General features: G+C 39.7%; 5 protein-coding genes across 6 annotated transcripts; 3 read left to right on the plus strand and 2 right to left on the minus strand.

Moving 5' to 3' along the window:
• Window positions 1–231: 231 nt before the first annotated feature.
• On the minus strand, window positions 232–153871 carry scube1 (signal peptide, CUB domain, EGF-like 1). Of its 2 annotated transcripts, XM_042511140.2 has the most exons (23): window positions 153624–153871; window positions 150252–150374; window positions 122171–122296; window positions 103093–103227; window positions 71837–71965; window positions 67007–67123; window positions 58675–58764; window positions 46448–46564; window positions 22025–22147; window positions 17667–17783; window positions 17311–17433; window positions 17094–17213; window positions 15059–15157; window positions 14083–14199; window positions 13772–13930; window positions 12811–13014; window positions 12543–12704; window positions 9901–10068; window positions 6741–6902; window positions 6390–6587; window positions 5697–5849; window positions 5427–5506; window positions 232–5298 (listed from the first exon to the last, which is right to left on the minus strand). In XM_042511140.2, exons 1-23 carry the CDS (start codon window positions 153709–153711, stop codon window positions 5146–5148), a joined length of 3063 nt encoding a protein of 1020 aa, XP_042367074.1. In that variant the 5' UTR covers window positions 153712–153871; the 3' UTR covers window positions 232–5145. The 2 variants fall into 2 exon arrangements, with proteins under 2 accessions (XP_042367074.1, XP_042367075.1); XM_042511141.2 differs by lacking the exon at window positions 58675–58764 and having other exon boundaries at window positions 153624–153870.
• Window positions 153872–160171: 6300 nt separating this feature from the next.
• On the plus strand, window positions 160172–174428 carry samm50l (sorting and assembly machinery component 50 homolog, like). The gene is made up of 15 exons (XM_042511686.2): window positions 160172–160347; window positions 162062–162175; window positions 163602–163703; window positions 164649–164736; window positions 165010–165116; window positions 165537–165667; window positions 166009–166096; window positions 166660–166788; window positions 166996–167067; window positions 167685–167771; window positions 168912–168982; window positions 169320–169387; window positions 170411–170557; window positions 170844–170985; window positions 173500–174428. Exons 1-15 carry the CDS (start codon window positions 160327–160329, stop codon window positions 173543–173545), a joined length of 1413 nt encoding a protein of 470 aa, XP_042367620.2. The 5' UTR covers window positions 160172–160326; the 3' UTR covers window positions 173546–174428.
• Window positions 174429–180786: 6358 nt separating this feature from the next.
• Window positions 180787–213877, plus strand: aldh1l2 (aldehyde dehydrogenase 1 family, member L2). Its single transcript, XM_042511508.2, has 23 exons — window positions 180787–181030; window positions 184278–184422; window positions 187431–187665; window positions 191537–191702; window positions 191781–191882; window positions 193611–193700; window positions 194903–195037; window positions 197756–197881; window positions 198008–198099; window positions 198523–198670; window positions 199653–199772; window positions 199940–200067; window positions 201723–201873; window positions 202114–202184; window positions 202364–202469; window positions 202615–202702; window positions 203358–203451; window positions 204679–204778; window positions 206899–206997; window positions 208018–208183; window positions 209771–209876; window positions 209962–210161; window positions 211121–213877. Exons 1-23 carry the CDS (start codon window positions 180983–180985, stop codon window positions 211174–211176), a joined length of 2772 nt encoding a protein of 923 aa, XP_042367442.2. The 5' UTR covers window positions 180787–180982; the 3' UTR covers window positions 211177–213877.
• A 6175-nt stretch (window positions 213878–220052) lies between these two features.
• On the minus strand, window positions 220053–244357 carry LOC121961569 (carnitine O-acetyltransferase-like). The gene is made up of 14 exons (XM_042511621.2): window positions 244331–244357; window positions 243792–244064; window positions 241495–241613; window positions 239638–239691; window positions 237047–237197; window positions 234581–234755; window positions 231086–231264; window positions 228157–228257; window positions 226611–226730; window positions 226220–226342; window positions 225496–225631; window positions 225247–225309; window positions 222588–222725; window positions 220053–220271 (listed from the first exon to the last, which is right to left on the minus strand). The coding sequence occupies exons 1-14, from the start codon at window positions 244355–244357 to the stop codon at window positions 220053–220055; spliced, it is 1878 nt and encodes a 625-aa protein (XP_042367555.2).
• Window positions 244358–260731: 16374 nt separating this feature from the next.
• LOC121961541 (carnitine O-acetyltransferase-like) lies at window positions 260732–277944 on the plus strand. Its single transcript, XM_042511568.2, has 14 exons — window positions 260732–260758; window positions 261878–262150; window positions 263069–263187; window positions 263990–264043; window positions 264509–264659; window positions 265457–265631; window positions 267223–267401; window positions 267649–267749; window positions 269245–269364; window positions 269618–269740; window positions 270161–270296; window positions 270502–270564; window positions 276144–276281; window positions 277732–277944. Exons 1-14 carry the CDS (start codon window positions 260732–260734, stop codon window positions 277942–277944), a joined length of 1872 nt encoding a protein of 623 aa, XP_042367502.2.
• The last annotated feature ends 10414 nt before the right edge of the window (window positions 277945–288358 follow it).

A 288358-nucleotide genomic window follows, 5' to 3' on the forward strand; every position in this document is an offset into this window, starting at 1 on the left:
TTTCTGATGTAGCATCCAGATCTGCTGTACAGATTGTACTGCTTGAAGATAAGAACAATATTAGCAGCGTCAGCTTAATTTTCTGGAAGCGTACTTCAGGCCGGTGGCGTGTAACGGCACACAGAGCCACATCTGAGGAGAGATAAGAGATATAATGAGCAGATAGGAGCCGCTCCAAGGGCTCCTCTCTCTCTGTTTTTGCATGGACACACAAAAGAGACGAGCAGAAAGTGTTTTCTGCTACTGTTTTATTTAATTTGTTCAGTACTGGAGTTTCATGGACCAAACAATGGCACAACACTGCGTTACAGTTTCTCTCTTTGGGTACAACCGACTAACACAAAAGTTAAAATTTTTCCTCTACAAATTGGACTAAAGTACACACACACACACACACACACACACACACACACACACACAATCTTTTTCTTTCACAGGCGCCAAGCACAGAAACTCACTATTCACACACACACACACACACACACACACACACACACACACACACACACAATCACACAAGCACTCATCATTCACAATAGAATACATTCTTTGAAAGAAAAAAAAAGTCAATTATAAATTTTAGAGCATTTCATATCTTTTTTTTTCATCACACTCATATTGAACAGTGCCCACCTCAAACAGGAAGTAGGGCCACACCATAACTTGTCTGTGTGGCAACTTTTTGGAAAGGCCTGGAACAACACCTAATGACAGTATGCTTTCCTTTTGGGAAACTATCAGATCATCCAGTGGCCTCACCAACATGTTGGGTCACAGTTGAAGAGTTTATCGACTTTCATAGGGTGATTATCAGCCAAAAATGCGTTTGATTGATTTTCCATTTTTTCAATGGCTTCTGAATTGATCTCATTTTGAAATAAAACCCCCAACTATGAGCAGCTCAGTGCTCTGCAGGACCATACTCGTGGTTTTTTCCGCTTCAGCGCATTAATTACAAAAACTTCAAATGACCTCTTATGAAATTACAAAACTGATATTCTACCATTCTGTCTTACTAGTTTCATTTTAGTACACTATGGAGAGGGACGAGGGACAAAGACCACAACAAATCCTCTTTTTTTCCCTTTTTATTTGTGTGGGTCCTTTTGTATCATTCTGTGTCCCCTCTCTAAATTTGAAGTTTTTATTGGGTCTGTGAACACAGCACCGGCGTAACTCTCCATCAGTAATTTTTTTTTTCTGTCAGAGTTTATCTCATCAGATCGATGGATGAGAGGAGCAGCCGCTGCTAGTGAATGCAGACTTTTAGACTCAGCTGAATGAACGGTTAAGTTTCACTTTCACTGCACCTGATGTTCTGCTGCTCTGCCTGTGCCCAGAGTACACTCTGCACACAAAGAGTGAGATGCAACAGATAACCAGAGGGTATATATAGAATGGTATATATAATCCAACAGTGCTCCTAATGAATGGTTCATTTCCAAAAATAGAAAATCTATTTGTGGTAGCAGATGTTTTCAGTATTACCCAAAACACACCGATGGGGACAGCTTTAAATATCAGCCTTGCTAATAAATGAGTCATTGTACAAAGACAGGCCACAAATTATGCACCATGAGGTATTATTTATCTTAAAGGAATAATTTGACATTTTTTTTGACATTTTAGCACTTGCAAAAGTCAACATTGATGTAACTTTACAGACTTTACCAAACTACACTAGCAAACTACACAAAACCTCCACAAAAATATCTCTTTCTGGCAGAAAGCCATAAAGTCACAGTATACCAAAGTGAAGCGAGACCAATGACCGCCTGAAATCCTATGCTCTCAAGAAAAACAAGCAGTATACATGATTTAATGGGCTAGAACATGGAAAACCTCCAGTATGGTCCTTACATCTCTAAACACTGAGCTTTGTTAGGGTCTGAATGAGTCTTACTTGTGCTCAACAAAAATAATCAAAGCTTCCCTGTTCTGCCTCTTTGTCAGTGATCTCAGCGTCGGACACCAACGACAAAAGCCATCTTTCGTGGCAGTATGATGTACCACTTGACAGTCAGTTGGTGACGTGCTTGGTTGAAAGTTTCATAGTATTATGAGCTGTTGGTCAGCTGAATGGCAACTGGCGCAGCAGCATATTTTGCGGAGAGATTGCGTCAGTTCATGTCGGAACCATTCACTTTTGCTGCTTAATCCTACCCACATGCTTTTGTTGACATCCTGGTGTTGTTGGCAGCATCCCTAAATGTCAACAGACGCAGGAGGATACCTAGCACATGTAGACACTAAAATCCACTGACAAAGCGGCGATATGTTACGACTTAGGATGAGAATGTGTTGGAATGACACAGTTAAGAGAAGATCAGTTTCTAGAGGAGTTTTAACCAAAAAGGAATTACATTTACATTTTATCACCAGTCAGGGGGGGCTTGCCTCTTCATGGAACAACACAGCACAGATCAAATTCACTGGCTTACAGTTGATGCTGCAAGTGCTATGAACACACTGACACTCAGACAGGAGATGCCTCTTCTTCCCACTGTGATCCTGCCACTACATTCACCTCCAGACCAACATTTCACTCACACTTTACATGTTTTTAACTCCAGTCGCATTGTGCAGATATAGAGCCCATTTTCAATACACGGTATAGGATTTCATAGACATATTAGTACCATTGGGAATGACAGAGAAACATTTAGTTGGGTTATAAAAGAAAAGCATAGTATACACACTATACTTCCTATTTAATGGAAAGAGATTGCATCTGGATGAATGCAGATGGTGTAAGTAGTTTTTTAGAAGGAAGCGTATATTGTGTGTAGAATGGAAGTTTTGCCATCATACAAGAAGCTGTTGTGATGGTGCTTCTTCTCTCTGGCAGCTGTAGGACATGTCTGAGGGATGAAGCAGGACTGGGTAGTGAAGACACAAACTGTAGCGATGGTGGCAAGTTTGAGTGACCTAATGCTTACTATGTCTTCTCTCTGTGCGCATTAGTTTTGAGATGCTGAAGCTTAATGTTTTTTTGATTTGAGAGATTTTGGGGTCACTGCGAGCTACAGAGTGAGGGTGATAACAGGAGACATCACTGTCTCTCTCTCACCGCCGCCACATGTGGCACATTTCAAAACAACACAAAAAAGATAACAAATACGTAACTTAGATCTTTTTTTCCTACAGTTTAAAATATAAAATTCAAGTGCAATTAAAGTTCCAAATATTAGTTACATCACATACATTTCTCTCTAAAGTAACAATCTGTTACTTGCAGGTAGTTTATCTCATCTTGTTATATAGCCTTTTTTTTATTAAAAAAAAATTATAGTATAGATTTTTTGATTCACTCCATTTCATCTTTCCCTGTGCTCGAATGGATGATGCACCCACTAAAGGTGGAATGGTTTCGATTTTAGATTTCAAATAATTTCCGTGTTAAAATGTGTTTTAAGTGCACCAACTGTTTTTTGTGTCTGTCTCGTGCACATCAGGGGCCAATAACGAAATCCAATTCAAGATACATCCATGTTCACTGTGTGGGCCAGTACGTCTTAACACATCATGCATGTACCCCTGTGTATGTGCACACTGACACACATGTCTTACACATCTGGATATGTGTGGAACATCTGTGATGTGGGCCTCTGCAAGTTCTGGCAGTATAAATATTACAAAATCAAAAACAACAACACAGAAAACAAAGCCAAGCAAAATAAAATGAGAGGTGGAGGAGGGGAAGGGAAGAAAAAAGTTTTCATGAAGGTGCAGAAATCTGGGGACAGTTGGGAGAGAAGAATCAGTGTATGGTGTGCAAATATAGGGTTTGACCGATATATATTGGTTTGCTAAAACTGGCCATATACTAAATACTGGGAGAACCACATTAAGACAAATATGTTCTGAAGAACTGTGGCTCAGGAGATACTGCGGGTCGATCACTAATTGGAAAGTTGGCGAACCCCAAATGCTCCTGACGGCTGTTTCATCGGTGTGTGATTGTGTATGAATGTTTAAAAACTGAGTAGCAGACGGCACTTTGGCCACCAGTGTGTGACCGGGTAAAGTGTGAAAGCTCTTTGAGTGGTCAAACAGCTAAAAAAGTGCTATACAAATCCAAGTCCATTTACCATTTACCATTTACCATTTACCTGGTATTAACATTCTTTAACTAATCACAAGTGGACAGCACTGAATACAGGTGTAAAAAACATCCAAGTCACATTGTGATCTGATCACTCAAACCACTTGCTGAGGTCATGATGTCCTGATGTGAGCACGACAACGTTCTATAACCCTCCCATGTTACCACAAAGTTTGGACAAATTGTTGTGTGACTTTGACACAAATGTGTGATCAGATTAGGGTCTGGGGAATTACGAGGCCAGGTCGATGCCTTTAAGTTTTTATCATTATCCTTATGCCATTTCTTTCTGTTTTTTTTTTTTCAGTGTGGCATGGTGCCTTGTCCTGCAGAGAGGGCCCTGCCAATGAGGATTCCCATTGCCATGGGGTTAAGGGGATACTTGGTCTGCAACGGTGTTTGGGTAGGTAGAGCATGTCAATTTGCCATATGAATTTTTTCCATATGAATGCCAAGACCAAAAGTTTACCAGCAGAAAAATGTATGGTAACAAGATGATCAATCAATGTTATTAGTTTTGGCAGATTGGTGTATTCAGTTTGGTGTTTAATATTCAGTGTACCACCAATATTGCAGATATTGGACCTTCACTTACATGGCCTTAAGGAGCCGATAGATGTTACCATGCCAAACAGAGAAAGATATTCAATACTTGTGTATGTTTGATATGAAATGATCAAGCTGAAATAAACAATATATACACATATATATCAGGCATCTTCTACTAGTTATGAAAATAATATTAATATTGGCCTATGAAAAACCCATATCGGTCAAACCTTATCAAAAAGCTGCATCAACGTGGGGAAGGGAGGTCAGTTAATGATGTGTTACTAATGAAAGGGTTCAAAGAGGAGGAAAGGCATCATGTGACAAACAGGATTGAGAACAAGTAGAAGAAATGAAGATGTTTAGTTGTAGAATAGGTACCTCAATGTATTGACCAAGGCAGGGGGGGAAGTAGACGGAGTAGGGGTATGGGAGGCTAACAGGAACTTAGACGCAGGATAATGGGGGTCTTTACAGTGGAGAGGTCCCATCTATTTATACGGCCTTAGGAACCTGGTGACTTTGGAGCGCAGCAGCTTGATGAAGGAGCGAGGGAACATCTCTTTGGACTCCTGAGCTGTGTACCTGAAGTAGTTCTGGGGATGGGCCAACACGTCAAAGAGGGCCTTTATCAGCTTCTTGTCCTGTAGGAGGACATAAGAACAAGGACTGTCATCCTGCTGGACCAGTCATATAAGGACTTTTCAGCCTTGTCACAGTCATGTCAGTCCCAAAGAATCACAGACTGGTAACAGACTGTATCCATAGATACCTTCAGTATCTCCTGGTGGTTCTCAGAGGCGTAGAGCCTGCCATCTCGCACTATGTCCTCTATCAGCTGCTGGTAGTCCTCTGGAACAAGTTCATAGAGTGTTATTGATTGTAAGTAGATTACAATACAAAAATCATTAACAACAAAAAATTAACCACATTATTGATGAGGGACTTTGTCTTTTTCAAATGATCTAAAACTGACTCAAGGCAGCATGTATGTGAGGTTAGATCTAACTCAGCTGTCTGAACTGTGTTGGCAGTGACTCACCATCATAAGTGACGTATGGAACTTGAAAACCTTTGCCACTATTGCCTTCGTTGGATTTAAACTGAATCCAGAGCTTGCGAGAGCGCGAGGTGAAGGCGATGGGCCGCTCATAGGTCTGACACGTCTCATAGGTGGTGATGGAGGTAGGGAGGGCTGAAGGAAGGGTACAAACATGTTAGAATAGTACTCTTCCACATGTTGTCAAGCTCAGCTTTTAAGCCAACACAAATGAAAAGTCCTAGAGGTGAATAGAATCTACAGTCCAATGGCAACCAAGCAAACTCTTTCTGCTGATGAAGACCATGTGATATGGCCCAAAGCTCTAGGAAAGCTAAAATGACCTCCTCTGGAGTTTTTTTGTGTGCCAGTTTTATTAAATTCCCTCACAGTGTTCTCAAGATATTGTGTTTACAAGAATGGGACAGATGCATGGTCACCTTGACCTTGACCTTTGACCAGCAATTAATTATATGGAATAGAAATTCCCTCAAGGTGTTCTTGAGATATCACATTCATAAAATGAAGGCAGTGGAGGTCACTGTGACTTTGAAGCCTGTTGCCTGGCAAAGGACATGAGCGTTCACATTCTGAGTTTGAAATAAACATATAAATCAGCAAGATTATCAACACACACACTGTAAATCTGTTCTGTTTTGGCAAAAATGAATGAATGGTTTAAAAAAAATTCTTTACCACTCTTCCTCATGACTAGCACGTCTCCACACTCATCCTCAATGGGGAGGAAGATCTCTGGTACCACGATGAGAATCCGCCTCTTGTGTGGTGGGTTGATGGTCCAGACACAGTCTACGTTGGATGGGTAATCTCCGGGGTAGTTAGGAGACTCGATGTAACCTGTGTATTCTCCCAGCTCTCCTCCACACAGCTGGTCTGAGAGCAAAGTACAAACACACTTAGCAAGGTGATAATTACAATGGCACCAATGTCAGGGTGTACCAGTGTGCTTAAAGCCTTTCTCCATTAGATAAGGCCATCAGTTCAAAACCCTGAGGCAGGCTAAATGTAGAAGTTGAGCTGCATTACTTTTGCAGTGGGAGACGTTGGTGGCACCATCGAAGTCAGTGGTGGTGTTCCCTGGACAGGTGATGCAGTAGTTCTGTCCAAACTCAGACTGATATGTTCCTGCTGGGCAGCGGATGCAGCGATGGGTGCTGGAGTTGTAATAATGTCCAGGAGCACAGTGCACTGAGGAACAGAAGCAGGGTCATCATACAGTTGTTAACCAAAAGACTAAAACTAACAGTGAAAACAAATTTGATTGTGTTGGTTGAAGAAGCTTTGTTTTCTTGCTCCATGTACAATATAATTTCTATTCCACTGTTTCAAGAAGATGCTTGATAGGCAAAATTAGATTTTCTAGAAATGGCTGAAGTTACCAGTGGAAAGCAACTATCAAGACTTCACTCATTTAAAAAAAATGACCACTAAAACAAAATAAAAGCTATAATAACTAGCCTGTTACTCAAAATATCTAGAATTTGATCCTATTGAACACCAGTGTGAAATTCTGTCATGATTATCAAATTAATTCTTGAGTTATGGCCAAAAACAAGTTTCATGAGGTCACAGTAATCTTGACCTTTGCCCCCCAAATTCTAATCAGTTCATTTTTTAAGGCCATGTGGAAATTTATGCCAAACTTGAGGAAACCCCCGAGGCACTTCTTGAGATATCCAGTTCATGAGAATAAGATGAGTGCAAGTCACAACGAAACTGAACTTTGACCACCAAAATCTAATCAGTTTATTGTTCAGTGCATGTGGATGTTTGTGCCTAACTGGAAAAAAAATCCCTCATGGTGTTCTTGAGATATTGTTTCATCAATGTGAGACAGACAAGGTCATAGTGACTTTGAATTTTGGCTGATGACCACCAAAATCTAATCAGTTCATTATTGAGTTAAGCAGACATTTGTGCAACATGAGAAGATTTTTCCTCAAGGTGTTGATGAGATATTGTGTTCATAAAAACGGCCAGAGAGATGTACGTACAGACAACCTGAAAACATAATGCCTCCAGCCTAAGGTAATGCTGACACATTGACATAAAAATAAACCTGTGTTTGCATTCCTTTAACAAACTAAAACTACAATGAAATTTAAAAAAAAAAAAAACCCTACAAAATTTAAGAAATTTAAAAAACTAGAACATTACAAACCTATGACAACTGAACAGGAGGCAGCCAGTGTGCACAGTATAAAATCAACAGCAGGCCATCCAGAAGACACATCACACAGCTGTGATATTATTCCTGCCTGGATTACAAAGCAGGCATATAAATAAAGCACTAAACCGTGTATAGATGTCTCTATCATCTACATGTGAATACGACACTACTTTATGATAGCATAAACAATAAAACTGCTGACAAATGGCTTGTGGCGTTGCAAACGCCAGTATAGACATACGCAGTTTGAAAGAGGCAGACAAAAAGCTACATTTACACAGTAGAAAGTCAAGAGGAATATTAAACAACACTTAGAATCTACCAAGGTCTGCACTAACATGATGCAACACTTTCATTACCTCAGTTCAGTGTGTTAGACAAAAGATAAATAGCAATAGACACAATATATGTATGTAATATATGTAATATATTTGGGAACTCTGGGGGAGACTGTTAAGTAATGCACCCAAATTCATCCATATTCCACCTATTTTTAAAAGCTACAATTGCATGACCAATGCACTGATAGGAGTAAACGAGGAACCAATAGTCTTGTAAGGATGTTGGGACAGTGGATGGATCACAAAAATACTTAAGGTAGCCTACGTCCTCACCATTTCTTTTCCTGAACCTAACCACAGTAACTTTACATTAATTATGTAACTATATGTTAAACACGTAGCATCATTTGTGGGGCGCTGATTTGTAGGATATCATTGGAACTATTGTGTGTGCATTTACACAGGATATCATACAAACTGTTCTATGAGGATATGTTGAATTAGTTCCTCTGGTAATAAACCAAGTGTTGGACAAATTAAAATTTTGACTTGATGATGGATTCAGGGGATCACCATTGACATTAGGGATGAATGTCTCTATCAAATTTTATCAGAAAGAACAAAGAGCATTTATTTGAGCCCCTGTCAACTAAATGTGTGTGTGGAGAAAAATAAATACAGCGCAATATAGCAATATAGCAATATAGCAATGTTTTGCATTAAATATTGTACTGAAACATGAATGCAGAATGGAGTATCACTTGGTTTGTAATTTAAACTATATATATTATATATATATATATATATATATATATATATATTGTATTTACAATATGTATATATTGATATATTGTAATTACAAATTCAAGTTGTTCTAGCCTATTAGAATTATGAAATCGATTGCTTTTTCAGTTCACTAGATACAGTTTGCTGCAAAAATGTCTGCAAGATTAAAGTGAGACGGCAACATGGAATTAGATAAAAACAAAGTTTTGCTTTGGGGACATTATTTGCAGCAAAAAAAAAAAGGCCATAAATTGCTAAACACTGTTTTATCACAATACTCGTAATGTCATATCGTAACACATTTAAACTTGCATAATATTATATCATTACTTAAGTACTGTATTGTGTCGTGTTGCTTTGCATCATGTTGTATTGTATCGAATTGTATTGTGTCCTATTGTGTCACATTGTATAGTATTGTATCACATTGTATTGTGTCATATTGTTTCACATTGTATCATATTGTATTGTATCGTAATGTATTGTGATGTATTATTTTACATTGTATCATATTGTATCACATTGTATTGTATCGTATCATATTGTAACATATTGCATTATATTATATCTTATCGTATCACATTGTATTGTGTCATATTGTTTCACATCATTTCACATCGTATCATATTGTATTGTATTGTATTGCATTGTATTGCATCTTATTGTATTGTGTCATATTGTTTTACATTGTATCGCATTGTATCGTATCATATCACATCGTATTGCATTGTGTCATATCATGTCGTATCATATCGTATCTTATCGCATAGTATTGTATAGTATTGTATAGTATCATATCTTGGGGCCTCTGGGGCCTAACATTGGTCCTCTGGTGATTCCACCCCTAATACTTTGGCTGTTGCAATAATGGTATGTGCAGTAACTAAAGAAACTGCATCAATAGACATACAATAGACATATAGAAATGCACATAGACACAAAGCCTCACCTTTGGCCTCACAGTCCCTGAAAGACATTGATCCTTCATACTTGGTCATGAGACCTCCTCCACAGGGGAAGCAGAGAACCCGACCTGGTTCTGGCTGGTAGGAGCCCAGGGGACAGGGCTGGCATGGACGGAAGCCATCAACCGAGAAGTGACCCGCTGCACACTGGCCTGAGGGAAGGACACAAGAACATCATTTGCGTTTGATTGGATTTTCTCTCTTATTCTCTTCATGTATCTGGATCTGTTGCTTTTTGTCTCTTTGACAGAGAGTTTGAAGTTCTATAAGAATCACACAGTGTATGAGAGTTTCTCAGTAAAGGATCAGTTGGTGAATCTCTTTCCTATCTCATGGAGTAAATACATGTTCTAGACAATGTAGACAATGCTAGTAATTCCAGTAGGTGTGCCTCCAAGCATCTCAGCAGTGGCCCAGACACAGCTCGCCACTCTGCCCAGCGAAGAATATGCGCTGAGTCTATATTTGACGGAAGCAAGCAAGAACCACTGTATTTTTAACAAAAATACAGTTAAAATCTCCTACATATCTTTTTCAAAACTTAATTATTAATTATTTATCTGTATAATTATTAAGATGGATATGTTTTTTACTAAAACATAGCGTACAATTATCAAAATGAGCATGTGTTTTGACTGAAACACGGCCAAAATTCTGAAATGTAGGCTGCAGCAAAACAAAGTGGGTACAAACATTAACAATCAGAATTGGACAGACAGAAAACGAAAGAATTTATATACGTAGCCTACTAAGCCATGGTAAAATCACAAAAGTCAAGGGGAAATGACGAAATAAGCATAATCTGAGCAGGTCTACAGCATCAGCTGGCAGGACGCTCCGCTTTTGAAATGCTTCCAGTGGGATATAGAGCCGCGTGGAGGATGGAGCAAAGCAGTGCTGCAGACATAACTTCATCTACACGCTGCTAGTGGACTCAAGGTGTTAGTCATCCAGGTCATGGCCAGGTCATTGCCATGACCTGGATGACTGAGAATCTTCACTGACTTATTGGTCAAGGTTAGTGGAGCATGTCAGAGGGCATCCACATGAATGCTGAAACCCAAAGTTCCCAGCAGATCTTTGCATTGTGATGAGATGATCAGTGTTGTGGTTTGAATGTTCTGTCTGACTAACTCTGTTTGTGATGGTTTTTCGTGGCTGCAGCTCAGATCCAGTTTGCATGAATGGCCACAAGGTGGTGCCAATCCAACATGTTTATACATGCACATTGTGTGTATGTGCTGCCAGTGTGAAAAAGACCTGTTTCACTTTTTACTGTAACTTCCTTGCACCAAGGAAAATTGAAATGTCCCAATTTTCTGCATCAATGCAGTGTGGAACAAGAGTGTACAGGTGACTGGCAGGAAGGAGAGAGATCTACAGGAAAATACTGGAATGGGCAGGACAGCAGATGTTTCTGGATCATGGTTCATGGTTGCTCTGATGCTGTGGTCCTGCCTGACAATATATTTGGTGGGAAACTGTGTTGTACATGAACCAACAGACATTACAAAATGCATTTTTTTTTTTGTTCAGTAATGGGATTTTTTAACCCTGAACCCCCCTCCCTCTTTCCCACAGGCTTCCTCCTCAGGGAATCAAACAAACAGACAGGACAAAACAGAACAAAAATAAATAAGCAAATAATATAATAATAATATAAATAATGATGCTTAAAAATATATTTTAAAAACAAGTAAACATTTAAATAAAAAATAAACACGCCTACTGCTACTGCCATTATTTTTAGTCATTCTTCCACTGTTATAATACCCATGACTGTTATTACCACATAAATAAACCACACTATTCGCATGTAATAAACTACATTTAGTAATATTCATATGTCTACTACTATTGTTTTATAATATGTTATTGTTGTTACTATCATGTTTTGCTGTGCATCTCTCTCTCTCCCTCCCTCCCTCTTTTTTCTCTTTCTCCTTTGTATCATTTTTTATGTATTGTATTTTTATTGTTCTTTAAGACATCAATTGCACATCTGTCCGTCCTGGAGGAGGGATCCCACCTGAGGCAAATTGGTTTGATTTCTTTCAAAAAAATGGAAAGAGGGCAATGAACAACTTATCAAAAAAAGAAATTAGCAAGACATTAGTAAAAATTTTATGAGAAAATTACCTGATAAAATAAAATTTAAAAAAAAAAACAAACGTGCTGGAAATTCCAAAGAAATATCCATGTATACATTTTTTACCAGTAATATTTTAAATATAAATTATAAAAACTGAAAGTATGGTTTTCTGGGAATTTCTCTCTTTTATTTTAATATTTTTTAATAACCTCCGCCTTGTGTAACTAATTTTCATTCAGTCATTTTCTTTTCACCTTTTACTAATCTCTTGCATTTTATGGACATTTCTTGCTAAATTGGTTATTGCCTTTTCCCCACGAAAACTGATGTTGATTCAGGTCAGCCTCATTAAAGGGTTTTTTGGGGAAGCCTGATTGGCTGTGAGGGTCCGAGGACACAGGGATGCTGTGAAGCTCTTGAGGCAGATTCAGATTTGTGATCATAGATTTTATAAATAAAATTGAATTAACTTGTGTGATGTTGACACCAAATGAAGATCTGGGGCCTTTGAAATGTGATGATAGGATGACTCACCTCCACACTGAGACACATTCTTGGCACCAGCGATGCCCTGTCCTTCAGTACTGGGACACGGCTCACAGGACAGCTGACCAACAGTGTCCTGGTATGTCCCAGGAGGACACTGGACACACTGCTCCTGCTCCCCGCTGTAGAACGTCCCCACACTACAGCTCACTGAGGAGGAAGACACAGCTTTGAAGGAATTCTTTCCTATGAATCTTCCTCATTCTAACAGAAACATCATTACGCCAACGCACAGCTAGCATAACTCAAAACTGACCACACTTTCCGTCCCGGAGGACTTGTCCTGTGCTGCAGGCCTCAGTTCCATCTGGTGTCCTGGACGGTTTCTGGGCCACCTCGTACTCCGTCCCGGAGAAGTGGATGTAGAACTGTTGCTTGTTGATGGACTTCCTGAGTGTCCGCATGGTGCTCTGCAGCTTCTGCTTCATCCTCTCCCGCACACAGTCCACGTTACACGAGTCTGAGGCAAAAAGTGGTGTTACGCAAAAAACAAACTCCAATAAAAGACATATTTTTTGGTTTTTCTAAATGTGTTTATGCTTATGTGTCTTTAGTAAGGACTGTTTGGTGCATTTTACACCCTTTTCATTCTTCATTTTTAATAATTTTGGCTGTGTTCATGCATGTGGCATACATTTTTGGCAAGATTGTGTATTTTTGTTTAATCTTGGAGTTTCCATCTTAGCTCCTACAATAAGTCTAAAATAAACTGTGGAAACTAAATTGTTACATTCAGAATGAAGCCCATTCACAGTGACATTTTTAATCCCACAGCCATCAAAGCATAAAAACATGCATTGTATTATATCTGGGTGTCATTCTGGGCTTTTGACATGGAATTTGTCATTTTGACTATGTTCCACCTGATGATGTCATTTTAACCACATTTAGCATATGGAGAAAATAAATGATATTTCCACTAGGTGTACTATCACAATCAATGTTGCTGCTAATCATTGACATATCCCAGGCTGTGATTATCAAAAATAAACACAGCCAAATCTACTCAACATGTATTATATTGAAAATAATTAATTATTTGTGGGTTTTTGTTTTTTTCATTTAAAACATGGTGGTAACAAAGTCCTTATTCTCCTTAATTCTTACAGATGCATGTCAGATACACACAGTATACAGGGAACCTCTTGCAGTTCTCTTTGCACTGTCTGAATGTTAACTGTTTCATTCAAAGCGCAGTTGGACAAAACAGGTCCCACCTGAGGCCTCCTCCTCCTTCATCTCCATCTCAAACTCGGCTGTGATGTGGGAAACCTCTTTGGAAGGAGATTTGCGTCCCCGCCGGCGCTTCTTCGACGAGTCGCACTTGAGGTTGACAAAAGTCACCTGACAGTCATCGGTGCAGGGGAACTGGCCTCCTTCATAGGGAGGAGAGTCATGAGGTAAAAGATGAAGAAGTGTGTTATAATTCAGAACTCATGAAAAGTGGAGTGTTTGAGCTGTCAGTTAAAACAGATAAAAAATGGCAGTGTGTGTGTGTGTGTGTGTGTGTGTGCGCGCGCGTGTTTACCTTGCAGGTTCTGCCTGGTTGAGTCTCGGTTCTTCTCCTTGTTGCGGGGCCTCAGGTGACACTTGGCGTCTTTAATCTTAAACCTAGCCTTCTGTTTGATGGGCGGGGCCATAGTGTCTGCATCATACAGCAGAAAGAAACACGAGACTGTCGATCATCAGAGTGTATAAAGCACATGATGTAATGTCTACAAATGTATTCATTTTGGTCCTTTCTCTTAAAGACTGCTGTTAATCACTCCGTCATTGATTTGACCTTTTATATCTTTTCTCTTTGCTCTTTTATTTTAAGTCTCTCTTTTGAAATGTTTGATATTTTATTACTCTGTAAAGTACTTTGAATGCCTTCCCTTAAAGTTTCATGAGTAATATCTGGAATGATGTAGCATTGTGGTACTTGAGATCAGCCTTGGTCTTCATACCAATTAAAGAGTCTAGGTCTCATCTCAGAATTGAATGCATTTGACTTGGTCTTGTCTCTGTCTTAGACATAGCGGACTCCAGATTTTTAATCAAGATTGATTGAGACCACAACGGATTCATTTATTAACATAATTACTGTGACTGGATGTCAAACTTCCTTCTTGAAATCCAGCCAATCACATAAGTCATTTGTAGTTTTTTTTCCACTGAAAACAGGTGGCACCCTTAAATATATATATATATATATATATATATATATATATATATCAGCAGTCTCGCCCTGCTTTGGTCTCGATCAACCCCTTAACACTTGGTCTTGACTCAGTCTCTTAAAGTCTTGGTCTTGGACTCAGTCTTGGCCTCTTAAAGTCTTGGTCTTGGACTCGGTCTTAGCCCCTTGAAGTCTTGGTCCTGTCTCGGTCTCTGCCCCTTAAAGGCTTGGTCTTGTCTTGATCTCGGCATACTGCAGTCTCGATCAAGTCTCGGTCTTGGTCAGTATGGTCTTGACTAAAACACCAGAATGATGCTAACAGTGTTTGCGTGTCCTCCCGTACCTGCACAGGTGGGTAAGGCAGCAGTGGCATTCCTTTTCTGAGGAGCTTTCCCAGGCTGGACGGGCACTCCGCAGCTCAGTGTGTAGCTGTTCTCAGAGTCTGTTAAACACACACACACACAGTGAGAAAAGAGAAAAGAGGGGAGCTGATGAGAGGTCAGAGAGGCTGAGAGTTTGGATTTGGTCTGACGGTCTGTGTGAGCTGCTCCCTCGGACTTGTGGGTACGGTATGGAAGCATGTGTGTTTCACTTGGCGCTGGAGCAGGACACGCACACTTCTGAGGATTAAAAGAATTTTATAAATGTATGACCTTTCTCTCCTCCTGCCGTCAGCAGCGGGACAGACGGCCCAGAGGAACCGCTGCTGCCATGTGACCTTAAACCCCGACTGAGAACTGAAAGCCCAGATGACAGATCTATGCGTCCTGTCTCTCTGTCTCAATCCACAGCAACACACACAGATGCATTTCAAGTAGGAAATGAGGGATGAAGTCTTCAGAGGTAATAAAAGCGAGATGATTAAATAAGACTGCATTAAGCCACAGGAATTTACATGGCTCCCTCCTTTCGAAAATTAAGACACACTCCTAAAAGACAGAAAAACAAATATTTCACTTCATGCCTGAGAGCTATCCATCATTCTCACACCGCGGCCGCCAAGTCAAATGGAGAGAAGGCCTGGCGGTGGAAAAAAAGGCGTGATCAAAGAATGTAATCGATTTACAGATGTGTGTTAAGTGGTATCGCAGGAGGAGAGGCCGGGGTGGCAGCCAAAGTGCTGTGGTGGGAGATGCCAAGAAAACCTTGCAGAGAGAAAAACACATCAGTCTGAGTGTAGAGCAGCCCGAGGAGTCAATACGGCAATAACGAGCGTGAGCGCCTCTGTGCAGCATCATAGGAATTGAGAGGAGAGAGCGGCACAGAGAGCTGTGACTGCAGGCCACCACCAGCAGAGGGCAGCAGTGTCTGCAGCATGACAGCAGCACATCTGGTCGTTGAGGTGAGAGAAGTTCATTTGCTGGATCCTTAACCCTGTGAACCTTTGAATATTGAGCAAATTTGTTTCATTTCTTACAAAAACATGAGGTAAGAGGCAAAAAACAACTTGGCAAGAAATGTCCTGCAAATTTCCAAATTAACTGAATTAGAAAATTATTTTTTATTTTTATTTTTTTACTTGATTTGATAAAACAGACAAAAAAGGGAAAATTTACAGACCATGAAAAATAAATTAATAAATTAATTAATAATATAAAGCAAAAGAAATGATCAAACACATGACTTGATGGTTAACATATTAGAAAAGGAGTGAGAAAAGGTACTAACTTATTTAATCCCACCCTTTCGTCATAAGTCATTGACTTTCATGAACCAGCTTCTATATTATTTTTGGAGAAGCTAGGGAAAATGTTCAGAGAGCCTGATGTGTATAATTATCACAATTACCTATTTTTTAATTTTATTATTATTATTATTTTTTACAAAATCTTTTTAAAAAACTTTTGTTCAGGTCATTTCCTTTTTTCACCTTCCCCCCTTTTTTTGGTGCTAATTTTTCAAGTATTTATACTTTTTACTAATTTCCTGGTACTTTCTAGGTTTTTTCCTATGTAAATTCCTCATTGCCTTCTTCCCATGCTTTTGACAGAAGTCAATTCAATTTACCCAGCTTTCAAAGGGTTAACTTAAATGCACAATCCGTGAAAATTTTCACAATAAAAATGATGGTACATCCATTTCCAACCCATCTTCATAGGATCCCTATCCTGATCTTAACATTAAGTTCCCAAATTTGAAATAATAAGCATAAAAAAGAGAAGAGAAGATAAGAGGAGGACAAAAATGCCCAAAGCAAAGAATAACAGCAGTGACCCCTCAGAGTTGTTACAGAGTTGTCACTGTTATCTCATTTCTTCAGCTGGCTACAGGCACTTTGTCTGTGTCTCTGCATTCAGTTGCATACTGTGTGTGTGTGTGTGTGTGTGTGTGTGTGTGTGTGTGTGTGTGTGTGTGTGTGTGTATGCGTGTGTGTGTACCCGCGAGGAAGAGGGCGTTGGAGGGGCAGGAGAGCGAGCAGACCTCTGCTCCTCCGCTCTTTGTGCACGTCAGCTGGGCTCGGGGCGCTGGCTTCCCATTGGGCAGACACTTCACCGCCTCTGAGGAACACACAGAGTCACATCACCATGACAACCACCTGCAGTAACACATACCTGCACCTGCCGACATATGCACACACACCGAGTTGGTGCTTACCGATGCAGTCTTTCTTGTTCCAGTGGAGTTTCTGTCCAGGTGGACACACACACTCGTAGCCTCCCTGGGTGTTGATGCAGCCATGCTCACAGCTGCCGTTGCTGATGCTGCACTCGTCAATGTCTGAGAGAAGCACACAGTCAGTGTGGGGATCATTTATACAATATTATATTCACAATGAAGTGGCCACTGAGTGTGTGTGTTGATAAAGCTGCTGGATCACGCTCACTGCACCTGTCCGTCAGTGACGTCACAAACAGGAGTCGCAACTGAACATGCTGAGTGAGCTACAGGTGTGACAGCTCACTCGCGCACACACACACACACACTGGTGTATTTGTACAGATGTGTCTCACCTCCGCAGTGAGTGAGGCCGTACAGGATGTATCCTTTGTTGCAGAGGCACTCGAAGCTGCCGGGGTAGTTGATGCAGGTGTGGTCACAGGTTCTCTCAAAGGAGCATTCATCGATGTCTGAGGGAGAGCAACGAGACACATGACTGGTGAGAAACACTGTGGCTCTGTGCAAAGGAGACAACAGGAAATACAGGAGACACTAGTGACTGCAGGAAACAAGGCGGGTTTCCATTATAGATTTGCTCAAAACTTTAGGGATATTTTCGAAATGTTTCTAATTACACAATTGTAATATGACTCTTTTTTCACTGATTGATGTTCTGCAGATAGCGTAGCTCCTGGTTAAAACCTCCTGAATGCCTGGATCTTAAGTTATCAAAGAAAAAGGTCAAAAACAGCCTTCTCCAACATGCCAAACAATGTTGGAAAACTCAAATTTGGTAACATGAAACTTCTATGTTTATAGTTTTTGCCAGTTTGGGTCTATTTGTTTTGAAGAGGAACAGACTTGATTCAGCTCCCAGTCAAAACCTCCTTAATGTCTGGACCTTAAGTTACCTGAGCAAAAAGGTCAAAAACAACCATTTCCGAACAGCTGAACAGCGTCAGTACACACAGATATTGTAACATGAAATGGCTTTGTTCAGTGTTTTTGCTGGTTTAAATCACAGAATCTATTTGTTATGGAGAAGAAGAGACTTCTACATTTAATTTGGCTCCTGGTTAAAACTTCCTGAACTTTTTTCCCAGCCAGCACCTATGGTGGGTGAGTAGCAATTGTACTTGGCTATCTATGTGCTCAGGGGCATAAAGGCCTTAAAATGAGGTGAGACCATAAGGGGCATTATTGGTGTGTTGCTTTTTTGAGGCACGTCGGTGTCTGACACCAAAATCACTGACAAAGTGGTGGTAAAGGGAATGGGAGATGACACTCTGACTGTTTAAATTCATGTGACACCAAAAGCACACCTCTGATTAATTAAGGGACTAAATACACCTGGAAATGTAAGATCCAGCTTGATCCCTAGTAGGGATTAAGAGTCAGGATATTTCAGTGTCTTATAAGTTTTAACCCTATTGTTTCTGTCTCTTCTAACCCTCATGTCTTTTCTTACCTACTCTTCTTACTCCCAAAAAAGTATTAGTGACCTTAAGATGTGGAAAAATACAAATCTAGGTTGAGGTAATTACGTAAGATCAACAACAGCAGCATAAAAACTGACATGTTTTGCATATTGATCAAAAACATTTGACGACCCAGCCTCTTTTGCTTCACTAGCTCAGAGATTCTTGAGTATAGCTGCTGAAGCTGTGTTGATGCTTCCGCACACGTTAATGGAATGTTGAAATGATCCAGTCCTGGTTTAAATGAGTCTAATGAGAGCACACAGGTTTAGTCCCAAAGATCAGCAGGATGAGTGCTTTACAGATACTGTAATCTTAATGAGTCATTTATGGATAAACACAGGCTGCTCGGCACGGACCAAAGAGGCCATCCAATTCATCACGGTGGACAGTTTGGTAAACAAACACAAAATCCACACTAAACTAGGACAAGAGCTCCTTCTAACAAGCCAATCCGGAAAAACTTCACATTAACCGTTACATCAACGTGTGTGTGTTTGTGTGTGTGCACGCATGCTTTCCCACTCATGTGTTTATGTATACTTGTCCAATACCAAATATTATTAACCTATCAGGAATGGAGTTTCAAGCATTTCAAGCTCACCTGCTTTATTTCAGGCTGTTCCACGGGGCTTTACAGGGGCTAAAAATACCTCATGTTATAATGGAGTTTGTCATGTGGAGGAAGTTGTTGAGGCCTGGACGTTGGCTCGGTAAATATTCCAGGCAACTGTTCATCTGAGGACTTAGCTGTGAGCTGTTTGGAGTGAGCAGAATTTACACAAAATAACGTGGGCACAAAGGAGCTGCAGCTGTCTGATGGAACAGGAACGTATAGAAAAGACATGCCGGCTTCTCATTCAGCTGTTTCCCTGAGAGACGCCCTCAGTCATGATGAGGTGTCTTTACTGTGATTGCTGACATTTATCTACAGAAGGGACACTCAACCTGCTTTTCTTAAGGAGCACTTTTGCAAAACTGCAGGAGGCCAGGGGCCAGGGGCCAGTCACAGCAGACCCATACATGTTTCTAGGATTTTGGGACATTTCTAGGATTTTAGGAAGTTTCTAGGATTGTAGGACATTTCTTGGATTTAAGGATATTTCTATGATGTTGGAAGGTTTGTAGGATTTCAGGAGATTTCTAGGATTTAGTCTAAGATTTTCTGACATTTCCATGATTTTAGGAGGTTTGTACGATTTTCTGACATTTCTAGGACTTTTGGAGGTTTCAAGGATTTTCAGACATTTGTAGGACTTATGTATGTTTTTAGGATTTTAGGAAATTTCTAGGATTTTAGGGGTTTTCCGAACATCACCAGGACTTCAAGATGGTTTAATGGTTTCAGGACATTCCTAGGATTTGTAGGATTTTAGGATGTTTCTTGGATTCTTGGACATTAGATTATAAAGTCTTTATTGTCCCCGATGGGCAATTTGTTTGCAACAGTTGTCAACACAACCAGTTCACACTATAATAAAAAAATACAACAAACAAAGGCAGAAATACATCTAACATATAACATACAGTAGATGTCATCAAAGTTTGTTGTAATGAATATAAAACCTTAAAGGTTCATCAATAATTGTACAGCACAAGGACAAAAAGCTTGTTTAAAAACCCAACAGCTGAGGGCACGAATGATCTGAGATATCTGTTTGATTTTGCCCTCTAAGAGAACGTATACCTCCTTTCTGATCATGAATTTTAAGGATGTTTTTCAAGGATTTTACAACATTTCTGGGATTTTAGAGGATTTCTTGGAGTTGAGGACGTTTGTAGGATTTCTGGACAATTAAAGGATTTTCAGACATGTCTAGGATTTTAAGATGCTTCTAGAAGTTTAGGACATTAGGGGTCTTGTCTAGGGTTGCGGGGGATCCTCCATTGGTAATTTATAAACAACCTTTTTCATGCTGTGTCATGCAGTCTGGCACCTTATGTAAACTAAAAGTACAAAAACATTTCGTATTGTGAATCACCCTCTCAGGGGCAAGATTTGGTCCGCTGGCCATAAGTTGATCTCCCTATTGACAACATTCTACCTTTGTAAACTTTAAAAAGAAAGAATCATTTGTGGAAATTGCTTAAGCAATATGGCAAATGATTAATCTTTCTGCTTTGGTTTCTTCTGCCAAATGCTCCAACACTGGCATGTATAACCAGGAGCTATTTTCTCTGGAAAAGCTCAGCGGCACAGAAAGTGCTGACAAATTAAACATTATATTTCATTTGAAGGTCATGTTGAAGCTCAACAGTCCAGATGTCAGTGGATGGGATGAAGCTGGCAGCTATTGGCTGCCATGGTACAGTGGCAAAGGTGTGTTCGAAAAGGGGCTCCGACGCTGTGATGTGGCTAACAACACTCAACACCACATTATTACAGACTCTAAATGCGCCTCCAAAGATGCAAACTTAATCCCACACATAGACACACATATGTACACACTGTGTTGGTGGTTTTGGGCCCGGGACAGAAGCGCCCAGGGGTTTTGTTGTTAATAAAAATCATTTTGGGTTTTGTCTGCTCTGTCGACTCGCCTGCTGCAACTTGTAACCAGGAATCTGCCTTTGGTTGTACAAACATAACCGCTGAACACAAGGAGGCTTCTGCATGTACTCTACACACCCAACTGAGAACAGTAGCTACAGAGGTGCATTCTATGACTCTGCAGATTTTCTCATATGCATTTATGCTCAGCAACGGATTTACACACAGTCAAATTTTCACAGTACAGCAGCTGGAATTATGTGTTTCTGCACGCCACAAATACACTATATTTATGTTTCATGCATGTCATATCAAGGTTTCTGAAGTGATGTGATACATAACTTTATCAGGGGAGGTGGAGGGGATGATGGATGTGGTGTTACTGGGGCTAGATACCGCCAAGCTGCAGACCACAGTTCAACACCAAACAACAAAACTGGCTGTGATTTAAAGAGTCAGAACTGTGTTTTCAGCGGAAATGTAGTTAATTGTTGGTGGATTACAGAGTTTTAGCCACTCCACTTTACTCTTTCAAAAAAATGAGCTTGGACTTTGTTTAAAATTTTCCTGTTTTCATCAAGCTACAGTTTAGCCCACTCTACACCGCATGATTAAGGTGTGAATTTCATGCTGCTATTCCGCATCGTTGATTCTACATGATAGTCTCTGGGTGCATTTAGAGCTGAATAGGTTCCACCCTGTTCATGACAGCAGGACTGATTGACAGCTGTAACTCACTCACCTTGGCATGTCCGTTCATCAGTGAGCAGTTTGTGGCCTTTCTGGCAGCTGCATTCGAAGGAGCCCACAGTGTTCCGGCAGAAATGATCACAGCCTCCATTGTTCTCCTGGCATTCGTCGATGTCTGAGTGGAGCAGAAAAAACAATGAAACATAAAGCTCATCAGTCAAAGCAAGAGTTTGTGTGAGACCTCAACTTAAGATCAGTCTATCTGATTTTATAGACAGTCCACGTTCAAACGACAACCATAAATAGTGATTATGCAACAACTGCAGCTTTGTTTTATGTACTTCAGAACTGTCAGTACATTAAGCACCTGCTAAATGTTGTGACGACACAACAATAGGAAGCAGAAAACATACATCTAGAACATAATAAGAGGAAGGCAGGTTTCCATTGGTCCTCAAATTGTACAAATTGAAATAGTAAATATAAAATATGCCTAATGGAAACACGTCAATTTCGAAAAAACTCCCATTTGTCACAAAAAAGTTGTTACGCTTGTATGAGATGGTATTTCAGGTGACTCCAAAAAAGCCATATTTTGGAAAACTGCAATGGAAACAGTTCTTTGGTTTTTCTAGGTTACATGATAGACACATAAGATCAGACACATACAGGTCTGATGCTATGGCTATGTGCTTGTCAGTAGGAGCTGGCTCCGTCATGATGCAGGAGGTTCTACAGGAGGTGTTATTGCATCACACAACTCTTCAAAAGTTGAGCAAATCATCTAGAACTTTTGAATTCACAATTCCTCTGTAAAATCGTGGACTGTCACTTCCCAGAAATCCCTTATACGTGGCCGCTCCCATGTTTAAGGGGCTCGCCTTTCCATTGTGGCTCCATAACACACCTATGCGGCCTTTCATTGGAAATAATGATGGCTAGTGCAGTGACTGCAATAGAAATAGAGCTGCTAATGTTTTTAACATTCATCAACATGCTTCTTGGAATGTTATTGCTAGAGAAGTCGCAGAACATTGCTCAGTAGAAAATCAGTCCTCTCGCAATTGTGTTTTATCAAGATTTCTAAAATACTGCTTAAGTTTTGGACAAATCTGTAATAGAAACCTGATTAGTAACACCACACCTGCCAAACATCTTTCGAAATGATATATGGACACACAAAGAGAAATAAAGACTCAGTTATCCATCCATCCATCCATCAGAGGCAGCCTGCTGAGCAAAGTACTCCAGATGTCCCTTTCCCCAATTGCACTTTCTAGCTCCTCCTGGGAGACCCTGAGGCATTCCCAGGCCAGAGGAGATGTATAATCCCTCCAGCGTGTTCTGGGTCTGCCCTGGGGCCTCCTACCAGCCAGATGTGCCTGGAATACCTCTAACAGGAGGCACCCAGTAGGCATCCTGATCAGATGTTAAACTACCTTAACTAGCCCTGTTCGACACCAAGGAGCATCGGCTCTACTCTCAGTTCCCTTCGGACATCTGAGCTCCTCACCCATCTGTGAGGCTGAGCCCAGACACTAGCCGGTGGAAACTCATTTTGGCAGCTTGTATCTACAATCTCATTTCTTTAGTCACTACCTAAAGCTCATGATCATGGGCAAGTGTTGGGACCTAGATGGACCATTTAGTTGAATGCTCTGCCTTTTGGCTCAGCTCCGCCTTCACCATGATGGTCCGGTGCAACGCCAACATCACTACACACACTGTGTAAAACCGCCAGTCCATCTCATGCTCCATTTTACTCTCACTCATGAACAAGACCCGAAGATGCTTGAGAGGGCAATGAACCAATTCTGTCAGACCCACCCTCAAACTTGTAGGTGCTGACTATTGTCCAAACCACCTCACATTTGGCTACAAACTGACCAAGTGCATGCTGAAGGTCATGGTGTGATGAAGTCAAAAGAACCACATCATCTGCTAAATGCAGAAATTCTGAGGTCCCCAAACTGGACCCCTGGCTGCACCTTGAGTCCCGCCATTATAACTGTAACTCTGCATCAGACCTCTGAACTGAGAAAGAACACAGGGCTTGAAATCTCTTGAAAGTTCTTGGTGAGGAGGTCTGTTCTGGCCTCAGATATGTTGGATAGAGAGATTTCTTGTATTTTGCTCTTTATACATGTGTTTCAGTCAACAAACTGAGCTGTCTGCACTGAAATATTGTCAAGTTTCTGTCTTATTATAAACCATGATAGCAGCAGCTATAGAGAAAGGTTGGCCAGTCTAATAGATCCAAAACACACCGTCCCCATACAGTATCACTTTGCAGATGCTATTGGTAATATTCACTGTGATTTATGTGTTATTTTCATTTTCTGTCCTTGTATCTTTTTATTGACTTTTCCAAATTAGGTGCAGTGTTTCATCATGCTGTGTGGACTGGAATGGTACATTTAATACTATGCTTGTTTAATAGGGCTCCAGCAGGCAGCATGGATCAATCTTTGGATCCCACCATCTCATCCTATGATATGCTGCTTACCTGGAACTAATGGAGTCTGGCTGCTGGGAGAGACAGAGACTCTCAATGAGAAATCTATTCATGCCTCTTCCTTTTGGACGGTGAATAATGGCCAGTAAAAGGAGTAACTGTCATCTCTTTGTATCTGTTGTCAGCAATGCTGGTGCTGAAGGAAACAGCAAAACATTGAGACCTCAAGAGATAACTTTTTTGGTTAAACATTAAATTCTGAATGTCATGATGATTTACCTTGTAATGGCTATAGAACAATGAAAAAACTGCATTCAAATTGATCTGCTATCCTAGCCTAGCTTTCACTATGGAGCTCTGCCTGCCTCAGGGTATGATCTACTGGGAAAAATGAAGGATTCATTCACAGCACTAAATGAAGTGAGTCAACCATTGCACAACAAAAGCAGGGAGAGAGCTGTGCTGTTTAATTTTTCCAAGTCCAGCATCACCTATCCATAGCAAAGGAGTCATTTTGCAGTGAATGAGTGATTTGAAGGTGTCAGTACTGTCCACAGTAGTCGTGGAAATGGCACTCTTAAAGCAACTGCATGATCTGCAACTAACCACAGCAATGGTCAAAATCAAATAACACTATCTGTTTCTTTAATTTTAAAACAAATAAAATATAACTATCTAAAATATCTAAATGTACTATTTTACCTCTTCAGTTACCATGTTTTTCTTCTCATTTTGGTGTTGTGTGTGTTGATGATGATGTGTTGATTGCTTGTCTGTGGATAGTTGCTAAGCTCTGAGGAAAACAGTAAGCGAATCTGCTCATCTTCACAATTGTGGTGCCATTAATGATACAACTGCTAGGTTGTGCTAGGTCAGGGTAGAATTGAAAAGTTGAAAGTTGAAACCTGAGCATATTGTAAGGTAGATTTTTAAGGTAAGGTAGATTCATCCGTCATTTTTTAAACAAATTTTAAAAAACGAAATTTCATTGGTCCTTAATTCTGCTACATCATCAGCTGAAAGTTGAGGACTAAGTTGATTAGAATCAGCAACTACTATGAAGATTCCATCCAGTTACTTGGTGATGTTGCTGCTGATGGCATTGTTCATTTCCTGCAGTGCAGGAACTTGTATCAGAGTCCTTATGGCTCCCAAGTGAGCCAAAATCACATCTCATCCACTTCACTTTCCTGTATCAGACACTAGACAGAAGAAGGTTTAGTAGAGGAACAGGTCCCGGTCCAAGGCAGGCCAGCCTCATCGTGATCTTCTCCATCTTTTCAGTTTGGTTTCTCCCCTCCGGTCTGACTGGCTTGTTGGCGTATGGCATCGGCGGGGACCCTCTTGTGGTCTGCTGCATTCAGTCCAAGCCCCACACAACTTTTCCTGATGCTGATAAATCATCGAAAAAATCGTAAATCTCTTCCCCCTCTTCATCTGGTGCTTTCAGTTTTGTTTCTCCCCTGACTCGCCATTCGGCACAGGCCACCGGTGGACATCCTCTCGCAGACGCTGCACTCAGTCCAAGCCCCAAACAACTTCTTTCAATGCTGACAAGTGACACTCTATCGCAGAAAAGTCTCAGCAGAGCTGGCCATGGTTTTGAGAAAATAGAAAAATGTAGTGAAAAAGTAGCAAGGATTCGCAGAGCTACTGGCTGCTGCATTTACACGTGCTGCCGTTGCATGCAGATGGCTTTGATTTGGCTTGATTTCTTTAGAAAACTTCTTTAGAAGAAATTACCCAAAAATGTGCAAGACATTTGAAAAAAGTTAAAAACCAAAAAATACCTAAAAATACAAAAGCTGAAAAGTTAAGTATAAGTAAATATATACACAAAAGTGCTTAAAATTATAATAATTTTGTAACATAATTCATATCTGTAATTAGGATAATTATAGTTTTTCCCTGGCTTCCCTACACATTTTTTCCCAAGCTTTTTTCGTCACTTTTTTAATTCTTTCTAAATTTACTCATTTCTTGTGAGAGATGTGCAAGAAAATACATGTTGCTTAAGGTTTCAAAGGCTTAACTGACCACCTATTTTGTTTGTTGTCCTGCAGTATTTGTTCAAAACAACTAAAACATAACTGAACACAAAACTCAATTGGATTGGGGGGTTAGGGTTAGCCAAAATGTATTTGGCAAACAGGTCAAACAGGTTCTTAATTTCTGATTAGCAGTCACAGACTCCATTTTTTTTTGTTTCCCCTCCGTTTGAAAGTTTAATACGTTTTAAAGAGGAGAAAGACCAAATGATTGATGTCGCGACTCAATGAAAGAAAGCAAAGTGAGATAAAGATGGAAAGTAAGGGAGGAAGCAAAAAGTAAAGTTTCAGTCATTAAGTATCTTAAAAGTATCTTCTACATTTGAGCCTTGTAGTACAGACTCATTGCTTGATCCTGCCAGGAATCAAGAGGAGATAAAAGTCTGTTGTCCTCCTTTCAGTCTGATTTATGCATCATTTGCAACTATCATTACAGCATGTTTTGGACAGTGTGCAACAAACTACTTCATGGCTTTTCGGGGGAGATCACATGCATCATAATACATGCATCACCCTCATGCATGAATCATAAAGAAATTAAAGTCTGATTTTGTGCATGATAAAAGATGGTGAAGACGCAGAAACATTAAAATCCATGGCCAAAAACCAAATTAAGAAAGAGAGTTATTATATGCATATCACTTAGGTGCAAGGCTATAAAAAAACACGTGAAAAAAAGTAACGCCTACACACTTACTCCATGCCACACAAGTTTACTGCAGACAGCGTGTAGAGACGTGGTAGATATCTGGGAGGTTGTTAAAACTGAATGGATGAACACCATACAAATATCTTCAAACCTCAGCTTTAGTTTTACTGTGGAGTCAGGTTTCAGCATCCAAAACACAAATATAACACAAAACAAACATCTCCCCTACAGAGAAGTAAAGCCCTGACTCAGAAGCAGAAGTGTGACATCACAAAATTGACAACCTAGTGGCGATCGTTACAAAAATTTCAATCCCACCTGGATCTCTATCAGGTCAAACTGTATTTAAAGATGAAACCATACCAATATTTATACACAAGTCAGTCAGTCAGTCAGTCAGTCAGTCAGTCAATCAATCATTTATTTATTTTTCACATGGATTTATACAAGGTACAACTCCAGTGAAATGTGATGCCATGAGTTCCTTTAACTTGTGCTCTGTAATTAGACAGTTTACACAGCAACTATTCTTGCATGAAATGTTAAACGTATGTTGCAGTTTGGCCTTTTGTTCACACGACAACAGCATTGCATGACATGGATTGTAAACTGGCATTGCAAAGACCCTGTGAGAACGTTGACATCATTACTGCATTTCATGCATACGTGTTGTTCTTCTATGATGTATCATTACAAAGTTACACCGCCAACTACTGGCCGGTCATGCATACTACAGTGTTTTCGGTTGTTTTTGTGGATCCATGTACACAAGGATCATATGAACGCAGATTTTTTCTACATTGTAAAAGGCAAAGGAAAGACTTTTCTGTTTTTGGTAGGGCCGTTCTCATCTAAACTTGGCCTTAGTCCTTTTCTATGTCTACTTGGATTATTGGCTGCTGCTTCACAATTGTCCATGTTTGTGGATGGCTCTGGTAATCATGGTAATCCACACATCTCAACAAGCCACCCCTGATATCAACAGCAGGAACAGGGCAGCACCTCACATTCCCACCGTCACACCAGTCCTTATTTACCTCAAAGCACACATTTCCTCTCGTAGCCCTGCACTTGTGGAGTGCCACTCAACCACTCAAACTGCTTTCACACCAAATGTCACATTCACGACCCGGTGATTGAACCACCCACCCTCTGGGTAGAAAACAACCCATTGAACCACCTGAGCCACAGCTGCCCATTTTCTGCTCTGTCAGATCAGCAAATAGCAAAAAGAGCCTCCTGGTTAAATGGAGCTGTGCAGGACTGAACCAAGTTTTGGTGAATCAAAAGCTATTGCATTTCCTGATCTCCCGAAAACTGATGCAACACCGATTTGTCCAGTTTTATTTTCCAACGTGTGTACAATGGTCAGCAGGATGCCATTGATCATTCTTCATCTTTTCCTGTTTTCTCATATTTACATTTGAAAACCTCAAACTGGCTAGCCAGTAGCTAGCTAACAAGAAGTCAACAGGAGGAGAGTATACAGACTGTTGAGTTGATGTCCTCATCCTGATGAATGACTAGCAGCCACATGCCACCCATGTCCAACACCAACTATTAAAATCACCAAGACTTTCAAAATAGACAGAGCCTGAATTTAGCAAAACTATTCGCAAAAAAGCTTTGCAAGTGGCGTCTGGTGGCTGAGTGGATGAAGCAGATGCCCCATAAATGAAGGCAGTGCTCTTGATGCAGTGGCCCCAGGTTCAGTTCCAACTCACAGCCCTTTTCTGCATGTCATCCCCTCTCTCTCTCTCTCTCCCCCTTTCATGCTGTTGATCTGTGCTATCTAATAAAGGCAAAAATGCCCAAAAAATAACCTTTAAAGAAAGAAAAACAGTTTTGCAAATTTTTTTGCAGTGCTGTCAAAGAGGCGACTGGAAATGTACTATGGCTACAGTGAAAACTATTTTAAAACTGTCAGCAGTTTGGTTTTAAAAATTTGACAAATATTAGCCCATTCTAATTTTGAAGTCGTCAGATGCCGCCGTTATGTCAATCAATTGATGTAAGATCCTGGCGCCTAAAGCCACCTTTCGTGTTTGCATGATACACCCCTGGACATCATCAGGTGGGACGCGGCCAGACAGAAATGGTCGCAGCGTTATTATACACCAGCGGATGGTACCTGCTGCAGTAGCATGATGCCCGGATGGCGGTGTCACTTGAGAACACAGCTGGACAGAATCTGTTGTGTCTTCATGATATGCGACAGGACGGTGTAATATTGGAACACTGCTGGTAACAAGGTAATATAAAGAGCATAAGGGTGCCTAAGTGGCATGAGGACTTTCCTGCAGGAGTTCAATGTTTGCTTCCCATCTGAATGTAATGTTTTTTTCTTCCTACACCTTGCCATGTGTTTGTTGATGTCTCAGTGTTGGCTGCCATGTGCTTTTGTTGCCTACACATAATCACAAGCAGTGTCTTTCCACCATGTGCTTTTGTTGATATCAAAGTAGCAGCATCCTGGAACACCAACTGCAGACGCAGGATACCAAGAGCATAATATGTAGATGCTGAAGTCCACTGCAAAGTGGCAATTTGTTATGACCTAGGATGAGAACGTGTTGGTATGATTGATTAATGTATGAGACGGTGTTACGAAGCTGGTAGCAACATTCATGTTGGTCAAAGCAACAGGTCTGTGGTCCTGGTGGGAGAGTGTTGGCAAAATCTCTCAGGAGTCAAGCTGGATACCTGAGCTGTAGCCCAGGTGTGCTGCAGTCATCCACAGGCACAGAATCTAAACTAATAACAAAGTAAATGTTATCGCCCCGAGGCAGCATGTTCAGTGCCAACCACAGACCTGCTGGCAGATCTGGCTTCACAGAGCCCAACCATCCATCCTCGCTCCCTTGCCTCATCCTGCCCACACTGCCCTCACATGAACCCACATTGCAAAATCATGTCTTCCACTTTTTGGTAATAATCTTTTTTTTCCTTCATATAAATCAATTTTGCTACTCCTTATCTGTTATAGCGTTCCCTATCCAGATCATGAAAGTACTTCCATTCACTGCTGGGACACTTTGTGTCTAGTGGAGGAGAAGGGCAAGCTGAAGAGATGAGGAGGAGAGGAGCAGGGGCCGAGGACGAGAGCGAGGGGACAATAGTCTGGCAGATTACACAGGCTAAGCTCTTTTTGATTGGTGCTCTAAGTGATGAAAACTGTGAGGGATTAACACCTAAACCCTTGAGCCAGGGAATAAATCCAGCAAGACACCACAGAGAAAGACAGGAGGAGGAGGAGAGAGTGGGAGAAAGACAAAGAGGGAGGTAGAGGAAGAAAAGACAAGTCAGAGGAGAGAGAGAGGGCAACTTTTTCTGTGTTTCTTTGTATCACAAACACACATTTAACCCTTTGAAACCAAAGCAAATTGGTTTCATTTTTTCCAGAAACGTGGGGAGAAGGCAACTAAACAAGAAATGACCCAAAAGTAACAAAAAAATTCAAAAAAGTCAAAGGAAAATTACCTGACATATGCCAAAAACAGTACATTTCTGACAAGTTCAGAGTGAGAACGACCTGGTCCTTTTGCCATTCTGTAGCAGACGATCAGTCCTTGATCCCGCCTGCTCACTGCACAGCAAATGATGCCTGACGAAGCCGAAATTCATCCCTACTGTAGAATGAGTTGTGCGGCTAAAAAAATCTGGTCAAAAAACGGGCTGCGATCATACAGTGTAGGCTTGGCTTTACAGAGACCATGTCAGACTCTGTGGTGTGATTCTGATGGTGTGATAATGTCACAATAAAGGAGAGCACTTCTCATGATCTTCTCATGATCTCTGCAGCCTTACCTGAGCAGGTGTTCATCAAGTGTTGGTTAGTCACAGGTCTCAATGGATGCGGAGAACAATAAGGCTACATTATCACTATCTACCTATTAGCATGCAGTCGAAGACCACTCAATCAATTCAGACCTGGCTATTAACAGGGTCAGGACAAGGTGGCGAGAGCACACATAGGTCCAGTCAACACACACTCTCAAATAGCCCTCAGTGTAGCGTGATAGGAGCCCTTATAAAACAGCCAGTAACTAAGCTACTGTATTTTTCCATCAGGGCAGACTCAGGCCTCCCTGGCCCGTTCCTCTCTCTCTGTATCCTCAGGGAGCTTCTGCTGAATGAACTCTTCATCTAAATATGGAGCCGAGACAGGAATCCACAACGAGCTGGCCGTACGCCGCCGTAAAAATGTAGTAAACTGTGTGTCCCGCTGTGCCCTGTCAGCGGCCGTTTAAAGGGATTGTCCCTCCATCTGGCTCAGCTGAAACGGATTTCCCCATGGCTGGAGGGAAGAAAATGAGGGCTCTGGGTTTTTTTAAGGAGAGCGGGACAGGTAAGGCCGTTCAAGTGCACTTAAGGGTCCCAAAATGTCATACTATATACTTATTGCCTTTTCCCGGCTTTCAACAGCTTTGCTCTTTCAATTGTCTCTTCCTGTCAGATCCTCAGCTGTATTCTCAGTGTTCCTCTGCTCTGTTGTCTCATGTCTAACCTGCAGCGCCGTCTGCCAAAGGATTCAAATCAATCCTGGCCATTTTCCTGTTCTTTTTTTCGACATGCTGACAGTAGCTTGTAGGCCTGATCTCTATCTGGGAGACAGCAGGAAGAACGTCTCTCTCCCTCCAGCTCACACACACTGTACACTAGCCAACCTGGAGATTACAGAGGTGAAGAGATCTTTGTCATGACAGGAAATTTGAAGTTCCTGCATCTTGTGAATTTTGGAGGAAACAGATAACAAATATAATGCACAGACAGCATGGGAAGACAAGCTTCAGGAGTGAGGACGTTTGAGTTCTCCAATCAGGCGTGTTGGCAAGTAACACACACACACACACACAATTCCACAACATTCCCCCTCTGCCCACATCGTCTCCGCTCTAATGCCTATGTAAAAACAGTGGATACCACCCCAGGTCTACCCAACACAGACAGACACAGCTTCGTAATTCTTCTGGCAGCCGCAAACACTGGCAGAACCACAGCATCTACCCACACTTAATGGCCACTCTGGGGATGGCTGAGCCTTATAATGGGGTATATAATTACCTTTAATGGAGTTTAAATAAGCTTTGAGCTTAAATAAATACATTAAGCCTCCGCACATCTTGAAATGATAAAGTTTAGAGAGAGAGAGAGAGAGAGAGAGAGAGGACAGATAAAGGCGTGTGGAGGGAGAACGGATGGTGGCCTGACGTGTGGCAGCTCTCTCCATCATCAGGGCTCTTGTTGATGTGTGCCAATGTTACCATCTTAGCTCTCCATGCTAACATGCTAATATTTGACACTACATTTACATGTGTCTGAATGTTTTATATCCATTAATCCATTTTCATCTGCTTCTCCGAGGCTGGGTCACAGGGGCAGAAAGCAGACCAAAGTACTCCAGGTGTCCCTCTCTTGCTGCATCATGCCTGAGGGAGCAAGTTCCTACTGACAAGCACATAGCATCATGTCACCTAGAAAAGCCGACAAAAAAGTGTTTCCATTGCAGTTTTGCAAAATATGTCTTTTTTGAATCGTCTGAAATACCACCTAATGCGAGTGTAAAAAAAGTTTCCTTTAAATTGACATGTCTCCTTTAAGTGTACTTAATATTTGCAATTTCAATTTCTGCAATTTGAGGGTTAATGGAAACCTGTATAATCATGCCCAAACTGAAAATGTGCATAAAAAGAAGCTGACAGAAAAGCACCGAATGCCTTTGTCTACACACCATTGCAAGTAAAAATCTCCTTGATGTCATCATGCACGAACATCTGGGGCGCCAGAAGCCACCTCGCCTGAGGCCTTTGTAAATGAGGATGCTCCTAATTAACTAATTAGAGCTTTACATAGGACAACACATGGACAGCACTGAGGAGCAAAAGAAAAAGAGATAGAAAAACACTGAGAATTGTCCAACAGTGACACACAAATGTACAAACACATTCACACACACACACACACTGTGGTGATGTTGTGTCTCTCACTCCAATTCTTCTACAAATGCCAAACTCTTTCCATCTGTCTGCCCTTGTGAGAGAAGATACATTTGTCACTTTCACTTTACGAGGCTTGCACATGCGGCCGTGTGTTCAGACACATACGCGCACACACGCACCAGCTGTCTCCAAGGACGCATCTCTGACATTTACTCTAGACGATCAATATCTCGCTCCGGCCTCCAATCAATAGTTCCATCCTCTGCCAGGAGCTGTTTGTCTCTCTGAAAATCACACAACTCCAGCAGACATTTCACATGTCTCACTGACACATCTGCTACTGTGTGCATGTGACAGAGTCTGCAGGTCGTAGACAGCCAAATTTAGTACCTTTTGGGGCCTTTTTAAAGCTACCCAGAATTGGATTTAAGAGAAATTTAATGACCCAAATAAAGAAATGAAAAGGCTGGCAAGTGCAGTGTATTTCCAATTGAACATAGCCAATGAAAGTTGTGAGACTATAAATGGAAAGTTAAAAAAAAAAAAAAATGTTACTAGGAAATGATTTAAGAACATGTTGTGAAAACTAGTTAAAGTACAGTCAGTGACAACATAACATCATATTGTGTTAATCTTATTCTAAATATAAACTGTCATTACTGTTTTAGAATTCATACAAAACACAATGAAAAGTAAAATATTAAAATAATTTCCCAGACAGGAGGGAGTGCTTCTGTGAAGTCAGAAAGCTCACATCAAAATTGTGTGCACATTTTCAAGGCACTACAATGTTATAAGGCGTCTGGTGTATCACCACAAACAGTTGGTGATGCTAATAATCCAAGTTGCTAGATGCTATTAAATCATTACAGAAGAAAAAATATGTAATTACAAGAGCTCTGCTAAAACCTAAAACAAACAAAAACCATTACAGAAAAATCACATTGCTGCGTTTGTCATTATGATTGTGAGGAAGGTTGTGAGGAAGGTTGTAAGGAACTACAAGGAACTGTCTCCTTATCACTCCACACAAATTTTCAGCCCTTCAGTGGAGTGGAACTTTGGTATTGACATTTAGGTTACGTTTCAGTGCACCAACTTTTCCACCTCAGCCAAGTTGCATCTCTCTGCCAATCAGTCAAGTTGCATTTACAGTTTACATCATGATGTCACATAATGTTGACCTTTGATCGATATCAGTTGGCATCACTTCATTGTTACATCCTATTACACAGTATGAAATTTTGTCATAATTACCATATTAATGAGTTATGGAAAAAAAACATGTTTTGTGAGGTCACAAGGACTATGACCCTGACCTTTGACCTTCAATGACCATTTAGTTTATTCTTGAGTCAAAGTGGACATTTGTGCCAAATTTGAGGAAATTCCTTCAAGGCATTCTTAAGATAATGCCTCCAAAAGAATGCGACACACCAGGTCACAGTGACCTTGCCCTTGACCTATGACCAAAACCAAATTACTTTTTTGTGGAGTACATTTGTGCCAAATAGAAATTCTCTCAAAGTGTTCTTGAGATATCACGTTCACAGGGTGAGACAGATGAGGTCATAGTGACCTTGTCCTATGACCACTGAAATCTGATTAGTTCCTCATTGAGTCCAAGTGAATGTTTGTGCCAAATCTGAAGAAATTTCCTAGGGGCAAACAGCGGGAGGCATTTAAGCATGAGAACAGATGTGTGGAAACACACTAATTTAGTAATTTGTGTTTGCTGGTATCACACAGCTGTGAAAATAAATACTATCACAGCAATGAAATATTTTGATTGTAATACTCATTGTTCAGTGATAAAATCCTAAAGCAATGAGGAGCTTCAGATTCATCGGGCTGAGACATTTGCTTGAGGTGAACAGCGCATTTCAAGTGAGTCTGTCCACATTGATTAAAAACATATTCCAGCACTTTTTAACACAATAGTTCTGTAATCAAAACGATAGGCCTCCTCCACAGTGGAATTTTAATAGAATCTACTGGTAGTTGAACAGTGACCTTGAGGGAATTCATTTTTCATCCAGGTTAGATATTTTGGAAGTGAACTCTTCACATACGCTGTGCTGGCTGCACATGAGGCTCAGGGCCAAATGAGAAGGCTTGCTAACATCCACCTGGGCCAAAGGAAACAAGCCTTCCGCCCGCTGCCTGCTCCTCTGTAAGCCTTGGGGCTGTGTTTGAGAAGCCCAGTGTTTGGAAGGAGAAACCTGACTCCTGTGGGGCTCAGCTGCCTGATAAAGACCCCCTGACTGACCTGATTGATCAGCGCTGCAGCCAAAACCGGCCACCACCAATGAGGGTGAAGTGAATGAACCCTATCTCCTCACCTCTGACCCCGGCATCTGGAGGTCAAGCACAGGGTCGGGCTATTATGTAAGAGGCTCGTCTGGCTGCTTCCAAAGAGAAGGCCTGAGGTTCTGAAACAAACGCATCAAATGTTAAACTCTCGCGATTTCACTTAAACTGCATTTGCTTGTAGGAATGTTCTACCCATACCTCCAGGGTACGAGCTGCACACAGCCGAGAGTTTTACCAAATATAGTTTTACCAAATATTTGCAGTAAAAAGCAATTAACTGGAATACATTTGCAGAAACCTGAACCTCTACAAATAATTACAGACTGAGTACAGGGGATCTAGTTTTCTTGGAGAGCGCTGGTTTTCTTCGCAGGGTGTTGCCGGTGGAGAGGACAGACATCAGGCCGGGAGGGAACGATTATTTATTCAGGTATTAAACGACCTCGGCCGCTAGATTCTGTTTAATAACAAACAGTCCACGGGATCATGTCGGCCAAGGGAAACGCGCGGCTTTACACAACAATAAAACAGCCAGTGATCTGGGCCCTGTGTGGCTGGAGCAGGGACTGCCGAACAGGCTGCAGTTATGTGAGGTGATGGAGACTACGGCATTAGGACTAGATCAGTGTGCCTGACTGATGTGTTACTTCTCACTGAGGTAACGGGGCCTCAATCGTATCAACACATACACATTATTACACACAAAGCACTGAGGTAAGAACTCAATGTGTCCTCCTCTTCTGCAGTGGTTTAATGGCACCTGACTGGAGTATGCGGGTGTATTTATATTCAGTACAACTGATTCGTACCAGTGGGACACTGCTGAGGACCCTCATTAGCGGAGGTTTGCGGAGCAGCCAGGACAGTACAGTACTGTCAGGCACATCCCTCCACCTCCTGCTGGAGCTTCAACTTTAACTTTTATACTGATGCTGTCTAATATAGAGAAATCAGCATTAAATTAAGGCTGTTTTATAACTGGTTAAACTGTACTTCATTCTCATCCCAAGCCGTAACATATAATGGCTTTGTTAGTGGACTTTAGTGTCTACATATTGTATGCTTGGTATCCGCCTGGTCCTGCTGTTGACGTTCAGGTATGGTGCAAACAATTCCAGCTGTCTAGAGTTTGCTGGACCCATCCACTGGCAGTGTTTCATTGGACATCATCCAGCAGGGTGTCAAAGGGCTGCAACAGATTCCATACAGCTGCCTCATGAAGTGACGTCATCTCTCTGCGTATAATGCTGCCGTGCCAGTATGTTCTGGCATACCGCAACCGTAATGTCAACATAAGCACATAGCAACCAACGTTGGGACGTTCACAAAAGTACATGCTGGCACAGATGTTTAGGTTTTGGCAAAAGAAGACATGGTTAGGTGTTGATAAAAACCATCACATTTAGATGAGAAGCAAACCCTGGACTCCCCGCATGAACATTCCGGGTTGTTGGACCCATCAACCGGCCCTCCCACCAGCCATATAAGGGACCTTTGTGCACCTTATATTATGATGTTTCAACCTGACTCCATCCAGCGTCGTATAATGTGGACGTGACACGTCCAACCATGTTCTATCCTCATCATGCGTATAACAACACCATGAAGGATTCTGTCTGCCATGTTCTCAGCTGACATATCATGCAGATATGAAAATGGCTTTTGATGTCTGGATCTTGCACTGAAAGCACTGCAAAAGCCTCGTTATATGACGCCTTTGGAATGACAACAGGCTGAAATAGTAGTCTGCTTTTGATGTACGTTCAGAATCTTTTATAAACAGCCCTGGACTTTTCTGAGTCCTTTTGTGACTTACCGTTCAGGAGTGAACTCAGTAAGTGGCTTCTCTGGCAACTGCATGGCACCTCAGTATTAGTCCACATCTTAGTTTGAATATTTTAAGGCAAAATTTATGGTGACATATTTAACTATAACACTCATTTTGCTGCAACTGTACATTGAATATCTCGAAATTAATAATAAAGTATTTTTCAGTATTTTGTTATCGCAAAAATATCTTGAAATATCATAATATTATTTGACGGCCATATTGTCCACCACTAATAAACAATATAAGGCTATATGATGGTTAATATAAAGTATGATTCTTGTAAATGATCAAATATGTATCCCATGCTTCCAAATATTTCTTACTTCTTTCTAAACAGACAGCGAGAGAGATAAGTGGACACACACACATAAGCAGACAGAGACAGAGCTTTGATTAGAAAAGAGCAGAGGAGCAGAGCTGTTAACTGTTGTGAAACTGCTGACGCATGGCTGCACACTGTACTTTTTTCCAAATATTCCAAATACAGTGAAACACAGAATATCTTTGGGAGCCAATATAAAACTGTAAACCTCACATTTTACTGTAGAAAACTATTATACAGTAACTTTAACTGTAATATACTGTTGACAAAATTTGGTAATGGTAAAATTCCAGTTGGATGCTGGCAGTAGTATACTGTAATTTTACAGGAAAATTTGTTACAATGTGGATGATACATTTTTTAAAAAATTGATTTAAAAGTGTATGCAAATCTGACGTCTCTTTGCATGTTTCTATGCATAAAGGGTTCGGATATTAGTTCCCTGCTGAGTGGATGTGATCATGTCCCTGTCTCAGTCTGATCTGATTGTGTGTTTGTGCTTTCAGGTCTTTTCAGGTAGACGAGGAATGCAGGCCAGTGGGGACGTGTCTCAGGTGCCAATACACACTGTGTGCTGTACGGCGACCACACGCTATCCACAAAAGCACATACACACAACTTAAAGCATACACACACTCACAAACACACACATGCACACACACACACAATCACACATACAAAACCTCCAATGGGCTTGTATGTGCACAAAACATGCAACCTCCATGTGTTAATTAACCTGGAGAAACACATGGACACACATCTACAGTAACTCATCCTGCCTCCAGTGTGCACCTTCTAATCAAACATCTGGAAACTGTCTCTCTCTCTCTCTCTCTCTCTCTCTCTCTCTCTCTCGTTCAGTTGCCGGCACGAGAGCTCCATGATGAAATGCCTCCTCGAGTTGGCATGTCTGTCATCATGAGAGGCTGAACCGACTCGTCTGTCAGCGCAGATGAAAGGGCGTTTATCGAACTGGTGGGTTTTAAACATGCCCTACATAGTTTATATTGAAATGATTATGATAGACAGGCATGACAGGGCACATCCCCTTGACTTTAAAGCCAGCTAGACACAGACGGAGAGAGAGAAAGAGAGAGAGAGAGAGAGCTGTCTGTCTCTATTGAGCAATTTAGTGTCACATTAGATGAGACCACCTCGCAGCGTGGCACTTATCTCGCCGCTAACTACTATGTTCAGTAAACGACTAAATGCCAGCAATTATACTGCAGTCTGTGCACGGCAACACGCTTCTGTGGAACACCACTGTGATTACATGTGCCACCGGAGTTGACACACACCCACACACACACACACACACACACACACACACACACACATGTCCACGCACCAATAGGCTTCAGCAGGAGATATTGATAATCTAACTTGCAGACAGTCAGAGCAACCTCTGTGTGCTGTTGCCAAGGTTACAACAAGTCTCACTTGGAATTTACTGAATGCTTTTGCAAGTTGAGGCCTTGTCAATAAAGACAGAACTAAAGCACAGTCACCTTATAGAAACATGGCTCTGAGTTTGAAGACACTGGGATCTTTCCACATGTGTAAATGGTAAATGCACTTTACTTGTATAGCACTTTTCTAGTCTTATTGACCCCTCAAAGTGCTTTAACACTACATGTCACATTCACCCATTCACACACACATTTACACACTGGTGTAAATGTACTGTACTGTACTGTACAAGGTGCCACCTGCTACTCAGAAATCATTCACACACACTCACACTGCAATGAAGCAGTATCAGGAGCAATTTGGGGTTCAGTATCTTGCCCAAGGATACTTCGACATGTTGCCCAGAGGAGGTGGGGATTGAACCAGATGACCCACTCTACCTCTGAGTCACAGCCGCCCCACTGGGTGTGACCTGCCTGCCTTTTGCCCATTGCATGCTGGAATATATCTGATTCCTTGTGTATTTTCATTTAGAATTCTTGGGGAAATGATGAACTATCATAAAACTTAATGATCACTAAACTCAGCAGGTTATATTTGGGACAGGTGTCTGTATAGGACGGCCTTTTAATTCCTTTCACACAAAACTGTTGCTTAGCAAAGATGGAAATACAATCAAATTGCTTATTTAAACCTCTTTTTTGCAACTTGTTCACTCTGCCAGTACTACTGTCTTCTCTGGTGCTCATGATTTCAGTACACTTAACTCAATGACTGAATTGTAGAGAATCTTTCTAAGCTAGCAATGTGTGTAGCATATCCTTATTGATAACATTTTAAATGTTACATTTGTGTGTGCCATCTAAGCAGCTAACTCCAACAGGTAGGTAACCCCCCAGTTTTATACATCTGATTCTATACAATAATTTTTCACGGCAACTGGACCAGACCTCTACTTGAGACAGGCCTTTATTTTGCAAAATGTGTCGCCATACTGGGCTAGTAAAAGGATCCGGGCATCTAATTGGGACAAGGTTTGTAGTTTTATGGTAGTCTTTTACATCTGCTAATCTCTTCTTTTTTTTTTTTTTTTGCATCTTTCTTGTTGCCAATAATATTGTCTTCTTCGGTGCCCATGGTTTCAGTAAAATTAATGGCATGATTGAACTGTAGAGAATCTTACCAAGGTAACCATGTGTGTAGAAGAACTTCTATAAAGATGAACTTCATGGCAACCAGAGCAGGCCTCTAATTGAGACAGCCTTTATTTGTCAAAATGTGTCGCCACACTAGGCTAGCAAAGAGCTTTTATTTGAAGGTTTACTGTATACCATTTTGGAATCCTTAGAACAGAAGGAACATGAAAACTAAGCTTGTCATTCTTTTCAAAAGCTCAATATGGCCATGTTGAATTTAAAAAATGGCAAAAGTTCAAACTTTGTGCAGGTGTTACCTTCAGTGGCAAAAAATATAACTGTTATTCAGTCAAATATCTATATAAACCAAGGGCAATCACTTGGATATGATAGACACCAATTTGATTTAGAGATCCAGCCAAAAACAGGATATTGCAGGATATTTTGAAAGTCCAAGATGGCTATCACAGAGACTTGGAAATGGAGAAATAGAAACATTGGTTTGGGGGTTTGTCACACTCTAAACTTAAACTAAAAAGGTGTAGTTTCTAAACTCCCTAAAGATTTTGAACAAAGTTTGCAGTCAGAACATTGTGAACCTGACTAACAGAACAACAAAATCAGTTTAGAAAATGATCAGATGGGAGCATCCTGATGGCTTAAATGTATAGTTAGAAATCACATACTGATATCAATTAGTCATTCAATTATTTATGTTTCACATGGATTTATTACTCTAGTTAAATGTGATCCCGTCAGCTCCTTTAACTTGTGCTCTGTGATTTAGTCCTTTTTGCATCTTCCAACATTATCAGCTGCTGCTTAATAATTATCCATATGTCCAGGTGGTTCTGTTAATCCATGGCTTTTGGTTGTGTAATGATTTAACTATACACCAATCTGACCATGATGTTGTATGGTACACAGGCAGCGACTCTACTCTGTAGCAATTTCTGAATGGTGTAACAATACAGCTGAGACTCGCAGCGAGAATAGGACTGCATTTCATGCTCCCATGGTTACACCATGCCATATTCACCATAAAGCATATACATAATTATTCTAATTATATTATTAAAATTATGTTACAAAGACAAATGTAGGATATATTATTTTTCAAATTTTCTGGAATTTTTTTGGCTCATTTTCCTGTTTTTTTTCCCTTTTACTCTTCTTCTTTTGCATTTTTTCAGGTAATTTTCTTAAAACCGTCAACTATATTCTAGCAAATTTTGCTCACCATCTCCTCTCCATGTTTTTGAAAGAAATCAAACCAATTTGTACAAGGGTTAAATGACATACAGAAAATACATATTTTTGGTCATGTGGGTCAACTGAGCCTTAAACATAAGCAAACTTCACTTCCTGTCTCTTAGCCATGAAGTTAATGTGGTTGCCACTCATACATTCCACCTCAGCTCCACCCAGCATCCAACACACTGTACAGTTATGGATATTTGATCACTGGCTCACTGTAGTGATCTGAAAAGATTAGAGTGGAGTAAAGCCACACTTGTTTAAAAATCTCCTTTCAGAGATCTATGGGTGATCTCTCACTGCAGCCATGATTGCAGTTTAAATGTCCTGTGCATGTCCTAGGTCTGGTAGTAATATGGCTGCAGGGTGAAATAAAGCCCACTCAGTGTGTGTGTTCAGAGAAGTATGGTGTTTGCATCAGTGTGAGTGTTGTCTTCCTGTTCGTTGCCCGGCTGATAGATTCTGATCGATGTGCGCTGCCTGCTCTGTGTCTCTCAGCTCCCCTCAGTGCTGATCCTTGCACTGGGATTTATGAAGCCCGGGGGCTGATCCACAGTCAAATTATGTGGGCGGGGCACAGCTGGACTACACTCCTATCCATCTTCCCCACTCAACTCGCGCCCAAAAAAGAGGGGACCACTTTTCATTTTTCCACCACTGTAAATGCTGGGTTCTGTCAGGAACACAAATCACCCATGGAGACAGACTGGAAGTGTTCGCACAAACTGCTGGGTTTGAACCTGACATCAGAGCAGTGGATGAGACGTTCTCCCAGCATGCAACAGCAGTGTTACATGCATGTCGGCATACGATACTGCTGGAGGGGCTGCTGGAGCCGAACGGTTGGCCTCATGAACATGGCTTTTCATTTTGTCCTCCCATCAACTGTTTTATTGAGTGCCCAAAAACATCTGTTTATGTACAGATGACAAAGCCCTCTAGTGGCTGGAAGTCAGGTGACGTTATCGAGCGACACAGTCCACTAGCGTGCTCTCACTCCGAACAAGCATGCCTTCCACGTCCAACTGGAACACGGCTGGACGGTGTCAAATGAGAATGTGCCCAGACAGAACCGGTGATGGTGGTTCACACTATGCAGGTTTTCATTACAGATTTGTGCAAAACTTTTTTGAATTTTTTTGAAATGTCACTAAAACATACTTACAAAATGATTGCATTTCCACTGAGTGATGTTCTGCTACTTCTCCTCTGATAACATTCCAAGAAGCATGGTGATGGATGTTCAAAACATCAGCAGCTTTGTTTCTATTGCAGCCACTGCACTAGCCTTCATTATTTCCAATCCAAGGCCACGTACGCGTGTTATGGAGCCATAATGGAAAGACAAGCCTCTTATATATGGGAGCGGCCACGTATGAGGGATTTCTGGGAGGAGATAGTCCACAATTTCACAGAGGAATTGTGGATTCAAAACTTCAAGATGATCTGCTCAACTTTTGAAGGGTTATGTGATATAACAACAACTCATAACAGCTATAACACCTCTTGTAGAACCTGCTGCATCATGAGGAAGCCAGTTCCTACTGACAAGCACATAACCATAGCATCACGTGACCTAGAAAAGACAAAAAAGTGTTTCCATTGCAGTTTTGAAAAATATGGCTTTTTTGAATTGGCTGAAATATCACCTCATGACAGCATAAAAGCTTTTTTGCAATAAATGGGAGTTTTGCTTTTTTTTTTTAAATGACATGTTTCCATTTGGCATATTTTATCTTCGCAATTTCAATTTGTGCAGTATGAGTCTTAATGGAAACCTGCGTACTGTCACCTCAGAGCAAGAGGGTTTTGGGTTTGAAACCACTGTGATTGGGCCCTCCTATGTGAAGGTTGCTTGTTCGTGTTCTCTTTGCATGGACTAGAATAAATTACAGTTTTGGCTGACTGACTGATTTGTCCTGTCTTTTAGTTGAGTACATCTGCTGATCCACAGCTGGATGGTGCTGTTTGTGTGAGGGTGTGTATGTCATAGGGGGAGAGAGAGAGAGAGAGAGAGAGACAGAGAGAGACGGTGGCCAGCGTGGGCCTCACTGTTCAAACATCTCAAAGTTTGCCGACGCGTTGTCTGCCTGCCAGGCCTGAGACAGCTCTGGCTCCAGGATTTCACACACCTACATGCCACATTCTCAAACTGGATCACACTCATTCCGTGAGACACACACACACACAAACAGTATTATACAATTTCAGAGCACGCTCACATCACACAAAGTGCACAGAGTCTGACACTCAAAGAGTCATTCTGCTGTCACATGACCTGCACCTTGTTGCTGTAAAGACTCTCTTGTCTCCTTAACTATGTTGCTCACATGTGCACCACTGCTCCATCTCTCCATCAGAGAGGGAAAGCAGAGGAGGTCTAACCATCAACCACCACACATGCACATGTGGCAGAGGAATGTGCTGCTTCTACAGGTAGTCTTACCAAACAAACATGACTCAGAGAATATCCACTGTACACGCCCATGTGAATCAAAGTATAGAAATCAAATATGTGTCAAAACTATCCAAGCCATAGAGATGCAAATGCATTTTATTCTGATTTGCTTGATGAACAGGTTCAACATTTTTCAATTGCCGGGCCAAGGTGTCAGAACGAACATTGAGATACATACAGCTTGCTGGAATCATTCCCCCATTAGCGTCAGGATCTCACACCAAAACCACTTCAAAAGCGGCAGTATTTGACAACTTCAGAATAAAACAGGCTGAATAAAACACTCAGCAATATCAGCTAAGTGTTTCAGAGATGAGGGAAAATGTGGTAATAGTTTAGCCTTCTGCTCATTGAAACATTCACGGCTGCAGCTTTGAGTTCATATTTATGAAGCTAACATTAGCTAGAGCCTCCAATCACAGCATGTCTTATGCTTAGCTCCCCACAGCTACAGACCAACTTAACAGGAAGAGAGCAGGCAGCAGCTCCAGAACAGCCACAACTACCCGAAACCAGCCAGTGCAAACCCCAGAGACCAGAGCGCCATGACTCCCTGCTGTATCAGCAACCTTTTTTGTTTCTGCCGTTACACAGAGCTGCAGTAGATGCTGACAGAAGCTCCGTCTGCAGGCAGCTCTTCAATGAAGTAAGATGAAATAAATCAAAACACTGCTACTGCACACAGCTACTGTATGAAGCATGTGCGTATGGCCTTGGTTATCTAGCGGGAGGGGCAAAGAATAGAGATGAGAAAGATGCCAGAGGAAGGTGTACTTGCAAATCAGCTAGGTATTTTTTTTGTTTTGTTTTTTTGCCTTTCCAGATTTCTGCCTACAGAAGCTTTTCCCTCCAAATGCACTGATGTGAGATGAAATGCACAGTCCTCTCATTGTGCAAAAATGCAGACAAAACTTTATCTGAGGCTAATATGAGGTTTCAGGAGTCTGAGTTAATCAAATCATCCAACGTTACTGTTGTTTTAGTATGAAGTTGCTTATTGAATGCCTGAACTGTGATATCTTATCAAGCAATGGAGAACAGATAACAAAAGAGCAAATATTGTACTGAAATTTCAACTGCATATTAACATGCATGTTTGCAGGGAGCAAGGATTGCAAACTTTGTCCCATCTATTACAGTTTCCATCCATGTCTGTAAAAACATGGATGCTTCACACCCAACTTCCCCCTAACAGCACAGAAGATCTCTACATCAGCACAGTTTAAACATTGGCGTCACCAATTCAGTATCTGACGAAATGTCTCCCCTTCTGTCCCTGAGATATGATGTTGAGCCTGAAAAGTATTTATGCAGAAAATTATGATGTCACAGTGAAGCTGACCTTTGACCTTTTGTATACCTTTTGTACACCTTTTGTGTAATTTGTCACCTCATCATTATATCCTATTTGACACTTGTGTGAGATGTTGTCATAATTAGTGAATACATTCTTGGGTTTTGGCCATTAACATGTTTTGTGAGGTGACCTTTACCTTTGACCACCAAATTTGTTTAATTGCATCTTTAAATTCAAGTAGTTGTTTGTGCAAATTCAATAAAATATCGAGAGATATCATGCTCACAAGAATGAGACAGACACAAAGTAACAGTGACCTTGATCAATGACTGCTAAATTCTAATCTGTCAATTGTTAGGTTAAGTGATTCTTAAGATATTGCATTAACAAGCATCAGACAGATGCAAGGTCACAGTGACCTTGAACTTTGACTATGAAGATCTTGTCAGTTCAGCGCTGAGTCAAAGTGAATGATTGTACCAAATTTGAAAAAACTCCCTCGAATTCTAATCAGTTCATTGTTGAATCTATGTGCATGTTTGTGCCAAATTTGAATGAGAAAAATCCCTAGAGCTTTTGAAATATCACGTTGACAAGAATGAAACAGAGGAAGTCACGGTGACCTTGATCTTTAACCTATGACAACCAAGATCTAATCAGCTCATTGTTGAGTCCAAGTGGATGTTTGCATCAAATCTGAAGAAATTTCCTCAAGTTGTTCTTGAAATATATCATGCAAATAAGATGGATGTTGGGTCACAGTGACCTTGACCTTTAATCACAAAATTCTCATCAGTTCCTCATTGAGTCCAAGTGGACGCTTCTGCCAAATTTGAAGAAATTTACTAAAGGCGTTCTCTGGTTATTGCCTTTACGAGAGTAGGACATATGGATGTACAAATTTTTTTTTAATATATCATTGTAACCAAATGTAACCAAACCCTGTCAGTGCTGCTTGAATAAAGCACCTCTGCCTGTAGAACCCTCTGGTCAGCCTCGTTCAATCGGGCTATTTGTTTATACAAAACAATAAAATAACATATTTGGGATGTTAAAGTGCATGCTGCAGCAGCTTTCTCCTCGGTCCACTATCATTGACGTCAAGCGCCGGGCTGGTGGAAGTCAAGAAATGCTCAGCGGCAAAGTCAACAACAACAAATTGCAGCAGTGGCAGTGACCGCAACTGGAGCACTGTGCAGCTGGTAGTGAAGCGGATTGCTGGGATCTGGTTTGGCTCTGGATCACTCAGACAGCAGCCGAAGCAGGCTCAGGTGCACCTCTGCATACACTGAGTGCTCAGTGAGCAGCAGCTGGACACCACAGACCATACAGCAGCCCTCACACACACAGATTTACTAACCTTTGCAGGTTTTGCCATCGGGCTGCAGAGTGAATCCCACAGGGCAGCTGCAGCGCACCCCTGTGGCTGTGTCTTTACACGTCCTGTCGCAGCCGCCGTTGTTGACGGCACAGGTCTCTGCAGATGGCGGGACAGAGGTGGAGAAAGAGACAGAGAATAAGGGGGTGTTAAAATGTGACCCCTGCTTCAAAAACAGCATGAAACAGAAGTGATATGGGTTGAGACAAAGTTTCATGCGGTTGAAAAATACACAAAAGACAGCATAGTAGGATATTATGTATTGTCATGGAGCTTTGTCAACATATAGATGAAGAAATTACATCACAGTTTTCACTAGTAGAGACATCTTATATCCAGGTAAATAAAGTGTTTGTACACACAGAAAGTCAGGATTTGTTTATCAATGGCAGCTGGGGATCATTACAAGATAAAAACACATGACACTGTGCTGATAGAGGAAGGTGAACTCTTTGGCCCAGAGGTTGCTCCTGTTTCCAAACATGACAAGAAATCAGTTAACACAAAGAAAAAGACGGGGTTAATGTGAGCAGATAGAAAAATAAAGTTAGTTCAGGGTCGAGTGCTGTAAGTCTAGAACACACTCGTATTTGACTCCAGAAAAATGTTCTTGTATGTGGCGCAGATAAAGGTTTGCTGGGACTTGTGGATATTGCCTGAGCTGATCCCAAAGCAAACACAAGCTCATGGTAACTCTAGCTCACCTGCCCGGCTGCTGTTGCTTTAGCAAAGCTCAGCACACACTTTCCCGACAGGCCTGGAGAAGTGCTGAGGAGGCTGAACTTTGACTTTGACTCATGTTTGTTGAAAGGGATTCAATGAAACTATACCTAATAAGGAAGTTTCAGTTAGTGACTGTTCAGCCTTTGGTGGGTTTGACTTCAGTAATTCCACAGAAAGTCCTACATATTGCTGCTGTGTGAATGAGGTGAAAGTTAAAGGGATCGTTTGGGATTTTTTAAAGTGGGGTTGTATGAGGTACTTATTCATGGTGAGTGTATAATCTAAAGTGGATGGCTGTCAGCACACCCCGAAACTGGAGAAGTGAAGGGGTGCAGAAACAGAAGCTAAGCAATGTACTGCTGTGGAAGGGGGCCAGCAGCAAAAAAAGAATTTTAGCAACCTAAAGCAGTTTTACTATGTCATTTCTTTGCTTTATATTTTGTCAGACAGCAATTAACCATTAACAGCTTCAGAGAAATACAGAAACTGTTGGTCTATCGCTGCCTTAATCAGTTACTCTAGCCCATTATTATTTCAAAGTCATCAAATACTGCTGCTTGATAGGTGATTTCATCATTAGACACTGATGCCAAAAGCGATATTTCATGGCAGCATGATTCATGGTGTGGCCGTAAGATACGTGGACAAGCAGCATCACTTCATAGTGCAGCCAGATGGCACCTGTTGCAGCCGTATGATATGCTGTTGGATGGTGTCATGTTGAAACGTTGACAGTAACAACGCAATAAATGGAGCTGGAAGGTCCATAAAGGGCTAGCCGGAACACCTGCCAAGCTGCAGACCACAGTTTGAGACAAAGAAATAACAAAACCAGTTGTTTAACCCTAACCCCAATGTGGGTGTTTTAAGCCAAAACAGATCTATCACTGACAACAGCTGAGTTGTTTCTGTTCTCAAAGGTTAACCAAATGTTCACCACAGCATCTTTGAGACCAGGCTAGCCTCATGCACTGTTCCTACATTTTCCTACAAAAAGCAATACACCAAAATACAGCCCACATATTTTGTAAAGCTGCCATCACATGATCAATGTGCTGACAGGAGCAAACAAGGAGGTGGTCCTGAATGGTCTGTAAGGGGGCAGGTTGAGGTGGTGGATGGGTCTGCTGTTTGCTTCCCGTATGAATGCAAACTATGATGTTCTTTTCTATATCTAACCACTAGCTTTTGTTTCCTTAACCTAACCATGTGCTTTTGTTGATGTGTGGCTTTGGTTGCCACATGCTTTTGCTGCCAAATCCTAACCACCACTTCAGATGAGAATGTGTTGGTTTGTTTGTTTGTGTTATTGTGTGACTTTGGGGACTCCAAACTAATCCACTTTGCCAAAATCACACAGTAATACAAATTAACTTACTGGCAATGGTTACTGGTACTGGAGGCAATGGTAAACCAGCAGCTCCTGTTAAATTACTAGTTTTCACTACAGAGTCCGACTTTAAAGAGAGCAATATAACAACTTCAGTTCCCTGTGGGAAACTGCTGTGTGCAATGAGGTAAAGCAGGGAAAATACTCTAAATTTAGCGTACACTTAAACTGTTATTGACTATTGAGGGCCTCATTTAAAGCAGTACATTACTTAACTTTCATGTCGGACTCCTACCTGCTTCTCCAAATTCTGTGCGTGCCAAATGACACCTCCAGTTGGCAACACTAAGTTAGGATAAGTACCTCCAGCCCATTCTCATTCCGAACTCGTAAAATACTGCCGCTTTTACAGTGCTCCCAGAGTAAGATGGTGATGCCAAAAGCCACCTTTCACGTTTGCAGGAAACACTGCTGAATAGCACCAGCTGAGAATGCAGCCACAAAGAACTGGTTGCAGTGTGATTATATGCCAGTGGACGGCCACATGGCACCTGCCTCATCTGCAAGATAGGCGCATGGGTGGAATGACTTGAGAGCACATGAAATGTGGCAGGATGGTGTCATGCTGAAACACTGCCAATGACAACGTAACGTTAGAAGTGCAGAGCACCTAAAGGGCAGGAAAGACTGATAATGGATGGGTCCAACTGGACTTTCCAGCAGGAGTCAGTGTTAGCTTCTTGTATGAATGTGATGTTTTAATATAACCACCTGAAGCATAATCCCATCATGTGCTTGTGCTGACATCACGCTAGCGGCATCCCGAAACATAAAGAGCAAAAGGAGTCCTACAGTGTTATATGTAGAGTCAGAAGTCGACTGTGAAGCAGCAACATGTGTTGACTTGGGATGAGAACGTGTCGGTACCTCATACAATTTCATTCCAGAAAAACCAAATTACCCCTTAAAGACATTTCTGTAGCTCTCGGGCCTCTAAACTCCCCCTTTAAAACCCAAATGTTTAAATCTCAAACAGCATCGTAAAATAAATGAATGAAAGTTGACATTTAGAATTCAAAGGCTTTTTTGCGGACAACAGCAACATGTAAATGGTGGATGTTCCCCTCCTCTTTGGCAGCTTTTCCAATTTAATTAAAAGGCCGTGAGATTGTGTGGCTGAGAGAAGTGAAGAGGGAAATAGCAGAGGCCTTTTCAGGCTAGCAAACAAATCCACGTCTAGAGGTCAAGGCATTAGCATAATGGCCTTTCACAATGCATGGTCACAAACACATTGGAGCCAGGATGGCTGATGCTTTCTATCAAGGAACAGGAAGGTATTTGTCAATTTGTTTGTGTTTCTTCATGCAGCTCCAAACAACATCAGTCTCACCGCTTCTTTGCTTAATCTCTGCTTTCTATCAGGCATTTGTTCCTCGCTGTGTTTATCCGTCAAACCTCTGGGTTCATCATTTGCAATCCTTTTCATGTGGAGTTCTCTCTCTGGTCGAGCTCTAAGGCCAGATAGCAAATCAGTTCTAATTTGAAAATGGAGAAGTTTTTTAGAGCGAGGCAGGGACTTTCATAGAAAAACAGCAAAGAGGAAGGAAGGCTGGAAGGAGAGACACTCCATCATCCAGGCAGCCTGTCTGATGAGCCCTGTAGGGTACAAAAGAGGACCCCCTGTCCCCTCTTCACTCCCCAGCTTGGCTCCAAGAGTGTGTGTGAGAATGTGTATTGGTAAGGTTACTAATAACTTGCGGTCTGCGTGCCTGCACAGGTGTATACAGTCAATACCAATCTCTGTGCATGTGAGCAGACGTGATGTGTGTGGAGGTGGTGTTTATGGGTCGGAGTGATTTATACTAAGTACAGTTGGCCCTATTATTACGTGAGGGTGAGCACAGTCCTGCTCAGAGCCCCTCTCTCTCTCTCCAAGCCCCGCCCAGCCCAGCCCCGGGGCCACACTGAGCACAGGAACACAGACGCATCGCCAGGCCTGATTGATGTGCTGGACAAGCCCCTCGTAACCCCCTCAGCCCCCTATTCATGCCTCCACACCCTCCATCTCACCCTGCATACTTTTATCCTAGCCTGGTGTGTGTGCGTGTGTGTGTGTGTGTGTGTGTGGGTGTGTGTGTGTGTGTGTGTGTGTGTGTGTGTGTGTGTGTGTGTGTGTGGGGCAGAGCATATTTCTGCATGTAACTTCTTTCTCATTAGCACTGAAATCACCAATGTTGGATTCCAATAAACTGTGGATTAGGGGAACTCTTGGGGATCTTTTTTTTTAACCTGAATCTTCTCCCCTATGTTTTTGTGTCGAAGTGGCTCATTGGAACAACAATTTTTGAAACTGTTTCAGTATTGAGAGAGAGCACTGCAGCCAACAAGGGCCATACAGGCTACAGTGGAACCACTCCGAGCTGTGGATGCATTAAGAAAACCTGGACACAACATTAATATACTATTTCCGCAGTATTGAAGTACTCTGACCTTCCGCATCATGGGGTCCACTGAGCATGTGCCCTTTGCCAAAGCAGGTAACTACCCCCGGCGGAGCGACTGACTTCCAGTTTAGAACTTCCCTAGCTTAAATGGCTATCACACATTTTACCCTTGTGGTTCTTTTTAGACTTTCAGTGGTTAGATTTTCCAAATGTTATGGAAGTGAATGGATTAAAGCTTGATAGTGAAATGAGTCATTTTGCAGAAGTTTTGAAGTTCGCATAAAATTCATCGACTGATTTACAGGCGTTTTTTCCTAATGTAAGTCAGTGAGAAAAAGTCTTTCTGGGCCCATGGGCATCATGTGACAGACCCGGCCAGTGTAATCCAGCCTGGCACACCTGCTGGTGTGCCCGCTCTGGGCAGGTGTGCCTTTTTGTCCATTATAAGTGGTGGTTTTTGCAACTGACAGGCACATATTTTTACTATGAGTGTCTCATATTACAGCAATGACCCTAAGGAGAAATGAAACATTTTTTTATACCTCTTGCTTGTTTCGATCTGTATTGTGTGAGGGAAGAAAACGGTAGAAACGCAAGTGAATGTTGGAAAGAGAAGTGCCATTAGTACTTTAAGTTGGAGTACAGGGGATATATCTTACTTTTATCTGAACGATTTTCAATGTCATGGCTAAATATTTAGCGGACAGTGACAATATTAGTGACAATATTAAAAAGTCTGAGATTACAGAATGAGAGTTCTCCTTTGCAAGACACTGACTCAAAATAGAGCGAAACAAGTGAAAGTTACAGAAAAATGTACGATTTCTCTGTGGGCTTCTTTCGGTAAAGTTGCAAAAAAAACAATCTGAGCCTATAAGTTACAAAGACAAGCATTTTTGTTGGACTGGAAGTGGTTACACTGTAGCCAGTTTTGCCATGGCTACAGTGTCTTTCAATACTGGACCAATTTTTAAAAGTTCTATGAACAAAAAGACATAGGGAATGGGGTTGAGTACAAGTCCAGTACAAGTTAAAGGTCTTTAGAGATTCCTTTTCATGTTTAATCATTCTTGGGTGATTAATTAACTTGAAAATAATTTTTCCTTTTAAAAGGGAAAAATAAGATCAAAATTTCTTCCAAATTTATTTCACTACACATGCTGGTGTACTTTCTGCGGCCACTGCTCACTATGTGAGGGGTAAAATTGAGAAAAATGAGCTGCTGTGTGCCAAGGTAACATGATTATGATTTTTAGGTTTCCTCTACCCAAAATAAACATTGTTGTTATCCAATGTTTATTCCCGCACAGAGGTCAATAATCAATTTTTGCAAAGATTAGTAGAATAGCTCAACATTTGCAAAACACATGCATCTCATTCACAAATTAAAACATTTTTTGAGTTTGCATTTAACTAGCAACCTGACAACATACCATGCTTCCACTAATTCAAGTCTGCAAATCTGCTGTAAAGCTACAGCTAGTTAGTTTACACCTTAAACAAGAAAGTAATAACACTGTAAGGCTGATTTTGTTACCTTGGGACAGAGACTTGATGGTAAGCTAAGCTAACTGACCCCTGGTGGTAGCCTCATGTTTATAGTACAAACACGAGAGTGGTATCGATTCGGGATCACCACAATTAGATAGTCCCACCACTATCTGTATATGTTCAACCAACTAAATGATCTATACTTGTACTTGGAATGGGTGGAGTTTAATTCAGAAGTGAGTGGGGCATAACCAGAACTTAGTGTTTTAAGCCTTCTAAAACTGATATGGGTTGATCAGAATTTGCTATATTTGTAATTTATTAGAAAACTATTTGCAGAACAGTCTCAGAATTGAGCTAATAATTTTTGTTTAAAGTAGAAAGAGACTGAAGAAATGCACCCAAATTCATACATGCATCATTCATCATGTGACTAATGCAATGATGGGAGTAAAAAAGGGAGCAATCCTAAGTGTTCTCGTGAGGAGGCAGTTGGGGTTGGTGGAGGGTCACAATATCTGGACTTTCCCTTGACACATGTTCAAAACCATGTGAACTAGTTAACTAGTTATTTTAATGTACGCCCTCACCATGTTTCTCTTCCTAAATCTAACCACAGTGACTTTGCACGCCTAAACCTAATCTCCATGAGATTATGTAAATTACATAACTACATATTAAGGATGTAACGCTATTCATAGGGTGCTACTTCGTAGGATATCAAACGCATTGTTGTATGTTTACTTTCATAGGATATCAAACAAACCATTTTTAAGGATACACTGCTTAACAACAGCATAGTTGAAAGCAGACAGCAATGCCCCAAAGTCTGAACACAAAACCCACAAATTTTAGAGGGCTGTGATAACGGAAGCAATATGTCCATGGGAGTAAAGAAGGACACAGTCCCAAGCGGTCCACTTAAGAGGCAGGTTGGGGTGGTGGATTGATCACAAAACACAGGACTTTCCCCAGGAGACTTGGATTTGAAATTATGTAAATTTTGTGTCATTTGAAGGTATATCCTCAACTTATTTCTTTTCCCAAACCCCACCAGTAACTTTCCTTGTCTAAACCCTAAAGATACCTAACCAGGATTCTTTTCTTAAACCTAACCTGACCACTGTAACTTTACGTTAATTTCATAACTTTTAATTAAGAATGTAATACCATTTCTGAGACTCTAATTTGTAGGATATCATAAGACTTGTTGTATGAGAAAATTCTGTTGTGAAATGTAAAGTTTCATTGTATCCATTACAAAATAATGTACAAATGTAATGAATCAGTGACTGCAGAAACGTACAATACGAACATTTTTCTGGTGCCTGAATTGGTTTATTACACCCAAGTGGTTGATAAAGAGTAGTCTTTGTGTGCTTTGACTTTAGATGAAATCAATATGAAAGGAGAAAGAGGGAACTGGCTACATAAGAGGATTTAAGGTAAAGGGAGGCTGAGCACAACTCTGGCAGACTGACTAAGGGTGGCGACTTCTTCCGTAGGGATTACAATGTGTCAGCAAGGGGCAGGGGAGGGAGAAGGAAGACAGTCTGTATACACACGTCTGTCACACTCCTTGCATGGAAACGCTGACCGCTGCAAACTGCTCTTTCCGTGAGAGGACACATGTTCTATTGATTAAAGCTGGGGAGGAAACCATGTGCACTGTGTATACTGAAGCATCAGGCCAAGTAACAGCACTGTTGGAAAAAGGTGAGAGCACCACGATCACCTTTCAGCACTCAACAAGATCCCCTCCTGCCCCTTGATGGGCACCTAAATCAGCTGTCAGTCAGCACTGCTCTGGCCTGTAATCACACTATACGGATACTCACACACACACACACACACGCACACACACACACACACGCAAACGCTCAGCTCAGCCCCATCTGTCCAGGGCTGATGGTTTATTTGGAATCCAGGGCCACAGCCACTGTAGCACCACTGAGTCTCTGACACTTTGCTCACATGTGTCCTGCAGCTGGCTCCTGATTTTTTCTTCAATATCAACATCATGAAATGTCTTTGAATTACTTTTCATCATATCGCCCATGTTCCTACTCTGCTTTGCCCTCTCTCACTCCCTTTCGTTTTGCTCCTGTGCTTTCTCTCACCTGCTCTTGTCTCAGCAGCGCCTTTTCATTAGAGCACCGGCAGCACGTCCATTTGTGTTGATCAGTGCGTTGTCTGCGCAGTGTGATGGCAGTGGGGGCAGAGACAAGAGCACTGCGTGTCAGAGGAAGCAGACAAACTGATAGCTGTGTCAAATCTAACATACTGATGCTGTTTGGGCTGTGCCAGTGCAGCACTGGGATGGCGTCTATGCTCTCAGCAAGCACATGTTTGTTCATGCACATAGGCATGACAGAGGCGCATACAAACTAAATGTTTATTTACTAGGGTTAGGATATGAATTACTGTTTAAAGGGACAGTTTCCTCCAAATTAAAGAATAAATATTTTTCCTCTTACCTGTAATGCTGTTTAGAAATCATAATTGTTTTGGTGCTATGCAGGCTTCCTTCTGAGCAGTGATTTGTTTGGCAGGTGTAGCTCAGTAGAAAGAAAATAGCTCCTACATGAAACAGCTCACAACAAGGTCTGTGGATTATCTATTATTATTATATTGGAGAGAATGCAGACATCTCTATGACCGATATCTCCAACACTCTGTCACTCACACTAAAACAATCTCAATTGATAAACAGCACTACGGGTGGGAGGAAAATGTGGGTTTTTGATTTTTAGATGAACTGTCCCTTTAATCTTGTTCATGAATTCCAATACTTTTGGGATCTTATTTGGATTGCATGTGCTTTTATTTAGCACATTATATCCGAAGACCTTTACAAATTTTAGAGACCAATGGCAGCAGGCTGCCATGCACCCCTTTGGAGTTCAGTGTCTCAATGGGCAGTGTCTCTGCTGAAGACCACTTTGATGTGAGCCAGGGACCAAACCCACTGTACCTGCTGGGCCTGTGGGCCTGCAGCTCCCATGAAATCCAAACTGCATCACCACTCCAACTGTATGCTGAATAGTCAAGCCAATTTAAACAAAGACTTTTTATTTTGTTGCAAACTTTGTCCTGTGGTTTCTATCTGAGGTTAAAATCAAGGAACAACCAGCAGAACATCAGATCATTCCTAAATGTGCAGTTGTCAAATATTGCCGCTTTATCTGTGATTTTGGAATTAGACACAGATGCAGAGGGCTACCTTTCATAGCAGTATGGTACACCACCAGGCAGTGCCGGTTGATAATGCAGCCATACGACACCTGTTGCGGTGGTATGATAGGACAGCGGAAGTTTAAAACAGTATGACATAAAGAACTGTTAAGTCCCTATACAGCGAGCGTGAGTTGACTTTCTCCCAGGAGCTTAACATTCACTTCCATGAATGTTGAGTCAAACATCAAATTTTTCTTGACCTAACCACAGGCTTTTATTGCTGAATCCTGACCACATGCTTTTGTTGTTGTCCCAACTTCGGTTGTAGTGTCCCTGAACATGGGTAGGAGATGGCGTGTAATATGCGGTCATGAAAGTCCACTGACATAGCGGCTATATATGATGACTTAAGATGAGAACGTGTTCTAATTACTCAGTATTGGACTGAAGGGCATCTTGATGGTAAGATGTCTTGAACCTTAGACCAGTTTTTAAGTCTAAAATGTATTTAACACACTGAATTACAAGCCAGAGGTGCTGCTGCGGTGAATCCTATTGTGAAGGTATATTTTTGAAAGAATTACAACAGGATTAAAAACTTGAATCCCTGGTGGGAGTTTTTCCCAGTGTACTCTCAGTGAATTATACAAAACGTAAGATTGGCAGCCCTGGAACGCTAATGGTTGCAAGTGGAGCACCATCGGAACAGGTGACGTGCTGGTACAATAGGAGATGAAGCAGAGTTTAGTGAATAGTGAGGGAGAATCAAATAAATTACATTCAGGTAAAACATAACTGAGGGAGAAGAGAATCAGATAGGAAGAGAGGAGGAAAATCAAATTCGCCACTTTTCTTCCACACTGGCCAGAACCTGCTGAAATGAAAAGTAAGTACTGAACATGATGTACAGACTGGAGTACCGGACACCAGATTTCTGATGGACCCTTTGTCTTAGAAAATCAAAGAAAGTTTAAATTCAAAACAGTAGAGGAGAAAGCAGCTGTTTGGTTTAAAAAATTCGCTTGATTTGGGGTAAGTCTGATTGGTCATATAGAAAACATTCAATAATTTACTGAAATATGGTCTAAGGATCTGAATGGAGGGAGTGGTGGATGCAGTCCCTCAGAAACCAAGTCAGTGCCTCCAGTTTTTTCTTCTTCTTTTTTTAATGTTAAAGCTCATTTCATCAATAGCCAGAAACAGAACAGAGTCCATTAACAGATTGGATCAGGTTTGAGCTGGGTTTCTTAAAATATGGTGATAAAGGTTCTTGAGTGCTTCATACAGCCCTTAGAGAATATCCACCATAAGAGCAGATAATGAAGTCATTTTAGGATATATCTGATGATAAAATTCTCAGAAATCAAAGTTTTGGGAGCAAAAATCTTTTTGGTCAGTTACCCCTTTTCCACCAACATGCAACCCGCTCTGTTGTGGTTCTTGCACCTAGTTCAAAACTGAATTTCGACCCAAACTAAGTTGGTTCAAAACCCAAAGAGTTGGTTGTTAACTAGAACCAAAAAAATAACGGGCTTTCTTGACCTGATGTGCGAACCATGATGGCATCAGTGGGTGTGCCATATTCTACAGGTTGGAGAGAGAGGATGGAGAAGGCAACAGTGGAGAAGTCTAGTGGGAAAGTGTCAGACAAAAAAGCTTTTGCAGGGCTGTCAATAATATTTGGTACATGCTAGTTTTCTGGGTAAAATGCCCACCATAGAAGACAAATCAATGCAGGCTGGTTCACTAGATAGCACCATGGTCCCATCAATCCTGAACAGTACTGGTTCAAGAGCCAGAGCTAATGTAGTGGAAAGGGGGTAGCTGTGTCCAGTGTTGTAGTACTTGAGCTCAATCTTGGTCTCAAGAACTCCTTTTGAAGGTCTTTTCTCTGACTAAATGCATTTTTATCATTCAGACAAAGGGAACTCAAGATTTCATTTTAAGACCATTCAAGACCACAGCTGTGGGGACATCACTAAATTGCTGGCAAAAGAGCACTAAATAAAGATGGTGAAGCTGTTTTTAGCGCCTACATGTTTGTAAATGTTTGCCCATCGAAAACAAAGGAAAATTCCCATACATAAAATTCATTTCTGCAATGCTTTCTGATTATTTATTCAAGACATTTCTCATGCTAGAGGTGAATGAAGATGAATCTTTATTTGCTTACTGTGGGTGTTTTTATGGGAATTTGAATCTTTCAGATCAATTTCAGGAGTGCCACATTTAATAGTGATTGTGTTATGCAGTGTTGGATTCACACTGTTCTGATCTTAGGCTTGACTCAGTCTTGCCCTGTCTCGTTCTTGGTTTGCTTGTTTATTAAGATTTCCATTAGCTTCTGTTTTTTAGACATTAGCTAGTCTTCCTGGGGTCTTGACTTGATCATAAGCCCAGTGTTGGTCTTGTCTTGGCCTTGATACCATCTGGTCTTGGTGATTACTTAGTTTAGGTGGTCTTGACTACAACACTGGTCTACACACAAAGCCTAAGAAATGATTCACTAGAAGGGACTGGAATTTCCAAGGGTGTCATGGGACTGGTGTCCCTTGTCTTTACAGCCCTTTCTGAGGACTCAGCTTTTGGGAATTTTCTCCAAAACTTTCATAGCAACCCACAAAGTACTGGTAGCAATCATCGGGCTAGTTGGGTCCATGACCTTATCAGGGATTTTGTGTTTGTAGTATGGTATTTTTTCAACATGAGGAATCAAAAATGAGGGGATGGAACACAAAACATTTGGGAAAGTAAATGTTAGTCATTGAGAAAACCTTAGAGCCATCCAGAGATTTGGTAGATAGTGTTAAGGAGGACCAGTTTAAAGGAAAACAGTGACGTCTTTTACTTTGTTTTCATCACGCAAGATACAGTTGCAACAAAACTGACTGTGGGAGACACAGTGGGCATCAAAGATTTACAAAAAAAAAGATTAACAAAATAAAGACAGAGAGAAGAGGACGAGGAGCAACGGAGAGGAGTGGAGTCGGGGATACAAGCACAAGCGCCATGGCAACACATAGAAAGAGGAAGAAAAGAGTTACCCATAAGTAGCCGCCGTTTCACCCGCTTGTCCACATCAGCTACTGACGTGGCATTGAACTCAGAGCTCTCAATTGCAGCCTCATCTTTCTCTAAAACACAAGTGACAAGGGGACAAACAGTGAGCAGCAGGTTAATGAGAAGCCCAAATGACCAGACCTTCAGCCCCTCTTGGCGTTTGAGCAAAAAACCAAAGCCAAGAAGCAAGAAGCGATGAAGAAGCGCCAAAATCCCTGTTAGAGTGTTAATCCCCCAAACAAATGATAAATCCCCCAGAGCAAACAAAAGAACAAAACAAAATAAATGAAATGATCAGAATCAGTGTGGAGCTTATAAAAATGAAGCGGTAGGTAGATAGGCAAGTAGGTAGGGAGGGAGGGGAGGAGGTACAGGGCTAACATGTGAAAAAAGTAAAAAAAAAAAAAAGATGGTTAGAGGTGTGGGGGTTCTGGGGATGGGATGAGGTTGGGGGAACGTTAAGGGGGGATTTTAATTCTGATGTTGTCACCGATGAAGTTTCTGTCTTCCATATCAAACAGCCACACTTTGTCAGCAATGATTCCCTTGCGTTAGGATGGAGGAGGAAGATGAGAAAGAGAGGGAGGGGAGGATACATGTCCAACATTTCTAAGACAAGCCGCCTTAAATGTGGAGCAAAAGGAAGGGGGTGACAATGACGACAGGAGACAAGAGAAAGGGTGGTGCAGGGGAAGAGGACGAGAGGTCAGAGGAGTTGCTTGAAGGTCCGAGCGATGACTAAGTGATCGGATGAACAGAGAAGAGAACAAGGGAGAGAAGAAAGTCAGAATCAGTCCCATCGTGGGCCGCAATGGGAGAGGTGTATGAGGGGAAAAAGGGGGTGCACAAACTAAGAAATGGGGTTTGAAGTGTAGGGAGGGCATGCAGAGGAATCAAAAAGCAGGAGGAGGTAGTCTGGGGGCAGCGCTGGTTGCCTGTTTGTCTATGGAACACATCACAACTGGCTCTAACAGTCAACGTTGGAAGTTCCCAAAGCTGGGCAATGGAGGTTGGATTGGAGGGGCTAAGGAGGGAAGGTGGCAGAGGGGGGCTCTATCGCTGCTGAGATGGCATGCATGCTGGGGATGGTGAGAGGGAGGCGGCCTTTCATTGGGCCTGAGTCATTAGGGCCTGAATGAGCATCTCTTTGTGAATGGACGCCACTTGCCGCTATAGGACTGGGCTTTGATGTACAGCCACAGTCCTATGGGTGGTGGTGTGGGGGAGTAGGAGTGGATAAGGGGGTAATTAATGTCCCTTCCATTCCCCAGCCCTGGCGCACTACTCTCTCCTCTCTTGATGGACAAAGTGGAGAATTCTCTGAAGTACACTCAGGGATGAATGGAGGCTTTCTGGTGCTCTGCTAACGGGTGAAATGTGGTCGTTATTGAATCGAGGGCTTGTGCATACCAGTGCGAGCGTCTGCTTTCTTGAGTGTGTGAAAAAATATGTTGGAGAGGGAGATAAAATGTGTGGATGTGTAGGGACAGGTTGGGGAAGCGGTGGGAAGAGAGGAGTCCCGCTCTATGGGGGCTAAGTGGTAGTCGGAGGCCCACAGAGAGGGGAGTGTTTTAGAGAGCCAGACCTACTCGGGACAGGATGGGGGAAGAGTTAAATCACTCTACGCTACTACAGCTAGGAGGAGAATGGTAAAAAAAACAATGCACTGGAAGGAAACAGAAGGGTCACTAAAACAACAACAACAATAAAAAATGTACTTCAGTTCAAAAAAGGGAAAATTAAAGAAAAAAAGGGAAACTGCACAAATGCAGTGCAGGCTCTCTCATGCAGCTGGACAAGCAGACAGACAGACAGATGAATGATTAGTGAAAGAGGCAGACGATTGGACGCTGCAGCACATGTGAGTGAACACATGCAGTAGGAGGAAGCTCGAGCAGTGCAAGTCCCTGCCTTTCTATTAAAAAGGGGTATGGAGCATGAAAAGGGGGCTGATAGATGGACATGAGTAATGGAGGGCATTTTGTCGTTGGCAAGTTTTTTTGGTTTTCGCCGCTTTATGTTTCGTGAGGAGGTGGAGGATGAGGCAGTAGAGAGAGAGGTGGAGAAGGAGGAGGTTAGGGTTTGCTTTCGTGGGAGCTATACCTAAGATCAGGCTGCAATTGAGATGTCCGTTTTGTTTTTTTTTTTTAACCACAGAGTCTAACACGCGACCCCCCCACCCAGAGTTACTCTTTAGTCCACCTGATTTGATTTTAACATGGATGCTCAGACAAGACAGGCAATCAGGTACTATCACCAGAAAGCAGGAGGGAGGGAGGAGTAAGGAGGAGGAGAGGGACAGAGCTACATAGAAAGGGTAAAAAGGGAGGGCGGGGGGTTAAAGGTGGGCCCACAGAGTAGTTGGGACACCCGGACCACAGACCAGACAGAGGTCCTTTCTCTCGTCAAAGTATGAAGAGAGACAGAAAGAGAGAAAAGACATTGGGAACGGAGGGAGAGGAGGGTCCCCGCTCTCTCTCGTTCTGCCTCCTCTACGCAGCCTGTCCTCGATGGCGTGTTCTTCAAAGAGGCTGCGAAGAAAAAGGGGTTATTGGCAGTCAAAACCTGGTGCCGCCGAGAAGCAGCAATCTGCTCAAATGGTGAGAGTGAGAGACAGGGAGAGACAAAGAGAGACAGAGAGAGGTGTTTCCAGTGTACGGACACAGCAGGAAGGACAGCATATCAGAAACATCAGATCATTGTGTCCATGTGTGTTTGACACCAGTCTGACATGTTTCTCAGCTCACAGTCAGGACTGTGGAAACTTTCTGTGTCCTAGTTGTGCAGGTGGTTATAATCTCACCGAATGTTAAGTCACACTTACACCTCTTTGGTTTGAACCACATGGAAAAGCTTACTTGATTCTTTTTTATTTGCTTCATTAAGGTTTATGCTGCCCTATTACAAATGAAGCACAACTTGTAAACAGAAGTTACAAGCAGCTCACTAATTGGACAGAGATTAGGTGACCTGTGGTCCTGCCAGGTTAGAGATTCAAAACTAACTCAGAGGGATTTCTGCTATGAACACCTTTTCTGGTGTTTGTATCAACTGTGAATAGTTGGAGCAATGGCCAAATAAGACATTGGTCCAGACTGTGGTTTGGTCTCGGTTCATTCTGTTATGCTACTTTTTCCGAGTTTTTATTAACTGCTGGCTATCAGGTGTCAACCTCCATCAAATTATACCCATAAATCCTGGATTTTTGGGAAGTTTTCTGTACTTGATTTGGATGTTGTCTGTTCTCCTCACAAACCACATTGCAGAGAACTTCCTTTTTAGGTGTTTTTGTGCCACTAAAGGTCTACCACCTATTCAAATGAACCAAACTGAAGAAGAGTTGTTACCTCAAAGTTCACATGAACCGCATGACTGAACATGTATTGTTACACTAGCATTTTGGACAGGCCATGTGTCATGTGCTAAGACATAAGCTGACTTCTGCTATGACCTGAGCCCAGTACACATTAGATATTTATTGTTATACTTTTTTGCGCACTGTTCATTTATTTATACCTTCAAATTAATAATTCCAACACAAAGAAACAATTTGTTCCAAAAGATAACACAAAAAATATTGAATACATTTACATCCCATAATCCAAAATCACCATTAAACTGTAATCAACCCAAGCATCCCATTTAGACTGTGCATGACCAGACCACTTTGTTGATTTTTGTACTATATTACAGCAGAACATTTGTTCAGTTATTAGTCAAAGCTGGCCAGCAATAATTTCTGACACAACATTTGATGTAGCACTGATACTGGGCCATATCTTACGTGTTCACTAGAATGGCAATGTCAGTGTTTCTCATGGTGAGATTATATATATCAAGTCTATGCAAAGACACAAATAACCATGAATTCATGCTGGCCGAATGATGCAACATGAACGACACAAAAAACACGATATTAGTGCTAATTGTGTATTTGGGCTTGTTAAAAAATTTTAACTTGAGCGAGAAATTTGTATGATGCTTTGTTGCCTTTCAGTGCCAGTGCCAGATCTAGTTGAGATTCTCCTGATGTTACGAAACAAACAAAAACCTGGCTACAGCCAGGGTGGCGCAGTGTTTTCTGGCTATATAAAGGGTATATTTTCACATGGTAAGATGCATCAACATAGGTGGATTCAAAACACATGTACACTCTGTTTCTTGAAAACACAGGAACATTTGGATGGGTAGTGGGTGGATGAAATAGCAGAGCAGAGTTGCAGTCCGACTCCTCATAAGGAGAGATGCTGTGCACATTTACACATGAGGAGCATGCAGTAGTTTTTAGTTTGCTGCTTTAATGTCCAGAGTGTACGATTTAGAGGCATTTATTGGAAGGAATATTTTCATTACCTTCGAATGAGCTGTTGTACAGAGTGGTTCCTCCTCTGCAGAGTCTGATATGGTTTTCTACAGTAGCCTTGGTAACAAACAAACCAAACACTGGCCATTCATGTTTTTGTGTTTTGGCCTCAACCACCATAGTTCTCCTATACTGTATATGCCTTATGGCGCTTTTCCATTACATGGTACCGGCTCTACTCAACTTTACTCTACTCTGCTCTACTCTACCAGGTACTTTTCTGGGGGTCATTTTCCATTAGAAGGTAGTACCTCCTCAGTGTAGCTGGTCGTCATAGCGACGCCGTTTGACACTGCTGTGATGTCTGGTTCAACACAACACACATATGAACAGGGTTCGAATTACACAGTTACTTTCGGAGGAGCCCTACTTTCCAGTGCCCACCACTACTAAAACCTATCACATGTATAAAGTGTATGGCAGCACGTGGTCAATAACAGGGGTACTATGAAAGAAATTTAACTAATACCCGCCAATAATTTATCCTCTCTTTCTCTCTCGGTCCCTTCTGTTGGATGATGAGGAGTACAGGTGACTACGTAAATGTAGGAATTTGAACGCAGCACAGCTTCACACACAGATCGCTGCAACAGGGATAAACACAGAAGTTAAATCGTGGAGACAGATGGAAACGGAATGTAATGAGCGAATAAACACACAACACTGACATATTACTTCTATTTTTTTATTATTTCAGGAATCTTTATGTGCATATAATCTATAACACAAAAGTCAACAATTCTCCCCCTGAACATCTCAAGAGAGGCTTTCAGGGGAGCCGAGCTCCCCTTAGCTCCCCCGTAATTCGAACTATGCATACACACAAACTCGCTCTCACTGGATATGCTTGTTGGCCTGCAAGGTGAGGAACGTTTGCACCTCCTCGAGCAACCGCGCCTTGATCTTTCTGGTTGGCATTTTCGGAAAGAAGGAAAAACTATATGAAACTGCGGCCGTCACAACAGCTTTGATGTTTGATGTTTGTGCTGTTCAGAGTATTCCGTGCGTGCCTGGTACTTTTTCCTAATGGAAAACCAACAAAGGGCGAGTAGAGTAGAGTAGAGTAGAGCCGGTACCATGTAGTGGAAAAGCGCCATTTGTGCTTGGCTTTGAATGAGAATGGGAGATGACACATTGATTGGTTGAATTCCAGTTTTGCCAAAAACACAGCTACAATGAAGGGATTGAATACAACTCCTTTGCACCTTACTTTGCTCCCAGATGATGCACCAAAACTGTCAAAATGAAACTGGACATGCCCTAAAAGTGCTTTTGCCATGCACTGTAGACCATGAACTACTGATCGTTTATATGGTCCAGAGTCTCCAGGGGCAAGGACAAATGAAACTAACATGATTGTTAAATATGATAAATAATCAGAGGCATCCATTTGCATTACTAATTTCTGCATACTCATTGTTAATTTGAGGGTATAAACTAAAATTTGTGCGCCCAAATGACCATTACTCTAGCATCTATACTAGGCTCCATAGATTACAGGCCCTTGAGGCCAAAATACTCAAACTGCAACAAGTGTGACTGACTGACCAAAGAAGTGTTGATGCTTTGCAAACTGTTTCCCACATATATTGTATATCAGCAAGAAGGAAGTGTGGAGAACAGCGTTATGAACAAATTCACTTACCTGGAACGTCTTATTCATCTTATTAATCCTACTGATTAGAAAAATAGCATGATGAAAATGAATATGTGACAGCCAGGATGTGGAGGCAGGCCTCTGCTAATGGTCATATGTGCAGATGAGCTGCCTGCTGGTTTCTGGCTGGGATCAACTGAGTTTTAACATGATGAATGTGAGTGGGAGATTTGTCTGTCCTTCATTTTCTATTGCTTTGCATTTTCTATAGTCATTGCTTTAAAACTCAACACATGATACTGCTCATTTTCTGACAATTTGTACTGTGGTATTTCCTCTGAGGCCCAAACACACCAAACCAACATGAGGAAACTAGTGGTAATGAAGGCCAACTGTTGCAGCGACTCATGTCGCTTGTGTGTCAGCCAAACAGTTGCACGTGAACACGCTGCAAAGTCTACAGTGAATGGTCACTTGCATGTACATTCTGCAAGCTGCGTGATGGTCGCGGTGTGGTAGTCTTTATTTATCATTCAAAAAGGGAAACATTAACAACCCCACCCAATGTTGATAGAACAAAGGACATTTACCGTGTGCTAGCAAATAATAACCAATCCCTCTATGATGCTGCGATGCTGTCACTGACCTAAAGCTAAGCTCCACCCTCGAACACCATGTGTCAATCACATTTCATGCAGCTGCACAATGTACTCAGACACCCTGCTTGAAGAACTCCATAGAAAAGCATCAGAAATTAAGATTTTCCTGTGGTTTTATTTAAATCTATGCAGTTATAAAATTAAAAAATGGTCGAATGATGTGCATGAGGTAAATGCATAGCTGATACGAGGTAACCTGAGAGGCTACAGAATGGAGTGTCTCCTTTGATTGAGTTGTGTAGCAGGTAAAGACGATAAACAAATATCTCTACATCTATTCTATGGTAAGGCAACGTGTTTGTAAAATTTGCTGCAAAGTGACAACTATATATAACCTCATACATTATGTTGGCAACATCTTGTCTTGCACCTTGCAGCAAACTTTGCTAGGTAACTTAAGCTTAAATTAACTAATAGTCCCTAATGTTATAGCCAACTTCAGCTTTGTAACATCATGTTATCTGTTAAACATAGTTTTTGTACCTTTGTCCCTTGACAATCAGACATCAGTGTTAGTGTTAGTAAGCCCACCTGAAAAGTAATAACTTAGCTGTAATGTTACAAAAAAAGCAAAGGCTGGCTATCGCTAAAACCACGGCATAGTGAGGACCCTTTGGATGGCTTCTGTATGACATAAGGAGCTTCTGTCCCCAAAAGTTCTATATAGCATCTTTGGATATGTCATTGACACTGAGAGCTGCTATTGTTAGTGTAGACAACACACAGACTTTTTGTGAGTGAGCTCAGAGGATGGGGCTTAGTGATAGGTCATGTGCAACAATTGACACAAATTTAGCCAATTTTCTGCACAACCCTGCAGTTATGCAGTTCCGAACGCTGCAGCTTTAATGCAAATTTGACCTTTTAAAATGGGTAAAATCTTATTTTATTATAAAACTGCACACAGCATGTTGATCTGCTCAGCTTCTCTCTCTGTTTATCATGAGATAACTGCGACAAGACTGCAGCTCTTTGACAGTGACAGGGCTAACTGTAACATCACACAGCTAGCGCAACAGTTATTGATGGGTTTAATAACAGAGTTGAGCTGTTTTGGTGTCAGACTGCCCTGCTGCAGTTTGGTTCTATCTTCAACAGGAATCATCTAAATGCCCCTGGATGACATTGAAAATTGTTTAACTTGTATCCAATTTTTAAGTTCTTGCACCTCACTAATTTTGAGGAAAAAAAGATACAGCGTTCATGCTCACTCTGCATTAGTTTTGTTGAGCTATACATAATATAAGAATTGTTTGCACCACTAATGAGGATCAGATGCAGGATATAGTGTGCCTGAGGTTAGAATACAGCTTTCTTTAAAGAGGCATTGATTGAATCTCGCTCTAATTTTTTTTTTTCTAACAACCTGAAGCTTAAGTCTCCTCCATGTCATTATTTTCAGTGTGGGTAAAATAATTTCATTACTGGAAGGTAGATATATCTGTTGAAGTTCTGTCCTTTGTCTCTGCTGTGTTCAGAGTGCCGAGAGGTGGGGAGAGAACCAACTCCATAACCTCCAACACACCCAGGCTCATTCTGTTTCTGTCCTTCTGTTCTTATCTGTGCTGCACCGACACTGTTCTACCATACAGCTGATGTTACATTCAAACAGCTGTTAGGGCTTCAGGGTGTGTGTGTGTGTGTGTGTGTGTGTGTGTGTGTGTGTGAAGTAGGAAGCCATCTTGGTTGTCACTCACCGATGCAGGTCTTGCTGTCTGAGTGCAGGGCGTACTTCTGATGGCAGCCACACACCGGCCCTGTGTCCGTGTCATCACATGTGTGCTGGCAGCCGCCATTTCCATAGTTACATGTCACTGAAGACAACATACACACACATTCCAGTCTTACTTCTATCTTGTATACTATGTGTAACACAAGGCTCACGACACTTTGGATGTTGACGGATTCTTTATTTAGCTACAATAACAATATGGGAAGACCCAGAGGGATATTTATTCTGTGCTATAACCAAGACGCAACATAATGTTGCACTGGATATTTGGCTGGATATGACAGCTGGGAGTGGGTTTATTACAGGATTTAGAGAGGTAGAGCGGAGCATAGATGGAATAGATGGTATAAGAAAAAAAGAGAAAGAAAGAGCCAGTTAGATGAAAAATGTTGAAAAAGAACCTAAAATTATGTTTGTGGTGTTTGTCTGAAATTTGGTGGAAATTCATGTTTCTATGTTTATAACATTTTTAGCCATTGAAACCTGAGCAAATTGGTGTGATTTCTTTTAAAAGCAGGAAAAGAAGGCAAAAAACAACATGAGACGGAAATAAGCAATAAGAAAAATACCTTTAAAAAGTGCTGAAAAATTAAATAAAATTTTATTTAAGGGTTTTGTTTTGTTTTTTTTTTAAATTTTGGACATTTTCTTATTTTTTTTTAGAAACCCTCTCCTCTTTTTTAAAACTTTTTTTTAGGCAACCTTCTTGTCACCTTTATTAATTTCTTGAAATTTGTAAGTTGGTTACTGTCTTTTTCCCCCTTGTTTTTGAAACCAATTACCTCAGGTCTGAAATATTCAAAAAGCTTGTGAAAGGTGTCTGAACACACCTCAAGAAAACTGATGCCATGTCAGGTTTCAAAGGGTTAATACTCAGTTCTTGGCATAGTATTGTGTTCTGCTTTTAGGGTGTTTTCATATTAGGTCTGATTGATTTGTACCATGCCCAACATGGACACATTCTCCCAAATAGCAGTCAACTGCCAAGTTTTGGTACAATTAATGTTCACACGTGATGCCATTTTTTAAGTGGCCTTGGGCCTGGATTGATGTACCTTGCCTGGGTGCCATACACGGTATTCACACCAATCAAATAAACTGGACTTTGGGTCAGGTGTACTCAGATGTGGGCCTGGGCCCTTGATGTGAGAGCCCATTTAGGTTAAGGACAGATAGATAACATTTGGAAAAGGTCTGGGTCATTGTCTGTTATGGATAGAAAAGCATCCACAAGGTTGTTGTTTGTTGATTTGAACAAGTCCCTGTTTGGTTTGGTTAGATTTAGGCACAAAACCAAAAGAACAGGGAAAGAACATGGTTTGGATTAAAATGATTACTTTGATTATGTTGGGCGGTGTCCTGTTGTCCTGTTGTCCTGTTGTTGTCCTGTGTACAGTCAAACTATGTTCCTGTGTTTAAAAATCACTTTTTAAACTAAAATTACTTCCAGGCAGTTAAATGCCTCCACGAACCAATGAAGTTATACTTACTGCTTTATAGAAATTTTGTGAAAATATAGCATGAATTCAGGAGTTCAAGCCAAAACTTGTTTAGTGAGGTCACAGTGACCTTGATCTTTAACCTTCAACCACCAAATTCTATCAGTTCATCCTTGAATCGAAGTAGATGTTAGTACCAAATTTAAAGACGTTCCCTCAAAATGTTCTTAAGATATTGCATCCAGGAGAATGAGACAGACAGGGTCACAGTACCTTTACTTTTGATAAGCAAAATCTAATCAGTTCATTGTTGAGGCCAAGTAGACATTTGTGCCAGATTTGACAAATTGAGTTGATTTGACAAATTTCCCTAAAGGCATTTTTGAGAAAGTGCATTCATGAGAATGGGACGTACGGACGCACAGCCAACCCAAAAACATAATGCCTCTGGCCACAGCTATCACCCGAGAGGAGGCATAAAAAGTTCCTGACTTTCTTAGGTCAAGAAGGGCCAAAAGAGGAAAAGGGAAAGAGAATGAGAAAATGTTTCTTTTTCTAAATCTTTTCTTTAGAAAGAAAAATAATCTAAAAGAATGTGAGCAACAGGAGGGATCAAGAGAGATGTGGAGGGGTGAAAAAGAGAATGCAGTTATGAAGGAGAGATAAAGAGAGGTTGGAAGTTGGAAAACATGAGACTGAGCAGATTGTAATGGGGAGCTTTCTCTGCAGGGCCTCTCTTGGAACTTTTTTGAGAACTCCTAAACCTTAGCCCTTAGCCTTAGCCCACCAGAGAAACCAAGGGTTCAGCTTTACTCCCTTGGCCCTACAACAGCCAGCTAAGTAGTATTTGTCTACGGGCCACAAACTCTTGAGAAGGACTTTGCCATAATAAACACAACTGATTTGTCAAACACTAACCATGTGAGACGGTTGTGATTTGTCCAAGATTTTTACCTCCTAATTTGTCTAACTTTCAGCTCTTGAGGTGAAAAGGGAAAACAAGCACAAATACACTTGATGAACTTTTCAGAAGCTTTTCCTTATCTTTGCATTTTTAACTTTTTGGATCCTTTGGTGACTCTAAGGAAAAAAGAAGAGAGAAGAGAATAAAAGAGATTAACGTAGAATTATTGCCTTGTGGTTGCCTTCACCAGCCAGTTGAGACTGTCTGTCCGGACTCAAATGTAGCTATGACAAAAGACAATGCTTCAAATAAGGATGGTGTTGCAAAGAAGCTCCAAATTCTAAAAAGTGGATGCTTCACACACATCTTTAACCCGGCAGCACAGAAGATCTATATAAACGGTAATAGATCCAAACAGTCGTTTCAAGATTAGTGTCACCAGTTCAGTCAATGATGATATGTCTTGAGTCCAAATGATGTTGAGTGATGGCCAGAAAACTTTTTTAAGAAGATGATGTCACAATGAAATAGATTTTTGACCTTTTGTACACTTCATTGTTTTATTATTTAAGATATTTGCATTAATTTTTGTCATAAATTCTGTCATTAGCATATGAATTCTTGAATTAGAGCCAAAAACTTTTTTGTGAGGTGACAGTGACCTTAACCATTAACTTTTTGCGATACTTATCAGGTAAGTCTCAAATCCAAGTGGATGTTTGTGCCAAATTTGAGTAAATTTCCTCAAGGTGTTCTTAAGATATTAAGTTAAAAAAGGGGGTGACCTTGACCTTTAAATTTAACCACCAATCAGTCATTGTTGAGTCCAGGTGGACATTTGTGCCAAATTTGAAAAAATCCTCTCAAGGGTTTTTGAGATTATGCATTCACAAGAATGGCACAGATAAGGTTACAGTGACCTTGACCTTTGACCACCAATATCAAATAAGTTCATTGTTGACTCCAAGTGGACCTTTGTATCAAATTTGAAAATAGTCCCCCATGACAACTTAAACTGTCTTCTGTTCCTTTGTTATAGTGTTAAATAATGGCCAGAAAACACTATGATGTCACAGTGAAGTCGACCTTTGACCTTTTGTATATAAAATGCCATTGCTTCAACAATTTATCCTATTAGACACTGTGTTAAATTTTGTCTTAATTAGCCTATGAATTTTTGAGTTATTGCTAAAAGGGTATTTTTTGAGGTCACAGTGGCCTTGACCTTTGACCACCTAATTCTAATCAGTTCATCCTTGAGTCCAAGTGGATGTTTGTGCCAGATGGCTGAACGGGCATACCAAAACATGATGAGGCAGAGAGTAAAGGAGGGGGAGGAAGTGGGAGACAAAGCAAGGGAGAAAATGGAGGAGAGGGGTGAAAATGGACAGAGACAGAGAGAACATGAGAGGAGAGAGAAGAGGAGATAAATATATATATGTGTGTGTGTGTGTATGCAGTGTGTGTGTGGACATAACTAGCATTTCTTTCATCACTTGTTTACTACCGTCCTGTGCCGCCGTGCTCAACAGGCCGGCACAGGGCTCACTCCCTCGCCACTAATGAAATATTACCACAGCGGGGGATGCATTAGAGCCTTTCAGAGGCTTTCACAATCTTTACACTCTCATCGTCTGAGAGGAGAACAAGATGTGATGCCAAACAAAGTGTAACTAAAAGCTTATTTTTCCCCCCACGAAAACAGCAGCCCTAAATTCCATGGCTGCAGGCACTCGGCGTGAAGAGTGAGAAACAGGGATGGAGCCGAGCGATGAGAGCGGGGGGGGTGGTTGAGAGACATGAATTCTCTCTACTGAATCCTTCAGCACCTTCAGCTTGGCCTGAAACGCTTAACTGATTCTGGTATTAAATGTCCACCCTCATATTTTAGGGCTGAAGGCCGACTGGAACTTGTCCATCATTGCTATTACAGATGTTTATTACAGACCAGTTTAGAGCCTTCATCACACCAGTACGTAACCTCTATAAAATCAAGGCTATGAAACAAAGTGTTAATACCTCGCTGCCATGTGAACTGTAAAACAAAGTGACAAGTCAATTGGCTAAAGATTAACAGATGACGGAAAGCATTACACAAAAGTGCATTTGATTACGTGTAGGATATGAAGACATCCAACATCGTAGAGCTGCTCATTTAACTATTTAGAACCTGGATTGACATCCATTTTGTTGTGCTGCGTCTGAACAACCCAATTTTATATTATTATTATTATTATTTTTTACTTTTTACTTATTTCTTGTAAATCTTTCAGTCATTTCTTGTTAAGTTGCTTATTGCTTTCTTTCAATGTTTCAGAAAGAAATCAAGCCAATTTGCTCAGGTTTTAAAAGGTTAATGTCGACACATATTGGAGATTAAGGTTGACCTTGGTGTGTGTGTGTGTGGTTGTGTGTGTGCTGTCAATGCACTGAGGTCAGGTGTGATACGTACATGTACAGTCTTTCTGGTTTTTGGCCAGTTCAAAGCCAGGACGGCACTCACACGACACCCCGCCTTTGCCGGGAGCTTCTCTGCAGATGTGGGCGCAGCCATGGTCCTTGTTCATGCAGTTCATCCCGTCTGTGCAGGAGACAGAGACACCAGGACATTGACACTTTAACCACTTTTCAAAGCTGTGGAACTTTTGTCTGGTTGTACAGCAGTGAACTCAAAAAGTGACTGACTACATAAAAAATCAGGCTGTATGACTCTACAGAACAGTCAAGTTTCTCTTACAGTTCACATCCATGTCTGTGAAAACATGGCTGCTTCACACACAGAAGATTTCTACAGTCAGCACAGTTTACAAATTAGTGTCACCAGTTCAGTATCTTACCAAATGATGTTGCTGAGTAATGGACAGAAAAAGTGGGCAAAACCATGTTTCGTGAGGAAATTCCCTCAAGGTTTCTTGAGATTGACAAATACAAGGTCGCAGTGACCTTAACCTTTGATCTATGACCACCAAAGACTGATCAGTTCATCGTTGACTTAAGTGGATGTTTGTGCCAAATTAAAAATATTTCCAACGCATTTTGCCATTGGGACAGCGTTACCAGCTGATTGCCAAATGAGTGGCACATTTCCATCTATTACAAGTTCCCACTGGTGGTGGGCAGAGAGGATTCCCCATTGAACTACTAGAGACCAAAGGTTTCTTAGTGGGCCTGTTTCCACATGTTTATGCAGCTGGTTGGTTGTGTGTCAGCAAAGCCATGAGAAAATAAGTCAAGATATTTACATCATAAAACATTAAAATTTCCCCACCTCTATATGGATAGCACTTTAAAATACAGCACTGGAGCTCACTGAGGCAATGGAGCACTGGACTAAAAGGAAAGGTCATTTATATTGAATGCTTTTTTTTTTCTTAAAAATCAACCAGTTAGTTACTGGTTAATGGGTATCGGCCTATCGAAAGCAAAATGAACCGAAACTGACATCCCTAGTTCCCTCATCAACTTTTTTCCATTTCTAATTAGGCCCTATTTCACCTGAGATCTATATTTCCTCAACATCAGAGCCAGCCCCTCTATATAAACAAACAAAACCCAAAACAGAAAGGGAAACCATAAAACCATGACCTCGAGTTACAAGCACATGAACGGCCCACCCTTTTTTCCAGGGGCAGGGCTCTGCTGCTGACTGACCCTGTGCTCACCACCATTTGGTGGGCCAAAGACGATTTTCCACCCTGGTGGACAATAAAGATATATCCCATTCTATTTTAATTACAAGTGGAAAATTGGGAAATTTCGATGATGCTGAGTTGTGACGTTTGCGTGACATTCCAGGGCAGCAGAAATGTTGGAAAGCATGGAAGCAGTGTCAACAATGGATTGTGAAAATTCAAATATTTGGTGATTTTGTTCCTAGTTGCTTTCATTTACTTTTAGTTGTCGCACGTTTTTAAGATATGCATCTATTAGCTGCAGCAAGCAAGCAAACTTAACTCTAATGCTTTAAATCTAAAGCATGCCAGGAGAGTATACTATTAATGATAACAATGTTATTTTATAACACCAGTTGCCGGCTTGACGTCATAAATGCGTAAAAATGGCGGGCAAAAGTCAATGTTTGGTCAATGATATGAAATTCATTATTGCTATTAATGTTAACTGCTGTCCATACAGAGTAACCTTGATTACATATAAAAATATTTAAAATGCAATATCTGAAATATAGAAAAAATTAATTAATATGAAAAAAATAAGTAAACTGAAAAATGCTATTAACCTCTTGTTTACATGCTCTTAGCATTAAAATGAAACCCATCTTCTTTATAGCTTCCATGTTGTTCCCACTTTAGGACCTAAAAGCACATAAACACAATGAAGTCAGAAGAGCGACTACCCAACTCAGAAACTACGACCTTCAGACATCAAATGAATGCATCATTAAATTCTCTCCTGTTTCTGAAATCCCAGTTTCTCCCATAACAAAATCTCAATACATTTCCTTTTCTTCATCAGCACCAATAAGCCCTGTGCTTTAATTTATGCCTCTGCTAAGCCCGCGTTTTCAGCTGACCCAAGGCTTCTTCCTGTCGGCACTGACACTGTCACTCGTCCCTCCTCCTACTCGTCTCGTTCCCTCCATCCATTCATTCCTTCACTCGAAACTGTTTGATGCGGTCTCCTCTCCTGATGATTTGTCGAGCACACTGTGGCAATAATATGTGAAATAGGCCAGTGTTTAAATCTTCATCAGCTGGGGGAGGAAGCGGGGAGGCGGAGGATGGAGGGCCAATGTTCTCCAGAGAGGAGAGCCGGGAAGGAGAAGCCAGCCAAAGATATCACTGAGCTCTGGGAAGAACTGGAAAAGTGAGTTTGGGAGTGTGTGCATGTCTACCCATCATGGCACAATCAAATGTCTTCACTCAAAAGACAAAGTTTCTTCCAAGACAGATTTTGGTAGCTGAACCAACTGCTCCTCAAGGCAGTCAATCAAACTGTGTGCTCTAGTGGTGTGTGCTGTGCACTGCATACAACAAGTTTAATTAAAAGAGGAATGCCTGTATTAAAGATGCTACTGGAACACATTACTCTGGAATACCATAAAACTGTGATTCCAGCCAAGCCTATGAATAGATCATACTTTATCAGCCCAAGCATCTAGGATTCATTTGTGCTGGCTGGAGCTCATTTTCAATGACAAATCAAAGTTCTCAACATCAGCTTTTGATGGTCCAAATTCTAATTAGTTCATTCTTGAGTCCAAGTGGATGTTTGAGCCAAATTTGAGGAAATTCTGTCAATGTCAATGTTGTTCTTAAGATATCTGGTTAACGAGTATGAGCTAGACGCAAGGAGACAGTCACTGAATGTGGATGTTTTTGTACAGACAGAGGATTTCACTGTATTCTTGACCTTTAACTTTGACCAACAAATTCTAATAATTCTTGAGTCTAGTGGACATTTGTGCCAAATTTGAGGAAATTCCCTCAAAGTGTTCTTGAAATTTCATGTTCACAAGAATGAGATGGACACGGAGTCACAGTGACCATGATGTTTGACCTCTAAATTCTAATCAGATCACCTTCGAGTCCAAGTAGACAATAAAATTATGATTATTATTATATATTATTACAATTACTTATGAAGAAATTCCCTGAAGGTGTTCCTGAGATATCGAGTTCAAGCAAATGGGATGGACAACCTGAAAACAATGTCACTTGCCAAGGCTATTACCTGTGTGGAAGCATCATAATTGCCTATTGAAATGTTTAATGTTGATGATCAACAACTGAGCTGTAACTCTGTTTCCAATTTTCCAATGTATCCTTCACAAAGTTCCCACCATTTAGGCATTCTTAAAATCATGATAGTCCATCATTGTCTTTTTGTTTTGCTGCAGATAAGAATCCCAATAAAATATTGAAATCTTCTAAATATTTTATGTAACTAAATAACTCATTTAGAGAACTGTACAACATTTCTGAATAAGTTCTAGCTATAGCTGTATTAGAATTTGCAGCTGCTCTTCAGATAAGTGAATAACTTAATTGCTGTTCATTTGCATCTTCCTCCTTGGGATTTGCATTAGTGTGGCAGTACTCAGCACACCTCACACCTCTTCCCTGGTCACTATGGTGAATAATGTCCCTTCATGGGCCCCAATAGTGCTTCAAGTACCTCATTAGGGTGCCATTCCTTCTAGAGAGTCCCCTCCACAACAAAAAGTCCTTTCTTAAACACTGCCATTCTAGCTGTCCACTTTCAACAGGACTGTTCCATCAAAGTCCAAAATCAAAGAAGCCAAAGGAAATTGTGCATTTCCATAATGAACAAAAGATCAAACAAAATCTGTCCCCATGTTCAACATTAGATCATTCAGACTACATATTTCACTTCACATAGGCAGGTATTGATGCATGGCCAAATTTGGACCCTGTACAACTCGAAGACCAGCAGAGCAATGAAGCCACGGGGTAATAAAAACTTTAAACAGTTTGCCAAAGCATGTGTTGACTCTGTTTGAAAACTAAACTCATAAGAAAGCAGACTATCTACAATCAATTTAAAGCTGGTAGAAGTCAAATAAACCCAGGCGGAGGGAGAAGGTGGACACAGGCCTGGGAATCAGCACAATCAAGCCTAGAACAACAAACACTGACTGTGGCCTCTCTACGTGTCCGACGTGACGAGGCGGGGAGGGCGAGACAGAGCCGGCAGCTCACTGACACGTTTACTTATCAGACCTGAATAACCCACATGGGTCCCTGGATACATATTCAGCTCAGTCGCATGTCGAGCTCGGTTTAGCTCAATGTCAGCGTCTGTCGCTGATACACAGACAAACAGGCAGAGACTCTACAGATAAAGCAAATATAAAAGTGACTAAGTGCACAAGAACTTCCTGTGGGACAATATATTATTCTGCACAGTACTTGCATCATTCGTCCAAGACCACTTCACAACTCAAATATTTCCTGAAGGACTTCTTTGGTCAAGAAAATGCTTATTTTGAACCCCAAATCATAAAACTGAAAGGAATGTATGAGATTTTTAATATTATATTATACTGAGTTAAAGCCATTTACTGATTCAGCCAAAGACTGCATCATAAACATGTTTACATCAGTATTAGAGTGCATTTACATTCCATTAACAATAAATTAAAATCAAACAAGTATTTTGTCTGAACATATTTTCTATAGGTATCCAAAACTTAGATTTAATGCTTTTTATGAATGTTTCAGGATCAGTTTTAACCAATTTTAAGACTTTTTTTTCGCAAATCTTTTTGTTAATCACTGTTACAGGTAGGTATAAGCAGGTAAGCAGTGTATATGTTGTCCAATACAGAGATTGTATTGTTTTATGTAGGTATGCTCGGTTCCCCCACACAGTCATTTATTGGAGGCTGCCTGCTACAATTCAAACATCTGCTGCCACAAATTGGTTTTATATTTTTGGAGTGCTGTTGATATATATGTAGGCCTACCTGGTGATTCATTGTAGCGGGCATGCATAGTGTACTCTGGGCACAGACAGAGCAGTGGAATGTAAGGCATAGTGAAAGTGAAATTTAACCAGCCATTATGCTGGGTCTAAAAGTTTGCTTTCACTCATCTCTCATCCGTCGACCTGATCAGCTCTAATGGGATTGACAGATAAATTATCCATCACACGACTCAAACTCCTCAGACTGCTGCTGAGGAAAAAAAAGACAACTCATGAAGAATTTCACCTGTGCTGTGTTCACAGACCTGTAAAAATGTCAAAATTCTGAGAGGGGACACAGATTGAGAAAAAGGGATATACAGTACATGCCATGAAAAAGGGTGGTTTCTTAATCTATATTTTTCCAACAGGTATGTGCAAATAAAAAAAATGTTCAATGTTAAGTTTAGAGATTTGCAGCATCAGATAGACCTCCCAAATTCCCTTTTTTTTTTTATCACAATGAGGCCAAATATGTCCAAAACTGAATTTATTACTTTTTAAGGATCTGCAGACACCCTGACTTTACATTTCTGCAAGTCAAAGGACTGTGACCTGGTGTTCAGTGGACATTACATTTATTAAGGTCTGGAGGCAGGTAACATTACTACACCAGAGTAGAAATATTAAGACATATATTTATATGCATCTATAGATGTATGAGAGAGAGAGGATATCCAGCTGAGTTTATTACTTTAGCTTTCCAAGCTTTTTAAGACTGAGACATAAAAAGTAAAACATATGGAACATGTGTTTCATCAGTTTCAGAGCCCCCCCCAAAAAAAAAAAACAAGCTCAAGTTTTAAGTTTGTATGTAACATTGTATAAGGTTGTACTTGGATGCAGATCTCTACCAGAAGAAGAGTTGGCATTGTACATTTCTGAAAACCCTGTAACATTTGCACACATTATGTATCGGCTATGTTAAAGCTTTATGTCTCAACAGCCAGCCCGCTCTCATCCCGAACTTGTAAAATACTGCCACTTTGACAGTGCTTTTGGTGTAAGATTGTGACGTCAAAAGCCACCTTATACATATACATGAAATGCTGCTGGACAGCATCAGGTAGATTATTTTTGCTGCAAAGGGCCGAGGTTGGAACTGAATCTGTGGCCCCTGCGGTACAGACTTATTCTTTGTACATGGGGCACCTACTCTACCAGATGAGCTAGTAGGCACTTCGATAGGAAGCATCACTTGAGAAACAATGTAATATAGGGAGGGCAGGAGGAACGGTGGATAGATCCAACAAACCCCAGACGTTTTATGCAAAAGTCCACTGTTTACTTTCTGTCTGTTTGTCATTGTTCAATGTCTTGGAAGTATTTTGTGTCATGATGTTAATTTTCTAAAATGAACTGAAATCAGTGGCTGTCTGAAATGAATATGAAGAAAAATCCAAAACTGTTGGTATGTTTTGGGAAATTATTGGCTGGATACTAAAATGTTTCTGATTGAGTCATTTTAGGTGTGAAGGTGCAATCATGTTCAAGCTTCCTTACAGTAAAGAGGTGTTTAGGTTCTTGAGTACGCAGTGAAAAGGTGGAGAAAAAGTTGCCTCTTAGTTTCCTCTTTCCAGCTCAGCGGAGAACTTTGTTTAGATTGGGGAGGTCAGCAGGTTCACAACTACTGAAGCTCCTCACTGGGAGCCCCAGCAGGTCCAGATAAAACACTGAGACACGTCTTCATGGCCCAGTAAGAGCCCCGAGGACACAGTCCGTCTCTCCTCTGTCTCTTTTATTATCCTCTCTCTGTCTTTCTCTCTCATGTTCCCTGCCTTTCTTTATCCACCTCTCCACACATCTCTCTCTCGCTCTCTCAGGAGCGCTCACTCCAGATGAGGTCCAAGCATATCACAGCAGTGTTATTACAACCCGACTCTCGCAGCGTTACACCCCAAAGCCCCGAAAGTCTGGCTGGCAGAGTATAATGGGAGACAGAGATGGATAGAGAGAGAAAAACTGAAGAAAGAGGAGAGGAATGTGGAAGAGGAAGGTAGACGGAGTGAGAGAGCGATGGAGACAGAGTGGAATAATTTAGAGCCTCTCAGTCGCTCTCCTCCCTGTTTCCTCTGAGGCTGATGAGGAATGAGGTGATGCTGAGCGCCAGTCTCACAGCCTGACCTCCTCACCAGGGACACTAACACATTTCACAGTTTCACTCAACTGTGAAAAAAAGATTACGTTCACTTTTCAACATTTGAGTAATTTGAAGCAACAATACAAATACTAACTACATCAATAAATTCCCCTGATATTAATAAATAGCATCTAACCCTTTCAAATGTGAACATACTGGAAAGAAGGCAATGAGCATCAATAGAGGAAATCATCAAACATTTTGCATGATATTAGTAAAAGTACAAGAAAATAACCTAGAAATTATTTGTAAAAAAAGAAAAGAGAAAAAGGGAAAAAGTAAAAAGAAAAAAGTAAAATAACAACAAGGCAATCAAGAAAATTTTAGATATGTATTATTTATAACAATAATAACAATAATAATGTAGTTATAAATATTTATAACAATATTTTTTCCAAAGTCTTTTTCTTTGTCCCCCCCAAGACATCTTTCCCTAGCTTTTTACATACTTTTTAACTTTTTTTCCCCATGTTTTTGAAAGACATAGCACCAATTTGCAAAAAAAATTAGTTGGAAAAAAGTAAATAAATAAAAGAAAGGAAATTAACTGGATATATAGTTTTTCCTTGCTTTTTTCACCCCATAAATATTTTCCCTAGCTTCCTTAAACTAATTTTCTAAATTTGTGGAACATTCCTTACACAGTTGCTCATTGCCCTTTTTTACCATGTTTTTGAAAGACATCCCATCTTTTTTTGCCTTCAAAAGATTTAAATACCTGTGAAAGATGTCTGAAAGCAGCACAGTAAAAGTGGTGTTGTTTTAGGTTTCAAAGAGTTAATAATTATATCCTGTTAAATATTTGTGTGACAGCTACCCACACAAATATTTAACAGATTGCTGACAGATCGGTGCAGCGTCCGCATTACTGCAGACGCTGCACCGATCTGTTGTGGTGAAGAGGGAGCTGAGCCGAAAGGCAACGCTCTCGAATCACCGGTTGATCTTAGTTCCTTCCCTCACCTATGGTCATGAGCTTTGGGTAGTGACCAAGAGAACGAAATCATGGGTACAAGCGGCCGAAATGAGCTTCCTCCGTAGGGTAGCTGGGCTGTCCCTTAGAGATAGGGTGAGAAACCCAATCATCCGGCATCTAATTGGGATGCCTCCCGGACGCCTCCCTGCTGAGGTGTTCAGGGCAAGTCCCACCGGTAGAAGACCCCAGGGAAGACACAAGACACGCTGGAGAGTCTATGTCTCTCAGCTGGCCTGGGAACGCCACAGAATCCCTCGGAAATAGCTGGACAATGTGGCTGGGGAGAGGGAAGTCTGGGCTTCCCTGCTTAGGCTGCTGCCCCCGTGACCCGAATAAGGGTAAGCGGTAGAAGATGGATGGGTAGACGAATGGACGGATGGATGGAACAGTCTGAATGTAACTATTTAGTTTCCACAGTGTATTTTAGACTTATCGTAGGAGCTAAGCATTAAACAAAAAAACACAATTTTGCCAAAATTCATGCCATATGCATGAACACAGCCAACATGATAAATAAAGAAAAAAAAACAAATAAGAATGAAAGGCGTGTAAAATGCATCAAACCGTTGCATTAATTGGTCAGCCCAAGGCACACTCAGTAATGATGCTGTTTAATCAGCATCTTGATATGCCTAGATATACCTGTCAGGTGGATGGATTATCTTGGAAAAGGAGTAGTGCTCATTAACATAAAAATATTTCACTCAAACCTGTGTAAAACAGAGGCAAAACAACAGTGTTGAATTTATGTTCAGTATATGTAGTTTCTGCCTGTATAGTAACTTCAAACTCAAGATTTAAATGTTGCAACATTTAACATTAAGCATCACCTCATTCCAGTTCTAGGCGGTCCTACTGGTCATCTCCTGTAATAATTTTACTGTAGATACCGGAGAGAACTGTTGGTCGCAGTTGTTGTAGTGTTCTTCTAAATTAAGACCACATTTCCCATATAGCCTGCTGCTTCCGGTCACAAAGGGGATTTTGCTACTTGTCCCCTCTCTCTGTTATTGCTCTGGGTGTGTTCATTTTCTTTTTGGATTCGCTGAAGCGGAGGGTAAACACAGTATTTTTGTTCCAGGTTTCACAAGCATTCAGTACTGAGCTTTGGCTGTGTCTGCTGTGGAAGAACGGAGCCGAGTGCCTCTTAAGTGCTGCAATTCAAATGGCTTCCCTCCAAATCTCACAATGCAAATCAGAATAGCTGACAGTAATTTGGGTAGCTGTTGTGTTTGTTACAGTAATTCTGTCTAAAAATGATAATATAATAATCATATAGTGATGTTAAATGCAGTGCTTGTACATGAAGTGAGCTACAGAAAGAGAAGGCTAAAGAACGAGGGAAAAGGGTGTGTGTGTGTGTGTGTGTGTGTGTGTGTGTGTGTGTGTGTGTGTGTGTGTGTGTGTGTGTGTGTGTTTGAAGAAGAGATTGGGGAGGGTTATTAGAGAGGCACAGTCCTTATTTAAAGGAGTTCAATACAGCCAGTTGAAGAAAAGCTCTCATTGAAATTCATGGCTTAGCACCTATAGCAGTGTGGTTTGAGCAGAGCAGTGAGAGAGACACTCAGCCAGCATCTGACAGATTTCAATTAAAGTGGCATTTACAAGAGCAGGGATGGAAAAGTGGAGGGGAGTCGGGTGAGGATGGATATTTTTTTTGTGTGTGGTGAGCTTTTCACTTCAGTACTTACATAGTATATTTTGTCTAACTAGGATTTTTTAAGCCTGAGATTTAAGACTCTTCACCTTCTTGTAACCTTGTTTCCTTGGTTTGGTGTAGTTACATAGGTTTTCAACGCTGATAGAAACACTTCAACACTGACAGCCAAGTTGCCACACATAAATGTTGGCACAATACATGTCTGCAAACCATGAATACGTTTAAATTGCATGCATCATGCTCACCATCTCAACGTTTCTAGATCAACACAGAGTGCGAGATGTTGGCATTATACATTTTTACAAACCAGGAATAATTTACATTTGTAGGTTTCATACCTGCATGTCCTCATCCGGATGTCTTCAAATACTGCTGCACCAGATGCCAATGCCAAAAGCCACCTATAGCATTGGTACATGGAGTCAGTGTGGACGGCGTCAGTCTGAGATGCAGCCAGTATTGACTTAATTTAAGGAGGTGTTGCCATGTACTTTTGTTGCCTAAACATAACCACGTGCAGTGTAATTCAACCATGTGCTTGTGTTGACATCATGGTGGCAACGCAGAGGGATACCTAAAGTGTACGTGGATGTAGATGCTGAAGTCCACTGCAAAGCTGCACCATGTAACTGAGACAGTGCTGGGTAAATATGTACCTAGGTTTAGGTGCCAAAAACACTTTAATTATGGTTTAAAAAGTTTAGGTTTTCCATAAGATACCTGGTTTTGGTGACAAAATCCCAGCAGAAAAACAGAGGTGTCTCGGTAAAAACCAAATGCTTTTCGTGCTTTTCCTGTCCCTGCTGGAAAACACCTACACTTTGCTTCAAAAATCTACTTGGCAGGCATCTCGCTAGATGTCCCACCATCGACAATCCCCTCTTCTTCAAGATGACAAAGTTAGCCCATATACTACGTCACTTTAGAAACATTAAAATGATTCGTATGAACATGTTCTCATCCGAAGTCGTCACTTACTGCCACTTTGTTAAACAGACTTTAACGTCTACATATTACGCTCTCAGTATCCTGCTACGTCTGCTGTTGATGTGCAGAACGCCACAACCAATGTGGGGACGTTAACATAAGCCCGCCCTTTAGGGATCTTCGTACTCCTTATGTTACGTTGTTACTGGCAGTGTTTCAACCTGACGCCATCCAGTGGTGTATTAAGTTCTGTCCAGCTGTGCTCTCTAGTGATGCTGTCCGCCCTTGTATCATGCTGCTGCGTCAGGTGGTGTCCTGTCATCCAGCGGCGTATATTTACACCACGAATAGTTCTGTCTGACTGCATTCTAAGCTGATGCCGTCCAGTGGCATTTCATTTGGCTGCGAAAGGCAGCTTTTAGCGTTGGTATCTTACGCCAAAACTATTGCAAAAGTGGCAATATTTTCTGACATCGAAATGACAACGGGTTGATCAGCCACAGTGTTATTATATCATGAACATTTCTTAATATACGCAGCACAATAATATGCAGATGTAACATGTTCATGGTTTGCAGAAACTTACAATGCCAACATTTCTCTCAGAAATGAACAGGTGAGGCCCCCTCCAAGTTTAAGAAAAGCAGAGCAATATCTCCACTCCACTCACAGTAAGAGGTTAGGGTACAACACGATAGCACATTAACTTTACCCAGGCACTGTGATGTAACAGCTGCTCTCTAAGCCAGTTCCTCTCCACAGGAAGCTGGAGCACCACTATAGATTGTTCCTGTTTGATAGAGCGTTTGAGGCTTTTTAAAAGCTTCATTTAAAAGAGGCCTTTTATGTTTTATGTGTTTTATGTGTGGCTTTGTGCCCACCATACAGTCACAGCACAAACACAGACACAATCATTAGCTGGTGTGTATATGTACGGTATAGTAATGTAATACGCACATATAGACACTCTCATTATTGGACAGAGATGTCTATAGACATATACACTATAGATTTGAGTCTATAGATGTAGAATCACGATGGCGTCAACTCAGGTAAGCAGTGTTTTCACAGATAACTAAAATCTTACCATCATCAGAAGCAATATCAAATCTGACGTTACACATCAGAGTGTTTCCAGGGCCCAGTTGTATCAAGGGCTGTGTCGGACATTATTCAGAATTACCTCTCACATTCACATATGAAACCAATATCATTCACATACACAACTGAAAACCACAGACACACTCACAACTGAAATACTTTCACAAACACAACTGAAAACCACTCACACACACAAGTGAAATCATTATACTCACACACACACAACTAAAAACCATACACGCACACAACTAAAATCATTACACTCACACACATAATTGAAAACCATACATGCACACATCTGAAAACCATTCACGTACACAACTGAAATCATTACACTCACACACAAACAAATGAAAACATTACACTCTCACACACACAACTGAAAACCAGTATCATTCATACACACAACTGAAAACCATACATGTGTAACAGACGTGGCTAAGGCACATATGGAGGCTGACACGGGGACTGGTTTCCAGAATTTAATTTGGTCTGCAGAAGACACAAAACACACAATTTGCCCTCTGTTGGTCTGTCTGCACCTCAGCTCCTAAACAACAAATTTTTAAGAATGAATAAGGTGGAAAATCTCCTGCTCTACATTAGGATGTGACTTCTGGCGGTACACAGTGTTGCAACAGTTACTATAACGGCAATAACGGTTACACGAAAACATCGTGCAAACTGCTAATAAAACTGTTCTGAACAGTACAAATCGGCTGTATATCATTATATTAACAACTGTTAACACCACACACCAAGGGTTACGGATTATATAGCTCATTTTCACATGTAAATAGCAAAATAATGTCGGAGCATTTTCTCACACAACTTACCCTCATCAATGCGAAGTAGCATTGTGAGGGCAGAGAGGAGGAGCTACGGAAGCTCAGGAGGTACAAGAGCCATGAAGGGCAAAAAGGGGCAGTTTCTACAGGAAAATTACAATAACAACAAATAAAAACAACTAAGTGAGATAAAATTCACAAACACCCAATAAAATGTTCAAATAAAATAATTACAAATTTTCAAATATGGATTGAAAATATATATTGAGAATGAAGTGCATTTTTAACTTCGTTACACATGCACACCACTGAAAACTATACACGCACACAACTGAAAACCATACACGCACACAACTGAAAACCATGCAGGCACACAAATGAAAACCATATATGCACACAACTGAAAACCATACACACACACAACTGAAAATCATTCTCACACACAACTGAAAAACATACACGCACACAACTGAAAACCATTCACACATGCACCTGAAATCATTACACTCACACACAGAACTGAAAACCATAGGCCTACACGCGCAAAACTGAAAACCATTCACACACACAACTGAAAACCATACACGCACACAACTGAAAACCATTCACACACACACCTGAAAACCATACACGCACACAACTGAAAACCATTCACACACACAACTGAAAACTATATATGCACACAACTGAAAACCATTCACACACACAACTGAAAACCATACACGCACACAACTGAAAGCCATACACATACACAACTAAAACCAAGCACATACACAACTGGAAACCATTCACACACAACTGAAATCCATACACATACACAACTGAAAACCTCGCACACACACACACACAAACACATTTCGGTAGAAACCGGAGGGCAGAGTTAAACCATGAAGAGTAAATGGGGGGAAACCGCACGGATGTCTTCCCAACAACCTATAAATAATCTTGCTGAGGCAGCGACTTTACTCAACACCATTCTGGCCTCATTGAGACCATACGACCATTGACAAACGCAACAACAGTCGGACAGCAACTAGTTGTTGCAACTCTGAGTGCAGACACGCTAGATAGCCACCTGGCATCCCTCTTTCATCAGGCCAGCTACACAACATGTCGCGGCCAGCTACAGCTCCGGTCAGAGGAAGATAGCCCCTCAGAAAGCATCCCATTACCATAGTAACTCACTTACCGGCATGCTTGCATGCACAGCGAGAGAGGAGAGGAGGGAGAAGAAAAGTTGCTGACTTAAATTACAGCATGACAGAGAATAAACCACTGTACAATCTTTGTGTGGATATTTCGAACCTTTCTCCAGATAATCTGAATAACTTGTTTCTCTGTGCTGACCTGTCTCGTCAGTGTGCTGCCAGTAACCTTGTTTTGCCACGATGTTTTCAGTTATATATCCTATTTTTTCTTTTTAACAGAGAGGGTGCAAGTGGTGAAGTCTAACAACTAAGCTATTTACATCATTATCCATCAGCATCGGGGCCCCACCGGGGTATGTACTGTCCCCACTCTTCTTCTCACTGAACACAAATTACTGTATTTCCCTTCAATATAATAATATAATAATGACATCATTAAGGACAGAGAAAATGTCCATAGAATACTACATTAAAAAACAGACAATGGTCTATTAACAAAAATATAACATACACAATAACGTCAATAAAAGAACAGGAAATACACAACACTACATTATGCATTATACATTATGGCAAAGAGAGAGATGGCAGGTTGTTCTGTAGGCTATAATCGAACGTAGGTCAAAATCTTGTGTCGGGTGCTCATGGAAAATAGGAAGCAACAGGATAAACAGGAAGGAAATCCAGGCACTCCAAAAATGCAAAAAAGGTGAAAAAAAAGTTGGAATCACATTTAAAGGCCTTTATTATAATGGCTAAATCTTTTTAAAAAAGCCAACAGGTTTTGACCACTGCTGTTCTTCGTGGCAGGTTGGCAGTATAAAGGGGATGCAAAAAGTCGTAATAAAGCCTCACATTTACAGAACACATGCTGAATTTACGAGTAAGCACTTTAAAATTGTACATACAACTCGCAACACTGCCTGTGGATATCTTTATCAACAGACAATATAATGGCCGAGATATTTAATTTCATTACACACTTTAATAACAATACCAGATATTAAGAATTCAGGAAATACAAATTTTCTGTCTTCTTTACTGTTGTCAGTCTGGTTGTTCAAGTTTGCCGACAACAGTGCAGTCGTGGGTTTGATCATGAGGAATGATGAAATTATGTGTTGAAATGAGAATTCATCTCTGGTGGACTGCAAAAACAACCAGGGACTGAACTTCTCTAAAACCAACAAACTAGTGGTGAATCTCTATGAAGGACCACCTACCCTTGACCATCAACAACACACAAGTGCATACACATTTCTATCAGGCAACACTGGAGAGCATCCTTACATCTGCAATGACTGTCAGTTTGGGAATGGAGTGAACGGGCAATGAATTCAAGCGTTTGTTAACTCATGTAGAAACAGAACGCTCCGTGGCTTCAAACAGCAGCTCTCTCGTGTTGGTGTAGAGCAAGCATCACCAACTGGCGGACCGCGGTCCGGATCCGGACCCAAAACGTCATCCTATCCTATCCTGTGGCCAAGTTGTAATAAAATGTAAGCATAAGAGCAATAATGTTTACAGAGTAGGGCTGAGCAATTAATCAAAAAATAATTAAAGCCAGCATTCAGAGCCTCTAACTGACATAATCTTACCCATGTCTTGGTTATTTAAATATTCTGTTAATCCTTTCTCCACCGGGTCTGCCAACTCCTATGCATCTCTGTGTGTCTCACAGTTTTGGGCTCTGTCTCACACTCTCAGGACAGTGAGGACACAGGAAAATCTTATGCCAAAACAGCAGAAGTGTTGACCAATCATGTAATAAAGTGAATGACTTTAACTCTAGAATACAGCTGAGTATTTGACAACCGAGTCGTACGTGCTTCCACAGCATTGCATCATCGCGGTTCAAACAGCTGATGGTCCGACAATATCACAGAGAGACGGACAAACAGAGCTCAGCTGCTCCTCACAGCACCAAAGTGTCTAAAACAGCCACATTTGCAGAGGTGGAAAGTGACTTATTTATACTTCTATAGACTACTTTGTTTTAGTTTCAGGTTTAGTCAGACTTTTATTTAAAAACACCAGGACGCATCGTTCTGTGTGTCATCCAGCCATTCGCGCTAAGCTCTCATTATTACCAGGGGCAGATGTAGTGATTTGAGGGCATGGGGCCACAGGCACATTGCCTTGTTTTCACCCTTTCTCCAGCTGGGAATGTTGGCAGGCTATTGGCAGCTATAGGAGAAGTTGGTCTACTCAAAACTTTTTTCCCAATGTAAAATGATTAATAGTACTCACCAGAAGTTCAAGTCACAGTCCTGCAGTCAGAGGTTGGCATATTATCAGCACAATATACAATATACTTAAATTCATACAAAGTTTGTTTAAGATGGAGCGAATGGAGCTTTTAATTATTTTTTTAAAAATAATTTTAATATAATGCTGGAAAGTTTAATAAATAATAATACATCATATGTTTATTACACTCCAATACACCATGGTCAAATGAAACTGTCAGTGAACTATGTGGGCAAAAAACAAACCAAAAACTAAGAAGCAAAAAGCAAAATAATCGTTCATTAATCTTAATCGAGGTAACATGTTAAATTGATCGTGATATTGATTTTGAGGTATGAAGTTCAGACCTTTGCTGGGAGGAAATTTTAGTAACTGGACTTTGAAATTTAGTTGACTATCACTAGTGTAGAGTGTCAGATTGGATTTAGGAACGCAGTGAGAGCCAGAGAGCTGGAACAGATAGAGTTATACCACGCCAAGTCTGCTTTGCTCCATGGCTGCCGTCGTGGAGACGAGAGGCAGTTGACAAAGGTGGGATCAAAGGAGGTCTGGAGAAATGTTGTTATCCTCAAAATTAACTGTTTTCAACTCGGTTTTCCAATAGTTGGGAACATGTATTTTCATGAAGATTTTTGTAGATACTCAGCTTTGACAGAATATGTGCATTTTTACTCTTTCAAGCCACCTTTTCAGTAGCTTTGATGGTTCAGATTTCACTAATATTATAATTATTATTTACTATAATTATATTTTTATCCATGTAACGTATTTGGAGTGAGTGGTTTTTTTTTTTGTCTGTGCGTGGAGCTCACTGAAACAAATTCCAACTGACTATGTCAATATGGTTATAAAGTATTGAATCTTGAGTCTTTAAGCAGCATGGGCACTTGTGTCCTCTGAGCAACAGCTACAACATCGAAGCTGCAGCGTTTACAAGGAAGCAAGAGAGCGGGCGAACCAGAGTTCACTATGTTACTTTAACAGAGTCCAGCTGCTCATGTTAAAGAGAGGAAAAACTTTTGGGGAACTGTTTGATTCACACAGCCCTTGTTAACTGAAGTAGCATGAGTACAAAGTCTGTGCATGTGCATGTGCATGTGCATGTGCATGTGCGCATGTGTGTGTGTGTGTGTGTGTGTGTGTGTGTGACGGGTTTCGGCTGAGGCAGATGTTAGTTTCCTGTAAAAGGCTAGGAATTAATGAGACACGAGGACGTTTACTTTATGTGTGTGTCTGTGTGTGTGTGTGTGTGTGTGTCCACTCCCCATGTTTCCTGTGTTTGCTACTGAGCAGCAGCTACACAGCAGGTCAGCTGCACGCCCTCGTATTAAACATTTCCACTGACCACAGACAAACTAAAAATACAGCGGAGGCAGCTTTGGGGGGAAAAAGAGCAGAACAGAGAGAGAGAGAGAGAGAAAAAAGTGGATTCCACCTTCTGCTCACAGGTAAATATCTCGTATTTACCTCAAAGAGAAGTTATTAAAGCTTGTTTTCAAAGTTTAAATCACATGCAGAAAAAATATTTAAACAAAGTATTTATAAAATGAAGGAAGAACTGGTGTTTGGGTAGGAAAGCACTAGTCACTTAGTCGTGCTCTGATAACCCAGTGTGTGTGTGTGTGTGTTTGTTTGGGTTTGTATGTGTGTTTGTGTGTGTGTGTGTGTGTGCATCTGTGTGTGTGTGTGTGTGTGTGTGCGTGTGTGTGTGTGTGTGATCGGCCTATAACGGACTGTCTTTTCAAGGAGAGTTCACGGTGAGGCCTTGGTCACACAGCAGGCAGCAGAGAGGCAAACACCTTCAGCTTCACAGCGTTCAAAGAGAATTCAGACAGAAGCACACACAGTCAACAACAACAACTAAAAATGGACAAGACTCCCAACATGTTGCTAAAACTATAGCAATAAACACCAAGATCTCATCTCTACACAGCAGAACCTGCAGGGGGGGCTGGGCTGAAGGGTGGTTGGTGGGGGGTACGAAACAAAAACAGAGACTCCGCAACTCCAAGGTTTCTCTGAGACACTCGGGACTGAACAAACATTGAACTTCTCCACTCTTTAGCCCGTGGGCTGAGTTTTAAAGCCAGAGTGAAGATACTGGTAAATATATAAATAACAGTCCACAGTTGAGCTGTGCGTAACAGCAACCTTGCTGAAGTGCTGCATCTTGCATGCTCGTGGTGTTCACACAGGCAGCGTTGTTGCTGTGACGCTGCTGCAGGGCTGCCTGCTGCTATGAGTACTTTATTTCCACATTTCTGAGCAAATATTCCAATCATTCATGAAGCTGTGCAAGCTCCTGCACTGTCAACAACACGGATGGACCATGGCCATCCCTTTATAACCACAGTGTATCCATCTTCTGATGGCTACTTCCAGCAAGATAACTGGACTGTGGAGGACTCAAACACCCTATCTTGTCAAAATGGACCAAAAGGTCAGAGGAATGTTTCCATCCATTCCATGAATCTATGCCACAAAGAATTAAGGCAGTTCTTAAGGCAAGAAAGGGTCTAACCTGGTACTCACAAGGCATACCTAATAAAGTGGCCAGTGAGTGTATACTAGATATGATATACATGATACAATCATGATAGATAATAAAATACGGAGCCAGTACTTCCACAATGCTTGTCAAAGAGAGAGAGAGAGACAAGCGCACACACACACAGACAGGCAGGCACACAGAGACACACAAGCAAGCAGGGATAGAGAGAGAAGGGGGGAGTTTCATGCTGTTAGGCCACCCCGCTGTTCTGCATATAACAAGCAATCACGGGAGGCGGAGACAGAGTGGTCTTGCCTCTGAGCTGGGATCAGAGGTAGTTACAGCGTCATAATAATGTCTGCTTAAAACATAAAGATGGAAAGATATGACCTTAGGCTGCACGGATGTAAAGTTTTGACACGTTTGTGTGTGCGACATGACGGAGGGACTTCGTTGTAGCCCATCTCTTTGTAAGGCAGCTATTGACAGGGCTCCCTGTGTGATTAGAAAGGAGCAGAGAAGAAGAATGGCTGGCGAACGGTGTAGAGAAATGTGCTCCTTGTGTGAGCGGCCAAGGCGACTGCTGAAGGGCGGCTGCACGACAATAAACTATCAGGGCGCTTTTGCGTCCAGTGCGGGGCACAGCGGCAAGGGGGGCAGCAATCTGAAAGTGCAGAGCAGCCTGTAAAAGTATAGACTGTAATTTGACTAACAGCATGAGAGCCAGCAAAACTTTGTTGAATGGCATGTTCTGCGTTATCTGGCTAAGTTTTACTTGGGAGGAAACATCTAAGTACTGGTTAGATAGAGGGAAGTTTACCACAGTTCTACCCACACTGTTCTGATACAAAGCTGGTTGAAAATTGGATAAGTATCCCTTTAACAAGTTGAGTGTCAATGTTCTCCAAAATTTCCACCACAATTTATCATCTCTCTAATCAACAATTGCCTTTTGTTCACACTGAGAAAAAAACTTTCAGGTTTTGTTTTTCAAAGAAATCCTACTGACTCTTGTTATTTCTGCTCAGCTTTTCTTACACTCACTTACTCGAACTTATGACCCTACACTATCACCTGCAGGGTTTTTGCATGGTAATATAATAATTATAATAATGTATAATAAAGTGAAATATTAAAGATTACATTTTTTGAAAGAATGACATGATTCCATGCACATTAGGCTTTATGAAAGAACCCTGCTGAGCATTTACAGCATGTGACAGAAACATGGAGCTCTAAGTGTTTCCGTGTATGACAGGTGAAGTGTTTCTGGCTTTGATGATGTTTGTAATTGATGATGATAACAGACAGAGCTCCCTGTACTTAAGAGTTCCCACATGCCCCGGGGCCGTGGTTTCAAAGCTCCCTCGTACCTCCAATTTCCTGCTTTGGTTTGTTTAAAGTGAGAATTCCTCCTTCATGAAGAGTTTGTGTGTGTCGACAACTGTGGGGCTGTGTGTGCATGAATACATGTCTATGCATCTGTGTCTATAGGTGTGCGCGTGCACGCGTGTGTGTGTATGTGCGCAGCAGCCACAGCCTCAGCCTGCTTCCTCTCCTCACACAACTCCAAATAAACGCACGCTGCTTCCATTGGTCCACTCCACTCTGTTTGTCTCTCTGTGTTTATTTTTCTCTTTCTCTCCCCCAACATTCACTACCCCCCCACCCCCATCCCCTGCTCCCACAATCCACTGCCTTCTCTGCCTCTCGCTCCCTCATAGCACCCTATGCATAGATACCGTGTGTAAGCTATGTCATTATTTCACATAACAGCAACGATTTGTGTTATGCTCCCCCCATTTGGCATTCAGAGTATATGCAGATGTACTAGATAACCACCCATTAACATAGTTTTAAGCAGTATTTGTCAACACTCATAACTCCTCCTGTGGGCACCCAGAAGTGGAGGCCATGGCAATGCTCGTTTTTCTCTGCCAAAATGTAGCTTAACTTTGGAGCTTAATTTACCCAACTCCCAACAAGCCAGCCTGACATGATTGGTTCCAACATATGCCAAAGGTCTAGTTTTGATACCAGTATATCACTCTACTTAATTAAATGAAACCATATTGTTTATAAATGCTACATATACATGGTGAGTGACTGACTGAGGGGAGCAGTGGGTGATTTTAGTGTAAGTGAGTAATGCCAAAAGGCACCTTGCGCATCCCTTGGAACACGGCTGGATGGTGTCAGCTGAAAATACGGCTGGACAGAACTGGTAGCATTGTTATTATACGCCAGCATATGGCTGGATGGCACCAGGCTTGTCCACATGACAGTGCATGGCGGTATCACTTGAGAACGTGGCTGGATGGAACCAGTTGTGCGCACATGAAACACAGGACGGTGTCAAGTTCAAACACTGCCAGTAATGACATATAGGTAGCACAGTCCGCACTCCAGGTAAAGAAGATTATCATTTTATTTTTTTTGGCGATTATTGCCTTTAATGGACAGGACAGTTTAAGCATGAAAGGGGGAGAGAGAGGACGACATGTCGCAAAGGGTCAAGGCCGGAATTGAACCCCCGACTGCTGCGGCGAGGATACACCCTCTGTATGTGGGGTGCCGCCCTATCCACTGAGGCACCAGGCGCCCCACTCCAGGTAGAGAAAAGTAGGTATAGGCGATATGGCTCAAAAGTTAAATCTCCCTCCCTTTTTTTTTACACCAAACTTAATTTATGATTTTAATCGATTTTTTCCCTCTTAAAAAAACATTCAGAGCATATGCAGATAGAACTACAAAAAACAAATTAGTTACTCAAAGCAAAAATGAACAAAAGTCAAACTGAAAAATGTAGAGGGCGTCAAGTCAGTATTGCAAAATGCACAGTTTTGCATGTTGTTCAGTTTTTCAGTTGAAACAGTAGAGTATTGAAAATTATCTATTCTGAAATCGTACAGCTGTTGTTCAACATTAGTTCAATGTTAACAAATAATGTTACTGGTTGTGTTGAAATAACTGGACCGTTGGTCTGTTGTAGTGGAGTCAAACCACATCCTCTCCAGCTCTCTGTGATCTTTTCATGTGTGTAGTTGTACAGATGAGGCAGGGCAGCTGGTAGCACATACCTGGGGTGGATTGTTTTCAGCATGTGGATAAAGCCAGTCTTTTCCACTGTTTATATGGGCATTGTATCTTTAGGAATATGCAGTGAGACTGTATCAGTAACAGCTTTGCAGGAGGTCACTTTCCTGTCATAGGGAACACAGCGGGACAATGATTACGCTAATGTCGGCTGCTTTTTACCAGCTGTTTATGGGCTGATGCAGCCTTGTGCATGCCAAGAGTTTGAGATGTTGAAATAAAATGGTCGAGCTGCTGTCTTTAGTTGCAACAGCCTTTAAACAAACTATCAGACTATTGATTGTTTGACACCTGATGCTGCAAAACCGAACCAGTTCCAAATGACTGAAGACTGAAGAGACTTCTTTGGGAACTTACTCTGCATTGTCATAAATACTTACTTAAATACTGTTGTGTGTGAGTGTGTATCTCTGGGAGGTCAGCGCGGGGGGGGGGCAGCTCACTATAAACTACAGAAGCCCAAAGAGAGCGGCAAAGGAAGTTAAAGGGAAAATCTAGATTTTCATTTATGAAAATCATTTAGTGTTTCATTTAGTGTTTAAAATATTTGCCATTGGCCCCTTGAAGTGATCGGATTCCACTGAGCAGCATGTCCCACAGTTAGCAGCACCTTCACTACCCACAAGTGTCTCGTAAGTGGCCTGCATGTTGGAGCACCAGCAGATCATTGCCTCCTTAACTGTAATCCCTACCATTACACACAGGCTTTCAGGAGCTGCCGATGGGCTATTTTCACCTCTGACAACTCGCCTGTAAATCACACGCAGCCAACACTGGGCTTGTACCCACGGGGCTGAGCAAAAAGAGAAGAAAACTGTAACGGGAGGGCATCAAAAAAATGCAACCAACATAAAAATGGGACATTTTTAACAGTATCAGGAATTCTTCTCTATTGTTTTCTGATCAAAATGGTTTATTTTCCCTACCCACAGTCCACTATTAAGAATCGCAGAGTCATCGTGTTCCACAGCTCGCAGACACTCCTGCGACCAAACACACTCTTGGAGCGCCAGGCATGGCGTCCGCATGAGATGGTGTTTAAAATTCCCAACTTACTGCCAACTCCAACTTTGCCAGGAACTTTGGTGTTGAGCTCAGAGAAGAATTTACAAGCGTATTGTTTTCACTCTGTTTTGGCGGGGCTACATTGTCCAACAGGCACAATTAATAAATCAGACAGAGAGAGAGACAGACCCGGTCAACTCGGAGGCATCAATTTGATATTTAATACTGCAACCAATCAAGCTCTGCACTGCTGCTGCAAATCACACACACTTTAATACAACACTCTTATTCAATGACCTACTCTACAATTATTGATGGCACAAACTCACCACTCATTTGTATCCTTTTCAAGGGCAGCAGGTAACCTTAAACGTATGCTGACAAGCCAGATCCTCCATTTTAGAGATCCCCAAATTTCTCAAAATGGAAAAGAGCTTCTTGATTCTACATGTGTGTCACTGTTGGGCCTGTGAGCCATACCTGACTCATGTGGTCATAGGCTGCCCACATCATGACAGATCAGGAACATTTGCTGTTTCCTGACTGGAGGAACTGGTGGTCCAGAGTCTTGGTTCTGGTCTGGGTGTGCTTCACACGAAGCTGTGAAGCCCAACAGAGTGGAAACACACCATAATGGAACAAACAATTGTTGCTAGGCTTTATTAGCCTCCAGGCGAGTGTCAGAGAGAAAGAAATGAGCCTCGAGCTGACACTTACCATATGCAAAGCAAGAATCCAATGCAAACTGTCTCTCACTGCCTTTCACAAACACATACACACAAAACACATGCCTATCAGACTGTAAGTTGAGCAGCTGGCTGTAGCCCAAAAACCCCTACTGTTACAGTCAGTACATTTACATGCACAGTTAAGCTGACTGTTCTTCTCAGTGTATACAAGCACTGGGGGAGAGTCTATTTATTGACGTAACTATGTCAGACCTTGCCCAATTTTCAGCTAGCTGCTTTTAGACCTTCTTCCAGTCGATCTATTACATTAGCATCTAACAGGTTGTGTTGGCAATAAGCAAGTTGCAAACATGTTGCATGTCGAACGTGTGAAAACACTGATAACTTTTCGGTGCTGTCGGGCCTACATTTTGTACATACTCTACGCTTTACTTGGTACCTTCCTTGTTTTAATTTCTTCCTTTCTAATTCTTCCTTTTTGCTTCTACAAATTTGTACAAAAGATTTTGTGAATACCTGTTCCACTTCTGGCTCAAAGCCCAGCACCGGGACTTTAGTGCATGTGTACAACGTTTAGGCCAATTCTGGTCTGACTGAAGCCCGGTATACATTGTGCAATTTTGAGCTGTCTCAGATGGCAGAAATGTGGCGAGTGTTGGATATTTGGGATGAGAATCTCTCTGTGTGACAGCTGTTACAACCCACGTCCACTAACCAGCCAACAGAAATGCAGCATGAAATGACACAGTGACCAGCGCGACACTGCTAAATGCTGATAGATGCTAATACTTACTTTGACCTCTCGTTGCAATACTGGAGTGCCAAGTTGCCTTTTTTCTCCACACATTCTCCTTCTCCTTTTCTCTAGATTTTTTCCTGACACACGTAAACACTGCTACAGCAAAGGCTCAATTTATTTTACATTTTTCTCTACCACGACAGTGGCGTAGATGAATGACGCACTCCAACAACCCTCTGTTCATGCGTGTTGACGTCGATGGACGTAGGTCGTAGCCTGCAATTCAGAAGGTGATGTCATTGCACAATCGGCACACATCAAACTTAATGTCGTACCCAAGTTTATTCAGATCCATGTCGCACAATGTGGCTTGCACTAAACTTATAAGATTGCAAAAATCTCACAGTGTGCAGGGGGCTTGAGGTGTATCTAAGAAAGAGTAAATCAACCCCAACCGCATTATCTAGGTGTGTTAGTCCGACGTCAAAAAATTTCATTTAGAGCGATTTCAGTTAGACTAACATGTTTACATGTATTTTAAAAGTCCACCTTTAGTTGGACTAAGACAATAATTTGACGTTATCTAACATCATGTAAACATACAGATTAGGGCTGTCAAATGCTTAGTTTTTTAAATTGCGATTAATCACAGAGTATGTATAATTAATCACAATTAATCACATTTCTTAATCATCTTTTTTCATTTCCATTATTTTGCATTTCAAAATAGTTTTGAAGTCCATTTTTACAAATTAAAGCAGTTCTTACCATATCGTCTTGACAAGGAATCAAAGGAATCAACAGCAAAGAACCGCATGGGCCTAGCATAAAGTGGGCATGTCTGTAAAGGGGAGGCTCATGGGTAATCATAGAACCCATTTTCATTCAGCTATTCTTAGGTCAGAGGTCAAAGACCCCTGTAAAATGGCCATGCTGTTTTTCAATCGCCAAAATTTAACCTAACTTTGGAGCATCATTCCACCCCCCTACTAAGAAGCTAACGTGACATGACATGGAAGGTCTTCTAGTGCTCGCTGGTGATAAGTGGGATTAGAAAAAATGAATGTGTTAATCACAGGCCTTAATCGCATTGCGATTACCTTAATCGCATTGCGATTAACACATTAACACTGACAGCACCAGTGCTGAGTCAGGGTAAATATGGCACGTCAATGTGACCAGCAGACCACATGTCTATATTGCAAAATGAAGACGGGAGAGAAGCGGGCTATGAAAGGGAAGATGGAAAGAAATGTGCAGGGAGATTCCTGTGGGACACCGGGATGCTGCTGCTATTCCTGTGCAGGAGGAGGAGAGGACACAAGTGTGTGATTGAGGATGTGTGGGCGGGGTAGGGGCTGTGAGCCCGCGGTTAGAGGCTCAGAACAGCCTGCCAGAGCCGGGCAACGGAAATATACCACAAGCATCTTCACTGCCTGTTTACTGTGAACATCCCTCTGACAGAAGCCAGAGTAACACGTCGGCACAGTGACTGCTTTGATCTGCAACAGTGATGCCCAACCTACAACCAGCGGGCTAAATCTGGCCCCGGACATTGTGCCTTGTGACCCCCCCAACCACTTCCTAATTCACAATAAAAATAAAGTGATTCCAATTGGGAATTGCTTTTGTACTTTTAGTATACATCAGGTGCCAGAGTGCATAAACAACCATGAGTGGAGGATCCCACACACCCCCCAACAGAGGTCCTAGTTAAGACCTTAATGTCCTACAACCTACGAAACATGCTAAAATCCTAGAGATGTCCTAAAATTCTACAAACATCAAAAATTCCTTGAGTGTCCTAAAATCTGAGAAATGTCCTAAAACCCTAGAACATCCTAAAATCCTGATAATGTCCTAAAATCCTAAAGATGTCCTATAGAAATGTCCTAAAATCCGAAAGATGTCCGATATAAATGTCCTAAAATTCTGGAAAATCCTAGAAACATCCTAAAGTCCTTGAAATGTCTTAAAATCTTACAAACATCCCAAAATTCTAGAAATGTCCTAAAACCTGATAAATGTCCTAAATCTTACAAATGTCATAAAATCCTACAAATGTCCTCACATCCTAGAAATGTGATAAAATCCTAGAAATGTGATAAAATTCTACAAATGTCCTAAAATCTGAGAAATGTCCTTAAAATTCTCCAAATTCCTCAAAACATGTATGGGGTTGTTGCGACTGGCCCCCGGCCTCCTGTCTATTTGCAAAAGTGGCCCCCAAGCAAAACAAATCAGTTTCCCTGATATAGAGATTTTGTTTATTTGTTGTTGTTTTTTTACATCAACATATGTTTATTAATAGAAACACTTTTTGCCTTCGTTTTAAAGAATAAGGAATGTTTTTTTGTTTGTTTTTTTTGTTTTTTTAAGGGGAATTAGTCCATGAAACTCAGTAAATCAATTTGCATTTGAGTAATTTGTAGATTAATTCTGTGGTGCAACTTTCCTAATCCACTACAGAAAATTGCTGTTGGGAACAGTTTGAAGGAGAGAGGGGAGAAGGGAAAGGGAGATATATTCACATGCTGGTTTGAGGGGTTTCCAGTCAGCAAACACACGTCTATTTCTGCGTCTCTTTCACCTCGCTCTCTCAATGTGTCCACAGAGAATCCTCTAACATCCCAACACTGGCTCCTAACACGCCTTCACATTGACCACAGGAGTACTGTGAGCACACAGGGGAGAGAGGGAGATGAGAAAGGAGAGGTCACTCTCTATTTGATCTCTCTCTCCTCCGCCTCCTCAGTCTTCATTCCTCTGTGTCTCCTTTCTTGCAAAGATGACAGATGACTGTCCTCTCCTCTGTCTTTGAACTGCCACACTGTCCCCATTCACATCAGCATGCATGTGAGCATTGTACAGAGAGAATGTGTGTGTGAGTGGACAGTGATCAGCACTCCTTTAGTACCCCTCCCCGCCACACACTGAGCCCATAAATTTTAAGAAATCTAACGCCACCGCATGATGTCAGTGCCCTCAAGTCCCACATCTTCTTGTGATCTAGAAAGCCTGACACAGGATCAGTAAAGAGAGGGGATGGAAATGACAGGAGATCAGAAGCTGAAGGAGGATCAACATGTAAGTGATCAAACCATGGTACAGTTCTCTGAATAGTATCATGCTCAGATTGAGTTGAATTTGTTTCACCTCCGTCTGTCTCTCACTCAGACACAGAAAGTCTATCCTGCACCTGTTTACTATGCATTTTAACCCTTAGGGACTGTTTGGTGAATTTCAAGTGCCTTTCATTCTTCATTTTTAATATTTTGGGCTGTGTTCATGCACATGACGTAAAGTTTGGCAAGATTGTGTATTTTAGTTTAATCTGTGAATTTCAAGCTCAGCTCCTACAATAAGTCTAAAATACACCATAGAAACTAAATTGTTACATTCAGACTGTTAAGGTCAAAAAAAGTTCAATTTAAACCCATTCAAACTGACATTTTGATCCCACAGCCATCAAAGCATAAAAACATGCATTGTATTATTTTCTGGGTGTCATTCTGGGCTTTTGCCTAGGAATTTGACATTTTTACTATTTTCCATTTGATGACATCATTTTTTTAACCATATTTAGCATATTGAGAAAATACATGCTTTGTCCACAAGTTGCACTTTCATAATCAATGTTGCTGCTAATCACTGACATATCCCAGGCTGTCATCATTAAAAAAAATCTACTTAGAATCTAATTTGCATATAGTATATTGAAAATAATTCTTTGTGTGTGTGTGTGTGTCTTTCATCTAAAAACTTTGTGGCATCATGACAAAAACCTGGCATTTAAATGGTTAAAATTCTGAAAATTAATGAATATTTGATATTTATGATTTGGACTGATGTTGGTTAAATATTTACTTAATGAAAGTAGAAAATCATATCGATATATAATATTTTTAAAGCTTAATTTTGACAAGCTTTAATTTTAAAGCCAGCCCTAAGGGTTCATTTCTGCCAGCTATGTGGGATTAGAAGGTCCTGTTAAGTATAAAAAACTAAGGGGCACCTGGTGGCTCAGTGGATAGAGCAGCGCCCCACGTATAGAGGCTGTGTCCTTACTGCAGTGGCCACAGGTTTGAATCTGGCCTCGGTCCTTTTCTGCATGTCTCCCCCTCTCTCGCTCCCCCTTTCACACTTACACTATCCTGTCAATTAAAGGCAATAAAGGCCCAAAAAAAAATCTTTTAAAAAAAGTATAAATGATACCTTCAAATGGAGATTTTTTTTCTTTTTAACAGTCATAAGTGTGTAATAAAGTATAAAACTGATTATTTCACTGCCTGAACAAAGCTGTGCAAAAGCCATTGTGACTGTCTGATTATCTTAACATGCTTTCGTAGGAACCCTTTCAGTCAAAACCCCAAATGCTGACTTGATGATGGTGCTACAGGAAAAGTCAGTTGTGAAGTAAAATCATAGATCTGTACCTTAAGATCTGCACCAAAAACAGACAGGCAAAGGGCACTTATCTAGCTCTCATTGAGGGTGAAAGGTTGTTCCCAAATAGTACATTAGTCAGAGGGAAATGTAGATTTGTGTGGCTACATGAGACCCTCAGGGAGACCCTTTGAAATCACACAGAGTATCTGCAGCTGCTCCAGGAGCTTCACCTGAATTACGGTTCGTTTATGGCTTATTTTGACAATCTGCTGTCAATCATCAAGTCTAAATACAGTTGGAAAGATGTAAAAAGCAGCTTAGGCTGCAATTTCTTCAGATATGGGTTGCAGCTTAACAAGAGCAATGTTGAGAGTGAGCTACCATTAGCTGAGCATAAACCTGTCATCTCTAGCGCAGAGGGCCCACCTCTCAGTCCATCTGACTGGACAATTAGAAAAAATGTAATTCATTTATTTGTGGTGGGTCGCTACAATCAAATCATCCACCACTACCAACTGATTTTATGTTTTTGAGGCTGAACTGCTCATTAGGAGCGCTGCTGTAATATGAACACCATGCAGTTGTGCAATGCATCACACAATCGAGTGTAGAGTATACTCTGGGCACAGACAGAGCAGTAAAACACCAGGTGCAGTTAAAGTGAAACTTGTGCTAGATCACTGGCATTGACTCGCCTCTGCAGCAGTTGCTCATTTCATGCATCAATCTGATCAGATCAGCTCTGGCGAGACTGACAGATAAATTATCCATCCTGCAACTCAAACTCCACAACCTGCTGCTGAGGAAAGGAGCATATGAAGAGTTCCATCGTTACAGCCCTCACAGACCCACAATAATGTTCAAATTTACGAAGGGGACACTGAATGATAAAAAACATGGGGAATTTCAGCTACAGCCACACACATTTTACAGTTCTATGGTAAACACTGAACACCAGTGACATCAGGCGCTTTGCACGCTGATGTTTTTTCAACCCAAGGCATTCAAGGCACTCTTGCAAGAATTCAAGGTGCATAAAGCAAAATAATGCAGGCAGCTCAGAAATGCAAAAGCAGCAAACAAAACGCTTATTAGAATAGATTATTAACACTTTCCACACCACTATGGAGATTTTCTGTCATTTACAACACAACACTTCAGTGATGACATTCAATCAATTGGTGTTTTCACTGTTAAACTGTAGAAGGCACTGTTAGGGTTATTGTGCAATAAAACAACATTTCCATGTCCCAAAACAAACTAACAAGATGATACCAGGGTCACAGGAAGAGAGAACTACTAACTGCCCAACTTTTTTGCTATTTAGCAGCTTTTCAAACCCTCTCAGTGACATTATTTTTAAAAAGACACAATAAGCAACTTATTCAGATCATAAGTGAACCTGGGGAAAAATATACTGTCATTTATTCAATTTCTTTCAGTGTTGTTTTTTTGATGACAATGCACAAATGTAGGTGCTGATAAAAGGAATGGAAGAAGCCAGAATAATATGTTTTTTGTGAAGAAAAACTGAAGATCTGTCCTTTTTTTGATTTATTAATTTCTATATATTAAAAACATAAAATATGCTGGAGTCTTGAAAGACTGTAAAATATGACCAAAAACACTTGCACTAGCTGGCAAATGAATAATTATACTCTGGCGATGAAAGCATTAAAGACACACTTGGGCTGTTAAAGCGCTCCATCTCATCAGGCCCTTGAGGTTCCAACAGGCATAGATGGATTACTGACTGGGCCTAGAGAAGGCACAAGGGCCTATGGGGTCGTGGGGCCAATGGTCCAGAGACATTGTTTAAAGTAACTGACACAAAAAGAGACAAACAACAACCACAAATGATGCAGCGTCTTGAAGATCTGTCAGTCTGGGTGTTGATATGCAGGAGGAGTGGAGGCCTTTTACATGGCTGCCCTCATGTTTACCGACAGAAACAAAGGCTGCTCTAGCTTTCAACACGCACTGTTGCTAAAAAAATGTTGGCGGTCAGATGGCAACCACCACACACTCTTTCTACTCACAGTGGATTTATTCTTTCATTGAGATTTTATCTGCTGAGCTCTCTTTTGTCAGGATGAATGGTTGCAAGACATGTTAGTCCAGAGGAGGCACTCAGCTTAGCTAGAGATATGACATGAATTCGTATTAATGATTTAAAAAATGAATTTAAAAAAATGGAAACGCGGAAAACATTATTCATTACTTCTCTGTATCTTAGTAGGGCTGTATCACATGATGCATACTTTATTTATTTATCTGTTTATTTATCTGTTTATTCATTCATTCATTTATTCATTCATTTATTTTTATTCTTTTTTCTTATTTTTTTTTAGTTTTTTTAATTTTTTAATTTAACCTGTCTTTCATTCGCCTGACATTTCTGTTTTGTGATGTTGTCAGCAGTTATTGGCTGATGTATACTAGTAAGCTGTGTTGAAAATGTATAAATACAATTGGTCAAAACAAAATGAAAATAAAGAAAGAAATATCGCGCCTGAAAAAGTACCTAACAATCAAACTTTTAACACTAAACCTCACTGACTGCATTGAATTGTCTTGTGTCTTTTCAGTCAGACACTATGGCACAAACAGCTCTTTCTTCATATTTGCACCAGTGAAAACTGGTCTGCGTTTCTTTCCACCTTTCTTTAACAAATGTCACACTCTCGGGTCATTCTAGCAAACTGATCCATTTCCCCGTAAACCCAAACATTTTGGGGAATCTAATCCCTGTGTTTAGTTAAATATTGAGCAATGAGCATCGAGCAGCTTTATGTAGCCCTGAACTAAAGCCCATGCTCTCTCCAAGCTCTCCCTGTCCTCTGTGTCTCTGCTCCAGTCTTACCATCAGAGCGGTGGATGCAGGTATGCTGGTTGTCGCTGAGGAAGAAGCCCTCTGTGCACAGACACTCATAACTCCCCATGGTGTTGACGCACACTTGCTGGCATCCGCCGTTGTTGTCCACACACTCGTCCACATCTGTCAGGATGGAGAGACACGCAGAGAGAGAGATAAAGTCAGCCGTGGCAGCCAATTAGGCTTCATAAACAAACATGTGTCAGTGAGAGTTCATGTGCCGGGAAATGTCTGATGAGAGGGATGACACCGGAGTCAGGAATGTGAGGGCCACGTGTGTGCGCCTAACAGGCAGCTGATGCTGGAAGTGAATCAAACCGCTGTCACTCGGTCGTTCTGAGGGTCTGACAACATTAGCATCTACAGTGTGTATAAGTGTTTAAGTATAATATGTGCATGTAGTGGTGTGCACGGGTGCGTTTATAGGGCCCCACTGTGCCACTGAAAGGCCAGTAAATTTCCAAATGGGGCATTTTGATGAGGCTGAAGTTAACTGCAAACATGTAACACCCTTGACTGACTTTAACAGGGATCAGACTGGGCTGCCCGTGTGTGTGTGTGTGTGTGGACCCTGTGCCTTACTGGGATGACTTGCCATTGTGTTTAGTCTGAGGTTCTGAGGTTGACCTACCAGACAGTGCAGACAGGTTACACAAATATAAACATACTGTGGAGAAGAAGACAGAAAAGACAGAGACAAAAAGACACATAGCTGCTGTAAGTCAGGAATACCGCCAAAAGTTGAATTGCCTCAGTGTACCAGTCAAGCTGCACTTTATATCCATGTGTGTGAAAACATGAATGCTGCACACACATCTTTCCCCCTGTAGCACAGAAGATCTCTACAATCAGTACAGTTTACAGATTAGTGTCACCAATTCAGTATCTGACCAAATGTCTCCCCTTCTCTTCCTGAGATATGATGTTGAGTAATGGACAGAAATGTGTTTTTTGCAGAACATTATGGGTCAAGGTGAAGTTGACCTTTTTTTGGACATAAAATGTCAGCACTTAATAATTTTATCCAAGTATGCATTTGTGTGAAATTAGTTTTTAACTAGGGCCAAAAATATCTTTTATGAGGTCACAGTGACCTTGACCTTTAACCTTTGACAGCCAAATTCTAATTAGAACATTCTTGAGGTAACTCCTTCAAGTTCTTCTTCTGCCGTGCCAATGACATGCCGATATTATCATGCATCCCTGCTGTTTGGGTGGCAGCTGCTGCTGCAGGAGTGTGAGCTCCATGCCGGGGAGCCTGTGTGCACACACACAGTGACAGGGCTAACTGTCAGCATTACACGGCTAATGATAACTCATGGTTATTAAGGGGTTAACAACAGAGTTGAAGTGTTTCGGTGTTGGTGGGAATTTGTTGGGACAAGTTGCTGTGTTAGCGTGTGCTAACCGGGCAGCCATCGAGGTGATAAAGTGACAGCAATCAGTGCTAATACAGTGGGGAGTTGGGATCGTCCAGAATTAGACCACCTCCACTAAAAAGGATTGCATGCAGGTACTGTTTGATTGGAGGAATTTCGGTATGACTTGATATTGCATTATTTCAGCCAGTACAACAGATCTGTATGTGAAACTCTCTTCAGACTCTGTCTCCTCAATTACTGACACTTACTGTGAGCTTTTCATTTGTGGCTTTTCTTGGAAACTCAGGGTGGTGGTGGGCTTATTAAACCCCAGCAGAGTGGACAGAGTCTTTAAGCATTAACAGTGTGCGAAGAGAGGGAATATTTTATAATCATGTTAACCTCGGTGGTAAAAAAGAGGAGGAAATAGGCAGGAGAGGAGAATAAGACAAGTCTTTTGCTCATTATCTACCCTCAGTTCACACCAGATTCTCCTGCTTGAGAGCCATTCCAAGACGTGACATCCACAAGACAGCAAGCCACATAAATTCCTCCTATACTCATCTCTTTCTCTCCGCTGAAGTAACCCATACAGTCCGTTTCCATGCACAGTTAAATGGAGCTAAGGTTATAGCTGGAATAGGCCATTAAGTTAGACTTCACAGTATACGAGCACCGGGGGAGAATCCATTTATTGACAGAGGTCCGACTCCAAAATGGCAGATGAAAATATGCCACTCTTTCAGCTAGTTACTATTGTACCTTCTTCCGATTGACCTACAACGTCACTTACCAAACAAGGTAGCAAGTGGCAAACGGGTTGCATGTCAAATGGTGCCGACAATGATAACTCCAGGTCAGGTCAGGTTTCTTTGTTTGTACCCATAGGTAGATTTGTTTTGCAGTATTAAGTGCAAGACATCCATTAACACAGTTTTCAAACACCATAGACAACATACAAATTGAAATATGACAAGAAGCTAAAAGAGAAAAAACAACTCAAGTAGCCCAGTGCTAATCAAAATGTTAAATATGCAATAAATACCAATAAAAAGACTACACTACAACACCAAACTAGCACTATGAATAAATAAATACAGGCTCCAAAATGATCTTTGTGAAATATCATGTAAGCATACTGACTGGCATCCCTATTCCAAACTGAACTGAACCAGGCTGCATGGTGGAGACAAGTCATTTAAAACAAGACGTTCATTTAAAGCAGCTAGATGTTAGATCTGGGCATAATCTTAGTCGAAAACATTCCAAACATGAACTAACCCTATCAACAGAGTGTGAAGAAATAACGTCTTTGATGTATTCTATGTATTGAATTGCAGAAATATCCACTGATAAGCAGCCAGGGACGGGCTGTCCCTTCTGTAATAATAGTAAGACACTGTGGCCTCTCGTGAGCCGCAGGACAATATGAAGTCAATCTGGCCGGGGCATAGAGTCAATTGATACAGTGTAGAGGTTACAGTCTCACCTCTTGGAAAGAAGCAACGTTCTGCAGCAAAGAAAAGAAACGATGTAGAAGAAGCAAAACTAGAGTAAATATCTGTGTGGCTTTCTAATGCTCGAGACAGCTTCTTGAGACTAAAAAGATGCGGTTTGATGTTGAACTCACGTTTCTTTTAGACTGGTGTGTAACATCTAATACAATACAATATTTGCTGAAACATATCTTTAGTGTAACTAATGTCAACACAAACTGTAGGCTTTCAGTTCATAAACTTTTCAGATGGCATGATGTGACTGTTTTCTTGTTCCTGTGGCATTGCTAAAACTGAGCTCAGTAAGTTATAAAGTAAACTACACACAAACCCCACACGTGAAGATCAGAAGACAGCAGCCTGAATTTAAGCAACTGTATTCTTGCTTTGCTGTCAGTTATGAGTTGCCTTTATTTATGACTGATGACTGTAAGTTGTGGTTGCACTGACACAGTAGTAGACCAGCTGAAATAATGTCAAGCAGTTCACCTTATTGTAACCTTTCAGCATTGCTGTTATGAGATAAGGCCTTTAAGAGGCAGGAAGGACAAAAACAAAGGACAGAGAGACAGTGCAGGGATGACCAGACACTGCTGGAGTTACTGTATGCTTCTGTTCAAGTTTCTGCCAAACAGCTGCTGACTCTATTGTCCCTTTTTACTCTGAGGTGTGTCTCTGTACCAGCTACTACCACCTACCAACAACACAATAACACAACTCTTCCACTTAGTTCATGCTTTGACTCGGCCGTCAGGTCGGAGTGTCTGGACTGAAATCGAGTCATTCAGGGGTTGCTGTGTGATTTTAGCTAAGTCCACTCGCATGGAGTAAATGAAACTCTATAAGCATTCAGGAGTTCAAGTTTACTTTAATTCAGCCCATCCTGGACACAGGCGCACCAACAGGTTCCAAAATTCCACTGTTCCCAGACCATTTTGATTTAAGGATTATGGTCAGTGTGATTTATACTCACGCCCCACTTAATTTACCCATATCCAAGATTCCAACCTTACCAAACCCCAGGAATCACCAAATTATAATTCCATATAATTTCCCACTTTGCAGACATGTTTAGGATCAAATCCTGGTGTCTGCAAAGCCACCCACTGATCCTTTTAGAGCGCTAATCATTTTCACTCAGTGTACCCAGATGGAGCATGAATGAGAGCTGAAAGCTGTCTTCATTGTGTCCTGGACTCATAAACCTCTAGTTCGTGGGTAAATATACTGCTGAATCAGTGCTGCACAAGTCGGCGTGTCCTCGCTGCACTCTGGGCTTTGTTTTCATTTCACTTCCTAATGCTGCTTTAAGCAAAGCTCATGGTTTAAACCCATATCATTAATATGACTGATGCTTTTCATTTTCAGGCTGGATGGGGGACAGATAGAGAGACAGAAAGAGAGAGAGAGAGAAAGAAAGAAGAAATGTAGCCATCTCACTGTCCAATTGATCTCTTCCAATATTTCCACATAAACACAGGCCACGGGGCTGTTTTGCAAGTTTCACCAGAGCCCCTCTGTTGTGTTTGATTGTGCTTATGTAAACTTGTGCAAGATTTTGTTTAGACACAATGAGGATGTGCTTGACATATCGAAGGGGGGGCTGAAGAGAGATGAAGAGAGGAAAAAGGAGAGAGATTGGGTGAACAGCAAGGGTGGAGAGGCTCGAGGAGGGATGGACTTATAATACCTATAGTAATACCTATAATACATTTTTTAGCCCCTTAACCCTGTGAAACCTGGATCAACATAACTTATCAAACTCTGAGCTAATTGGCTTGCCTTTTTAATGGGAAAAGGGCAATGAGTAACTGGGCAAGTAGTATTCCACAAATTGCAGAAATTAGTAGATTTTGAAAATTCTATTGTCAAAAAGGTAGTGAACAATGTCCTGAAAACTACATTTATAATTATCTTGATTATATATTTAAAAGAAATTTACAAGGTTATAAATATATATATATATATATATAGTATTTTTTTGTTACAATTTTCCAGGTAATTTCCTTGTTTTTGTTGTTTTTGTTTTCTTTCTTCATATTTATTTATTTAATTATTTATTCACACAAATTTTTAGGTACTCCTGTACTTTTTATATTTTTCTATTTTGCTATTTTGGGTTATATTACCTGTACTTTTTCCTTGCACATCTTCATAAGTTGCTTTGTTTTTTGTAAAAAAAAAAAAAAATGAAGCCAATTTGCTCAAGGTTAAAAGGCTTAGCCAGTGAGATGCAAGGACATGCCATCACAAAATACTGTCCATCTCCACCTAAGCAGCAATCAAACATTGATCTTAATAAGTCTGCATCAAGTTTAAAACAAAAAAACTGAAAAAGTAAGAGATATATTAAAAGAAGCAACCATTGTGAAGTTTTCCAGACCTCTCTCCATGCTGCTTTCTATTATTTACTTACCTGTTCTCTATGATTTTCAATGTGATGATGCTCAACTTGACACACCAAAAACAAGCCACACAGTCACAGAAAGGCATACTTGTTTGCTGTAGAGCTTTGTACGCACCTCTGCTCTACTGGTATTGTAAAAGGGGTCTACAGCCTAATTTCAGTAAACTAAAAAGTTTGATGATGAGGCAGGGGACCGTGAGGAACAAAATACCTTTGTGATTTCTACATACCCTGGTATACCGTAATTCAGTGATACTGTACAAGTCGAGTATATACAATATTTAGAAGATTTTTGCTGCTTTACTTTGGTGTCAGTCAGCCTTTTCATTTTAAAGCCACCAGACTCCACTGCCAAAAACAGTAATTTACTTCACAAAACACGGAAGTTGCTGGTCTACTGCTGCCTTCGTCAGTTAGTGTGTAAGGTCGGGCAGTTAAAAATATTTTAATTTGGCGTCCACTAACTGACTTTTTTTAGGTGGCTGAAATATGTTTTGTTGTGGCCCAGCCCACAACAGTATATTGCTTCCGTGCTGGCAGATTTGTCTTACAAAAGATACTAGCAAACCAACACCATACATAAAATAAACACAGCAGAAAGCAGACCACTGTTTAACTCTACAGTATATCTTTAAACGTCACAGTTATGGCTGAAAATGACAACAGAAAAAAAACAAAAACATTTCCTTAACTGAAATCAGCTGCCAGTTGACTGTCCGGAAGTGATTATTATTGTTAGTGCAATGTCACAATAATTTGGACTTCTTTACTGTTTTTACTTCTGAAACAAAAAAATGTGTAAAGGAAACCACAACATTCCCATAGTTACTCTTGGAGACATCTTTCATAATTCACTGTCTATGAACTGTTTTGTTCTTAATTTATGATTTTAATCATGTGATATTGTGACTTTTTCCTTGCAAATCTACAAGTTAAATCACATAATATCACTACTTTTTTTCTAAATAAATTTAATCTTGTAATATTTACCCTTTTTCCTATAAATTTACAACTTTAAATTTCATATCAAGACTTTTTTTTCTCCCAGATTTACAACTTATTTTTTTTTTATATTACAGCTGTTCTCACAAAATCTTTTTTTTCCAATATGGCCCTTGTTCTTCTTAGGCGTTGTTCTAAAGTTTTCCTGTTTCCTAGGGCAGTGTTTCAAATAGTAACAAAAAGAGACAATATTTTAAAAAAGACTGAAACTTTGGAATATAGCTTTTATGGCTGACGCTTCAGTTGAACACATTTTAGCACAGAGGGTGGACTATGGATTTTGCTGATTATCACTTTCATTAGTAAGGTCAATGTGTGATGGTTGGTATGAAAATGAGGAATGTTTACATCAAGCAAAACCTGTGTCAGTGTTCATATAGCCGCCTGACATTCTTACAGGCAGCTTTGCAGAAATTGAGTATCAGTCCTTTAATTTGTCTAACCTTTTACCCCTTATTTTAAAAACAAATCATGAGTGTGAATTTGACAGCTCTATGTGAGCTTTTCAAACTTTGCCTCAGTTTGTGTGCCCCCTCCCTGCACCTCCGCACCGTCCCCCGCCTCCTGTCTGTTACATGTTGGACCTCTGTGTGACACTGCGATTGCTGACTCCCCGCCGTGCAGCCACCTCTCAGATCTCGCCATGGAATGAAAAGGACGCGTCGGAAGGAAAATAAACTCAAACGCAGCAGACATCCACAGAGGGCAGTGAAGCATTGACACATTGAGCCCAGCTGTGTCCACAGCGAAAGCAAATAAATAAAGTCAAAATCAAAAGGAAGCGGACAGGACCGCTCTTTAATCAGACTACAATTAGGCAATCTTAAATCAATTAGTGCCCTAACATGTTGACACAGTGCATCTGGGAGATGATGGAGTGACTTCCTGGCCGCTCACGCAAACTGATTGCTTTTTTTTTTTTCAACACTGCAATTTTCTAAAGTGTAGTTTGTCATCTGAGGCTCATTCCCAACACCACAGGGTTCTGAGGTTTGTCAATATCATGCTTTAGGTCTATTAAAAGCCACAAAGTCTTTATTGTTTTTCACTGGCAGCCCCAGAGCCTGTGAGAAAAATAAGAAAGAAATTGAGTGTGAACGTTGATGAAGAAACAAACAAGTCGGACAAAAATGTTGTTTTCGAATGCAGCTGTTGCACTGTAAAATCTGACAAGTGAATTTTACCTTATAAACTAGGAAACTGATTTAAGTACATATAACTATTAGTCTTTGTTTCAGTTCCGTTTTTATCTAATTTATATCTAATTTTTTGTTAAGTTGTTGCAACTTAAAAATTACATTTTAAATGAAGTCAATCTTTGCCATATATTACTTTGTAGATAAATAATCCTGGAAACCAATTGCCTTGAAAAAGGAAAATAATATAACTATTTATCTTAGTTTATGTTTTCTTTATATCTAATTATTAAGTTTACTTAAATTTAGTTATATTTACTTAAAAGTGTAAAATTGTGACAACTTCAATATGAGTTTAGGTTTAATTAAATCAGTCTTTCTAAGTTTTGCCAACTTCAGTAAACCAAGTTTACTGTGCTATATATCTGTATTGTGCTGGTTGCAAACAAATCAATCATAGTTGTGTTTTATTAAACATGTTGTAAAATCTGACAAGTTGATTTTACTTTAAAAAGAAATCTAGAAAACTGATTGCCTTAAAAAAATGTGAGTAAATGAAAGCAAATATAGCCATTAGTCATACATTGTGTTTACCTCATATCTAACTGTAAGTTTACTTAATTTATATTTTACATAAAATTAATATTAATAATAATTAAACTTGAAGAGTTTAATTAAATCAATCTTTCTAAGTTTGAGCAAAATCATAGAACCAAGTTTAGAATCCTATATATCTGTATTCTGCTGGTTGCCAACTAGTCAGTCATATTTGTATATTGTTAAACATGTTACACTGTAATATCTGACAAACTGATTTTTCTTACAAAAAATCTTGCAAGTTAATATAACTATTAGCCTTTATTTGTGCTGACTTTATATCTAGCTTTTATGTTTACTTAAACTTAAAGTTATATCTACTCAATTTGAAGTGAAGCTGTTGACACTCAAAATGGCAAGTTTATAAAATCAATCTTTCTAAGTTTTAGCAAATGCACTAAACCAAGCGTACTGTGCCATATATTTGTATTCTGCTGCTTGCAAATTAGTCAGTCATATTTGTATTTTTTAAAACATGTTAACAAAACTTGCAGATCTCTATTTTGTCATGATAAGTTAAGTCAGACTAACTTGGTTTACTGAAGTAGCTAACAGTTGACAGGGTTACAAGGTTATTCCACTTGTCATTTTGAAGTTGTAACAACTTAGGTAAATACAACTAAATTTTGAATAAACTTACCAATAAGATATAAAGTAAACAGAAATTCAGATTAATAGTTACACTAACTTTCCTTTTGCAAGGCAATCAGTTTCAAAGATTATTTTAAGTAGGAACCTTTCAGATTTTACAGTGTGCATTTTAACACTGCAGTTTGCTCTGTTTCAGAAGTTATGCTTGTTTCCTTTCCAACTGCACTGAGCTCCAAGGTTTCCCTGTCAAACTATGGGACCTGGACCCAAAAGCATACAACAAATGTCCTCTGAGGATAAATTCCCAGCTATGATTAATGAGTCATAAAGCAGACTGTTAGTAGGTCCTACATAACCAGTCAGGAAAGACATATGATTTTAATTTACAGCATCTTTGAACTCAACGCCACTGACTCAAGCCACAGTGCTAATGTACGATGTTATGACAGCTCGTCACACGAGAGACGAGATACTTTCTGTCTGTGGATGTACACAGGCTGCCATTATTAATTGTGTGTGCGCATGTATAAAAGAGATGAGAGAGGGAGCGAGTGCGGTCGTGCGTGCCCTCATTCATACAGTAAATCTCCTGCTGAATGAGACACTTGAGAGTGAGACACTATAACAAACACTGAGGTCCTTGTTGACGGGTGGCGCGAAGACGAAGGTTGGAGCTGCGCTTAAACTGCGGTTTGACAATAGGCCGACATGTCAGTCTCTGAAAGTTCTGTTTGTATGGTTACCATGCATCGCAGGGTGCTATTTAGCTCTGCAGTTAGTGATGACAGTAAACATAAAGCATCAGAGAGGCTGGTGACGATGTGGTGTCCATGAGTCAATACACAGGAACGCATTACCCAATGTGCAGCATCGTGTATCTGCTCAAAGTGGGCTAAATATAGATCTGACATAACCCACATCATATACCTGAAATACAAGCTAATCCTCTGAACAGCACCTCTATCTGCAAGCAATGCCTTATTATTATTAATGTTATTGTTTTTATGAGGTTTGAAATGTGAAATCCAACTTTTTTTTAATTCCAAAATGAGACTGCTGGCCACATAACACAGAGTCCTTTTCATAGTATGAGTCAGTGCAACACCTTTGCTTGTCTGTTTTTGAAATATTGACTGTCTGGTGCACTTCAGGAAGCTTTTTCTTCACAGCAAACTGAGACCATGCAACAAGTGAGCATTCAGGTAGGAAAACAAGCAATCCTGAACCGAGTCAAATAATAATTATCAAAAAATAGAATATATTCCACCATGTGAAATCAATTAATTTGCATATAGAAATGTATATTGCCTTATCTAGAACCTGCCATTATATATCCTCACACACCAGTCAAGCTGCACTCACAGTTTATGTGTTTTTATCATGTCAGTGAACACATGGAAGCTTCACACACTTTCCACAGAAGATGTCTATAATCAGCACAGTTTACAGATTAGAGTTACCAATTCAGTATCTGACAAAATGTCTCCCTTTCTGTTCCTATTTATGAAGCTGAGTAATGAACAGAAAAGTATTTTTGCAGAACATTATGTAGTCACAGTGAATTTGACATTCGACCCTTTCGGATATAAAATGTCTTCATTTCATCGTATGATCCTATGAGACATTTGTGTGAAATTCTGTCATAATAAGCATATGAATTCTTAAGTTATGGCCAAAACCATATCATGTGAGGTAACAGTGACCTTGACCTTTGACAACTAAATTCTAATCAGTTTGTTATTGAATCCATGTGAATGTTTGTGCCACATTCAAAGAAATTGTTAAGTGTTATCTCCTTTACAAGAATAAGATGGATGAAAGGTCCCATTGGTCTTGACCATGACCTTTGACCAAAAAATTCTACTTTATTTTTATTATTTATTTTTGAGTCCATGTGGATGCTTGTGTGAAATTTGAAGAAAAAAAATGCCTCAAGGTCCTCTTAATGTACTGCATTTACAAAAATGAGATGGTATAGGTCAAAATTACCTTTACCTATGATCACCAAAATCTAATCTGGTCATTTTTGAGTCCAAGTGGACGTTTGTGCCAAATATGAAGAAATGTCCTAAAGGTGTTCTTGAGATGTTGTGTTCACAACAGTGGGGCAGAGGGGCAGATGTACATACGTACAGATGCCTCTGGCCATGGCTACTGCCTGCATGGAGACATAAACATGACCAGTATCAAAGACTCACTATGAAAAGTGATAAAATCCTTTACTATACTATTGCAAAAGATATATGATCAAGAGACACATGCTGGCAAAGGTGAAAATAAGGCACTTTAAACACACAAAGGTTAAATACCAAACATGAGCTTAACATCCTCTTAAGTAAGGGTTTCTGTTCTTAATTTTATTTACTGTTTCAAATTTATCTCCGCTCCTCTGAGATCAATGCAGTATTTCATATGAGGCAGACAACATAATCATACTGCTTTCAGTTCTGAGCATATCAGAGAATCTTCAAACATTTTGGAGATATTGGCAAGGTCAAGCAACCAGTCACATCTAGTGTGTGTGTGTGTGTGTGTGTGTGTGTGTGTGTGTGTGTGTGTGTGTGTGTGTGATAGATTTAGGAGAGCTTTCAGACACAGCCCAGACGCATCACTCTGTCCAAAATTAGATCCAACATCCAAAAACTATCCATCAAGTCTTCTCCTCTGAGCCCTGCATACTGCTGATACAACATCCATCACTGAAATGCTGCGGTGCAAACGGCAGCGAGCTGAAGGAGGACCAGCAGGACGCTGCTTCCTCTTTTGGTGCCACATTTCACAGAAAACACTTAATTCATTCAGACCAATACCACCATACAATGTATACTTTTGTAAAAATTCATGAAAGGTATAAAAAAACTTAAATCAAAGGCAAAGTACTGCAACAGTTAGATCATAAATATAGAATAAAAAATTAGAAATACCACCAAGTGCTTGCACACACAAGTCAGACTACACATAATACAGTCTACATCCATGTCTCTGACAAAATCAAGGCGTTCTTGACATATCACATCCACAAGAATGACACACATCCACAGTCAAGGTTACCTTCACCTTTGACCAGCAAATTCTTCAGCAAATCAGTTTATCGTTATGAATGTCTTTGTCAAATTTGAAAAAAACATACCTCAAGGTGTTCTTTAGATATTGCGTTCTCAAGAATGAGATGAATGCAAGGTCAGTGTGACCTTGACCTTTGATTTATGATCACCAAAATCTAATCACTTCAGCCCTGAGACCACTTGAACATTTATGTCAAATTGCAAAAACACTCTTTCAACCTGCTCTTGAGCTATTCACAAGAATGATACAGAGGTCACAGTGACCTTAACCTTTGACCCATTTCTGCAAAATCTATTCAGTTCATCCTCTGAAAAGGTAGATGTTTACGCTAAATTTCAAAGAAATTCCCTCAAGGCGTTCCTGAGCCATTGTGGTCAGGGGAATAGGAGGGACAGACGGGTGGAGCGAAGACATAATGCCTCAGGACATCGCCACCGCAGAGGCATGAAAACCACAAAGCAATGTACACATCGGGAAAAAAAACACAGATCAGTCAAATAAGTAAACAATAAAAAACCGAAGCAACTGAAAGAAGTAAACAGTGGGCTGCCTTACAATATACTTTTTGCAGAGAGGTTCAAAACTGTAAAACTTTTCTCTAATACTGTAATTAGCTGATTATACTGAAACATGAATTTTAGATGAATGCCACGAATGTCAAGCTTATAAACCTCTCTTTATACCACTGCCATGAACAGTGACACCCTACAGCTCAGCTACTGTGACCTGATGATGGTAAACGTCTCGTACGAACATTCAGCGAACCATCTGACAAATAGATTTAAGACAAAGTAAAGGACAGCAGACAGCTATTAAGATAATTAGAGGACAGTTAGTACAAGGTCAGCAGACAGACAGGAAGAGGATTAGAGAACAAAGAAGGAAAAAAGACAAATACACTGAGAGAAGATGGAAAAACAGGAGGAGCATGGCATACTGTGAGACACAGAGAAATATAGAGACAGTGAGGAGGAGGGGAGACAGGAGACAAAAGGGGGGGCAGAAAGCAAATAAAGACAACAAATAGAGCAGAACTTTATCATTAAAGAATAACAGGACAAAAGAGGAGACGAGAGGAGAGGAGACTGAAGGGGAATGGAAAAGAAACAAAAGTGAAAAGGAGGAGGAGGAGAGGAATAAAAGACAAGAACAGGAAGAAAGGACATACGCAGAAAGAAGGACATAAGGAAGGATGGAGGCAAAAATGAATGGAGTGAATGAAGAAGAATGGAAAGCAGAAAAGAACGACAAACATTAGAACAAGAAAAACTAAAGAAAAAAAAGGAATGGAAATGGAGAGAAGAGAAGAATGAATGAATAAAAGGGTGAAACCAAAAGAGAAAACAGAGGGCAGAGAAGAGGCAACTTAAAAGAACAGAGGAGAGAAAAGGAGGAAGGAAATACATAACAGTAAGAAGAGAAGAGATGAGCTCCACCAAATGAGAAAAAGATATGACAAAGAGTTAAATGAAAAAGCAAAAGAAAGAGAAAAGACGAGTCAGAGGCATGTTCTAGCTTCTGTTAGGATCCCAAAGATCTTGCGTCTGATTTTACGCTTTACTGCCTCGTTTGAACTCAGTAACCCGCTTTTAATTAGCAGCAGTTCATTAAGGCTGCATCCAGTGAACATGTAATAAAGGGCATCAGGGAGGCGTGGGCCGGCTTCCTCTCTCCGGGCTGTAAAGAGCAGGTGATGACAGCTCTCACATGACTCACTCTGCATCGTTTGAATTAGTGGGACGTACACGTGTGGTTGAGATCCCGCCAACCTCACGCCCTCTCCTCTTCGTTCCACCACAACACATAGAAGGCCACGGCGGCTAACCAGCAAGCTAACGGCTGCAGACAGTCAGGGCCTGTTTACAGACGAGCTGGCAGGAAATAAACAGCACAAAACACTGTAAGACACAATTACAGAGACAGTGTCCCTTCAACACACTGCTGCAACATGGAAAACTGGCAAATGTTTGTTTCTTTAACAACCAGCCTTTCATTTTTACTGCTGTTTCCATCATGTCTCTCACTATGATCCCATTTTACACAGCAGCTTCAGTGTGGGACTGAGCAGCCTTGGCTAAAAGTCTGTAACTGAACTTCCTCTAATGATCACTAGTTGCTGGCTGCAAAAAAACTTTATGGAAGTAAACAGAAGCTTTGGGTCCTGAGAAGCTCATTTCTTTTCCTTTAGGCTAATGTTTTTCATGATGGAAATTTAAACTTTCATATTTCATTGGAATAATGTTAAGGCTTAACTTTTTGAAACTCTTTGAAGAACCCAAAAATTTGCAAGAATTTTGTAAAATGTACAAGAAAATTTTCTAAAATTAATAATAACAATTTTTAGCATAATTTTGTCTAATTGTACTAATTGTATTATTTGTATAAGATTTTGTACATTTCTACTTTCCTACTGTATTACATTGCCTCATCTGCAAAACAATATATATACTTTTGTTATGAAATTAGAGTTAATCCAAATAGGCAATGGGCAACAAAAGAAGAAATAACCAAAAATTTGCAACAAATAGTAAAACGTACATGAAAATTACCTGAAAAATTGTTGAAAACCAAACAAAACAAAAAAGAACGGCAAACTTGGAAAAATGCTTAAAAATAATTAGAATTCTGTGACAAAGTTTTAACTATTTGAAACCTAGGTAAATCGCTTGATTTCTTTCAAAATCCTGGGAAAAGGGCGATGAGCAACTTTACAAGAAATGGCCTAAAATTTTGTAAGAAATCAGTAAAACATTACATGACAACTACCTAATAATAAGCAAAACAAAAAAGGAAAAAGAAATACTCCAATTATATGCTATAAAAAATAAATAGATATCTTTCTGTTTTCTGTAACATGATTTTAAATATATAATTTAGAGAACTATAATTCTTGTCAACCGTTTTTGCAGTTTGTGGAACATTTTTTTGCCAAGTTGGTCATAATGTTTTTTCCAATGTTTCTGAAAGTAATTAAACCATTTTTTGTGGACTTTTGGAGGTTTAAATACTAGTGAAAGACAACTGAATACAGCACAAGAAAACTGATGTTGATCCAGGTTTTAAAAGGTTCAATATGTAATTATTATTTATAATAAATGTAGTATGTTTTCTAGCTTTTTTGAAAAAACAGTCTAAATCCACCATTTTTTTTTTTACATTTTGTGGAACATTTCTTACAAAGTTGCTCATTGCCTTTTCCCCATGTTTCTGAAAGAAATTTGCTCGAGATTCAAATAATTAATACTTGTGAAAGGCGTCTGAAAGCAGCACAAGAAAAGTGATGCCGCTCCAGGTTTCAAAGGGTTAAAGTATAGGCTCACAGGTCTTTCTTGAAACAACAGAACAGTGTGTACATTTACAACCAAGCAATTTCTGCCTGCTGTAGTCGGCTTTCCCGCTGTGCTTCATACTGCCCCTTTCCCACTGCTCTGGCTCCGATTGGCACTGATAGAAACACAACACCCAGGTGAACACGCCAGTTTTTACTTCTTAGGCCGCAAAACACAATGATGTGCCACCACTGTGTGTCTCCACTTAAAAAAAACAAATCAGTCTGCAACGATTTCGAAAGAGAGACTGAATAAATGAGCGATATGTAAGAGAAGGGAAAACTGTAAAGTTTTCTTTGATCTCTGTCCATGCTGCAGTCTACAGTTAACCTGTTCTCTGCCCTGTCCACGATGTCAAACGTGACACACCAAAAAACTCACCCACCCACACACACACACAGACACACACAGACACACACATATCAAGGTATACTCGTGTGCTGCAGTGCCATGCACACAGCTCTGCTCTACTGGTAATTGGAAAGCAGTCAAAAGCCTATTTTTAGCGGGTTTACCCCTGTTTAAAAAACCCACGTACACACACATTAATTTTGGCGTAAAAGTGGCTTATTAAGTTTTTTGTTCTCGTCTGTTTTTATTGTTGATTGTTTCTTTATTTATCTATTTAGCATGTTGGTGACTGCAGTTGTTTTTTTTAAAAGATTGTTTTGCCTTTATTAGATAGGACAGGAGATCGCTAGCGTGAAAGGGGGAGTAAGAGGGGATAACATGCACCAAAGGAACACAAGCCGGAATCGAACCCGCAGCTGCTGCAGCAAGGACACTACCTTCATATATGGGGCGCCTGCTTTATCCACTGACCACCCACCGACCCACTGCAGTTGTTTTTAAACGTACTCAAATAAAGTTTGACTTGACTTATTTTTTGCAGTGCTTGGAATTGCTGTGCAAAGGAACTTTGTTTTTTACATGACACATGACAGTCTGTAAAACATTACTGTATTAGAGCAGCCAATGTTTTAAACTGTTACTTATCCAATAGAAACTACGGATGCAAGTTGGAACCTCAATGTGGGGATCGATTTTTAATAGTATTTTCATTGAGCATCTTTGGCCATGTTTGTGCATGGAGGAAGATTTGAATTGTGGTGGCAGGGCATCTTTGCCTCTGCTCTATATCAGCTGTCTGAAAGCAGAATCCACAACTCAGCAGCTACTCAGCACCGCTGGCTGCTGCTTTTAGAGCTCAATCTCTCATTCAATCTCTCTAAAGGCTCAAAGAATGAGCTGCAGCACTTAGAAATGCCAAAACATATCCCACCAAAGACACCCAGGCATCCACAACGACATGTTTTTTATGTTTCTGATTTGATTTTGCTCTCATCATTCAGCAGCCGAGCGCTGACAGGATGAAATGTGTTTGAGCACATCCCTGCAGAAGTACGTGTTGCACTGGGCAGAAAAAACATTACACTGACTTACGCTAAGTCAATATGGCAGTGCTGGGGCTAAATGGGCTGGATCTGTCAGTAATAAAACGCAGCCAGATATCTGTAGGAGAACTCTTCAACCCCAACCGCCCTCCCAACAGGAACAAGCACAAAACAGCACAGATCATGGAAACCCTCCAAACGATGACAGAGAGACTCTCCGGAGAAAGGCAAGCTGAGCCAGGCGGGCTTACAGGGAGGGACACACACACACACACACACACACACACACACACACACACACACACACATACAAACACACACACACACGCACCCTTAAGCATACTCTCTTAAGCACACTCAGACAGATATACCTATTCACATCACACACTGAATCAGATGCAAAAACACACCCAAAAACACTCAGACACTCACAGATACACACTTATAATAGATGAACGTTTCGACACATGGCAGACTTCCCACAGGCTTCAACGATTCACCATTCATCAAGATCAACAGGAAACAACAAGAACACAGTAATGGGCTCTAATTTGGACCAATATCACGTCTTAGAACAAGACATTACTTTGTAAAAAGTCCCTGCCGTCATTTTGTCCATCCAAGCATCAAGCGTTATGTGTATTAATTTCTTCAAGCCTGTTAAAGCTGGGGTAGGCAGTTTAATTTTGGGCAAATATCCATTCAATAACTTTTAGCATATTGTAATTCAAGTGGGCTGAGAGAAAAGTAGACTTCTGTATTTTCTCTTGGCTTCCGTTTTTTAGACTTAAGAAAATCTAGTCTGTGACTGGAGACTTTGGCAATCCTCAACACGGTATGTATGATATCCTAGGAATTAACACCCCACGAATGATGTGTAATGTCCTTGATGTACAGTTATGTAATTAACGTAGATTTACAGCAGTAAGGGTTTTGGCAAGTGAAGTTACTACAGTAAGGTATAGGAAAAGAAATGTGGCGAGGACGTGCCTTAAAATGATTCAAAGTGTAGTCAAAGTACACACGGTTCTGAACACTCATATCCAGGTGAGAGTAGCCATGGGTGTATAGTGAAGACTAGATAAAGCCATGGACACTCGAATGTAAACAGGTGAGTTATATAAAAATTCACCCTGTACAGTTGTCATGGGTTTGAAATTAGCCATAAAGACCAAGACGGTTTTGTTATACCAAGCTGTAAACATGTTCATTTCTGCTGAAAAATCGGGCATTTAAACATGGGTGTCTGTGGGAATTGACTCTCTTTGCGTATTAGCTTAATTTCTTTGCTGCTGCTTGGCAGATTACCAACAAGCATGAAACACTGATAAAAGCACAACACTCACCAGCAACATCCAGTGTACGCCGGCTGATCTGCCCCAAAAAATGGGCTTTCATGTGTTTGTTGTGACCATATACTGTATATAAAGTTGGATGACAGGACCCCACTTACCCCCTGCTTCGCTTAAGCGAGGCTAAAATATCCCTAATACAGACGCTGACATTTTGCACTGGTGAAGTCATTCTGAGCTGGAGACGGCACAATAGCGATATCTGCCAAACACCTGTCAGACCAATCGCAAGCAGCTCCATTGATTGCAAGTGCACAGATTGGCTATCACAGCTGTCAATCATAATGGAAAAAAACCTTTAGTATAACTGAATAACTCATTAAAACCAAACATATCATAAAAACCAACACTTGAACAAACATCAGGGTGATGAAAACTACCTTCAGTGACAGAAACCATCTTTGGCGTGTACTTTGAGTTTTTAGCTTTTAGCCTATGTCCATTCAGTAACATGGAGGGGCGGGCTTTATGACCTATACTGCAGACAGACACCAGGGGGCAATCCAGATTGTAAAGTTACACTTTGGGGGAAACTGTCACTTTGAACATCTTTATATACAGTTTGTGGCTGTGACATCACATGCTATCATAGAGTGCATTTAGTAATTTTACACCTATCACTATTGTAATGTGACATGCTATTGTTCCTGTTATTGCTGTGCATCTCTCCCCTCTCTCCGTCTCTCTCTCTGTCCCTCTCTATTCCCCTCTCTCTTTCTCTTTCTTTTTTGTCATTATTGTAATTTAATTGTTATTTACGACAGCTATTGCACGTCTGTCTGTCCTCGAAGAGGGATCTTCCTGAGGTTTCTTCCAACTGCTAACCAGCCCCAAAGGCTCAAGGTTACAACTTCAACTTCATGTTTATGTAGCTAATATTAGCTAAAGCCTCGAGTCACAGTGTGTCCTCGGCCTCGCTCCCTGTCACTACACACCACCTTACCTAAGAGAGAGCAGGCAGCAGCTCCAGAGACTGTCCTCCAGCCAGCAGCGGCAGCAATTTGAATCCAGCCGGCACCAGAGGAGCAGACAGCTCCAACTTGCCGCCAGATCTGCAAACTTCCTGTTCCTGCCATTCCACAGGTTAGACCAGGCACTGACACTGTCACACCCAGTGCCGGGGTATTTTTTGCTGGCTGAATTTTTTGGTAACTACAATGGGCATTGTCATCTGGTGGGAGGGAATTAGGACAGAGAGGGGAGAGCTGCAGGAGGATGACATATTTTCAAATTCTGTCCATTTTACCCATTTTGCTTTTTCCAGATGTGTACCTGCTGCAGCTTTATCAGAACTACACAGAAAGAGGTGGAGTGTGTTTTTCTGACTGCTCTTACCAAGGCAGTTGTGTCCATCGTGGGCCAGCATGAATCCATCGTAGCAGGTGCACCTGTAGTTTCCAGGTATGTTGATGCATTCGTGCACACAGCCCCCATTGTAGTCGTTCTCACACTCATCCATGTCTGGAAGAGAAAGGTTGTTGCGTTACTGATCTTTAGAGTTTGTTACATTATCATTGCTGCTGCTGTCTGTACATAGTGTACACAGTCAGAGGACAGAGGCTTGTTGGTCGCTGGCATTCATTCAATTCCATTCAATTCAATTCACCAGGCTTGTGCTGCCAAAGCACGATTACAGTCAAACACTGTGAATGAAATTAACAACTGATCACATGAATAACAGTATCCAATTAAAATAGGTAATTCAATTATTGGGGTGTGTATATATATATATATATATATATATATATATATATATATATATACATATACAAACAAATCTCACATCTCATATCTGTTTACCTATAAACAAGTGTTTTTCATGTGTGTATGTATGATTATATTATATTATTATACTTGTAAGGTACCATTGCTTTGACAGTGCTTTTGGTGTAAGATTGCGATGCCACATGCCACCTTTGGCATCTGCATTACAGGCCGTTGGACAGCATCATGTGATAATGTGGCTGGACAGAGCCAGTCGTGGTGGGGTTTAATGCAGCCGGACTGAAGCTGACGTGTCCACACAAAATGTGGCAGGACAGCATCAGGTTGAAACACTGCCGCTAACTAAGTAATATATGCGCAAGAGCACCTATAGGGCAGGCAGGAGGGGCGATGGATGGGGTAAACAAATGTTCACTTCCTTTATGAATGTACTGGGTTTTCCCACACCTTACCATGTGCCTCCTTTCCCTTTATCCTAACCATTCATGCCCACATGTGCTTTTGTTGGTGTCTTTGCATTGGTTGCTTTTGTTCCAAAACATAACCACATACAGCATCATCCTACCACATGCTTGTGTTGACGTCACGTTGGCAGCATCCTTGAATGTAAAAAGAAGACGCAGAAGGATACTTAGAGGGAAATATGTAGATGCTGAAGTCCACTGCAAAGTGGCAACTTGTGACGACTTGGGATGAGAACGCATTGGTATTACAGATCTGCTGTATAAGTAATTCAAGATTATTTGGTGTCAATAAAGAAAAAATTAACAATAATATATTAAAACAAAATCATAGTATCAACTGTAAAATTAAAACAACAACAACAACAAAAACATAACCCCTGGAGAAGAGGAGTAAATAACAAGGCAGAGTGAGATCTGTGGGGAGAGAAACTCCAGTTGTTGTGTGTTATGTGTGTGTGTCTATTGGATATGTGTATCTGTGAGTGTGTGTATAGATCAGCATTATAAGTAACTGAAGTTTGTTTAGAGTCAATAAAGGAACCATTAACATCAATATATTAATACAAAATCATACTTCCACAGTAAGGTCATTTCTCATTGCAAACAGAAACCTGCAACTGGTCTTGCTCAAAGGTTATCAATTATTGAGTGTTTTCTTGACAGCCGTGCATAATGTTCCACCATTCATCCTATCAATGGACACATGATTTGTTTTATATCTAATGCATCTTTGATGCACTTTGGAGCCCTAAGGTGGAATGTTTTCGTTTCGAAAAAGTGATGGCAAAAAAATACTTTCTGAATTAAATTCAATTTTTTCGCAACACAGTTGGAAATGGAAAATGACTGATTTCACAAAGAACAGCCCCCAAACAGTCCCCCCAGTCAGTCCCCGAACGTCTTTTAATTTGTGTCATCTTCCCTTTTTTGCAGTATCTGCTCTGCTGAGTGCCTTCGAAACTTTCAAGATTGCAGATTGAAGTTTCTCATGTCAGGACATCAGTCAGAGCAGCGGCAAAATAAAGTGGCTGATGACAGTATTATTACAGTGTGTTAGAACAGGCAGAGAGATGACAAAAAGACTGAGATATGAGGCAGCACGGCCGCCAGCATATGATGATGAGGATAATGATGATGATGACACCAGTTTAGTCTAATGCAGTGATAGTCAAGTTACAGCCCATGGGCCAAATCTGGCCAATGACAGGGTGCCAGGTGGGCCCCCAACTATTTTTCTAATTTACCAAAGAAACTTTGCACTTTTAGTATATATGAGTATGCACTTTTAGTATACAACAAACAAAGTGAGGCAGAGTGCATAAAACAGGATAAAAATAGAGCTAGTTTATCAAAAAAGTTCCAAGGGAGGATCCTCCCCCACCCCTGACATAGGTCCAAGACCCTTAAAGTCCTAAAATCCAAGAAATGTCCTAAAATCCAAGAAATGTCCTAAAGTCCTTAAAAAATATATGCGGCTGCTGCAACTGGCCCCTGGCCCGCTGTCATTTTGCAAAAGTGGTCCTGAATCACAGTAAATTGAGGATCCCTGTTCTAGTGGATTACTTACAAGTTTCGCTGCTACGGAATTAATGAAGTCAGCAGCATTACAGCACAGTAATGGGGGATACATAGGTAAGGGTGAGGGGGGCGGTTGGGTGTAGTGGTGAAGAGGGACAGGAAGGTGTCAGCCGGTGTTTAATTGTCTAGTGATGCCCCCCCCTTCCCGCCCACCAACCCCCACCTGCATGCTGAGCCAGCGCAGGCTTTCACAGGAGCAGCTCACAAGTGGTTGCCATGCGGAGCCATTTAAACAAACAGTCCTCCCCCTCCGTGTGAACAGCAGGAGATCCGCCAGGCAGCGAGGAAGACCCCAGCCCACATCCTCCTCCCCCTCCCCCCTCTGTGCTGAGGATGACACAGTGCAGGTATCTGCCTGAACTTAATCATTCCGGCAACCAGACGTTCTGCTGGATCTTTCCATGGACCATTTTGCTTTCTCTTAGTCTCTTCCTTGTGCCAAGAGGTGGGATTAACTCTAGATGGGACTGTTCATTGTCCCATCCTTTTCTCTCATCCTGCCTCCCACTTTGTCTTCCTCATTTTATTTTACACCACAGCTGCTGTGTGTCAACATTCCAATTACAAACCCGCTAGCTTAAAAGACTGCTCGTCTGCCTGTCCAACACGTGCTCATCCCGCGTCGTCAAATGTCGCCACTTTGCATGAAAGTGGAAATGGACTTCCATGTTGTTGTAGGAATCCTGCTGTACCTGCTGTTTATGTTCCGGGATGCCGCTGAACACAAGCACATGGTGGGATTACGCTGCACGTCATTTTGTTTAGAAAACAAAGCACACGGAAAACAATGCAGGGACATCCCACCATCCGGCAGCGTATATTAACACTGCAAATGTTTTTGCCTGGCCACATTCTAAGATGATGCTGTCCGGCAGCAAATCATCAAGCTGCAAAAGGTGACCTGGGAATAAGACTCAACAATCAACTATCTTTCTCCAGAACTGCATATATTACCTTTTAGTGTATTAGCGTTAATCAGTAAAGTCCAGCACTTTGTATGCCTACAAGCAACCCCAACCAACTTCTTAAACCTCTGTGGTAAAACGTGGCTCCTCTTTTGGTGGAAAAACAAACCAACAAATGTATTCCAGGCAGCAATCAGAGTTTCAAGGAAAAAATAGGAAACATGGTCAGTGTAGGCAGGTTTTCATTACAGATTTTTGCAAACCTTAAGTAATAGTTTTATATTTATATATTTATTTATTTATAAATATATAAAAATATATTTTTAAGTCAATAAAACACAATGTGGAGATGACTGTGATGAGTAATTGAGTGATGTTCTCTGACTTCTCCTCTGGTGATAACATTCCAAGAAGCATGGTGATGGATGTTAAAAACATTAGCAGCTTTGTTTCTTTTGCAGCCACCACACTAGCTGTCATTATTTCCAATCCAAGACCATATAGGCGTGTTATGGAGCCATAATGGAAAGGCAAGCCCCTTATCATGGGAGCGGCCACATATGAGGTATTTCTGGGAGGTGTAGTCCATGATTTCACAGAGGAATCGTGAATTCAAAACTTCCAGATGATCCGCTCAACTTTTGAAGAGTTATGTGATGCAATAACAGCTCTTGCAGCTCCTGCAGCATCATGAGGGAGCCAGTTCTACTGACAAGCACATAGCCATAGCATCATGTGACCTAGAAAAGAATCGCCTTATATTCCACCTTTAAAACTATTTTTTTTTTTTTCTTTGCAATAAATTGTTTTGGGGTTTTTTTTAACTGGCGTGTTTCCATTCGGTGTATATTCACAATTTCAATATGTGCAGTTTGAGAGTTAATGGAAACCTGCCTGTGACAGTGTGTCTCCCTGGTGTGACTAAAGCAGAAATTCAAATGAAACTCAAGGTCCAACAGATCAGCAGTGACATGTGAGTCTGGACATTGTTTGTTTAGATCACAGTTTCTCTGGAAGTGACCAGTGACACCAGTTGGGTGGAGGCCGATGGTTCTAAGCAGGAATAAGAAGCTGGCACACAGCGGCGACGGACGACACAAACACACAGAGCTGGCCTTCATATCCTGCATGTGGACATAACCCAGACCTGGACACTGAGCATATACAAACACTTGAAAAACACAAAGCACGCACAGTCACCAACACACAATAACACATGCATAAAAAAGCAACACAAACACAATCCAACACACTGTTCACAGAGAACATCTATCCACAAAACACTTCCACTCTGATGATTAACATCGTGACTCTGGATCCAGTATGAACGCTTTGAAAAGTCCAAAAGCAGGCAAACATAAACATGAAAAGATCCTCATCTGAGAGGTTTCACTTGGTTAGAAACCATCATGACAAATGCCAAATCAATGCCACATTCTGCACCATGAAGCACCACAGACATGTTTACCAGAAGCCAATTACACAGGCCAGCACACATCAGCTCTGTGACAGAGGAACGCTGTCTCTGTGCCTGAAGGACTGTGCCAGCATGACCGCGGTTTACAGGAATACACCCATCACACATCCTCACAAGAGTTACATTAGAAGATTAATAACAACTCTTCGCATGAAATACTATGAAACATTGAGCAGAGCCTCTTTAAAAGCTTCATAAAACTGACCTGCTTTAACCATTTTAAACATAAGCAAATTGGTTTGATTTCTTTCAAAAAATCGGAAGAAGGCAATGAGCAACAGAAGAAGAAATGACACAAAACAATTACAATATATTTGTAAAAAGTACCAGAAATATACCCAAAAATTAGCACCAAAAACATTAAAAAGAAAGGCAAACAAGGCAAACAAGCCCTGGAAAAAGTGCAAAATCATAATAGTTCTGTAATAATTTAAAATATAATTTAAAATATGTAATTATGCCTTTAAAACCTGGGCAACTTGACCTGATCCCTTTGAATAAAACAAAACAAAACAAAACAAAACAAAACAAAACAAAACAAAACAAAACAAAACAAAACAAAACAAAACAAAACAAAACAAAACAAAACAAAACAAAATAAAACAAAACAAAACAAAACAACAGGAAGAAGGTAATGAGCAACTAAAGAAGAAATCACCCCAAAATTTGCAGGAAATTAGTAAAACAAAACAAAAAAGTACAAAAAAGCACCAAAAAACAAACAAACAAAAAAAAAGTGTGACACTTTAAATAAAAAAGAAATGAAGTGATGAACTGAAAAAAGTGCTTAAAAATTATAGTAATTCTGTAAACAAACATTTGTTTATTTTCAATACGGTTTACTTTTAGAGATTTTTCAATATCTATAAAAAATAATTTTCCAAATTACTTATCCCTTGCAAGTTGCTCATTGCTTTTTATCCTATGTTTTCAAAAGAAATCAAACCAATTTGCTCGAGGTTTAAAGCTTTAAATACTTATGAAGGCTTCAAGAAGCAGCACAAGAACTATGATGTCTTTCCAGTTTTCAAAGGGGTAAGGTTTTCTAACTAACTTTTCTCTTTTTCCCTGCACATTTCTCCCTAGAGTTTTTAAATTAAATTTCTTATTCTATTTTCTTACACTTTGTGAAACATTTCTTACCAAGTGGCTCATTGAGGTTTTTCCTATGTTTGAAATACTTGTAAAAATTGTGTGAAAGCAGCACAAGAAAAGGGACGTTACAGCAGGTTTCAAAGGGTTAATTCTGGCTACATGAATGTAAACACAGCCAGAATTCATCTTTATCTTATGGAAAGTATTTTTAAAAAAGGGAAAAATAACAATCATGTTGGAATTAAGGAGTCTGAGCCTCGTGTATGCAAACTGCTCACGGCCATCACTGGCTCATCCTAAAAGGCATTTGCAACCAATTAGGGCAAGCTGGAATGGGCGAGTGTTTGGGGAAAGGTTGTTTGGACACTTTGCTGTACTGCCAGCTCGGATGGCGAGGTTCAGCGCAATGTGGCACTTCCTCTGTGCTCTGCTTTTCATCTGTCAGACATGAAGGGAGAAGGTAAAGAGTGGAACTGAGCGGAGGGATGCTCTCCACTAAGGGTGAATGAGAAGCAGCAGGTGATTAATTGGTGGCTGAATGGTTTCAAACAGGCGCATTGAGACGACATTCACTCAAAGTTGGCTAAATTTGAAAACACATCGTCTTGTCTCTGTTTTGGCCGTCCTTTTGAGCTCAACTGATGGGGTTTTTGTTTGTTTGTTTTGTTTTTTGCATTATCAAGAATTTTTCAAATTCAGTCTCCAGAGAGAAAAAAAAAATAGCTGTTCAAATGTGAAGTTTTGGGGCAGAGCAAAGCTTGTCTGGCGTATGACACCGAAGGCAAGGCTACGTTTTGGAGCAGTATGATACACCGCCAGGCAGCATCAGTTTTCAACACGGGCGGACATAACCTGTCGCAACAGTAAGTGCTTTAACTTTCACAGTTTTTTCAGAATTGTCTCACACACGATCCTAATGTTTTTAAAAGTCCAACAATGAGAAAACGACAAAACATATCAAAGTCAAATCAAATCTATAATATGAGTTATTAGATTTTAGGGCAGGCGTGACTCTCCAACATGTTCTTATCCCAACTCCTGCTGTGTCAGTGGACTTTCATGTCTACATATTAAGCACTAGATATCCTTGCACACCCACTGTTGACATTCCAGGACGCTGAAAACAAACACTGATATGTAAACAAAAGAACATGGTTAGGATTAGAAAAAAAATCAATCAATCCTTTATTGAAAATGGAGGCTGAAAAAAACAGATAGAATCTTGGTTTATATGTTATCAGCACTGCACAGTTTTGTTTCTTTTTTGCCCCATTGTGGCCTAAAATGTTTTAAGAAACAAATTGTTACATCCAACACAAGGGTGTTTGAATAGGAAGTAGGTGCCCTAGTGTTTTCTGTGTTGTAAAAATGGAGGATGCATAAACTAAGATCAAACAGTAAAACTGGGCAGTGCTGATCAAATATGAACCAAGATTTGGGCCCTGTATTGTCCATTTCTTGTTAAAAAAAATGTCTTCAGAAATACATTTTAGTGCCCTGTTTAGCTGTAATATGAGAGTGTGTGAACACAAAGTGGGCACGATTCTGCCTTCTGTGTTGTACAAACAGGAAGTGGGCACCATACTGTTTCCTGTACTGTACAGACAGAGGATGAAAAGACTGCGCAGTGTCTTTCTCTACTCAAATGTTCAGAAACACATTTCAATTTACTGTTAAACTGTAACTCACAGTTGTTTGTTTCCAGTCGGCGGCCATATTGTTTCTTGTGTCAAAACGGACAAGCTGGGGTTATTACAAATATAGGTTTTCCTTTGCTTTTTAAAAATAACTTCTTAAATCTACTAATTAGTTGCAATTTGTGGAACATTTCTTACCAACTTGCTCATTGCCTTTCCTCCCAAATTTTTTGAAAGAAATAGCAGTTTAAATACTTGTGAAATAGGTGAGATGTGTTCAAACAGTACACTTCTTCTTTCTTGCCAATCTTTTCCCCTAAGACTACTAATTCTAAATAGTCTGATTCAAGAACTCTAAGGTTTCAGCTTACCATGTGAAAATAAAGCAGAATAAAGGAAGTGAATGATGGCGATGGAGAGAGAGGGTTTGAAGTATGCATCGGTGCATGTGTGACAGAGATTGGAGAGAGGTGGGAGAGGTGGGTGGAGGGAGGAGGAAGGTGCCTGGTAGGGTCCGCCTGGCCCCCAAACAGTGCCACTTCCTGCCCCTGAGCTGTTGTTGACATCTGACAGCAGTACCCCGACAGCTTCAGACCGGCCGCTGCTTCCGCTTACATGCGCACGTTTTCTAATTGCTGGGGATACATTTATGCTCCACGTCTCATCAAGTGAATTAGGCGCCCTTACTGACGGCCCCACGCCCCCAAAGTGGACAGACATACTGAGAGACAGAGGGAGTGAAGGAGAAAGAGAGAGGAGGGGACCTGCTTACACTATATGCAGGACATCTGCAGGATTCTGTGAGCTAAATGTAGTACTTTCAGTACCATGCTGAATGACCATTAACCCTTTGAAACCTGGAGCGACATCACTTTCATGGTGTATTCAAACCTCTGACCCACAGCAAATTGGTGTGATTTCTTTCAAAAACATCTCCCATGTTTTGAAAAGATAACGAACAACTTGGGAAGAAATGGCCAATAAATTGCAAGAAATAAGTACATTAAGAAAATGTATTTTAAAAAGCTAGGTTAACATGTCAAGAGAAAGACGGGAAAAAAGCTAAGGGAAAAAAAATGACTTATTATTATTATTATTATTCATTTATTTTCTTATTCCTTTTTTGTTTTGTTTTGTCTACTTATTTCAGGTAATTGTCATACTTTTTACTAATTTCTTGCTTTTTTTATCATTTCCCCTTTCGTTGCTTATTGCCAATTTGCATAATGAAATCAGACATTTACAAAATCTATGAATACAATTAGATTAAAAAGATATTACAAAATTATTTAAATTTCTAAGCACTTTTCACAGGTCGTCCTCATTTTTTAAACTTTACTTAATGAATTAAAAATCTATTTTTTTATTTTACAAATTTTCAGGTAATTTTCTTGTTCATTTTTGAAATGACATGATAATTTTTGGGTCATTTCACAAATCTTATAATTTTGACGCACTTTTTCAAGTCTTGTTGGTCTTTATTAACTTTCTGTTTTTTTTTCCTTTATTTCCTTTTCTTTTTTCTTTTTTTATCTTGTTTACACATTTACAGGTAGTTTTCTACTTTTTACTAATCTCTTGCAAATTTTTGGGTCTGTCTTCTTTCACTGCCTATTGCCAATTTGCTCAGATTTCAAAAGGTTTCACAATTATATTTACTGATGTTTAAGCAGAAAATAACATTCTATCCCAACTTAATGCCCCACATTAGTTTCCCAAGGTTGTGAGAGGGGGCTGCTTGTTTTTCAAATCTCTGATGTGTAATTTTTCCCTGTGCACTTGGAAATGACAGCACATTCCACTGTTAAACGTCTGCACTTTGATTCATGCTCATTTACACGATGGTTCCCTTCTCAAACAACAGTAAACACATGTGAAGTAGAGAAGAGAGGTCAAGAGGAAGAGGTCGAATATGCAATCTGTAATTACTACAAAACATGCAAATTCCCTGATCCTGGTCCTTTACAGCTCCTCTAAATTATGATCATATTAACATTAATTTACATGACTGCATGTAATGTGACACAGTGACAAACCCACCCATTTTCACACACACTGTTCAAAATAAAAGGTTGCAAAAGGGTTCATTAGGAAGGGCTGAGGTTTTACAAAGAACCATTTGCCCCAAAAGAACCCTCTTTTTAACAGAGGGTTCTTTGTAAGACAAAGAAATCTATTAAAAACTAAAACCATGGTTAGTGGAAGAGAGATCTATGGGTAAAGTAGTCAATTTCTATTTTTGGAGCCCCTGTGGGTGGGTTCTAGACGAAACCCTTGAAAAATAAAAGGGTTCTTTGTAGAATCCACTGGATGGGTTCTGGATTAAACCCTTTGAATATGAAAGGGTTCTCAAAAGAATCCCCTGGGTGGATTCTAGATTAAATGCTTTGAATATAAAAGCATTCTCAGCAGAATCCCCTGAGCGGATTATGGATAGTACCCTGGGAATATAAAAGGGTTCTTGGAAGAACCTCCTGGGTGGTTTCTTGATAGCACCCTTAGAAGGTGGAAAGGTTCCGGAAAGAACCTGCAGAGTGGGTTCTGGATGGAACCATTACACCAGAGAAGGGTTTTCTGTAGAACCTCTCATAGAGGGTTCTGGATGGAACATTTCGCAGATAGTTCTAGGTATTAGTTTTTATCTTCGGTTCAAGGTAGATCCCTCTGAGGGGTTCCTGTTGGAACCTTAGCAAAAGTTTCTATGAGGAATGATAAAGGGTTTTCTTGTTGGAATAAGCCTAATAACACTATATGGTTCTACTTAGCACCTTTATTTCTAAGAGTGTTGCTTGGAGTACAGAAAATGTAGCTTAGTGTTATCTAAAAGACTGTCAATGTTATGTAGTACATGTCCCGTAAGATTTCTGATCAATAGTACTTGAGTAATGATGAACTGAATCAAGCAAAAAGTAAAGAGATGATCCAGACACTTAAAATAAAAATCTGAGCCTGTCTGTTGAGAAATTAAACATTTTGAATGGACATTCAGTAATTCTGGACAATTGCCCCATCTGGTTACATTGCAAGTGTTGCTGCCAGCTGCTGCTCTCTCAATACCGAACCAACCTTAAATTGCTAACAAATTACTGAATGAGACTATAGAACATTCTTTAGCCAAACATGGCCTTACAGCCTTGTTGTGGCAGCACTGTTTAGTCATGCAAGGGGTGTAGTTCATTTATACACTAACATTAGCTTTTTACTTCTGGCAATTGCAATTAGGTTTCAGAATCCTAAAAGTGGTGTTCATATGTGATGATTATCTTGCTGAACAAAATGTGTTTTAAACATTTGGGTGCCACCGAGCTAATTTTTTGCAATAATCCAAAATCCAATCAAAAAATCCCATAGGCTTTGTGAAGAGGGAACAAGGGTGATAATAACTTCCAGGTTGGCCAGCATAAAATTCGCCATCCCTGGAACACTTTATAGTTAGCTACAGCTAGCTGGAGAAGTAAGTGGAACATTTATCAGCTAAACAGCCAGACATTTTTCTCAGGAGTTGGTGGAGACCAAAACAGAGACTTGCATTCATCCCATGGGTAGAAACACAATGTATCTCTATTACTACTGATGTGTAAATAAGCCACTTGCTAACCTGTAAAAACAAGTTACTTAAAAAAGTTGCTAAAATTCATTAGGCAAATGTCTGCCAGCTTATTTTGGATTCCTCATGCTTTCAAACTGCCAAAAAAAGATTAATGAAGGTTTACAAACTTTGTTTCGCATGTTAACTTCACATTTTGGAAAACTAATCTCTCAACCTTAAAAGCAACAAGACTGTTGAGGTTGTTGAGCACAGCAGCAAATGGCAGAAAACTTTAGCTGCTAGCAAAGTTAGTAGACAGCTAGTGAACACAGTTAAATACCCAGCAAGGTTACTTTAACTTGGTAGAAACCAAACCAGAACTTAAAAGAGAGTAAACACTGACTTACATTTAATGTTGCTCTGTCTGCTGAATGTCCCAATGATAAATACTTACATAAGGTAAGAAGCTGATAGGCTAATTGGTGTTTTCCACAGCAGACATTTTGACATATTGCAGGAAAAGCATAGGTGTAATTAATGACATAACAATGGCTGCATTCAATTAAGATGTTTTTCTTTTTTCTCAGGGTTCTGGTATCATGTCTGCTGGCTCACTGACACAACTTTTTGGGAAAATGAATGGAGTGGAGCTCTCATTTGGTGCAAATTGAAGCTGTGTGTTTCCTATTTATGTCGTGTCAAAATAGGGCTTAGCCGTGTTAGCTTATTTTGAGGTTTTAAAGTCCTAATGTTGGCTTTCCAGAGATTTTAGCAAACAGCATGGCAAACAAGCGCTAATAAACACACTGTGCACTACCTGTCAGACAGATGGACAAAGGTAACATATACCAGGCTAACGAATCAAGAAAGTCCAGTGAAAAAAGTCAAATGTCTAGTAAGCACGTATAATAATTGCCTGAGAAAACACAGTTATTCTGGGATTTTTTTCAGCTAATCAGGGAAAACAGTCTTTCATAATTCATGGTGGCAGATGTTTTAAACGTTGCGGCCTGCCACAAATAAATGAATGTGTGGGAAACCTCAGATAATTGAAAACATTAACAAAGGCTTCTTTCCATGTCGACTTGGCCTAGTGCCACAATGTATAATTCACTGCCACCGCTTACCGAGTAGTTAAGCGGTGTGAAACCTTTTATTAATGTTTTTATTTGCACCTGTGATTTTGTCAAAATGATGTTAAAAGGACCTTCTACTTCCACTTGTGACCACTTGTGGCCAAAAACCAATGACTTCTGCCACCATCTCTACTTGCTCATGTCCCAAAATAACAATCGTGTGCTTATTTGTGAGGCTAGATGATGGGGCAAACCCAGAAACAATCTCATTTTTTAAACTATATTCCATTACCCTGGCTAAGAGTGCGGCTGACTGTTTTGTTCGGAGCTAGCCAAAAAGCAACCACCTGGTTTATCAAGTCAAGGCTCCTCATTAGGATGGATTTTTTCTGTGAATCTCTCAGATATGGAGTCAGACAGAGTGTGTATGTTTTGTGAAGCCACAGTTTTTATGCAGGTCTTTGTCTGCACATCTAACACACACTGAAATCTCAGCTGCAGAGTGAAAGATAAAGTCAGTTTGAAAACTGCTGGGAATTTCTTTTCTCCCTGTGAGCTTTTCCTGAGTGACATTTCCACCCCGCAGTGCCAGACATCATCCGTCAAAGATTGACAAGGAAGCGGCTTGGAGATGCTGGCATGAGGTCACTGTATGTATATATAAAGCTGCCTGAGCCCTTGTGAATCTGACCTGCTCCACTGAGTCTGAGCACAGAAGAAGCAGACACAGAGACAGGAAAGAAAGGGAGGTGCATGGACAGAATCTGTGCTGGGTGTGTGCTTAGATTGAGGCATGTGTGTCTGTGTGTGTCTGTAGCTAGCCAGTGAGGAAAGCGACTGGCTGATGACGGAGTTGCAGACGCCAGGCAGACAATGGCCTAGTAATTGTCTGCCACCGTTCCCTCTCGCCCTCCCACCTGCGCCGTCTCTATCACCAACCGTTCTTCCCATGAGATGCCCTCTCTCCCTCTGTCTCCGTCTCCGTAAAGCAGGTCAGGTGTTCATTACTGTGGCACACAGTGAGGGAGGAGCTGCAAGCAGAATCCAGATTCCAGCTTGCAATGTGCCTTTCACATGCCCCCATCTTGTAAACTAACTAGAATTACTACAAAAGCCACAAACCCACATCTGAGAAAACATGGATGCTTCACACACATCTAGAATCCAAGATCTCCGCAATTGGCACTGTTTCAAGATCAGTATCACCAATTCAATATCTGGCCAAATGTCTCCCCTTCTGTTCCTGAGATACAACACTGAGTAATGGACAAAAGAGAGTTTTTCGCGGAACATAATGATGTCTAGGCCTGGGGCGACGCGTCGACGTAATCAACGTAATGGATTACGTGAATACATCGATTCATGTGTGTCAACGCATCGCACCATTTCACACAGCCCGCATAATGAGCAAGCCCCCAGGAAGTGTTGACTTTTCAGAACGCATTTTTTAATAGCCATTATTAAAAACATTAAGTCCTAAAGACATAAAATGCACCATTTTCCGAATATAGAGATATTTCTCCAGATGTAAAATCAACGCGCATTAGACCCGCAGGACTCCACCCTGTGCACGCACAAGTAACTCTTGGAGTCCCTGACACAACACAGGCTTTGTGCCGGCCGTAGAAATGGATATTTTTGAATCATAATTAATTATTTTTATCATTATACAACACATCCATACGCTGTTGGCTGTAAAGCCTGTAATATGGACGTCTTACCGTGTCTGTGTCAGAGACCGTATACAGTCTACAGTCTGTATTCAAACAACCGGTTATCAGCGCGGAGCACTAGTGACAGTTACTAAACTGTACTGAACGTAGTATTTACTTAAAGTTGAGCTGTGTAATAGCTCAACAATGTTACAAGGCACCAACTTTTATACCTTTTGGTGGGCATATTTTGATTGTTAATTTGATTTCTCAAGAGTTTTCTCTGCTTCATGCGCCACTGAGCAGCTCTCATAGGAATGAACAAGGCCCCGCCCCCCCAGCTGTATCCAGATTTATAACAGAGCCATGATAATGAGAGCAATAGATCCATGAATGAGAGCGTGAGCAGCACCGAGCGTGTTGTTTTTTGTTTCGGTGCTCGTTTATCAAGTTAGAGCGTGCACACTGCTCGCCCGACCAGCGCTTGTCAGGCACTTCTGAGTTGTGTGTCAGCTACAGCACATGAAACGAACGAACAAAAGTTGAGTTGTGTAATAATACACAGGGCAATATTACAAGGTACCACCTTTTATTATATTTTTGTGGGCACAACACATTTTGATTCTGTTAATTAAATTTCTCTGGTCGTGATTACGATATGATTCCCTGATAAGTTGTATGTATATTTGTGTGTGTGTGTAGAGAGAGAGAGAGAGAGATAAATATACCATTATCTGAATATCACGTAAATATTAAAACCGACAGCACCGCTGTCATTACACCCCCGATAAGCTACTGTTGCTAATAAGCTAAGCTACTACGAGAGGAATGCTCATGAACGAGCGCTGTTCGCTTCAAGCACTCGACTCGACTCGAGCGAGCCAGTCGGAGTCAATGCTCGGGTACACTCAGCCGCGTTCGGCTGTCGTTAATCACTTCTACACATGCTCTATGGGCCAGTAGATCCGGGTATTTTACACTTTTCTAAACCCAGAAAAGAGTTTTCTCTGCTTCATGCGCCACTGAGCAGCTCTCATAGGAATGAACAAGGCCCCGCCTCCACAGCTGTATCCAGATTTATGATAAATCCATGGGAAATACAAGTTGTTTGTTGTACCTCAACTTCATTGCTCCCCTTTCAAAACAAAATTTATGTGACTGTGTCTCTGTGGACAGAATGCCATCAGTTGCATTTTATTTTGAAACATTTACAAGGTGGGGTTGTCAGCTGTGCAGGAGCTTGCATAACTTCATAAATAAGTGGAAAATGTGCTTTTAACTCATATCAGCAGGCAGGGGTATGCCTTACGGCCCAGTTAAGGCTGGACTATTTTGATGCAGAGAGAATGTACTAGTTATAATTATTTCTGTTAGAGAAAATTTATAGTGTTATTCAAATTGCATTAAATTTACTGTAAGATGTTTTGTTGGACTGCTCGATTTAAGGTTTGTTACAGTAACAAAGAGTAACTGTTTTGTTAAGTGACTTGAATTTTACATTGTTTTTTTATTTTGCTTTTGTATTGCTAAATGTAGATTGCACTATATTCCTTTTACATGAGTGGAACAAGCTCTTGCATTAATTTTATTTTGGAGAGACTTTATATCAGACTGTAAATCACAGATTAACAGTTAAGACTGTGCTATTTTTTGTTGGGGAATAATGCCCTGCAGTATATGACAAGTTTGAAAAAGTTCTTTTTGATAAATTCGTTGTTATATTAATCGAGTAATAAAACAATAATAGTTAAATCAATTAAAAAAATAATCGACTGATTAATTGATTATTCGAAAAAAATAACTGATGGTTGTGATGTTTTTTGTGCTTATGTAATTTGTGTGCTTTGTAACACCTACCTGCCTGGAGGGGCAACAGATGTAAACTAGCCTTTGGCTACAATCTGGCACATTTACATGCAAATGTTTATGAATTTGCACTGTCCCTGTTCTTAAAGAAATAAATAAATAGATAAATTCATGTGTTATGGCCAAAAATAAGTTTTGTGTGATGACCTTTGACCACCAAAATCTAATTAGTTCATTGTTGCATCCAAGTGAATGTCTGAGCCAAATTTAAAGAAAACTCCCTCAAAACCTTCTTGAGATAGTGTATTCATGAGAACGGAACACAAAGTGACAGTGACCTTGACCTTTGACCACCAGAATCCAGTTGTGTAATGCAGGGTATACACAGGTAAACTAGGTTTACCCACCTCTGTTTCTGTCTGTTTACAGTGCACCCACTCTCATCCATATGTGAAAGGGGCTTATGTTTGGCTTGTTATTTATAAAAATAATAAAATCCCAACAACTAAACTAACTGGCCCAGAAAGGAAAACTGCACATCCAAACCCTGTGTTGTAGAACAGTATTCTTGTGTTCAAATAGACATCCTCCTCTACCTGTTTCATTCTTAATTAGTTGCTTTGGCATGCAGATAAAACCTTTGACATCAACTGAAACAAATACACACAGCGGTTTGTATGTATGTGTGAAAGGAGACGGCAGAGGCTTTAGTGTTAAAACACATAATGAGAGGGAGGAGAAGAGGCTTCTATTCAGTGCAATGAGCAGCACTGATGAAAACCAGTCAATTAGCCTGGAAGTGACAAATGCTGAGTAAACACAGGGTTGCTTCTGCTGGACTCTGAAAGCTCTGGGTTAGACCGACGAAAGTTTACCATGGACACACACTACCCAAACTTTTATGAAACAAAGCTGGTTAAAATTCTGTAAGTATTCCTTTAATTAACTCCTGCAACCAGGCCATGTTAAAATATGGCTAAAATAAAGAAAATATTAAGCATTATGGCTAGACATTTACATTATTATATTACAAAACTTGACTCTTCATATTGTTGGTAAGGTGGGGTTTCTGCAGCAGAAATGCATTATCCCCCCCCCCACACACACACACACAGACACACACACAAAGCAAATGTGCAGTAAAGCGGACTTGACTGATACTCAGCTCCTCCCACATACTCTTCATTTGACAGCACGGGGATAAAAGTTCACATTTTTCCATAACGAGCCGGCAGTATCAGCTTGTGGAAAAGTCTACAAAGAGGGCAGCATTCATAAACGCCAGATCTGATTTCACTGGTTGATTTCATTCACTTGAGAAAATGACTGTCCTGATGGGAGCACTCAAATGCACCCATGGTCAGCGGAGGAACACCCTCAGTCACCAGTCTGGGTGAAACTCGCTGTGGATGGGATGTGATCCTGCTGAGTCCTGCTGAACTACCAGGCAGCCAGCTCCTGGCAGAACAATGTGGCCTGCGAGCTACTAATTTGTAGTGCCGAAGTGTAGCAGAGGCTGAGAGCACAGGTCGTCTCCCTTGGTCACCGGGGCTCGAATCCCAGCCGTTACAAAAGCACAAGAGTGAGCCAGAGTTTTCTCAATGTGGAGCCACATAGGCCACATCCGTGTGGAACCTCTAGAGTGCACATTAATAATGTGATCATCAATACGATCCATGTTGTTATTGCTTCCTTCAGAAAGACAAAAGTGAAAAAAAAAGTGTATTACACCAATTTCAAATTTAGTAAGTCACAAGATTATATTGTCTATTATGTTTTTACACACATAAACCTTTTTGATCTTGATCATGTCTTTCAGCCCCTTACCCTGGTCTAAGTCCTTTGATGCTAAGTATGCAGATGGATGCAGCTGCACAGCTGGAGTGACCCAGGCTTGCATTAAAGCCTTGTTCAGACAGGCATTAGACCAAATATACAGTTTCCAATTTTTTTTCAAGGAGACCACTGCACTGACAGAGTGGGAGTCTGAATGTAAAGTTCACATGCAAAAAAATGCATGATTGTCTGGACAAAAAAACTTCATCACTGATCAACTTTTGCCAATGCAACATCTTCTGGAAATGGGACAAAGGACTGATGCCACTCCAGCTCTGTTTTCACTGTCTCATGAAGTTTGAATTTCATGTAACGTGTACATGGCGTTATGCAGATGTAGTGGTTGGATTCCTATACGACTGAAAGTTGTTTTCCTATGCCAAGATGTCGTTGGCATGAAATGTTTGGAAGGCCTTGGAGTTTGCTTACTTAAGCAACACAAACCAAAACCAGCAAAACGCCATCTTTCATCAGTATTCATTATTAATTAATGCGTAGACATGGAAGTCCACTGCAGAGTGGCAACATGTGATGACATGGAGGGAGAATGTGTTGGACAATTCAGCAGACATCAGCCAATTTGAATCCTAGTGTTGAACTGACAGGTTCAACTATGATAATTGTGTTTTCTGGCTGATAGGGGGACAGATCACCCAGCTCATTATTTTCAATCAGCTGTTCCTTCTCAGTTTTGTTACCATTGACTATGACCATATTGCTGTGGCTCTTTCCACCAGCAACATAGTGCAATTGGGAGGAACACCCTGTCAGACAAACAGCAATAACAGTTCTCTGCTTTTTGACAAGCTTCTGGATTCATCAACCGCTGATCTTGGATTACAGATATTGATCTTCCTGCTGGAATCTCTGTTAAACCCCTGCCTAGTTTAAAACTGTGATTACGGAAACCACACAGTGAGGCCTAGATGTTCGAACATTCTTGCTTCATAATAAAAATAGCTCACTGCATCCCATGATATTAAGTATTTGAACAGAAAAGTCAGTCAGTGAGTATTCGCTGATATGGAATGACTGCTGATGATAAAGATGCAGAGAAGACCTGAGAGATGGCCGAGAGCTGCTTCCAGGTGCTTCCAGGAATAGCAGAGCCTCTAATGGCGCTGGCTGGCAAAGTGGCCCATAATGCCTGTTGATGGAAAACACAGCCGGCCAATTACAGTGGCCATATCTAATCACCGGGGTCAGGGGTCAATTCCCATCCACCATCTGTCTTCATTTGACGTCCCTGTCATGAGCTGTTGCCTCATCACTGAGGGGAGTTTGATAGAGCTCAGCATACAGTCAGGAGGCAGAGCATGTTGTAAAGCATGTTTAACACACACACACATGCACACGCATACATTCATGCAGTAGCACTCAAATGCTGGATATAGAACAGTGATGTAATAAAACGCAGTTGACATTTAAGCTCAATCGAAGCAGAGTAAAGCCTCCACAGACACACACTCACACACGCACATTCACACACTTACACACAGATTTGAATGATGGCCTAGGTGAAGTGATGTAATAAAAAGTGGCTGGCAGGACAGGTCTGCTCAGACAGCAGCTTTATGGGGGGAAGATCATGTTCCTGAAAAGCCTGAACCCGTTGCTGTCTCCTCTCAGAGGACAGAGGAGCTGTTGTTATTCAGGACGCCTCCTACAGACTGTGTGTGTGTGTGTGTGTGTGTGTGTGTGTGTGTGTGTGTGTGTGTGCGTGTGCGTGTGCGTGTGCGTGCGTGCGTGTGTGTGTGTGTGTGTGTGTAAGACTGTCCACTGTGATAAATCTGATACTTTATGGCAAGCAGCAAAGACAACATAGCTGTGTAATTCTACAATCAATAATCATTCACATGTAAAGGAACATTTCAAACAAAAACCATGTCATTGTGAGAGTAAAGGGCACGCAGACGGTAGAAAAAGGGAGAAAAATATGTGCTATAATTTGCGTTAATGCTTTAATTCTTTAAAAGCAAATTGGCTTGATTTCTTTCTTTTACAAAAAAGAAATAAGACATACAAGAACAAGAAATGACTCCAAAATTAGCAAGAAATTAATAAAAACATACTTTTAAATATTTAATAATAAATTTATAAATAAGGTTTTTTACATGTTTTCCCTCATTTTCAAAAAAAATAATATTCCATTTCTCCCCTTTTTAAACTCATATTTTTGTTACCTTTAACTATTTTCCTCCAATTTCTTTTTACCATGTTTTTGACAGAAATCAAACCAATTTACTCTGGTTTCAATATTTTTAAATTTATGTGAAAAACTGATGTGGATGCAGGCTTCAGAGGGTTGAAACTGCTGTAATGGTAGGAAAAGGTTCTATATGACGTCCCATCTGTGTCAGCCTCTGTTCCTCTAGCTTCTTTCGGGGGTTCACAATCCACAGACAAATTTGAAAAATGCGTCCCGAGTTGTAGTAAATTATCAAGGTTTCAAAAAATGCAGAAGGACTGTGGCATTTATGTGAGGGCAATCTGAGCACTGGAGCGCATGGTACATGGGAAAAGATTAGAGGATTACACTGTGTGTATGTGTGTGTGTGTGTGTGTGTGTGTGTGTGTGTGTGTGTGTGTGTGTGTGTGTGTGTGTGTGTGTGTGTGTGTGTGTGTAAGTTCCACATAAGAGAGAGAGAGGGAGAGCCTATCTGTGCAGTGAGCGGAGCTCCAGCTGTGGTGTGCTTTGAGGCAGAAGTGAGTGGAGGTGTGAACGCACAGCCAGGTGCTGCCCCCGTCTAACCCTAACACCCTCGCTCAGTCCACTTCCTCCCTGTTAATTAGGAGAACCTGTGGGAGGGAGGGGGGGTTGTGAAACAGCTGTCTGACTGGCCGTTACATCAGAGGCTGAGCTCTTGTACCTACATTCAGTCTAGTTGTCTTTAACCCTTAGGGGCTGTTTGGCACATTTTACACGCTTTTCATTCTTCTTTTTTTGATCATTTTGGATGTGTTCATGCATCTGGACTACATTTTGGCAGGATTGTGTATTTTTGTATACCCTGTGAAATTACAGCTCAGCTCCTACAATAAGTCTAAAATACACTGTTGAAACTAAATTGTTACATTCAGACTGTTAAGGTCAAAAAATGCTCTAATGAAACGCATTCAAATTGACATTTGTGTCATTTTGGGCTTTTGCATTTGAATTTGTCATTACTTTCCACCTGATGACATCATTGTTTCCATACTTGGCATTCGGAGAAAATACATGCTATTTCAACTAGGGTCACCGTCACAATCAATGTTGCTGCTAATCACTGACATATCCCGGGAAAAAATAATTATACTTTGAATTTAGTATTGAAAACCACTTTTTTCATCTAAAAACATAGTGGTTTCATGACAAAAACCTGGCATTTAAAGGGTTAAAATTCTCAAATTTAGTAAATATTTAACATTAATCATTAGGACTGATTTTGGTTAAAAAATAACTCAATAAAAATAGATAATATTATTTAAAGCTTGATTTAGAAAAGCGCATTTTGTGCACAGAGCAATTTGTAATGTAATATTAAAGCGGATCCTAAGGCTACATCCAAACTAATACGTATTTATTTTAAAAACACATAACTTCCTATTAGGGTATCTGTACGTATCCTTCCGTGATTCATCACTCCACTATTACATGACTCTTTGCAGAACAAAACAAATAACATCAGCCAAAATGTATTAGTATGGACATAGTCTAAAGCAGGGATACTCAACTTGCTTTGCCAAGGGGCCACTTAAAATAATGACATGAAGCCAAGGGCCAGTTGCAGAGGCTTTGCAGACACCACGTCAAGTGTAGGAAGTGATGTTTAAAGAGCTGCATTTACACTGCCTGCTCAAGGTGGGAATGTCACAACGTTATGCCGCCTCACCCCTCTGTATGTAACGTCCAATTGCAGATACACTGGACAGAGTGGTCTCACCTCTGACCTAACAATGCCAAAACAAGGTCTGTGTAAAACATAAAGCCAGAAAGACGTGACCATGGGTGGCATGAGTGTGACATTTTGAAGATGTATTTATGTGTGTGAACCACTGCGGGAGATTTAGAAAGCAGCTGTTAGCATAGCGGCTAATTTAAAAAAGAACAGCAGCCGTAAATGTCCATAAACTGGAAAAATGATGAGATTCAAGAGCTCCTTACCCTCTGAGCAGAGGACAAAATCAGCCAGAATATAACAGGGACATTAAATGACTGTGATGGACGTGTTATGACCTCTATGAGGTGTTGTGGGACCAACTAGGTGAAACACTGATGAAAGGAGGTTCCCACCTGATGACCCCAAAGATGTGTTAGTCTTCACTGCTCTCTGACTCTCTCTGACCTCTCTCTAGCACTCATATTTAAGTCATAATTGCTAATCAGTGACCCTAGGATCCTCATTGAGTGCTTATCCTTTTCTGGAGCACAAGTTTCTTGTGTTGTAGTTGAATTCAAAGCTAGCATAGCTAGTGACTGCTGTGAATAGGTCAGCTGACAACAAGGGAAAGACCATGTGACCACTTGGAAAGACAGCTGGCAGGAGGGAAAGACCCAAAGGTGCTGACATGGGCTAGCAACCCACCCTGGCAGTGGTGAGGTGTAGTAGCCTTTCTACAACCACAAAAAGCTACAGCCAACATAGGAAAAATACTCCAAGAGTCAGCGGGGATGTAGCTGACAATGAGGTCAGCAGGCCAGCCAAAGAGAGAACAATGGAGCAGAAGGCTAGAGTTAGATGGCCAAGGGCAAATTATAGTAAAGGGTAGGAGATGGTTAACAGTAACCTGTGGGTAATCTTAAGTGGGCTTAGAGGAAATGTGGTCGAGAGGTTAGAAAAGATGGGAGAGGCGATTTACTCATATGGTGCAGAGAGATTGGGGTGCACGACAGAAAGAGGGGAAAGAGTATAGGTAGGCAAGTCTAGAAGGTAAAGAGAGATAGAGAAGTTAGTTAAGGAAAGGAGACAGTTAAGAAAACAGCGGAAAAAGGCTACAGACAAAGAGAGGGAGGGAGTCAGTGTTTTGCAAGAGGAGTTGAGAGACAGGATAGCAGCACTTAGAAGGGCAGAGCATCTTAGGAAAAAGAGGAGAAAGAAAGAATATACAAGGACAGCTTTTTTTAGGGACCCCTTTAAATTTGTGAAAGATCTGTTTAATCGGGAAAAGAGGGGGCAACAAGGCTAGAGGTTGAAGAATATTTGAGAAAGACTTATTCAGACTTAGAGGAGAATGGGAGTGGAGGCCTTCCACCTGATATCAGGAGTTGGATGTTAGGCTGCCTAGGTGGAAAGAAGTTCAGGAAGTGGTTAGGCGTGCAAAGGCTTCATTGCCCCCAGGGCCTAATGGAGTCCCCTACCGGGTTTATAAAAGTGCACCTGACATCCTTAAGTTTTTTGTGGAAACATCTAAAAATATTTTGGGAGAAACAAATTATCCCAAGGGCAGGGGTGTCTTCATTCCTAAGGAGAAGGAGTCCTCAGATCTTAGCCAGTTCCGGATGATCTCTCTCCTGAATGTAGAGGGGAAGATTTTCTTTAGTGTAGTAGTGCAGAGATTAGCTGGGTACTTAGGTGGGGATACCAGGTTTTTCAGGGTGCTTAGAGCATGCTAGCATGATCTGGCACCAGATTCAGGCAGCCAAGAGGGAGAAAAAAGTCCTGCAAGTAGTATTTTTGGATCTGGCTAACGCATTTGGTTCAGTGCCACATAGCCTTATTTGGAGTGCTTTTGAGTATTTTAGGGTGCCAGGAATAGTTGTCAACTTAGTGAAAGCGTATTTTCAGGACATTAGATTATGTATAAGTACAGCAGATTTCACAACACACTGGCAGAGGCTAGAGATAGGTATTATGGCAGGATGTACAGTTTCGCCACTGGCATTTACAATGGCGATGAAAGTAATTATGAGGGCATCCAAGTGGGCTGTCGGTGGAGAGAAACGTCAAAATGGGATGTGTCTTCCACCAATTAGGGCTTACATGAATGACATGACAATAGTTACTAGAACGGTGCCATGTACAAAAGGCTATTAGAGAAGGTAAATAAGAACCTCAAGTGGGCCAGCATGAAAATCAAACCAAGTAAGTCTAGAAGTATCTCATTATGAAGAGGGAAATTAAATGATAGGAAGTTTATCATAGATGATGAGGAAATTCCAACAAGTAGGGAAAGGTCAGTGAAGAGCCTAGGTAGGTGGTACAATGTGGATTTGAATGATGTTGAACAGTTTGTGCAATTTAGAAAAGATGTTGCTGAAGGACTGGATAGAATAGATGAGTCAGGACTCCCAGGAAAGTTGAAGTTGAGGTGTTTGCAGTTTGGGTTATTTTCTAGGTTAATGTGGCCACTGTCAATCTATGAAGGCCCAGTATCTGTTGTGGAGAGAATGGCAAGGGTGGTTAGCTCATATATTAGGAGGTGGTTAGGCGCTCCCTGGTGTCTAAGTAGTGTGGCATTGTATGGGAAAGGGATACTTCAGCTGCCAGTATCTAGCTTAACAGATGAGTTTAAGTGCACCAAGGTTAGGGCAGAGTTGTAGTTCGCCGGGAGTAAGGATGTAATAGAGGGAGAAAAAAGAAACCCAAGAATGGCAGTTCAGGACGCAGAGGCTGCTCTTAGGCATGCAGAGATAGTAGGTAATGTTCAGTTTGGCCGGGGAGGCTTGGGCCAGGCAAACTGGTGTAGAATACAGTAGGCCCCAAGGACAGAAGAAAACTGGTAGTGGAACAGGTGAGTAGGCAGGAGGAGACTATAAGGGGTGCTAAGGCAGTGGCTCAGGCTAAGCAGGGTCAGTGGTTGAATTGGGAAAGTGTAGAGAGGAGGAAGCTTAGCTGGAGGGACCTGTGGAGTATGGAGGAGAGCCACATTAGTGGCTCTCAATGATAGTTGGGGACCAGCAGGGAGACCCACTGAACGGACAACTCCTTAAGATCAAGTGGAGAGATCCACCAATCAGTACTCTCAGGAGAAAATTCAGGAAGTGTGAGGTTATTTAGGATAGATAAGATTTACTGCCACTACCTGGAGCTCGCATAAACGGAGCCTGGGTCTGTTGAAGGTGGCAGGGCTGTCTGGACTGCTTAGGAGCAGTGAGGGCTAGCACTAGGGGAGTGGCTTTGGGACGCCAGAGTTCACTGCCTAGCCTCCTGGAGGTGTTGTGGGACCAACTAGGTGAAACACTGATGAAAGGAGATTCCTACCTGATGACCCCAAAGATGTGTTAGTCTTCACTGCTCTCTAACTCTCTCTGACCTCTCTCTGGCATTCATATTTAAGTCATAATTGCTGATCAGTGACCCTAGGATCCTCATTGAGTGCTTATCCTTTTCTGGAGCACAGTTTATTGTGTTTTTTTGTGGGCCAGATTCTAATGAATGCAAACCTATCTTTAAACTGGATTTGATATAATTTTAAATAATGTTTTTATCTTTGCACTTCTTGTCTGCACTTTTGCTATTTTAATGATGGTTTTTATTTTATATTATTTATAAAGCACACTGTTGTAAAAATAAAGCTTTAAAAATAAAGCTGCCTTGCCTATCACAGGTTAAAAGACTCTCCTAATAGAAAAAAATAACCACCAGCTGGCAAGATCTGACTTTTGTACTTAATGAGAAAGGAGTCAGTCAGCAGTCTCAGACAAATGACTTTACAGCAGCCAGACACATTTATCAACCCCAGCTCCAATTGGCAGAAATGGTAAAATGACATCCGGGTGGACGTGTTAATTTTCACCACAAATACTGTCCATCTCCAAATAGTCTCTTCAAACTCTGTTTTGACTTAAGTAACAGGTGTTTAAAAAAGAGGTATCCACTGTAACATTTTCACTGACCTCCATGCTGCTTTCTGCTATTTACCAACTTTGTTTACTACTAACTTCTGGCATATCAGTGACACAGAACATAATTTACCAGGAATAAAAAAAAAAAAAAATGAAAGTAACACTCGTCTACTGAAGAGACTCATGTGTGACTCTGGTTGGGAAAGTGGTATATTACCTGTTTTTAAATCCAATTCAAATAATCCAATATATGCACACATTTTGGTGGAAAAAGGGCACAAATTATAGAAAAAATTACATTACATTTCACTTCCAGCTCACATTTATTTCTCTCTGAGAGGAAACTCTGCCTGTTGCAACTAGAGTTGCCCAAATAAAGTTTTATAGGCCTCTATCTTAAAACCACTTCATATCAAACATCTGCTGATACTGAGTCTTATATCCATAACTATATTACCTAAATGTTGATTAAATATGTATGTGATCCTGAAATAGCAGCTTTAGCCAACTAAATGCTTCATCTTCCAAATACTGAAGGTCCTGATTCAGAGAGTTTAAAAACTTAAATTATAGATACAAATAAAACTTTGAGCGAGGCAATGCGACTCCAGAAACTGAAATCCTCAGCTAGAGAGAAGATGGCTCACTGTGGAAGAGCTGCTGGAAACACTCAGTCCACTCGTGGTTGTGCAGTGGTGTTACGGAATTGAGCACACACACCACACAAACCCAACAGCATCATTTTGACCTGTCGTCAAGTTAATTCATCTTTATGATTTGTTCCCTGCTCTTTTCTTGTAAAATATGGCCTTTTTCACCAATATTACTGTGTGTACGCAGGTTTTTAAACACGGGTAAACCAGCCTGTGATAAGCTATGAATTCCTTTCCATTACAAGTAGAGCAGAGCTGTGTACACAGCTCTGCAGCAGATGAGTATGCCTCAGTGTGTGGGTTTTCTTTTTTCTTTTTTTTTCTTTTTTTTTTTTTTGTTGTGTCACGTTCAACATCACAGATGGGCTGTATTACAGGTTATTCAACAGCAGAGAGCAGCAAGGGCAGCAGTGTGTGAAAACTTTAAGTTGGTTACTTCTCCTTAGATATCTTTTACTGATTCAGGCTCTCTCTGAAACTCAGTGCAGACTAATTAACCCGTTATGTTCTCATTAAGAAATGTATGTCCTCACTAAGAAAAAAGTGATGCAATTTTTTTTTTCCATTTTCCCCTTTGAGCCATAATAACAAAAAACAATGTTTATTTTATTTACTTAATTTTTTTCCACAGTCCTCATAGTTTTTTTAAATGTAGCCATCTACCAAATGGTTGAGATGGCCATTCATTGTAATGGTAAAACACAGAGAAAAAAAATGTAAAAAAAAAAAAAAAAAAGTTGTTACTAACTTCCTAAAGGAGGCAAACTAAAAAGGCAGTCTAGTGGATTTGTTTTAGCATAACATACCTAAACTAAATGTTACAGATGGCTCCATCAGGTTGCATTAAGTTCAACACGTTTTTTAAGGATACAGTGATTCAAAATGAGCTCTTCCAAATGGTTAAGCAGAATTTAAGCTAAGATCGATGTTTGAGCGCTGCTTGGATGGAGACGGGCGGTATTTAGTGGTGGTGCGTCATTGCATCTTGCAGGTTAAGGGTCTGAAGTTGGCACATTCACCAAGGAGTTGTATTCCCTTAGAAGTCAGTTGAAGCCAAACATTGGTAAAATACCCGTGTCTAGACAGTCATTTGAAGCATGTGTCAATGTTGATCATGACCTTCCCACTTCATTAAAAAGCCAGATGTTAGTGGGAGTTAGTGGGGTTCTTGTGTGGTGGGAAAAGAGCCTAACAAGTGCGTAGATCTTTCTGTTTCTTCACCAGATGGCATAAAATGTGTTATTCCCCTAAGTTTTGCTGGCTCTTGGGCTAACTTTTTAGGCCAGCTATCTCAAAGTTCAAGCTGTACTTCCACCTGCCACCCATGCTGCCACCAGGAACACAAAAAATATAGAGGCGAATCAAGAGACAGACCTGAACCACCCTCTCAAACTCAGACCAAATTCTGTTTAAATGGTAAAACTAAGCAGTGCTGATCAAATATAAATAAAGATTGTGTTACTGAGTTGCCTATTTAACTGTAATATGAGATTGTTTTTTGCAAGCCGGCCGCCATTGTGTCAAATGGATTTGTTCGCATTACCTCAACCACCCACTGGAGCATTTATTGGTCAGTTGCAGCACAGTACACTCTGGTAGCTCTATATTTTCTACCTCTTGAGCAAACGTGAATGTTAAAGTCCTTTTTTTTCTGGTCACGTAGAGCCAATTTCAAAAGTATTTGGATCTTTCTATTGCATAGAAAGTCCAATTTTATGAAAAGACCCTCTTTCCAGCAGTGAAATACCTCAAATAAACCACTGATACTATTAGAAAGTAATTAACCATTAACTACAGTAGTCTTCTGTTCAACCATCAACCATCCAGCACCTCCTTATTTTCTGCCTCTCTGAACAATAGACGTATTACTTTCTGTAAAGCCTCTGAAGGTAGGCATTGGACAAAAATGCTGCAGTGCAGATTCAGGTAGCTGCAGAAACATTTTTCAATATATACCCACATCACTTTGCTTAAATTGTTCAGAAGGTGTTTGACAATCCTGCAAGCACTTCTTTGGAGCAAACTAAGGCCTGGAGGGTCGTGTAGTTGCAGCATCATCATCTCTTCTCAGCCCACAGTACGACTGACTAAATTTCAGTCCGCATTGTATGATCAGTCAAGTTCCATTTTAAGTACAAAGAGATCATCCGTCCAGAAAGCAAAGACAAGGAGAAGGGATGAACAGCAAGTATATTGAGGTAGAAAGGCCACTCACCTTCGCACTGTTTGCCATCACCCTTGTAGCCCGGCTTGCAGATGCAGTTGTAGGACTTAGGCGTGTTCTGACAGAGGGCATCGATGTGGCAGTCGTCTGAGCCCTCTGCACACTCGTCTGCATCTGCACAAACATTAAAAGTAAATACCCAGTTAGGCCTGTATATCGTTAATATTGGGTATGACTAAAGACATGACATGCTACTCCATTTAAGTGCCACAACAATCCTTGGCTGCATGTTAGCTTACATTAAAATGATTCAAGGGAGCTCTGAGCACTGAGGTATACATCTGAGCTGAGATGTGAAAAGTAGGTTTGGTACATCTCTGGGATGGAGCCAGAACTTTGTCGACAGAGCTAGACTAATCATTTGTGGAGCATTTACATAGGAGAACGCCACAAAAACCAATGGCAAATGTATGTAACTATGTGATTCAACTTTTCATGACAAATAAGACAAACATAATCAGATAACTGGAACCTTAGATGTGAAGCCTGGCTAGTCTTTAGTTCTGGAGGAGCTCACTGAACCTGTGAAAGCCACAGAAGATTCCCTAGCTTTATGTTGCTCTTGCAGAACATTATTATGAGAATATGACAATGTGGGTTTCCATTACGGCAAAACATAAGCAATATTTTTGAAAAGTCGATAAAACACAATAGCAAGATAACTGTGTTTCCATTGAGTGATGTTCTGCAACTTCTCCTCTGATAACATTCCAAGAAGTATGGTGATGGATGATTAAAACATTAGCAGCTTTATTTCTATTGCTGCCACCACACTAGCCGTCATTATTTCCAGTCCAAGGCCGCGTGGGTGTGTTATGGAGCCAAAATGGGAAGATAAGACCCTTATATGTGGGAGCACCCACGCATGAGGGGCTTGCCTGGGAGCTGATAGTCTGCAGTTTCACTGAGGAATTGTAGATTCAAAACTTCCAGATGATCTGCGCAACTTTTGAAACATTATTTGATGCAATAACGCCTAATTAGGTCCTGCTGCTTCATGCCCGGGGGAGCCAGTTCCTACTGACAAGCACATAGCCATAGCATCATGTGACCTACAAAAGCCAAAAAAAAGTGTTTTCACTGCAGTTTTGCAAAATATGGCTTTTTCCAGTCACCTGAAATACCACCTCAGGTAAGCCTTAAACCTTTTTTACAATACAGGGGAGTTTTTTCAAAATTGGCATGTTCCTTTAGGTGTATTTTATATTCGTAATTTCAGTTTGCACAATTTGAGGACAGTCAATGGAAACCTGCCTACTGAAGCTTGTGTGAAGTGAAATAGATCGATACATAGGTGAAGTTAATGTCAGTGTCGCATGATGCTGGCAGGGTAAACAAATGTGGCAAATTAACTCTGAGTGTCTGAGCCAGAAAATGGATCAACATCACAAGCTAAAATCCTGCGAGACACAGTCTGAGCTTTTCCAAGTGTGTTGTTTGATTTATTAATTTGTTAACTGTAAATACAAAGCAGACATGTCTTATTGCACACTTGTATCTCTAATATTTTAACATTTTAATTCTTGAAGAAGAGTTTGTTGGAAGTTCTTGCTTCTGTAATTTCTCGACCTACACGTTTTGCATACTGCAGTTTATTTTTTGTTGACCACTGCATACTTTTCGTAAACGAACAAAATTATCTTTGGTAACAAAATTAGTTTCTCATGGATGTTCCCTGCTTGGTTCAACAATGTGGAAGTGTCAACTTGCTGAAAATGATTAGTGTTAATGTTACAGTGGCTAATTAGAACATGGAGCAATGTTGACTTATTTGTGGCACACTTTATACATTTTTAAACCAATCAGAACCCAAGTTGCCAAAGGTGTCAGACAAACTGTTTTAGTTTGACACTGAGAGAGTGCTCAGAAGTCAAGGTCCTTCCCCAGACAACATGCAGAGGAGCTTTAACGGCTTCCTAATTGATCAGGTTATTGATAGAGGAGCCAGTCACACCTGGGCCTGGATCCCAGGGCAAGGGGCCAAGTCATTATACACACACACACACACACACACACACACACACACACACACACACAGGGAGGGGGACCCAGACATGTTTTGGCTTTCCCCTGACATATCTATCATGGAGCAGATCTTTGCATCACCACAGAGCTTCTCTGCTCCTCCTCTGCTTCCATCAGAGTATAAATAGCCTGTGTGTATGTTAGGCAACCCGGCTGGAAGCTGCCTGTGGTTCAGCCCCTGCTCTCTGCCTGGCCCTCTGCCCAGCTCAGCTGTATAAAGGCAATAAATAAACGATAAAACGGAATTTACAATAAATATTTTTCCTGTTTAAAAAAAGTTAGTGAGTGTTTTGCTGGAGCTGAAGTGGAGACAGAGAGAGGGAGAGAGCAGCAACAAGTCTTTTCTAGGATTTTTGATGGTGAAATGCTGCTGCACTGTTTGACGGTGGATCCTCCTCTGTGCTGTGTAACCCTGATTTTGACAAAGCTCTTCCTGCATGGTGGCTCTCTGTCTCAATATTGACTCCTAACGCATTCTGGGAGGCTGAACAATGTGCTGCTGCTGCACGGTCGATATTGGGCCTCTTGCCTGCCTGCTCCTCCAGGGACTTGGACAGCCCTCCTGCCACCACCACCACCCCCCTCACCCTTACATTTACACACACAAACACACACACACACACACACACACACACTCCACCTCCCTCCTCCAGCTCCGGACAGGCCACCGAACCCGGAGACGAGATGCTGTCTAGCGGCTTAGCCTCTAAAAACCACCTCCAGTAAATCATTTGTACCATTTCGTCGCGGTCCAAAATTAAAAACAGGCAGCCTTCTCACTCCAAATCACAGCAAATGAGCGCTTAACCCGGAGAGCAAGCTGCGGTTTCCGATTGAAATTAACCTTTGCGCGCAGGAAACACAAGTTCCAGTGAAGTCTGGGGCGCTGCGTAACTGACTGGAAATCCTTTTGCGCATCTCACATGGCTCTCGGGAAACACTGTGCTGTTAAACGGAGTTTCTACCAAGACTTTCACATTTGATAAATTCAGCATGATTTACAATATACCCACATTCAACGTCAAAAGTGGATTTTATTTTTTTTAATGTGCGTAAATGTGAGTTTGGGGTGTCTTTTGCATGATTAGGAAGCTCCTAAAATATCAGTGAATAAAAACGCCACCGAGATATTATATGAGTTTGCAGTGTTACCAAATTGCAAGTTTAAAGTTGCCAACTTGTGCCTTTTGATTCCTTTGAAAATCTCATTGCTATGGAGTTTTTCACTCATGTTTCCATTATTTCTCCCGTTAAGCCGGCAACACTGAAGCCACCAAAAAAAGTGCATTTCATGCTTGACAATGAAAGCGAGACAGAGGAGGAAAGGGGAGCTCTTACCTGCGAGTCCGACATTCCCCATCACCCTGCAAGTATTTATGAGGAGGATAAACAAACAAACGTCCCGGGAAAAACAAGCGCTCCCCATGCTGACAGACGGTGTGAGGATTCAGCAGGGCTTTTCTGGGGGTTTGGACTGTGTGTGCGTGTATGTGTGAGTGTACGTGTGTTTGTGTGTGTGTGTGTGTTTGTGTGTGTGTGTGTGTGTGTGTGTGTGTGTGTCTGATACGAGCGGAGGAGGAGGAGGACCGCTTCTGGTGGACTGGCAGCGGCGGAGGGAGAGAGAGAGAGAGAGAGAGAGAGAGAGAGAGAGAGAGAGAGAAGTGTTGGGGGTGGGGAGGGAGGGGTGAGAGGGGGGACGGCAGGAGAGCGCGGAGGCAACCGGAGCCCTCTGATTGGCTTGTTTGTACCGGCAGAGGGGAGAGAGAGAGACAGAGAGCGCGCGAGAGAGCACTGTCATGATAGAGATACTGGAGGTTCCCCAAACCCAAAAAACCCCAGATGAAAATTAAATCTTAAATAATTTAACACAAAAATAACAAAACCTATTATTCCTGTGAAAACGAACACAGAAGAAGCTTTAAAGTGATGGTTTCTGTCACAAAACGTCCAAAGTTAAGTCCAAGCGGTGAACAGATGAGTAAGAAAGGAAGGAAGTTGATTTTTACTGACTTGTTCTCATTTTAAATACTCCACTGTACTCCGCCATAGCACCAAATGCTGGGTCCTATGCCAGCCCATTTTCATTCCAAAGGCGTCACAAACGGCTACTTTTGCTGTGCTTTTGGCATAAGATCTGAACACTTAGGCCATGATTAGACAGAACAGCCTTAATAAAAATTGAAGTCTTTCTTTTACCTTCTGCATCCATATGATAACATTATGAGAACAACTTGTACTCAGATCCACAAAAACAACCCAAAACGCTGCATTGTGCATGCCAAGCCAGTAGTTGGCGGTGTAACTTTGTAATAACACACCACAAAAGAAACACCACGCCCATACACGATGTGCAGCCCTGATATCATCGTTCTCACACGATCTGCACATTGCCAGTTCACACAGAAACAGAAGAGGTGGCATTTTCAAAAGATCACTCCCTGGAACCCAGTTTTAAAAGTTTTCACTTCCAGGCCTCGAAAACGCCATAGTTTTATGAATGAAAGGCCAAACTGCGACAAAAGTTCAGTGTTTCATGCAAAAACCGTTGCTGTGTAAATGGCCCAAAACAGGCACCTTTTGCATCCACGTGGCACGCAGAGTCTCAACAGCATAAGGCGAGAACATGGCCAGAAAAAACACAGCCAGAACACAGCCAGTTGGTTACAACTGGTTACGGTGTTGCCGGATGGCACCTACCATATCCACGTGATGCTTGGATGGTTGCTGTCACTTGAGAATGCAGTGGGACAGAATCTGTTGTGTCTGCATGATACGTTGCTGGGTGGCGTCAGGCTGAAACACAGCTGGTGAGAACATAATATAAGAAGCATAAAGCCACCTATAGGCAGGTGGAAGGGGTGGGGGATAGATCCAACAAACCCCCGACTTTCATGGTGGAGTCCAGTGTTCGCTTCCCATAGAAATGTGTTTTTTTCCCCAAAACCTTACCATGTGCCTTCATCTCCTAATTCTAACCATCTGTGACAGCATGTGTGTCTGTTGTTATCCTGGCATTGGTTGCCATGTGCTTTTGCTGTCTGAACATACCCGTAGACCACCATGTGCATTTGTTGACATCATGGTAGCAGCATCCTGGAACGTCAACAGCAGACGCTTAGCTGCACTTCGCTTGCTCAGACAAATCCTAGTGCAGCAGTGGACTAAATGGTGCTGTTTTGTGACTAAGTAATAATTCTTTGTTACAATAATAAATTTCTTGTGAGCATCTGTACTTGAGTTGTTATATCTCTGTCATACATTTTTATGGATTGGAATAAAAGTATTTTACTTCAGTATTTATTTATTTCTATGTCCCTCAATGTTTTTGCTACTTCGTTTAAGAGGATTAAGTCCTTCAAGTTGTGAAGAGGACTGACTGCCTGGTGGATCAGTGGACAGAGCGGGTGCCCCATATGTAGAGGCTGTGTCCTCACTGCAGTGGCCACGGGTTTGATTCCAGCCTCAGCCCTTCGCTGCTTGTCACCCCCCCTCTATCCCACTTTCACACTTGTGCTGTCATATAAATTTAAGGCAAAACACCCCAAAAATATCTTGGTTTTTTTTAAAGAGTAATCTGCGCTCCATGTTTAAGGTGGTTTATGCGTGAAGAAGAAACAGACTTCATAATCCTCTGAATTCTGACCGCTTGTTTTTTTTTTTTTCAAAAGCAGTATTTACTTATAGTTTTACTTTTGATACCTAATCCCATTTGACAAAGTATTAAGTATGGTAAATATCAGATACATTAACCTTTTTCAACCAGGATTAAAAATCACATTTAGACTTCTTTCACAAGTATTTCAACCTTTGAATGCAGAGCAAACTGGTTTGATTTTTTTTTTCAAAAACATGAGGAAAAGGACAGTAAACAACATGGCAAGAAATAGCCATCAAATTACATGAAATTATATTTAGAAAATTATTTTTGAAAAAGCTGTTGAAAATTAAGCATATTTTCAACTATCATAGATCTATATGTAAAATTATTTTACAAATTTAATATAATTTTGTGAATAATTTTTCCAGGTGTTTATTTTAACTGTACTTTTTCCTTTTTCTTTTACTGTTTTGTTGTCAATTTTCATGTAGTGTTCTCGCACTATTTTCTTACTTATTGTCTTCTTCCTATATTTTTTAAAGAAATCAAGCTATTTTTTTCTAGGTTTTTAAAGGTCAAGACTTTTACTCAAATAATATTGTAATGGGTGACTTTAACTTTAGCCATTTGCTGGTAAAATATCTGTACTCTAATTTTTCCTTTCAGATACTTCATCCACCGATGGGACTGAACGATTTTGCACCTTTAAACGGTGAGAGGGGCCTCAGAGAGCTACCACTGTGTTTTAATACAAAGTTGAATCACGCAGCTAATTTATTTAGCCAACTTTGATTTAGTTGTGACTGTAATTACTTAGAAATATCAACTTGCAAACAAAACCAACCCCTCACTCCCCATCTTTGCGCACATCCCCCTCCGTGCATTAGTCCCTGCCAATAAAAATATGAAACGAAGCAGTATGCAGCCTCAAAAAGTAATGGTTGCAAGGAAAAGAAGTTTGAAGCAGCAAGATTTCCACCTCAAACTGATGCAGAAAATGGCACAAATTAGCGCATAAAAATCTGCCAGAAATGAAGCTCAATATGTCCCATCCCCTCAAAATGTTACAACAAAAACCTGCATCCTCGCCATCCACTGTCTGTTCCAGGGGCCCACAAGCAATTAACAGAACACATAAAACACTGATTTACAGGACTTTTATTTATATATTTATATGCAGCTCTTTAATTTTAATTCAGATGCACTGCATGTCATTTTCTTTTATTTTATTTTGGAGTATAATTTTTACTCTCTCATATTTATATCTCTTGATTTTTACAATACTTTCTCTTAACCTTAATTCTTGCCTGGCCTTTTGTCTGGCTTGTATTGTTTTTATTATTATTATTATCATTATTATTATTATTATTATTATTATTATTTCACAATTAATTTGAAACTAACTGTAAACCCCCATTGTTTTGCCCACAGAAACTATAGTTTTTGAATCATTGTATGAAGGCAATATAGGAAGCACAGATTATGCATCTATGAAGACTAAAAGTTGGTAACTTTTCCAACACTTTCTGAATTATTATAGACTGGAAAAAAATGAGAAACTTTAAAGGACTGAGAAATACTGATATCTAGTGGATTGAAATCAAGGCTCAGGACTGGATTACTACCACTGTTTGGGTGCACAACCTCAGATAATACAAGAAAACCTCAGACAGGGCAGTACTAGGACTAAATAGATTGGAGGAAAGTGTTTAGGGGGCACATGTCACCAGTAGGTCACATATAGAAGAGTCTACTAGGGACAGGCCCAGGGGCCCAAAGTGTAAGCCATAAAATGACAACAATGATAAACAAAACCACAAAAAAGCCACACATATAACTCTACATGCAACAAAAAGACTTCAAGGACACAGAAGGAGATGCAGGGGAATCATAAAGAGACTATAATATACCTCAAAGAGACAGAAAATGATCTCAGATAGACACAACCAACCACAAATAGATGCAAAGGAAATACAAAAAGACACAAAACGACTACAATGATGTACAAAGGAACTACAAAGAGACACAATACAATACATAATATACCTCAAGGTGTCAAAGAGGCAAATGAGTACAAAGAGACACCAAATCATTACAAAGAGACAGAAAACACAGAGCACAAAAAGATTTTAAAGAGATGCAAAGGAAATACAAGGAGACAAGAAATAACAAAAAAGACACATACCTCAAAGAGACACAAAACGACTACAAAGAGATACAAAACCAGTAATAAGACACAAATATAACTCAAAGGGAAACAAAAAGACTTCAGAGACAAAAAACGACTACAGACATACAAAGGAACTACAAAAGGACACAATATAGCAAAAAAGAATACAAATAAACCTCAAACAGACACAAAATTACTTCAAAAAGGCAAAACTTCAAAGAGATGAAAAGGACTACAAAGAGACACACTATTTCTATAAAGAGATGCAAAAGATCTAAAAAGAGTCATGAAATGGCTACAAAGATATACAAAACTTAAAAAAGAGTCACAAATATAGCGCAAAGGGAAACAAAAGACTCCAGAGACACAAAAAATGACTACAGACATGCAAAGGAACTACAAAAGGACACGACATCTCTATTAAGAGATGCAAAAGATCTACAACGAGTCTTAAATCAAATCTTAAATAGACACAAACAACCACAAAGTGATGCAAAGAACAGACAGAGACACAAAATGACAACAAAGACATACAAAGGAACTACAAAGAGACATAAAACAACCAAAAATAACTCCACAAATATAACTCAAAGAAACACAAAATGACTTCAAAGAGGTACAAATAACTATAAAGAGATGTAAAAGAGCTACAAAGAGACACAAAATGACCACAAAGATATACTAAATCACTAACAAACTCATAAATATAACTCAATGCCACACGAAAAGACTTCAGACACAAAAAGATGACAGAGAGATGCAGGAGAATCACAAGGAGACAGAAATATACCTCAGACAAACAGAAAATGATCTCAAAAAGACACAACCACAACCACCAAGAGATGTAAAGGAGCGGTGATGGGGCCCTTTGCAAAGACCTTCTGTGACCAGGGGTCTATTGTCTCCTAATTCCCATATTCGATTGAATTTATCCTATTGCCTAGCTAAGAAACAGTTTTATTGATGCCATTTTGAGAAGTTTTTACAGTTTTTACATTTCCTCAGTTTAAACTGAAGTGCCGTTTTCGAGCAGTTTGTCCGTTTCTGCTGAGTTTGAAGTGAAGTCGGTGAAAAGAAGACAAACACCGCCATCTTGTGGAGAAGCTTCTTCCGTGTGATTTCGGTGCGGTCACGCCCACTAATGCATCCTCATTTCTATCCAATCACAGAGGAGGGACGGTGTGATGCCTTTAAGAGCATGGCATTTGGCATTTGGTAATTTTTACTCTCTAGTCGGCAGCTTTTGTGTCCCTAGTCTGATGCCACATTTGTTAAGTTGTAACACCTAACTGTCCGTATACTGAACCACTGTAGGTGGGTGCAGCTGTGGCTGCTGACTTTGTCCCCCGGCCAGGCAGTATAGCAGCGGGGCCCGTCCACAGGAGGACAAGGTGCTTGTAGATTTTATTTGCAGACAGATTTGCGTCAATATTGTGTAAACGGATCGACAGTCCGTGTGTTACTGTGTAATCTCTATATATAAAACACCCTCCACAAATACAAAAACCTAAAAACCTAAAAAGTAGCCTATTCTTCAAATAGGCTAATATGGTTTCGACCCCCAAAAAACTGAGCAAGAATTTGTTTCAAGAAAATTACCTGAAAATTAGCACAAAAAATAGTGAAAGTAAAAAAAAAAAAAAAATTAAAAAAAAAGAAAAAGTGCTTAAAACTTTTGAATGCTGTAAAATCCTAAAAACTCTTCAAGGTCATTTGCTAGTTTTTTTATAAAATGTTTTTAAGGTCATTTTCTTGTGCTTTTCCCTAAAGTCTTGCTGATTTAGGGATCATGTCTTCTTTTGTTGCTCGTTGCTTTCTTCCCGTGCTTTTGATCGGAATCAAGCCAGTTTGCTAAAGTTTCAAATAGTTAAACAACTGTTCCTTTTGGGACAAAAAAAGTTAGCCTTTAAATTATTATTATTATAATAATTATTATTTCACAGTTTCTAGCCAGACTTAACCTGTAACACGTGCTTTAAACTATATGTAGAAGCCTTTACACATTTTTTGCAAAAAGTTATTTATTTTTTTCAGAAAAAAACATTTTTATAAAAATACATACTGATTTTTAAACAACAAAATGGGATGAAAGGCAGTCGAGATCATATTACGAGGAGTACTTGAACGCATCACGAGATCTCACCAACTGTCATGGCGTCTCCCTTGAAGGGGGATATGTGCTGGAGAAAGTAGCCGCTGTCATTTATTCCATTTGTCCCGTGCACCGAGCAGCTTACCCCGGCTGAAGACGCTTCCAGGAGCGGATAGAGACCATGGGGACAGTCCATGCTAAGGTAAGCTCCGTGTCCTCGTGACAGCTGGCCTGCAGTGCTTTTTCCACCATGACCTCCCTGCCCAGTCCCAGCTGAAGGCTGCAGCGTCTGTACTCCATGTCCTGTCCCTCACAGCTGGACATAAAGACCCACAATTAAGACAAGTGATGGCTGGACATGCGTGTACATCGGCGAACTGTGTCCTGAAATATGCAGCTATGTCCTCAGCTAATTTAAATAGCCGCAATGCTACTAATTCAAGCGAGGCGGGTGCTTTAAATGTCCATATCACCATATTTAAGACACAATACGTCATTGTGGTGATATTTCAGCCTTTGATGCTTTCATACGATATTTATAGACAACAACAACACAATAAGCCGGTCATTAGCCCCTAACAGCGTCATACATTCAAGAAATGGTTTCACTTTTAAGATTATGACCTCTATCAGCACCTCATAATAACTAAACCCCCCAAAGATCCAAGTGTCAATATTCATCTTATATTTACTAAATCAACTGACAGGTTTATCGCTGCTGTGTGCAACCATGACGGAGGATGAGGGCCATGTTTAAGAAAAAAACAAGTTAGATTTAGAGAATAAAGTCATAATAATAATGCTGTAATATTTTGAGAAAAAAGTACATCATTTTGAAAATAAAGTTGTGATATTATATGAAAAAGATTTAATATTTCAAAAATATGAGAATAAACTCATAATATTGCGAGAGAACAATTTTCAAATTTTATAAGAAAAAAAGTCATAGTTGTAGGAGAGTAAAGTCATATTTGTACAAGAAAGGGGATATTATATTATAAACTATAAAACAGGCAAGAGCACAGGCAGCCTCCTTGGCAACCAGGGGCAATGGTTGCTGAAAATATGTTTATTTCCATAATATAATATCCCCTTTCTTGTAAAATTCCAACTTTTTTCTCATAAAACTACAATTATTCTTGTAATATTATGACTTTCTTTTTATTAAATTATTTATTTTTATTTAAAAAATTCTCGTAAAATTACAATTTTCTTCTGGTAAAATTACGACTTTATTCTGATTTGTTTGATACCAAATTATCAAACAAATATATTAAATGAATTACAAATGTGTGTTTTTTTTCTTTCCTCCTGGAAAGGTTCTTTTGAATGGGTTGTTAGTTAGAAGCCTGGAATAAGGTCTGTGGTTAACACAAGCTGAAGAGACTTTCATGTTTTGTTCTATGACATAAAATACAGCAGTAAATACTCCACTGTGAACTTTGAAGTTTTTATGCGTCTTAAAAAAGGCAGTTGCTAACAAGTGGCTAAATGAAACTACATAACGTCATCATACTGAACACGGCTTTACAGTCTCGTAGTGTTGGTGACGAGACTGCAGTGCAGTTTGTTGTAGCCTAACATAAGCTTTTCACTTCTGGCTATTGCATTTAGGCTTTAAAAATCTCCTAAATGTTTCTCATTTATGGCAATATCTTGCTGAAAAAAAACGTGTAAGTATCATAAACATTTGTTTACCACAGAGCTTATTTTCTTCTATAATCCAAAATCAAATGGAAAAACCCAATAGACTTTTTCAGGAAGTAACCGGGGCGACGTTCACCACCTCACTTTTATACTTAAATTTAACAGAAAACAAAACTAAATACACCAAACAAAATAGGAATGCATGATATTATATTAAGATTAAATTTTGGCACTTTTACAAAGCATTGCTGTGCTTATCATCTCTGCAGAGTCTGGATCCTCTCCCGATGCATGGCAGGGACTTGGGTGTCAACCCTGATGACCTGGTGGAGCCTCCAGAACTGGAGCAGGAGTCCAAGCAAGAGATCCTCGAAAACAAAGATGTAAGTAGTAGCAAAAGTAGTAGTCAACATATTATCGGCCTGGCTGATTACTGGGGCCGATATTTGGCATTTGGCCAATTATTTGTACCAGTATTTTATTTAAATGATCACTTATATTATTAATTCATTAAAAAGTGCATAGAAAGTGTCAGCATGGGAAGAACCTTTACTTTGTAAAACTGCAGGGAGCTATTTTTATTCTTTTTTTTATTTCAATTTTCACTTGACTTTATATAAAAGTTTTTGGGAACTTGCTCTATATGATGTTTTAAAATTTCCGTTTTGATGAAACATTTGCTAAAGGCATTTGAACAAAGTTCTGTGTTGGAGTTATTTATTTTCCAAATTGTTAATATTGACAGAAAGATTTTCATTTATATTGTAAATGCAAATCAGTTCCAAATATCAGTTATCGGTCTCATTAACTCCTAATAATTGGTATCTGCCCTGAGAAGCCAATATCGGTGGACTCCTAAGCAGAAGTATGAGTATTATAATGGCTCTTATACAATATAAATAGAGTAGTATTTATAGTTAGTTAGTAAATGTTGTAGTCAAACCTCGAGTCTATCTGCTGATTTGGAAAAGGAGTTTAGATACAATATCATTTAATATATAATTACACAGACATTATAATCTAAACCGTTAATGCTTTGAAACCTGCAGCAACATCACTTTTCTTGTGCTGCTTTCAAACACCTTTCACAAGTATTTAAACCTTTGAACTCAGAGCAAATTGGTACAGTTTCTTTAAAAGAATTTCAAAATAAGACGTGCACATACCATAGTGGGTGCTGGATCCAAGATGAACAAATGTAAGGAGATAGAGATCCGCACTTCAGGAAGCTCCCATTAAATGATTTTTACTCTGCAAAACAAATTTTCAGGGGGTTTTTTTCAGTTAAGTTTTCACAGTTTTCTGGTGAGTTGCCTCTGTCTCTTTGCAATTTCTTCCAAAAACATGGGAAAAAAGGCAGTGAGCAACTTAATAAATGGTTCACAAATTGCAAGAAATTAGCCGAGAAAATGTTCAAGGGAAGAAAAACATATTTATAGCTAATTATCATAACTGCATGTTTATAATTATGTTATAGAATTATTGTTATTTTTAAGAACTTTTCCAGGTCATTTCCATTTTGATTACTTTTTTAAAATTAATTTTTAGGCAATTCTCTAGTTCTTTTTACAGATTTTTTGCCAGTATTTGGGTCATTTCCTCTTTTGTGGCTCATTGCCTTCTTCCCATGTTTTTGAACAAAATCAAGCCACTTTGCTCACATATCAAAGGCTTATATTAAGAAAGGGATATTTTCCTTAACTGTCAGAGTCAAGGAAAATCTTGCACTTTCACTCCTGCGGGAAAAAATGTCAGTTTTCGTGTGTATATAATGTGAAAGTAATCCAAGTAAAATATGTTTGGTTGCAGGTGGTCGTCCAACATGTCAACATTCAGGGTCTGGGACGAACTAAAGAGGACCTGCTCGGCTACGAGATCTCTGATGTTTTCAACGCCAAGAACCTCATTGATGTAGGAGTTTATAATTGCACTGCACAAAGGATAGTTCAGATTTTTTTTTTTTTTTTAAGTGTAATTGTATGACGACAGAAGGGCAGTTTGGAAAAGCAGGCTGGAGTCCGACACAGGCTTAGCAATGTACTGCTGTGGAGAGGGTCAGAAACAAAATGTATTTTAGCCAACTAAAAAAGTCTCACACCAAAAAATGTACATCACTTTAAATGGATGCTATATTAAGAGTATTTTTACTGCTTTATCTGACCATCAGACAAGCCTTTGCATCAGTTAAGTAAAGCTGTTATATCACTATCGTCAAAGCCAGACTCTACTGAGGAAAGCAGTGATTTTAGCTGAGTGAATACAGGAGCTGCTGGTCTAATGCTGCCTTAATCAGTCATTTTGTTAATGTTATTGTGTCACTTTGGTGTTTAAAAGTGTCAATTCGGATTCACCAAACTCACACAATAACACAAACAAAGTAACTGATCAAAGCAGTAGTAGTCCAGCAGTTCCTGTGTTCAGCGAGCTAAAATGACAGACTGGAGTTTGGTGGCTTTGATGAGAGCATAAATGGTGAACTGAAGCAGTTAGCTGCTTCACCATCGGAACAGGCTGTTGAGAGGAAAGGTAAAGTGGTGAAAATACTTTCAATATAGCATATACTTAACCTGATGTTGATTTTTTTTTTTTAGCTAGCCAAAACACTTTCAGCAGCGACCCCCATCCAAAGCAGTACATTACTTAGCTTCAGTGGCAGTACTCCTTCTGCTTCTCCAAACAGGGAGTGGGTTGGCAGTTATCTTCTGTAGCTAATACAGCTATTACTGATAAGTATCTGATGCAACCCCACCACAAAAAAATCCAAACTATCCCTCTAAAGCATCCAAGCACTCTGACGTGACCACGTTTCTGAGTTTGATGGAGAGTCTGGATGAGGGTTCTGTTTCTCGGTTACAGGTGATGAAAAAGTCTCACATTGCCAGACAGAAGCTGCTCCGCCTGGGAATCTTTAAAGAGGTGGAGGTCCTCATCGATACATCTGAAGGTATCTCCTTTACACCCCAATTTGAAAGAGAACATTTTCCCAAATTCCTTCTTTGTCAATGACACAGGTTTCTGAAACATGCATATGTTAGACAGTTTCGTGGATGACCTGCCTAACCTCGGGTTTTGAAATAGTGACACATAAATTCACCTTCTCAGTATTTGCGTTTTGGGAAATAACTGGTTTTGACATGATTTGACCACACAGTGTTTTTCTACGTGATAATGACTGCATTACAAACCCTCCTCACCCTGATGGGTTGTCCCTCCTCAGGTTCAGACGCTCTGCCCAACGGTTTGGATGTAACATTTGAGGTGACGGAGATCAAGAGACTGACAGGAAGCTACAACACCATGGTTGGCAACAATGAAGGAAGCATGGTGAGAGATTCAACACTGACCTTGAATTCACATCAGTGTTAACAGACATTTGACATGTCGCAGCAGAAAAGCACTGCTGCTTTCATTTTTCTGAAACTGCCTCTTCTCTCCAAAATGAACGCTGTAAAAACACTGAGCAAAGCCCTTTTACATTACAAAATCTGTGTTGTCAGATGCTTGACCTTTAAATGTAGCAGAGCCCTCATTAACATGTTGTTGATTGCACGTGAGCTTTTTTTGATATCACAAGTTAAAGCTGCTGTGAAAAATCTGTGATCATCATCAGAGTGAGTTCCAAGTTAATCACACAGGAGGAATAAGGATACTTGATGCTACAGCAGTGGAACAAAAACATGAATGAGCCTGAATAATCACAGCGCTAGCTAGCTCTAAGCTAACATTTTTTGTCCGGTCTTGCAGGTTCTGGGTCTGAAGTTGCCCAACATGTTGGGTCGAGCTGAGAAACTCACCTTCCAGTTCTCCTACGGGACCAAGGAGACATCATATGGCCTGTCTTTCTTCAAGCCCCAGCCAGGACACTTTGAACGAAAGTAGGGACACAGCAGTATATCGCTTTCACACTTCAGACTTTTTTCAGGTTTTTCCATTTTAAAAGATGGTTTGTTTTTGGTTTGTTTAACCAAAAAATCCTTCATTTTTATTTTAAAGGGGAATTTAATTATTTTTAAACCTGGACTGTTTTTCCCCATTTTATGTGACTCATGGGAACAACTTTTTATGAAATTGTTCCAGTATTGAGTGAGAACAAAGTGAATACAATGTTTTCAAGACAGCTGATTATTAAATCCTGGATTACAGGTTCAGGCTTAATTCACCACCCAGACACAGTTTTGGAGTTGCGTTTATTCACACGTGGTGTCCTCTGTTTCAGCCTCACCCTCAACTTATACAAAGTCACTGGTCAGTTCCCATGGAGCTCCTTAAAAGAGACGGACAGAGGAGCGTCCGCAGAACTTAATGTAAGAGGCTACATAGATTTCTTTGTCTTTCTTTCTTTTTTTTTTGACATGCTCTGGCAATAATCTTTTAACATTTAGAAATAGTAGAAAATTGCACTTGTTGAAAGAGAGTTGGTGAATCTGTGTAACTTTGTGGACATGCATGCTTTTTATTTGTGTACAGCATTGTGTAACTGAGACTTATATTTGGCTTCATGCAACACTGCTGATGCGCACAACTGTTAAACCATGCAGGATAAACTCATTATCAACAAGTGTAGCTGGTGTGTTAATCTCAAAATAATTGGCAATATCAATTAAAGAATTTTCTTCTTGGACATTTTTTCCTAGCTTTATGAAAAGTAGTTTTCTAAATCCTCTGATTTCTTGCAATTTGTCTTACCACGTTGCTCATTGTTTTTTTCTGTGTTTTTGAAAGAAATCCTGCCCATTAGTTCAGAGGTTTTAATATTTGCGAAAGGCGTCTGAAAGCAGCACAAGAAAAAGGGAAGCGGCTCCAGGATTCAAAGGGTTAAACTAAAAGCACCCAATGTTAAGTTCTCCATCTTCCTGTCCTCCTGCAGTTTCCTCTCTGGATGACCGATCACACGTTGAAGTGGGAGGGTGTGTGGAGGGAGCTGGGCTGCCTGGCACGCAGTGCGTCCTTCGCCGTGCGAGAAGAGAGTGGACACTCGCTGAAATCTGCCCTCTCTGTAAAGCTGGAGCCTTTCTCTACCTATTAGTACACCCAGAATTTCACATTTTATTCTTTAATATCATTTATTATCTTCTAAAAAATGTTCTCCATATTGACCTGTCATGTGTATTCGGTAATTTTCTGGAAATGTTTATGCGGGTTATATAGACATTCTGTCCACTGTGCACCAGTTGAGCAGAGCTCCTGTTGTGTTTGTTTGCAGCACACTGTGTCAATCGATTCAAGGAATTCTGCCATTTTCCCCAGCAGAGGTGCCTTACTGCGGATCAACCAGGTAAACACACATCTGTGTGTCGATGGATCTGCCTTGCCATGTCTCAGTATTTTGACGCCCCAAACGACACTTTAGGGCATGTTAACAGGAGTATGGAGGGTTGCATGAAAATAGGAACATTAGTGGAATTTTCATTAGTCATATGAACAGCGTAATAGAAATATTGGGCCTCATTCACCAACTGTTCATAAGAAGATATTTCTTCTTAAAACCCAATTACACATATTTTTTTGAAGAATCTGACATTCACCAATGTTTACTTGTTTGGGATTTGTTCTTGATTAAGAAAAGAATCTACGCACACAAAAGAGCACTGTATGTGCAGAATAACGGGTCACTGAAAAGGTTAAGATAGCATCTTTTTATTCATTTCTAAATCTTGAAATTAAACACAACACAAACACCTCAGTTCACATCAGTTCCATTAATGGGAGCCACGACATCTTAACCTCTTCTCAGCTCCTTGTTGATGAGTTGGAACTCAACACATTTTACAGTGGAGTTTTGAGACATTAATGATGAGCTCTTAGGACATTTTGGGATTTATGCTCAACAGCAGAAGATGTATTTTTGAGATTTTTCTCTACCATAAAAGATCTTGTGTGTTTGCCCTGCAGGAGCTGGCCGGGTACACAGGTGGAGATGCCAGCTTCTTGAAGGAGGATTTTGAGCTGCAGCTCAACAGACGGCTCTTCTGGGACTCAGTAAGACAGAAATAAGTCACTCCAAACCTGTTAACCCAAGCCTGTGGGAATTGCCTTGATTCAAAAGAAATACATTTTTTTTTAAAAGTACAAAAAATAACCTTAAAATAATAAAAAAAAAAAACAACCAAAAAAATTTAAAAAAAAAACAACAACAACAAGGAAATAACCAGAAAAGAAGAGCTTTAAATATTTTTTCTCTAATATAATTTTAAATATATAATTGTTATCATTTTAAATATCGTTTAGCTTCAGAAATCTTCTCCGAGCCTTTTAAAAATAAATAAAGTTGAAAAGGTCAAGTTCAAAGGTATAAATACTTGTGGAGGTGTGTGAATGCAGCACAAGAAAAGTGACGCTGATCCAGGTTTCAAAGTGTTAAACATGATTGGCTTCTGAAAGCTGCAACTTATCTTTTGATGTAGTTTCTGTTGTTCTGCAATGGCATTAAAGAGCCACCAGTGGGCGGTAAAGCAGCACTAAATGAGCTAAAGGGGAAACTTGTCCTGTATTGCTGAAGACTTTACATGTAGGGTTTTTGTTTAATCTTGCACTCAGGGTCAGGACACATACCTGTCACACCGGGCTGATTGCTTGTCCTGTGTTATTGCTGCTTGAAGAACCGCTGATATAAACAACTTCACATCTTGCATTTTTTGGGGGTCATGATCAAAAAACCCTTGCCCCAAACAACTAGAGATGTATTGTGATGTTTAGATATGAAAAAAACATTGAATTGTGTTGCTATTCTAAGCGATTGTAGCCCAAAGACTCCTAAGGCACTTTAAAATATACAAATCAATGGTATACTCTGTATCTCTATTTTTAAAAAAAAAACATGACTGATAATGCCTGTCTTTTGCTCTTCACATTAAGCAAAAATATGAAAGCAGGACTTTAACTGTGTGGTTTAATTAGTTTAATAATAGTTTTCTTCAAGTACATAGCACTTCATAACAAATTTATTTTAGATGATGTGGAAATCTTTGTATGGGATATCATTTTAAAAACTTGTGTTCATAAATATGGTAATTAAGTATTTAATTACCATATTTATATGAATACACTAATATATAGCAATATACACAGATTGCTTTGCTTTGAGCCTTTGAATAAAGGCTTCATGTCGTGTCCACTCAGGTTTTGTCTGCTTCTCTGTGGGGTGGGATGCTTTATCCCATTGGAGGACAGCCATCCTGCATCGCTGACAGGTACATGTGAATTATCCCACAGTGGTCATCTGGCTCTGACACACCAGCCATGCTAGACACGCCAATCCCACTCAGAAGTCTTTGGGGCTCTTCTGATGACATTGCTCTCAAAATGCTAAACATGCATTTAAAAAATGTATTATTAGCTTCTTAATAATAATCAAGATTTACATTGGGAAGCTCTACATGTAAATGGAGCCCATTTCTTTAATTTTGTGTCATTTGTCACCCAAACATCTCAATTTTTTTCATAGTATTTTTGCTTTAAATTTATGCTATTGATGAGGATGCTGCAGTCTGAGTGGATGGTTTCATGACAGTTATGTGTTGTGTCCAGGTTTTACCTTGGAGGTCCCACCAGTGTACGAGGGTTTGGGATGTACAGCATCGGGCCACAGAGTGAAGGTAGAAAATGTTCACACTGTCCGTTTTTAAATGAAACAAATTGCTTTAGAATTTTAGTTGGAGTTAAAATGATGAGGAGTTTGGAGCAGTGATCAGCTGTTCTTTAAATTGAGACTATGGTCAATAATGACAGGTCCTGTCCCAGACGTAAAGCAGCGACAAAAGGCTTCTTACTAGGACAAAAAAGAACATTTTATCAACACCATAGAAGTGCATTGATGTGGGCTACCTGGTGACATTGTGGTTAAGACACTTACCATATAATGAGACACGTATAACTGCAGACTGGTTAGCACTGTTGCTTCACAGCAAGAGGGTCCCTGGTTCAATCCCGGGTTGGAACGGGGTTCGGTCCGTGGGCGGGGGCCCTACTGTGCGGACTTTGTATGTTCTCCCCGTGTCTGCGTTGGTTCTCTCCGGGGTCTCCGGCTTCATTCCACAGTCCAAAGACATGCAGCTCAGGTTGATTGGTGACTCTAAATTGCCCTTAGGTGTGACTGTGAGCGTGAAAGGTTGTCTGTCTATTTGTGTCAGCCCTGCGATAGTCTGGCAACCTGTCCCGAGTGTACCCCGCCTTCTGCCTGATGACAGCTGGGATTGGCTCCAGCCCCCCCACGACCCTTGCGAGGACAAGCGGTTACGGAAAATGAATGAATGAATGAATTTTACTTACCCTAACCTTAACCACCTCTCTTTAAAACTAATGCTTCATAGCAAGCCAATCGCTAACTTTACATTAGCATAAGTCAAAACTTGTAGTCTTCCCATTATCCTTACCCTAACATCAAGCCTTTCTGTTAATGTCATAATTTATAGCTATCTGATCACTGACCCAGCATGAGTGTAACGACATGTAGCCTTCCCATTACCCTTACCTTAATGTCTCTCTTTTAATGTTATGCTGTATAGTTAGCTAATTGCCAACTTAGCATTAGTGTAGCGAGATTTAGCCTTCCAATTGCCCTTTCTCTTAACTCAACTGCCTCTCTTCCCTTGGTTTAATACTCTGTATGTGTGTTACAGGTGACTATCTGGGTGGAGAGGCATACTGGGCAGGTGGTGTGCACTTGTACACTCCACTGCCCTTCAGACCAGGCAAGGGCAGCTTCGGAGACCTCTTCAGAACACACTTCTTTCTCAACGCAGGCAACCTCTGCAACCTCAACTACGGTGGGTTGACTGAAAGTAGTGCTAGATACATTCAGAATCTGGCAAAAATGTCACTTTTATAATTCTAAACCATTACATAGAAATTATAAGATGCATGTAATGTTTAAGATCAGTTTCGACTAATAAACGCAGTAAAGATAAAAACACGCTATATAAAGATTACTAATTTTGTCCTCATTCAGTGTAGACACACTGCATTTGTCTACATTGCATTTCAGAGATTCAGGGAAACTGTCAGTGTTTTTCGATGTCCTAGGTGGGTTGTAACATGGTGGTGTTTCTGCAGGTGAAGGTCCGCGGGCACACCTTCAGAAGTTAGCCGAGTGTATCCGCTGGTCGTATGGAGCCGGTATCGTGCTGCGGCTCGGGAACATTGCCAGACTGGAGCTAAACTACTGCGTGCCCATGGGAGTCCAGAGTGGAGACAGGTACACTGCTGTTTACTAACACAGCGGCACACTTCTGTGCTGTTCACTAACAAAGCGGCACACTGCTGTGCTGTTCACTAACACAGCGGCGCAGTGCTGTTCACTAACACAGCGGCACACTGCTGTGCTGTTCACTAACACAGCGGCACAGTGCTGTTCACTAACACAGCGGCACACTGCTGTGCTGTTCACTAACACAGCGGCACAGTGCTGTTCACTAACACAGCGGCACACTGCTGTGCTGTTCACTAACACAGCGGCACAGTGCTGTTCACTAACACAACGGCACACTGATGTTCACTAACACAGCGGCACAGTGCTGTTCACTAACACAACGGCACACTGATGTTCACTAACACAGCGGCACAGTGCTGTTCACTAACACAGCGGCACACTGCTGTGCTGTTCACTAACAAAGTGGCACACTGCTGTTCACTAACACAGCGGCACAGTACAGGAGGAAGGCTCACTCATGGTGTTTTAATGGCATTCACAAATAAAAGACTGGGATATTTTAGATCTGTGATTCTCAACTTTCTTGAAACCAGATAGTTGATTTCATTATTATTCATTATTGCTGAGTTAACCATTTTGAAACCTGAGCAAACTGACAGGATTTCTTTCAAAAACACGGGAAGAGGGTGATGAGAAACTTAACAACATTGGCCCAAAAACTAGCATATTAGTAAAAATTTACATTAGAATTACCCAAACTTTCTATTTTTTTCTTTTCTTCTTCTTCTTCTTCTTCTTCTTCTTCTTCTTCTTCTTCTTCTTCTTCTTCTTCTTCTTCTTCTTCTTCTTCTTCTTCTTCTTCTTCTTCTTCTTCTTCTTCTTCTTCTTCTTCTTCTTATTATTATTATTATTATTATTATTATTATTATTATTATTATTATTATTATTATATTATTATTGTTATTGTTACTAGTAGTAGTGGTATTATTACTATCATTATTATTATTATTAGTAGTAGTAGTAGTAGTAGTATCATTATTATTAGTATTATTATTAGTATTTTTTTTTTTTTTAATATACTTTTTTAAATTTTATCTATCCTTGTGTGCTTTCACTTGTTTACCTGCTAACTAGTCTTTTGGCTAGTATTTTAATTTATTAATTTATTACCTTTTAAGCACTTACCTTTAAGCACTCCAAGCACAAAACAGGCTTGAAGTAAAGTTTTTGTAAGTCTTCTGACTGCTAATAAAAACAAATTTAAAAAGAAAAAGAAAATTACCTGAAAGTAAGAAAAAAAAGTAATACAGTAAAAAAAACTAAATTAACCAAAGAAAGTGCAAAAAAAGTAAAAAAAAAAAAAAAAAAAAAAAAATTTCTGTAAAATAATGTTATATACATAAGTCAGAGAGTATTGTTTTCCTGAGATTTTTCCCTTGTTTTTGATAATATCTAATAATTCCCCCAGTATTTTTTAGATGTCCTTGTCATCTTTTACTAATCATTTGCAGTTTGCTGGACATGTCTTGCCAAAGTTGCTCATTGTGTTTTTTTCTGTGTTTTTGAAAGAAACCAAATCAATTTTGTCGTGATTCAGAAGTTTAAATGCTAGTAAAAGGCATCTAAATACAACACAAGAAAACTGATGTAAACATGATTTACTTACACCCTCTTTTGTTTGCCCAACTAACCTATTTAAATGTGCATGTGGCACCTTTTCACATCAATGACAAACACTCCCCAAGAACACATCAAGGCTGAAATATATTGCTTCTAGTGGCCCCCAATGTTCTCTGAAAGCCCCCTGCGGAGAGGTAAAAAACCTGCTAACATCTTGCTTTTTAATGCAATGAGAGTGCATACGATCAGCATTGATGAGCATACAACACTCAGGTGAATTCAGAGATTTCAGCTCTTTCTTTTGTTGCTGTCTTACTGACAGAAACAAACCCCCACATACAAGCAGACAGAAAGGCAGACTCTTGTGCTGCAGCGCTGTGTTCACGGGCAGTTGGAATGCAGTCTATCGCATATATTTAGCGGGTTTACCTGTGTTTGAAAAACCTGTGTGCACACACTAATTTTGGTGGGAAAGGGGTATCAGATGAAGTAGATTAGGTTGAACCAACTTGTCCCCATTCATCTAAAGTTTAGGCATTTTTACTGCAAAAAAACAAAAAAAACAAAAAGAAACTTGTTGACCTCCCAGAAAAATGGTGCAGTTCCGCCCGTGTACAACTGCTTTGACAACAACTCAACAGCTTTCCAGACCTCTGTAACTCACTCCTTCTCTGTGATTGTGGCTAAAGGCTACATTAGCAGCTATAAGCTTAAAACACTCACATCTCTGACCAAACTGTTGATAATCAAGTTGCATTGTGGGTAATATATGTGGCAGATTTTGACATGGAAGTAGAACTAGCAGAGTAGAAAAAGATAAAATCTTAAGTTCTGCAGCATCAATTTTGATCTTGATTTCAAAAGTCTACATACAGCACAGTGTAATATAAGGAAGTCTTGAGGATGACAATAACTCCTCTTTCTTCCCTCCTCTCACAGGATATGTGACGGTGTCCAGTTTGGAGCAGGAATCCGCTTCCTGTAACCTCATCGCCCCAGTGCTCTCAGTACTTCATCAGAGGCTGTGATGTGAAAAGGGAGAATGTCTTGTTGTTTGTCACCTGTAACGTGTTGTAGAGTGTGTAACACTAGCATGGGTCCTATGGGAAATGTGCCTGATCCCCTAAATCCCTCCTTTGATATGCACCAGTCAGGGCTTTGGAACAACAAAGTGCCAGTGCTAGGTCCAGAGAACTGGAGAAACTTTTACAGTACAAACTAAACCGACTCAAGTAAAGTAACCAGATATATGGTCACATTAGCAGCAACCTCAAGACACAACAACAACAGCAAAAATACAGTCAGAATCTTTGACAAATTCCAACAGTATGTTCTCTTCAGTCAACTCTAGAATAATGGGGTTTTTTTTAAATTTAAGCCACTGTGTCTTTCTCCGTGTATTGAATTCTCCAGCACTGGCACTGTGTGTGAAAAAGTCATCTACCAGTGATTTCACCCACTATGTTTCCTGTGGTGACACAAAGTAAATTATTTTCCAGAACGTTAATTAGTTTTTGGGCATGTTCCCTGTTTGCCTTCCGGGACTGCTTCTCATCTGGGAGCAACACTTGTTCATGATTTTGTTTGACAGTTCACCACACACTCTTCTGACCTGATGAGTTTTGTGAAGTTTTATTGCAGTAGCAGTGAGGGGATGAATCGAGAGAAACCAGCACTTTTTAAACAAAGCAGCGGTGTTGGAAGGGAAGCGACCCTCATGCCAAAGTAGTTTGTCAAAACGCAAAGAACAGCGGGTTGATCTCTAGAGGTGGGGACCCCCCTGAGCAACATCCACCACCAGTGCTCTTACTGTTAGTCCTCTTTTTGATGTTGAAGATATTCACAAATAAATCACAGCTGCTCCCCTGGTTTCTCTTTGGATCCTTTGTAGTTTCTCAAATACACATTCAACATCTAGTGGGATATTCATTATTGCTTCATATTCCTTGCCTCTAAAGAAAGTTATTTTTCTTATTTAAGGCTGTATGTTTATGCCTCTTAGCCATGGCCAGAGGCATAACACTTTTGCGTTGTCTATCCGTTTGTTCATCCCATTGTGAACAGGATATCTCAAAGGAATTCTTTCAAATTTGGCACAAAGGTCCACCTGAACACAAGGACTAACTGATGAGATTTTTGGCCACAGGTCAAGATTATTGTGACCTTGTCCATCTCATTCTCATGAACACAGTTTCTCAAAAAGACTTTGAAGGAATTTCCACAAATTTGACACAAACACATACTTTGGACTCAAGACTGAACTAATTCAGTTTTGGTGGTTTAAGCTGAGGGTCACTGTGACCTTAGCTTCATGTCTTTCTGGTAAACATGATATCTCAAGAAAACGGAATTTCTTCAAATTTGGTACAAATGTCCTCTTGGGCTCAAGGATTAACTGTTTAGATTTTGGTGGTCAAAAGTCAAGGTCTCTGTGACCTTGCATTCATTTCTTTCTTGTATATGATATATCTCAAGAAGACCTTGTGGGATTTTTTTTTTAAATTTGGCACAGTCTTTACATTGAACTAATTTGGAGGTGAAATGTCTAGGTCACTGTGACCTGCATTCATGTTTTTCTTGTGAGCATGATATCTCACAAAAAACATGATGGTATTTCTTTGAATTTGGCACAAAACCACTTGGATGCAAAAATGAACTGATTAGATTTTGGTGGTCAAAGGTTAGGGTCAGTGTGACCTTGCATCAATGTCTTTTTTGTGAATGTGATATCTCAAGACAAACTTGAGGGAATTTCTTTTAATTAAGTACCAATGTCCCTTTGGACTCGATGAATAAAATTAAATTTTGGTGGTCAAAGGTCATGGTTACTGCGATCTCACAAAACATGTTATGGGCCATCAATCAAGAAATCATGCTAATCATGTAGATCACGTGATTATATGATAATATTTTATATCAAGGTCAACAGTCAATTTTGACATCATAATCATCCATGAAAATACATTTTTGGTCATTATTCAACACTTCAACTCAAAACAAACAGAATTTGTGACACTAATCTTGGGTGCCCACCAAAAAATGGTTGAAGTTGAAGATGTGTGACACATCCATGATTTAGAATCTCTGCATCAATATCAATATTTGAAGCGTTGTCTACTGGCATGCCTACATATGACATACATATACTATGTATAGACATGGATTTAAACTGTAACTGCAACATGACTGGTTTACGAAAACACAACTATGAGGTGGTAATTCTAGTTTAAGACTGACCTTGATCAGGTCCATGACTTCTTGTTCACATCACATGTGTCCATTATAAAAGTTAGTAACTTAAATTTGTAGCAGTCAGTGACATCAGTTAAGCAGTTTTGTAACAGCACAGGGCCATTATAACGTGATTTATGAATGGTTTTATTGCTTTTTAAGGGACATCCAATTGGTGGAATAAATGTACTTTCCAGGAATTTATCGGGTCTACAGGGCACAGTCTAGCCTGACAGAAACATATCCTTTTCCAGGTGGCATGACTGCATGTGTCACTTCGCTGCCTCCCTGCAGCTTGTTAGCTGATTGAACCTTTGCTCTGCAGAAACCTGTGCAGGGCAGCTGAGTGTGGACGGTGCTAGATTTGTGTTTGATCAAAGGTTGTTCTGTGTGGGAGTCTGGGCAGGTGTATATCAAGTGAATGCTGTGAGGTCAAGTGTAGTAAAATTAGAATAAAATTACTTAGAAGTTTAACTTTACCCTGGAGAAAGTGTTGCAGAAGGACACTGTATTCTTTAACAACTTTTGCCAAAGGGATATCTCAGCCCAAGTCAACCTTAGATCTTTAGAACTGCAAAATGAAGAGTGGTGCGTAACAGTGATATTGTGGTTAAGTATTGTGCAGTTTGTTTTATATATGGTCGATTGAGCCATTGCCATTTTACACACATGATCCTTAAACCTTGGCATTGGCCATCAGACAGGTACAGAAAGGTTTACGGGTTAATTTTCTACCATTTGCAGGACTACATAGTGAGAGCCAGCACAAAAATTAAGGACTGTTTTATAGTCTCAGTAGAAGTAAAACAAAAGAATGAAAAAATATTTAAATCCCAAACTACGGGTCAAAAGTCCACTCATGGCCTGGGGTACCCCAACCCAGACCCTCCAGAAAAGAAGTTAAAATTTCGAAAACCTATTTACTACTTTATGGCAAAGCAGTATATTAAAGCCACCAAAGCTAATATTTCTGACTCTAGAGTTCTGTAAATCCTGGATGAAGGGCATGCTAGCACAAGTGATTCTTTCTGCAGCCCTGACTATCTAGTTTGTTCCTGATCTGTTTGTTGGCTGATCCAAACCACACATACTCCAGTTTAACCAAATTAGATTAGAACATTGATGCCACCTAGCAAACCAGCCTGCATTTCCACCAGTTTTACGCAATCAAGGATCATTGGAGGATGTTGCACAATGCACAATAGAAGTAGCAATAACAGTAGCAAAATTGTGTATTACAGTAATTACTGGCAAATGTTTGTCCTTTTATTACACATATTTGTTTTTACCAAAATACAAGTATGGACCATCTATTCATTAGACTTTATGGGGACTTATGGGGCAGCCTCTAGCTTACCTGCTAGAGTGTGTGCCCCATATGCTGAGGCCTTTGCAGCAGAGCAGGTTCAATTCCAGCCTGTGGCCCTTTGCTGCATGTCATTCCTCCTTTCTTTCCCACATTTCCTGTCATTCTATAGCTGTCCTATCAATAAAGGGAAAAATCCCCTACAAATAATCTTTTCTAAAATATAAGACCACTCATCCTTTTTTTCTGACCCTTTATCACTTGACTTCTCCATTTCTGCAATCTCCAGGCTCTCTTGCCAATCTCTAGAAGATGACACACCCACAGATGTCATCACAGTCCGCACATCAGGTCAAGAAAAACCTGCTCTTTTTTGGTTTCAGCTGAGAGCCAACTTTTCAGGTTCCCAACCAGTTTATGGATTAACAGAGTTTTCATGTTTCAGGTCTGGTTGCAATCCACTCAAGGGTCCACCTGTACTCCTATGCAGACATCTTCGTGCAGCCCATTTTTGTAAACACGTGAACTGTTCACATAGCGGGTGCGCGGACTGCACAACCTTTAATAACAAAGGATCTCTTGTTCCACGTTCTAGTCCATTCCAAAACCCTGCTGTCAAGACAGCTACAGTGAAGTTAGTTTTAAGTTGTAATTAAGAGACATTCACTTAAGACCCAGTGGCGTCGTCTTTGTTTCAATTTCACCTGTTGTTGGTAGCTGGCGGATAGCAGGCTCACCTCCTAGCTCCCATGTTTACGGTTTAGGCTTACCCTGGACCCTTAATTGTACTATGCTTCATACGTCCAGGTGATTTCAGCACTCCATGGACATTCAGTACGAAAATAATCTCTGAGCTTTGAGGCCAATGGCCTTTGTGTCATCTACGAACTTCAGGAGTTTCATGGATGGATCTCCTGGAGTGCAGTTGTTGGTGTAGAGTTAGAAGAGCAGTGGGGAGAGCACAATTCCCTGGGGAGCACCAGTGGGGATAGTCGGGTGCTGGATATGATTCTCCCTAGCCAGGCCTGCCTCTGGTCTGTCAGGAAGTTTGTGAGCCAATAACAGTTTGGCCCATGCACTGAGCTGGTAAGTATGGAGTGTCTGACTTCTGGGATGATGGCGCTGAATGACAAGTTGAAGTCCACAAATGATCCTCGTGTATGTCCCTGGAAAGACAAGGTGTTTCCGGATGTTTTGCTGTCCCATGTTGACTGCATCATCCACCTGTTCGGCAAACCGCAGGGTGGTCCAGCAGGGGTCCTGTGATGTCCTTCAAGTGAGTCACCTCCCAGCTCCAGTCTCTTAAGGTCTTCATGAGCACAGAGGAAAGGGCAACAGGAAGGTTTTTTTGAGGACTGGAATGATTGTGGAGCGGTTGAAGCAGCAGGTACAGTAACTGCACCGATCGGTCTAACTGATCGGTTGGAAATCCGTGTGAAGATGGGGGCCAGCTGGTCAGCACAGACTTTCAGACGGGGAAGACAAACTGTCTGGGCCAGGTGCCTTTCTTATCTTCTATCTCTGAAAGAGCTGTCACACATCCCCCACAAAAATCCTGAGAGGGCAACGGGGAGGGGTGAGGGGGTTGTTGATTGTGTGATGTTTGAGTCAGAGTGGGTGAGGGGTGTGAGGGTAGTATTATCAACCCTACAGTAAAACACCAGGTGTCATTGGCCAATTGGTGGTTCTCTACAGGTTTCGGGGGATGGTCTCTAGCTTCAGAGTCATTCCTCTTTGCATCTCTGATCTCCTTCATCAGTGTGTCTCTGGCCTCATTGTACCAGAGTCTGTCCCCCACTTCTCCAGGCCTCCTCCTTGGCCTGAAGCTGCACGAGTTTTGCAGTAAACAAGGGTTTATTGTTGATATACGCAGGAGGTTTTAGTTGGCACATACCTAATGAAAGATGTCCTAGTGTCAGCGGGTTTATCCAGGTCTGAAGAGGCAGATTAAACAAGCCTGTAACTCCAGTTTTGCCTCGTTGGTTGGTCTCCTCACAGTCCTGACCATGGGCTTTGCAGATTTTAGTTTCTGCCTGCATGCTCTGAGAAAATGAACCAGATAGTGGTCAGACTCCCAAAGCTGCATGGGGGACAGGCCGAGTGGCACCTTTTAATGTTTAATAGCAATGGTCCAGTGTGTTCTTATGCTTGGTGACACACTTTAATGTGTTATCTGAGTTTTGGGACTTTGTTTTCTCAGTTAAAGACTAAGAATGACTTGTGCCTCATGTTAGTTTTCTGTTTAGACAAGTGTATAGTGAACTCGGCCATCTTAAGTCAACCTTCAATCTTTAAAATCACTAAATAAACAGCGGTACACTCTCACCATTCTATGAAATATTTTGTGGTTAAATATTATTATTATTATTATTATTATTTTTTTGTAGGCATGCTTAGATGTTAGCATCAGCTTGGTTTGCTCATCAAAAAGTGTTGGGTTGTTTCAATAATAAAACAACGTAATGTTTTATAATCCTTTGTTATGATTTTTATTTAAAAAAATCTTGATTTGTAAGGTATCTGGAAGCTAAACATTTCACAGAAATGTAGTAAAGTAAAAGGTAAAATAGTTCCCTCTTAAATGTGGTGGAGTAGAAGAAGTGGTATGAAAAGAAAAACCCTCAAGGCTCAAATAAGGTGCAAATACCTCAAATTCATATGTAAGTACAGTACTTGAGTAAATTAGTTACATTCTACAACTGGAATTACGTAAACTATATAAGAAAATAAAAATGTGTGCATTATGCTTTAATATCACCCCAGTGTGTAAAACATGAAAAATGTAAAATATGTAAAGTGTGTAAAAATGGAATGGAATTTTAAAAAATATAGAAATATTAACCTTATGCTACATAACACCTTACTCTTTATCTCAAGTAAAGATTTAGGAATATAATAAATGTATAATGAATATCATAAAAAATATAGTGATCTCGCTGTGATCCCTGTCAGGAAGTGTTTTACAGTCCAGAGGAAATTTGATAACCCTCCTACATTATTACATTGTTCAAATGAGCTGTCCAGTTACATACCATTAGATAAAATCAACTACAACATAAGATGTAAGAGTCAGGACTTTCTAAAAAAATATGGCAAACACTTGTAGATTTTATTACCATTGGTTGATAATATGTGTTATAATGCATTTGTCATTTGTGGCCATGTATGTTATTGTTTAGATCTCCAGTGGGAATTATGATGCAGTATGGCACATTTCCTTATGATCCAAATGTCAATCAAATCGTGTTAATCTGTGAAAACATTTTTGTTTCTTCCTTTTCATTATTTATGTTTTTCTTTGTGTTTATTTTGTCCTTTATACATGAATTATTATTATTATTATTATTATTATTATTATCATCACTTGCACCATGGGGTGGAGGGTGGGCTTGAATTTTATCAAATAAAACACCAAATGAATAAAGAAATATAAAAAAAAAATTGAATTATGCTACAGTGTACAACACAATATAAGAATAATACATATGTGCATCATATGTTGGATACATTCAAGACTGGTGTTGGTATGAATAAATTAGGATGCAATGCAATGCAACTAACTTTACAGACAGTGTGGCCTTCAGAGTTTTATGAATTCACACGCGTGACGGCGCGGCCGAAATGGTAGTAAGCACCGCGGGAGCGCGCACGTACGCTGCCAGGCAGCACGTCATGTGTGTCTGCTGCTTTCGAGTATAAGCTGGCTGTGGCGAGCCCGGACCACGGCCACTCCTCTGACTCTCACACACTGACCCTCACACACTCTCAGTCAGGTGTGTGTGTGGCCGGCAGCACATACCTCCGCAGCAGCTTGGACTCCTCCTGCAGCGTTTGAATTTATTTTTATTTTTGATATATTTTTTATACAGAAAAAATACCGCCATTATGTTGTGGACGGCGAGTCAAGTCTTAAGGAAATTCTCCACCTCCTCCGTGAGTAACGCTGCCTCTGCTGCAGCACACAATGAGCACTGCATGTCATACTACTGTTGCATACATACATGTCAGCTCGCGGTGACGGGAGGTAGACTGAGCAAGGCTCGACACCGATCAGTGAAGCCGAGTTCATGTCCAGGTCCTCACAAGTCACCGTGCTTCCATATTTTCAGAACAATCATGGTGTATCTGTGCTAGATTGCCACGTTACGTCCCCTCCTGTCTCTCTCCCTCTCTCTCTCCTGCCCCCTCATCTCTCTCCCTCTCTCTCTCCTCTGCGCTCTCCCTCTCTGTCTGTACGCTACTGTACAAGATCTGGAGGAGTTGCATCAGCATATGAGCTCCACACTCAGGGGCTTACTGTAGATCCGATCCTGCAGGCAGCTCACAGGAAGCAGGCTGTGCACCATTCATGCATAGGGATTTGCTGTCTTTTGCACTGTGATTTCTAAGTGCGCTGTTTCACTGCAGAAAGTTGCTTTGAATAACAGCTTTAAAGAAAACAAAAAGTTTATTTTGAATGCATCAGGAAGCACATTGCAAAACGCACTGTTCTAGTCCTGGACGGTGCCTCGTGAGCTTGACAGGAGCGTTCATTACAGCAACCTGAGACCTCCCTGCACACATGTGCTGCTGCAGTCAGATGGGAGGGGGCTGCCGTAACTTCTCCCTCTGTGGTTTAGGGCTGTGTTCTCTGTCAGCCAATAGCTTCTCTTAGAGTTGGCTTTGACCAACAGGGAGATTTAATGAGTGTTGGGTCAGGGGTGGATGTAGTGATTTGGGGGTCCAGGGAAAAGGCAAGCATGGGGCCCCCTGAATCCCACAAAAGCTGTTTTCAACTAATACATTATTTTTTTTTTATACAAATGTCTGACAATATAATTTATTAGTTGATGATTAGATGAGAAAGTGTTGACTATTTTGGTAATTGATTAGTTTATTAACCCTTAGGGCCCCCCTATGCATACTTGTAATGCTCTGTGCACAAATTGCAATTTTCAAAATCAAGCTGGTTTGTTTTTTAATGATGACACTATGTTTTTTGAATAAAAAATACAAACTGTAATGTAATGTAATGTAATGTAATGCATGTAGTAAATTCTTTTTTAATTTACTACATGCTTGGTAGATTTTTTAATTATCACAGCCTGGGATATGTCAGTGATTATCAGAAACATTGATTTTCTATACATACTCACACTCATATTGCTCTGCACACTAAATGCACTTTAAAAAACCAGGCTATGAAAATTGTTATACATTAATATGATTTTTCTACTTTAATTGCGTTTATTTTTTTAATTGACATCAGTCCTAATCATAATTTTTAGACATTTTCAGAATGTTTACCCTTTAAATGCCAGGTTTTTGTCATGATGGCACTATGTTTTTAGATGAAAAAAACAAACAAACAAACCAGAAAATGAATTATTTTCAATTTACTACTACTACTACTACTACTTTTTTTAAAAAAATTATCACAGCCTGGGATATGTTAGTGATTATCAGCAACATTGATTGTGACAGTGCACCTAGTGGAAATAGCATTTTTTTCTGGGCAAAAGCCCAGAATGACACCCAGAAATAATGCAATGCATGTTTTTATGCTTTGATGGCTGTGGGATCAAAAATGTCAGTTTGAATGAGTGTCAATGGAGCATTTTTTGACCTTAACAGTGTGAATGTAACAATTTAGTTTCCACAATCTATTTTAGACTTATTGTAGGAGCTGAGCTGGAAATTCCAACATTAAACAAAAAAAGCTAAATTATTTAAAAAAAAAAAAAAGAAGGATAAAAAGCATGTAAAATGTGCGAAACCTTGGTTTTAGGTTTTAACATATGAACATTTTGCTGTGTGGATTTACTCTTTGTCAGTTAAACAGGAACTTAGTAATCAGGGCTCCAATGGTCATTGAAGGTCGTGGAATTTCACAATAACATTTTTCCAGGCCTATAAAAGTAATTGAATTAGTAAAAATTAATGAAAGTCCAGTGAGTGTCCAGTGAAATTGTCACAGTAATCTTTAGTGGATTGCCATCCACATCATGTAATATAAGGACAAATTAATTTTCCGTAGCTGTTGACGTAATGTAGCTCTAATATGTGCCACTGGGCCTCATGCAGAAACATTTTTACACATTTCTCATTTTTTTCTCTTAATTTTCTGGTAATATAAAATATAAGAGAAGTCAACTCCAGATGCACCAAACGTTCTTTACCATCCAAATCTGCTCAATAATGAATCCCACTGATCATAAGACACCTGTCAGCACAGGTAACACCCCTTAAACACCATATAAGGGCAGGGTTTGTGCCGTATGCAAAGAATCTGAAACATGAACAAGACTGGAGACTTGACACCAAAAAATACTGTAAGAAGAAAAGCTTCTGTTAAATAAACTTAAACAAAAGTAATGTGATTTCTTTCTTCTGTCAGTACCGGTGCTACAGGAAAATCAAGAACTCAGCACTGGCAAAACATTTACTGTCTGCCGTCTGAGTCTGCAGCAGGAAGTATTTAGATCCTTTACTTAATCTAAGCCAACATTTAAGTACTAATACAACACTGTAAAACTACTTTCTAACTAGTAATAGCACTGCATTAAAAAAATACTCTATTTGTGTAAGATTAGTGAAGGAAAATGTATTGAAAAAGTAGAGGTACACATGGAAAAATGTGCAAATAAAGTTAAAAAAAATCGAATAATTTGAATAATTTAAAGGAAAAGCAGCCTCATACATTATGAGGTATTTATGAGAAACTGTAACCATGAAATGTTTTTGGATGAAAAATTACTCATACAATTATACAGAATAGTTGTCAATTAATTTTGTAATTGATGGACAGATGGTTTCATTTGTATATTTTTATATAGTTTGTGCATTATATAGTTTGTAAAGTAGTTGGCCCTTTAAGAGTTTTGCCTTGTGGGGCCCCTCTCCCTTCTGGCCCCTGTGGCCCCCTGGTGCTAATGACACAGTGTCTCCTGCAGTGGCCTGTTGATAAGACCACCTCTGCACTGTGTTTTCTGTTACCAGTTGCATAACATCTATGAAACTAACAAGGTCAGTAGAGACTGTGGGAAATCCTCTTGTACAGAGCCAAAGCTCACAGAGATCCAGTATCAGAGTTCTGTAGTTTGAATGAAACAAAGTGCAGATGAGTATTTCAGCTTTTCCAGCACTGCACAGTGACAAGGTGAAACTGAAACTAACCTGTTTGTGTTTGTTATTGTTGTAGAATTATTACCAGAATAAGCTGAAACTAGCCATCATTGGCCAGAGCCTGTTCGGCCAGGAGGTGTACAGCAACCTGAGGAAGCAGGGTCACAAGGTGGTGGGCGTGTTCACAGTCCCCGACAAGGATGGCAAGGCCGACCCCCTGGGTGAGTTAACCCTCTCCTCTCTTACCTGTCACTCAGTCTGTTTCTGTATCTTAAAACAAAACAAATGCTGGGTGAAGGGGGTAAAGTGGGCCCTTCCCTACTTACAGGATCTCTATTTCCGGCCCCTCTGCTCTGACCACACCCATCTTTGAACTCAGCCTTCATTGTTCTCTCACCAACACTCCTATAAAGTTTTGTGACTGCATCTTTCATTTTGCAACACTATCACAGTGTCAGAATCTGTCCACATAGACACAGACAGAGAAAAAGTGAAAACAATACCAACCTCAAGACATACAGTGTGTTTGCATGATGTTAGAAAAAGTTGATTTATTGTGTCAGTCTGACTAAAACTGGACTTTTAAAATTCATGTAAACATGTTAGTCCGTTTGAAACGGGTTGAAGTTGAATTTTTTGACCAACGCACCTAGATAATGTGGTTGGGGGTCGATTTAGGCCGGTTTCACATTGCACATGGAAACAGTGCAGGATCAGCTTAGAACCTTTTGTTTTTTATGTTGGCGCCCCTGTTAACAAATTAGAGCATCCCCACTGCCTGCATGAGCACCATCGGTCAGAAGTATCTCAGCTGCATCTCATCTGAGGCACATCTAGAGAAACAGTGGCTTGACAATTTTTTCCACATTCCACATGTGGTTGTCAACACAAATAGACAGTGATTATGGTGTTTTGATAGTTATATAACTCTATACTACCTTTTACTTCAGTTTCTTGCTGTCACAGAGATGAGGAAATACAAAGGTGTCTGTTTTACTCAAAACTGATGTGGAAATACAGAACTTATAACGGCAGGCAGCCCTGCAGAATCGTAGCATCCTGTCTGCGTACAATACGGCTCAACTGGACCTGAACTGGCCTAGGCGTTCTGCGCATGATCCATAGTCGCCGTGCCGGGCTTTGACATAGAAGATTATGAGCATAAATTCATAGAAAAAAAAGTAAGAAAAACAAAAGAAGAAGAAGGGTAGAAAACAAAAACAGGGCAAAGGTACCAAGTACAGCGCAGAGGTTGTACGAAATGTACAGTGCCGAAAAGTTATCCATGTTTTCACGTTTCTGCCTTGTTTGGTATGTGATGTAATAGGTCAACAGGAAGAAGGTCCAATAGCAACTAGCTGAAAAGAGGAATATCTCCTGCGGTGGAGGAGTCGGACATACTTCCATCAATAATTGGATTCTCCTGTGGTGCTGGACAATGACAGTAGTTTAATTAAAAGGCCTGATTGAGATAAAACCGTAGCTCCGCTCAACTGTGCATGTAAATGTACTGATTTTGGTGGTTGTTGATAACTCCTGGGTTACAACTAAAGTCTTTTAAAAGCTTTGTCAGGGCAAAGAGGAGGTCGACAGCAGTGAGAATTCCTGTACAACCAGATCAGAAACACTCATTGGCTGTGGATCGATATTAAATTGTATATTTATCAAATATAGATCTAGTGAACATGGGACTTTACAGCATATATTCCTCCATGTCCAGGGAGAAATATAAATAAACACAGTTAAGTGTTTTGTTTAATAAGACAGAAAATGTTGTCCGGGCCGGCCTGTGATAGTCTGTGTCCTGGGTCTTGTGTGGGTCATCACGGCCTGTGCTGTGGCTGAGGTAGATGCGTGTTGACTCTACAGTGCTCTTGGACAAAGGCAGGCATTTATCCTGCGTTAGCTGCGGGATAGTGGCTCCATTGTCTGTGTGGGGGAGGCCCTGTGTGGCCCTGAGATGCAGCTCGGAGGTGAAAAGTCTACAGTAGCGCGGCGCTCTTTGGTATGATGCAATCTTTCCAGGAAGCATCATCATCAGCTGTCACTTGCCCTTTTGACCTCTGCCTGTCTTCCTTTCCTCGGAGTATTTTCTCTCTGGTATTTAGCTTAGTCCTCTCTTTTTCTTTCTAGGCATAAACATATTCCTTTAGTACCCACTTAGGTTTTTCTGCAGGACTTTTCTGCATTATGTTTTCGGCTTGTAAGTACATCTGTCCAACTGTCCAACTGTCCATCCATCCATCTGTCTGTCCCATTTTAATGAACTTCACATCTCAAGAAGGCCTTGAGAGAACTCTCAATTTGGTATAAATGTCCACTTGGACTCAGTGATGAACTAATTTAATTTTGGTGGTCATAGGTCAAAGGTCAAGGCCACTGTAACAATTTTTCTTCCATTCTTGTGAATGTGATACCGTAAGAACTACTTTAGGGAATTTCTTCAAATTTAATACAAGAAATTTGATTTTAGTTGTCAAAAGTCAAAGGTCAAGGTCATTGTGACCTTGTCTGTGTCATTCTTGTGAACTCAGTATCTCAAGAATGCCTGGTGGGAGTTTCTTTTTAGAATTTAACACAAATATCCACTTGGTCTCAGGGTATTTATTAGATTTTGGTGGTCATAGGTCAAAAGTCAAGGTCATTGTAACCTTTTCTGTCTCATTCTTATGAACTTAATATCTCAAGAGCTACTTTACGGAATTTCTACAAATTTAGCAAAAACATCTGCCTGGATTTTAAGGATGAACTAATATATCTCAAGAATGCCTGGAGTTTCTTTTTAGAACTTGACACAAACATCCACTTGGCCTACAAGATGAACAGATGAGATTTTGGTCATCATAGGTAAAAAGACAAGATCACTGTAACCTTTTCTGTGTCATTCTTATGAACGTGATATCTCAAGAGCTACTTTAGGGAATTTCTTCACATTTAGCACAAACGTCCACCTGGACGCAATGAACAGATTAGATTTAGGTGGTCAAAGGTCAAGGTCATTGTGATCTTGTTCCTCTCATTGTCATTACGCAGTGTCTCAGCACCTTGAGGTATTTTATTCAATTTTGGCACAAACATCTACTTTGACTGAAGCATAAACTTAATACATTTTGGTGGTCATAGGTTCATATTCCACAATGTTGAATAGAGCTCCAACCATAAAGCCCAACTTCTACAATGCACACAATTTCTGCTCTACATATTAAATCAGTCAACTCTTCTCTTTCAGCGGTGGCAGCAGAGAAGGACGGGACGCCGGTGTTCAAGTTCCCACGGTGGAGGGTCAAGGGGAAGCCCATTCCAGAGGTGGTTGAAGCCTACAAGGCAGTGGGTGCCGAGCTCAACGTCATGCCCTTCTGCTCACAGTTTATCCCAATGAACATCATTGACAACCCCAAGCATGGCTCCATCATCTACCACCCCTCCATCCTGCCCCTGCACAGAGGAGCCTCCGCCATCAACTGGTGAGGAAGAGGAGGGAGGGTGGAAGTTGCGGGTTATGTTATCTTTTTTGTTGCGTTTAGTAGGAATGTGTTTCAGAGATAGTGGTCAAGCAAATCAAGTTGTTTGACTATGTAGCGAAAAATGCAACTAATGCCTAGTTTCGCAAAGACAAGGGATCTTGCAGGATCTTACACCAAACAATTGCGATTAGGGGAATTGGGCACAACTCTAGCAACACTCATTAATTTATTCAGACGAATTTTTCTGCGATTGTGCATTGTCTGTCCTTATGATGAGTAAACTGAACTACATGTACAGTGTAAGTCAGTGGAGTATGGTTTTAATGCACAGTCCCATCTCTGCGTGTGTTACTGCTCTGATGGTAAAAAAGGGGTTAATGTCGATTCTCAGGTGAAAGGCTATCACTGCTGTTACTTTGTTTTGGCCTGCAGCCCTTATAGATTCCCAGTAGTAAAGCAGTGACAACAGTGACATTGACATAACTCACATGATGACAGATTACACATTACGCTCAAACTAGGCGGGGAATATCAGAGTAGCAGCCGGGCACTTCCTGCCGAGTGTGGCAGCCAGCCAGGAGACATGACACACATTTAATATATTAACTGACAGCTGCAGAGACTTGGAAATGTAGCAGCCAATCAGGGACATTCATCATATGGCATGTGGTAATTAAAGCTTGTTAACAGAAGGAATAAATGAAATCGGTTTTATTGTGTCACGCCAATGACTCTATATAAAGATGGACAACAAGTCTTTACTTCCTCCTACTGTGAAAAATGAAGCCAAAATATCTCAGATATGAGATAATTTGGAGCTACAGTCTGTGCAGCAGCGATGTCCATGGTATTACGTTCCCGCCCACGCACTCGCCCGACCAATAACATGCAATGCCACTGATTGTGAGCTCACAGACACGCAGCTGTCAATCATGATGTCAACCCCCCTTTTTATAGCATCAAATTATCACTAAAGCCAAACTTATCAGAAAAACGATCACTTGAACAAACACCAGTGTGGTGTTTGTTCAAGTGATCTAAAATGTTAGAAGTGACCAATCACAGCTGATCAGATGGATGGATAAGAGGAACAGCTGCTGCAGTGGCGAAGAACTACAAACTTTTAGACCCAGCGCAATAAACCGTTTCACAATCAATGCAGCTGGCGTTCTGCTGCTTTCTGTGCCTAGAGTGTGCACCACACTGTGAGATTATGATGCTACAAATAAACAAATGCTATTTTTATTCTAATAGTGCTCCTTATGAATGTGCCAGTTTTAAAAATAGAAAATCAATATGTGGCAGCAGATGTTTCAGTCGTGGCAGGCTGCCATGCGTGGGAAACTCTATAGTGCAGTGTTGCAATGGAAAATAAAAAAACACAAAAACTTTAAATCTGATTTCTTTTAAAAACATGGGAGGAAGGTAATGAACAACTATAAGGGAAAACTGAAAAATGAGCAAGAAAAATTACCAGAAAATTGATTTTAAAAAAAAGTAAATGAATAAAGAACAAAAGAAAAGAAAAAAGTTTAAAACTAGGCAAACAAGACTTGTGTGCTTTAAAATTCTAATAATTTTTTAACATAATTTTGAATATGTAATGTATAATATAGATTTTTTTAAAACTAGCTTTGGTTCTTTTTTCTTTTAGATTCTTTTCTAAAAAATTTCCTAGCCTTTAAAAAATTACTTTTCCTAAATCTACTAATTTCTTGCAATGTGTGGAACGTTTCTTCCAGGTTCCACGTTGCCTTTTTCTCCATGTTTTTGAAAGAAATCAAGCTAATTTGCCTTGGATTCAAAGATTTAAATATTTGTGGAAGACATCTGAAAGAAGAGCAAGAAAAGTGATGTCTTCCTCGGTTTCAAAGGGTTATAAAGAATAAAATTATAAAAGTGAAATAAACCAAACAAAATCAAACAAATAACATCTAAAAGCCAAGCAGCTGCCCTAAAGCAACCTGTGAGTTTTGCGGGTCAGAGTAGCAGTAGAGGAGTGTTGCAGCTATCAGTGTGTAACGGGGGTTTAAACCAGTTCTAACCTCCTGGCGAGCCGCTTTTCTTATCTCTCACTCGGCCAGTCTGTGTGTTCCCCACCCTCACTATATCTCTATTCCAGGTCTCTCTTTGTGTTTCCACTGTGCGCCAGTCAATTGCTCCTTTTCTTTAACAGTAAAACCACTTATTACCATATTTCCTCCAAGACTGTGAGTTTTAGATTTTAAGATTTGCTGCTTTTCTAAATATCCCAATTTGTCCCAAATTGTGCCTCATGTACTTCCAGGATAAATTAAGCTGTTTGTCAGTGATGACATAACCACCAGCTGCTTAAAACACACATTGTAAGTCAGGAAGAGTTTTGGGAAAAATACTTATTTTTTCTTTCAAAGAGTTCGAAAAAATGTTGACACCATTCTCATGTAGCTGCAGTGATTCATTGCATAATCAATTAGTTGTCAACTACTAAATCACCAACTAATGTGAATATTGAGAATTGGTTTGAATAATTTTTAAAGAAAAACAAAGTCAAAATTCACTGATTCCAGCTTCTCAGACGTGAATATTTCCTGGTTTTAAGAACATGGTAGGCTTTTGGAACAGCCATTGTCGTTTTTCACCATTTTTGGACATTTTATAGACCAAATAATCAAGAAAATAATCGTCAGATACAGCAACAAAAGTAACTGTTAGTTGCAGTCGTTTCGTCCATTAAGGATTAATAAAGCCAGAGACAGGAGACAGTCAGCTTATTATTTTGACCAGGGGACAAACTGCTGGCTTAGGTCTGTCCAAAGTGCCCTGAACAGCTAATGTACCAATAAATAATACAACTACAAAAACACGTTTTTACATTTGTGTTTTCTATAAATCAGACAAATGAGATCAAACGTGTTACTGAGTTGTGGAGTAGGGGTTGACAGATTGTGTTTTTCAAGGCAAACATCTTGTAAAAGCATGGAAAACATTAAAACAGGAATAGTGTGTGATAAAATGAAAATATCTTGTAATAATGTAAAAAACATCTTATGTTTCACAAGAAAAGTACCTTGTAACATGAAAACATCTTGTTGTAACAAGTAACTTGAGTAACATGTTACTGATGGGGTTTTCTTTCTGGCCTTGCAGTTCAATGTTTCCGTACAGTATAACTTGAATCAGTAAAACAAATGTATTTTGACAGCCTTAATAAAACAGTGCTTAAAATTAGAGCCCAACCGATATATTGGTCAACAGATATTATTGGCCAATATGAGCCTTTCACACACATTGTTATTTATTCTTTACTTTTGTTTGTGTGTAATGTTCAATACATGAATTGTTGAATCGAAGTTCTTTGTTTAAGAAAGCAGCCTTTCGGAGTACTTTTGCACAGTCATATCGGTGCAAAATCAGTGCACAATCCACATAGAAATGATGCATTTTCATTCCAGCTCAACAATTTACTATATCCATCGCCATGTTGGTAATCGGTGAATTTTATTCCACTATAAAACCGGTATAAGTATTGTTCTCAAAAATCACATATTGGTTGGGCTCTACTTAAGATGTCCGAATATATTCTGTTGCATAATGAAAAGCAACAGTAGACAGCCTGTTTGTTTCAGTTTGATCAACATCAGTCAGCTTTTATCTTGTCTTTATCTGACTCTGTTCCGTTTGGCTCAGGTTTATGGCCTACTTTCTGTCCTGTATCTAAGTGTGTTTCGGCAGCGCTCCAAGGTTGGCTCACTGTCCTGTGTGTGTGTGTGTGTGTGTGTGTGTGTGTGTGTGTGTGTGTGTGTGTGTGTGTGTGTGTGTGTGTGTGTGTGTGTGTGTGTGTGTGTGTGTGTGTGTGTGTGTGTGTGTGTGTGTGTGTGTGTGTCACCAGGACCCTGATCCATGGCGATAAGAAAGCTGGATTCTCTGTGTTCTGGGCTGATGATGGACTGGACACCGGACCCATCCTGCTGCAGAGGGAGTGTGAGGTGGAACCCAACGACACCGTGGACACACTCTACAACCGCTTCCTCTTCCCAGAGGGCATCAAGGCTATGGTAACCACCTGGGGTTCATAACCCTAACCCCTTTTTATATATAAAAACTTAGGCATCATGCTCAAACTCCTGTTTCAGGTGGAGTCGGTGCAGCTCATTGCTGATGGAAAAGCCCCTCAAATTCCCCAGACGGAGGAAGGAGCGAGCTACGAAGGCATTCAGAAAAAGTCTAACGCCAAGGTAAGCGCTGCAGATAGCAGGTCAAGGTCACAAATACTATCATGTGATATGAAAATGCTGCGGCCTGTTTACGTTCATGCAGGCTGGAGCACCAGCTGGCCAAAGTGTGGAACTGCCTCAGAGTGTATTTGCCACTTGATGCACTGTCACTGCTTTCAGTGGCTGGTTAAAAAGGCGTTTCAGAGTGATGGGTCAGTGGAATGTAGATATGGCTTTTAAAAGCTGCTTTCATTTAGATGTAATTTCTTGTTGGCAAAGTACGAGGCGTTAATGAATCTAAAAGATTGATGGATAAATAAGTAGGAAGCAGCTTCTCACTTTGAGCCCACTGTTGCTGGTATCTGACACATTAAAGGGACAGTTCATTAAAAAATCAAAATAACATGTTTTTCCTCTTACCCACAGAGTTGTTTATCAATCTAGATAGTTTTGGTGTGAGTTGCTGGGCCATCGTATGCCATAAACCGCAGGGAATTATCAGGAAGGTGTAAGAGCAGTGAAATATTACATTTCCTACTATGGCTGAAAGAAGGCAATGAGCAACGAAAGAAAAAAAAATTGCGAGAAATAAAAGAAGAAGAAGAAGAAAAAAAACATCAACAAGAAAATAACGTGGAAGAAGTTACTAATTTTTTTAAAATAATTCTGTGACATAATTTAAAACACAAAAGTACAAGAAAATGACTTCAAATCATTTAAAAACTGAAAAGAAAAAAGAAAAGTAAAAGACAGTTAAAAAGAGGAAATGACTTGAAAAAGGTGCTTAAAAAATCATTATAATTTTGTGACATAATTTAAAATATATAATTATGATAATTCTAAACGCCGTTTTCCAGAGCTTTTTAAAATCTTTTGCTAAATCTACTTTCTTACTACTTTCGTGTAATTTGTGGAGCGTTCTTTATCAAATTGCTCATTAATGTTTTCCCCATGTTTTTGTAAGAAATCGCACCAATTTATTCAAAGCGCAAAGGGTTAAATATTTGTGAAAGGCGTCTGAAAGCAGCACGAGAAAAGTGATGTCACTCCAGGTTTGAAAGGGTTAAATAATTAGTTTTGAATTAAATTGTGGGGTCGGTTGTACTGCAGTGAACTGCAAGTGTCATTCCATCAAACACTGATGGCTGGCTCATCAGACTGAAAGCATCACAGAGCTGCAGCTCACACAGCATTAAAAATACATTCATCTCCTAGTTTTTCTTTTCACCTGTTTTCAAAGATGATAAAAAGTAAATTGCAAAAATGAGCCTTACAAATCTTTTTTTCCATTTGTTATTAAGTCATAAACACGGTAGAAAAGTCACTCGGAGAACCGTGTGGAAATGTACCGTCAGCTCAACACGTTGTTCAGGGCCAGATATGTAAGAGTGTGTGTCCGCCTGCTGTTTATCTGTCAGAGGTGGGGCTGATCTTTGCTGCTCTCTGATTTGTCACTGCGAGCCACGTTGCTGGCAGTGTGTGTGTGTGTGTGTGTGTGTGTGTGTGTGTGTGTGTGTGTGTGTGTGTGTGTGTGTGTGTGTGTGTGTGTGTGTGTGTGTGTGTGTGTGTGTGTGTGTGAGAATGTACTATTCTTAGTTCTTCCAGCATGTTTTTTTTTTTCCACGTGTGGCTCAGCTAGTGGCAGCCAGCTGCTGGGCTTCCCTCTCATTCTCAGAAATGTAGGCGATCCGGTCTGAAAGTGAATGTGAGCCGACGGCACGTTGACCCCACTGTCTCTCTGTCCTGCAGGTCAACCTAGCCCAGCCAGCCCAGGCCATCCACAACTGGATACGCGGCCATGACAAAGTACCCGGCGCCTGGACCGTCATTGATGGTCAGGTGTGTTTCCTGGAATACACGAGCCAAGAAAACACACACACACACACACACACACACACACACACACACACACACACACACACACACACACACACACACACACACGCACACACGCACACAAAGGTGGCTGTTGTAGAAGTATGGGTGGCTAGATCTAGATATTTTTGGCATGAACCAGATATTCAGTAACGTAAACGCTGTGTCAACAAGTCCTGGTATTGCTGGACTGTGGGCTTACAGTATAATGTCATCGGTTGAAAGTTCAAGAAAATAAGGTGAAAATTAGCACCAAAAAAGTGCTAAAAATGATCTGAACAAAGTGCTTAAAAATAATAATAATAATTCTGTGACATAATTTTAGATATATAATCAAAATAATTATAAATATGACTTGACTGTGGGTGTGAAAGGTTGTCTGTCTATATGTGTCGGCCCTGCGATAGTCTAGTCCGCACCCTTGTGAGGAAAAGCGGTTACAGACAATGAATGAATGAATAAATATACCTTTTCTTGACTTTGTTAATATAATTCAAAAATTATATTCAAAATGTACTAATTTCTTTCAATTTGTGGAACATTTCTTACCATGTTGTTAAAGACAGGACAAGTTAAGATAAATTACTAAAAATAAAAAAAAATAAAAATAAAATAAATGAAATAAAAAAGAAACAGAAAGAAATAAAAAAGAACAAAAGAAAAGAAAAAATGCTAACAAGGCTTGGAAAAAATGCTTAAAAATAATGCTCAATGTTGTTATTATTATTATTATTATTATTATTATTATTATTATTATTATTATAAATCTAGGTTTTTTCACTAGCTTTTTTTCTCTGTTTCATTTAGATTTTTCTTTAGATTTTTTTCTGTATCTTTTTAAAAAAATATTTTATGAATCTACTAATGACTTGTAATTTGTGGAACATTTCTTACCAAGTTGCTCAAGAAAAAAAGAAGAAATTACTAAAAATAAACAAGAACGTGACTAGTAAATGGTACATAAATAAATAATTGAATTAAAAAAATTTGAACAAAAAAAATTAGAAAATAACCTAAAAAAAGGCAAACAAAACTTGGAAAAAAGTGCTTTAAAATGTATAATAATTATGTAACAATATTTTAAATATTTCAGATGTATTTAAGATTTTTACCTAGGTTTTTTTTAAATTTCTAAATCCAATAATTTGTCTGTATGTTCTCCTTAGTCTGTCACCCTGTACGGCTCCTCCCTGTTGGGGGGGGTGGTGCCGGCCGGTCAACCCCTGGAGTTGGAGGGGGCGTCCCAGCCCGGCGTGGTTACCAAAAGTGGGCTCGTGCTGTATGGAACTGACGGGAAAGCTGTGAGTGTCTGTTTGTTGTGCAGCAGCTTTTAAGGCTGCATAGTTACTGAAACACAGCTTGTCATGAGTCACACGCAGTCTGTACGTTTACAAGATGCTAGAAAAAGTCATATTATTTTGTTTATTTTTCCCACGCATTTTCATGGACAAAGTTTTAAAACTTCTCCATGACCTTTCATGGACCCATCATTTTTTTTCCTCTTGCCCTGCTTGCTTGTAATTGTAATTCAGCTAGCTGGCACATATGAAGGGAATAGGGTAAAAAGGAAAGAAACATACGCACATGATGGGAGATAAACGTTGGTCAACATTGCATATTAGGGATGTCAACATCTACACGTGTAAACGGGTACACGGATAACAAATCATAACCGTTCAGAAAAATCAATAACCTTTTACACGTCATTTTTTCCTCTCCTCCTCCTCGTTCATTTCTCACCAATAGTATTTTTAGGGGTGATAATGTTGCCTGAAAGCTTAAGATAATAACATTAACTAACTATACACTTAAATGTTCCCACTAATGCAGTTATCCGCATACATAATAGATGCACAGGTGGCAATGTTACGTTGATATTAAAAAAAAAACGCAGCCACAGCCAGTGTCGTGTCACTTCAAGTTGACTCGGGGCCGCATGGACAACAAGCAACAAGCGATGAACAAGCGGAGCTTAAAAAAATATATTGTACAAAAGTGAGCAATAGTTAAAACAATGATTAAAAAAGAAGGTTAAACCTTTTCCAGCTTTCACTTGTACATTTTCTTGTCTGTCAAAATTGATGATTTTATTTTCAACTCATTTTACTTTCTGTCATAAGTAGGTCTAAGCCTTAAATGGTGAGATGGATTGCCTACTTTTTAAGTTCTGTTCGCTGAATAAACGTTTTTGTCCGATAACTAACTACTGGAATGGCTTTGATTTAATGAGATTAGGAGGTATTTGAATGGAGACAGAACCATCTAGTGGTTATATAGCGCAACTGCGATAGAAAAAGATCATAAATCGTGTAACCGGGTACACGTCGGTTAGAAGTCCTGTTTACACGTGTAGAAAAAATTGTAAACTTTGACACCCCTATTGCATATTAGTTATCAATAGCTTTGCAAGATAAATTTGCTGTTACATTACATTACCAGTAACAAGATTTCCCAAACTTTTGACTTTTACAGGGTTTCCATGACTGTGGAAACTCTTTGTGTTAGTCCATGTATAACTGGACTTTTAAAATACATGTAACATTAAGGGTGTAAATCACTGGTTTCATGATGATACAATATTATATTGATTCTTTGGACAATGATGCAATATTTGCTGATATCACAAAGTCTGTCACGATACGATATTGATTCAGTTTAGGGGGCAGGGATGGATATCTGCCAATATTATCTGTACATTTAACACAGTCAGTTACAGAGGAAGCTGCTACACGTTACTTTTGGCCTGAAAAGATAAAAACAACATATAAATAATTGAAAATAATTAAAACTGGTTCATTATGTTTAAAAACTTTTTCTGGAAAAAATGTTTTAATTTTAAGTCAGACCAGATTTTTTTTTTTAAAACTTCAGGGTTATCTGACTTGAAGACAAACTTCTCCCAACATCCTCAAATCCTGGATTATAGACACAATCAGACAATACAACTGTCTTTTGTAATTCATGTTTCCCTCACGTATACACAATGCTAATGTTGTTAGCATAAGCCTATGGCATTTTACATAACATACATTAGCTTAATGGCTAGCAAACTTTTCCTCTTCTTGTAACTTAACCACTTTACATTTACTAGCACGGATGAATTTCAACTTGCGTGTTTTTTTAGTCAAACACTTGAAACAGATTAGCTGTTTCTGTTAGAGGTTAGCAAAGTGAGATGCCCGGCAGTGATGTCGTGCTTCGTGGGTATGACATATTACATGTGCTCTGTCTGTTAACCCTGAGTTTCTCCGAAAACAAAACAATTCCACACTGATGATTTATCCCCGAGTAAATACCGTTCTCCTCATTGTCTTTCTCTTGTCTACTGGCCATCATTCACCTAACGCTGTGCGACACAGAATTTCAAAATAAAGGCGCATCCGAGAGAGGATGTTATGGATAGATGATTTCACTTTGCGTCGGTGATACATGATTGTTGCTCATTTAATCAAAACATCAGTGCAGATTGATGGATCATTACACCCCTACACTGTACTAGTTCATGTAAACATGTTTGTGTCACTGGAATCGTACTAAGTTGAATGTCTCAAAGTTGGACTAACACATCTAGATAATGCAGTTGACCCCAAAGTCAAACAGCATAAATTCGTAGAAGAAAGCCAAGAAAAACAAAAGAAGAAGAAGGGAAGAAAAATAACCAAGATGAAGGTTCCAATAAAAGTGTAGCGTGTGTATGAAATGTACAGCACCGAAAAGTTATCCATGTTTTCACCGTTGGACATGCAACCTGTTTGCCGCTTGCTAACTTGTTTGGTATGTGACGTAATAGGTCAACAGGAAGAAGGTCCAATAGCAACTAGCTGAAAGGGGACGTATCAACACCTACTTTTGAGGAGTCAGACATACTTCCATCAATAAATGGATTCTCCCCTGCTGCTTGTATACTGGGACAAGGACAATCCTCCAGTGAAATGGTCTAATGGAGCTATAATTGTGTGTGTTGTCCTCTCTGATCTCGTCTCTGTATATGTTTGATCCTTTGTGCTTTTGCTTTACAGCTCCTGGTGAAGAACCTGCAGTTTGAAGATGGGAAGATGATCCCTGCCTCTAAATACTTCTCCTCTGGGGAAAGCTCCAGTGTGGAGCTGACTGATGCTGAGAAGACGATGGCGGAGGAGATCCGGGTAAGTTAGCGGTGGTCGACAACATTGTTTAGCAGGACCCACACATGTTCATCTGGACTGTTTTTTTAATCTGGTGTTTGTCTCAAAAAGACTGTTGTTGATTGAGACTACTTTCATTTATCACAGAACATCTGGAAGGGCATCCTCAGCAATGTCCCAGCCATCGAGGACACCACGGACTTCTTCAAGTCTGGAGCAGCCTCCATGGACGTGGTCAGGTGAGGGAGGAGGCCGGTGCAGAGATCATTTTATCAGATGATCAAGTCATGTTTTTCCCTGCTTTTGTTTTAAATATCCTTGATCATTTACAACATTAACACGGTCTGCAGTTTGACCCTTTGGTTATTAGTATCTACCCACTGTCTATTTGCGTTATCTGCTGACTGTCTAGGTTAACCCTTTAAAATATGAGCTGGATAAATATTTAATATTTAAAAATACAGAAAGAAAAAGGCCAAAAAAAGCAAGAAGTTTGTAAAATTAGAGAAAAATAAAAAAGAAGTAATAAACAAACAAAAACTGACCCAAAGAGAGTGCTAATTTTTTTCCCCAAATATATAAAGAAATACATATATATCCCACATTTTCACCCGTAAGAGCAGCTACTGTGACCTGATGAGGCGCTGTGTCTCTGTCTCCAGGCTGGTGGAGGAGGTGAAGCAGAAATGTCCTGCTGTCCAGCTGCAGAACGAGGACGTGTACATGGCCACCACCTTCCAGGACTTCATCCAGATGTTTGTCCGCAAGCTGAGAGGAGAGGACCAGGAGGAGGAACTGGTCATCGACTATGTGAGTCTTGCAAACAGTGAACCCCAGCTGATTTTTCATTGAAGTTGCAGTCGAATATTTCAGTCCTGGTTGATTTGGCGACACCTGTAGTCACTCGTATGTGTTTTAATATCACAGACACATTTCTGATGAACGACAGCAGTAAGTTCTAAGCTCACTGAAAAACACACAGTGTTTCCTGTGACCCCTTCATAATAAAAGTCATGTGTAGTCAGTTACATATTTTTAATGTGAAGCTGCAGCGTAGGAAATGTTGGGTTCGCTGCAGCATTAACTTAAAACACCATTTTTGCCACAGATGTGGCCCTTGACTCTAAGTTTGTGCAAATATATAATCATTGTAATAATTTCATCAGTAAGATTTGAGATAATTTCTTGAAAGTTTGATCCTTTCATTTAGCTTTTTGAAACGTGAATCAGCATTAATTTTGTGCTGCAGTCAGATGTCTTTCACAAGCATTTCAAACCTTTCAAATGTGAACAGTGTTGGCTTTTTTTTTTCAAAAACATTGGAAAAAAGGCCAAGAGCAACTCGTCAAGAAATGTCCTACACATTTCAATATTTAAAAAAATCTGTGTTAATAAAAGCTGGGAAAATACGTAATTAAAAATGAAAAAAACAAAACATGTTTAAATTATTTTCTGAAATTATTTTAAATTTTAAGCATTTCTTTTCAGGTCATTTCCTTGTTTAATATTTTAATTAATTTAATTAATTAATTTTGCTGCTTTCCCAATTTTTATGCTGTTGTTTGTTTGTTTGTTTGCTTTGTTTTTCTATTTGCTCATTTGCAGCTGATATTCTTCTACTTTTCACTAATTTCTAGGTCTTATTTTTAAGTTGCTCATTGACTTCTTTGCATTTTTTTGAATGAAATCAACCCATTTCTTTACACATCATATTTTAAGATGTACACAGAGGTGGCTGTTTGGGGTTGGGTGATTTGTGATTGCTGTTCTGTCTCTGCTGTTTCGTTTTCAGGCAACCAAAGAAGTGAACAACATGACGGTGAAAATGCCAAACCAGTGTTTCATCAATGGCAAGTTTGAGGATGCAGACAATGGCAAGACCTACAATACCATCAACCCTACTGATGGATCAGTGAGTCCCATCAATATACGCTCATTTGATTTTACACACACACACACACACACACACACACACACACACACACACACACATACACGCACAAGGTTTTGTGAGGAGGAGTGGAGTGGAGGAGTGGTATTAATAATCAGAATGTGTGTGACTGTTGTGTCTTCGACCAGGTGATCTGTAAGGTGTCCTACGCCTCAGTGGGGGATGTGGACAGGGCAGTAGCAGCTGCCAAGGAGGCTTATGATGTCGGACCCTGGGGCAAGATGAACCCCAGAGACAGAGGGAGTCTGCTTTACAGGTGAGTAGCTCCTCCTAGAGGATGACAGTGAGATTGCATGATCAGGAAAAACTATGGGGTCCAGATGCCCCGAAACCTGAAAAACACAGCAAACAGCCACACTATTCTTTTTCTGTAGCAGACAGGAAGGATATCTCTAGAACTGAGGACATTGGAGGGCTTAGCTCGGACCGGGGATCCTTATTTTTCGATAAACAAAAATAACTCTATTTAAATGCTTTTTTATGCACTCTGGTACCTAATTTACCTTTTTTAACTTAAATCATGAATATTGATGTTAAAAATACTCGTAGTTGTTAGTAGTTAATACTGAGTAGAAACTGAATACTGCACAAGCGCTATCATTAAACATTTATTAAGTAGAGTAGGACAGATAGTCTGTATTTTTATTAAAAGTGGCAGAATCAAACTACGGAATGGCAGATTATTAGATCCAGGGCTTTTTATCATTATTTAGGACTTTTTGTTATCTATGGTACAAAAAGGGAGGGGGGGGGTCATGTGAACGAATTCTTAAAGCGCGGGGGAGGGACTAATGATTTTTATTTTTACTTAGCGGGAGGGGCATCCAGCTTTAAATAGCTCTATCTTGTATATATTTTTATACAGCACAATTTTAAGGCCCAGGTTTTTTGTTCTTTTAGATTTTTGGGTGACTTTTTTTTCCATAAAAATTTTTGGTGATTTTTGAATACTTTTAAATACTACTTGGTAATTAGGACATGAGATAGGAAATAAAATAAGATAATCCTTTATTAGTCTCACAACTGGGAAATTTGCATTATTACAACAGCAAAGGGATATCAAAGCAAGATATGTACAAGATAAATACAGCAAAAAGAACAATATAAACAGTATAAAGGAGATGCAAAACTCAACTGTTTAAAAAAAAAAACAGACACCATTTGCACATGGATAATTGCACATTGTGATAAAATCAACCCAGGCCTGCCAAAATAAAAATCGGCAAAATTACAATATTTATTATTGAGAAATAAACTATAAAAAAAACAAAATTATCATTACATTTTTAAATGGCCCTTAAACTTTTCACCCCCCTCCTCCAAAAAGTAAAGAACAATCCCTGAAGGACAGCACTGGCACACAGGTCTGCTGTGCTGTCTTTTTCAAAATCAGCACATTTAGCAAATACAAATCCACCAGTAAAATGTGTACAGCTAATATATATATAATATATATAAATTTATATTGTTATATATACAGAGCCTGGAACTCACACCCTAAAAATATTCAAGACTGCACTGACCCATCCATGTTCAAATCACTGCTCAAGACTCATCTTTTTACACAAGCTTTTAAAGTGTGACTGTGATGTGTGTGTTTTTTTATATGTTTATGCTATGTTGCTATGTTTTCTTTATTTTTTTGTATTTGTTTTTTGGTCTTGAAATTTGAAAAGCTCTATCTATTGTACAGTGTCTTTGAGTGTGTGAAAAGCGCTTTATAAATAAAATGTATTATTATTATTATTATTATTATAAATATGCTGTATATATCAGCTTCCAGGCTAGACAGCTAGTTTGCTGGTCAGCTAAAATGGCCACACTGATCAACAGTGTGTCATCTTAAAACACTCTCACACTCCGTCCCCTCCTCCCTCCTCCCTCCTCCTCCCTCCTCCCTCCTCCCTCCAGGCTTGCAGACTTGATGGAGGAGCACCAGGAGGAGCTGGCCACCATCGAGTCCATTGACTCAGGTGCTGTGTACACGTTGGCCCTCAAGACACACGTCGGCATGTCCATTCAGACCTTCAGATACTTCGCCGGCTGGTGTGACAAGATCCAGGTAACTTAAAGGAACACGTCACATGCACAGAGACCATTTGTACGGTGACTCAGTGCATGTTACCTGGAAATCATGAAGAAAACTTTGCCTTCCGTGCATGCTTCCATGATGAATGGAGAATTCTAAAAAAGGCAAACATTCCTCAGGGAGTAAATGGGGTCCATGTTTAGAAACAACAAATTTATATCAAAAGGTTACCGTCTCTCACGTTTTCTTTTTCTTTTTTTTTTTTTTTTACAGGGCAAGACGATTCCCATCAACCAAGCCAGGCCCAATCGCAACCTGACCTTCACTAAGAAGGAACCACTGGGGTAAAAGCTCTGGATAAATGCTTCCTGTATTTGAGTATTAGCATTGAAAAATCTGATCCCATATGCTTGCCCATATGAATATTTAATAAGTTGCTTTGTCCAATAAATACATTCCCCTTTTCCCCTTCAGTAAGTGTGTTTTACTGAGGGCAGAGCTGTGTGTTTTCTTTCTGTGTCAGTGTGTGTGCCATCATCATCCCATGGAACTACCCTCTCATGATGCTGGCGTGGAAGAGCGCCGCCTGCCTCGCAGCTGGGAACACGCTCGTCCTTAAACCCGCACAGGTGAGCACACCATACACTCAAATATTAGTACTAAATAAAATATTGTAATTTCATAAGCTGAATTCTAGAGCTAATTAAAATTATAGTTGAAATGAATGGAGCTAGTGTCAGTGGGGTGTCATAAAGTATCTCCCAATATTAACAGGTCACTCCGCTGACGGCGCTGAAGTTTGCTGAGCTGTCAGTGAAAGCTGGCATTCCGAAAGGAGTCATCAACATTGTGCCAGGCTCAGGTAATAACAACACAAATACAAACACATCAATAGCACTTTTCATTCTTGGATGACGAAAACATTGGATTGCAGTTTAAAAAACAATTGAATACAATACAAAGACAAGGTATTTGTTTTTCTAACTGATCAATTTTATTAAAAATACAAGAAAAGGAGCACTTTCTGGACTCAAAAATCAGTCTGTTGCTGTCCGAGGTGCTCTTTGGGTAGGAATTTGCTAGGATTTGAACAATCAGAAAGAAAATGCCAAGGCACTCTTTTAAAATGTTAAAATGCCTTTGGTGTCTTGGGATCTGTTCTTAATCCCTGACAAAGGCTTGTATGCCGAAATGCATAGTGTTTTTAAGGTCCATCATGACCATGCCGTAGTAATAAAGGCATTTTAACTTTTTGAAAAGAAAGTGTCTTGGAGTTTCTTTCTGATTGATCAATTTTATTGTTTTTTTTAAAATACATACACACTAATTTTGAGTTTGATGCCTGCAACATGTTCCAATAAAGTTGGGACAGGGATGTTTACCACTCTGTTACATCACCCAGTAAACATGTGGGAACTGAGAACACTAACTGTTAAAGTTTTGAAATTCTTCCCCATTCTTTCTTAATGGCCTTAATCCCACTTAATCCACCTCCCTGATCCTGTTCTCTCCTCTAGGTGGCATGGTGGGACAGCGTTTGTCCGAGCACCCAGACATCCGCAAGCTGGGCTTCACTGGCTCCACACCGATTGGCAAACAGATCATGAAGAGGTACGACCTGATATCTCATTGCTTGGTTGATCTGAAGGTACACTATGCAGGAATGCTCGCTTACTGTTTATAAACGGTCTAGAATATTTTGGTAGTTTCCTCTTGGATGCGTGCTGCTTACAGTCTGAGGTCAAGGTCACTGTTATCTTTTATCCCTCTCATTCTTGTGAGCACAATTTCCTCGGACACCTTGAAAAAAATGTCTTTACATATGGCACAAGCTTTCAATTGGACTCAAGGATGAACTGATTAGATTTTGGTGGTCATAGGTCAAGGTCACTGTCATCTTGCATTCATCCCATTCTTGTAAATGCAATATCTCAAGAACACCTTGAGGGAAGTTCTTCAAATTTGACACAAACATTCACTTGGACTCAAAGATGAACTGATCAGATTTTGGTGGTAAAAGGTCAAGGTCACTGTTATCTTTTATCCCTCTCATTCTTGTGAGCACAATTTCCTCGGACACCTTGAAAAAAATGTCTTTACATATGGCACAAGCTTTCAATTGGACTCAAGGATGAACTGATTAGATTTTGGTGATCATAGGTCAAGGTCACTGTCATCTTGCATTCATCCCATTCTTGTAAATGCAATATCTCAAGAACACCTTGAGGGAAGTTCTTCAAATTTGACACAAACATTCACTTGGACTCAGGGATGAACTGATTAAAATTTAGTGGTCAAAGGTCAAGTTCACTGAGACCTTGTCTGTTTCATTCTTTTGAATGTGATATCTCAAGTATATTTTGATGGATTTTCTTCCGATTTGACACAAACATCCACTCGGAGTCAACAAAGAAGTGATTAGAATTTGATGTCAAAGTTTGAAGGTAAAGGTTACTGTTCCTCATAAATCATGTATTTGTCCCTTAGTAACAAATCCAGAGAGTAAAATTTCACAGAAATGTGTCATTGGCTATAATGAAGTGAAGACATTTTAAATCCACGAGGTCAAATGTCAGCTTCACTATGATATCATAATGTTTTGCAAAATCACTTTGCTGTTCATTAGTCAGCTTCATATCTCAGGAACAGAAGGGGAGATATTTCGTCAGATACTGAGTTGGTGACACTGATCAGTAAACTGTGGTTGTAGAGATCTTCTGTGCTGCCGGGGGAAGATGAGTGACGCATTCATGTTTTTACTGGCGTGGATGTAAACTGGAAGTGGCGGCATAAAACAGCATTGCGGTAATTCTAGTTTGTGGTGATTTCCTGTTGCAGCTGTGCAGTCAGTAACCTGAAGAAGGTTTCACTGGAGCTGGGAGGGAAGTCGCCTCTCATCATCTTCAATGACTGTGACATGGACAAGGCTGTCCGCATGGTAAGACTCACAGAGAGACAGGACAGGGTCTGGTAATGTTGTCTCAGTGTGGGAGCACACTGGAAGATGATCAGGCTGGTCTGACACCATGTTGGTGCTGAAGCAATTAGTTAATGAATATATTTTTCAGTTGGCATAAAGTTCAACAGCTTATTCTTTATGAAGCAAAAGTACCAAAAGGTGTTTGGTTCCAGCATCTACACTGTAAGCATTTTTGTATGATTAAAACAGAATATATTTGGGTTCAGGAATGCTTTAACACTCCTCGGCTCGGGAGAAAATCATAACTCTCAGTTTAAATTATTTGATTACATTTTATAAACTAATTGAAAATATAATCAACACATTAATCAATGATGAAAATAATTGTTAACTGTAGCCGTACACCATATCTACCCTGACTGATGACTGAAAGCTTGGTCATCATTAAACATTCTTTTTTCAAAAACAAAATCAGTGTATTTTTAACCCGTTAACGTCCTGCTCAAGTGTTTGGTAGAGCACATTTTGAGTCACTACATCTTGAAAAATGTGTTGGACTAAACTCAACCTGATTGAGCTATCTCTACCATTCAGTTTAGGTGACAGATTTATGACAAAGAGAGTCATTTCTTATTTTAGCAGTGACATCATAGTGTTTAACAGACAATCACAGTGCTCGATCTACACAGAAGACAAAGACTTGATTAATTTTATAGTTTTTGTTTAAGAAAAGATGAAAAAAAAAAAAAGAGCATTGGTTCTTTGACCTCAGACCTCAAGATATCTGAATGAAAATGGGTTCTGTGGGTACCCATAAGTCTTACTGACATGCCAATTTAATGCTAGTCCCCATGTCCCAGTCCCAGTTTTTTGCATGCAGTATAAATGTGTTAATTTGTATTTCTGCATATTGGGGTCCTAAACCGTCTTTATATTTCCGTCACCTCTGAGCTGAGCTCACAGTTGCAGCTCATCAGACTGATGTCAGTGGGAAACCGCAGCGCCAAATTAGGTAACCCAGTTAGCAGGGAACGTTCCCACAACACTGGTCAACATTACGTACAAGTTGCAATTATGTTTAAAAGAAAACATTTTAATCTTATAGTAAGAGAACATTTTAAGGATGTTTATCATTTCAAATAATGGCCCTATAAGGTTAAATGCTGACTAAGATGTAATGTTTTAACTGCAACATTGTGAGGATGTTTTGGTGATGTTGAGAGGTGACAGATCATAGAATGTTCTGTTATAAAACGTTCCCACAATATTGCATGAGAACAAAGGAAGAGCATTTTCAAAGCATCATTCAGAACATGTTATTGAGGACTGATATCACATAACATTTTTTAAAAGAATGTAATCAAATGTTATTAAAAAAACAAAACTTTAAAAAAAAAAAATTTTATAGAAAATGTTAAAACATTACTTAATCTTTGCATTGGTTGCATTGTACCATTCTCGTTTTTAGAACCAAAAACTGCCAGCTGGGAAAGTTATATTTTGGAGTGTGTGAATCTCCTGAATCAAACCTGTGGATAAAGTCAAATCTAGAAGTTGAATTAAAGTGCTGCTCAAAGAGTGGAAACAGACTGCAGAGTAGCCAACAATACTTAGCAAATGCTGTCATTTGATTCTTAATCACAATCTGGTAAGACTTGCTCTACCTTGTTAATATGAACCATAAAACAGTTATGAAATGCAAAATAATGGAATTGGAATCATGCGTTAAAGAAATGCAACTAATCACAATTTACTATTGAAATTCAGCGATTAATAGCGTTATAAAAAATAATCATTTGACAGCCCTAATATGAACAAAAAGAAATAAAACATATCCCAAGAGTAAACAGAAACAGCCCTTCAAAATAAAAAGCTCTCATCATACTTCAAAATAAAGCGTATTTTTAACAAACTTGACATGCTCAGAAGGCACTTGTGGTACATTCAGAACAGACCCACGACCCACTTTTGGACCATGACCCAGCAGTTGGTAATCACTAGGTTAAAGTAAAGAGTTCAAGTCAAAATCTGTGATTGCATGTGCGGTCTTTTTTAAATGTCTTTCATTGCCACAGACGTTGGGTCAGATACCACACTGTTGCCTGTGTGTCTGTGACTGTGTGTCTGCTGCTTCACAGGGGATGAGCTCTGTGTATTTCAACAAAGGCGAAAACTGCATTGCTGCTGGACGTCTATTCGTGGAGGAGTCCATTCATGATGAGTTCATTAGCCGAGTGGTACGTAGAAAACACAGACACAATCCTCAATAATAAGATCAAAATTTACATTTTCATATAAATTATAAATTTTTATATTTTAATATTATACACAATTGTATCGCTCTGCAGAAAATGTGCTTTTCAAAATTAAAAAATATTATATGTTCATATTATTTTCTGAATTCATAGACTTAATTTTTTAAAGACCTAATCATAAATATCAAATATTCAGTAATTTTCAGAATTTTAACCCTTTAAATGCCTGTTTTTTTCATTATGCTACTATGTTTTTATATGAAAAAAATATGGGATATGTCAATGATTAGCAGCAAAATTGTTTGTGACAGTGCACCTTGTGGAAATAGCATGTATTTTCTCCATATGCCAAGTATGGTAAAAAAAGACAAATTCCAAGGCAAAAGCCCAGAGTGTTTGAATGGGTTTCAGTGGAGCATTTTTTTGAATAATTCCGTAACATAGTTTTAAATATGTAATTATGATAATTACATATATTTTTTCTTGTAACTTGTGGAACATTTCTCACGAAGTTACTCAAAAAGAAAATTAAAAAATGAGCAGGAAATTACTAAAAAATAAACAAAAAAATACAATACCAAAAAATTGGAAAATAAATAAATGAATAAATAAATAGATAAAAAGGACCAAAAGTTAAGAAGAAAAACATTTAAATCGAGGCAAACAATACTTGAAAAAGTGCTTAAAAATTTCAATAATAATAATAATAATAATAATAATTCTGCAACATGATTTTGATGATTTATAATTATGATAATTCAAATGATTTTTCCCTAGGTTTTTTTTCTTTTTTTTCCCTAGACAGTTTTTCCAGGTATTTCTATAAATAATTTTTAAAATCTACTAATTTTTTGCCATTTGTGGAACATTTCTTGGGTTCCAAGGATTCAATACTTGTGAAATGTGTCCGAGCAAAGTACAAGAAAAGTGATGTCGCTCCAGGTTTCAAAGGGTTGAGCTAAAAAAAATCTTTTCTCTATATGCCCACCCTTTCCCTCTTAGGTGGAAGAACTCAAAAAGATGAAAATCGGAGACCCTCTGGATCGCTCCACAGACCACGGCCCGCAGAACCACAAAGCCCACCTGGACAAGCTGCTGGAGTACTGCGAGGTGGGGGTGAAGGAGGGAGCCACGCTGGTGTATGGAGGCAAACAGGTGGACAGGCCAGGTAGAACACACACTGAGCCTCCCAATACACACTGAATGCTATACTTGAGGACCAACTGCAAAGTTAACAGAGAATCTAAAAATGCCCAGATACTGGACCAAAGATGGCGTCAACTCATTCCAGTGGAGTTGCTTGCCTGGTGCATACACAAAGTGTTTCTAGCCTCCATACTTCCGAGGTATGTGGCCCCATAGATACAGAAACGTAGATACTGCGTTCCCGGTTGGACGTGAGTTTACGCGGATGCGATATTGGAGAGATCAAGATCCGGTAGTAAACAAATCCATGTGTACTGAGATGCAGATTTCACTACAAAATCGACTGTAACTGTCTTAATTCCTTACCGATTTTCATCACATTTGCTTTGTATAAACATGGGAACGTGAATATGATAGTGGTTAGTTGTTTGAATTAATGTCAGTGACATAAGGCGATGGAATCAGCAGTTCTGTGACTAAATAATAATTTTCTGAATAGCCACATCTCTGAGACACGCAGGCTCTGACTTCTGAATAAGCAATATAATGTGATGGAGTGTAACAGATGTGGTGAAAGAATTCAAGGTAACAAAAATGGAAATACTCAAGTAAAGAGCCCGTACCTCAAAACTGTACTAAAGTAATGTACTTGAATAAATGTATTTTGTTACACTCCATCACTGGATGTTTGCTTATTCATATTTGATATTGCGGTATCATGATATAGAATAATTCAATTCAATTAATTCATGTCAGACTTTATTTCAGACACACAGAAGGGTCCATAGCATCAAAAAGAAATGAATTTTTTTTTAAGGTTGCATTACAGCAACAGCAACTTGATGTAGTTTTCTCAACTAATCAGACAGTTCTACTTGTTTCAATACTTGCTTTTACCCACTTAGTCATTATAGCAACATATACTAATACCACTAATAATTACTGATCTAAAATTGCATTGTGTTAATATTTTTTAATAGTACTAATAGTCACATCAAAGAGGGAATTAGGTAAAATAAATACATTTAAAATATATAATGTTTGATTCTATCTCCCATTTCTAGCATAAATGAAGTCCTTTTGAGGAGATTAAAAAATATCGGGATATAAATTGTGTATTGAGGTATAGCCTAAAAATATCACAAGTAATTATCAGCCCATATCACCCAGTCCTAATCATTTAGGTGGACATTAAAGTTACCTTAAAGCTGCAAGTTCTGTGGCCATAAATGGCACAAAGCTAGCAGGGAAGCCAGTTCAGCAAAAGCCTAAAGCAGAAACAGAAATTGAATAGGTATTGCTGTTCTCACAACTTATCTTAAATACTGTACGAAATGTGTGATTTTTTTTTTTTTTTCTGGTGAGTAACTTAATGGTTTTTTTTACAACTCTGAGCCTGAAGAAAGAAGTTAGGTCAACATACACCACTTTGAAAAGGGCTTATTATCAAAATGATAACTGATTAATTTTCCGTGGATTGTCAGTGTCTGATTTCAGTATTACAGTATTACACAGAGGAGCATCTTTGTCTTGTTTTTAGTCTTCTCTGTAGAAGCTTTAGCATCATTTTTAGCATTAGCTAATAATCAATATGGTCATCTCTCTTCAGGTTTTTTCATGGAGCCCACTGTGTTCACTGATGTGGAGGACCATATGTTCATCGCCAAAGAAGAGTCCTTTGGCCCTGTCATGGTGGTGTCCAAATTCAAAGATGGGTAAGTCATGGAAAGAGTGCAGTATAGTGCTGTCGTGCAGGCCAAGTCACTTACCAGCATCCACTGTATGTCTTTCAAACCACAGCGATGTGGATGGCGTGCTGCAGAGAGCCAACGACACAGAGTATGGCCTGGCCTCAGGCGTGTTCACCCGTGACATCAATAAGGCCATGTACGTGAGCGAACGGCTGGAGGCGGGAACAGTATTTGTCAACACCTACAACAAGACCGACGTGGCTTCGCCTTTCGGAGGCTTCAAACAATCAGGCTTCGGAAAAGACCTTGGTGAGTACAGACATGAACAACATGACATGCAATGGTTTAATGTCAGAAGATAAAAAAAACCCTCTTAATATTTTATTATGCCTCTGCGACTTTTTGGAATTTTGGTGGTCATAGGTCAAAGGTCAAGGTAACTGGGACCTAATCAGTGTCATTCTTATGAGTGAGATGTCCCAAAAACACTTTGAAGGGATCTACAAATTTGGCACAAACGAGCAGACTTAAGGATGAGCTAATGACATTTTGGTGGTTCAAAGGTTACGGTGACCTTGCATTCTTATTATTCTCGTGAGCATGATATCTCAAGAACAACTTTAGAGAATTTTTCAGATTTGACACAAACACTCACTTGAACTCAACGATGGCCTGATTAGAATGTGATGGTCAAAAGTCAAGGTCACTGTGACCTTGCACCCTACTTGTCATGAAGGCATTATCTGAAGATGGCTTTGAGGGAGTTTCTTCAAATTAGAAAAAAAAAACATGCAAGTAGACTCAAAGATGAGCTGATTAGATTTTGGTGCTCAAAAGTCAAGATCACAGTGACCTTGCACCCGTCTCATTCTTGTGAAAGATATATCTTCAGAGCACCTTGAGGAACTTCCTTCAAATTTGGCACAAATGTTTGAGTAGACTTAAGGATGAACTGATTAGATTTTGATGGTCAAAGGTCACCGTCTTATTCTCATGAACACAATATCTGAAGATGGCCTTGAGGAAGTTTCCTCAAATGTGGCACAAAGGTCCACCTGATCTCAAGAATGAACCGATTAGAATCTGATGGTTAAAGGTCAAGGTCACAGTAACCTTATAAAACATGTTTTTGATAATCTAGGTACTGGTTAGATGGAGGGAAGTTTATCACATTTCATTTACATATACTTACCACATTGCTTTGATACAAAGCTTGTTGAAAATCAAAGAAGTATCACTTTGACATTGTTTGGTTGTCTGGTCCACAGGAGAGGATGCTCTCATGGAATACCTCAAGACCAAAGCAGTGACTGTGGAGTACTGAAGCACAGACTCCTCTAACGAACTCTGATCATCTGACTAGGAAGGGACTCGTCTGTCTGCTTCAGCCAGGACATCCAGCTTCATTCAGCATAGCTTCTGGGTAGTGTGTGTGTGTGTGTGTGTGTGTGTGTGTGTGTGTGTGTGTGTGTGTGTGTGTGTGTGTGTGTGTGTGTGTACTGTATGAATGGGAGGAGAGCCACAGTTCGGACATGGTGCCTGTCTTTTCTTGGCTCTCTGCACAATAATTCACATCATGGACAAGGGACACGTTGTTTATACCCATCTGTATATCTACACACAAACCCCTGAGTTGGACGCCTGACGGGAGCTGAAAAGGCTCTGACTCTTTTCAAAGTGAAAGCGTTTTATGTTAAAACACCATTTTAAACCTGAAACCTGTTTTCCCATCATTATCAATAATGTTAATCAGTTTGGTTCAACTTGTCATGCTGCCTTCACCATTTCTTTAATATCTCTGTTTCACCAGCCTTTTGCGCCAGAAAACAGACAAAGTTCTTAGTTCATGGATGATTCATCTATACGTGAATGTGAATGTTGAAGCTTGTGTTCAGATGCCTTAAGGTTGAAATTTGGAGTGCTAAACTGAGGAGCTTTATCTGGTCAGCACACAAAATACAAGTCAATAGTGAAACTATTTGTTAGAATTGGTGATTGAGTATATGCATAAAATAGTGTTTTTTTGCCCTTATTCCAAAAAAGACAATATTCCTAATAAGCTGTAAACATGTCTTATGAAAATGAATATTCCACTAATACTGCCACTGCCACATGCAGCTGTGCATACTCCGATAAATGTGTCCTAACATGTTATTTATCATGTCAAAATATGGAAAGTAGAATAGTTGGAGCTGTCAGTGTCATCATTCAGTTCGCTTCTTGGCATCAAAATAGTTTTTTTTTTTTTTTACAGTTTCCTACCGACTTTATGGACTCTCTCTTTCCTTCCTCCATCCTCATGAAAAGGTTGGCGCTGTTACATGTCCAAAAACCTGTTTGATTTCCAAGTCTTGCAGAAAGTTTTAAAATAGGTGTGTTTCTCCTTCCGACCAGGAATGAGGAATTTCTTTTGTACGCATCTCCACCCCACAGCTTTGCAAACTGTAGGCGATTTGGTTTGTGTGCAACGTATTCATGACAACTCACAGCACCGACCGTAAACAGAGGAGTGGGCGTGTGTTGCAAGCTGAGGTTGAAATCCCAGTCGAGACGAATATTCCAAATTGGCCGAATAATACTGGCATATCCCACGTCTTAATCGGAAAATGCGAAAATTTGGAAAATAGCCTGATGCGGAATATTAAAATTGAATATGCTGTATATGTGACTCTTATCAAATTCAGAATGTTGTCATATTTGGAAATAATATTCAAGAATACTGGTGCACGTGTAACTGTACCCGTTGAGATAATGGGGAAACAGGATTTAGGTCACAGAGCCAGTTACAGAATAATCTTAGTTCAAGGTCAATTAACCAGTTTTTTCACAGCTTTCAATCCTATTTTTCATCGCCGTGCCGGGGGAAAACTGTAAACTGACCTTGAGGTAAAGTGGGTGTTCATTATTATATTGCTAGAATAATATTTCGAAGGTAAAGAATGAACTTTTACACTCACATAAAAACAAACTGGTAGCAGTGAAAAAAGGGATTGTCAGTGCTGTTTTATTGTTGCTTTTCTAGTGCTGCTTTCAGACACCTTTCACAAGTATTTAAACCCTTGAACCCTGAGTAAATTGGTGTGATTTTTTTTCCCAAAATATGGGGGAAAAAGGCAATGAGTAACTTGGTAAGAAATGTTCCACAAAGTGCAAGAAATGAATAGATTTAGAAAATGAATCTAAGAAAAGCTTGGGGGAAATGTCTAAAAGAAGTAAAAAAAAGGAGGAAAAAACTATTAAGAATTTTTGTAGTTACATATTTGGAATTTGAAGTCGTAATGAAGAGACAGGGTTAAAGTCATAATGAAGAGTGACTTCACAACAGCCAAATGCAAATTGAAAACGAACCATACTTTGGTTCCCTACATTTGAAGTGGATTTTACTTTTCTTTGTGAACTCTATTCTCATCACAATTCAGAGACTTAAAACTTTGTTTCATCAGGTAATCCATTACAGTTAACATCAAGTCTGTTATATTTCACATTTGTCAGTATTATCATATTTATTGGCGCACAACTGTGAATTCCCATATTGGAGGCTAGCTGCTTCATTGTAGACGTTGACACACAGATTGAACAGCCATTTGGACAATTTGAAGTTCGGTACCTCGATTGGAGGGGATCAAACCACTGATCTTCAGATTAGTGGACCACCTCATCATGTCCCTGAAGCTGTCTGTTCTTGCATATTTTTAGACATTCACCCTCCTCCCTTTGTTTAATTTGACTTTTTTTGTAAATATTTTTTAACAACAGAGGGGAAAGGACTATTTGATATATTTTTGTCAGAGGAAGACTGTGTTAAAACACTATATTTTATTCGTCAAAGACACACCAGCTAGATGTTTTTATGCATCACTAATGTGAAGAAGTTGTTAAATTAATTTTCTATCTGTCCCACATTATGACTAAGGAACCAAGTTTTTATTCTCAGCCTCTGTGACAAAGGTGGGCGCTGTCCCCTCAGTGAACAGTATGTCTTAAGCCAGTAATGTCATACAACAGCAAATAAACTTTGAATTGAATTTTGCTTTGTGATGCTGTGGTTACTCTTAAAATATGCAAACATTCTCCATGGTGAAAGAGCCATAATGCTCATTCGTGAGATGGTGCTATCGCTATATTGTCATATTTCATTTAGACTGTTTTAGAAATATATTAAAGGCAGATGTTACATTGAGCTCATGTTGCACAGCAGCAATGATTGGAAGTTATGTGCAAATGTGGTGCGATATGATACCAGTTGGCCAGATGGGGGCCCTAAAATTTTGTAAAGGCCACGCTGCTTGCACCTTAAGTCTAGTTGACTTGAAATTCAGCACATGTGCAGCTCAATGTGCTTTACAAAAACAAGAACTATTTCGGTTGCATGATAAAATTTTCTGCCACTTTTTGAAAAACACATTTTACAACACATCTTCTATACGTCCAATTCATACTACATCTTCTGTGGATGATCATTGGCACAAGCTTATGAAAAGTTATCAAACGCTTGCTTATATCTCATTGCGTTTTGAAGATATTAATATGAACTACAGAGGGGGCGTGTCTCAGCATTGATAAAAACATCTAAATCCATGACCGTTCATCATAAAACTTGCAGGATGTTGAAAGTGGTACCAGAAACATACCCTGAAGGTTTTATTGAAATCTACCCAAAGAGGGCGAAAAAAATACAAAAAAATGGACATTGCACAACACAAATCGGACTAATCAATTTTTTTTTCTGTAATCATAAACAAAACATGCACAATATGTTAAAATGTAACACAGAACCACTTGTATGTTTTAAAATTGGTCAAAAGGTGGCGCTACCATGCCATTTTAATTTTTATGATAAACACATTTTTATCATCTCATATATATGTGTGTGTGTGTGTGTGTGTTTATATATATACATTTGTGTCAACATTTTAAGACATACCAAACTATGACTTTTTTATTCCATTTTTTCATCATGTTTTTTCTTGTTTGATCACATTTTTACTGCTATATTATGACTGCTTTATCTCATTTTTATTGACATACTAAACTATGTTTTTATCACATTGATTATGAGATGCTTTAGTATGACCTCTTCATTTTTTAAGGATATTCTATATTATGACTTTGTATAGCATGCCATAAAAATGTGTTGACAATCACTTTTTCATCATATTTTTATGACATACTTTGATATGCCTTTATTGATCACATTCTATGGCACACTATCTATTGACTGTTATATCACATTTTTATGAGATACTGTACTATGAATTTTTGTTTCATCACATAAGAAGAAATACTATGCTTTGACATGACTATACTGTGACTATGACCGTGACAATGGCTATGTATCTGGGCATTACATCTTGATGCCCAGAGTGTGAAGCTTCTTGGATGAGATTGTGCTGAATGCTGTGAAGTATAGCATGTCATTTGTGTAGAATATTGTCCAAAAAAATCATAAAAAGGTCATTGTGCAGTATGTCATTCAGAAACTCGTAAAAATATCATAGTATGTTGTTAAAAAAAACTTAGGAGAACATCGTACAGTAGTATGTCCTTAAACTGAGAATCAGAATGAGAAAGCATTAAAATGCCATAGTATCAAATATGGTTTTAAAAAAGTCATTCAACAATCATAGTATAGTATGTTTTTCAAAAAGTAATAAAAACATCAAAGGCAAGTATTTTGTTCAAAAAGTAATAAAAAGTCAAAGTTAAATAACAGAAATGAAAGAAGAGAAAGAGAGACAAGAGAAAGAAAGGGAAAGAGAGAGGGGCAGAGATGCACAGCACTAATGGTAACAACAACATATATAACAATAGTGATAGAAGTAAAATTACTAAATGCTGTCTATCATAGCATGTGATGTCAAGTGCAACTATCGTAGGTGTTGATAAGAGTCCCATGTGTATATTGATAGTGTAGGCATGATGCAAAATAATGGCAGTAGGTCGCGTGGAACAGGATTACAGCATCTGCGCAACCAAGGCCCCATAATATGTCCTCCAAAAAAAGTAAAAAAGACAAAGTATCATATATTGTCCAAAAAGACATAAAAATGTCATAGTATACCATGTCGTCCAAAAATGCAGAAAAATGCCATAGTAGAGTATATCATCCAAAAAAGCATAAAAATGTCATAGTAAAGTATGTTGTTCAGAAACGCATGAAAATGTCTCAGTAAAGTATGTTGTTCAGAAGTACATAAAAATGTCATACTATAGTATGTCGTTCAAAAATGCATGATAATAAGTCATTCAGAAATGCAGAAATTGTCATTGTATGGTACATTGTCCAAAATAGCATTTAATAGCATAGGTTGTCCAAAAAAGCTTAAAAATGTCATGGTATACTTTGTCATTTAATAATGCATGAAAATGTCATAGTATAATATGTTGTCCAAATATGCATAAAAATGCATAGTATAGTATGTTGTCCAAAAATACATAAAAGCGACATAGTAAAGTATGTCGTAAAAACATGAATACAAATATTATACTATAGTATGTTGTCCGAAAAAGAATAAAAATGTTACAGTAAAGTATGTCATTCAGAAATGCATAAAAATTTCATACTATAGTAAGTTGTCCAAAAATGAATACAAATGTCATAGTATGGTATGTCATCCAAAAACCAAAAAAATGTCACAGTATAGTATGTTGTTTAGTAATGCATGAAAATGTCATGATATAGTATGTTGTCCAAAATTGCATAAAAGTGTAATAGTGTGGTGCTTTTTTTGGATGACATACATCCAAAAAAAGCATTATATGTCATTCTATAGTATGTCATCCAAAAGAGCATAAAAATGTCATAGTATAGTATGTCGTAAAAAAAATGCATAAAAATGTCATAGTATCGTATGTCGTCCAAAAATGAGTACAAATGTCACACTATGTCACTGCACTACTAAAGTGCATGATAATGTCATAGTAGAGTATGTTGTCCATAAAGACACAAACATGTCATAGTATAATATGCCATAAACATGTCATAGTAACATATGTAATCTGAAAATGCATGAAAATGTCATATAATAGTATGTCCAAAAAATGCATGATAATGTCATAGTATTGTATGTTTTACAACAATGCATAAAAATGTCATAGTATGGTTCATTGTCTAAAAAGGATTAAAATTTCATAGTATGTAGTAGTAGTATTTCCTCTAAAAATGTCACAGTAATATTATAAAAATGTCATAGTATATTATGTCATTCAGTAATATATGAAAATGTCACAGTATAATATATTGTTCAAAAATGCACAAAAATTAATAGTATAGTATGTCTTCCAAAAATACATAAGAACATCATGGTAAAAATGAATACAAACGTTATACTATAGTATGTTTTTCAAAAATGCATAAATATGTCATAGTATATGTCGTTCAAAAATGCATTAAAATGTCATAGAATAGTGTGTCGTCCAAAAATGCATAAAAATGTCATGGTTTAGTATGTGCTTGAAAAATGCATTAAAAAGTCATAGTATCATATGTCGTGCAAAACTGCATAAAAATGTCATGGTATAGTAAGCCGTCCAACAATGAATACAAATGTCATACTGTTGTATGTTGTTCAAAAATGCGCAAAAGTTTCATAGTATAGTATGTGCTTCAAAAATGCAAGTATAGTATATCCTCCAAAAATGCATGAAAATGTCATAGTATAATTTATCGTCCAAAAATGCATTATAATGTCATAGTAATGTATGTTGTCCAAATATGCATAAAAATGTCATAGAATAGTAATTTGTCCAAGAATACATAAAATGTTGTAGTATAGTATGTTGTTTAGTAATGCATGAAAATGTCATAATATAGTATGTTATCCAAAATTGCATAAAAGTGTCATAGTATAGTATGTTGTTCAAAAAACATTAAAATGTCATAGAATGGTATGCTGTTCGTAAAAAAAATGTCATAGTATATGTCGTCCAAAAAAAGCATAAAAATGTCATAAAAATACATGAAAATTTAATTGTATAGTATGTCGTTCAAAAATGCATGATAATGTCATAGTATTGTACGTTTTCCAAAAATGCATAAAAATGTCATAGTATAGTATGTCCTTAAAAAATGTATAAATACGTCACAGTATAGTTTGTAGTCCCAAAATGAATACAAATGTCATACTATGTATGTTCTTCAAAACGCATAAACATGTCATAGTATAGCATGTCGTCCAAAAAAAATAAAATAAATAAAAACGACAAAGTAAATATGTCGTTCAATAATACAAAAAAATGTCACAGTATAGTATGGTATTCAATAAGGCATGAAAATGTCATAATATAGTATGTTGTCCAAGACTGCATAAAAATTTAACTTACGTATGTCCTTAACAAATGCATAAAAATGTCATAGTATTATGTGACTACAGAAAATGCATAAAAATTTCATAGCGTACTAAGTTGTCCAAAAAAAAACCTCAAAAAACATACAAATATTAAAGTAATGTTTGTAGTTCAAAAATGCATGATAATGTCATCATAACGTATGTCATCCAAAAATGCATGAAAATGTCATAGAATAGTATGTTGTCCAAAAAAGTATAAAAAATGTCAATGTAACATATGTCATTCAAAATCCATGAAAATGTCATAGTATAGTACGTCGTGCAAAAAAGCATAACAGTGTCATAGTATGGTATGTCATCCAAAAAAGGATAAAAATGGCATACTACAGTATATCGTTCAAAAATGCATAAAAAAATCATAGTATAGTATGTCGTCCAAAACTGCATAAAAATGTCAAACTAATGTATGTCCTTCAAAATGCATACAAAGGTCATGGTATAGTATGTCATTTAAAAATGCATAAAAATGTTATAGTATGGTTCATTGTCCAAAAAAGCATAAAAATTTCATAGTATGGTATTTTGTCCAAAAAAGTATAAAAATGTCATAGTATGCTATGTCGTTCAGTAATGCATGTAAATGTCATTGTGTAATATGTCGTTCAAAAATGCACAAAAATTCATAGTATAGTATTTCATCCAAAAATGCATAAAAATGTCATAGTATAGTATGTCATTCAAAAATGCATAAAAATGTCATAGAACGGTATGTCGTCCAAAAATGCAGAAAAATGCCATGGTTTAGCATGTGATTTAAAAATGCATAAAAATGTCATAATATAGAATGTTTAACAAAAATGCATAAATATATCATAGTACAGTAAATCTTCCAAAAATGCATAAAAATGTCATAGCATAATTTGCTGTCCAAAAATGCATAAAAATATCGTAGTATCATATGTCGTCCAAAAATGAATAAAAATGTCATACTATAGTATGCCGTTCAAAAATGCTTAAAAATTTCATAGTATAGCATGTGTTTCAAAAATGCATGAAAATGTCATAGTATAGTATGTTGTTCAAAAATGCATAAAACTGTCATAATACAGTATGTCGTCCAAAAAAAACCCTGTTTGTAGTCGTATCTCATAGCACTTATTCTTCTTACATTTTGTTTTTTGCTTTTGGCTTGTTTGTTTTTTTTGTCTTTGTGATTAATTTCTGGGCGATTCATTTGTGATTAATTTCTTTAAGGTTAGCGCTGTTGCCTCACAGCAAGAGGGTCCCAGGTTCAAATCCCGGTTAGAACGGGGTTCGGTCCAGGCGGGGGCCCTTCTGTGTGGAGTTTGCATGTTCTCCCCGTGTCTGCGTGGGTTCTCTCCGGGGTCTCCGGCTTCCTCCCACAGTCCAAAGACATGCAGCTCAGGTTGATTGGTGACTCTAAATTGCCCTTAGGTGTGACTGTGAGTGTGTATGGTTGTCTGTCTATATGTGTCGGCCCTGCGATAGTCTGGCGACCTGTCCAGGGTGTACCCCGCCTTCCGCCCAATGACAGATGGGATTGGCCCCAGCCTCCCCCCACCCCCGGGACGCTTACGAGGACAAGCGGTTACAGAAAATGACTGACTGACTGATTCATTTCTCTTTTACTACTTCTTGAGTTGTGCTGTTAAAGTTACAGTGAAAGGAAAAATATAGCGATGTGTAAACATCTGTTAATGCTGTACGTGTTTTACTTTCAAAAATAAAAACAGCTGTGAAAAAAAGTTAATTTGTAATTATTTTTTGTTTATTTTTTTATTTTGTTATTTTGTTGCATCTTTTCATTTAAAGGACAGATATGAGAATGGTGTCAGTCCTATCTAACTGTAATGGTCAATTTTTCCATATTCAATATCTCTTTAAGTCTGGATTAGCTTGTTTTAGTTTGTTCTACCAGGGTCCTCATGTCCAACAGTGCACCCTCCAAAGCTTGGGCAAAATGTGTTGAATTTTTTTCTTTGTGGTTTTTGGAAGATTTAAGAGAGGCCACCGTCAACTCAATGTTATCTGTCTTCATACTGTAGAGCACATCGAATTGTCCGTGTTCTTCAGGGCCAAAACACGGCACACATCCAGACTTGTTAAATACCTGGTGAACAGGGACAGATGAGAAAATGCAGTTGTTAATGTTGTTGAGTTTTATGTTGTTTTTCTATGAAATATATGGGGAATCTTATTTTGGGGGCTTAGCAAGTATTTTCAGCAACATTTTCCAAGACATATTCCATATGTATGTGGATTGATCCCTGATCTGTCAGGGTTAGAGGATATTTCTTTAAGATAAATCAGCATACAGGGCCACACTTTTTAGTTTACCTATAACTTCACAAAGAAACAAATACCAAACTATGTACAATGTTCACTATTCACATACCAACCAGGTCAAGACCCTGCAAGAGATAAAGGTTAAGTTTGAGAGGCAGAAGAGTCAAGTCAAGTCAAGTCAAGTCAAGTCAAGTCAATTTTATTGATAGAGCCCATTATCACAAAACATGGTTTGCCTCAGTGGGCTGTACAGTTTACGACATCCCTCTGCCCTTAGACCCTCACATCACCCAAGGAAAAACTACCGAAAAAGAACCCCTGTAACGGGGGGAAAAAAGGAAGAAACCTCAGGAGGAGCGGTAGAGGATGATGAAGGATCCCTCTTCCAGGATGGACAGACAAGCAATAGATGTCGTGAATAACAAATGAAATACAATCATGGCAAAAAGGAAAGAGAAAGAGAGAGGGGAGGAGAGGTGGAGAGAGCTGCTCAAGTCTGTTCAAACTACCTGTGTGTTGTACCTTTGGTACTAGTAGACTTTAATCTGATTGCAAAAGAGTTTCTATTGCCAGGTCAAAACCATCTGGGCAATTGTACTCCAAATTAAGGGTTGTGTGGTTAGCACCACTGTAGCCTTTTGAGCTATCGACACTTGCATTTAAGAGTCACTTCTTGTTTGAAGCATCAGCCTCATAATACAAAAACTGACGCATACCAAGTCGGAGTCTTTTGTAAGAGTCCTTGGTGGGAGAACAAGTGAGATGTTGGGTTGACATCATCTTTTCACATTGTCCAAAAACCTGCTTTTCCTTGTCCGACATGTGTAGACTTTTCATTCCTGTAACTCACGCATTACTGTAACCTTTCCAAACTTTTCCACCCCACCTGCTTTACAAACATACAACACCTTGTCACATGGAGTCTGTAGAATTTCCAATCACACTGAGTTCATCTCTGTCTATGCCTTCTTGTAATCTTAGATCACACCAGGGAACACCTCCACCACTGCAACCCTGTCCTCAGCCTACTCTTCCACCCACACACCCAGACTCCTCCGCAGAGGGGATGGCACTTGTTATCTAATCTCCACCAAATGCAGATTTTCTCTCCACCTGCTTCCACATTTGACCCCTACTTTCAAATGTCATGTCATATCTGTTACTCATCAGGTGAAAGACACATTGTTGTGCTCCACTGCCCATCAGGTCCTCTCTGGGAATTCTTTTAAGAATGAGAGTTGTACTATGGCAAGGCCCTCTGCTTGTACTTTTCCATGTCTTCAACATCCAGTTAGAGAAGTAAACATCTGACTTATTACCTTTCCTATCTTCTTTGCTCTCTAGCTTCCTTCCTGCTCTTCTACTCATACAGGGGAAAGCCAGCTTGGCCTGATATTTACCAAAAACAACTACCACTAATCTTCTGCTTTATGCCTCTCCATGTCTCTGAGAAGGAGGGAGAGAGTAAGATATTAAGTAGTCAAACTCCCAAACACCTCTCTTCCACTCAAACTGTCCCTATGCTCCTGCACCTGATAACACTATACCTGTTCTATATCCTCTCTTCATCTCCCACTCTTACTTCCTTATCACCCCTCTCTGCCAATAATGCATTAAACCTGGCTATCAACTTAGCTGTCAGACAGTTAAACTGTCAAACATAGCAAACACGTATCAACAAATTCTATTGTCATTGTATAAGTCACCTTTTCAAAGAATGGCCTCCAAAATGGGTGGATCTCAAAATACTAGCATGGTGTTTTTATTAATGTCATTGCAATGTGCAAAACAATGAATTGAGCCTTCCTGGTAAGAGCAGGGACTGTGCAGCAGTAAAGTTAAGAGGACAACCACTTGGCCCTGACTTTTTCTGTGATCTCTCATTTTAAGAGCCCTATTTTAACTGAGCAATCCAACAACATGCAAAAAGTGGTAGGTCTTAGGCACATAGACTGTGTGGGCATCTCCACCTGCTGTTTTGGGCAAAGGGCTGGTAGAATAATCTACTGGAGAACACTAAGACATTTATGGTAATATTTAACTTTTTTTTTTTTTTGCAGATTACAAAGCAATGGGCCTGGCTAATTTTGTTGCAGTACTGTTGTATTTATTTATTTTTTGTCACAGTATCAATACTTACAGAACTTGCAGCCAGTTTGTAGTCAAAGACTTTATGGAAGGAGGCATCTTTAAAGATACCAGGCATGGGGATTTTTTCCTCAACAGCCTGCCACTGCAAACCCAACAGGTGGTTGTGTATAGACTGGCCTTTAAATGCCTGTGAAAAAAAAGAGTATTTCAATTTGTTCATAACATCAAACACCACATGTAGTGTAATGGAGTTTTGAAGTTTCTGTTAGCTCTGTTCTGTTCATCACCAAAACTCATGTGATCATTGGCATGTGTGCAAGTTCAAGAATGCCAAACAGTTGTAAAGTGACGGCACACTCCAGACAGTCATCAGTTAACATACATCCCATCATATAAGGAGGTGAACATTACAATGGACAAGTGCTTTCGGTCAACCTGCAAATGTGTCATAAACAAAGAAAGAGTTAGGTGCATATCGGAGCCACCAAGGGGTGCAGCCTGCTTTGTCGAACATGTCATGCACGAGATGACAGACCAACAGAAGGAATAGGGAGAAGTGGTGTGAGGAAACACAGCCACCACAATCATGTCATCAGCAAATGTGACAAAATGGTTGATTCTGTAAGTTGGTACAGTCATGGGTCAGCAGGGTGAACATCAAGGGACTGAGCACGCACCTTTGGGTGGTACCCATACTCACTGCAATAGTGCCCGATTACAGAGAAGGCAGAGGAGACTGCATCATCGGTGAACCAGTTAGTGCAATATGCAAACTCAGTGTCCAGGGTGGAAGGGCAGGTTGGAGATGACTTCTTTGGCACAGATGTGATGGTGTTGCAGATAGAGACAACAGCCTGAATCAAGGAGGTGTTGAAAATGTCTTTTATCACCCGACTGGACCTGGTGTTGATCTAACTGAAGGTTTTCTTCATGCTGGCTAAAGAAAAACTCTGGAACTGGTCCCAACTTGCTCTCTAGCATTGACCTTTCACTCAGATCTGGGCCCGTACCTGACTATTTTAAAACTGCCACCGTTCAGCCACTGATGCCATGTGATGATGTAAAAATAGCACACGTTTGCTGATACAGCACCTTTGGCTAACATATCTAACCCCCACCTCACCATGGCTCAGAACTTTCCACTTTGCCGGTGACCCATTCAAGAACCTCCCCACCAGCTCAGAGTTTTCCAGATTGGCCACCCATTGGCAAGCTTTTTGTTTATGGTAGATTTGGTGGTGGGAGGGCAGAGACAGGAAATTATAGCTTTTTAGTTGCCTCCCCACAGCTTGTCGCTTGTCCCCTGACCAGGTTTTCCAGGGAGTGGCTACGCAACTGTGAGTTAATAAAATGGATGGACAGGAAGCTGACATGGGGCTGTTTTTTTTTTACAGTTCTGCCTTTTCCCTCTCTGTTAATGGACATCAAGGAGATAAATCTATCTTTCCAGGAGGACATAGATTACCTTTCGGCAGTGATCCAGGACGTGTTATAAAAACAGGTATTCATCCCCACTTGCAACAGACTAAAAGAGAAGACAGGAGTTTTTTTTTTTACCCTTTTTGGATCCCTGCATCCTTAACCAATACATTGGCTACAAGTTTTTCTGTATGCTTTATCATCAAGTGGTTGCTGGACCTGGTTCAAATGGAGGATTGGTTCACCAAGGTGGCTCCAAAACACAGAAAATTCTTGTGTGTCACTTTCCAGGGCATAGCCTATAGTTATTCTGCTTTCCAGACAACTCGGATGTCGAGATATTCTGACTTCCTACTCGAAAAAGTACAATGGAACGCCATTCAAAGTAAGGGTTACTACTTGTGAACTTGGGGCAAATCCATGTACCCCAACCTCAGTGGTCCGGCATCACACAACAACAGCAGCATCCATGGATGTTACAAGTTGAGTTGATATAAAATTGCCTTAAAATAAAATGTGTGATGACGTCTGTTACCTTATGCATAGTTTTTCCTGTGTTTCTCTCAAATGTGCAAGGAGACAGCCCGGCTGAAGGTGCAATTGTCCATGGACTAGCCACAGAAACACCAGTTCGTCACTGTCATGTTTTTTCATTACATTCACATTCTGACCTCCGACTTTGAATGAAATGCAAAATTAAAATGGACTGCCATTCGGATACTCCCTGGCACCCCGCACCTAACCAAATTAGGCTTCAAGATTAACTGGAAGAAGGGCAGCCCCCTACCACACCAGGTTGGTGTGGTAGGGGGCTACATTGGGACCAATGTACATTTGGCATTTGCAGAGGTAGTTTGCCAGCCTTCCCTTGAATACCAAGTAAAAAAAAAGCAAAGATGAGTAAACATTGCCTCTCAGTACGGGTTATGCTGTGATACTGAGGGTATCCACAACACCTGTTATGGGGAACAAAGCTAGAATGAGAGACCTTCTTCTTTGGGGCACTGTCATTCCGATGTTGCTTGCTAATGAACAGCATCGTGGTATTCTTTTACATACTGTGTGGTCTGATTTCCTGCCTATGTTTAATTCAAATTTCAGAGGGCATGCTCGTAATTGAAGGAGAGAATATCCAGAGTCCAGCAGAGGGCTCTCCCTGTATTAACAGAACGAAGGTTATAATATAACCTTCATTATTGCTGAAAGGCATCCTTACATTGAAAAAAAATCCAACTTGATATACACTGAAGTGAAGTGAAGTGAAGGGTGGTGCTGTGAATGGTACTCACCATGTCAGTGTACCATGCATGAGCCTTTGAAGCTTTCTCCAATAAATCAACCTTCTCTCGGTTCTGTGCAAAACAGGAAAAAGACAGGAATGTTACTACTCATAACTTTTAGGTGGTTAGTGTTTTTAGTGTGAATGCTGTGCAGCAATATAATGATCTAAGGTAACCCAAGGCAGTATCATAGTATGTCAAGACACTTTTTTCATTACACAGCATTGTCTAAGAGTTGCAGATTTCCTGTATTTTTACCTGTATTTTGGGGTCATCAAAGGCCTTGACAAAGGCAGCTGAGTCAGCTGAGTTTGTATTCATCAAAACTATACGTCCTTGTTTGAACATACGCTGGGAGACAGATTCAAGTGATGTAGAGATCCGCTGGAACATCCTGACAAAAGAGAGGAGAGACGTTTTTTCAACATAGAAGTTGACCAAGTTTCAGGGCTCTGGAGCTGTATCCAGTTTTACTCTGCAGACAGCATTTGTGTATCTATTACTCCAGTTTCTGGTTAATGACAAAATGTACTGTCTGTGACTTATTTTGTTTCCTGATCACTAATGGCCACATTCTAAACACAACCTGAAAACTTTTGAAATTTGTGTGAATCAGTTTCATCACATTTTTTTTTTTTTTTTTGGAAGATATTTTTTCTTGGAGTGTTTTTGCCTTTAATCGATAAGACAGCACAAGGGTGAAAGGGGGAGAGAGAGAGGGGGGTGACATGCAGCAAAGGGCCATGGCTAGAATGGAACCCGTGGCCGCTGCGGCAAGGATGCAGCCTCTATCCACTGAGTCACCAGATGCCCTAGTTTCATCACAGTTTTACAAGATTCTTTGTTGCTGCCTGACTGTATGACAAAGTTTTTTTTTAATGCAACCTTTGAAAATCTCTAGTTCCCCTTGGCTTATAATGTAAAGAGTAAAAAGTCTGCAAACAAAGACAGTCAACCTCCACTTGACTTTTCAGCACCTCACCTGTAGTGGGCCAGCTGTAGTGCCATCTGAAAGAAAGCATTAGGGCGCATCTTTAAAGTCTTTATGGCATCTTTCCCAAAGTGGTCAAATTCCGTAAAGCTCAGATCCAGTTCTTGGGCCAGTCTGTGGTGGTGGGGATAGCATATATGTCTGGGCAGTGAGGCTTTTGTTGGGCAGTTTCATAAATGTCTGCATAAGTATTTGACAGCATCAAGCCAAAGTATAAATTATATATAACATAATATTTTAATATAATATTGTAATATTTGTATTTTCACTGTGACAATAGTTGCTGATGAATGTAACAACATGTGGTAATTTAAATTACTTCATGCTCTTGCTCTTGTTACTGTGTATCTATGTAACTGTCACAACTAAAAGCTGCTCTCACGTGTCCATGTGCTGCTTGGCCTCCTCAATGTCCTTCTTGATCTCAGGTGTGATGTTGAAGTGTAATTTCTGGGGTACGGGTAAAGGCTCCATGGGAGTCCCCATCACCTCTGGCTTTTTCCTGTTTCCTCACACAACATCAATCAGTCAATCAATGAATCAATGAATCAATGAATCAATGAATCAATGAATCAATGAATCAATTAATCAATCAATCAACCAATCAATGAATCAATCAATTAATCAGTCAATCAATCAATCAATCAATCAATCAATCAATCAATCAATCAATCAATCAATCAATCAATCAATCAGTCAAGCAATCAATCAGTCAAGCAATCAATCAATCACATGCCCAGAGGTCACCATCAGCCCTTAGTCTTGCTGTTAGTCACGAGTAGGTTATTGTCCTGACTTGGTCAGGTCCTGTCCTTGTGGGCCTCTTCATTATTATCTGTGATCAGATCCACCACAGCTGTGTCTTCAACAAACTTAAGTAAGTGATAGTGTTGCGATTGAAAGTGGCAACACAGTTGTGTGTGTACAGGGAGATTGTGCACATGGCTGAGGAACTCTAAAGTTGGAGAAATACGGGAGAAATGTGATGCCCAGAGGACACAGAAACGAGACAGTGAAAAACAGTAGTCTCCTGGCACTAACAGAACCCGGTATGGTTGGCAGGTATGTTTGCAGGGCCTCCACCAACTGTGTCCTCAGATTAAAATCATTCTCTCTGTCTAGGATATTTATTTTTTTGTCTTATTAACATTAGACACCACCTGGAGCAGTGGCAGGGGTGCCTGCTGTCTTTCAGTATCCTTTGGGCTCTGTGCAGACACCTCACTTCACCGAGGTCACTGATGCTCTGTAGATGGGAACCAGTGATGTTCTGGGCAGTTTAAATCATCTGCTATAGAGCCTTCCTGTCCTGGGCCGTGCATGAACCATGCCAGTTTGTGATGTTTCCAGTCAGCATGCTTTCTATTGTACCTCTGTGAAGTTAACTAGGATCTTGCTCTAGAATTTAGCCTTCCTAAGTTTCCATAGGAAGTAGAGCCTTTTCTGTGCTTTTTTAACCTTGGTGGTGAAATGTGATGACCAAGATAGTTCTCAGTGATGGTTATTCCAAGGAACCTATAGCTGTTCACTTGCTCCACCTCAGCTCCACTGATATAGTCTATCACTTTGTCTCCTTGGTTTTAGCAGTAGGTTGTTCTCTGTGCACCACTCTAGGCAGATTGTTGATTTGCTCTCGGTATAATCTCTCATCGTTGTTTGTAATACGGCCAGTGATGGCAGTGTTGTTGGCATGCTTCTCAACAGAGTTTTCCTGATGTCTGGGAATGCAGTTAGGGGTGTATGGTGTGAACAGGAGGGGGCTAAGCACACAGCCCTGGGGATCTCCGGTGTTGAGCACTACTGGATGTGGATGTTGTGATTTTAATGTCTATCTGTACACTCTGCCTCATTACTAAACATTAAATCATAAAAACAGCAAATCAAAACACTTGCATTTACAGAAATTCATGTATTGTTGGTTTACTTACATGCTTGCTTCAAAATGCTCACACATGTTAATGTGGACTACACCATCAGCAACAGCATTCGAGAAGTTTATGCCATATGCCCCGTCTTCTCCAATAAGTAGCTAAAAAAAAAAAAAATATATATATATATATATATATATATATATATATATATATATATATATATATATATATATATATAAATAAAACCACACTTCCCAAATTCTCATGAGTCTGTTTTTTTCTTGTATGAGTGACAGTGTTGCTGAAGTTTTTGTAATCAGTGAAATTAAAAATGATAAGTGTCTTCTGACAAGCAGGGAGATTTAGAGGGTGAGTAGATAGAGCTAAACAATGATTTCAGAATACCCTCTAAGATTGAATCAACAATTACTCATACAAAAAGAAATAACTCTGTGGAAAGGAACTGTCAATCATAGTGCACCTTTGAAAATAAATAAATTATTGTCTCCCTGATTTGGAAGTTACAGTTCTCTCTTGCACTACAGTCCTTGCCACTGCTAACTTCACTGTTGGTGGATAGAGATGAACATTCCCCATGACTCCTAATAACACCAGTTGTACTAAGCATCACTAGTGCAGTGATTAAGACCTAATCATTCCCTGGCTTTATCACCTGCAGACACAACCTGTTTAATTTTGTTTGTCCTTGCTGATTGGCTGCCTGGTACTCCTTAGGAATCAGCTTCTGCACCTTATCTCACTCATAATCCTGGACCTCCATAGAGAATGGCTGTGGGTGCTGGAGAACCTGCTACGCCCAACCCTGATTTTACATCTTTCTGCATACTCCTAGCAGAAAGCTCACTGATCTGAGTGTAAACTGCTTGAAAACCAGAAGCCACAAGAACTCTTCAAAAACTGAAGCAAGCAGAGAAGTTAGTGTACCAGGCAGAGAAAATCTGCAAACCAACTTTTCAAGGAACGAGGAGAAAAAGGCAGAGTTACCACTGAACTGTTGTCTCTTTAAGGACACAAAGACTGGCCAGCCTTGTCCTTGTACCCTATGGACCAGCACAACAAAGACTGAAGTGGAACCTCCTTTTTCTAAGCCAGGCTTATGATGATGTAGCAATAGCAGTTGTCCATTATAATGGACTACTGCTACATCACAACAAGCAGATTTTCCCTCCATTCATAGAGTGGTAACCTAGCAACTGGATAAAGCATTAGGACAACAGCACAGTCCAAACAAGACTGTTTAATTTTGTCAATTGCGATTTAATGCTATTCAGTGAGTTATTGTAGTGATCTTTTTGTATAAAGATTGGGTAGTTTGCTTTGCCAAAGATACGTTGATGTTAGTTTTATAATGCTTCACACAGTCTTGCATGCAACGAAAAATTCTTCCAGTGAATCCAGAACCCTTTTATACATCATAGATCACTGTATACACATTATAACACTCAGAGAGAGACCTTAAAGTTCCAGCTTTACTTTTTCTGACCAAACAATATAACTAGCTAGTCAGGCGCAAGCTCACGTGTTATATTTGACAATCATGAAGACCTGTCTTCTGTGACACACAACATGCATCAGTGTTAGCAACTTGCAGTTATTAACTGCCCGTAGAGTGACAGCTCTTTGGCCAAATTTTCATTTTTAATGAAAAGAGGTACATTTAAAATCATTACCTTTTTGCTGGGTTCACCACCTGGGAGAACACAGCTGAAAGTATCAGGGATCACAACACCATTTCTCAACAATTCTTTCAATTTAACCACATCATCCAGATGACAATATTGCTGTAAATGCAAGAGGCAGATTTCATACTTTCAAACCCTACAACCTCTCCAACAGCATAACTGGCGTCCTCTACTGAATATTAAACACTTAAACGTATTATTTTCACTGCATACTGGCATGTCAGCTTCTCCAGCTCCACATGGCAGCTGACAACAGGCATGGGGCACAGTTGCCAACCCCACTGCCAAACTATACTAAAATACTATACTAAACTACAACAAATAAAAAATGACAAACCAAACAAGAAAATTAAAACACACAACCCAAAACCTCAAAACAAAGAAAAAAATGAGCAAAGATATACACTCACTCACACCATCAACTTACTCCACATTCAGACATGCACTCAGAAAGGGAGAAGGAGAGAGACACAAAATAATGTCAGTGCCACAGAAGCAAAACGATACGTCAGTGCATGTCAGAGCAAAGAGACAACCAACGCAACAACACATAACAGCTGGAGATCATCTCCTCACAGCTCACACTCTGCCTTTTCATTATTATTCTACATAATAAATGTTTTTTGATTAGTTTAAAAAAATATATCTATGACACACACACACACACACACACACAAACACACACACGCAGTCTATAGACACACAAGCACATAACACATAACAGCTGGAGTACATCTCCTTAACAGCTCACACTCTGCCTTTTCATGTACTCCTCTGCACTCCATGAGACTTTTATTCTTTTTACAACTAATGCCAATTATTTTGTATAAATCCATTGATGTTAAAAGTGTCTTTATTGAACCTTATTAATTTTAAACGACTTATACAGCAGATGTAATAAACATGCACACACACACACACACCAAGCAAAACATATATTACAACCTATTATATTTCATTGCAGCTGTTAATTTGTTAATTGTAATTGTGCTTTGGGAACACGAGAAATGTCATTCCAAAAAAAGGTAATTGAATTGAACTGAGAGAAAGAAAGAAAGAGAGAGAGAGAGAGAGAGAGAAAGAGAGAGAGAGAAAGAGAAAGAGAAGGAGGGGGGCTCTAAAAACAACAACAACAACAAAAAACATGTCTTTAGGCTGTTGTTGGCTTCTTGCTTTATGTCAGATCTGCAATGACTTTTCTGATTAGTTATATTAGACCCCAGGAAAAAACATAGGGTGTTTTGTGTTACAGTTGTGTATAATTTGTGGGTGTGTTATATTACCTGCATCCCCTTGTCAAACCAGCGATTTGCACTGTTCCACTGGCTGCCTCCTCCATGCAGAAAATGAGCACAGGCACTTTTGCGACTCTCATCCCCAGACGCTGGGAGCATCGCTCCATCCAAACACACTGTGAAGATGCTGCTTTGGATAGCCAATACTGACTCTTTGTTGGTCTTATCTAAATACATCAATGACATGCACACAGAGCAAACATCATGTTATTATGGAATCAGACTACAAGAGCTAAACAAATCATCAGACACTTTCACAATTTTTACTCAAACCAGCTTTACCAGGAAACACTTCGGATGTTATACACATATTCCAAGTTATTTAGAATTGTATTTAAAACTGTGCTGGACATTTTATATGTTAAGACTAAAATCATCTACAAATGCATAAAACTGATTCAGCCTCTTCCTTAAATAATATTTTAGCATGATCCCATGTATGTTGTCTTCCCCCACAAAACAGTATTTTCTCATGTAGCAAAGCTGCAAAATTTCCATGCTCTTTTGTACCTCCAGCTTGTTGGGTGATCATACAGACACATTGTGTGAAACATGAGGTTTTCAAAATGTTGAATTTGTATGTAATTTGAACATTTTAAGTGTATTGTAAAAAGTTAAATTAATTCTGGTATTAGAACAAAGCAAAAAGTTATTTTGGGAAATATTAGACAAGCTACTTTTCATCAATATAGTCAAAAGCTTCTTGGTGGCAAAGTACTAGTTGTGGATGAGATTCATGCAGAAATTTTGAAGGCTCTGGTTCATTTTTCAAAAAATGGACCAAAGTGTGTGCCCCAATTATCAGGTTATCAAGCTTCTCAGCCTCCCAGGGAAAGTGTGTTATAGGGTGCTGGAATGGAAGCAGCAATAGTCAAACCTTTGATTCAGGGGGAGCTTGTCTGGGATGCTGAATGTGCTATGTCTGGCACTGGGTATTAGATTGTTTTTCCACAGTTGTATTTTAAGTAACAGCACATTTGGTTTGGTTATTGTTTAGTTTTGCAATTAATGTTTTTTGGGTTCCATTTAGAAATTAAATCACTTTTTAACATTTCATCAAGGCCCTGCAGTTCAATTTGTGTTCAAGAGAGGCAGAGTTATATTCAAAGAAAGGTGACACAATCTCAGTTTTGCTGCTCAGTCGTAAAATCTAAAATTAGGGAGTTGGAAGCCAGACATACCCAGTCCCATGATAATCTCTCCAAACTCACTCTGAGTACTTTAGGATTCCAGATTAATTCACATGTTTAAATTTAGAGCTTCAAAGATAATATTTTAGAAACTGATAGAGCAATGAGAAAATGAAAGAAAGTGGACAGGCATGTCTGAGTTGGACTGACAGAAGTTGGATGGATGTGTCTGTGTTTGATTGACAGCAGCTGGATGGACATATTATGCAGTGTTAAAGTATTGCTATGGTCATGTCCTTTGAACAGGTAAACGAGAAATATAATTTCCCAACAAAAACTTGTTACTTGCAACTGAGAGCCTTCCTAAAAAAGAAAAAAGTTTGGGCGAACAAATGGTATTACCTGACCTGACAAAGGTAAAGCCGGTGCTTCACAGTAACAAATGATAAGGGCATTTTTTTTAGTATAATATATTCAACAATAATTGATCAGTGCCCAAAAAGAAGCATCCATCCAAGACTTAATTGGCTTTGAAACCGACTGGTTTACAGAGCAGATATTCTGCTTTTATCAGCCAAAAAAAAAATACACTTTAATTTAAAAGAAATACAACACAAGGCGCAGAACATACCAAAGTTATGTTCAACTTAGGTTGATTTTCTTAGGTTTAGTTTCAAAAGCATGTGGTTATATTTAGAAAAAAAACATCATATTTTGGCTAAAAATTCCCGCTGAAACCAAACAGTTTGCACCTCACTCTTTGTATTACAGCAAATATCGGTGTGTATTATACTGCCACAAAGGGTGCTTCTGTTTGTTGCTCCCTGATGCCATATTCACTGACAAAGTAATCTTATTTGAGTTGGGAGTGAGACTTAGCTGGCTTTTCCTCAAAAAAAGCAAATTTACTGATATGACATTAGTCTTAGTTTGGTGAAAGACAGAATCTTGGGTTGGTCAGTTGTATTTTTTCTGTTAAAGAAAATAGGTGTAAGAAAAGGCCAAAATGGCATTCTTGAACTTGTGATGCACTTAATGGCCCAACTGACATATGTTGTCATTGTAGAAGGTTGGAAATGCTACATATTAAGTTTTTATCTAAATAGACGCCTCCATTGTTTTGTAAAAAATTGAATTATTCTAACGTTGTTCATACAGACTTGTACAGACTTTTCATCAAGATAATGCACCAAGATAATGCTATGATACACAAACTAGTCAGTAGATGGCGCTCTTGTGCTACTGTGGATCCACTAGGGAGAAGGCAGCTACACCACGTTAAATATTAACTTTCTGTGAACTTTAGATTTCTGTGTAGTTTTGTCAGTGTAAGTAATGGACATTAGTGTCTGGTAACGTCAGAAAATGTGTTGGAAAGATTGTTAAGAGTATTAGCCAGCCAGTTGTAAGTAAATGGTGAAGAAGGACGCTCTTTTCAAACCAGTTTCACTTTCAAGTCACTCCTTATCGTGCGTGGTCGTGCCACATGCTAAGCGATGCGGTTAAGTACAAGTTTAAGATTAGACTGTGTATGTGGTAGAAAGGTTTTGTGTATATTAAACTAGTGTAGAATGGTGCATTACATACAGTAATGTATGTGTTAAGATATGACTGGATGTAAGGATTACAGTACAGTGAGTGTGTTTTGATTTATATTATTTTGGTACATCTTAATATTTTTAGTAAAGCTAATTCTTGTGTATGTGGAATATAAGTAAGATTATTTTAAATTCATGGGTACTTATTTTTCTTTGGGCAGAATGTTTTGTGTTGCTTATTGTCAGTTTGGTTTTGACATTTGTTATTTAATTTGTTTAGATATTTTTTAGTGTTTTGGTACGCACGTGCCGTGAACTTACTCAAATTAGCAACCTTCAAATAGCTGATGTGGCTGAGAGTTTTATGTAGATGTGTCAGAAATAAACAAGCACTGGCCTGAGCAAGACGCTAATTTTGGTCCTCTCTCTGTCAATCTACAGACAATGTTTTATTGGCTACGCAGTGCTTCCTAACCTGTGTATCCTTTCCCGCAGGTCCAGATTTCCCCTAGGTCTGGCACCGGTAACATAATCATAACAACAATTGCCATTTTCTTCTAAACAAGTAAAATGACTATTGAAAGAAGCCTATTGTCCATTCTACTGTCATTTTATGTCACTGTCTTAGAGTATTGTTCATCAGTGAGGCTCAGAGAGAAAAAAAATGAATACCCCTTTTTGGATTGATCAAGTATGTCTTCTTCCTCTACACCAGACATGCATTACCGTAGACGAAAAGTTTATGTCACATGTTCTCGTAAACTTTTTGGTCAGCGGCTCTTTAGGTTGACTTGTATGACAGCAGTGTCTCTCACCCTTGATGAGGTTGTTGTAGACTTTGTGCCACACGTCACGACGCTGGGTGGTGAGGATGCCTACAGGCTCCATGGTGATCTCTAGTGAGGCGCTGCAGATCCTCTCCAGCTGAACACAGAGTTGATCCACTGTCAGTGGACTCCCATCACTGTTGTACACTTCCAGCTTAAAGAACTGAAGCCAAGGGGAGGAAACATGGAAGCAAGACTGGATTAGCAACTAAGCAAAGTCCCTAAAAGACACTTAGGCCTCCGAAGGCCTCAGACTGTCTGTGATTAAATGACTTATGTCATTTAACTGAGAATTATTAATTGTAATTAAAACTTGTAATTGATAAAATGAGCAAAGTGAATAAATCTAACTATAGCCCCTAGTTAGCAATTGGGTTTTTTTCACTTATTTTAAATAAGACTCCATATCACCATCTCAGAGTGTTTACATGCCTGAATTTGCCAATTTGGGAAGAACCCTAAATTTAAAAAACATGAATTTTAAAATATCATTAATTGCCAGGTGTCTTCCCCTCACCAAGACCTTGAATCATGGCAAGGGGAAGGACCTGAAAGTCAAACTGCTTCATGTTTGAATGAGTCAGTTGAAGTTGCACGGGCATGTGATTAGAACAGAATTTACAGTCTTTTGCATTTCTGTCACTGAAGCACTTTTTGGATTCATTCAGAAATTTGCAAAGAAGAACTCCTGCAACTAGTTATGTCCTCAGAAACTGTTTATCTAAGGGTATAGCTTTGCTACATGCCCTCCAGAGCAACCATAAGAAACCTTGGAGTAATATTGAAAAGAAGGTCCCCTCGGATTGAGTTGATTTCCATTAGGTTAATGAACATAGAGAGGAAGATGCCTATTCTCTACCAACCATTTCTGAGATGGTGGAATCTCTGGCAGACTCACAACCTAAGAACTAAACCATGGTTATTGGCAGGTGGACCCTGAAAGCTAGCTGCTCACTGTGTTTGTCACACGTTTTGGACACTTAGCAACTGTTCGATTGCAGCAGGCTGGCATTACACATTTGAGTAAGAAATGCCGCTTTTGTTTCCCCAATCTTAAATTTTGGGGTCATTTAGTACGCCAGGAGGGAGTGCAAGCAAATCTAGCAAAGACAGAAGCATTTTTTAAATATCCTGTGCCCAGAAACCTTGACAAATTCCAAAGGTGCCTGGATTTTGCTGGGTGGTACCATCATTTTGTCCCTAACTTTTCCATGCTTGCAAAACCTCTTAATGCACTATCAAAGAAAGGAGCTGTGTTTAAGTGGACAGATGGATGTGAGCGAGCATTTCAGTATCTCAAAGACTATTTGACCTCTCCTCCTGTACTTAGTCACTCTGATATGTGTAACACATTTGTTATATACACTCATGCAAGTTCCACAGGTCTTTGGGCTGTGCTGACTCAGCAAACACTTCTTTTGAAGAAGTGGTCTTTGCTTATGGTAACATTGTGGTATAGAGCCTGGAGACATGGAAATACTATCTATCCCATTTGTTTTATCTTTTTTTTAATTTGAGCTGGATGTCACAATTATCCTGAATTGATTAGAGGGTAATTCAGATAAGAACTGAGAGCAGCTTGGTGCACACCTGGGACATTCTGATCCTTCCTCAATCAAAGGCAGCCCTTATGTTAGCTGACAATGCCAGCCAGAAACTCTGATCTCTAGTCCCTTTTGGGACTTCTTTGTTGTCTCTTGCTGTTCTGTTTGCAAGTGATTTTTTGCACTCTGAAGCCTCAGTGATGGGATTATTAGAAAACCCTTAACACTAGCTCATCTACATCTGGGGTCTGAGTTTTCATGCAACAGTTTTTCTTGCCAATCAGTTGCCGAGGGTGATTGATTGTTATTTTGTGTTTCTTCCATTTTTGAGTAATTGCACCGAAAGTTGTCTCCTTTTCACCAAGTTGCTTGCTGATGGTCTTTATAGCCCATTCCAGCTTTGTGCAGGTTAACAATATTCATCCTTAGACTGTTCTTTGGTCTTGCCCATGGTGTACAGGTTGGAATATGATTGATTGATTGAATCTGTGGACAGGTGTCTTTTATACAGATACAAATTGAGATTAGGAGTGCTTTCTTAAAGCGAGAGGACTAATCTGTGCTCCTCATGGGCACATAACCAGTCTGTGGAACCCAGAGTTCTTGCTGGTTGGTCGGCAATCAAATACTTATTTCACTCAATCAAATGCAAATGAATTTATGACTTTTACATAATGTGATTTTCTGGATATATAGATTTTTTAATATTCACTCTCACTTTTAAAATAAACCTACCATTAAAATTAGAGACCCCCCCCCCCGAACTCTTGTGACAATTATTTCTACAAGTCAATATAAATTATTATAAAATATAATAGTGCTCGTGCCTCTTTCTGACCAACTGAAATTCAATAAATCAGTACCACCACAACCTGATATTTTTGTACTACAGTGATTTGATGTTCCTCACCTGACCGCTGTGTGCTACAGTGATGTGTTTGTTGGTGTAGTACTCCATGGTGTCCAACTGTAGACCTGGGATACGGCAGGATGAAAACAGCTGCTCATACTGCTTCATACACAGCGGCTGTCCTTTCAGGTGCTCAGCTGGTAGTGTATTACTGGAAAACATAAAAAACATTAAACACTATTTCAGTCATTCAAAATTATTTGCAATTTGTGCAATTGATGTCCCAGAGGCTGCCAAATCCACTGGATGTTCAAGACCACTTTGAATAATGTAGTTTTACCTCTATCTTTGACTTAAGTTTTGTCTTTTGACCTACATAATATGAGAATATATGATAAATTAAGAATGCCTACACCAGTTAGAGGATAGTACTGATACAGCCAGCCTACAGTTTACAATCACAATATTTCTTCACACAGTTTGAATAAAAAACAAAATGTTGTGGGTATCATTGTTTTCCATGAGATTGGCAAAAAAACCAAAGTTTTCATGTTTAGTCATTTCTTTTTCCGATGAATAGACTGACTTAGGGCTGGGCGATATGGCCTAAAAACAAAATCTCCATTTTTTCCACACCAAACCTGATTTACGATTTTAATCGATTTTTTTTAAACTTCTTTAAAACAAATGATGAATGACAAAGACATTACTCAAAACAAGTTTTGGTTTTGATTTTAGCAGTAAAAATTTAAGACAAACTAAATTTCCCTTCTGTTAATATAGTAAACTGAATTGAATGAGCAATGGCTGTCAGTGTTTCTACATCACCTGCAGTAGTCTATTATTAGTTACATTGAAGGTTTAGAGAAAAGCATGACTTCTTCTACAGCTGCCAACAGCCCACCATCACGCCAAATTAGAGAATGGGTGAAATCAAAGCAAGGCAGCTGGGCTGGGGCACCAGGCTCCCAAATCACTAAATCCGCCCCTGATAACAAGGAGAGCAGCAGAGAGCAGATGAATGAGAGGTCTGTCACTGTGCTGCTCTCAGTCTGCTCTGATGGATCTATTGATCAGCTGTGTGATCAGCCAAGGGGGTACTCCAGAAAGGAGGTTCAACGAACTCTGAGTCTAACCCTGAACTCTGAGTCGATTTAGTCTAAGATGGGAAACTCTGAGTATTCAGTTCCAGAACAACTGATCTGAATAACTTCAATCAACTCTGAGTATGTTCACCTTAAGTTCAGCACATGCATGACCTCAATAAAAAGCCATCATCAATGGAGCCCCAACCGCTGAGAAACAGAAAACAAGCTACTATACCCCATTGGACCTAGAGGTCCTCATGCTGCCTATGGAGAATATGAGCCCATATTTAGAAAGAAAAGTAACACCGCTGCAGCAGCTAGGGAGAGAAAATCGCTGACCATGTCATTTGTGTCAATGCATCAATTTAAATGCATGTGTCCAATGACTAAACATTAACCGCACTTACTAAAACTACTAAAACTAAAATCGTAGCATACAGGTGAAAAAGTGGTGGACTGAATAGGATACATTTTGTGTAATCCCACAGGGGGAAAATGCACTTTGTGTTTGGGTGTGTTCAGCACACAATGTGTCGTCAGAGGCAGGATACACAAACTGGTCTTTGAGATTGGGAAAATGGACCAGAAGTCATTGCTTTCGGGGGAAACAGGCAACAGGCTTGGCCTGATGTGCTTCACCATGACAAGAGAAGGAGGTCTGCGTTCACAGCCATGTGCTGTTGGCCGAATGCCTCAAAGCCGACCCTGACAAAGTCATGGATGCGAAAGGAGTCCAGCAAATCATGGGTTTTTTGAACTACCTATCCGCGTTTGTCAGAAGTCTGTGAGCCGCTCAGGAGGCTACTGGACAAGGACGTACAGTGGCACTGGCTGCCTAAACATGACAATGCCATGAAAGAGATCAAGTCAATGGTAACAGCTGTACCAGTCCTGAGATATTATGACATCAACAAGCCGGTCACCATCCAGAGCGACTTGTGTCAGACTGGTCTGGGCTGCTGCTTCCTTCAGGAAGGGCAGCCAGTCACGTTTGCCTCTCGTGCACTGTCGCAGACAGAGCAAAACTTTAATTTATTCGATAAAATCAATTAATCGCCCAGCCCTAGTTTGACTTATAGATTTTGGTACAAAATTTAAAAAGTAAAACGTTTCCAACCAAAAATGCAGAGATAAGGGTGTTCTTTGAAAGACAGAGAGGAAATGTCTGAACTTGGTAGTACTTCTTCAAGTTTAACTTTTGACTGTAGTTAAACTTAACAACTTAGTTAAAATTAACCCATATTTAAATTATTTGGAGAAATGATTTATATCTCTGACTGAAGACAACATCATTTAGCCTATAAAAGCATAGTATTTCTATCAGGCAGCAGTTGAAAATCTGTTGATGTGTAATTTAACTGCTTCCTCTGCCATTCAGCGTTTGTAGGTGAAAACAACAAATATATTGATTAGCTTTAGTTGATATTATGGTTCATTTTTGAGCTGCACAGTATTTAATATTAAATTGTGTAAACTCTAAATCATGACAAAAAAGGATGAGTGTTAGGATGCTAAAGATCTTTTGTGTCTGGTGAAAAGAAAATATTTAAGCTCAATACTCACTTGTCAACCATTGTCTTTATTTCCATTGCAGATGCTATGTATTTGGCAGCAAACCTTAACAAAGAAAAAACGGTTATTCATTTAAATGTTCGAAAGGAATTTCAACAATTTTATAAAGAAATTGTCAAAACTGGAAGCTAGACCCATGTATTGAAGTCTCAAGGCCAAACAACCCTGATTTAGTTTCACAGCCTTTAACACGTTACAGAAAACAGTAAATAACAGTATAACTCAACTGATTTTGAGCAAATGTCTTACAATAATTTGACATCATTGATTTCTCTAACAAACAAGGCTAATATAGTAATCTTATAGGTTTAGTGCAGCTACACTGTGTGACATGGATCTAATAAACTTGGGTACAACATCAGGTTAGATTTATGCAGACTGTACAATGACAATGCCTGAATTGCAGGCTTCGACGTACGTCCATCAACATCAGTAAGCAAGAGCCATATGTCATCAGCATGTGTCATCTATCTACGCCAATGTAGTGGTAAGAGAAAAATGAAAACAAACATGAACCAAGCCCTAGCTATAGTGGCATTTATGTGTGTTGAAAAAAGTCTGAAGAGGAGGAGGAGGACAATATGGATGCGGTCGTGGCTGGAGAAAAGAGTTTTGGCACTTTTGGCAATATTTTGGCAATTTTGGCACGCCAAGGGCTCGAAGTAAGTTTTTATTAGCATCTACTTGTATTTAGCACCGGTGTCATGCTGATCAGTTTGTCATTTCATGCTGCAGTTTTAGTGGTTGGTCTACCATTGTAGAGCCACGACCAAAGATATTGCCACATTTCTGTCAGGTCGGTCATCGTTCATCTGGGACAGTTACACAATGAATACAACAATTAAAGTTCAAGAGTTTGATGTTGGACTGTTATACAGTATATTGATCAGGAGAACGCTTTTGATAGTTATTTGTTTAAGACACTTTGGGCTTTTGGTTCTGGTAAGAATTTTCTTTTGTTCTGTTGAAGGTGTGTGGTGGACTCAGTCAGTCATTCAGTGTTCAGAGAGGTATCAGATAGGGTTGTCCCTCGTCTGGAATGCTATACTCTCAGTTACCTTGTAAGAATATGCTGATGATAACACAGTTTTTATCACAGGTCATACAGACAGTCAAACACTCAAACATAAGTTGGAATTATATTGTAGATAAACACTGGCAAAGACCAGTGGGTTGGTGGTAGTTTTCAGCAGGCAAAAACACCCCCTACTTCCTACCTTCTACCTATTTCCATCCAGGGATGGATGTGGAAACTGGAAAGGACCACTAGTGCCTGGAAGTAGAACTGGACATCAAATGGGACTGGACTAGGGACAAAGAGACTTGGCACACAAAGGGCCAATCTGTACTATACTTTCTGTGGAAGCTCCACAATGAATCCATAAGGCATGCATTACCACTGAAATGCAAATGAAATGCAAATGTTTTTGTTTGGTAAATGAGTTGAGAAGTATTTAAAGGGCTGATGCATGTATTTAGTGACCTGTTAAGCTGTCATGATCAGTCATAATAAGAGGTTTGAGTACAGACCTAAGCAAGGTGGTTTGTGAATATTTGGGAATAATATTACAGGAAATGGGGAGGTTAGTCACTCCAAGTTTGTTTAGTATTGTGCTATGTGTAAGTTGAATGTGGCTGTTAAAGTGTGAATCCAGTGCAGCTGGAGAGTGAGATGGACATTTATTATAGCTTCGGGAGAGAGGTTCTGATATTGTTGCAGAAATAGGCAATTCTCAAGAGCCCTGTTCAATAGACCGAGGAAGGTGAAGGACCAGGTCATCCACTGGAAACCTGCAGTGTGTCGTTGTATTTGAGTGTGTGTGTGTGTGTGTGTGTGTGTGTGTTTACCTTATTTGTCCCTTTTTACCTCTGTAGTCCACTTGGGGAAGGAAAATCGAAGGGTTTGAAAGACCAACAATCGGCCTCCGCGTTATGAGAAAGTCTGCCTTCACAAAAGCTTCTGTAGACTACAAGTAACACAGAGATACATACAAATATAAAAGTATGAAGTCCCTTGAAGTTCTAAAGTTGTTTAATGGTGCTTTTACTTCATAAATTCTTCTGGACATTGTCTTAGCGTGACAGAACAAAAAAAAAAAAAAAAGAGTTGGTGACCAAACAAAGTGAAAGATGGTTCCTATTAAGATGAAGCAAAACCAGTAACATCCTCTTTCCCTTGTTTTTCCATGCCCTCCAGGGCTGCATGAAGTATAGGAGGCTAAACACGCACAATGACAAGACCCCTGGCTGCAAAAGTTATAAATGGTGACACCTGAGGTTATTGGTGATAACATTTTAGCAATAGTAAGTCCCAGAGCTGTGCTTAAAGAGATGCCTGTATGACAGCTGGGTGCATCAAATACACACTGAGCAGCTCTTTTAAATGTTTAACAGAAGAAGTGCTGCCAGATTGGGCAGTATTTTATTTAATCACTTTGAATTTATAATTAAAAAGTTAGTGAAAAGTTATCAAGTCCTCCTATCCTCCAAGTTTGCATAATACAATACAGATCTCTGACTTAATCTGAATCTTTGAAAGAAATAAAGAGCAAGAAATGTGAATGGTCATATGTAGGGCTAGGGCGACGCCTCGATGTAATCGATTACGTAAATACATAGATTTACGTAACAAGTGTTGACGCGTCTCAAGGAGGATGTGAGGCCCGTTTCACATGTCAAATGTCATGAGCGTGAGATGCCAGCCTCGCCGATCAGCAGCATGTTTCATGAGTGTGGTGTTCACAGATACAGCGTTGTTATAACATCGCTGCCTTCTGCTATAAGTGCTGTATTTCTGTATTTAAAAGCAAAAATTACACTAATTTATTAAGTCGTACAAACTCCTGCACAGCCAACAATCTGGTCCTGTAAATGTTTCAAAATAAAATGCATTGTATCAGCAACTGATGGGATTCTGTCCACAGAGGCTTTTGTTTTGAAAGGAAAGCAGTGAAGTTAGAGTAAAACAGCCATCTTTGTATTTCCTAATCTCTGTGACAGAGAGGTACTTTAAAACTGCAGTTCAACACTGCTCACGTTTTCATGACGCATGCTGTGTGAAGGCCCAGTTAAGGCTGAACTATTATTATGCAGAAAGAATGTACTAGTTATAATTATTTCTGTTAGAGACAAGTTATAGTGTTATTCAAATTGCACCAGTTTTACTGTAAGATGTTTTGTTGGACTCCTAGATTTGAGGTGTGTTACTGTAATGAAGAGCAACTGCTTTGTTACTCCTCTGAAAAGTACTTGAATTTTATGTTGTTTTTTTTATTTTGCTTTTGTATTGCTAAATGTAGATTGCACTACGTCTCTTTTACTTTAATGAAACAAGCTCTTGCATTAATTTTATTTTGGAGACACTTTATATCAGACAGTAAAACACAGATTAACAGCAAAGACTGGGCTATTTTTTGTTAGGGAATAATGCCCTGCAGTGTATGACAAGTTTCTAAAATGTTTTTTTTTGTAAATTCATTGTTGTATTAAATGCATAATGAAAAAACAATAGATAGATCAATAAAAATAAAAAAATCAATAGATTTATCTATTAGTCGAAAAAAAATCAATAGATTAATCACTAAAAAAATAATCATTAGGTGCAGCCCTAGTCATATGTGATTATTTTGTAGCTGATCAAAGAAACAACTGTTGACTTATTTTCATTCATCTGATGACGATTTTGTGTAAAATCAAAACAGGCTGCAACTGCTGTTCTATCTTTTGATCAGACATTTACATTAATTATATAGCAAATTTATTCTGCTGAAACATCAGCAGAATATCCACCATCTCCACCTCCACCTCTGAGCTGGTGCAGCTGCCACTTCAACCACACCCTGTCTTTGGGGGCCAAAGTGAGAGGCCAGGGGCCAGCCCCACCCTCTCTCTCTTCATTTTCATATGTAGCTGTGGTTTAAGAAACTTGCAGAAAAAAATGGTGTCATTATTTGGTCAGGATAACTGATTTATTCTCTAAACGTGGAGATGTGTATCTATAAGCTCTCTTCCACTGGCAGAATGTGTCTAAACGTCAGTCCTAGGAGCTGATTTCGTAAACATGAGCTAATTAACTGCAGAATCTGTGAGGAAGTCATTGTCTCAGTAGATGTGTCTACAGCTGTTAGTGTAGTTGTTGAACTCACCCAGTTCTCAGAGTTCTCTGCTTTCCTCTCCAGGCTTCTCTGCAGTCTTTCTCCGACCCCTCCTTCTTTACGAAACTCTTCCACCAATTTTTTTGCTCGCTTCACTTCGTCCCCTTCCAATATGGTCTCTATGTTCTGGAGGTAGATGTCACAGGTCTGCTGCAGAGGGGGGACAGGCTGACTGGGCAGGTCCTTCTGATGAGACAGGTTTCTGCTAGCAACCAGGGTCACTGATACAGGTCTCACCAAGTGATAGGGCTTCACCATCCCCACCTTTATATGAGAGATACAAGGATGTTCTCAAATACATGTACACATAGGTTATAACTAGCAATAATGACACCTGTTTCCTCTTGACCAGTAAGGCAGTACCACATTACAATCAATTATGCAAGAAGAAGAATACAAAGAATAACACAATGAAGTCGACAAAGAATTAGATGGAAATCCGGCTTAATAGAAGATTTACCAAATAGTGTCATTAAGCTACATAATGGATATCATAAACAGGTAGAATTAACTGAAGAAATGTTACTTACCAGAGTTCTGCTGCAAATTCTCAACATCATTCTTTCTCTTCTTCTTTTTTTTTTTTAAAGATACTGATGCAAAATGTTTCTGCTATATGCAAGAAGTTGTTAACCACTGCTCTGCTGCTGGCCATAAGATACCACTTGACCTCAGCTGAATATAAAGACCAGAAAAGGTTTGTTTGTACAGGTCTGTTATGATGTAACAAGCTCTAAGGAGGTTAGTTTGTTTAGTTGTCTCTCCGCAGCTTGGGGGTATTCCATCAATGCATAAACGCTTCCTACCATGTCCTAACTTTACACGATGCAAGTGAGCATCAGGGACTAAATTTGTTTGATTAAGTTACATAACAATTGTTTTGAACAGCACTTATGTTGCTAATGATGAGAAATAAATGTTTCACAGGGCTTGACATGAAGCTGAGCTACATGTCACAGTTTATATTTCTATGTGCTCACATTGTGGAGTCTCATTCAATGATGAGTAGAAGTGTTTTCTAAATAGGCATGATTTTTTTCTCCTAATATCCAGAGCAGACTCTCTTCTACCAATAAAGGCATTTTAGCTGGAGTCATGAAGTGCAACAGGCAACTCACTAATGGTGTAAACTATAAACTAACAAAAACAGAAATAAATAGCCAGCATAAGCCACCATGTTTTGAACAGACTCATTTTACACCGCCAGAAGGTGATATGTGTGTTATGGAACCTAAAATATCAAACTTAACTACAAATCACAATCTACTCATTCCATCAACAGGCATGATGGGAGATGTGGGTGTCACCACATTATATAGTCTAAAAAACTCTAAATCAAAGGTGATCATTGCAAAAATGGCAATTGATTGATAAAGACTGGCCTATGTCAAATACTCTTAGATTTTTTAAGACAATAAAAGTGGTAGGACATGATTTTTTAAAAAAACTTTTTATTTTTATATTGGAACTAAATACAGCACGTTCACTCATGCTTGGTCACTTTGTGAGAAAAACATGTAAAATGCCAGACAAAAGTGATGCCTGTATGAAAAGGTAGGCTGCTACACAGAACTGTATTTTGGGATTCTTTGACATGTAGCAACATTGAGTTTAACAGTTGGCTTTGGAGCAGGGCCCATTCAATAATACGAAAAAAGTTACCATGGATACCGAGCGGGTAATTACATAAGCCACATTAACGGACCAAATCTCTCAGCTAAATCTGTGAGACTTATCAGACAGGCGTTTTCCTTTGTCTGCCTTCATGGAATACCCCTCCAGAATCTTTCACAGGGTTCGTAAACAAACACTAACGATGTTCAGTAAGTGTGTGTGTGTGTGTGTGTGTAGAAATAATAAAAAAATAATTTGCAACTTGAATAGAGCGTTTCAATTCAATTAAATTTATTTGTTACATGAAATCACTGAATGTGACTCAGTAAAATGAACAGTTGTCATCTTAATTCTCATTCGGCAGTGGCAGAAATAAACAATGTCAATGTTCAGGCTAAGGTAGGGTCATCATTCAGTATCTTTGTGGTTTTAGAGTAGAAGCTCTTCCTTATCCTCTGAATGCTGGCCTTTTGTAACCTGAACCCTCTTTTTTAACCACTTCAGGGGGAAAAGACTGTTTTCTGGGTGACTCTGATCTTGCAGCATCTGGTAGAAACATCCTGCATACAGGATGTAGAGCGGTGCCTGTGATGTGTTGTGGTGATTGTTGATGTTTATAAGGTCTTCCTTAGTCTTCCACTTAAAACTGCATCATTCTTGCATGCACCATTATTCCAAATACTTGTATTAAGTTGCCATAGCATGTTTTTCTTTTTATTATCTAGATGTAGGGTTAGATAAACAGCTGAGTGCCCTATCCTGTAATCTTTAAGTCTCTACCTGTCTGAGCTAAAAAAAAAGTACTTGACACGTTGGCTTGTTGAGTTCCAATGTAAATTGGTTTTCTGTTGGGTGGAAAGGCATAATTTCACCACAGTACAAATCCTCTACACCACCTTATCTACACCACCGGAAAAAGAAAGGAAGGTAAGTGAGATTGCTGGTCACTGACTACAGGTTAGTGTTTAACACCATAGTTTCCTCCGGGCTGGTCACAAAGCTCGAGGGGCTGGGATTAAACACGTCACTGTGGATTTAGTTCCTCTACTTCCTTAAAGATGGACCCCAGGTGGTGAGAGTGGATGAACAACTCTTCCAGCCCAGGGTTGTGTTTTGAGTTCCCTGCTGTACACTCAAAAAAATAATTATACCAAAAGTTTACTTACTTTAAGTAATTTAATTCATGTAAAGTTTCCATCTATTTTTATTGCATTAGTTCAGGGTTTTTTATTTATTCAAACATTTTGGTTTGAATAAATGAAGTAACTTAGTCAGATTTAATAAAATAAAATTAATGTAAACTTGTACATAAAGCTTATGTGTACATTTAATTAATAAACATAAACTTAAGATGATCCTAAACATAAACTTGATGTCATAAATGTCTTGATTTAATTAATACACCATATATATATTGCTATATGCAATTAGTAACTTCAAAATAACCTTTAAATGTATTGTGCCTTTAGGAGTAATGACGACCAAATGACACAAGGCATTCAGTTGCCACAAACATACAGTAAACACAAAACGAAAGGTTAACTCATAACAAACTTGATAAATAAATGCTCAAGTGCAAATATCAACTCCACATTAACAAGTTAATAAAATAAAGTGCAGCTGAGGCTGCAACAAAAATCTGCTCATTCCTGCATGTTTTTTGCAGAGCTGTGGATATGTTTGCCTTACATGTTTATACACCTTGTGGCGCATGAAAAACACTTAACATCTTTCAATAAAGAACAAATCATAGGCAACTTCCTAGGGCTGGGTGATATAGAAAAAAAGTCTTATCACGAAAAATGTTTTCATATCAGTCAATATCGATATATCACGATATACATCAAATCACTATTTCTGTCAAACTTAAAGGTTCCCTTTTACTCCAAAGTGAGATATGAAGATATAAGGTTAATTTGGTTTAAATATTTATTTTCTGCCAGACACTGAACATGACAAATATACTGCAGAACAGGCATCACCAACTGGCGGACCTATTCTACCAAAATTCAAGTCAAGTCAAGTCAATTTTATTTATAGAGCCCATTATCACAAAACATGGTTTGCCTCAGAGGGTTTTACAGTGTACCCTGCCCTTAGACCCTCACATCATCCAAGGAAAAACTCCCGAAAAAGAACCGCTGTAACGGGTAAAAAAGAGGAAAAAAACCTCAAGAAGAGTGGCAGAGGATGATGAGGGATCCCTCTTCCAGGACGGACAGACGTGCAATAGATGTCGTAAATAACAAATGAAATACAATCATGGCAAAAAGGAAAGAGAAACAGAGAGGGGGAGAGAGGCACAGCAATAGTGAAAACAGACGCATGTCATAATACAATAACGATAGGTGTGAATTTATCAAATGCACTCTATGATGATATTGTGGGTGTTTATAAGAGTCTCATGCATAGATCCTTAAAAGTGGAAACGGTGTCTGCCTCCCTAACCGAAACTGGAAGATGGTTCCATATGATAGGAGCGTGGTAGCTGAAGGCTCTGGTTCCTATCCTGGATTTGGAAATTTTGGGAACCACAAGTAACCCTGCATTTTCAGAACGTAGTGATCTTGAGGGTTAGTAAGGAACTATAAGCTGTGACAGATAGGACGGAGCCTGACCATTTAGAGCTTTGTAAGTAAGGAGGAGAAATTCAATCCTGGATTTCACAGGGAGCCAGTGCAAAGAAGCTAAAACAGGAGAAAAATGGTCCCTTTTCTCGGTTCCCGTTAGAACACGTGCAGCAGCGTTCTGCACCAGTTGGAGAGACTTCAGAGATTTGTTGGGGCAACCGAGTAATTGGAAATTACAGTAATCCAGCCTAGAGTTAACAAATGCATGCACTCATTTTTCAGCATCTGTCTGGGATAGGATATGTCTAATTTTTGAGATGTTACGTGAAAGGAAGTAGTCCTTGAAGTTTTTTTTTTTTATATAGGAGGCAAAAGATAAATCTTGATCAAATAGAACTCCAAGGTTTCTTACAGATGTGCTAGAGGCCAAGGTAATGCCATCTAGAGAAATTACATTGTTAGAAAGGGAGCTTCTGAGGTGTTTGGGGCCAAGAACAATAACTTCAGTTTTGTATGAATTCAGCATCTAGACATTACGGCTCATCCAGGCTTTTACGTCCTTAAGACATGATTGAAGTCTAGATAGCTGATCAGTTTTATCTGGTTTTATAGAGAGATACAATTGCGTATCGTCAGCATAACAATGAATATTTATAGAGTGTTTTCTTACAATGTTGCCCAGAGGAAGCATATATAAAGTAAAAAGGATTGGTCCAAGCACAGAACCTTGTGGCACTCCAAAGCAGACCTTAGTATGCGAGGAGGATTGATCATTGATGTGAACAAATTGGGAACCATCTGATAAGTGAGATTTAAACCAGGTTAGTGCTTTTCCTTTAAGGCCAATTAACTGTTCCAGTCTGTACAGTAAAATTGATGGTCAATGGTGTCAAAAGTGGTGCTGAGATCTAAAAGGATTAAAACAGAGACCAGTTCTGAATCAGAAGCAATCAATAAGTCGTTAATTTTTTCTAGTGCCATCTCTGTACTATGATGAAGTCTAGAGCCTGACTGAAAGTCCTTGAATCACAGAGTTGATGAACAACCACTTTCTCAAGGATTTTAGAAATAAAGGGGAAATTAGATATCGGTCTATAGTTAGCAAAAATCGATCAAAAGGATTGAGAGTGGGCTTCTTTAGAAGAGGTTTAATGACAGCTTCTTTAAAGGACTGTGGTACATAGCCCGCTAATAAAGACGCATTTATTATATCTAATAAAGAATTGTCTAATAAGGGTAAAGCTTCCTTAAGTAGCCTAGTTGGGATGGGGTCTAGCAGGCATGTTGATGGCTTAGATGCAGAAATCAGAGTAGAGAGTCGGTGAAGTTCAATGGGGGAAAAAACGGTCCAAAAAACATTCCAGGCCTTGCTGCCATATCCAAGCCACCTGAGTCCGGGGTCAGGTCAGTTAAGGGCAAGAGGTGATGGATTCTATCTCAAATAGTTATAATTTTATCATTAAAGAAAGTCATAAAGTCATCACTGCTTAGGGCTGAAAGAATACAAGGCTCTATGGAGCTGTGACTCTGAATCAGCATGGCTACAGTGTTGAAAAGAAGTCCAAAGAAGTTCAAAGAGGTCCAGTTATTAAAATTTCCTCCCAGCAAAGGTCCGAACCTCATACCTAAAATCAGTATCATGATTAATTGAACAGTTTACTTCCATTATGATTAATGAAGGATTATTTTGCTTCTTACTTTTTGCTTTTTTTTGTAGTTTGTTTTTTGCCCTCATAGTTCACTCATGCAGTGTCATTTGACCATGGTTTGTTGGAGAGTAATAAACATATGATTTATTATTATTTCTGAAACTTTCCAGCATTTTGTAAAAATTAAAAGCTCCATCTTAAACAAACTTCAGGTTAATTTAAGCACATTGTGCCAGGCCAACCTCTCCTGACTGCAGGACTCTGACTTTAACTTCTGTGAATCTTCTGTGAAACATCTGGGCTATTAATCATTTTACTCAGGAAAAAAAAAACAGCTTTTGAGTAGGCCTACTTCTCCTATAGCTGCCAACAGCTTGCCAACATTCCCAGTTAGAGAAATGGTAAAAATAAGGTAATGTGCTTGTGTCTGCAGGCCCCCAAATCATTACATCTGCCCCTGGTAATAATAATGAGAGCTTAGTGCAAGCGGCTGGATGAGACATGGAGCGATGCATCCTGCTGTTTCTAAATAATTCATCAACATTTGATTAAACCTGAAACTAACAAGTAGTCTTTAAATGTCTAAAGAATGCACTTTCCATCAAATCTGGCTGCTTCAGACACTGTTGCTGGAGAAGCTGTGCTCTGTTTGTCTGCCTCGCTGCACTGCTGTCATACCATCGTTGTTCACTGCATTTGATTCACCACGGTGCTATTCTTATTATCACTGGCTGTTCGTGTTGTCTGTCAAAACATGGCTGGAACGAGTTATATCTGCATTCTAGTGACTACGTCGCATATTTCAATTGAGGAAAAGTTATTTTGCGATAGATATTGTTTAATCGCCCAACCCCACAACTTCCTATTAAGTGCAAAGATCAACTTCACATAAACAAGTTAATAAGCTCAAGTGCAGCTCAGACTGCAATTAAACAAATTTCGGCTCATTTCTGCATGTTTTTGCAGAGCTGTGGATGTTAACAATGTTTTATATTAGTTTTGAAAAACTTTGTAAACACTACTATTAAATATCTGAAAGGTAAACATTCCACATTACAAACTGAATAGTAGAATAATAAAAGTCCACAACACTTCTCACATGAGCAATTCACATAATCAATTTCCTCTGCAACCCCCCCCTCCCCCACCCGCCCTCGCTGACAACAAATCACAAGAGTTTACGAGTACCAAAAACCTAAAGGAAAACTGTTTTGTTTTTTTTTTTCTTATTCCACAATAACTGGTAAAAGGGAGTCAATGTCCAACTAACGTGTGTCTGTCCAGCTCTTTACCTGCTCATTGACGAATCTTAATTTTCAGTCATACATTTTAGGTATAATGGCTTTCATTCTAGGCTCAACACTTGAAAATTCTCATTTTGATTGTTTTCTACAAGATTATGTCATTCATCCATTTTTGGCCAAGGGAGCAATTTCATGTAATATTCTTAGTTTCTAATAGGGGCGTATGATGGCTTACTGCACTCCAGTGGAGCAAATTAATGACACAACTTTGTTATAGGTGTGATCTTAAGGATGTCAGATAATGATTTGTGTTTGTACATGGAAAAAAACATTATGACTGAATTTTCATTTTTGGGTGGACTATCCCTTTAATGCTAGCTGAGAGACACAATCAGAGATTAGAGAGTGAAAATGAGTGAGTAACGGAGAGTTTTTTTCTGGGAAGTGTTATGTGAAGTGTGAAGTTTACTCACCATTGTATGTCCTTTCAACAGAGTAGGGACACTTTTGGAGTCACCAGCACCTTCCCTACCAGTGTGTATGCACTCAATGGATGATGATTATTGAGGGCCTCAGGATCAAAAATCTGAGTGTCTGCATAAATGTTCTCCACAAGCTCGAAAGACCTGACATGTTCGAGATACCAAGATGTGAGCTTTTTTCCAACAAAGGCCACTTTTTCAGAGTTTACTACTATGGTCACTACTGTTTGTAGAAGTCTAGCAGCCCACTGCATATTGGGTGCCAGGCAAATAAATGTCTTTAGAGAGGGACAAAGTTTCAAGGTGTGGGTACTTGATCTCAATCACTGTGCGTAGGACATCATCCAAAGAAAGTGTTTTGATGTCAGTTACTTTTTCCACATATAACATTTGCTTGAAGAGACTTTGGCTATCACAGTGGCATGCCATCATCTGCTGATGCTTGGAGGACAGTGTGAGAAGCACATTTTTAAAGTTCTTAACATCGTGCACAGTGCTCTTGAAAAACCTATGTTTTGACTCAAATCTCATTGCCCATATTTCCACCAATGGACCAAAGCAGTGTAGAAGGTGAGGATAATGATCAGCAAAATGATACTTTGGGTGGAACCTGAAATCAGCAAAAGTGTCCGTTGGCAGCCATGATCAGACAACTTGATCTCTAAGTAGTTTAGTATTTCCTCCAAAAAAACAGGGCAGACAACAATCTCCACAATTTATTTGAGGTCCATCAGTATCTCCCATGCAGGTTCTTGTTCTGGTATGCTCTTCCCAATGAAAAGAGGGAGAAATAGTTATAGGGTCCAATTTTCATGGCTATTACCACTTGTGCTGCCCATTTCCAAATTTGCTTTAGAAATTGTTTTTGGTATATTTACCATGTCAGAGTACTTGTAAGGAAAGGGAATTATAATGCTATTCTGTCTGTCCAAAGTAATGAAGCCATTTAAAATCAGCTCCTTTAAACACAATCACAGCTCTACTGGAATGATACCTTCAAAAAGTCATGCAATATGTCTGGAGGAAAACAGTGACAGGGTGAAAAAATGACAGATGACAGATTTACATGTGGAACATTTTCATTATTAAGTTGTGCTGTTCTCTGGACCGTAGCTGGAATTTAGAAATTGCAGTGGTTACTTTTTCATCTCGACTAGTTAAACAAAATCTACAGAACTTGTTTACATTGAAGCTCTCCTGAAAGCCTGCAAGTCCATGAACTCCTAAATTATCAGCACAGACACAAAATACTCTACCTTTTATAAAGTTATTGAGAGCCTGAACAAATACCCCTGGTTGCTCCAGTGACTTTATGTCCTTCAGTAGTGGACCTAGAAACTTATCATAACCAAACTGCTTAACATCAGAAGTCTTTCCAAGGAGAGCTAGATGAATTGAATGTAAACTGGAACAAAACTTTGAAGGTAGATTAAGAATGACCCAATAAACTGCAGTAATCTGGTGTGCCTGATGGGTTACACAATTCAAAATCATCTATATAAAGCCCTAATGAAATTTGCAGCTCTTGTTCTCCAAAAAGTTGATTTTGTTTAAAATCATGCCGATCTTGAAAACACTTGTAGTGCCCTGGTGTAGTCTTTTCATTGAATACAAGCTTTTCCAGAAATTCTGCTCTATTCAGTAAAAGCTCAATAACCTGATTCACAGACACATAAACAAACAATTTTCTCAAAGTCCTGACAAACAACAACTCAGTTTGCTCAATTATGGAGAAATGCTCTAGTATGTATTTCCTATAATCAGTTGATAATGTACCCTTTTTTTGATGTAGTAGTAAGTATTGGATTTGTTTGAAATACAGTGTTACTTATTTCTTGAATAATATCTTCTTCAGTTTAAATGTTATGTTTTTCTAAGACCTCTATGAGAACTGCTGATGTTTGTAACTTAGAATAGTTCAAGATATCATTAAATTATTCTATAATTTACTGTATCGCACGTTTAGACACATGTAACACACATTGCAATATAAAGAAAAAGGGATGCTAGCATCCACTTTCTCAACAGAGTCCGCTTCACTTTTTTCTGTGGAGTTCAATGAAGGGCCACTGATCAATGGAAATCCAGTCTCAGATTCATCATTAGTTGGTTGGTCTGTGTTATTTGATTGAACACTCACTTCCCTGACTGATGACTGAAAATCTCTCAGTGTATGGTGTTTATGTTTTTGTGATACGTAACCAGTAAAGCTGTGAAGGCGGTTGGTTTCAAAGCTGCATCCTAAAAATGACAAGAACTGATGTTAGTTAAAAACTTTATGTAGTAATTACAAAAACTATAAAAAAAAAATCCAAAAAATTACAGACTAATTCTATTAGTGGACATTTTTGGCCATGAACAGGCTAAGTGGGTAGTGGTTCTGAACAAAGCCAGAGGGTTAAAACTAGGAACAGGAGCCAAAAATTGTTAGCTGTCTTTTTCAAGTTGAATTAGCATGGACCCGCTTTTTCCCTACTGTTTTTAATAAAACAAATATTTGTGAAGAATTTAAGGTAGCCCAGTGGAAGAATGTTCTATAAAATACTTAAAGAATATAGTAACATTTTACTTTCAATTGTCAATTGTTGTAAAAAAAAAAAAAAATACATGTATGTAAATATAAATAGAAATTTGTTGTTATGTTATGTTATGTTCTTTACTGTTGTGAAAATATTCCTTTCCATTTTTATTACATTTCTGCCTTATTACACTCATTGGATTGCGTGTAACCCTTAAATTGTATGACCAAACAACACCTACTCAAATGAATGTGTTGTGAATCATTGAATTATACAGACCTCTTTAAAAATGCAAAATGTAATAAAATAAATAAAATAAAAATGTTAAATAACATAATTTATTTTTTTAGACTGATTTATCACAAGAAAAAATACATGTTAAGATAAGAGAGGTAAAAATCACATTATAAACCTGCCTTAAACAATGATGTGCCTTTTCGAAGTAACCAAACATCCAAACATCTCACACAGACAGTGTAGTCGCAGAGTGGATAAGCATCGGCCAGGTCCTCAACATCAACCAACCTCTCTATCAGGAGATATGGTCAACTCAAAAGCTGTGAGGTGCTCGTGATGACATCCACAAAATGTTCTTACAGTAACGCTCAAATTGTTTTTAACTATGCCCGTCTGAAGAATTTCCGCAAACTCTGGTAGACCACTTGTTGCACCATAAGGAATTAGCATGCCAATTCTGTTGGAGATCCCTTTCATGGTAACATGTTTGGCTACATGTACCACACTTATGCTGGGGTATTTCTGCTTGAGGCTTGCCTCTACTTCCTTGTTCAGTACATCAACAGAAAGGGTGGTAACATTTCCAACTTCCAATTTGGACTTAAGGTTGGAAGCACTGATATGATATGCAATCACTTGCTGATGTTCTCACCAAAACATTCAGTCATATAAGGGTAATGCCAATGTTGCCAACTTGGCGACTTTGTCACTATATTTAGCGACTTTTAAGACCCCCTCTGCGACTTAATTAGTCAAAAGCAATCAGTGACAAATCTAGCAACTTTTACTGGTCATTTGGGGAATGATTGTGTTAAGGTCTGCATAAAGCATCTAATATAATCCGTTCTGTGGTTCACGTTATAACTGCGCTCATGAGAGCCAAGTACAGAGAAGGCAGCTGCCGTCTCCTCCTCTCCACTCACACAGCACTCATGCAGCCAGTCTGACCAGCAGCCCCGCAGTCCCAATCTGCAGCGGACTCGGTAACCGCTCTGAGAGCTGCCTGCCCTGCAAATGAATCATGTGTGTGCAGCTTACAAACAATCACAGATGATGATTTTGTACAGTTACAGCAGAGACGTTTTGTTTTTGTTTAAATATTCGCTCTTTTTTAGTTTCACATCCCAAAATCCTTCACATGGTTCACTCTGTCTCAGTCAGTCTCACTCACACACTGAATCAGTTTCTTCTCCCTCTCCTCCTCTGGCCAAATATAAGCTTCAAGACCATATTTTTGTTTTGCTCTACATTCATTAGGCCACTAAAAAAGAAAAGAAAAAAACTAACATTATAGATATATGGCAACAAAACAACTTTGTAAATACATAAATAGTTCGTTTGTCAACTACTACGTCAGCCTTTTCTGTTAGTTTTGCCTCTCTCAGAATTCCATATTATGCAAATTAGTTTACATAATCTAGCTACTTCTAGCGACCTTTGGGAGAGCCCATAGCTACCTGATGAGTTGGCAACACTGGGTAATGCCCAAGATAGTGATGTTTTGGTAGGAGTCGTGCAGGAAAACTCCAAACACCTATCTCTGTGTTCAGTGATTTTGCATTCCAAGTAGGCAATGGTCTCTTTACCAAGAACGGGGTCAACAACAAGTTCAACTATATCTTTTGAATCTAGCAACACAAACCAAGCAGTCTCTGCCTCTGGTATTAAGTCACCAATGATTAATAGGAGCAATGTTAATAAATTCCAATTTTCATGGGCATTACCCCTATCAGTCCTTGAAGTTGCAAAAGTGCGTGCTATAATATAAGTTTTGTTAGTTTTATCCCCCCACTTATATGAAAAGTTCACAATTAATTTGTTTAGAGTGTCAAGAGACAGATACTTTTTAGAAATTAATATTCTAACGCAGAGGGTAAGTTAAACTGGTACAACACCCTCAAACAAATCATGAACAATGTCAGGAGGGTATCCCCAAGTGATGTGAAAAAAAGACAAATTCTTAGTAAAGACATACTCTCTCTTTACTCCACAAAAGATAGTTGAGTTCTCCTTAGCAGATCTAACGTGTGTCATATATGTCTTGTGTTCAAAGTGTTCTCTAGTATAATCAACTTCACTTCACTTCTTGTAAAAGTGGCTCTAAAACACATTCATATCCATACAACTTCACATCAGTGCCCCTACACAACATTGACAAATAAATTGAAGAAAGAGTTGAGTTAGAACCAGGTGGTAAATAACTCAAAATCCTGTACACCCCACAAAGTTTATGGATCTTTCCAGATGTGCCTAGGGGGGTGCGAACCTCAAACTCATCAACATATAACAATACTGACAACTTTAATTCCTCTCCTGTGGAAAAAAATGTTTTCTTTAAAGAAAATTCTGTCTCTTATAGATTTGTATTGCTCTTTATCTGAGGTAATTTTCTGTGTTTTGTGGGTTTGAGTAACACTTTCTAAAGTGTCAGTGTTATTCAACAGATTATGTTTTGAGGTTTTTATGTATATGAAATGTACTATAGATGTTAGTTTTAAACACACATCCTCTAAACATGCATGTTACAGTTTCATATCTTCGTAAATGTTCATGGTGAATGTGTGAATGGTGCACTGGCTGGTTGGCATTTTTAATTTCGTTGTACATGTTACATGTTACAGTGACAGTAATGGAGCTGGGATGGAGTCTATTTGCAATGCAGTGGAAGTTAACACATAGACTAGAGTATAATCTGTTTGCTGTCTGCTGTGACTGAGCCAGACTGCACACTGATCTGGTGGAAATCAGGGGTAACACTGGAGCACCCCAGGGCTGCATTTTGAGTCCCCTGCTGTACTCCCTGTATACACAAGACTGTAAAGCCACTTTCGATTCCAACACCATCATCAAGTGTTCTAATGTCATAGATGTGGTGGGCCTGATCACAATTAACAATGAAAACATCTATCTTGTGTCAGGACAGCAACCTACTCCTAAACGTCAGCAAAACTGAGGAGATGATAGTGGACTTTGGGAAGAAGCAGTAAGAGAACTACAACCCCCTTTGATATCCACAGGTGTTCAGTGGAGCGAGTGGATAGCTAAGCATAACTTGGTGTCCACATCACTGACACCCTGACCTAAGTGCTGCATGCTGACTCAAGAGAGAGAGAGGGAAGGCACAGGCTTTTTACCTTAGACACTGGAGGAAATTTGACGTGTCATCAAGTTTACTGACAACACAGCTTTGGTGGGCCGGCCCAGATAACAAAGAAGTGTAAAAGAAGTAGCGAATGTGACCCACTGGTGTCAGGACACCAACCTTCTCCTGAATGTCAACAAAACTAAGGAGATAATTGCGGACTTTGAGAAAAAGCAGCAAAGGAACAATAAGTTGTCACAATCCAGCAAACTGTCAGTAAGCCTGCCCATGGGAAGATTTTGGATTAATACTTGTTGCTCTGACAACTTTGCCTCGTATAACTCAAGCAAACTTTGAGGAATCAAGGTATCCAAACTCCAGTCAATTTGTCAATCTGGATAATTTGGTTATCCATGAATAAAGAATAGGGCCTATATCTTTGTTGGATCTACACAAGTAGACAGGTCTCTTTTCCTGCAACTCTTCTGGCTTTTTAACTTATGGCGTTACACATTCCAAAAAATGAATTATATTATAATAATGAATGGTAAGCCCTCAGGTTAGCCCCAACTACCTCAGGCAGACAAACAATGCAGGTGCGGAAAGACAAATATACATTAGCATGTAACAGTTTGACAGTTTGTGACATCATCAAAGTCTAGTACAAAAAAACCTTCACTGGTTTTTATATTAAGCTGAAGTCAAATACTCTCTAAGAGCTGGCAGCACAGCAGTGGTTACCACTGCAGAAACATCACCTATCTATATCTAACAAACAACAATAACAATAACAAACAAACCCATTAAGCATGTTAATAGTGTCCAACCTCAGTCTGTGGGGGTTTCTCTTAAACAAACACAATATTGTCAATTTACAGCAGGGCTCTAGTATGTAAACAGAATACAATGGGTTTACATACTTTAATGTTCAAAAAACACATCATATGTCTCATACTCATACTCTGCTGCAGCACCTCTTTCTGAAACAGTCTTAGCTAATGTCCCGCCTCCCGAGAGGCCCAGTCTGCTCTGAATGGTCAGTTGGCTCTCTCTATGCAAATTCAATTCTATTTGTTACACTGTGTTATCACCAAGATATGGAAGTAAACACTGAAAGTCAAACAAGCTGTTTTAGGCAGCATAGGAGCAACGTCTTCTGAGGGAGAGAGCGCTTAGGGCTTTATTACTTAGGGCTTTATTACTTAGGAGAACTTTTACAAGCACAAAAATGCTATACAAAACAATAAAGAGAAAGGAAAACCCCCCAAAACATAATAGGTCCCATTTAAAGCTAGAGTGCAAAAGTTTTAGAGGTTAGGGTTACGCTCAGAGCTGCAGAGGTGGTGTCCACTGCTGCTCCACAGCAGACTCCCCATCAAGAGACACTGTATGCATTTACATATGAGAAGCAGCAGTCAAATTGGTGGTAAAAATGCAATGAATGGACAACATTACAAGGTGGGGTGTGGAATTCACAGGGACTGGCTGACTGTAGAGTTTTGATGAACAAAAGGTGTTAAAAACATAATAAAACTCACTTCCAATATATATTCAGCACGTGTTGAGGGCAGCACATGGAATATTTGACACAGTGAGACATATAGTTTCTTCACCTGGTGGTTTGTTTCCTAAAACCATGTATGTTTATTTTGATCATGCTCAAGTTAGTGCACAAAGGATGAAAAATGTGAACATGTTTAAAGCCATAGTGATTGCGACACCTGTTTCTGCCGAAGAGTAGAGAGTAACTAGTAAAGGTGGCTTATGTTGCCAGTTTCCTCTTAAACTGGCTTTAGTTTGCACAGTACATAAGTTACAGAGCATGACTGCAAATAGAACTGTGGTGTCACTTGTGCAGCATTAAGCCATGTTAGAAATATGTGTGGATTTATAATGAAGGAGTTAAACGATGAGGCCATATATTGTTAAGATAAAGTTCCACAAGCATCACAGTGTATGCCACAGTTTCTGTGGAAGAATAGCACACAAACTGCACACATACAGTTTTACTGTGTTTTTAATGAATGTACCAAGCTTGATGTGGCATGTATCAGATCTGGCATTCTATATACATTTACAGCTTAACTTTACTGCTGTTACTGAAACATGACTATTTGCTGCTTACTCACTTGAGTTGGTCAACATCAATGCCTGCACATTTGATAGTTCTCCATGTAGTGCTGCTCATAGCAGCACCAGCCCCATATGAAATATAATTAATTAAATTAAACATTAAATAAAAAAATAAAAAGTCATCCCATGCAAAAAATAAAAATGCATCAAAATCAATTTCATTGCTAATCATTGACTTATCCCAGAGTCTGATAGTCCTTTTAAAAAGAAACAAAAACCAATTTAGCATTTAGTAGATGGAAAATAATACAATTCTTGTTAGGGTTTTTTTTTTTTCATTTTAAAAACAGTGCCATTTAAAAGTAAATGAAAAAAGGCACTGAAAGGGTTAAAAATTCTGAAAATGAATGAATATTTTTTATATTCATGATTAGGACTGAAGTTGGTAAAACAGAAACAGAAAAAAGGAAAATAATATTATTACATCGTATTTTTAAGGCAGTTTCAGGAATAAGACATTTTTGTCCCGAGTCTTAATGTTATTTGAGGGCCAGAGGGTTACAAACAAGTATGTGCATGAGTGATTTTGTTGACAATGCCTGTTAGAATGCAAGATCTCTTTTTATAAAATGGCAACTATCCTTATTTGGCCACTGTAGGTCACAAACTGTCAAACTGTTACATGTCAAAGTTTATTTGTCTTTCCACACCTGCATTGTTTGTCTGATCGGGGTAGTTAGGGCTAACCTGAGGGCTAACACATCAAGTAATCCCAGTATGTAGTTCCTGCATTTTAGAAGCCTTAAGAGTTGCAGAAAAAGAGACTTATCTACTTTATTAGGTCCAACAAAGATCTGGGCCCTATTCCTTGTAAACGGATAACCAAATTATCCAGATTAAGGTTTTGACTGGAGTTTGGATGTTTTAGCTCACTGAAGCTGGCTTAATGTATATCAGGAACTGTTGTCAAAGCAACAGGTACTTAATCCCAAATCTGCCAAAGGGCAGGTTTACTCACAGTTTGCTGGATGATGACTGTTTACTATTTCTTTGTTGCTCCTACCCAAAGTACACTACTCTTTCCTTAATTTTTACTGATGTTAAGGAGCAGGTTGTTGTCCTGACACCAACGGGCCGATCTTCTACTTCTTTCAGCCCCCTCCCTACCATATGTTGGTTTATGGACCACTGTGTCATTGTTTAATTAGCCCTAAGATTGCAGGTGTGAAGAGACAAATACACAAGGTGACAGTTGGTGACATCATTACTGACCAGTACAAACAGACCTTGTCTTTATACTCAGTTGAAGTAGATTGACGTAGCCTCTGACAGCACGCAGAGGTGTTGCTATTACCAGATCCTCTCATATCTCAGAAACTTCACCTATCTGTACCTTCAAAAAACCTTTAAAAAAGTTAACAGAGTCCAGCTTAAGTCTGTGGGAGTTTCTCTAAAAGCACAATGTTGAGAATTTGCAGCAGAGCTCTGGTAAGTAAACAATACCATTTGACCAATTGGGTATTACATAATATGTGTTTATCTTCTCACAAAACTCGTGTTTACTACCTTGTAGTCATAGCTCTTATATTTTAACATTTTGTTTAAAGATTTTGATTGATATTTGCATTAGGTTACCACATCCTTTACTGTAAAGGAATTTAACACCTAAACTGGAATTTTTACACCTAAATTAATTGACAAATTCAGTTCTTTCAAGCCCGTGCCAAATGATTTAGAACGTTCCTTATTAAGCCTTTTACCACTAGGGAAAGATCTCTGTACTTCTCAGGCAGTATTTGTGTGATTACTGTCACTGCCAGAGAGGGCTGACAAAGGTTCCACACTTAGCTTTATCTTTTATGAAGTCTGGCTTCCTTTTTGTATTAAGCCTTATTCCCGCTGCACAAAAAAACTGCTATCACCCACTAATGTCTGGCTTTGTATGCAATGGTAATGTGTACGATTGCCATAGACAACTAGGTTAAATGACTCTGCACAAGACACAGGGTTTTATCCCCTTCGTCTCCAATTGGCATTGATTGGAAAACAACACCCAGGTGAACGCTCCTTAACCAGCAAGTTGTAATGACGCGCTGTAACTAATTACTATCCGTCTCCTCCTAAGCAGAGCAGCATTAAAGCATTCTTCCAAATTAGTCTGCACCAGGTTTGGAAGGGGGACTTAATAAGTAAGAGATAAATAAAAACAAGAAGTTGCTGAAAAGTTTTCAAAGATCTCTGATCCTGCTGCTGTCTACCATTTACCTGCTCTCCTGCCAGTCCGTGACATCACATGCACACACCATCAAGACAACACACAAGAACTCATACACAGGCCAGCTGACAGACTCGCTGTCCAGCAGTAAGTTCAGTGGCATTGGGAACACAACCGATTGCTCATATTTAGTGGGTTTACCCTTGTTTAAAAACATACACGCATGCATTAATTTTGGTGGGAAAGGGGTATTTGTCTACTTCTTCTTGCAGAATTCACTGTAATACATTAAGGCTTTGCAGGTATCTGGTCAAAAGGAAACATGTCATTATTACTAGTCATAACATATGTGTACATATATTTGAAAAAGTTGTTGTATCTCTCATGTAAAGGTGGGGATGGTGAAGCCCTATCACTTGGTGAGACCTGAATCAGTGACCCTGGTTGCTAGCAGAAACCTTTCCCAGCAGAAAGAACTGCCCAGTCTGCCTGTGGCCCCGCTGCAGCAGACCTGTGACCTCTATGTCAATTACCTGGAGTGCATGTTGGAGGCAGACGAGCTGAAGCGCACAAAAAAACTGGTGGAAGAGTTTCGTAGAGAAGGAGGGGTCGGAGAAAGACTGCAGAGAAGCTTAGAGAGGAAAGCAGAGAACTCTGAGAACTGGGTGAGTTCAACAACTACACTAACAGCTATATACACACCTACAGAGAAAATGGGCCTCATGCGAGAAACGGTATATGAACAAATTTTCTCTTAATTTTGCTCCAGTGTTTTCTTATTTTCGGCTTTTCTCCTACCAAGAAAAGAGAGAAACATCTCGCTTTCACTGTTCACAAATTGTTGTCCAAAACCAGGAAAAACAATTTTTTTTAAAAAAGAATATTATTTAATCAAATTTAGATGAGGTTTTAGAGTAATGATAATGGCTGGATTATTACATTTCAAGTACATTTATTTGAGAACTGTACTTAAGTACATATTTGAGGTTACATTTACGTTATTAATGTATTTTAATCTCATGCTACTTTCTTATTCTACTCCATTACACCTAAGAAGGAAATATTATTCTTTTTACTTTCTAGAGAGAAGGTGGGGTCAGTAAGAGGGCTGGCTGGAGAGGGACAGTGACACAGGGTGGTCAAAGTGGCAGCTGCACCAAGCTGTGTTTGCTGCATCCAGTTATCATACAGATGTCTTTACAAGCACAAAATCTGGGCCTTGTTTTTATAAATTGCTACCACCAGTACCTTATGGAGACCAGAATTGTAACTTTAAGGATTTTTTGCAGCCAGGATTTTCGTCATAGTGCACATTCAGCCTCATACACTTCATGCAACCTTCGAGAGCATAGAAAACAATGGAAGGAGGACGTTCATGCTCTTGCTTTCTTTAAAGTGGAACCACGTTTCACTTTTTGGCCACCAAATTTCATTCAGGCTTTTTTGTAATTTCACCCTTAATTTAAAAGAAGTCAATGTCCATAAACTAACAAGTAAATGCACCATTAATAATGACTCAAAGGACTTTCTGTTTATGTGTGTTATGTATCTGTGTGTAACCTTTAGTTTGTTACTGTTTGTAGATGACAGAGAATTTTGTGAAGAAAGAATTTCTCAGCATGCGGAAGCCTCTGGCGGGTTTATCGAACCCTGCGGTGTTCTTTAGTCGAGTGGACCTCAGAGATAAAAAAGGACAAATAAGGTAAACAGACACACACACACATATGTGGGTTTCCCATCAGTGGCATGGTTTGGCATTACTTGGTCTGACAGGCCCAGCCAGGAGAGTGCTGCAGAGATTTACATTTCCATCACAACATGGCGACCTGCTTGAAGGTGTGTCTTTCTTTAACTGATGACCGTTTCTAGTTTGACTCTCTTTTACTCTAAGACACCTGAGCACTTAATCCCCTCTCTGTGTCACCACAGTCCAGCTGATGATTTTGGTGGTTCTAATGTTCTCCACTTTCGAAGTGAAACCCCTCACACTTGGACAAGCAATTAACCTTTGCAGAGGATGCCTGTTTTTATAAGTAATGATTACATCACTAGTATGGATGATAAATATGGTGAGGTTGCTCATAAATATGTTTGTTCAGGGCCAAATCTGAGGTAGTTAGTGTAAGAGGTTGAGAGCATACGCTTAATCCAGAATGTTCATGATCATATCCATATTTACTCAACATCACATTATTGCACCTTTGTCCCATGGGTCAGTTGTGAGGAGCTGAGTTGCAATGGCAAGAATCCAGTGTAGTCCACAAGATACACTATTCCAAAGAGAGACAGAGAGAGAGAGTCAGACACAGCAGATCAGAGCTGAAATGGAGGCTGGAGCCACTTCAGGTCTCCATGTTTCTGCTGTCCATCTTTGGACCTGAGGTGAAAAAGGTTAAGTTATCTCAGCCTCTTTAATGTGGACATTTCTTTAATGAAATTGTTCCTTTCAAACATTAAAATGAATAATGTGAATAATACTGAATAATAATGTTTTCTCGCTTCAGGTATGCTGCCAAACTCATACTATCTGCACTGGAAGTAAAGACAATGATTGACAGGTGAGTACTGAGATTAAATGCTCTTTTTTACCAGGTGCAAAAGATCCTTGTTATCCTAAAAGTTTCATTATATTTTGTTTTAATTTAATGTTTTAATAATTTTAATAATAAATGCAACTATCATGCAGCTAAAAAATTAACTGTTATATTGAGTAAAGCTAATCAATATATTTGTTGTTTTCACTTAGAAACATTAAATAGCAGAAGAAGCAGTTAAATTACACAAAAACAACGCCACCGTGCCGCCCTTTGTTTGAGTAAAACTATTAATTAAAAAAACAACTGGCTAAACCTGAAAACCTTTTGTGAATGGCAAAAGATTAAACCTCAGTCAAAGATGGAGGCGGAGCTACAATATTCAAAGTGGTCCTTCCAGTGGATGTGGCAACTTCAGGGACATCAATGGCCAGAGTTGTAAATGCAATTGAATAACTGACATAGTGTTTCATGTTTATATATTTTCAGTGATACACTACCAGTAGATTACATGAAAGGGAAGCCGCTGTGTATGAAGCAGTACGAGTTGCTGTTTTCATCGTGCCGTATCCCTGGTGAGACGGAAGACACCATGAAGTACTACATCGACAAACATGTAACTGTAGTACACAATGGTCAGGTAAGGAACATCACATCACTGTCTTACAAAACCGTCAAGTGAGGAATACACCAACCATGAGCTCCAACATTCCAAGTCTGTATTGGAAAATCCATTTTCTCTCTCCCCTCATTCCCTTTCATCTTGCTACTGTCACTGTCACACAAATGCATAAAGTACAAATATCTTAAGTGCCTACTGAGGAGTAAAAGAAAGTTTTTTGTTTTTTTTTTAACTAAAAGTGGAGAATGAGACATTGATAAAGCAACTTAGGTCTCTTCACGGCAAAGGGTCAAGACACTCTGCCAAGAAGGACCATTTATACATGATCTCATTCTTTCAGCTGTTATCTACAACTTGTGACCATAGTTGGGAGTTGGAACATGGATCAACCAGTAGGTTTAGTGCTTTACCTTCAAGCTCAACTGCATCACTGCTGATTGGGTATTGTACACTTCACTTAAACAAAGCAGAAGCAAAATAAAACTCTCTAAAACCATCCTAGTCTTGTCAGTCATCTATTTAGTTTGTACACTTTTTCAACAATCACCAACTCCAGATTGGCTGAAATGAATACTTAATTCCCAGAGTTAGATATCAGGGAATTCTCGGGTCATTGAACTGCATTTAATCACACTGAGATGCCCATATAGAGTCTTGATGAAACTGAATGAGGAGCAGTTTAAGTAAGAGGAGTCATAGTAATATTTATTTAGTTTACCGACAACCTGAGGCCTGCAAAGGCCTGAGTGTGTTTCAGGGACTTTGCTTAGTTGCTAATCTAGTCTTGCGTCCATGTTTCCTCCCCTTGGATTCAGTTCTTTAAGCTGGAAGTGTACAACAGTGATGGGAGTCCACTGACAGTGGATCAACTCTGTGTTCAGCTGGAGAGGATCTGCAGCGCCTCACTAGAGATCACCATGGAGCCTGTAGGCATCCTCACCACCCAGCGTCGTGACGTCTGGCACAAAATCTACAACAACCTCATCAAGGGTAAGAATAACTCTGCTCTCATGCAAGTCAAACTAAATAGACGCTGACGAATCATTCATAAGAACATGTGAAATTAACTTTTTTTCCACAGTAATGCATGCCTGGTGTAGATACTATACTCACCACATACTGACATTTGGTCATTGACCTTCCACATCAATTTATGACATTTTAAGTAGCCCTCCCACATCAAAATATGACATGCTGGGATGTCACAACTTCAATACAGCATAGTATTGCAATATTTCTCATGGTATTGTTGGAAACTCATTGTTTAAAGAAGTACAAGGTACAAGGTAGATTTATTTGTCATTTTTCTTAAACGTGGTTTAAGAAGAAATCAAAGTTGACCCTAAATCCTGCTACATCTTTTTTCTGGTCGAAGGAGGAAGTGGCTATCAGAAATAATTAATAATTTATTTAAAAAAATAATAATCAATTATGTCAAATAATATAATGTAATTTACACTGAATCAACTTGTGGGGCACCATTACCAAAAAGAGAAAAATAATAGCCCGTTAGTGAAATCAGTCTCATATAACATATTCAAACTGCAGTTTGGAACTCTTAATTAATAATGGAAATAATGACTATAACCAAAATGACCAGTGAATCAGTAGTAGAGATAGAAAGATTTGAAGTTCTTCACACAGTAGCGATTCACTCACTGTTGTGCAATAATAAACAGACAGCAAGAATGATTCCAAAAGTATTCATTCACAATAAAGCAAGAAAAATACACACATATATCCTAGTCACTATACAAGTGTGAGTGTGTGTGTGTGTGGGAGAGAGAGACAGTTTGAGTTGTATTGACAGCAGTTGAATGGACATGTCTTCGTATGATTGACAGCATTTGAAAGGATGTGTCTTTGTTCTGATTGGCAGCAGCCAGATGGACTTGTCTGACTTTGATTGCTGGTCTGGTCCCTACTCTATAATGCATGCAGCACACCGTCAGTTTAACACATACATGCCCATCCAGTGGTCTGTGAGGCTGCTAGGATGAAAAGTAGCTCGTCTGTTACTTCCGCAAAAAACTTTTTTTCATTGTTTTTATGATATTATTCATAGAAGTTTTAACAATACACTTGGATTACATCTTGACATTATTTTTTATTCCAGAATGGGATGATTAATTTTGATTTCAGATGAAGATTTCTGACACCAGGGAATTTCAAATCTGATACAAAAACATTTTGTTGCAAGCATCATGTTTCATGCAATGTGTCTGTGTATGATCACAAGCTGGACGTGAAAAGAAGCATGAAGCATTTGGCTTTGCTGCACGAGAAAATATTTTGGGGAAGAAAAGGCAGCATACGTGGGATCATGCAAAAATATTTTCAAGGAAGATGCTGGATCAGTTTATACATTTGTAGAATGTTTGTAGAATGTTTCCGATACAGTTTTAAAGAAAATTCTAAATAATATAATAATATAATGTGTGTATAACATCTGAAATGTTTCCTGGTAAAGCTGGTTTAAGTAAATATGTGAAAATGTCCCTGAGTGATTTGTTTAGCTCTTGTAATCTGATTCCATAATAACATGACGTTTGCTCTGTGTGCTTGACCCTGATGTGTTTAGATAAGACCAACAAAGAGTCAGTATTGGCTATCGAAAGCAGCATCTTCACAGTGTGTTTGGATGGAGCGATGCCCCCAGTGTCTGATGAAATGTATCGCAGTAGTACTTTGTGTCACTTACTGCATGGAGGAGGCAGCCAGTTGAACAGTGGAAACCGCTGGTTTGACAAGGGGTTTCAGGTAAGTTTACACAAGTGCAAATTATACACAACTGAACTGTAATGCAACACATGCTGCCTGTGTGTGTGTGTGTGTGTGTGTGTGTGTGTGTGTGTGTGTGTATGTTGCTGAAGTTATTGTTATCAGTGAATTTAAAAATGTTGTCTTCTGACAGACAAGGAAACTTGAACACACAAAGTCTCTCAGATAAGAAAAAACAGAATTATGAGAAGTTGGAAGGTAATTGTGTCTTTTGTCCTTTTTTCAGTTAATTATTGGAGAAGATGGAACATTGGGTTCAAACCTCTCAAATGCCGTTGCTGATGGTGTAGTCCAAATGTCCTTGTGTGGTCATTTTGTAGCAGGCTTGTAAGTAACCCGTAAATGAATGAGTTTCAGTAAGTGCAGGTGTTGTGATTTGCTGTTTTAATGATTGAAAGTTCAGTCATTAGGCAGAGTGTACAGATAGAGATCAGCCTTTCTGTAGAAGAAGAAGAAGAAGAATGCTCTTTATTGTCATTATACATTGTATAACGAGATTGGAGAGCTTCTCCATTCCTTCAGTGCAAAAGTACAAAAGCTTTTTACAGAATTAAGTACAAAATAGGTAAAAAAAAAAAAAAAAAAAAGCAATAGGAATAAGAATAAAAAAAATAGAAATAAAAATAAAAATAGACTTATATACAGCTATGTACATGGGTGTGGAGGTATAAGTTAAATAATAAATATAAGTAGAGTGGCTCGGTGTATTGCACGACATATTGCACAGTATGTGAAGTATATTGCACAGATAGAAATATATTGCACAGGAAATATATTGCACATAGGTAGATAATTAGGGTGTGCACCGGGTGGATTGAGGTAGGGATGTGATGTACATTGTCTATTGTCTGTTGTGATGTCCGGGGTGGTTATTTGTGAGAGTTCACGGTGGTGATGGCTCTCGGAAAGAAACTGTTTCTCAGTCTGTTTGTCCTTGCCTTGATGCACCTGTAGCGCCTGCCTGAGGGCATCAGGTCAAACAGCTGAGCGCCAGGGTGTGAGCTGTCCTTGATCATGTTATGTGCTCTGCTGAGGCACCGGGTGGTGTATATGTCCTCCAGGGAGGGGAGAGGGCAGCCAATGATCTTCTGGGCTGTTCTGACTGTCCTCCGTAGCCTCTCCCTGTCTGCCTCAGTGCAGCTCCCGTGCCAGGTGGTGATGCAGTAAGTCAGCAGGCTCTCGATGGATGAGCGGTAGAACGCCAGCAGCAGCTTCCTGTCCGCTAGCGTTCTACCGCGCGTCCTGTAGTAGCTCCTGGTTCACTCAGCGAGATAACAAACCTATGAAAGGAAAAAACAGTTTTACCTTAGTTGCCTTTGGAAATTGTGGCTGTCCGCTAAAATACTGAGGAATATTTACTCCATCATCATCAAGAGTATCCTGATTAGAAACTGCCTGGTACAGAAACAGCCCAAAACAGGACCACAAGGTCTTGCAAAGAGGGGCTCCTTCAACTAAAAAACAATAAACGCTGCTCTACGCTTCCTTATAGATGTTTACATCAGGGGCTGCAAGAATAAAGCTCATCAAATATTTAAAGATCCCATCCACCGGATGTCAGAAAGACGTTACTGGATACACCAGGCCAGTACTAAGAGGCTCAGGAAGAGCTTCTGCCCTCAGGCCACAGGGATCCGAAATGAAGACCCTGCCTATGACTGCCCAGTCTTATAATCTTACATTCATTATTCCAGTCCTTTTATAATACATCAATTGAACTGACAGATTACATTTCACTGAAATTGTATTTTATATCATTTTGATTGATTGACTGATTGATTGATTGACTGATTGATTGGCTTTCTTTTGTGTGTGGAAACAGGAAAAGGCCAGAGGTGACGCAGTCTCCCATAGAGTCTTTACCTGTGCCCCAGAAATTACACTTCAACCTCACACCTGAGATCCAGAAGGACATTGAGGAGGCCAAGCAGCACATGGACACGTGAGAGCAGCTTTTAGTTGTAACAGACATCCAGTGACCAGAGCAACAGTAATTAATTTCAGTTTCCATGTACATGTATTGCTATGTGAACAGCTACAGGGCTTCAAATATGACTTAAGAGATTTAAAATATGATATGACTAAAAAGCCCTGCATAAGCCTGTCTTATTGATTTTTTTTACCTGCCCAGCCAAACTGACAAATACGTCTGGAAACACCTGTCTAACTAGTGTGTTCCATCCCCACCACCACAGACTGGCCCGAGACATCGATCTGAACTTCAAGGAATTTGACCACTTTGGGAAAAATTTCATAAAGACCTACAAGATGCGCCCCAATGCTTTTGTACAGATGGCGGTAAAGCTGGCCTACTACAGGTGAGCTGCTGAAATGTCATGTGTTGATTTACTGTCTTTTTATGCATGTTTTTTACTCTTTACATTATATGCCAAGGAGAAGTAGGCGTTGTTTTTGTGCATTAGTAAAAGTCAAGTCAATTTTATTTATAAAGCTTCTCATCACAAATCACAGTTTGCCTCAGAAGGCTTTACAGCAAATGGCATCCCTCTGTCTTTAGACCCCTAGTGATCAGGAAATCAAAGAAGTCACAGTAGATGTTTTCATTAGCCAGAAACTATAGTAATGTAAGAATAGAAGCTCTCAGCAAAATAAAACTGGATAGTTAGTAAAAGTTTTTGTAGAGCTCCTGTATTTGTTTGTCTGGTCAACAAGTTTCAGGGCTATGTATGTTGGAACAAAAAGTTTGTTGACAAAATTTCTCCCCTTTCTTTTGTTAGGTTGTACCAGCAGATCTGTCCATCAATGGAATATGTCACCCTGCGTGCATTCAAACTTGGACGTGTTAGTATGATGAATTCAAACTCGCCTGCCTCAGTTGCCTTTGTCAAGGCCTTTGATGACCCCAAAATACAGGTCTGTTGAGAACCAAACTTGTAATAATAAGTCTTATATAATGTAACTCTGTGTAATGAAAAATGTGTTGGCATCAGAGATACTGCCTTAGGTTGCTTTGGATACTATGCTTACTATACTATTGCTTCACAGCAATCAGGCTAAAAAAACTAACCACTTTAAGTTATGAGCTATGACATTCCTGTCTTCTTCCTGTTTTGCACAGAACACAGAGAAGGTTGGTTTATTGGAAAAAGCTTTAAATGCACATGCATGGTCCACAGATCTGGTAAGTACAATTTACAACTACCATTCAATACTTGAGTTCAATGTATGATCAGTTTACTTTCTGTGTAAGAATGCCTTTCAGCAGTAACAAAGGTTACGATATTGTAACCCTAGTTCTGAGTACAGGCTGAGCCCTCTTCTGGAATCTATGGGTATTCTCTCCTCCCATTACGAGCATGCATTCACACACTGAAATTTGCATGAACATAGCCAGCCAGTCAGGATGCGCGTACATGAATATAGGGCTGAAACGATTCCTCGAATAATTCGAGTAACTCGATTACAAAAAATGATTGAGGAATTTTCTCTGCCTCGAGGAATCGTTTAATTTTGCCAGCTCAAAGCATGGTATTTCGCCCGGACTACTTTTAATGCAGCACAACGCGCTGACGTCACGCACATAAAGGAAGAAAAAAGAGGCGGCGGTTATGTTTGGTTTTAACCATGGATGTAGAGGTAACGGCGAAGAAGGCGACGAAAGCGAAGAGAAAGGCACAAAGAAAAGGCAGAAAATGTCAAAAGTGTGGGAGCATTTCAAGCTGGACACCAAGGCGAATACTGCTGCATGTATTCACTGTAAGACAGCACTTGCATACCACAACAGTACGTCTTCAATGCTGCAGCATCTCCACCGAAGGCACCCTGTTTACTCCGAGAGCGGAGGACCGTCACCCGAGACAAGGCAAAATTAAGTTAACGTAGCGCTAATTAATGAGATTAACGTTACTGTACCTTGCTAACATAACGTTAGCCCTGCGGAGGGCTAGGTTTCTATTAATTATGACTACTGTCGATGCGTGGCTAATGTGCCTTTCATACAGGCTTTATTTAATCTGTAAAAACACAGCGCTGTAGAGTGATGAGGGTGGAAAATAAAAACATAATAAAGCTAACTGGGTAGTTAAAAAAGGAAACCAATGGTTCCTTATTAGGTGAAATGTCTTATTGTGTCATGTATATTTATAATTGCTCTTTAACTAAACAAAAATATGTTTTATCCGATTACTCGATTAATCGATGGAATTTTCAGTAGAATACTCGATTACTAAAATATTCGATAGCTGCAGCCCTACATGAATACATATGATATAAGGGAGTATCACAACAATGTCGGTCAAGTTACACCCGCTTTAGCGAGCAAAATAGGAACGATGAAGATCCTCAGTTACAGGGTTCCAAATTTGCTAATAGAACTATGGTTACAATATAAAAGCCTATGTTTAATCTCACACAGGCTCTGCTCTCTACTGGACTCTATGGGTACAGTGGGAGCAGACTTTTGTGCTGTAAGAACCCAGCCCAAGTGATCCTGACTTGCTAAAGGTTAGTTGGCGCAGTCTGCCTACTTATTTATAACCTCTCTAACTGTCGCTTCTCCTCTCCACCCTCATTACTATGCTTCAGGTGGATGTTTAAAGGACTGCGTGACCAATGAGATTGATCCAAAAAGCCTTTCTGTGAAAACAAGGACTGAGGATCATTTAAAAAAATAATAATAACACCAGTACTGATACCAATACCTTCAAAGTGAAACTGATACCAAGAGAGTAATTCATACATAACCCAAAATGTGATTGGAATGGCTTGCATACTGTAAAACCTAAGTTAGCATGGACTTTGGTTCGCTTTAATCACTAGAGATAGAGAAGTTAGAAGGTAGATTTATTGTTCATTTTCTAAATCAAGTTTAAAAAGCGAAATCACATTTATCCTTGATCCTGCTCCATCTTTGGAGTTGAAGGTTGAGTTGATTAAAACTATTGCGCTAGAATAAACAGAATAATGACAATGGAAGGTCAAAAAGCTTGAGTGTCCCGTGACTCATGGAGGCTTCAAATAGTTCCCGGATGTGTCTGGCAGGCCATTTAAATACATTTAATCAATACATATATGGAGAGACAAAACTCAGAGTTTCGCTAAATAGCAGTCAATAACTGCATTGATTTACAATATACACAGAGCGCGTTGTATGAAGTTTCATTAATATATTGTTTTTTAAAGTAAAATGTGCAAATATTTGAAGATTAATGTTAACAGACTAGTTAATCTCAGACTTGGGAGATTCACACATTTTAGTGTTAAATAAGGGTTAAAATATGATTAAAATACAAAAAATAAAATATATTGTAAAACACAATATATATATATATATCATATATTAGAAACACACATATATAGTACTTTTATATGTAAAATGTATAATTACAAAATATAAATATGAATGATGTGGACATGACATATGGTTATGCTGACATATTTCAGACTTACCATGGTAAAGGAGCAGGTTGCTGTTTATTGCTTAGATATAGAAAACGTGTATTTTATTTATCTTATTTTCTTTCTAGTGACTTACTTACTGAAATTAACTAATTTGACTAATATCTAATAAACTTAGAAACATAAATAGCACATCAAGCAGTTGGCATATGTCCTTCTCTTGTGGTGTCCTCTCAGATAGTCTCCATCATGCTTTGCTTTGCTGTACGGGGACGATCCAGGCGTGTAGAGAAAGGCACGCTGACACGCAGATAAGGAAAATATTGTTGAGTAATGCCAGCAGAAGAAGTCTTACACTCACCACAGATTATAACTACAAAAAATATGTGATGCTATCATTTTCAAAAACTGCATTTGAACATTTTACCCAAACAAAGACCACACCATTGGAAAGCCTTGTACGTGGTTTAATAAAAATAAGTTACAGGGAAAGGCTTGCAGAAGACAGGGAGCTGACACTCAGGATGAGGGTGCTGTCTTAGTGCAGGGAGTCTCCATTGAATCCTGTGTAGCTCTTTTGCTGAAAGAGAGAGGGAAAAAAGGGCAGGAGAGAGGGTTAGACATGCCTATATAGGCCTGGGTGGGAAACTGCTTTGGGAGGTGAGGTGTGTTTGTTTCCCAACTTCAGTTACAGCATTTGCCTAGTGTTTTGTATAATAAGCCTACAAATATTGATCCTTTTTTAATAATTTATCAGACTTTGATCCTTTGTCAGCCTACCTGTCCCTGTGTCCAAGCTTTTTCCTGTCTAAAAAGGTCTTGCTACTTCATTGTTTTATGTCTTCACACCACTGTTAACGAGAGAGAGTGATTTAATACAAAGTGTAAACCACTGCATGTGAATGCATGAATTAGTCAGATCTGCGCTACAGAGGAGAGCCTTCATTAGGCTGTGTGAAATTGCCCTCTACTGAATTTATACGTTAATCAAATGCATTAAACTATAGCCTTCTGCATTTTTATAACTCGCTTCAAAATAGTTCCTCCAGCACCCAGTGCTCCTATTGTAAGTAACCAACATACAATAACAAGATTACATATACAACACTATAATACAAAATGATATAATACACTAGTGTAACAATTTCAGTGTTTAGAATAATTCCCCATTGAGCCTAGTACCTTTCATTTTTTTAAATGACTATCCCAGTGATCTCATTTAGGTCTTTGAGCTTCCCTCCCTTTGCCATCAATGGAAAATCAGCTGAGCTGTAACATAATAAAGACAAATGGAGTCAACAGAAACACAAAGCTAAAAACGATTACCCTTAAATTAGGTTTCTGTTTACAGTAATGTTTTTTTTACAGTGTTTATTAGTCTCAAATATGCACTCTGAATCCATATCAATACTTATGTACCTTAAAATAGCACTCTGCTATCAAGCACCATGTTATCTTTAACAAAGCTGACATGAAACTCACACTGAGCTGTAAAATAAATTACACAAGCCTTTTCTCCCCTTTAACTCCCCAATGTTAGATAAAATTACTCAAGAGCAGAACATTTTGAATTAACAGGATGTTAATTGATATGCGATATGTGTTTAGTATATACAGTGCAGTGTACTTACGTTAGCTTGTTCTGTTAGCATATCTGTTATTGCTTCATAAATCTACTAATTTAGTGGCAGATAATCCAATATCATGCTTTAATGCACAATTTAGCTGAGATATGCTGATAATATAAAAAAACGATACTTTAGACATCTTATCCATGGATCTATTATAAATCTGGAAACAGCCGTGGGGGCAGGGCCTCATTCATTCCTGCTGCAGTGGCGCATGAAGCAGGTTTAGAAAAGTGTAAAATACCCAGATCTGGTGGCCCATAGAGCATGCATAGAAGTGATTAACAACGGCTGAGTGTACCTGAGCATTGACTCACTAGCTCGCTTACACAAGTTACCCAAGTCGAGTGCTCGAAGTGAAAAGCACACATTCACAATCATTCCTCTCGTAGTAGCTTAGCTTATTAGCAACAGCATCTAATCAGCGGTATAACGACAGCGGTGCTGTCAGTTTCAATATTTGATACATGATAATCAGATACACACACACACACACACACAAATATACATACAACTTATCAGGGCATCATATTGTAATCACGACCATAATAAAAGGTGGTGCTTACTGACCAGTAGTTTGAATACTGACCGTAGACTGTATATATGGTCTCTGATACAGACACGGTAAGACGTCCATATTACAGGCTTTATAGCCAACAGCGTATGGATGTGTTGTATAATGGTAAAAATGATGAATTATGATTCAAAAATATCCATTACTGCAGCCGGAACGAAGCCTGTGTTGTGTCAGGGACTCCAAGAGTTACATGCGGTAGAGTCCTATGGGTCCTATGCGTGTTCATTTTATGTTTGGAGAAATACTGAATTCCAAATCTTGATTCGGAAAATGGCGCATTTTACATCTTTAGGACTAAATGTTTTTAATAATGGCTATTAAATGCATTCTGAAAAGTCAACATGTCTAAAAACAAATTATCCAGTGATTTGAGGAGGTCTCTTTCCCAATGTTAAGCAAATGGGGAAAAGTCTTTCTGGGTCAGTGTGCGTCATGTGACGCTGTAGTTCCACTTTCGGCCACGATGTAAATTTTGCTTCAGAAGGTGGCGCACTTTCTGGGGGCCTGGTCTTACCCTGTTAAAGACCATCACAAATGGTCTTCTCTGCTGTGACTCCACTGCGCCGCTAGCAATCAATGCTATTTCTACACAACTTCAACTATTGAGATGCTCCATGTTCCGCCATTGCTGTGAAAAGACAGTCCAATGGAGTGAACAGAGAGGACGCAACTCTCTCTTAAAGAGCTCTGATTAAAATCAGCAGCTGCTATGAAATTTCCATCCGGTTGCTTGGTGATGTTGTGGCTGCTGCATCTACATGCGCTACTGTCGTCATAGCAAGACAGATAGCAAGAGAGCATTATGACATTAGTTTTAAGTATGCTTATCCTGTGGGAAGACAGGAAGGTCTGGCTTCAGACCACCAGTGCAAAAGGGATTGAATGTATGTATCGTTTGAGTGGAGATGTTTTGAAACTCCTAGGTTATGTCCATTGATACCCTAAAGGGGTTACATTTCTCTGTGTGACACTGCACCCTAAGAAAATCCACCATATCTGCAGTCAGGGCTATTGTCTTGAAGCTGTTCCTCCCAGATGTCTGCAAGAGGGAGTCAGACAAAAGCCATGCAAGCTATAACAAAGACAACTTACCAGTTTCGTTGGGAGCATGCAGAGGATAAACCTTTCAAATAACTTGATTTGCCCCTTTTCTTACAGGCATTGAGAGGCCAGGACATGTACAGCCACCTCTGGGGTCTGAAGCAGCAGACTGTTGAAGAAAAAGTCTCCATGCCCAAAATCTTCACAGACAACTCCTTTGATAAAGTCTTTACCATCAATCTTGGAACAAGTTATGTAAGTATTAAAACTGTGACATTATATATATATATATATATATATATATATATATATATATACCACAATATTGCACCAGAGATAGCCAGAGATAGCCAGAGATAGCCAGGCCCATTGCTTTGCACAGTGCAAAGCAATGTCTATGACATCATTTAGACATCAATGTCTATGACATCATTTAGGCCAGGCAACACCATGACATCTGCTCTCTTTTTGTTTTAGTACTCTCTGTCCGTCTCCTCTTCTAGAGGTCAAAGGTACATGATCAATACCTTCTTCCTACAGCTATATGTATTGATCATGTACCTCTATATTTACTTTATATTTTCAGTGTTTACATAATTATTTTATTGCACCTCTTTCTTGTTAATGCCCTGATGAAGGTCCTGTGTTGGCCGAAACATGTTGGCTTTTTATTCTGTTCCCTTATGAACTAGCCTTTGCAATAAAGCTTTTTATCAAAAGAAGAGAACCTTGGGTTAGAGAAGTAAGATTGAATTTTGGATGAAAAGAGTGGCATTTAGCTGCAGATAAATGGCTGGATAAACACAAGAATGGGAATAAGTCAGATACTGGATGTTGAAGACGGGGACAAGTAATCCTTTACTTTTTAAGAGCCATTTTGGCATGTTCAATAGGGCAATGTCTGGCTTAAAAATAAATTAAAAATGTTAAATGTAAAAGACGGTAGAGAGAATATCTATATTTAGTGGAAATTAGGAAACAATGGCCATCCCCTCTGTCAAGGGGTCTGGTTGTGGGGGTGAGAGAGTAGGCTGAGGACAGAGTTGCAGGGATGTGGGTTTTTTCTAGTGTAATCCAAAATCACAAGAAGGCATAGACAGAAATTAACTCAGTGTGATTGGAAATTCTGTAGGCCCCCTGTGACTAGGTGTTGGGTGCTTGTGGAGCAGGTGGAGTAGAGAGGTTTGGAAAGGTTAAAGTGATGTGGAAAGTTATAGGAATAGAAAGCTTATACATGGCAGATAAGGAAGAGCAGGTGAAAAGAAACTTAGCCTTGATCATGTTTACCTGTCATTTTCCTTGTTCACCCATGAAGGACTCTTGTGAAAGACTTCGAATTTGTATGCCTAAATCTTCATATGATGAAACAAGTGCTGACAGCTTAATTGGCTTAATGGCCTTTATGTCTTGCAGGGTCTTGACCTGGTTGGTATGTGAATAGTGAACAATGGTATTACTTGTTTCTTTGTGAACTTATAGGTAAACCAGAAACTGTAGCCCTACATGCTGCTGTATCTTAAAGAAGTTTCCATTAATCCTGATAGAAAGGGGATCATTTCACATACATATAGTATATGTCCTGGAAAATGTTGCTAAAAATGTTTACTTAAACACAAAAGATTTTTTTTGTTATTTGTCAGAAACTCATATCAGAAATCTGAGTGAATAAACTAACAACTACATTTTCACTGGCCCTTTTTACCAGGTAACAAACATGGCTGGATGTTTGCCATGTTTTGGCCCTGAAGATCCTGAAGAATATGTTGTGCTCTACAGCATTATGGACAATAGCATTGACATCGCGGTGGCTGCTCTTAAATCTTACAAAGCCCACCAAGAACACGATGCAGCACATTTCAGTCGAGCCGTGGAGGATGTGCTGTTAGACATGAGGACCTTGCTGAAACAAACCACATGAAATAGCGATGGGATCTCTGTGATGCTGGCTCAATAACACCAAAGGACAGGACTCCAATCAGGGCATACATGGTGAATGGACTGTGCTTGTATAGCGGTTTTCTGGTCTTCCAACCACTCAAAGTGCTTTTACTCTACATTTCACATTCACCCATTATAAAAGATAGTAGTTCTGACCAAGCATTCAGATTGGTCCACAAGACTCTTAGACTGTGCTCAAATATGCATTACAGCACACCTGCCTCATCACTAAGAAGATTACTCCGCTATTTCTGAATCAGAGCTCCAGGAGACATTAAATTATTACCGCAGTAATGCAAATAGGGGGCAGCAACATGTATTATATCATTACAACCATATTGATAATAAAAACCATAGGTTTGTAAATACAGTTGAACAAATTAAAATTAACAGCCACCTAATGATGTAAACTATAAACTAACACAAAGATTACATTAATCAGCATAAACCACCACAGATATGTATAAACACCAACAAAAAAGTGACATTTGTGTGTATGACCAGAAAACAACAAACTTATCTGCAAACCTAAAACCATTTAGTCCAGATCTAGGCATGATGGGAAATATAGGCTAAGTGATTGGGACCACAGTGAAGCATGAAAGGCTAAAAGGCCTCAAGAAGCAGAGTATTTCACTGGATAACAACTTTATATCATAAATTTGATTATGAATTTTTATTTTGTTGGTAGTAGTTGTATAATTGCAATATTACACCTGGGTTTAATTTTGCATAATTTACATACCAGTGGCCAAGGCTACTATATCTGGTGCCACCTGCTACACAATAACCAATCACAAAAATTAACACACTCACAAACCGATAGAGGAGCCATTAGGAGCATTCTGGGATTCACTGGAGGAGCCGGGGATTGAACCGGCTGTTCTTAAGACTTGTGGACAACCTGCTCGACCTCTAAGCCACAGCTACCCAGGGCAAAAAAAACTTTTATGATCACTTGAAATGGATACATGTGTGTGAAATGGCAAAACAAACTATGAAAATAATTTACATTGCTGTAATTTCTTACATGTAAAGCAGTGTTGGTTTTGTTTACAAAAATGTGAAAAATTGTCATCAATGACCTTTTTTCCTTAAGACCAGATGTTGATAAGCTATAAACAGATCTTTCATAATAAAATATCAGAATTTGTTTTGTTTTCATTGACCAGATGGGATGGGACTAAAATATTAGTGATTCAAGATGAGATAATAACAGAATGATAAATTATTTAAATTATTAAACTTGGAAGCCATGAATGGCAGAGCTAGTTATTTTAAGTTATTTTCTAATGCCGTATGAGCAGTATAAGAGCAGAACACCAACGCGCTGCCAAACACCAGTTAATAGTTAGCTGCAGGATGTTTCTCCAACCTGCAAAACCGTCTCAATGGAACAGCTCCAGTTGTTAGCATAAGTTGTGACCTGTAATTTGGCAGTAATTAAGCAGTTGTACATGTCTGACTTTCAACAGAGGAATGGAAAAATGGAAATGATGGATAATGGAGTTGCTTGATTGCAGCAGTGGCTGTTAGCTGCTTGCTTGCTGCTGAGCCACTGCAGAGACAGCAGCCACTGGAATTCACATCTGTTGATCCCTGCAGGACTCCACTCAGATCAAAACTGTCTAGAGATGGTTAATGGTTTGACTTGTGTGTTACAGACAGGCAGGAGGCTCTGTTATCTGTAAGTGTAACTATGCTGTATATAAACAATCTGAATTAAGCAATTTTATCAGATTAAGCTAAAAGTCAAGTTTTAGTCAGTAACTTGAGTTTAAACCTCCAGACTAACATGCAGCAGATTGAAATACATTTTTCTGCATCTTAACAGTAAGCTCTATTAGTCAGAATTTACAGCAAACATGTATAAATCCTAGTTTTCTTGTCTCAGATTTTTTATTGATAGTCTAAAAATCTGAGATTCTGAGATTTTTAAATAATGATTAATATGTGTGTGCTTGTAAATCACCCTTTAAAAAGTCAACAACACTGCTGAAGAAACTAAAGTTTATATATTTGTAAAAAGTATTTGTAGTTGTAGAAAAAAAAAGTGAATTCAGCCTGTCACCTTGGTTGCAATTTTTGACATCTGTATAACATAATATAATAGAACACATAGAACAACATATATGAGAAAAAGAAATACGAAATATGTAAGAAAAAAAACAAAAAATAAAACCATGCATACTACAATATATAACAACAATGTAAATAATAGCAGGTTCTATGATGAACTATGACAGGTTTAGGGAAGATATAGGGATGACAACCACCAATGGTTCCCACAGATGGTCTCCTGGGTCAATAACTTTCGAAACCTATCATTAATTTGAAATGAAACTTTATTACTGGATAGCCCTTGAGATGAGCCATCTTGTTTTAGAGGGGGTCCAACATAAATACACAATACAATACAGTACAACAGTCATACGTACGTGCAGTTACATACAGTTAAGGCTCTCATACACCCAACTACCAACTCACAATTCCCATTAGCCTAGTACATGTCATGATGGCATCATGGCTGCCCTCCTCTCCCCTTATGTGGTTATTGTTTGTTTTCCCCTGTGTGTGATCCTCCATGTTTCTCCCCCACTCTTTGTTCTGTCTCTGATGATCTGGCCAACGTGGAACCCGCAGACACCGAAAATGACCCTCAGGGTTTTTTCTCTCCACCAAGCAGTTTCCTTGCAGGAGGTCCAGATGCTCCAAGGCATAATCATAATGGAGTCACTCCATCAGCTCTCGACTAATGTCTCTCACATGGAAGGACTACAGTTTAATCCTCCACAGCTTTCGCCAGTGCTTTCTGTGGTTGCCACGATTCCCTGTAAGAGAATTAATTTCTATTCTGTGTATCAATGGTAAATATGTCCCCCTCAAGGCTCTAGTAGTCAGACAAAACCAAATACCTGCCATTCCACTAGACACGCCCCTTGTAGTGCTAGCTCTTAATGGTAAAGTTCTAGCCCATATATCGCATGGAACTGTTCCATTACCTCTGTTGCTAGCCAGTAGTAACCATGAGCTCTTGAGTTTTCATGTCATGTCTTCCACTAATGCCCCAGTTATTTTGGCTACTTTGCCACAATCCTATCATTGATTGGTCCACAGGAAGGGTTAGCAGCTGGAGCAGTCACCGTCATTCCTCGTGTTTGAAATCAGCCCAGACAAACTGTACTAACATCCCCAGATCAAGCCCACCGGAACCTCCTGACATGTCAACTATGCCCCCCGCTTACCACTACCTGGCAGGGGTCTTTTGTAAAGAGAAGGCCCTAACCTTGCCACCTCACTGACCTTATGACTGTCAAATCGATCTGTTGCCCGGATCTCCATTGCTCACCAGCAGACTGTACAACTTATCCGCACCTGAACGTGAATACATGGAGCAGTATATCAGTGAATCCCTCAAGTCTGGTATAATCTGTCCCCTAGGTGCTGGCTTCTTTTTTGTGGCCAAGAAGGACAAGACGTTTAGGCACTGCATTGATTTCTGGGGGCTGAACAATATCACTGTGAAAAATAAGTACCCTTTGCCATTGATTAACTCTGCTTTTGAACCCTTACACGGTGCCAGAGTGTTTAACAAGCTGGGTCTTCGCAACGCTTACCACCTGGTCCGGATCAAGGAGGAGACGGGTGGAAAACAGTGTTCAACAACCCCTTTGGCCACTTCGAATACCTCATCATGTCTTTCGGACTCACAAATGCCACTGCTGTCTTCCAGGCCATGGTTAACGATGTTCTTGTATGTATTTGATTGTTTGTATTTGATTTGATGTATTTGTTTATGTAGCGGATATGAATAACTACGTTAAAATTTGGACTTTGCACTCGTTAAAGTAAAAGGGGCACCATTCTCCATTCAGGAAAAATTTTTATCTTAGATTATGACAGTGTTACAACATGTCATCATTCTAATCATTCTCACAATCTGTACCGTTTATCCTGTATACATTGATTTTGTTTCTCTCATGAAATAATATTCACAGACAACGACTTGGCGATAAGTGAAGCCTTTTTATTTAATTTATATGAAGTGAATATAAAGCAGAATAAGAAATATGGCATATAAATGAGGTTAAACCAAGGAAAAGGAACAAGGTAATGTAACTTGTACTCAGGTGATGTAAATGATTAATTATAGATGATAGTGGGGAGAGACGTGTGATCTTATGGAGCTGGGACGCTCGCTGAATAGTAAATTAATATTCCGCAATTTAATTAGAACATCGCTATACGACATCAACTCTGATCGTTAGAAGATGTTACTTTGCCTACTTTTGCCGACTTGAACAGACTTCTCCTGGGAGGTCCAGATCGTCGCTTTGCTCCAGTAGAGGGCTGCTGCGCATCTTCCAGACGAGGTGACCCACTGAAAGGCGGCGGAGGCAGGGATGATGGAGTCGGTGTGCGGCGGACTTTAACTGGCCTCAGGGTTCGCCTCAGCGAACCGGTAAAAGTCTTTGAACAAAGTCTTTAAGGGCAGGCTGCAGATGCCAACAATTTTGTACAGCAGATGTTGCCTTCAGATCCATGGCAGAGTTGACGGCGGATCGCGGAATGTCCTTCTTCAATTAAACTCGCAGTAGTAATCAAAAAAGTAGCCCCGTTGGCCTGACGGAGTTACTTCGGACTATTATCTCGAGCCTATTTGAGGTGAAATAAACAAATCGTCTTTGCTGACCAGAAACGGCGTTTAAAAACAAACGTTAAGAGATAAAAAAAAGAAAAGCTTAAAAAGTGGGACAAAAGTAAACTTTGGGTGAGCGAGGATGCCCGGGTGTCAGCGAGAATCGAAAGTGAAGAGTTGAAGAGCGGATCCGAAAAAGAAAAGAAAGTAAAAAGAAGAGCGCGAGGGCTGAGCTCTCACTTAGCTTTTATCTTGGAATTTTGGGATGTGCGAATAGGGGGCGGGGATTAGCGAGTCTTCGCGCCGAGCGATCGCGCATCTGGCATTCCTCTTTTTATAAAATACTTAATGTAATTTAGGAGACATCTGTTTCTCGGTACTTTATGACGAATTACGCGACCCAACCCGTCGTGTGTAAATTCACGTATCTCATCACCACTATGATCTCATCACAGTAAATTCAAACACCTGTTAAGAGATCTGAGAGGGCAATTTGTAACGTAACACATGACTCTGAAAGCCTTCTCGTTCAATTAGTTAAATGACCATACATAACATCACATTTATACCATGGGTTCTAACAACTTGGTGATTACTTGGATATATAACTACCATTTCATCTATCATTATACAATGAATACAAAACAAGATGTAACTACAAAGTTGGTTACGAGCTCACTAATAACTAAGACCACTAGATGGCAGTATAGCTCCATTACAACAAAGGGGAATAAAATGTACTTTAACTAACTCATTCAAATTGCATGAGATGAAAAGAATGGAAGGTGCTTCTATCTGTTCACTGAAGCATGGAGACAACCTCAACCCCAGTCACAAAGATTAGGGAAGAAAGGGAAATTTTAACTTACAACCTTGGTCCAAGTCATTCTGTCAGATGTTAATCACAACACAGGGTTATATAATGGCTTTACCCAATGTTCGACTTTTGTTCTCTCAGCAGGGGAGGCAATACGATGTTTGCTTGGTATTGCCTGGGTGATTCCAGGAGGTCATTCAGATGCCTTACATCCTGTGGTATGCTGATGGGGCCTTTTGGAGTGTTTTACCTTCCGCTGTATGTCAGGGTGGAGGGTGTCAGATACTGGCCCTTTCCCGTGGCTTCAAAGGCAGAGCGTGTTTGCAGACATCCCCAGGGAGTATAAGTTAAGTTAATTAACAGCCCCCTGTTGGATGTTTTGGGTTCGTAAAACAGTGTCTCTTGACGTGTCCCCCACTTGCATAGGGGAACTCGAGACCTAGAACTGACCCTTCAGAAAAGGGAATTACAGAGACCAGGCCAAGGCAGTCCACTACATTTACCTGGATGACATCCTCAAGTCGGTTGAGGAACACATAACCCATGTTCGCCAGGTGTTACAAAGCCTGCTGGAAAATAAGTTATATGTTAAAGCCAAGAAATGTCACTTTGATACATCCTGTAGGTCATTCCTGGGGTACATTGTTGAGAGTGGGCAGGTGAGGACAGACCCAGTGAAGGTGTCGTGGAATGGAATGGAATTTACGCAACTACAGTCTGGTGGTTGCACCCATGACTAGACTAACCTCTCTGTGCTGTATGTATGGTCTCCCACTACAGAGAAGTCCTTCAAGGACTTAAAGGATCGTTTCTCCTCAGTGCCCATCTTTGGCCAACCGGATCCTTATAGCCAGATCATTGTTGAAGTGGATGCTTGAGATGTCTGAGTCAGAGCAGTAGTCTCTCAGTGCTCTCTCAGTGCTCGGCAGGTGACGAACAGTTATATCCTTGTGCTTTCTTCCCCAGGAAACTGTCACCCCTGAGAACCCCTGTCTTTATGCTGTATAGATAAGGTGTACAGTTATATAAATATCTATTTTTCTTTTATAAAGAAGCATTTTATGGAGCTAATTTATTCCCTCATTCTGGGGAAGATGAACTGGTGCGGGAGGAGTTGTGTTTTAGGTTTTGTGATGATGATGTCGGTAATCAAGAGCTGCTCGCTGTTAAATTGGCGTCGGAGGAATGGAGACAATGGCTGGAGGGGGCGGAAACACCTGTAGTGGTCTGGACCATAAAAACCTCCAATACATCCAGTCGGCCAAGCACCTCAACTCTCATCAGGCTTAGTGGGCCTAATTCTTCGGTTGGTTCAACTTCTCCCTCACCTACTGTCCAGGTAGCAAGAACATTAAGCCAGATGCCCTCTCAAGGCAGTTTGGTCCAATAGAAGAGGAACCAGACCCACCTGACACTATCCTGCTGACTTCCTGTTTGGTGGTGTCTTTGACCTGGGAAGTTGAATCTGTGGTAAGACGAGCTCTCGACTCTAACCCGGTGATCCCTGTGGTGGTCCAACAGGTTGTTTGTCCCAGGTTCTCCAGTGGGGTCACTCCTCTGGATTCTTGTGCCACCCAGGAGTCGCAAGGACCCTGTCCCTCATCCAGAGGCACTTCTGGTGGCCTACCATGTCGGTTGACACCCGTGAGTATGGCAAGGCATGCACCATCTGCACCAGAGGTAAAGCCTCTCATAGCCCCTCAGCTGGTCTCCTCCATCCTGTCCCAGTGCCCGGACACCCATGGTCCCACATTGCCTTGGACTTTGTGACTGGACTACCCCTCTCTGACGGTAATAGATCTATATAAAAATAAAAGTGCATTTCTCCTAATTAAGGTCAAAATACAACACCTCACTGCTACATAAACAAGCGTTGGTCAAAATCCCCTACAATGATCTGCTGTGATATCGTCATAAGCAGCCTCCACTGCAGCAAGCAGAGAGCTTGAGTTCTGAGTGCAATGCTCATACACCCTCCACCTCCATGCCGGACAGAATTACTCAACTGTATTGAGAAATGGAGAATATGGTGGAAGGAACACCATCAGCATCCTTTGGTGGGCAGCAAACCATTCTGTGATGAGCTTGCCACGGCGAAAGCTCACCTTATCCCACACAACCACAAAATTTGGCAAGTCAGACCTTACAAAATTGCTCTCACTCTCAGGGATAAGATCTCCATAGAGGCTGTCCGAGCATGTCAGGACTTTCTGGGTGTTATATGGGCAAATTGTGGAGATGTGTGTGCTATGTGTGCTGATATTGCAGCACACATAGTGATATTGCCCCCCCCAATTGACCTGGCACATCCACCGTGGCCTTTCTCAGCCACATCTCCTTTCTTTGGCAAGATTTAAACAAGTCTCATCCAAAAACACAAAGATGTGAGGGATCTCACTTTCTTCCAGCTCCATTATGCAATACAGAAAACAGAATATCAAATTTGTTTTACGGTAGAATCATACAGTCATGACAAGTTGTTCGGTAACACTTTCTATATATACATCTATAATGCATAATGGTGGCATTCATAATGAATTACAATACATTATAATGCAGAAAGTTGTTTTAATGACCTGTTTTGCCATAACTGTGAGAGTTTATGAACAGGAATTGGGTGCCACATTCCTTCCTACACTGTGAAAATGGAAACCCAAAAAATGGAGCTCAAATGGATCCAACATAAGCCAATCTTGGCTTATGTTGGATCCATATTACAGTTAAACAGAAAGTTAAAACGTGTTTCTGAAAACATCTGAGGTGAGAAAAATGCGACATAGTAACAGAATCTTCTGTCACAACATAGTAACAGAATCTCTTGTTTCTATGTTGCATTTTTCTCACCTCAGATGTTTTCAGAAACACGTTTTAACTTACTGTTTAACTGTAATATGAGATCCAGCAGGCCACCTTTTTTAAGCTAACCCATTGGAGACCTATAATAACTGGAGTCACATATTGGGGGTTTTCCCTATTTTTATAACACCTACCAGCATTAAGTATTACCTGATGGGTTACACTGTTCTGACTCATACTATTCATGTAGAACCTCACTGCCCCTCCCTTACACCACTACCTGTGGGCCTGCTCTTAAATTACCTCTTTTGCTTTTGTAAGAGTTAAAGGAGTTATCATTTTACCAATAGTTCAGGGCCCTTTTCAAAACCATGTTATTTTGTTTTGAATGAAACAATTGAGGCAACACATGATTTGTTGTCTAAAGTGATTGATCTGCTTTATTCCCTCTCTAACTTTAACCATACCATATCCAGCTGAACAATGTTTTTTTTTTATTTGTAGTAGTTTCTCCTTCTTAATTTTCATCTCATAATCACTGTAAGAAATTATTTCACCTCTAAAACACGTCCTCGGGGTCACACATCAGGAGTCTTATTTACACTATGAAAAAAATATTTTTTCTTTGAAATAAATTCCAAAAGCCTCATTTGGAAATAACTGGTTATTGAACACCATGGGGAACAACTTTTTCTTTAAAGCACTGAATCACATAAGCAGACCAGGAAGACATACATTTTGTATAGTGGAGTGGTCCAGTGTAGGATTCAGCCAAGAGTTAAAATCCCATTTTAGAATAAGAAAATGTGAGGATATATCTGGTTAAGTGGAAAACAAAGTTTAAAAAAAGGCATCAACATCTCAGTTTGGTTGGTGTTTACATTCCACTACAGACCAACACGCAGGAAGCACAGTACATGCTTGTTGATCAGGTACTGTGTGTGGAACAGACATACTGTACTCAGACCCCCAAGTTTTTGTCTTTGGCTGTTTTAAAAGAGGTAACCTCAGCAATGAACTCCCAAAATGCAGACAGTTTATTAAATGTGTGAGGAGAACGTTTTGGAGAATTGTTAAACAACATTTAGTGGTGCCTATCACGCCATCTGTCGCACTGCACTGGGACACTCTGAATATGTCGTGGTCTACTTGATTCCTGCAAAAATTAGTGCTCTATAAAGCTTTTGTGAGGACATCTAAGAAGTGGACCTGAGAAGCTGTGAAGGATCTCCAGGCATGTTTAGATTGTACAGGACTTCCTTCAACAGTCTGGCTGAGCACACAGAGGCTGTGATATCATACACCAGCTTCTGTGAAGACAGCTGTATACCAGCACACACCATGGTTTGTTATCACAATGGTGATAACAAACCATGGTTCTAATGCTATGTTCAGTCAGCTATGGGTGCAAAAAGGAAGAGGCATTCGGGAGTGGGGACAGCGACAGGTTTTAAGAGGCCAAGTACAGGTTTGGCAAGGCGTTAAGAGATGCCAAAAGACCGTGCGCTGATAAAGTCCAATAACAGTTCTCAGCTTATGACTCTACTTCTGTCTGAGAGGGGCTGAAAAACAGATCACCAACTGTAAACCTAAAGACCCCCACTCAATTTGCAGCCTATGCCTGGCAAACTAGCTGAACGCATCCTGCTGACAATTTTAAAGACAATAGGACAGCTCTGATACCATCCCCCTTGACTCCATCCCCCAGCTTTTCCTCCCCCTCTTCAGCCAGGTCCTGGGGCTCCCCAAAGCTGCCCATCCCAGACTCTTACTACAGTTAAATAGAGCTACGGTTATAGCTCGATTAGGCCATTTAATTATTTAATTGCACTTCTGTCCTTATCCCAGTATATATATATATATATATATATATATATATATATATATATATATATATATATATATATATATATATATATATATATATATATACATATACATATATATATTTGGTATAATGGATGATCTGAACAATGACGATGATGAACTGAATAAAACGAATTTGAAAATCAACATAGACATTGAAATCTTTATATAGGTACAGAAGATAAACCTTAAGAAATAGCTACTTTACAACTGGAGGAAAATTTTTTAAAAGATAAATTGACAACATTGAAGGTCTCTTGGTTCTGGTTAGTTATT

Source organism: Plectropomus leopardus, chromosome 22 (genome assembly GCF_026936395.1).
Source record: "Plectropomus leopardus strain MGB_pleo_1.0 chromosome 22, ASM2693639v1, whole genome shotgun sequence".
In the NCBI taxonomy this organism is placed as follows: domain Eukaryota; kingdom Metazoa; phylum Chordata; class Actinopteri; order Perciformes; family Serranidae; genus Plectropomus; species Plectropomus leopardus.

Bases quoted from the DNA above. Each gene is read 5' to 3' on its own strand.
- samm50l (XM_042511686.2), top strand. From the start codon at position 160,327: ATGGGGACAGTCCATGCTAAG. The intron at 160,348-162,061 runs GTAAGCTCCGTG...TCATCTCTGCAG, and splicing joins TGGGGACAGTCCATGCTAAG to AGTCTGGATCCTCTCCCGAT. The intron at 167,068-167,684 runs GTAAACACACAT...TTTGCCCTGCAG, and splicing joins CCTTACTGCGGATCAACCAG to GAGCTGGCCGGGTACACAGG.
- aldh1l2 (XM_042511508.2), top strand. From the start codon at position 180,983: ATGTTGTGGACGGCGAGTCAAGTCTTAAGGAAATTCTCCACCTCCTCC. The intron at 197,882-198,007 runs GTAAGTTAGCGG...CATTTATCACAG, and splicing joins CGATGGCGGAGGAGATCCGG to AACATCTGGAAGGGCATCCT. The intron at 208,184-209,770 runs GTAGAACACACA...ATCTCTCTTCAG, and splicing joins CAAACAGGTGGACAGGCCAG to GTTTTTTCATGGAGCCCACT.
- scube1 (XM_042511140.2), bottom strand. From the start codon at position 153,711: ATGGGGAGCGCTTGTTTTTCCCGGGACGTTTGTTTGTTTATCCTCCTC. The intron at 13,015-13,771 runs GTGGGACCTGTT...TTTTTGCCTCAG, and splicing joins GAAGGAGGAGGAGGCCTCAG to ACTCGTGTAACGTGGACTGT. The intron at 5,507-5,696 runs GTGAGTCACTGC...AACTTGTTCCAG, and splicing joins TCCATACGTCACTTATGATG to AGGACTACCAGCAGCTGATA.
- LOC121961541 (XM_042511568.2), top strand. From the start codon at position 260,732: ATGTTGAGAATTTGCAGCAGAGCTCTG. The intron at 265,632-267,222 runs GTAAGAATAACT...TGATGTGTTTAG, and splicing joins CTACAACAACCTCATCAAGG to ATAAGACCAACAAAGAGTCA. The intron at 269,741-270,160 runs GTGAGCTGCTGA...TTCTTTTGTTAG, and splicing joins GTAAAGCTGGCCTACTACAG to GTTGTACCAGCAGATCTGTC.
- LOC121961569 (XM_042511621.2), bottom strand. From the start codon at position 244,357: ATGTTGAGAATTTGCAGCAGAACTCTG. The intron at 244,065-244,330 runs GTAAGTAACATT...TCTCATATAAAG, and splicing joins GAATTTGCAGCAGAACTCTG to GTGGGGATGGTGAAGCCCTA. The intron at 225,310-225,495 runs GTAAAAATACAG...TGTTTTGCACAG, and splicing joins TTGATGACCCCAAAATACAG to AACCGAGAGAAGGTTGATTT.